This window comes from Bufo gargarizans, chromosome 4 (assembly GCF_014858855.1).
Source record: "Bufo gargarizans isolate SCDJY-AF-19 chromosome 4, ASM1485885v1, whole genome shotgun sequence".
NCBI classification, from domain to species: Eukaryota; Metazoa; Chordata; class Amphibia; order Anura; family Bufonidae; genus Bufo; species Bufo gargarizans.
The window spans coordinates 29,285,392-29,560,708 of NC_058083.1; the positions used below are offsets into that span (position 1 = coordinate 29,285,392).

At 43.5% G+C, this 275,317-nt stretch overlaps 1 protein-coding gene across 1 annotated transcript; it reads right to left on the reverse strand.

Moving 5' to 3' along the window:
- Window positions 1-41,575: 41,575 nt before the first annotated feature.
- On the reverse strand, window positions 41,576-205,531 carry LOC122935146 (vomeronasal type-2 receptor 26-like). The gene is made up of 6 exons (XM_044290912.1): window positions 205,418-205,531; window positions 175,361-175,652; window positions 105,490-106,290; window positions 81,160-81,384; window positions 51,577-51,700; window positions 41,576-42,477 (listed from the first exon to the last, which is right to left on the reverse strand). The coding sequence occupies exons 2-6, from the start codon at window positions 175,613-175,615 to the stop codon at window positions 41,576-41,578; spliced, it is 2,307 nt and encodes a 768-aa protein (XP_044146847.1). The 5' UTR covers window positions 175,616-175,652; window positions 205,418-205,531.
- Between the last annotated feature and the right edge of the window lie 69,786 nt (window positions 205,532-275,317).

Genomic DNA, 275,317 nt, shown 5'->3' on the forward strand with positions numbered 1-275,317 from the left:
ACCAGAGTGAAACTGGTAAAGGAGGCACCCCAAAAGGAGGTAATAACGGGGACAGACAGTCCTGACCTCGAAAAAGGACAAAGTAAGGTACTAACAGGAGCAGACAGCTCTGACCTCGAAAAAGGACAAAGTGAGGTACTAACGGGAGCAGACAGCTCTGACCTCCACCAGGATGCACTCCCTCAATTCTGGAAGATGGCACAGATGGTCCACTCGGACTGTGGGATTACTGACGATCCTAATGAATCTGCCGGAGGATGACAAAGCTGAAGTTGCTATAACTCAGAAAGGTGGAATCACTACCATCTGGTACAATTCCTCCAGTACTCACGTTGCAACTTACTCCTTCTGTTTATGCAGCATAATGAAGTGCAGTCCTTCCACGAGATGCGGCAACCACTATAAGAATGGACATACCCTCAGAAACTAACAAACCCCCTCAAACCCTGTATCTTAACTTTTAACAATATGAGAGCAATATCTGACCCAACATATGAGGAGGCTCTTGCAGCAGAAACTGGGTTCTCTGATGCCAACCTATGGTTAGAATGGATGAAGTACAGTGCAGCTTCAGTAAATAAAAGTAATTGTTATATATGTGGAACCGCTAAGCCTCACCTAGGTACTGTGCCCTTAATATTGCCCTCTAGTGTTGAGGAATGTTTTTTGCATGTATTCTCAAATTTATCTAGTAACCAGTCTGCATGTGAAGAATGGAAGCAAAAATACCCACTCCTCATAAAAGCTCTCCGCCCTGGTGCAGGTATACATATCTATCCTGGTAACTATACCTGCCACAGAGGGGGAGATCAAGGAAGATCCCTGGGTAATTTCACTGAAGGATACTGTGCAACTTACAGTGAAACAGATACCTCCCTCACACAGAATAAATTATACTCAATTGGAGATGTATATTGGATCTGTGGGGATGGAAAGATTAGATCTAGACTAGAGGGTTCCTGGAAAGGTGAATGTGCCCTTGCTAAAGCCATCATGAACATACACATCTTCACTGAAAATGAAAAAGACACCAACACAGATATACGCAACCGTCGTGCCCTCCCAAAAGGTAGCTTCGACCCACACATGTATTTTGATGCAATCGGGGTCCCAAGAGGGGTCCCTGATGAATTCAAGGCCAGAGGTCAGGTGGCAGCAGGATTTGAATCCATAATTCCCCACATAACAATCAACAAAAATGTAGACTGGATCAACTATATTTACTATAATCAACAAAGGTTTGTAAACTACACCAGGGATGCGTTACAGGGTGTAGCAGAACAGTTACAGGCAGATTCCATTATGACATTTCAAAACCGCATGGTACTCGATATGATACTTGCAGAAAGAGGTGGTGTCTGTAAGGTATTGACAGACCCCTCATCCTGCTGCACGTTCATACCCAACAACACCGGCCCTAATGGTATGGTCACACTGGCAATAAAGAAACTCGAGGATTTATCAATCGAGCTCAAAAGAAACTCAGGTATCGATAACCCTTGGGATCAGTATTTTGGCTGGTTCACTACCTGGAAACAGGCACTTGTACAGTTGGGAATCATTATCCTGATAATTATTATAGGAATAGCAATAGTTGCAACATGTATCATACCATGTGTACGGAAACTGATAATGAAAGGAGTATCAAATATGTCATTTTATGAGACTCTGCTGCCTAATCCTGAAGACAACTCACATGAAGGATATAGAAAATATCTGGCGGTATACAGGGAAAAGGGCAAGAGTAAGAACCATATTATCTAAGAAATTTGGTTCTAAGAGGGGATTGAAGGGAAATGTGACTCCATCTTGTCTTCCCTTACATGTACAGAATTGTTATAATATCTCACTCACGCACTGTTTCACATCCCCCCGCTGTGAGTTAGGTTCACTTATCTGTCTCAGGACAAATTCTGTGAATCTCCCAGAACTAGAACAAATGTTCTGTTTCATTCAGGGTAATTCGGCACAACTGCGTACATTCTTATATGTGACGTATTGCATACCCATAAAAGGATGTTCCGGTAGTATCTGTATGACCACCAATGTTTATCTTTGTGATTGGTATAACACTGTTGTTATGCAAACTTTTCTACTGCCTATATAAGGCCAAGCTATAGCATAATAAAGTTAGAGTGTTTCCCAGTGATGTGTGTGTCTATTATTGCCAACTGAGAAACATCTCTCCTGACGTCAGTGTCTCAAACCAAGGTTGTCGTAGAGGTCCAGAAAGGTCCAAATCCTTTCAAACATACAAACCAGATTTTAGTATGGTAATAAATTAATAGACTAAAGTAAACAACCAAGAATTTGCATAAGTAATACAAAAGTGTCTACGTTGTAGCAATTTACCCTACAGCATACGCCAATGTGATAGATGTGATAGCACATCTTTTTACTCCCTGTTCCAAATTTAGGCTGAGTAGTTGTATCCGCTACTCTGGATATGCAAGTCAATAATCACAATCAGATACTTTATTAAAGGGGTATTCCATTATGAGACAATGGAGGCATATCGCTAGGATATGCCCTCATTGTATGACAGGTTCGGGTGCCAGAGGTGGGACCTTTACCTATCAGAAAATGGGGGCATATCCTAGTGACATGCCCCCAATGTCTGTGATGGGAATACCCCTTTAATAACTACTTTAATATATGATATAGCATAAAATAGGCAAATAGATGATAACAAAAGAAAAGTATATGCACCAAATAACAATAATGAAGTATAACAATAAAGTAGAACAATAAAAGTTAATCACTAATAATAATAAAAAAATTGATGTTTCTTAGAGAAATAAAGCTTATGTAATCATAAAAATAACTGGTTACTTAGTTGATCTCATGGTCTGCATTTCCTTCAGTTTGCTTTTTTACAAAAGAGCACCAGGCCAAGTGGCTTTTTCCTGATTCAAATGATGGTAAGGGAATGGTCCTAGGCACACAACATCAGTTGGCCCATAGGAGAGACTCAATTCAATGTTGTATGGTTTGCCTTTTTATACCAATTTTTATTTACGTGTTCCCAATGATTACTCCCTGGTGAGTTATGACTAGATAATGGCGCATATGTCAGTAGGTTTTCTCTACTTTCCTGGGAATCTATGAGGTTCCCATCATTGCTACTTCTTGGCAGATCACATACCATCTGCCTCTGATGGTGTATCCCATAAATATTAGCATATAGATACATCATTAATATACAGTGGGACCCACGAAAAAGTACGTAGACTGCCTCCAATATCTCCAGACCAAACTGCCTAATAGAATGTCTTCATTGTCCACAGCAACCAATCAAAGCTCAGCTTTCAGTTTCCACAGGGCTCTGAGCTTGGTTGCTGTGGACGATGAAGGCAGATATACTATTAAGCAGTTTGGCTTGGAGATATTGGAGGTGGCCTACTTTTTGGAGTGCCATCGTGTATACATAGAAGTAGCTAATGTGATAACATGAGAACTTCTGAAGGATACACCTTCTGCTTATGATTAAAACTGGAATAGATATTTAAAGATATGGAGTGGATATAAAAAGTCTACACACCCCTGCAAAATGTCAGGTTTCTGTGATAAAATAAAATGAGACAAAGACATAAATCATTTCAGAACTTTTTCCACCTTTAATGTGACCTATAAACTGTACCTCTGAATTGAAAAACAAACTGAAATCTTTTAGGTGGAGGAAAAAAAAAAAAAAATGTGGTTGCATAAGTGTGCACACCCTCTTATGACTGGGGACGTAGCTGTGTTCAGAATTAAGCAATCACATTTAGAATCCTGTTAAATAGGAGTCAGCATACACCTGCCATCATGTAAAGTGCCTCTGATTAACCCCAAATAAAGTTCAGCTGCTGTAGTTGGTCTTTCCTGAAATTTTCTTAGTCGCATCCCACAGCAAAAGCCATGGTCCACAGAGAGCTTCCAAAGCATCAGTAGGGATCTCATTGTTAAAGGGTATACATCAGGAGAAGGGTACAAAATAATTTTCAAGGCATTAGATATACCATGGAACACAGTGAAGACAGTCATCATCAAGTGGAGAAAATATGGCACAACAGTGACATCACCAAGAACTGGACGTCCCTCCAAAATTGATGAAAAGACGAGAAGAAAACTGGTCTGGGAGGCTACCAAGAGACCTACAGCAACATTAAAGGAGCTGCAGGAATATCTGGCAAGTACTGGCTGTGTGGTACATGTGACAACAATCTCCCGTATTCTTCATATGTCTGGGCTATGGGGTAGAGTGGCAAGGCGAAAGCCTTTTCTTATGAAGGAAAACATCCAAGCCAGGCTACATTTTGCAAAAAAACAGATCTGAAGTCTCCCAAAAGCATGTGGAAAAGGTGTTATGGTCTAATGAAATCAAGGTTGAACTTTTTGGCCATAATTCCAAAAGATATGTTTGGTGCAAAAACAACACTGCACATCACCAAAAGAACACCGTACCCACAGTAAAGCATGGTGGTGGCAGCATCATGCCAAGGGGCTGTTTTTCTTCAGCTGAAACTGGGGTATTAGTTAAGCTAGAGGGAATTATGAGCAGTTCCAAATACCAGTCAATATTGGCACAAAACCTTCAGGCATCTTTCAGCATGACAACTACCCAAAGCAAACATTCCAAATCACCAAAGGAATGGCTTCACCAGAAGAAGATTACAGTTTTAGAATGGCCCAGCCAGAGCCCAGACCTGAATCCGATTGAAAATCTGTGGGGTGATCTGAAGAGGGCTGTGTACAGGAGATGCCCTCGCAATCTGACAGATTTTGAGTGTTTTTGCAAAGAAGAGTGGGCAAATCCTGCCAAGTCAAAATGTGCCATGCTGATATACTCATACCCAAAAAGACTGAGTGTTGTAGTAAAATCAAAAGGTGCTCCAACAAAGTATTAGTTTAGAGGGGTGCACACTTATGCAACCATATTATTTTTATTTTTATATTTTTTCTTCCCTCTACCTAAAAGATTTAAGTTTGTTTTTCAATTGAGTTGTACAGTTTATAGGTCACATTAAAGGTGGAAAAATTTCTGAAATGATTTATCTTTGTCTAATTTTTTTACATCACAGAAACCTGACATTTTAACAGGGGTGTGAGGACTCCAAGCACTCCACTTGACACAGTACGCACTGCAGACCCCACGAACCGCCGAAGCTTGGTTGAGGTCTCACTGTCTCCTACCCACCCTGGACCTATGACAATGCTCCAGGCTCCAGTGGGTGAACCTCTCCTAAATCCCGAGAGCAGGAACAGCTCTTACAAGAGCTAGTAGTTATGCCAGGGGAGTATAGCATCTTCAGCGTATGGCAATCCCCCAGTGTCGATCAGTTACACAAACACCAGCCTCAACAGGGTAAAAACAGGAACTCTTTATTTGAACACACAAGCAATGATTTATACACATCTTACAACAAGGCTACCACCCACAGGGTTTTGTAAAAACAGCCAATAACCACGTACAATACACTCAGACACTCCCACACAAAATCCTCCCCTCTGCCTGTGATGCAATCAAAAAAATACAATGAGCATTGTCTGAGATGCAATTAGCTAACACACTGGCATTGTCTGAGACGCAATCAACAAAATACAATTACCAAGCATAATGGGCGAACTTAATCACTCACAGACAGAACACACACATTTTTCCCAAAACACAGAAAACACCTCAAAACCCCACATATCCCCATAATCTATACATCCATGGATAGCTCTGATCTGGGTGAACAACATATCCAAAAATCGCCCAGATCCAAGCAGGGGTTCCCGAATTCCATGGAAGTCACATTTGGCCGGCCGCAAGCATGGCTTTCCTGCCCAAAACAGTTCCACAGATTTAAGCTGGGCGGCCGGTCTGTCTTCTCCTTCAAAGTTAGTATGGGCCATAATCCTGGGGCAAGAGGCTGGTAGCCAGGCTTCTCCACCACCCAGTGGCGAGGTTGGTTTCGCCACATCCACTATATGTGACTATAGGAATAGACTCACATATATTTCCACATTATTTTATATTTGAGCTCTTTTACACTGTACACAGCCATAAAAATAAGTATGACTGTTACAGTAGCTATTAGACAGCATTAGTAAATGTGAGACAGTCTCTCAGATTGTGAGCCCTATTGCTAAGTATGAGTGATGATCTCTGAGGAGCGCTGTTGAATATGTCAGCATATGTATGAGAATAAATGCATGAGAATTAGAGATGAGCAAAACAATTCTAAACAAAATGGATTTACCTACTATTGATTCCAGCCAACTTCAGATCTTTTCGATTTGATTCAGACAAATGTCTCCAAACAGCATCCACCATTTTACTGGTCAGAGTATGTTATTAAACAGGTTGTGACCCGCTACTATCGTGCATTTATCTATAGCCAAGTCGCTATCACTCTGACATCACTAATGCCGTCTTTAAAGTGGTTGGATACAGCCCTAGGAGACTTTCTGAGTTTTTATCTGAAGACTCTGAATTCAGTTCACATTTACAGTATTTGTACCCAGATCAAATCTGCTGATTCACTTGAATTGGAATTTCAAGAAATTCACTCATCTCTAAAGAGAAATCATTGTATATAATGTACATATGCTCACTGACAAAAAAAAGCACAGAGAAGGAGTTGTTGGAATTTAACATTGGCATGTTTCCCGAGTCCTTAAGGACACATGACGTACCGGTACGTCATGTGTTGTTCCGATCACTGCCGTGCGGCCGGCTGTAATCGGAACAAGGTGCCTGCTCAAATTATTGAGCAGGCACCTCGGCTAAATGCGCGTGACCCCCCCATGTCCGCGATCGCAACAAACCGCAGGTCAATTCAGACCTGCGATTTGCTGCGCTTTCTGCAGTTTCTGATTGCTGCGGTCCCTGACCGCGGCGATCAGAAACTTTAGTGTGGCGAAAATATATATTTATCACCCCCCCTGCACCTCTGAATGATTTTAGCCCGGTGGGAGGTGCAGGGGGGGTGTTGCGGGCGGTGGGGGCGGTGCGGGAGGCGATCCCCCGCCCGCCTCCCATTGAATAATCGTTGGTGTAGAGTGGGTATACCAGGGTGCCAGCACATTGCTGGCACCCTGGTATAAACGGCTGACATCGGTGATGCGATGTCAGCCGTTTAACCCTTTCCATACAGCGGTCCTGCTGTCCATGGTGCTGAACAGATCTGTGCTGAAAGCATAGATCTGTTCAGTGTAAGTAAAATACAGTACAGAGCCCTATATAGAGTACAGTACTGTATTATACAGACATCAGACCCACTGGATCTTCAAGAACCAAGTGGGTCTGGGTCAAAAAAAAAGTGAAAAAAAAGTAAAAATCAAAAAACACATTTATCACTGATTAAAAATTAAAAAAATAAAATTCCCTACACATGTTTGGTATCGCCGCGTCCGTAACGACCTGATCTATAAAACGGTCATGTTACTTTACCCGAACGGTGAACGCCATAAAAATAAAAAATAAAAAACTATGATGAAATTGAAATTTTGTCCACCTTACTTCCCAAAAAAAGGTAATAAAAGTGATCAAAAAAGTCGCATGTACGCCAAAATTGTAACAATCAAACCGTCATGTCATCCCGCAAAAAATGAGACCCTACTTAAGATAATCGCCCAAAAACTGAAAAAACTATGGCACTTAGACTATGGAAACACTAAAACATCTTTTTTTTGTTTCAAAAATGAAATCATTGTGTAAAACTTACATAAATAAAAAAAAAAGTATACATATTAGGTATCGCCGCGTCCGTATCGACCGGCTCTATAAAAATGTCACATGACCTAACCCCTCAGGTGACCACCGTAAAAAAATAAAAATAAAAACGGTGTAAAAAAAGCAATTTTTTGTCATCTTACGTCACAAAAAGTGTAATAGCAAGCGATCAAAAAGTCATATGCACCCCAAAATAGTGCAAATCAAACAGTCATCTCATCCCGCAAAAAATGAGACCCTACTTAAGATAATCGCCCAAAAACTGAAAAAACGATGGCTCTTAGACTATGGAGACACTAAAACATTTTTTTTGTTTTAAAAATGAAATCATTGTGTAAAACGTACATAAATAAAAAAAATTGTATACATATTAGGTATCGCCGCGTCCGTGACAACCTGCTCTATAAAATTACCACATGATCTAACCTGTCAGATGAATGTTGTAAATAACAAAAAAAAAAACGCTGCCAAAAAAGCTATTTCTTGTTACCTTGCCGCACAAAAAGTGTAATATAGAGCAACCAAAAATCATATGTACCCTAAACTAGTACCAACAAAACTGCCACCCTATCCCGTAGTTTCTAAAATGGGGTCACTTTTTTGGAGTTTCTACTCTAGGGGTGCATCAGGGGGGCTTCAAATGGGACATGGTGTAAAAAAAAACAGTCCAGCAAAACCTGCCTTCCAAAAACCGTATGGAATTCCTTTCCTTCTGCGCCCTGCCGTGTGCCCGTACAGCAGTTTACGACCACATATGGGGTGTTTCTGTAAACTACAGAATCAGGGCCATAAATAATGAGTTTTGTTTGGCTGTTAACCCTTGCTTTGTAACTGGAAAAAAAAAATTAAAATGGAAAATCTGCCAAAAAAGTGAAATTTTGAAATTGTATCTCTATTTTCCATTAACCACCTCCGGACCGCCTAACGCACATGTGCGTTCCGGAGGTGGCAGCGCTGCGCACAGTCACGCATATACGCGTCATCTCGCGATACGCGAGATTTCCTGTGAACGCGCGCACACAGGCGCGCGCGCTCACAGGAACGGAAGGTAAGCGAGTGGATCTCCAGCATGCCAGCGGCGATCGTTCGCTGGCAGGCTGGAGATCCGAATTTTTTAACCCCTAACAGGTATATTAGACGCTGTTTTCATAACAGCGTCTAATATACCTCCTACCTGGTCCTCTGGTGGTCCCTTTTGTTAGGATCGACCACCAGAGGACTCAGGTAGGTCAGTACAGTCGCACCAAACACCACACTACACTACACCCCCCCCCCCGTCACTTATTAACCCCTTATAAACCCCTGATCACCCATGATCACCCCATATAAACTCCCTGATCACCCCCCTGTCATTGATCACCGCCCTGTCATTGATCACCCCCCTGTCAGGCTCCGTTCAGACGTCCGTATGATTTTTACGGATCCACGGATACATGGATCGGATCCGCAAAACGCATACGGACGTCTAAATGGAGCCTTACAGGGGGGTGATCAATGACAGGCGGGTGATCACCCATATACACTCCCTGATCACCCCCTGTCATTGATCACCCCCCTGTCACTGATCACCCCCCTGTAAGGCTCCATTCAGACGTCCGCATGATTTTTACGGATCCATGGATACATGGATCGGATCCGCAAAACACATGCGGACGTCTGAATGGAGCCTTACAGGGGGGTGATCACCCATATACACTCCCTGATCACCCCCTGTCATTGATCACCCCCCTGTAAGGCTCCATTCAGACGTCCGCATGTTTTTTGTGGATCCGATCAATGTATCCATGGATCCGTAAAAAATCATGCGGATGTCTGAATGGAGCCTTACAGGGGGGGTGATCCGTGACAGGGGGGTGATCACCCTGATTACCCTGATCACCCCCTGTCATTGATAACCCCCCTGTAAGGCTCCATTCAGACGTCCGCATGCGTTCTGTGGATCCGATCCATGTATCCATGGATCCGTAAAAAATCATGCGGATGTCTGAATGGAGCCTTACAGGGGGGGTGATCCGTGACAGGGGGGTGATCACCCTGATTACCCTGATCACCCCCTGTCATTGATAACCCCCCTGTAAGGCTCCATTCAGACGTCCGCATGTTTTTTGTGGATCCGATCCATGTATCCATGGATCCGTAAAAAATCATGCGGATGTCTGAATGGAGCCTTACAGGGGGGGTGATCCGTGACAGGGGGGTGATCACCCTGATCACCCCCTGTCATTGATAACCCCCCTGTAAGGCTCCATTCAGACGTCCGCATGTTTTTTGTGGATCCGATCCATGTATCCATGGATCCGTAAAAAATCATGCGGATGTCTGAATGGAGCCTTACAGGGGGGGTGATCCGTGACAGGGGGCTGATCACCCTGATCACCCCCTGTCATTGATAACCCCCCTGTAAGGCTCCATTCAGACGTCCGCATGTTTTTTGTGGATCCGATCCATGTATCCATGGATCCGTAAAAAATCATGCGGATGTCTGAATGGAGCCTTACAGGGGGGGTGATCCGTGACAGGGGGGTGATCACCCTGATTACCCTGATCACCCCCTGTCATTGATAACCCCCCTGTAAGGCTCCATTCAGACGTCCGCATGTTTTTTGTGGATCCGATCCATGTATCCATGGATCCGTAAAAAATCATGCGGATGTCTGAATGGAGCCTTACAGGGGGGGTGATCCGTGACAGGGGGGTGATCACCCTGATACCCTGATCACCCCCTGTCATTGATAACCCCCCTGTAAGGCTCCATTCAGACGTCCGCATGTTTTTTGTGGATCCGATCCATGTATCCATGGATCCGTAAAAAATCATGCGGATGTCTGAATGGAGCCTTACAGGGGGGGTGATCAGTGACAGGGGGGTGATCACCCTGATCACCCCCTGTCATTGATAACCCCCCTGTAAGGCTCCATTCAGACGTCCGCATGTGTTTTGCGGATCCGATCCATGGATCCGTAAAAATTATACGGACGTCTGAATGGAGCCTTACCAGGGGGGTGATCAATGACAGGGGGGTGATCCGGGAGTCTATATGGGTGATTACCCCCCTGTCATTGATCACCCCCCCTGTCATTGATCACCCCCCCCTGTAAGGCTCCATTCAGACATTTTTTTTGGCACAAGTTAGCGGAATTTTTTTTTTTTTTTTGTTTTTTCTTACTAAGTCTCATATTCCACTAACTTGTGTCAAAAAATAAAATCTCCCATGAACTCACCATACCCCTCACGGAATCCAAATGCGTAAACATTTTTAGACATTTATATTCCAGACTTCTTCTCACGCTTTAGGGCCCCTAAAAAGCCAGGGCAGTATAAATACCCCACATGTGACCCCATTTCGGAAAGAAGACACCCCAAGGTATTCGCTGAGGGGCATATTGAGTCCATGAAAGATTGAAATTTTTGTCCTAAGTTAGCGGAAAGTGAGACTTTGTGAGAAAAAAACCAAAAAAATCAATTTCCGCTAACATATGCAAAAAATAAAAAATTTCTAGGAACTCGCCAGGCCCCTCATTGAATACCTTGGGGTGTCTTCTTTCCAAAGTGGGGTCACATGTGGGGTATTTATACTGCCCAGGCTTTTTAGGGGCCCGAAAGTGTGAGAAGAAGTCTGGGATCCAAATGTCTAAAAATGCCCTCCTAAAAGGAATTTGGGCCCCTTTGCGCATCTAGGCTGCAAAAAAGTGTGACACATCTGGTATCGCCGTACTCAGGAGAAGTTGGGGAATGTGTTTTGGGGTGTCATTTTACATATACCCATGCTGGGTGAGAGAAATATCTTGGTCAAATGCCAACTTTGTATAAAAAAATAGGAAAAGTTGTCTTTTGCCAAGATATTTCTATCACCCAGCATGGGTATATGTAAAATGACACCCCAAAACACATTCCCCAACTTCTCCTGAGTACGGCGATACCAGATGTGTGACACTTTTTTGCAGCCAAGGTGGGCAAAGGGGCACATATTCCAAAGTGCACCTTTCAGATTTCACAGGCCATTTTTTACAGATTTTGATTGCAAGGTACTTCTCACACATTTGGGCCCCTAAATTGCCAGGGCAGTATAACTACGCCACAAGTGACCCCATTTTGGAAAGAAGACACCCCAAGGTATTCCGTGAGGGGCATGGCGAGTTCCTAGAATTTTTTATTTTTTGTCACAAGTTAGCGGAAAATGATGATTTTTCTTTTTTTTTCTTTTTTCCTTACAAAGTCTCATATTCCACTAACTTGCGACAAAAAAAAAAAAATTCTAGGAACTCGCCATGCCCCTCACAGAATACCTTGGGGTGTCTTCTTTCCAAAATGGGGTCACTTGTGGCGTAGTTATACTGCCCTGGCAATTTAGGGGCCCAAATGTGTGAGAAGAACTTTGCAATCAAAATGTGTAAAAAATGACCGGTGAAATCCGAAAGGTGCACTTTGGAATATGTACCCCTTTGCCCACCTTGGCAGCAAAAAAGTGTCACACATCTGGTATCGCCGTACTCAGGAGAAGTTGGGGAATGTGTTTTGGGGTGTCATTTTACATATACCCATGCTGGGTGAGAAAAATATCTTGGTCAAATGCCAACTTTGTATAAAAAAATGGGAAAAGTTGTCTTTTGCCAAGATATTTCTCTCATCCAGCATGGGTATATGTAAAATGACACCCCAAAACACATTCCCCAACTTCTCCTGAGTACGGCGATACCAGATGTGTCACACTTTTTTGCTGCCAAGGTGGGCAAAGGGGCACATATTCCAAAGTGCACCTTTCAGATTTTGCAGGCCATTTTTTACAGATTTTGATTGCAAAGTTCTTCTCACACATTTGGGCCCCTAAATTGCCAGGGCAGTATAACTACGCCACAAGTGACCCCATTTTGGAAAGAAGACACCCCAAGGTATTCCGTGAGGGGCATGGCGAGTTCCTAGAATTTTTTATTTTTTGTCGCAAGTTAGTGAAATATGAGACTTTGTAAGGAAAAAAGAGAAAAAAATAAAAATCATCATTTTCCGCTAACTTGTGACAAAAAATAAAAAATTCTAGGAACTCGCCATGCCCCTCACGGAATACCTTGGGGTGTCTTCTTTCCAAAATGGGGTCACTTGTGGCGTAGTTATACTGCCCTGGCAATTTAGGGGCCCAAATGTGTGAGAAGAACTTTGCAATCAAAATGTGTAAAAAATGACCGGTGAAATCCGAAAGGTGCACTTTGGAATATGTACCCCTTTGCCCACCTTGGCAGCAAAAAAGTGTCACACATCTGGTATCGCCGTACTCAGGAGAAGTTGGGGAATGTGTTTTGGGGTGTCATTTTACATATACCCATGCTGGATGAGAGAAATATCTTGGCAAAAGACAACTTTTCCCATTTTTTTATACAAAGTTGGCATTTGACCAAGATATTTTTCTCACCCAGCATGGGTATATGTAAAATGACACCCCAAAACACATTCCCCAACTTCTCCTGAGTACGGCGATACCAGATGTGTCACACTTTTTTGCTGCCAAGGTGGGCAAAGGGGCACATATTCCAAAGTGCACCTTTTGGATTTCACCGGTCATTTTTTACACATTTTGATTGCAAAGTTCTTCTCACACATTTGGGCCCCTAAATTGCCAGGGCAGTATAACTACCCCACAAGTGACCCCATTTTGGAAAGAAGACACCCCAAGGTATTCCGTGAGGGGCATGGCGAGTTCCTAGAATTTTTTATTTTTTGTCGCAAGTTAGTGGAATATGAGACTTTGTAAGAAAAAATAAAAAAATAAAAATCATCATCATTTTCCGCTAACTTGTGACAAAAAATAAAAAGTTCTATGAACTCACTATGCCCATCAGCGAATACCTTAGGGTGTCTACTTTCCGAAATGGGGTCATTTGTGGGGTTTTTCTACTGTTTGGGCATTGTAGAACCTCAGGAATCATGATAGGTGCTCAGAAAGTCAGAGCTGTTTCAAAAAGCGGAAATTCACATTTTTGTACCATAGTTTGTAAATGCTATAACTTTTACCCAAACCATTTTTTTTTTGCCCAAACATTTTTTTTTTATCAAAGACATGTAGAACAATAAATTTGGCGAAAAATTTATATATGGATGTCGTTTTTTTTGCAAAATTTTACAGCTGAAAGTGAAAAATGTCATTTTTTTGCAAAAAAATCGTTACATTTTGATTAATAACAAAAAAAGTAAAAATGCCAGCAGCAATGAAATACCACCAAATGAAAGCTCTATTAGTGAGAAGAAAAGGAGGTAAAATTCATTTGTATGGTAAGTTGCATGACCGAGCGATAAACGGTGAAAGTAGTGTAGTGCCGAAGTGTAAAAAGTGCTCTGGTCATGAAGGGGGTTTCACCTAGCGGGGCTGAAGTGGTTAAATCTTGTGCAACACCTAAAGGGTTAACAAAGTTTGTAAAATCAGTTTTGAATACCTTGAGGGGTGTAGTTTCTTAGATGGGCACAAATAGAAAAATAGGCCAGCACTACTCACTATTAATATAGCAGATCCAATACGTGGTGGTGCCTGTAGCATTAAATCCTGGTCCTGGGATTTCCGTAGTAGAAAATGTTGAATAAGCCACGGCACTCCAGAGGGATTCCAATCAATTTCTTTATTACACCTTGTGTAGCAACGTTTCAACCTAATGGTCTTTGTCAAGCTCCCATTACACAAATGACACAGTGAACATTAAATACAGTCCCCTGACTCCGCATTGGTTGCTGCTGAGCCCTACCCATTAACCCCCTCATTACTTCTTACAGACATTTACATATTACATGTTGCCCACTCCATGATCCCTAATAACATACTTTCATCCTTTGTTTCCTTACTTTACCATGCTGCAGGAGACGCCGTCCCATCCTCCTCACTACTGGTGCATATCGATGTTCTCATATTACAACACGAGGCTTCCGCGTCTCTGTGTATAATCTGCGCATGCGCGAAAATTCTGCGCATGCGCGAAAATTCTGCGCATGCGCGAAAATTCTGCGCATGCGCGGAAATTCTTCCGCCCTTTTCTGCGCATTTCCATCAGATCATGCCCCACTTCCTGGTCATGTGATCTCGTCGCTCCAGAAGCGCGCTATCACAAGATCATACTCCGTTCCATTCAAACTCTAATCCAAATGCCATCAGATGCCAAAGATCCATGTTGCTGTATATTTTTAACATAGTCATATAAGATTATTGATGAGGCCCCCAATTACACGGTGCGGGCTGTCTGGTACACACCACACTCTAATCGACATTCAGTCTGGACATTAGTTATGCCATTCTAATTCTTTACTTGTCTTATGGAGGCTGCCACTATCTGGACCACCAATACATTTAATTAAATTTCTATTATTTTACCCTATCTTCAGAGTGACTATCATGGTGTTGATAGTCACTCTGAAGATAGGGTAAAATAATAGAAATTTAATTAAATGTATTGGTGGTCCAGATAGTGGCAGCCTCCATAAGACAAGTAAAGAATTAGAATGGCATAACTAATGTCCAGACTGAATGTCGATTAGAGTGTGGTGTGTACCAGACAGCCCGCACCGTGTAATTGGGGGCCTCATCAATAATCTTATATGACTATGTTAAAAATATACAGCAACATGGATCTTTGGCATCTGATGGCATTTGGATTAGAGTTTGAATGGAACGGAGTATGATCTTGTGATAGCGCGCTTCTGGAGCGACGAGATCACATGACCAGGAAGTGGGGCATGATCTGATGGAAATGCGCAGAAAAGGGCGGAAGAATTTTCGCGCATGCGCAGAATTTTCGCGCATGCGCAGAATTTTCGCGCATGCGCAGATTATACACAGAGACGCGGAAGCCTCGTGTTGTAATATGAGAACATCGATATGCACCAGTAGTGAGGAGGATGGGACGGCGTCTCCTGCAGCATGGTAAAGTAAGGAAACAAAGGATGAAAGTATGTTATTAGGGATCATGGAGTGGGCAACATGTAATATGTAAATGTCTGTAAGAAGTAATGAGGGGGTTAATGGGTAGGGCTCAGCAGCAACCAATGCGGAGTCAGGGGACTGTATTTAATGTTCACTGTGTCATTTGTGTAATGGGAGCTTGACAAAGACCATTAGGTTGAAACGTTGCTACACAAGGTGTAATAAAGAAATTGATTGGAATCCCTCTGGAGTGCCGTGGCTTATTCAACATTTTCTACTACGGAAATCCCAGGACCAGGATTTAATGCTACAGGCACCACCACGTATTGGATCTGCTATATTAATAGTGAGTAGTGCTGGCCTATTTTTCTATTTGTGCTAATGAAGGTCTGAGGACATGCACACTCACCTAGCATAGCCTTTTTGATATCTATGCTGGAGACCGTGGGAGGAGAAAAATGGATACACCAAAAAGTCTACTCTATACCAGTGAACAGATTTCGCACATTCTGAGCGGGAGTGATGATGAGGGAGCGTTCCTGAACAAACCCACAGTGGATCTGATTAAACGTAAATATGAAATGGAAAAAAAACTGCTTATTAATACCGAACTTCACCTGTCCACACTAAGGGAGTATTATAAGGCTGAACGCATACCGAGAGGACTAAGGACGCATTTGAGACCAATTCTGTTTCCTAACAACCCAGAGTTCCTGACTAAATTCGCCTTTTTAGCGGATAGATTTTCCATGGACATGATGTTATTAAATATGGACTTTTTACAACAAGAACTGTTAAAAATACAAGTAAGAATAATAGAGCATGAACGACAACTACAATCTCTACAAACCGAACAGGAATTTCAAACAGTAAAAGAACGGATGGAACAAGATCTAAGGAAGTACCGAGATAATATCGAGACAACAAAGAGACAAAAGTGGAGTAGGGACCAAGACGACTATAGTAAAGGAAGTATCTATAAAACAATAATAACAAATAGGAACAGAAATCCAAGGTCTCAAAGAAAATCCAAGACACAAATATCAAGACCTAATCGTGGGAACTTGACAGATACAGAGTCTTCTGGAGAACAGAGTGAAGCTTTTTTAGGAGAGAGAACAAGAGAAGCACACGGAGAGGGGGACGTAAATGCCGGCGCCGGGGACAAGGGAGAGGAAGGAGTGAGAGTCACACGATCGAAAAGGCCACCGACGGGCTCCAGATTCACCAGGAAATGAATGAAGAAGTTGATAATACTCTAGTGGTAAATATTTCCTCTTGTGAACTATCTAGAGATGAAATGTTGCTTTTGAATAGGGGACTAACTTTCAGTCCAGAGACTGAGATTGACTGGTTCCAAGTTGAAATGGACCTGCATAATTTCTTCAGGCGTATCAAACTGAGGGTGCACTTCAGTGAAATGGCGCCTACAGGTGATAAAGAAATACAGAAGGAGGTCCTGTCGTTGAAGAGTGTGGGCCTTTTCCTTAAAAGCGACTTTCAACCGCCCATATATAATAAAGCTATTGAGACCTTTGTCTCCCTTGTCAGACTGGAGATAGAAAAATTAAAGAGATCAAAGGTATATCCAAATGTCACCAATCTGACAAGGGGAGAGAAAGCAGCATTAAAATCCCTAAAAAATAGGAGGGAAATTACAATTAAAAGGGCGGATAAGGGAGGAGCCACCGTGGTGATGGACACGGATAAGTATAAAATGGAGGTGATGAGACAAGTTAATGACAAAGAGGTATATAAACCTCTAAATAGTGATCCAAAATGGATCATTATACGCAAGATCAGGCTATTGGCAGATAGTGCTTTTGCGAATGACCTAATCGATACCAATTTGCATACTTATCTCGTGCCACAGAACCCGGTGACTCCTCTCTTATATGTCCTCCCGAAGATACACAAAGGGTTGAAAGACCCGCCAGGACGCCCCATTGTGTCCGGCATGGGGTCAGTCTTCTCCAATGCTGCAACTTTTCTAGATAAAATCTTAAGATGTTATGCAATGGAAGCCAAATCCTACGTGAAGGATACTACGGATTTTCTGTTAAAAATTGATGCACTGGAATTTCAAGAGGGAGACTTTTTGGTTTCATTCGATGTAACCAGCCTCTACACCAGTATCGATCATGAACTGGGATTGGAGGCAGTTAAATGGGCCCTAGAGAGGTCAGATTATGGGTCTGACACCAAATCATTTTTAATCTCCCTACTTGAAATTCTACTGTATCATAATTATTTTTTGTTTGATGATATGTTTTATGAGCAATGTCGGGGCACCGCGATGGGGTCCAACGTGGCCCCGACATATGCGAATATATACATGTCAAAAATAGAGGAGACGTCTATATACCCATCCACCCTCTACAGTAATGTGAGGGGGTGGATGCGGTATATAGACGATATTTTCCTTATATGGAACGGTACGGAAGAAAAATTACAGGAATTTCACGATTGTATTAATCAAATTCACGACCAATTGAGATTTACAAAGTATACTCGGCGGAATGTTTACAATTCCTGGATACGTTGGTTTATGTAAGAGATGGTAAATTGGAAACCGATCTCTTTATTAAGCCAACGGACAGGAATAGCATGTAATGCTATGATAGTGCTCACCCTAGGAAGTCAGTAGAATCTCTACCGATTAGCCAGTTTTTACGAGCAAGAAGAATAGTGTCAGAAGAGAGTTTAGTAGATGACAGATTGAAAAAAATGGGACAAAGATTTAGGGATAGGAAATACCCTAAAAAATTAATAGATAGACACCTAGAAAAAGCCAGGAACAGTAACCGACAGCAACTACTAACTAACATAATAAAAAAGGAAGAGCCAAAAATAAATAGGATCCCATTTGTATCCACCTATAGTAAAATGAGCAATCGCATCTCAGGCATACTGAGGCATAACTGGCACATACTGACGCAGTCATTCCCTAGGGTCATTGAATTTCAATCCCCCCCACTGATGTCATATAAGAGGCCCAGAAATCTCAAGGATAGCCTGACATCAGCTGATGTTAAAATCAAGAAAAAGGAGGCTGGTAGAAGGGGTTGTTACCCTTGCTTAGGTTGCTGCAATTGCGGCAGCCTGATCAAGGGTGACGCCTTCTGCCACCCTCAAACGGGGAAGAAATATGATATTAAAGGGCACTATACATGCAATACAGATTTTGCTATTTATAGCCTACAATGCCCGTGTGGTCTTCTATATATAGGAGAGACGACACAACCCTGTAAAAACAGAATTAACCAACATCGGTACACGATACGTAAGCTATTAGCTAAAAAAGAAAAAGAAAGAAATCAGCAAAATCAAGGAAGCGATGATGAAACAGAATTACCAGTGCCTGAACACTTTTGGAAATATAGGCATAATGTCTCTCAATTGAGATTTAGGATTATTGATAATGTCCCGACTTTAAGGAGAGGTGGAGATAGGGAGAAGCTGCTAAAACGAAAAGAGTTAAGATGGATCCACGAGTTGGAGACATTGGAGCCTAAGGGCCTTAATAGGGAATTTAAGGTGGGTTCCCTCTTCTAACTCCCGATCGGGTTGTGTGTAAATGTGTTTCAAATACCAGGCTAAGAAGCCAGTTTTAATACATATGTATATATGAATATATCTAAACTCCTGTGTATGCCCATATCTCCATTTTTATGAAGATAGTTTATCTAAAGAAATCCTCTGTTTTCCTCTTGTCTTAGGTTTTGCTTGGATATACATGCTGTGGGAGAACCGTCTTCTTATCTTCACGATGCCCTTGTGTGTGAAGGACCCATGACTGATAGGCTAAAAGGGGAACAAGTCCTATAGACCCTTAATGACGATGTGGGGCTGTCAAGGTTTGCACCACATATGATATAACCTTTGAGTAAAATCTATAGTATATGGAGACTGCTACTAAAAGGGTCCACTTGTGTGATATTTCACATTGAGAACTCCTTTCTAATAATCGAGTGAAATGGTACTGGAGGTAAATCTAGAAAGAATAGGTTTTTGCCATAAAAAATCCTTTAGGGAGAATGTGAGGGAATGTGGACGGCTCCCTAAATGGGGGGTAGCCCTACATTCCCCCGCTGAAACTCCCATATAGAATGAATGATAGTATGAGACTGGATGGGCTGGCGTACTGAGGGTTAATCACCCCATGAACGCTTACCCTATACACCAGTCACTGAATGAATGGTGGCAAACCTACGTGTATAGCCTCTGAAACACCATGATAGTCACTCTGAAGATAGGGTAAAATAATAGAAATTAATTAAATGTATTGGTGGTCCAGATAGTGGCAGCCTCCATAAGATAAGTAAAGAATTAGAATGGCATAACTAATGTCCAGACTGAATGTCGATTAGAGTGTGGTGTGTACCAGACAGCCCGCACCGTGTAATTGGGGGCCTCATTCAATAATCTTATATGACTATGTTAAAAATATACAGTAACATGGATCTTTGGCATCTGATGGCATTTAGATTAGAGTTTGAATGGAACGGAGTATGATCTTGTGATAGCGCGCTCTGGAGCGACGAGATCACATGACCAGGAAGTGGGGCATGATCTGATGGAAATGCGCAGAAAAGGGCGGAAGAATTTTCGCGCATGCGCAGAATTTTCGCGCATGCGCAGAATTTTCGCGCATGCGCAGATTATACACAGAGACGCGGAAGCCTCGTGTTGTAATGTGAGAACATCGATATGCACCAGTAGTGAGGAGGATGGGACGGCGTCTCCTGCAGCATGGTAAAGTAAGGGAAGCAAAGGATGAAAGTATGTTATTAGGGATCATGGAGTGGGCAATATGTAATATGTAAATGTCTGTAAGAAGTAATGAGGGGGTTAATGGGTAGGGCTCAGCAGCAACCAATGCGGAGTCAGGGGACTGTATTTAATGTTCACTGTGTCATTTGTGTAATGGGAGCTTGACAAAGACCATTAGGTTGAAACGTTGCTACACAAGGTGTAATAAAGAAATTGATTGGAATCCCTCTGGAGTGCCGTGGCTTATTCAACATTGTCTACTACGGAAATCCCAGGACCAGGATTTAATGCTACAGGCACCACCACGTATTGGATCTGCTATATAATAGTGAGTAGTGCTGGCCTATTTTTCTATTTGTGCTAATGAAGGTCTGAGGACATGCACACTCACCTAGCATAGCCTTTTTGATATCTATGCTGGAGACCGTGGGAGGAGAAAAATGGATACACCAAAAAGTCTACTCTATACCAGTGAACAGATTTCGCACATTCTGAGCGGGAGTGATGATGAGGGAGCGTTCCTGAACAAACCCACAGTGGATCTGATTAAACGTAAATATGAAATGGAAAAAAAACTGCTTATTAATACCGAACTTCACCTGTCCACACTAAGGGAGTATTATAAGGCTGAACGCATACCGAGAGGACTAAGGACGCATTTGAGACCAATTCTGTTTCCTAACAACCCAGAGTTCCTGACTAAATTCGCCTTTTTAGCGGATAGATTTTCCATGGACATGATGTTATTAAATATGGACTTTTTACAACAAGAACTGTTAAAAATACAAGTAAGAATAATAGAGCATGAACGACAACTACAATCTCTACAAACCGAACAGGAATTTCAAACAGTAAAAGAACGGATGGAACAAGATCTAAGGAAGTACCGAGATAATATCGAGACAACAAAGAGACAAAAGTGGAGTAGGGACCAAGACGACTATAGTAAAGGAAGTATCTATAAAACAATAATAACAAATAGGAACAGAAATCCAAGGTCTCAAAGAAAATCCAAGACACAAATATCAAGACCTAATCGTGGGAACTTGACAGATACAGAGTCTTCTGGAGAACAGAGTGAAGCTTTTTTAGGAGAGAGAACAAGAGAAGCACACGGAGAGGGGGACGTAAATGCCGGCGCCGGGGACAAGGGAGAGGAAGGAGTGAGAGTCACACGATCGAAAAGGCCACCGACGGGCTCCAGATTCACCAGGAAATGAATGAAGAAGTTGATAATACTCTAGTGGTAAATATTTCCTCTTGTGAACTATCTAGAGATGAAATGTTGCTTTTGAATAGGGGACTAACTTTCAGTCCAGAGACTGAGATTGACTGGTTCCAAGTTGAAATGGACCTGCATAATTTCTTCAGGCGTATCAAACTGAGGGTGCACTTCAGTGAAATGGCGCCTACAGGTGATAAAGAAATACAGAAGGAGGTCCTGTCGTTGAAGAGTGTGGGCCTTTTCCTTAAAAGCGACTTTCAACCGCCCATATATAATAAAGCTATTGAGACCTTTGTCTCCCTTGTCAGACTGGAGATAGAAAAATTAAAGAGATCAAAGGTATATCCAAATGTCACCAATCTGACAAGGGGAGAGAAAGCAGCATTAAAATCCCTAAAAAATAGGAGGGAAATTACAATTAAAAGGGCGGATAAGGGAGGAGCCACCGTGGTGATGGACACGGATAAGTATAAAATGGAGGTGATGAGACAAGTTAATGACAAAGAGGTATATAAACCTCTAAATAGTGATCCAAAATGGATCATTATACGCAAGATCAGGCTATTGGCAGATAGTGCTTTTGCGAATGACCTAATCGATACCAATTTGCATACTTATCTCGTGCCACAGAACCCGGTGACTCCTCTCTTATATGTCCTCCCGAAGATACACAAAGGGTTGAAAGACCCGCCAGGACGCCCCATTGTGTCCGGCATGGGGTCAGTCTTCTCCAATGCTGCAACTTTTCTAGATAAAATCTTAAGATGTTATGCAATGGAAGCCAAATCCTACGTGAAGGATACTACGGATTTTCTGTTAAAAATTGATGCACTGGAATTTCAAGAGGGAGACTTTTTGGTTTCATTCGATGTAACCAGCCTCTACACCAGTATCGATCATGAACTGGGATTGGAGGCAGTTAAATGGGCCCTAGAGAGGTCAGATTATGGGTCTGACACCAAATCATTTTTAATCTCCCTACTTGAAATTCTACTGTATCATAATTATTTTTTGTTTGATGATATGTTTTATGAGCAATGTCGGGGCACCGCGATGGGGTCCAACGTGGCCCCGACATATGCGAATATATACATGTCAAAAATAGAGGAGACGTCTATATACCCATCCACCCTCTACAGTAATGTGAGGGGGTGGATGCGGTATATAGACGATATTTTCCTTATATGGAACGGTACGGAAGAAAAATTACAGGAATTTCACGATTGTATTAATCAAATTCACGACCAATTGAGATTTACAAAAGTATACTCGGCGGAATGTTTACAATTCCTGGATACGTTGGTTTATGTAAGAGATGGTAAATTGGAAACCGATCTCTTTATTAAGCCAACGGACAGGAATAGCATGTAATGCTATGATAGTGCTCACCCTAGGAAGTCAGTAGAATCTCTACCGATTAGCCAGTTTTTACGAGCAAGAAGAATAGTGTCAGAAGAGAGTTTAGTAGATGACAGATTGAAAAAAATGGGACAAAGATTTAGGGATAGGAAATACCCTAAAAAATTAATAGATAGACACCTAGAAAAAGCCAGGAACAGTAACCGACAGCAACTACTAACTAACATAATAAAAAAGGAAGAGCCAAAAATAAATAGGATCCCATTTGTATCCACCTATAGTAAAATGAGCAATCGCATCTCAGGCATACTGAGGCATAACTGGCACATACTGACGCAGTCATTCCCTAGGGTCATTGAATTTCAATCCCCCCCACTGATGTCATATAAGAGGCCCAGAAATCTCAAGGATAGCCTGACATCAGCTGATGTTAAAATCAAGAAAAAGGAGGCTGGTAGAAGGGGTTGTTACCCTTGCTTAGGTTGCTGCAATTGCGGCAGCCTGATCAAGGGTGACGCCTTCTGCCACCCTCAAACGGGGAAGAAATATGATATTAAAGGGCACTATACATGCAATACAGATTTTGCTATTTATAGCCTACAATGCCCGTGTGGTCTTCTATATATAGGAGAGACGACACAACCCTGTAAAAACAGAATTAACCAACATCGGTACACGATACGTAAGCTATTAGCTAAAAAAGAAAAAGAAAGAAATCAGCAAAATCAAGGAAGCGATGATGAAACAGAATTACCAGTGCCTGAACACTTTTGGAAATATAGGCATAATGTCTCTCAATTGAGATTTAGGATTATTGATAATGTCCCGACTTTAAGGAGAGGTGGAGATAGGGAGAAGCTGCTAAAACAAAAGAGTTAAGATGGATCCACGAGTTGGAGACATTGGAGCCTAAGGGCCTTAATAGGGAATTTAAGGTGGGTTCCCTCTTCTAACTCCCGATCGGGTTGTGTGTAAATGTGTTTCAAATACCAGGCTAAGAAGCCAGTTTTTAATACATATGTATATATGAATATATCTAAACTCCTGTGTATGCCCATATCTCCATTTTTATGAAGATAGTTTATCTAAAGAAATCCTCTGTTTTCCTCTTGTCTATAGTTTTGCTTGGATATACATGCTGTGGGAGAACCGTCTTCTTATCTTCACGATGCCCTTGTGTGTGAAGGACCCATGACTGATAGGCTAAAAGGGGAACAAGTCCTATAGACCCTTTAATGACGATGTGGGGCTGTCAAGGTTTGCACCACATATGATATAACCTTTGAGTAAAATCTATAGTATATGGAGACTGCTACTAAAAGGGTCCACTTGTGTGATATTTCACATTGAGAACTCCTTTCTAATAATCGAGTGAAATGGTACTGGAGGTAAATCTAGAAAGAATAGGTTTTTGCCATAAAAAAATCCTTTAGGGAGAATGTGAGGGAATGTGGACGGCTCCCTAAATGGGGGGTAGCCCTACATTCCCCCGCTGAAACTCCCATATAGAATGAATGATAGTATGAGACTGGATGGGCTGGCGTACTGAGGGTTAATCACCCCATGAACGCTTACCCTATACACCAGTCATTGAATGAATGGTGGCAAACCTACGTGTATAGCCTCTGAAACACCATGATAGTCACTCTGAAGATAGGGTAAAATAATAGAAATTTAATTAATGTATTGGTGGTCCAGATAGTGGCAGCCTCCATAAGACAAGTAAAGAATTAGAATGGCATAACTAATGTCCAGACTGAATGTCGATTAGAGTGTGGTGTGTACCAGACAGCCCGCACCGTGTAATTGGGGGCCTCATCAATAATCTTATATGACTATGTTAAAAATATACAGCAACATGGATCTTTGGCATCTGATGGCATTTGGATTAGAGTTTGAATGGAACGGAGTATGATCTTGTGATAGCGCGCTTCTGGAGCGACGAGATCACATGACCAGGAAGTGGGGCATGATCTGATGGAAATGCGCAGAAAAGGGCGGAAGAATTTTCGCGCATGCGCAGAATTTTCGCGCATGCGCAGAATTTTCGCGCATGCGCAGATTATACACAGAGACGCGGAAGCCTCGTGTTGTAATATGAGAACATCGATATGCACCAGTAGTGAGGAGGATGGGACGGCGTCTCCTGCAGCATGGTAAAGTAAGGAAACAAAGGATGAAAGTATGTTATTAGGGATCATGGAGTGGGCAATATGTAATATGTAAATGTCTGTAAGAAGTAATGAGGGGGTTAATGGGTAGGGCTCAGCAGCAACCAATGCGGAGTCAGGGGACTGTATTTAATGTTCACTGTGTCATTTGTGTAATGGGAGCTTGACAAAGACCATTAGGTTGAAACGTTGCTACACAAGGTGTAATAAAGAAATTGATTGGAATCCCTCTGGAGTGCCGTGGCTTATTCAACATTTTCTTAGATGGGGTCACTTTTATGGAGTTTATAATCTGGGGGTGCATCAGGGGGCTTCAAATGGGACTTGGTGTAAAAAAACCGGTCCATAAAAAATCATCCCTCCAAAAAACAAACGGCGCACCTTTCCCTCTACGCCCCGCTGTGTGGCCGTACAGTAGTTTACGACCACATATGGGGTGTTTCTGTAAACAGCAGAGTCAGGGCAATAAAGATACAGTCTTGTTTGGCTGTTAACCCTTGCTTTGTTAGTGGAAAAAATGGGTTAAAATGGAAAATTAGGCAAAAAAAATGAAATTCTCAAATTTCATCGCCATTTGCCAATAAATCTTGTGCAACACCTAAAGGGTTAACGACGTATATAAAATCAGTTTTGAATACCTTGAGGGGTGTAGTTTCTTAGATGGGGTCACTTTTAGGGAGTTTCTCCTCTAGGGGTGCATCAGGGGGCTTCAAATGGGACATGGTGTAAATAAACCAGTCCATAAAAATCAGCCTTCCAAAAACCAAACGGCGCACCTTTCACTCTACGCCCCGCTGTGTGGCCGTACAGTAGTTTACGGCCACATATTGGGTGTTTCTGTAAACGGCAGAGTCAGGGCAATAAAGATACAGTCTTGTTTGGCTGTTAACCCTTGCTTTGTTAGTGGAAAAAATGGGTTAAAATGAAAAATTAGACAAAAAAATAAAATTCTCAAATTTCCTCCCCATTTGCCAATAACTCTTGTGCAACACCTAAAGGGTTAACAACGTATTCAAAATCAGTTTTGAATACCTTGAGGGGTGTAGTTTCTTAGATGGGGTCATTTTTGGGTGGTTTCTATTATGTAAGCCTCGCAAAGTGACTTGAGACCTGAACTGGTCCCTAAAAATTTAGTTTTTGTAAATTTCTGAAAAATTTCAAGATTTGCTTCTAAACTTCTAAGCCTTATAACATCCCCAAAAAATAAAATATCATTCCCAAAATAATTCAAACATGAAGTAGACATATGGGGAATGTAAAGTCATCACAATTTTTGGGGGTATTACTATGTATTACAGAAGTAGAGAAACTGGAACTTTGAAATTTGCTAATTTTTCCAAATTTTGGTTAAATTAGGTATTTTTTGGTGCAAAAAAAATAATTTTTTTGACTTCATTTTACCAGTGTCATGAAGTACAATATGTTACGAAAAAACAATCTCAGAATGGCCTGGATAAGTCAAAGCGTTTTAAAGTTATCAGCACTTAAATTGACTCTGGTCAGATTTGCAAAAAATGGCCTGGTCCTAAGGTGTAAAAAGGCTGTGTCCTTAAGGGGTTAAGCTTTGGCCTCTGCAGTGTCCCACTCAGTGATATTCATGGACACTTTGAACTTTTGCATATGGATGTAATGTATTTATAATTCCCTTTACCGGGCTGGCAGTGTCATTTAATTTATTTGTGTATATATATATATATACACAAACCGGATTCCAAAAAAGTTGGGACACTATACAAATCGTGAATAAATATTGAATGCAATGATGTGGAGGTGCCAACTTCTAATATTTTATTCAGAATAGAACATAAATCACGGAGCAAAAGTTTAGACTAAGAAAATGTACCATTTTAATGGAAAAATATGTTGAATCAGAATTTCATGGTATCAACAAATCCCCAAAAAGTTGGGACAAGGCTATTTTCACCACTGTGTGGCATCTCCCCCTCTTCTTACAACACTCAACAGATGTCTGGGGACCGAGGAGACCAGTTTTTCAAGTTTAGAAATAGGAATGCTCTCCCATTCTTGTCTAATACAGGCCTCTAACTGTTCAATCGTCTTGGGCCTTCTTTGTTGCACCTTCCTCTTTATGATGCGCCAAATGTTCTCTATAGGTGAAAGATCTGGACTGCAGACCGGCCATTTCAGTCCCCGGATCCTTCTCCTACGCAGCCATGATGTTGTGATTGATGCAGAATGTGGTCTGGCATTATCTTGTTGAAAAATGCAGGGTCTTCCCTGAAAGAGATGACGTCTGGATGGGAGCAGATGTTGTTCTAGAACCTGAATATATTTTTCTGCATTGATGGTGCCTTTCCAGACATGCGAGCTGCCCATGCCACACGCACTCATGCAACCCCATACCATCAGAGATGCAGGCTTCTGAACTGAGCGTTGATAACAACTTGGGTTGTCCTTGTCCTCTTTGGTCCGGATGACATGGCGTCCCAGATTTCCAAAAAGAACTTTGAATCGTGACTCGTCCTACCACAGAACAGTCTTCCATTTTGCCACACTCCATTTTAAATGATCCCTGGCCCAGTGAAAACGCCTGAGCTTGTCGATCTTGCTTAGAAATGGCTTCTTCTTTGCACTGTAGAGTTTCAGCTGGCAACGGCGGATGCCACGGTGGATTGTGTTCACTGACAATGGTTTCTGGAAGTATTCCTGAGCCCATTCTGTGATTTCCTTTACAGTAGCATTCCTGTTTGTGGTGCAGTGTCATTTAAGGGCCCGGAGATCACGGGCATCCAGTATGGTTTTATGGCCTTGACCCTTACGCACAGAGATTGTTCCAGATTCTCAGAATCTTCGGATGATGTTATGCACAGTTGATGATGATAGATGCAAAGTCTTTGCAATTTTTCGCTGGGTAACACCTTTCTGATATCTTTCTGTGCAACATTGTGGGAATTGGTGATCCTATACCAATCTTGGCTTCTGAGAGACACTGCACTCTGAGAAGCTCTTTTTATACCCAATCATGTTGCCAATTGACCTAATTAGTGTTAATTGGTCTTCCAGCTCTTCGTTATGCTCAAATTTACTTTTTCCAGCCTCTTATTGCTACTTGTCCGAACTTTTTTGGGATTTGTTGACACCGTGAAATTTTGAATCAACGTATTTTTCTTTTAAAATGATACATTTACTGGGATTAAACGTTTGATCTGTCATCTACGTTCTATTACAAATAAAATATTGACATTTGCCATCTCCACATCATTGCATTCAGTTTTTATTCACGATTTGTATAGTGTTTCAACTTTTTTGGAATCCGGTTTGTATATATATATGTATATATATATATATATATATATATAGCCTGGGGTTTGCTAATTAGTTAGTTGGTTGGTTATAGTGATGAGCGGCAGGGGCAATATTCAAATTCGTGATATTTTGCGAATATTTGGGCGAATATTCGCCATATAATCGAGAATTTGCGAATTCATGATCTCCAGGCATCATTTTCTTGAATAAAAATTTGCATGAACTGGTATTTTAAAAAAATCTAATATTCGCGATTACGAATATATTTTGCGATATTCTAACTATTCGCAAATTCTCGAAGTGCCGATATTGGCGATTAAAATTCGCAATTTGAATATTCATGATCAGCACTAGTTGGTTGTTGGTTGTTGAGAGGAGAACAGAGGAGAAGGTAGGAAGTTAATGGAGGAGCAGAACAGGCCTGGTCCACAATGTAGCTGCTATTTTATCCCCTTGGCTCTGGCCAGGCTAAGATAGTATAGAAAACAGCATTACAGCAGCACAGCACAGACCAGTGAGTCTATGTCTGAATATAGAGAAAGTCTAGTAGAAGTTAGAGCTAAATTAGCCAATGGACTTCACAAGCACCAGTGACCAGGAGGAACCTAAAAGTACCTGGACCAGGGGCGTTGCTAGGGTCTAAAAACATCCGGAGCACAAGCCCACTGTTGAAATTTGCATATAATACAACATTTGGTAACTTTCAAATAATTGTTATGTGTGAGGTTGATAAACAGTCACCATTGTCTGAGTACTGTGTATCTGCATTTTGATTTATTAGCACTGTCATTCTGCTCTTTAACCACTAGATGCCGCTGTTTCCCCACACAGCTTACTCTCTGCTCAGATTACAATATGCATGAGAGGTGTGGTTAAAAAGCTGCAGAGAAGGACCAGGATGTAGCAGGCGCAGCACTATGAAGTGCCTTTTGCGCTGTGGCATTAGAAGAATTTTGATATCTCTGACATTTTAGTCTAACCAGACTGTCTATTACTCTGTAATTCCTGTAGCACCGTTCTATGGAAGCAGTAGGTTTAATTAGCTTACCAAATGCTTGAAATAACTTTATTAACTTCAACTTTTTATCATATATAACACTGCCGCCTCTGCAGCAGATAGTCCATGTATATAACACGTGTTGAAAATATATCACAAAATGGCGGTATGCATAAGAAGGTGGTTCAACTGTTCAATCTTGTCATTCAACATAAAATGCTGGATATATTTCTATCTTCAGAATCTGTACTCTCACTTTAAATTATTTAAGCACTTTATGATCTCTCTGAGAGGTATATCTGAAATCTAATTAATAGTTCTGCTTGCTCTAATTGGTTTGCAGTTTGCAGCATGCAGTTAGCAGTAACTATTTACAGATTGGTTGAGTATTATCTGGTATGGTTGTATGCAATTTGGATTGCAATATGGAATTTGTATGGTTTCAATTGTTTGTATGGTATTTGTAGTTTGCAATTGTAGCTTTCAATTTGGTGGAACTATAAGTAAACACACATATAACTAGTTCAGTATACAGTTCTAATCACTATATTCACAGTAGAAACATTATATAACTGTTCTAAATACCTATTTTGGCTTCCATAAAACACAGCATTCAGTGCAGTGAATGTCTGTTCAGCTCCTCTCCTCTGGTGTAGAATGATTCTAGCAGCTCCTGCTAGGGGAATTCCCCACACAGGCTGTGTGTGAGGCTGGCTGTGGTTGGTGAAAACTCTTGCTTTGTGAGAGGCTGGCTGTGATTGGTCTATACTCCTGCCCAGAAACAACAGATTAACTCTATGCTTTCTGTTGTGTCATTGAGCTTACTTTACATTACATAATGAATCTTAAACCCATATTATCTTTTCTGCTTCTGTGAACACAAAATATGACTATTACATGACATCCAAAACATGAAGTCACTGTAAATAACTCTGCTTTTGTCTCTAACACATAAACATAGGAACTGTATTAAGGTTATTGGCAGGTCCAGCTGCATAAACATATAAGCTATATTAGCAACCTAGGACAGCTGCCTCCATGTAAGAAGGAATTCAACAGGACTGTGTGAGATCAGCATCCAGAACCATCCAGGTGTCAAAGTGTCCTGCGGTGGCTTGACTGGCAGCTGAAAGTGCCCTATTACTGTCCTGTATCCAGATACTGTCCAGAGAAAAAGTATTGTTTCCAGGAAGGCTGTCAGGAGCTTTGGAACAAAGTGTGATCTTCTCTGCAGGGCCGCATGTGTGCTACAGAGACTTGCTGCTTCCTATGTTAACAACCTCATTGGATGAGAAACATACCGGGGTCAGTAAAATCGTGCACGCATCACATTGTAAGAGTGGCGCCTGAAGTATAAGAGACTGAGTTTAAGCCTGTAGCTAGTCAGTTAAGGTTATTGCAGTATATCAGGCCAAAAGTGTTGCTATCGTCTGCACAAGGACTCTGTTATTTAAAGAGACATTGCATACTCAGAAAAACCTCCCATGACTACAAACCTGTTTAGTGTCTTTGTTCAGGAAGTAATATTTAAGTATGTGTTGTTATATCGGTTCTATAAGGGGGAATTATTGCTTAGAAATAATAACTTTGTAAGCTGCTGTGCTGTACCGCAGATGACCCCAGGGCCCCGAATTAAGCATACATACAATTGTTTGCGTTCTGCAAAGGGTAATAACAGGTCCTAGTTGGGTCTGCCAGTAGGCAAATTACGACAAACTGCCTCGGTATCCACCAGGGGGCATCTTGCTGTGCAGCACAGGGGTCTCAGCTGCAGGCTGAATGTATGTAACGTTGTTTCATGCTAGCTGTATTTTAGAGCTGCAGGTGATATTTCTGTGTTTCAGTAAAGAAAATTTTGTTTACAAAAGCCGGTGTCTGTGTCGCTTTCGTCTGTGACTTCGCTGTATCCTGGGGAGCCTCCCCGGTTCACGGTCTTACAACTTGACGTAGTCGGCAGAATACAGCGAATATTATGTACGGGAACGTGGTGGGAGACCTTCCCCTGGCGCCAGTGGCACCGGATCATGACCCAGTTCAGGGTGCACCAGTGCAAGGCCAGCTTTCCCCCAACGCCATGCTCACCTCAGTAGGATACATCCCCGTAGGGGTGCTGCTGCATCATCTGCCAAAGTATGACGTTAGAAACATGACGTTGCAGGACTGGACTGAGAGGGTGCGAAGTGCGGTTAAAATGTGTAACTTGACCCCCGAGCTGCGAGCCAAAGTTGCATTGGGTGCTCTAGAGGGTGACGTCACATGGACCATGATGGTGAGGCCCGAACCCGAGAGAGACACGCTAGAGAAGATATTCTCCCTATTAGAGAGAGCCCAAGGAGGGGTGCCAAAGTAGTGCAGTTGCGGGCTCACTACTCCAACCGACCACAGCGAGAGGGCGAAACCCTGATGGAGTACTCCAATGTCATACAGGAGACGCTTAATGAGATACAGCGGCGGGACCCAGAGGCCATGGGAGCTTTATGGGAGGTGGACGAGCTACTAAGAGACCAGTTCATAGTGGGGCTTTACAACAAGTTCCTACAGGACAAGCTGCAAGAGATGACCTGGACAGTAGCCAACATGACATTCTACAGTGTCTACCAAGCTGCCGTTGAGAGGAAGGAAGAGCACGTACCTGTGGTGGCAAGAGTAGTGAGCACGTTACAAGGCATCGGCCGGGGTCTGAAGAATTTGAGTCTTTAATGGATCTGGTCCAGGCCCTGTGGACAGAATTGAGAGAACTTTGGTTGGAAGTGTCCCAGATGAAGGCAGGATCACCCTGGTCCTCGGAAATGTCCCCAACACTTCAGGCTACTTCACGCAGGATGACCCAGGAGGGAGAGCCTCGTGGATGGGCTTGTTGGCAGTACGGTCATGTGTCCAGAGAGTGCCCAGAGCAGGCGGAGTTCGAGCTGACGTTAAACTTGATGGTCAGGGGTTGCAGTCTGAGAAGGAGCAACATATCCATCGGTCCATTGGAGATGTGTAGGCGCCATGAAGGACCCTAGTGAAGATTCTACCCTGACAAGAACAAAGAAGAACCAATGAGGAGCTAGAGAACACTGAAACTCCTGGTCTTGGTCAATTACCCCTGTTCCTAGATGGGGCACATTCAAGTGGGGTGGCATCTGGAATGTCCATGGTTTTGATAAGGATGCTGGATGATTGGGAGAGAAGTAAACCAAGCAGCCTGCCTCCACAGAGGAAGCATTCCTACAGCAGCAGGAAAAAAATGTGCTGAATACAAGTTCCCAGTAGGACAGAGAAATCGCTGCCCATACAGGAAGTGAAGCGGTGGCCATCTTAAAAAATGGAAAATAGTATTTTCTGCATTGAATGTTGGAGAAGCACCAGCTCCTGGATATGAATGAGTACTACTGTGCAAATAACCTTGCTAAAGACTGTTAAGAGTTATAATCTGTCTACCAGAGCACCATACTCCCCGAAATTGAGCAGTTGCAGCGGCTCTTATAGGAGCCATGAACCAATTCTATTGCAGTCGCCCATAGCAACCTGCATCTAAATTGCATTGTAGCCAGTACTGATTCCTCTAATCTGATACTGGGTATCAAGGGCCATGTCTGACAATAAAGATAGCACCCACTTGGACTGCAGCAATCCACCAGCAGCTGCGGCCGCCACCAGCATCATGCCTCTTACTATGCCATTCTATTTTGGGGCACGCTGGCTCCCAAGTTACTCAGGAGAACCCCATTCACTCAGGGAATTCCATGAAAAAATGCTAGCCACGTTTAAGTTATATCCAGTATCACAGGATCAGAAAGTGGAAATCCTCATTGGCCAGTTACAGGGAGCTGCGCTTCGGGAGGTCAAGTCCTGTCCCCGGCCAGAGCGGAAAACCGCTGAATAGATCCTAGACCGACTCAGTACCACCTTTGAGACTAGAACCGCCACTGAATTTAAAATGTGCTTCTTTGGAAAGCGGCAGCAGTCAAAGGAGACCTTTAGAGACATTGCCCTGTCCATACAGGAAGCCCTGCGGGCTGTTATCCAGATTGATCCCCGTGAAGCTGAGGGACAAGATCAAACCCTCAGGGAACAGTTTATTGAAGGTGTCCTTGACAAATCCCTCAAAAGTCAGCTGAAGATGCTGTCAGCTCAGCATCCAGATACCCCTTTCTTGGACTTTAAGGAACTTGCTATTGGCATCCTAGGGGAAAGTCACCAAGCTGAACCTCCTGAAAACAAGAGGGCAGGGCCCACACTACGGCCTGCTACTCACAGTCAAATAGATGAACATAGGGCTCAGGCACCCGTTCCAGATGCCGTAGCAGCTCTGACCGCTCAAGTCTCCCTCTTAGCTGAGAATATGGAAAGGATGAAGAAACAGCTAGAGCGACTTGAACAGCAACCCAAGGTGGGGAAAGGGACTTCTGCAAACAGAGACCGGCCTACACCCGGTCCACAAGATTATCGGCGCTAGCCGATCGGTAGATTGTCAGACCGCGGTTATCAAAACATTAGGAGACAGCGATGCATGCACTGTCAGAGGTATGGACACACTGAAAAGGACTGCCGTCAGTTAAATGGGTATCCCCTGAGGTCAAGGACCGCCCCTTAGGAGGAATAATACTAGGTCCCAAAGATCCAGCCTTTATGCCTAGGTATGTGGGCGCCCGCCCCGTGGTTGAAGTTGACATCAACGGAGTGAAGTTTCCTGCTCTAATTGATACCGGATCTCAAGTAACTACCATCCACCAAGCAGCATTTGACACATGCCGAAACGGAGCCCAGCTGATGCAACCTCCTGAATTCTGGCTCTGCATCATAGCCACCAATGGCAAACCAGTGCCTATACTAGGCTATTGGGAACCTACCATACAGATTGAAGATACCAAACTCCCATGCCAAGGGGTAGTCGTGATTCAGGTTCCAGAAAATGACAATTGCCCTGTGGGCCCCAATGTACTTGGCAACTGTTACCCTGAAGTGCTGAAGGCCTTAAAGGGAGTCTGTCACCTCCATATGGCCATATATAGTGCTTACATGGCTCTGTAACACACCTATACAGGATTGTAACGGTGCCTTTGTCCTTTTCTTTAGACTTGCACCAGCAGAAAAAAACTAAGTTTAATTCATATGCAAATGAGCACCCGCAAGTGCCCAGGGGAGGAGTTCAGTGTGTAGGTGCCCAGGCTGCTCTGCCTTCTTTTCAATTTACACCTCCCCAGCCTCTTTATTTGCCTTATCGATGAGGCAAGAGACTTGGAGGGTGGGCAAAGACAGAGACTGGGGAGGAGTAAAGTGAAAAGAAGGCAGAGCAGCCTGGGCACTTACACACTGAACACCTTGGCACTTGCGAGTGCTCATTTGCATATGAATTAAACTTCATTTGTCCTGCTTGTGCAAGTCTAAAGAAAAGAACAAAGGTACAGTTGTAGTGTCCCACTAGGTAAATGTGGGCACTACACAAGGGTCAATTGGGCCACGCTGTTCCCCTCCTTCTGTGGGACAGGATCACTGTATTTTATATAACGTTTTTATGTGTATTTTTCCTGTTATCTGTGTATCAGGCCTGTTAGGGTGTAGTTCCTCCTCCTAGACAGTAGAGGGAGCTAGGGAACCCCCTAGTGTATATATAGTCAGATCCTGTTCAGGGAGAGGTGTGTAGTCAGGAGTCAGTGTGGACTTTAGCCAGAGGAGAGCTGAGGAGCAGCTTCTGACATGCAGCTAGATAGCCCAGGCTCCTAGCTTGCCACCAGGAGAAGAGTTTGCCTCCTGAGAAACCAAGTTCCTTTAAAAGTACAGGGCAGAGCCAATTTTCCAGCCAAACAGAGAGCTGAAGGGCAGAAGGATATTTCTAAAGCAAGGAGACATATACCAGAGGAAGGTGTCCCTTCCCAAGGATAAAGCCAGCAATAGGGCATACGGGCCTTGGAGTAAGCAGACAGGATCTGAGGAAAAGTGCAGCCTGATCTGTAAGTGTTTATGCCCTCTGAGTATCTTGCAAAGACTTTGCCTGCCGTTTTATATGAAGCCTGCCTGTACTCCGCCTTTTTACATGAGGAACTAACCAAAGACTGTAAATAGTTGAACTGTTTCAGTAAAAGGAAGTTTTGGTTCACTGCAACTTGTGTTCCTCAATTATTTCTACAACAAATCGGTGTGCCACCATTACCGTCACTGGCGTCATGATCTTAAAGGGATCTTGCCACCGGCACATTAAACCTGCAACACCCAGGGCACCTCACCTACCATCCGGCCTGGTCCCTATATACAGAGAGTGCCCCAGAGGATTCCTGTGCCAGCCTCTCCATCACTGCTGTATGCCTGCCCAAGGTATATATATATAAAAACTGTGAGTACTAAAAACACCCTCGGTTAGTAACTACTCCTGTGACCTCACCATTGCTCACCCTGCAGGGTGCGTACTGCACAGTTACAATCCTGTATAGGTGTGCTACAGAGCCATGTAAGCACTGTATATGGCCATATGGAGGTGACAGACTCCCTTTAAAGAAAACTCTACGGACTATACCCCATGCAACTCAATGGGTTATATACCAGACCATTTAAGTGCTAGCCGCCCAACAAAAATTCAGCAATCAACGGGGCGAAATCTGCCATGTCCGCATCAAAGATGCTCACTCTATGAAACTCCAGCCTGGAGCAAAGACTCTGATATGGTGCAAGGCTTGCATCGGTATCCAAAGTCAAGATTATAAGGCCCTTGTGGAACCAATACAGCTTCAGAAACATCCCCTTGTACTAGTCACCAGGAGCGTGGTCACCGTGTCCCAAGGAAAGGTACCCATATGCTTAGTCAATCTGGGTGATATAGCTGTGAAATTGAAAAAATGCACTACCCAGTGGCCTGTCTATATCACATCTGACAGCAGGATATCCTGGATTACCCTACTGCTACGGCCCAACAATCACTCCAAACAGTGGAGGAAGCCAAAGACCCGCTGGAACAGCCCTGGTGGGCCGAACTACACATTGGCGATACCACAACCTCTGCCGAACAGATCAATGGTGTGCTGGACTATGTTCAGACTCGCTTAATACAGCACACCATTCCAACCAGCACTCATCCTCCAATCAAAGAGAGATAACGACCAGTCCCTCCTGCCATGTACCAGCAGGTGAAGAAGATGGTGCAGGATATGAAGACAGCTAATGTCATCCAGGATAGTCACAGCCCCTGGGCTGCCCCCTTAGTCCTGTTAAAGAAGAAGGATGGAACCATCCGTTTTTGCGTGGACTACTTTAAAGGGTTTCTACCATTAGAAATACTGTTATGTAGCTGACTGACATTAGCGATGCGCTAATGTCAGCACTACATAACAGTATGTTTCTAACATTTGGCACTGCAGCCATTTTTGTAAAATAAGCACTTTTATAATATGCTAATGAGCCTCTAGGTGCTATGTGGGCATAAAATCAGCACCTAGAGGCTCAGTCCATTCACGCTTTATCACGCCCAGGTCACCTGTTCTGCCCGCCCAGCTCCTCTTGATTGATGCCACGGTCGACCGCATCGTTGACGAAATCCCGTGCTTGCGCCGTTCACTTATGTGTTCGGCACATGCGCAAATGTTACAAACATACTGTTATGTAGTGCTGACATTAGCGCATCGCTAATGTCAGTCAGCTACATAACAGTATTTCTAATGGTAGAAACCCTTTAAAGTAGTCCACGCAAAAACGGATGGTTCCATCCTTCTTCTATTTCTGGTGGTAGAAGCTCTTTAAGATCAACAGCATTACACACAAGGATGCCTACCCCCTGCCATGAATTGAAGAATCCCTGGCAGCTCTGGGATCTGCTGCTTACTTTTCAACCCTGGATCTAACTAGTGGCTATTGGCAATTCCACATGCTACCAGAAGATAAAGAAAAAACAGCTTTTGTCACCCCAATGGGTTTGTTTGAGTTCAACTACATGCTATCCGGGTTATGCAACGCCCCTGGGACATTCCAGAGACTCATGGAAAGATGTCTTGGACACAAAAACTTTTAGACCGTGTTGCTGTACCTGGATGATGTGATCATCTACTCTAAGACCTACGAAGAGCATTTACAGCACTTGGCGGAAGTTTTCCAGACTTTGACCCAACATGGACTGAAAGTGAAACCTTCAAAGTGTCACTTGCTGAAGCCCCAAGTGAAATATCTGCGACATGTTGTGAGTGCGGAAGGCGTGAGACTGGACCCCAACAAGATAGCTTCAGTACAAAGCTGGCCAGCCCCTAAAACAGTCAAAGAGGTTAAGAGCTTCCTCGGATTTGCAAGTTACTATCGAAGGTTTATCCTGCACTTCGCTCAGATTGCGGAACATATCCAGGAGCTTGTGAAAGGTTACCCTGTCAGAATTCCAAAATACCGGTGGAGTGGAATAAAGAGAGAGAAGCTGCTTTCCGACTGTTGAAAGAAAAACTTACAGAACCTCCAGTCATGGGTTACCCTGACTACAGCCTACCATTTTGCCTCTATATTGATGCAAGTAAGAAAGGTTTGTGAGCTGTACTATCTCAGACCGAAGCTGGAACTGAAAGAGTAAATTCCTATGCCAGCAGATCTTTACGAGAGCCAGAGCGGAATGACCATAACTACAGCTCGTTCAAACTGGAGTTTCTAGCCTTGGTCTGGGCTGTAACTGAGAAATTCAATGACTACCTAGCTGCTACACCTTTCATGATCTACACCGACAATAATCCGCTAGCTCACTTGAACACTGCACGTCTGGGAGCTCTAGAACAAAGATTGGCTTCTAGACTGGCGAACTTCAACTTCACCATTAAGTACATGACTGGGAAATCTAAATAACAATGCCGACGTTTTGTCTAGGCTACCTGCCCAGAAAGGACCAATTTCTACCGATGATCAGTGGGAAGATTTGGAAATGCCAATATTCTACTCCTTATTTGCCCGGCAGGAGGTCTTACACATTAGGTGTCCAACCTCTAAAGTCACTTGTTTTCTGCAGACTTGTGACCCCCTCACCTCCAGTTGAGAAGGAGCTCTGGCTGAAACTACAATCAGAGAGCAGAGCCATCAGAGAACTGTTGGATTATTTTTACAGTGGACGCATACCGGACAGAATCCAACAGCGGAGAGCTGACTCAGTGCTAGTTTGCCTTTGGCGACAACGGAAACTACTCTTCCTACAAAAGACCTACTCCTCAGGAGAACTCTTTATCCAGTCACCTGTAAGTGCCTCCATCAGATAGTGGTGCCCCGAAGAGATGCCAAGATGGTAATTGACATGTACCATAACTGGTCTGGTCACTTTGGAACCCAAAAAACGGAAGCCACCATCAGACAACAAATTTTACTGGATTGGCATGAGAAGTGACATTGAAACTTGGTGTTGGCAGTGTCCCACCTGTGCTGTGGCTAAAGGGGAAATACATGATCAGCGAGCCCCCCGTCATCCAATAGTGAGTAGAAGTCCACTTGAAATAGTGGCAATCGACCACATGAAACTGGAACCCAGAAGATCCAGGTACATCTATGCTATGACAATCATAGACCACTATGCCAAGTTTGTTGTGGCTTTACCTGTAAAGGACTTAACTGCAAAACCTACAGCTGATGCCATGTGGAAGTGCTTTATTCTGCCGTATGGGTGTCCTGACAATTTTTCCAGTTACAAAGCAAGGGTTAACAGCCAAACAAAATTCAATATTTATGGCCCCGATTCTGTAGTTTACAGAAACACCCCATATGTGGTCGTAAACTGCTGTATGGCCACACGGCAGGGCACAGAAGGAAAGGAATGCCATATGGTTTTTGGAAGGCAAATTTTGCTGGACAGTTTTTTTTGACACCATGTCCCATTTAAAGCCCCCCTGATGCACCCCTAGAGTAGAAACTCCAAAAAAGTGACCCCATTTTGGAAACTACGGGATAGGGTGGCAGTTTTGTTGGTACTATTTTAGGGTACATATGATTTTTTGTTGCTCTATATTACACTTTTTGTAAGGCAAGGTAACAAGAAATAGCTTTTAGCACAGTTTTGGCACAGTTTATATTTTTTTGTTATTTACAACATTCATCTGACAAGTTAGATCAAGTGGTATTTTTATAGGGCAGGTTGTCACGGACGCAACAATATCAAATATGACTATAACTATAATATTTACATAACAAAGCATTTTTTTTTATGATTCTTTAGTGTCTCCACATTCTGAAAGCCATAGTTTTATTTATTTTTTGGCCGCCTGTCTTGTGTAGGGGCTCATTTTTTTTGGGATGAGATGATGGTTTGATTGGCCCTATTTTGAGGTGCGTATGACTTTTTGATCGGTTGCTATTACACTTTTTGTGATGTAAGGTGAGAAAAAATAGCTTTTTAGCACCATTTAATTTTTTTTTACGGTGTTCACCTGGTTAGGGCATGTGATATTTTTATAGAGCAGATTATTATGGACGCGGAGATACCTAATATGTATACTGTTTTTCATTTATGTAAGTTTTACACAATGATTTCATTTTTGAAACAAAAAAAATCATCTTTTAGTGTCTCCATAGTCTGAGAGCCATAGTTTTTTCAGCTTTTGGGCAATTATCTTGGGTAGGGTATGATTTTTGCGGGATGAGATTAGGTTTGATTGGCACTATCTTGGTGTGCGTATGACTTTTTGATCGCTTGCTATTACACTTTTTTTATGTAAGGTGACAAAAAAATAGCTTTTTTTACACCGTTTTTATTTATGTTTCAGTGTCTCCATATTCTGAGAGCCATAGTTTTTTTCAGTTTTTTGGGCTATTATCTTAGGTAGGGTACCATTTTCGCGGGATGAGATGACAGTTTGATTGGCACTATTTTGGGGTGCATATGAATTTTTGATCGCTTGCTATTACACTTTTTTTACTTTTTTTTTTTTACGGTGTTCACCTGAGGGGTTAGGTCATGTGATATTTTTATAGAGCAGGTTCTTACGGACCAGCGATACCTAATATGTATATTTTTTTATTAACTTTTAAGTTTTACACAATAACAGCTTCTTTAAAACAAAAAAATATATGTTTTAGTGTCTCCATATTCTGAGCCATAGTTTATTTTTTATTTTTTGGGCAATTGTGTTAGGTTACATTGGTACTATTTTGGAGGGAATACGCCTTTTTGATCGCTTGCTGTACTTTTAGTGATATAGACAACTATAAATAGGGAACGTTAAATGACCACAATAGCAACACCTGGAGTTTAAGGGTGTGGCCAGTACCAGAAACAACACAGACGCCTATTGATTCACAAGGTAAACATGTCAAACCAAACCATGTGTTGCCAGTCTCAATGATCTCCTGCCACTCACTGTTGTGGGGACATCCATATGTCTTGGTACATCTGTGACAGATACAAGAGATTTCTGATTTGGTGACTTAATGACTGGTCCCCTGGCACTCTCACAGTTAATTGGAAATTAAGTCAACGTGTGCAACAGAACTGCACAGGAACTAGAAAGGTACAAGTGGAAATGGGAGATCACCCTATATAAAGCAAAGCAAGAGCTTGATCCTTACTGCTGATGTTAGAGCTAAAACCCAAGCAAGCACTGAGACCTATTCAAAGTCTACACCAGAAAAAGCTTTGGTCTCCCAGATTCATGAGTCACGCTCTATTTCTATGATGGCAACCTATAGGAAGAATGGTCGTCCCCTGACTCCTTTTTCATAGTTCACTGTAGAAGAGGTTGCTTGGGGCACAGCCTGTGTATATGTCAGAAATATATCTGGTCAGAATGTGCCTTTACAGTAAATGGACTGTGGATTTAGCAGATTATGTAAAAAATCACACTAAGTTCATGTTAGAATTTGGTTTTAACAAGGCACAAAAACAAATTCAATCAATTTATTTTTTAGGAATGAACCACTGATACATGACATTATCCTTGTAAGAAATGCCTACAGTTTATTTAATTAACCATAATGTTACAATTCAATACCACATTTTGATATGACATGTTTTTGTTCAACACATAAATACCTTAATTAATTAACAGTTTGATAAATTCTTGAATGTAGGTACCTCTGCTCGTAGGGAGGGTGGAGGGGGGTTCTGAGACAAAGCTATAAAAACATACTGTTCCTGATGGATGAAGATTCAATCATCTCAGTTTTAGGTTTGATAGAGAAATGAGAACCCTGACTCTGTCCACAGAAGATAAGCACACAAGTAAGAAGACTGACTGAATCTAGTGTTGGAAAGAATCATATTTCTCCTCTATTGTTGTGTAAAACTAAGTTTAGACTTTGTGTTGAGTTCTGGTCTCATTAGAATAATGTAACATTTGGGAATGAAGATACAGCCCAGAAGTCCAGCACTGGAAGATGAGATGGCAAAAACTTCCACAGCCACCATGTACTTCCCCTTGGTGCTGAGGTAGGCCGGGATGAAGGAGATCCACACACTGCAGAAGATCAGCATGCTGAAGGTGATGTACTGAGCCTCATTGAAGGTGTCTGGTAGTTTCCTGGCTAAAAATGCTACAATAAAGGTCAACACGGACAGGAATCCAATGTAACCTATGGACAAGTAGAAAGCATTGTCAGATCCCTCATTACACTGTAATATTATCTTTCCAATCTCTATCTCAGTCTTATAATCTGGGAATGGTGGAGAGAAAGACAACCAGAAGACACAGATCACAACCTCTCCTATTGTACCAGTAATGAGTAATGATGTGGACAGATGTCTCCCCAACCACTGCCTCAGTGTCCTGCCTGGTTGGATGGCATGAAAAGCCAAGACTACAGTGACTGTTTTAGCTAAAATTGAAGAAACTGCAACACTAAAGATTATCCCAAAAGTCACTTGTCGGAGAAGACATGACATCCTTGTGGGACGTCCAATGAATAAGAGAGGACATAGAAATGAGAAGAGCAGAGACAGTAGCAGGATGTAGCTCAGGTTCTGGTTATTGGCTTTCACAATTGACGTGTTCTTGTGCTTTATAAATATCCCCAACACAACGACCGTCACAGAACAGAAGAAGAGATTGATAATAATGAGAGATAATCCCAATGTATCTTCATATGACAGGAAGTCAAGTGGTCGCGGGATACAGGCGTCTCTTCTCTCATTAGACCACTGGTCTTCAGGACACTCAAAACATGCCTCCATATCTGCAGAAAAGAAATTGAATCTTTAAATCTTATTTATCATGTAGAAAATAAAAGTTTAAAAATAAGAAATGACAAATAAGAAACTATCTATAAATGAACAGAGATTTGCTGTGTGAAAAACTATTGAGGGTCATTTATCAAACTGGTGTAAAGTAGAACTGGCTTAGTTGCCCATAGCAACCAATCAGATTCCACCTTTCATTTTCCAATGGAGCTGTGAAAAATGAAAGGTGGAACTGCCAACTAAGTCAGTTCTACTTTACATCAGTTTGATAAATGACTCCCATAATTTTTTTTTATCATTGAATATGCCACTGAGTTTCTGTGATTAGGAATATCCTATTTTAAATGCATCAAAAATAAGTTATAAAATGACCAAATTCCCATTTACATCAAACACTTACACTTACCATTCCATTGTGTTTATCTTTACAGGGTTCCTTCCACCTCCCCTCACTTGTCTGCTTTAGTAACCACTAGCATTCCCCTTGTAATAAAGATTCTGGAACATCAATTCTTATAAATCTATGCTGTGCTATTTGTGTATAATTCCTAATAGAAATTGATGAACTAATTGTTAGATCTCTTCAACAAAGGTCAAACTGGGTGTTACCAGAAGAGAAAGAGGTTCCTACACAGCCTGATGCTAACCGTCCAGTGCTGCCAGTGTCAGACTGTTAACCGCTAGTAAGAATAACAGTGGAGTGGCACAACATAGATTTGTTCTAGAGATGAACAAATTGATTCTAAATCTAATTGTTACAAATTTCACATAACATTAATCAGCCAAACAAATCCGAAGAGTTGCCGATTCATTCCCAGACAAACTGAATGAAAATGGTGCCCTTCACTATTGTACTATGAATATTCGTGGGGAAAACCATGAGAGAGGAATAAGATGTTGGATCACATGATACTAGGAGGAAGTGGGGGTAGGAATTGACCTGGTTGGCTCAGACTCTCAGAGTCTAATCAGCCAATCAGGTGGCAGTATTCTGCAGAGAAAAAGGAATCACCATTGTGTGACCTGGAAGGATTTCTTGTGGCAGTATCTGACAAAAAGCTATTACAGACAAAAAACATTAATCTAGTGGGATATGGACACTATCAGCAGAGTATAGGAAGAAATTAGAGAGCTATGGTTGCGTACATTTTGGAGACTTTAATCAAGCAAAGCATATAGACATAGAGAGAGTAAGGGAGTGAGTGACTGGTCTCTGTCTCAGCTCTTAAATGAAGCTTACTGGCAACTAGATTTGCATTACAAAATCCTGCATCAAATTCATATTTTTCTGTATAAACAGACAGACAGCTTTTTTGGTAAAAAAAAACTTTCTATAGTTCATAGACTCATTTCCAGCACCCCAATTAGCATTGCATATTTTTTTTTCAATGTTAGTGAGCACATTGCTGCATAACACCATGTAGTTCAAAGATATTTTACTGCAAAAATTGCATTATTACTACTGTGAATTGTCAATACCAGTGTGCAGTGTGTTTGTGGAAAACGAGGGACATTTAGTTGGACCTCTGTTTTTAAAGTATGGAAAAAACACTTGCTAGTTTTTGCTTGTACCATCTAATAATCTCTGTACCAAACCCATTACTTTTATTTATAGGCTTCATAATAAAATGTTGGGTAACTGGAAGACTATAAAACAAAAGACAGATGCCCGTCATCCGAGAGTCAGAATGTGGGCAGTAATGCAAACAGCAGTAGCAATATCTGCCATGTGGCTAGTAGTAGTAGTGTAAGCAGATCATTATTAATGAAGACCAAGAGGATGATATTGTAGTCTATATGGTTCAATAATCCTCTCATAGTAGGATGATGTGGATATCACCGCTGAGTCTGACACCGCACCTTGGAGCCAACGATCACAGCATTCCTCCTGCCTCTATTCCATTAAACCTCAAAACTGCCCCCTCCTAGTGGAGCTCTTTCTTTTTTTCCTAAGAAGAGGCAACAAAATCCCATTACACGCGATGAAAGATGGAGTAGGTCCAGGGGAGGCTTTTTTAATGTATTCATTAACATCGCATTTAAAGAAATTAACTGGGGGAGGCTTGGGACCCCATGTGTAGCTGTTTTGGTGGTGGTGGTGGTGGTAGTAGTGTCACCTATAGCCACAGGGGTAGCGGTAAGGGTAGTGGTAGTAATAGTGGCACTCGGGACAACAAAAAGAGCAAGGAATCAAGGAGCCCACAATGCCACATCACATTGTGACAAAAGTGGCATGAAGGGTGAGGATGATAATGACGATTATTGTGTGTTGGACTATAGCATGGAACCGATTCAGTGTGCCGAGGAGGTGGTGACATCAGCGAAATAGGGTGGTGGCCATGCTGATAGTGGCAATATAGAGCAGAGGCAATGTACAGCCTGAACCTCCCAATAAACTGCCCGGGCCATATCTTCATCTATTATGGTCAGCTTGGGGACTGGTGATGCAGGGTCAGTAAATGCCTTTCACAATCAACTGGGTCAATGTTTTTCGCAGCAGTGGCGAGGCAAGCCAGGTCCTATTGACACCTCCACATTTGTTCAGTTACCACACCAAGCACTTACAGTATCTTCCTCCTCCACATCCTCCTCCATGAACATCCTCCTGTCCTCAAAAGAAGCAGGGCAAATGAGGCGTTGCCGTACCATGTTAGAGTTGACTGACCTTGGTGAGAGTAGCCTCACAGCCAATAATTTGCTAAAGTGCATCAAGCAGCAAACATCCTGCAGTCTGTCTCTCCTGTGCAAGGTGGTCTGCGACAATGGCAGGTGCATCATAACTGCACTGAGAAATAGCACATGCTCCCTCCGTGCCACACGTGATAAATATAGTCATGCAACACTTTTTGAAAAAGCACAGTGGCTTGCAGAGGGATCTGGCCAAGTCCAGGAGACTGTCCTCACATTTCTGCCATTCTTATGCAGCACGGAATTCACTCTTGGACTTGTAGCGACAGAATGGTCTGCCATTATACTGCTTGATCTGCAACTTTCCAACTTGGTGGAATTCCAAATTGTACATGCTAGAGCATCTATACACACAGCATATAGCCATAACTGATTTTGTCATGCACCAGACCGCCTCAGCAGGGAGCATATGTTGTTTTAAGGTCAGGCAGTGGCAGCTCATCAGAGACGACTGTTGTGTACTCGGGCCCTTCGAAGAGGCCATAAACTTTGTTCATCCCCTTGATATTTATCTTACAGCAGACACTTATGCTCATGCAAAAAGGAATGGTGGAAGAAGAACAGATTACATATCTTGCTAGCCATTGTGTAGCTGTTAGGGACCTACAAGGAGAAAGTCCCATGGAGGAGTACTGTAAGTGGAGGATGAGGAGCTGCAACTGGTGGAGGAAAAGGAGCAGAAGTAAAAGGAGTTGCTTGTGCAGGAGGATGAGACTGATGATGATGATGATGACAACACTAACCATGATGACGAATCATTTCAGTAGGGGTCAGAGCTGGAAAAAACTGTATCCTCAATCACACTGGTGAGAACGGTAAACTGTATGCTTGCTTGCTTATGTAATGACAGGCTTATCCTTCCCATTAAGCATTCTGATGATTACTGGATAATTATTGTAGCGGATTGTGTTTGGCTACTATCCAACGTCCTTAATCTTGGCTGTCCATAATGTTTATTGTTGCAATATTATGTTCAATTCCCTATGGTTTGTTAGTTGTAAGACAAAAAGTAATCAGTGCCCTGCTGAGCATTAGTCTGGTTGTTCAGTAGAAACATAATGGCTACAATGGATGTTTCAACTGTACTATTGATTGGATTACTTCTCAGGCTGAGAGAAGGGGATTTGTGGGCTGTAACCAGTTTGTGATTGAAGAATGTATAATTTTCTGTGGGTGTCTCCCTTGCATGGGAGAGTTGATAAAAGCAGGGTATGTGGCATTAAACAGGGTTCTGCTCCTGATACTGTGTGTCGTGCAGTTATGGGGAAAAGTGATGGGATATTTGTGGATGGTTTTTATTTACTACTGATGATGTTATTCCTGTGCTAACTACTTGATCCCAAAGTAACCCTTGGAAAACCGGCGGACAAATCCTATGTCGCACTAGCGATCCACTACATTTGGTTGGCAGCGGCCGGATCCTGAACTTACAAGGGAACAATAATGTCTCTTTAAATGAAATAATAATAATACAAATAAAATAGAAAAAAAATAGAAAAAATAATAAACAAAAAACAAAATAAAATAAAAGTTCACGACTGTGTTTTCTTCTCTTCTTTTGGCGTCGCAGACCACCGTGTGAAGCGAGCTCATTCACATTAAAAACAGTCAATTCAATGAAAGAGTTGCGCTGCCTCACTTTGGCTATATTTCCTGAGCCTTGATAAGGATAGGATAAGTCAGCTTTTTAGTGATGCCAAACAACGAGATTCCACCAGAGGATAGTCTTTGTCACAAAACAACCCTTCTGTAAATATAAAGGTTAAGGCACATAGTGAAGGTCCACCAATCTTCAATATAGAAATTGGTTTTAATATACTCGCAAAAGTATAAAATCAATAGGCATAGAACAAGATGAAGCTGGTGTGGCGAAACCTGGGTCGGGCGGTTTTGTAATCACGGACAACTTTTATACCTTGTTCTATGCCTATTGATTTTATACTTTTGTGAGTATAATAAAACCACTATGTGCCTTTACCTTTATATCTACAGAAGAGTTGATTTGTGACAAAGACTATCCTCTGGTGGAATCTCGTTGTTTGGCATCACTAAAAAGCTGACTTATCCTATCCTTATCAAGGCTCAGGAAATATAGCCAAAGTGAGGCAGTGCGACTCCTTCGTTAAATGTACAAGGGAACAAGAAACAGGGAAGGCAGCAGTACCAATGCAATTATGTTTTTAGACCCTTGCTATCAAAGCTAAATAGAGGAATATTTTCATCCCTTCGAAAGGAAGGCCGAATTACGTTATTAACAGGAAACACTGAGTATGTAGCTGCAAGCAGACATCTTACAGACGTCTTACAACCGCTTGTCTGACTAGGAGGCTTCTCACCAATTCCTGCTGCGTCACCCATCTCCTGCATTCCCCGCTACAAGCAACAAAAACAGCCAGGAAAGTATTAGAGATGAGCGAATCAAAGCTGATGAAGTGGAATTCGATCCGAATTTCTGGAAAAATTTGATTCGCACCAAATCCGAATTAACTCAAGCTTCATGGTAATGAATCGCATTTTTTCCTAAAATGGCTGCTGCACGTTTGAGGACATGGAGCAATTAACTCTGGGAAGGCGAGATCACCCATAATGCCATGCATGCAGCCAAACAGCAGCCAGCCAGCCAACACTAAGATGTCACAGCCCTATAAATAGCCTCAGCCATCTTGGATTCTGCCATTTTCGAGTGTATTTAGTGCAGGGAGAGACATCAGCAGGCGCTAGTGACAGTGCTAGAAAAAACTTAATTGTGCTAAAAAAACGATTTACAGGGAAAGATTATTGAAGGTGTAGGGAAAGGATAGGGAGGACTCATTCCACAGTATTTATGTTGAACAGGGTTCAGTTGGGGAGGTTACAGCCTGGGTAATATGAACAATCCTATTACACCTTGCTGTACTGACTGGGGATCGAAATTGCCATTATACAGCTCTGTAGTTCCAGCAAACCGTTCATGTTATTGGGTGTAACAGCAATTAACAGGGTGTTTTGCAAGGAAATATTTCTACTTATTTGCCCTTATGCGGTGCTGTTACGTGTTCTAAAACCTTTTTTTGCTTGTATTAGTGGGAAAAAAGGGCTTATTAGCCGTTGTGTGGTGAAAAGCTCAAATTACAGACCTTTTTGTCGTGTATTAGTGACAAAAGAAAAATATTTTTGCCGTTCAGCGGTGCAGTTATATGTTAATAAGCCTTTTGTGGCTTGTATTAGTGGCAAAGAAAAATATATTTGCCGTTCTGTGGTGCAGTATTATGTTCTAAAGTACGTTTTGTCGTGTAATAGTGGCAAAATAAAAATATATTTGCCGTTCAGCGGTGCAGTTATATGTTCTAAAGCCTTTTGTGGCATGTATTAGTGGCAAAGCAGAAATATATTTGCCGTTCTGTGGTGCAGTATTATGTTCTAAAGTACGTTTTGTCGTGTAATAGTGGCAAAATAAAAATATATTTGCCGTTCAGCGGTGCAGTTATATGTTCTAAAGCCTTTTGTGGCGTGAATTAGTGAAAAAAGAAAAAATAATATTTGCCATTCAGCAGTACAGTTATATGTTCTAAAGCCTTTTATGGTGTGTGTTAGTGGAAAAATAAAAATATATTTGCTGTTCAGCGGTGCAGTTATATGTTCTAAAGCCTTTTGTGGCATGTATTAGTGGCAAAGCAGAAATATATTTGGCATTCAGCAGTGCAGTTATATGTTCTAAAGCCTTTTGTGGCATGTATTAGTGGAAAAATAAAGATATATTTGCCGTTCAGCAGTGCAGTTATATGTTCTAAAGCCTTTTGTGGCCTGTATTAGTGGCAAAAGAAAAATTTATTTGACGTTCAGCTGTGCAATTATATGTTCTAAAGCCTTTTGTGGCGTGAATTAGTGAAAAAAGAAAAAATAATATTTGCCATTCAGCGGTGCAGTTATATGTTCAAAAGCCCTTTGTGGCATGTATTAGTGGAAAAATAAAGATATATTTGCCGTTCAGCAGTGCAGTTATATGTTCTAAAGCCTTTTTGTCGTGTAATAATGGCAAAAGAAAAATATTTTTTCCATTCAGCGGTGCAGTTATATGTTCTAAAGCCTTTTGTGGCGTGAATTAGTGAAAAAAGAAAAAATAATATTTGCCATTCAGCGGTGCAGTTAGATGTTCTAAAGCCTTTTGTGGTGTGTATAAGTGGAAAAATATATTTGCCGTTCAGCAGTGCAGTTATATGTTCTAAAGCCCTTTTTTGTGTGTATTAGTGTGTGGGGGGGGAGGGCTTATTAGCCGTTGTTTGGTGAAGTCTGAAAATTACAGACTTTATTGGGGGTATTTTAGTTTCCTTTTTATAGATTTATTTGATCTAACAGTATGTCAGACAGCAAAGTGCCAGGCCCTGCACAGGGGAGTGGCAGAGGCCTAAAGTTTCTGGCGCAGGCACACTTTTCAGTAGAGTAAGGGGGCATGGCAGCAAGAGTCGCAACGAGAATCCTGAGCTCCTGCTGTCATCTAGCGGTCGTGTCTTGACCAGCAACCCAGTGGTTTTTGAATGGTTGACTTGGTCATCCACTTTGTCCCAAGTGACATTAGACACCCCTAGCCAAGAGTTGGTGGGTTCGTCAGACACATCCCTTAGTTAACATGGCCCGGGAGCAGGCCCTGTGCCCTCACCTGTCCGTTACCTGCCTCTGTACTTTACTGTTCCCTCAGTCAGAGAAGTATTGTATGCTGTGGGCTTAGCTCCACTATACAGTGAGGACGAGCTACTAGAGGAGTCAGCAGCTACTGCCAAGCCAAGATGTGGAGGAGACATCTGCCTCTTCCTCTACTAGGCGGGCAAGTAGTGATGAGGAGAGTGGTGTGGGAGCTGGTGTTGTGAGAAGTCAGGCTCCTGACCAAGAGATGGTTGAGGAGGACATCAGTGACATGCAGACAGTACTCGATAATGATGTAGCTGATCGCACTTGGGAGCTGGATGACAAAGGGGCTTCATCATCATTGAGAGAAGAGGGTGGCAGCTTGCCCATGAGGCAGCAGTGGAGCCAGCAAGTCCATAGTATGGCCGGGAGTCACAGGGTGGCAGCAGTGGGAGGTCAGGAGCCAAACGTGCCCGGGGTAGACCACCCGCTTCGCAGGAGCCTACCTACCAAAAAGTAGCGGTGCACGGGTTCACGGAGGCAGCTATGGTAGCAGTCAGTCAGTGTGGAGTGTTGGAGGTAAAAATCACTTATTTGGCGGTGTGGCAGTTTTTTGTTAAGCAACCAGAGGAGGAGGTGAACATGGCCATGTGTAGCATCTGTGGGATGAAGGTGAAGCATGGCCAGGGTATCAATGTTGTCACAACGGCCCTGCGTCAATATATGCAGTGTCACCATAAAGTGGCCTGGAAGAACTGTGGCTCTGATGTGGTGGTCCAGCCTGATGCAGCAACCGCTGCTTCACCCAGTGGCACGCAGCCAATTTCAGGCAGTCAAGGCTCCACCACCTTAGCCGAAGGGAGCTGTCTGTCCTTCCCATCAACTGCTGGTCCTTATGCTCCTCGCCCTCGTATTCTTCATCAATTATTCCGTCAGCAATCGATCACCGAAGTGATTGCCAAGAGACAACAGTATGAGTGCACTCATCCAACGGTGCAGAAGCTGAACGTGCTTCTATCTAAGTTGTTGGTGCTGCCAGTCCCTTCCTTTCCAAGTAGTGGACTCTGCTCCTTTCAGAGAACTGATGACTTGTGCCGAACCGATGTGGAGAGTCCCAAGCCGTCATTTCTTTGCCAAAAAGGCAGTACCAGCCCTGCACACACATGTAGAACAGAAGGTGGGCCATTCCTCGAGCCTGTCGCTGTCTACCAAAGTGCACGGCAGCACCGAAGTGTGGGCAATTTTTTTCATGTGCCGCATTATGCTGACACAAATTTGCAAATGAAGACATACAACCTCAACACCCAGGTTCAGTCCTAACTGGACTCTGGCCTTTCTTCAAATGGACAAAGCTCTGTTGATATACAGAAGATCACTTTCGTCAAAATGAATGAGGCCTGGATCTGTGAAGATTTTCACACACCTGAAGCTGAGGCTAGTAAATAGATCTGCCGTGGCTGATGGTGCCTCATTATGATATACCAAGCCTTCTACATCTGTGACCTGATCTCCCAATACCTTCCTATTGTACATGCAATCTCTGATCTGACCTCCTTCTTTATTCTCCTCTTATCTCTTCTTCCCACAATCGCCTTCTCCCATGCATTCCCCACAAAAATGATCCCAAAAAGCCACTGTTGTTTTCTCATAAATGACAGCCTCATTCTCCTAATCGCTTATTACCTCTATTGCTGTAGGCAGATTTTCATCGTGACTGAGGAGGTTTTGAACATTTACTTTTAAACATCAATTATGACCAGTTCAAAAGAGTAATCCCAAAAGATTGATAAATATCCATCACTCACCAGTCTGGTTGGAGATCTCGCCTTCTGCACAGGGGGCACAGTAGTAGCAGCATTTATGTTTTCCTTCCAAGTAGGCCTTTCTGTATCCACAAAGACAAATCTCACTACAGGCGGAGCGCGGTGTCTGGAATAAAAGAAGGAATTCACATTCTGATTGTAAATTACTTTAATTTCTTGGACAAAATAAATTTGTGAAGGGGTTTAACTGTTAATTGACAGCAAGGCATTATGTAACGCCTGTAAGTAGGAACAGACACAATGAGCCCCAACCTAGAACCCAGCCTGCTTTCCCTACCTAAATGTAATGAAAGCCTTTGCTAGCAAGACCGCAACTGGTCGACAGTCCATATGCTATTAAGTTGCAGACAGACAAACACCTGCAGTTAAATGACACAAAGGCAGAGTTGTATGTAAATGTGTCAGAACCAGGAGGACAACACAGTACAAAAATGAGAGACAGAGTGGTAAAAAGATGAGCCAAGCTCAGAATCAAACGAGATGCACAGTACAAATCACAAGAGACAGAGAGTGGCCAACGGATGAGCCGAGGTCCAAAACACAAGCCATCCAAATTAGCACAGAAACAAGTACCAGGAACCTAGCTAGTGAGTCCAAACAATACAATCACTGGCACTGCTATATGGCCAGGAAGGAGTTTAAATAGAGCACCAAGTCCCTGGATCAGCTCATGATAGGCACTCCATTAGTCAGAAATACTACTGCATAGGAATAGAGCAGCTAAGCAATCAGCCCACTGCTAATTTCCTCCAGCACACACCCACTGCAGGGAGAAGCAGAGCATTGCATCCTGTTGCTAAGGATGCTGTCGCATCACCACAGGGTGTAGCTCAGCAGCAAGTACCTCCTGCCATGGCCGTGCTGAGGCTGATGATTGCACTGCTGGAGCTTGGACAGGTAAGTTTATGACATTCACCCCCCCCCCCCCCCCCTTCAACATGGGGAGCAGGCTTTAGTGGAAATTTAAGATGAAACTGTCTCTTTAAATGAGGAGCATGAACATCCCGAGCTGGCACCCATGTTTTTTCCTCGACACTAGAGATGAGCGAATCGAAGTTGACGAAGTGGAATTCGATCTGAATTTCAGGAAAAATGTTATTAATACCGAATCCGAATTTCCTCACGCTTTGTGGTAATGAAGCAATTTTTTTCCTAAAATGGCTGCTGCACATGTTAGGACATGGAGCAAGGAATTCTGGAAATGAGGGATCACCCACAATGCCACGCATGGCGCCAATCAGCAGCCAGCCCTGTGATTCCACAGCCCTTGGATTCAGCCATTTTCCAGTGTACTTAGTGCAGAAAGAGATGTCAGCAGGCGCTAGGGACAGTGGTAGAAAATACTTTTAAAACTTTTCTTTTGCTGTATAGAAATTCAGGGAAAGGATATAGAGGAATCATTCCACAGTACTGAAGCAGAACAAGTCTCTGTAGAGGAGTTCACAGCCTGGGTAATAGGAACAATCCTATTACACCTTGCTGCACTGACTGCAGATCCAAATTGGCATTATACAGCTCTGTCATTCCAGCAAACCGTTCTTATTAGAGTGCAAGTGCTGTTTTATACAGCCAGTAACAGGGTTTATTACAAGGAAATATTTCTGTCTTATTTGCCCTTGTGTGGTGCAGTTACCGTATATATATTCTAAAGCAAGGGTGCACAACCTGCGGCCCGCCATGGTTTGCGGCCCCCATCCTGCTGAACAGAAACACAGCTGATCCTGCGATCAGCTGTGTTTCTGCCTGGAGCGCCTCACAGCAGATGGATCACAGGTTTTGCTCCTGCACTGTAGCAGGAGCCGAAAGGGTCCCCGGCTAGTAGTTAGAGCGGGGAAGCCGAGGAGAAGACAGAAGCGCTTTATCAGAGCTTCTGCCTTCACCCCTATGAGCGCTCTGCAGTGTGGACCCGGCAATCATGTGACCACTGGGTGTCTTGGGGCAGAGGAGAGCAGAGCTGCAGGGTCAGTAGACCCTGACCCTGATCAGCTCTGCCCTGGTACAAAGCCCCCCCTCCAGCGGGCTAGTTTCCCTGTAACTAGGGCTCCTTTGGATGCTCCAGTTACAGAGAAAATAGTATAATATGTAAAAAAAAAAAAAAAAAGAAAAAGGGGTAAAAAAAATTATTTCAAAGAAATTGAAAACTAAATAAAAAAATATAACAAAATATAAATAAAAGAAAAGAGAAATTAAATATGTGGCACAAAAAAAATGATAAAAATTATAAAAAAATGAAAAAATGAAATACAATAAAATGGAAAAAGTGCTAAAGTTCACTGTCCCACAACAGTCTTTTTAGGACCCCTTGGGGGACATATTATGTAGCAAAAATATATTTAGAAAAAAAATTATAATAATAAAATACAAATAAAATAAAAAGGAAATTAAAAAAAGAAAAAAATAATAAAATACAAATAAAATAAAAAAGGAAACGTGTTCATTGTCCTCCAACAGTTTTTTTATGACCTCTTGTGTCCCTTGTATTTTTTTATTTATTTTTTTATTTATTTTTATTTTATTTGTATTTTATTATTATTATTATATGGCAAAAATATACTTAAAAAAATAAGTAATAAACCAATTAGAAAAAAATAATACAATCAAATACAAATAACAGTAAAAACTAAAAAGGAAAAAGTGCAAAATTTTAAAAAGTTACGGTGTCCCCAAGGTCTTTTTATGACATCTTGGGGGACATATTATGTAGCAGAAATATATAAAAGATTAAGTTAAAAAAAATAATGAAAAAATGTAATAATAAAAGAAAAAACACCTACACCAGCCAAAACCATCACCGTTACCGCCCTATTCACATGAAACTATATATTATATAACAAAACGGCCTACACAAAATATGTTACTAATTATAATCATTTATTTTGGTATCAGTTTGCATATTTTAAAAATAAGGAGCTATAGTTTGAAAAAAACAAAATACTTTTTAAAAACTTTTTGTACAGTCTCCCCCAAATAAAAATTGCTTCAAAAATTATTTTGGTAGTCCAACAAATAATAGATAATACATAGTTACAACCGTTTGAGCACTAAATCACAATAAGGCTGAGTTCACACGGGCGAGATTTCCGCGCGGGTGCAATGCGGTAGGTGAACGTATTGCACCCGCACTGAATCCGGCACCATTCATTTCTATGGGGCTGTGCACATGAGCGATTTTTTTCACGCATCACTTCTGCAATGCTTTAAAATCGCAGCATGCTCTATATTCTGCGTTTGTAACGCAGGACAGGCCCCATAGAAATGAATGGGGCTGAGTGAAAATCGCAAGCATCCGCAAGCAAGTGCGGATGCGGTGCGATTTTCACTCATGGTTGCTAGGTGACAGTCTATTCACTGTATTATTTTCCCTTATAACATGGTTATAAGGGAAAATAATAGCATTCTGAATACAGAATGCTTAGTACAAGGTCAATTGAGGGTTAAAAAAAATAAAAGAAATTAACTCACCTTGTCCTCTTCATTGCGCAGTTCCCGGTCTCTTCTGATGAGCTGTCGGCTAAAGGACCTTTGGTGACGTCAGATCACATGCTCCAATCACATGGTACATCACCGTGGTGATGTACCATGTGATTGGAGCATGTGATCTGACGTCACCAAAGGTCCTTTAGCCAACAGCTCATCAGAAGAGACCGGGAACTGCGCAATGAAGAGGACAAGGTGAGTTAATTTCTTTTAATTTTTTTAACCCTCAATTGACCTTGTACTAAGCATTCTGTATTCAGAATGCTATTATTTTCCCTTATAACCATGTTATAAGGGAAAATAATACAATCTACACTACAACTAACCCAAACCTGAACTTCTGTGAAGAAGTTCGGGTCTGGGTACCACAGTCGGTTTTTTATCACGCGAGTGCAAAACACATTGCACCCGCGTGATAAAAACTGAACATCGGAACGCAATCGCAGTCAAAACTGACTGCAATTGCGTACCTAATCGCGCGGGTTTGCCGCAATACACCGGGACGCATCCGGACCTAATCCGGACACGCCCGTGTGAACCCAGCCTAAAGTGTCTGGTTTTTAAGGCCTTTTCAGGCCTGGTCATTAAAGTGTTTAACAATAGGCGCCTTCCCCACTAGCAATGTAAAGTGCTTACTGGTTACTGCAGGGCGCCTATAACTGGATTGGCAGGAGAGGGTAATAACCAGTGAGCTCTGTCCTCTGCAGTGAAGGAAAGCACTGATTTATGAATAGGAGACAGAATGGAAGTAAATGTTGCCACTTTTCTGGTAAAAATGTTCCTGCAGCATGGCCTCTGAAAGAAAAGATTCATAATTTCCTGCTCCAGCTGCTCCGGTCCTGTGCGCTGCCTCCGCTGCCTCCATCTTCCGGTCCCCGTGCTGTTTACAACTGGCAGTGCATGGCGATGGTCACTTGCACGGCTCCAGTCAATAACTGGCTTCAGAAGTGACACGCTGCTTGTGGCCACATCACCGCTACTTTCACATTAGCGTTTTTACTAGATCTGGCAGGGTTCAGCAAAAACGCTTCCGTTACTGATAATATAACCATCTGCTTCCGTTATGAATGGATCCGGTTGTATTATCTGTAACATTGCCAAGACGGATTCGTCATGAACTCCACTGAAAGTCAATTGAGGACAGATACGTTTTTTTATTGTGGCAGATTGTGGCAGAGAAAACTGATCCATCCTCATTGACTTGCATTGGGGGTCATGCTGGATCCGTCTTGCTCCGCATCCCAGGACGGAAAGCAAACTACAACATGTTGCGGTTTGCTCTCCGGTATGGGAATGCAACTAAACGGAACAGGATGAATTTTGGAGCATTCCGTTCAGTTCAGTTTTGTCCCCATTGACAATGAATGGGGACAAAACTGAAACGTTTTTTTTCTGGTATTGAGCCCCTATGACGGATCTCAATACCGGAAAACTAAAACGCTAGTGTGAAAGTAGCCTAGGCCAGTCATTTGCTTGAGTGGTGTATGACCATGTCCATGCACTGCCAGGTGTAAACGGCGGGGCAGTGCGAAGGACCGGAGTGGTGGGGAACAGGTAAGTATAATTCTTCGGTTTCAGGGGCTATGCCGCAGCACGATATTTGAGACAATAACTGGGAAAAAATGTTCATAGGAACGCTCATATCTTATATCTGGCCGCCATAATCGTGCAGCTGATCAGTCGATAAACAAGGAATTGCTTATTTGTCGGCTGATTTGCATATTTTATCAGGATGAAACATGTACGATTATCTGCAGCACAACGTACCATGTAATCTAAATGAAGGTGCGATGACTGTGGCAGTGATCATTCCTCCCCAGTCACTTTGCACTGGCTTGTGTAATAAGCAGATGAGCGCCGATCAACATTTTGTTTTATTTGCGGCCCCTTGAAATAGAGCGATGTGACAATGTGGCCCCCAGGCCAAAAAACGTTGTGCACCCCTGTTCTAAAGATTTTTCTGGCTTGTATTAGTGGGAAAAAAGGGCTTATTAGTAGGGTTGAGCAAACTTTAGGATTTTTGGACCGCGGACCCGAACCAGAACATTTCAGTAAAAGTTCGGGTTCGGGTTGGCGCTTTTGCCATTTTAAGCATGCTCACCATTTTTTGGGGCAATCTACAACATCTGGATTAGTCAGTGTGCAATTTAAGCTAGAAATACAGCCATCATTTTCTGGGGTTTTAAAAACACTTTTTTTGCCCAAAAACTGTATTTTCCTATTCTGCACGTGTTAAATTCAAGTTTAATATATACAGCTTTCATATTCTGTTACCAAAAAAAAACACTTTTTTGGCAATCTACAACATCTGGACCGCGGACCCGAACCAGAACATTTCAGTAAAAGTTCGGGTTCGGGTTGGCGCTTTTGCCATTTTAAGCATGCTCACCATTTTTTGGGGCAATCTACAACATCTGGATTAGTCAGTGTGCAATTTAAGCTAGAAATACACCCATAATTTTCTGGGGTTTTAAAAACACACTTTTTTTGCCAAAAACCACAATTTTCAGGCCTTGCAGCATCAGCACGTGTGAAATTACAGGCTTATATATTGCTGTCAAATTCAGTTGTTAAACAAACACTTATTTGGGCAGAAAATAATTTGTTGGCAGCCTTTGCTGCAGATGTCATTGTGAGATACACCCTTAATACATTTAGGTTAGATTCAGAGATTTGAAATACCGCCATTTGGTGCACCAATATTGAATTCAGGCCTACACTCATTCAGGCCCTGTGAGATACACCCTCTACATACAGGGGTTTGATTCAGGTATTTGAAATACAGCGATTTTGGGCAAAGAAATCTTTAATTTAGGCCTACACTGGTTCAGGCCCTGTGAGATACACCCTCTACATACCGGGGTTTGATTCAGGCATTTGAAATACAGCCATTTTGGGCAAAGAAATCTTAAATTCAGGCCTATACTGGTTTAGGCCATGTGAGATACACCCTTTACATGCAGGGGTTTGATTCAGGTATTTGAAATACAGCCATTTTGGGCAAAAAAATCTTTAATTGAGGCCTAGTCTTGTTCAGGCCATGTGAGATACACCCTTTACATATTGTCGATCTATTCTACTTTAAATTAAACACCCATTTAGAGCAAGATCCTAAATTTGAAAAATATGAGGAGAGTGTCAAATAAGGGACATGGCCCAGGTCGTGGTGCTGCTGGTGGAGCTCCTGTTGCAGGGAGAGGACTTTGCTCGATCTGTGCCAGCTACATGCACAAGTGAAACACCTTCCTCAGGTGCGAGTAGGCGACAAAACCTGCAGCCGTATTTGGTCGGGCCTAATGCGGCTCTACGAATGGTGAGGCCTGAACAAGTACAGGCGATAGTAGATTGGGTTGCTGACAGTGGATCCAGTTCCTTCACATTGTCTCCTGCTGAAAGACCACAGTTGGCACCTGAAGATGATGTCCATCAGTCTTTCACCTCATCCCCTTGCAAATCAGCCAAGCAGTCTGAGCCCCAAGTCATGCAGCAGTATCTTCTGCTTTTTGATGACTCTGTTAGCAGGCTTTCCCAGGGCCATCCACCTAGCCCTGCCCCAGAAGTGGAAGATATTGAGTGCACCGATGCCCAACCACTTATCTTTCAAGATGAGTAAATGGGAGGACCATCGCAGCACGTCTCGGATGATGATGAAACACAGAAGCCAACTGCTGGGGATTTCGAAAGTGTGCAGACTGACAAGGAGGGCACGGGTGAAGACTGGGTGGAAGATGATGTGGAGGATGAGGAGGCAAATATTGGCACTTCGAGAATTCCCAAATATCTAGACTGTAGCGCTATATCTTTGCAATTGCGAATATTCTAGATTTTTTTTTCATCAGTACCCATGATCCCTCACTGCTTCTTGCTTGTGGGCCAATGAGAAGGTTGCAATATCTTTGACTTTAGGAGTAGTGTTGATCACAAATTTTCGTATATCGCAAATTTTAATTGCAAATTTTCCAATTGCTGATTTTCGCAATAATCAAATAATGACTGGAGATCACAAATTCTTGAATATATGATGAATATTCACCCTAATATTCCTGAAATATCGCAAATTTGAATATTGTATTTAATATATATATATATATATATATATATATATATCTTTAATACATTCTTTAATAGCCTGTCTTACAGACCCAGAAAGATTGAAGATCCAGCCCTTCAATTTAAAACTAGACTATGTGGTCTCAACCAGAGTAATGCCAAAATGATATCAGCAGACAAGTTTTTTGTGACATATAATGAACATTGTAATGAATAGACCCATCATAAACAAATCAATGTTATTTACTCAATAAACCCTCTGGATAATGGAATAGTATCCACTCCAGACACTGGAATGGGTTCAGGTAGTTTTTAACCTTGAGACCCAAGACAGATACAAAATTAAAATTAACAAAATTTGCTGCAGCCCCCAAATCTACAACAGGCAAAAGAACCCTATCAGACATTGCTGGAAATACCTGTGCGTCTAAGTGATCTCCCTGATCATCATGCAGACGCTGAAGTTTCCACCTTCGGCCTAGAAGGATAGGATCACAGTTGATGTGCAGGACTGCCACAGTAAAAACACAGGTCATTCTACAGGTGATGTTCCTTCCGTTGCTGAGAGGACATAGTACCCATTTGCATGGGCTCCTCAGACTCCACTGGTGCCTTGGACACAGAGGATTAAGGAACCGAGGAAAGAGAAGGATGGTCAAGGACAGCTCCTGCATATGTTCTCTAAGACGATTGTCAAGTTAAATAACTAGGGACATAGCCTTGTCTAGGTATCATAGGGGACTAACTAGAATGTGTTTCAGAGTATCAGAAAGACTTAGTCTAAACTGTGACCTAACAGCTGGATCATCCCAGCTAGAGGCAGTACACCAAAGACCAAAATTCTTCTATATGTCATCTTCCCTAATCTAAGGAAATAAGTTGGCTTTCTGCATAAGCCGCCCTGTCTGGCTCTTCATACAGCAGACCAAGAGTGGAAAAGAACCCGTCAACAGAAAATAATTCAGGAGAATTGGGCGATAGCGAAAATGCCCACTCTTGAGGGTCCCCCTATAGCAGGGATATAATGATACCTACTCTGTGAGCTTCTGTACCCAATGAGTGTGGCCTTAGAGCAAAATTCTTCTACGGGTCATCTTTCCTAATGTAAGGAAATAAGTTGGCTTTCTGCATAAGCCGCCCTGTCGGGCTCTTCATACAGCAGACCAAGAGTGGAAAAGAACCCGTCAACAGAAAATAATTCAGGAGAGTTGGGCGATAGCGAAAATGCCCACTCTTGAGGGTCCCCCTAAAGCAGGGATATAATGATGCCTACTCTGTGAGCTTCCGTACCCAATGAGTGTGGCCTAAGAAGAAAATAAAGTTTACAGCTCTCCCGGAAGGTCACAAAATGTTATGGCCACCAGAGAAGTGGACAGGGAGCTGAACCTTAGGTTTTACTGGTAACAGAGCTATAACAATGGGGGGACTTGTCAAACTGGATTCTCGCTGCTGGATCCTAAACCAATTGGGCAATATCCTCCACCTGATTGTCCAACGCTGGCATGACATTCATAACTGAGCATGTAACTCGAAAATATATATTTTGGACCAGTGATAATGAAATGCCTGTAGGTGGGGACAGACACAGACAGTGAGCCCTAACCTAGCACCTAGCCCGCTTTCCCTACCTACTTGCTGCCTCTAACTCTGTGGTGTTTTTTTCCCCCACAAGGCCGGCACCCAAAACCACAACTTTGTGCAAGATCTGCAGGATTAAAATAAGCTATGTACGTCCAAACACAAACATAGGTAGTGGGGTTTGCAAATTATTGAAAAAAAGTTAGGTTCGGACTAGAATCGATTCTACTCAGACCAAAGTGGCTCCAATGACCCTGAAAACTGGTATATAACACCCTCTAGTCTCCCAGGACACATATTTTTTTAAGAAAACATGTTATCTCTTTCCAGTAATTTTGATGATTTTTTTGTCCCCCCACTTAAGCTCTTGAACGCAATGACAGCAATAGTTAATAATGTCTAAGTGACACTGATATACCATAGCTATGAGTGAAAGCATGTTTGACAGCATTGATGGACTGCCACTTTTTGGGGCAGGTGGTATTTAAACATATACAGTTTTATGGGATAAAAAAGTAAAAAAGTTCACCTGACCCAGAACTTCCTCTATCTCTAAATTAGAAATGTCTTTATCCAAATATTCTTTTTGTGTTTTAGATATCTCGGGGATAACAATCTGATCAAAATAATTGTCCAGGTCTTTTTTGTTATATTGTACCCTAGACTTATAAAGTTCCTCAAAATATTCAACAAAGACCTTTTTAATTCCCTCGGGTGAACTGACTATTTCATCTCTATTATCCTTAATTGCCCCTATCCATGTTTTTCCTTTCAGATTTTTCACTATACCTGCTAAGATTTTTCCAACCTTTTCTCCCTCCGAAGCCAACTGGAACCCCTGGAAGAACAATTCCTTCCTTGTTTTATCCATATAATGTTTATATGTTTTTAAGTTTTCATGTTCTTGCTCCCATTTCTTCTTATTATTTCCGGTTGGATTCATTACACATATGGATCTTGCTTCTTCTAAGTTTTTTTCCAGTAGTTTACCCTTTTCTTTGGTGTTTTTTTTAAATAGTTACTATCTCTAATGGTCTAACCTGTATGTCACCTATGCATTTATTTCCAGGTCCTATACGCTGTGAATTCCTAATATTGTATGCAACTGTTTATCTCATGTAATTTGCCTGGTTCACCAGCAGGTGGAAGCAAACATGGCAGAGCTACAGTTAGGTAGACTGGAGCTTTCCATTCCATTCTAACCCCCCTCTGTGGAGAAGTGGGTGAGTCCTATTTTCTGCAGGAAGGGTGGGGACCAGTTATAGTCAGTCTAGCTTACCCCCTATTCGGGGACAGGTGTGCAGGGCACGTCTCTGCTGGACATGCCCAAGCCAGCCAGAGCACTCTAAGCTCTGCTAGCCATGGAGCCCAAATCTTGAAGCCTCAGGAGCCAAGAGTAAAGTTTCCTGGCCTAATCTAAAGACAGACCAAAGAAAGAAAGTGCAGTTTACAGAAGAAGCAAAGTCATACAGTCAGTACAGCATTGCCAGAGAGCAACAGATGTAGCAGAGTCGAGTATGCCTGCCAGTTTTAATGATAAAGCCTGCTAGGACCAAGACAAAGTTTAAAGACTGTTTTTGAGGAATGTTTATTCAAGTAAAGCTGCTATTCAACTACATACAAGGTCAGACCTTAATCTTTCTTTCAAATCCCTCAATTATTTCCCCTATTTATTGCTTTGGAGCCAAAGCCTGGGGTCCAGCCGTGTCCAGGTAGGAGCACCGTGACACATAATAAGGGACATTATAGGCCGCACTATACCACTCGGCATTCCTACACCTGGGTCGCATTAGATAGAGGGTCCTAGGGGGAGGCGCCTATTGCACACCAACCTGATGTTATATGGGTTCACACTAGATTAACTAAATCACTTCAATAAGCATACGTGTTAGCCCAAAAAGTAAAGAACAATGCATACACCTACTAAAAAAATTGAAACATTATTTAAAACAATACCATTACAATTCAGGCAAAAAAGAATCCACACAACAGTGAAAAAATGGAGCAAGAGGGAGAACTGGAGTCTATACGATTCAAGTGTGAGGGACATTGCAGGGAAAGACTATAAAGTAGAATAATTGTGAGAAGTGAGGAGGCTAGGTGTGCCTGACAGTACATTCTAGCTGCATTGTAAATATTGAAAAACTTTCTGATCTCTTCAAAGGGCTTAGGCACCTGACAGGCGTCTTGGATAAGCTGCCACTGTCTGACCTCGAAACAATGCATGTTGAGGCCTTCTGATGCGTGACAAAATCAGTCATTACTTTCCACTGATCGTACAGACCCTCTAGCATGTGTTCTGTCGCTGAAAATCCCAGAAGAGCGTACCTCACCACGTAAAAACAGCAGAATTGAGAGTACAGTCTCCTTGACATTGCCAATAACTTGCGCAAGCCTGTGTACTTTGTAAAAAAAGCATTGCACAACTAGGTTAATGACGTGCGTCATACAGGGAGCATGTGTTATTTCTACAGATGAGAGTATTGAAGTTTACCAAATAGAATAGGATCCGAATTTCAGGAAAAAATAAATAAAATTTTCTACCATGGCTGCTGCAGATGTTAAAAAGAGGACGTAAGTAGCCCAGAAACGAGGGATGACTCATAATGCCATGCAGACAAGCAATCAGCAGATAGACAGTCCTATAGAAAGTATCCTCCTGCCCTGTCTCGGCAATTGTGTGAACATGCAGGGAGAGACATTACAGGTAGACATGGTCTTGCGGTTCGCCCGGCGGTAGTTTCGCAGTGAACTTTGCTCGTTCGCAGTTCGCCGAAAATGCAAACAAATGGAGATGTCCGCCGGCACCATATTCTTCTGCATTGTGCCAAACTTTGACCCATGACACATCTATCAGGTGGTACAGGACAGCAAACTGAGACGTTTCAGCACATGGACATACCCCCTACCCTATAAATAAACCCGATCTGGCAGCCATTATACATTCAGTTTTTTGCCAATGTAGGGAGAGGTTGCTCTGTGGAGCAGGGACAGACTGTTAGGGACACCAAACGCTAGCTAATAGGGCCACAAAAGTCCTTTTAAGGACTGGTATAGATGTGCTATCGATAGGTGTGACATACTGAGGGGTATGATATACCTATTATATACTTTCTAACATAGAAAGTATATTATAGTGCATTTGTATTGTGCAGCAGTTGTGTGAGGTTCTGCTGAGATACTGCAGATAGATAGAAGGACAAACGCTATTGGAATAACTAATTGCAACTTGTGCGATATACCCCCCAAAAAACTGATTAAGGGGTTCGATATACCTGCTTCCACAAAATACTGATAAAGGGGATTGATATACCGGCTTTCACCAAATATTGATTAAGGGGTTTCATTTACAAACTTCCAGCAAATACTCATTAAGCAGTTCTATATAACTGTTTTCACAGAATACAGATAGAGGGGATTGATATACCGGCTTCCACCATATATTGAATGAGGACTGCGATATACCGGCTTCCACCAAATATTAAAAAGGGGTTTGATATCCCAGCTTCCAGCAAATACTCATCAAGGGGTTCAATATACCTGTTTCTACAAAATACTGATAGAGGGGATTGATATTCCAGCTTCCACAAAATATTGATTAAAGGGTTTGATATACCGGCTTTCAGCAAATAGTCGTTAAGGGGTTCTATATAACTGTTTCCACGAAATACTGATAGAGGGGATTGTTTTACCGGCTTCCACCAAATATTGATTGAGGCCTGCGATACACCCGCTTAAACCAAATAATGATTAAGGGATTTTATTTACCGGCTTCCAGTAAATACTAATTGCGGCGTTCAATATACATGTTTCCACAAAATACTGATTGAGAGGTGCGATACACCTGCTTCCACCTAATATATATATTTTTTTATTTATATTTTTATTGTAAATTTTTTATAACAAGGGACCAAGGTAAAGGCTCGCAGGCCAAGCAAATGCAAGACATGGATATGAGACATGGATATGAGACATGAACATGAGACATGGAATAGGCATACATCAATAATCAGCAGAGAGGCACTGTGCGTCATTTGGGGTAGAGTCGACACATAATCGAGACATAGCTAAGCTAAGTAAAGAAAGGGTGGGGGGGAGGTCAGTATCTGGTCCCCAGAAGGCAGGTAAGGCCTGAAGGGATACGTGGAGATACATACAGCGAGGCTAGGGGATTACCCCTAGAAAATATGGCACATGATGGTCAAGATGTAAGAAGACTACCCACATGGGCTACATTCAGCAAAGATGAATTACGGCTTGGGAGACCTAAATTTGGACCATAAGGACCATTTCTTGAGGAAAGATCCATGGGCGCGTGCTTCCCAGGCTGACAACTCCTCAAATCTATGTATCTGGTCAATTTTTAGGAACCACTGTTCCTGGGTTGGAACAACAGAGCGGAGCCAGAATTTAGGAATGAGGAGACGGGCAGCCATCAACATCTGAGTGAATACAAATGGAGGTTTAGCATCCTCTTTAGACTGAGGGAGGGACAAAAGGGCTATTTGAGGTGATAGAGTGATCGAGGTGCTGCACACTTTGTTAGCGAGCGAGAAGACCTCACTCCACCATGTATGGATAAGGGGACAAGTCCACCATATGTGTAGGAAAGTCCCTCTCTCCCCAAGGCATCTCCAGCAAGCGTCAGAAGCAGATCTGGCATACCTTGATGTTTTATCTGGCGTGTTGTACCATCTAGTAAGGATTTTGTAACCATTTTCTTGGATTCTGACGCAGCGAGAGATCCCGTGGGGGGACTCCAGCAAAGTAGGCAGTAAGTCAAATGGGATTGTAGTGTTTAGATCTGACTCCCAATGTGCAATAAATGATGGTTTGGCTAGCATAGGGGGTGAGCGGAGTTTGCTATAGATCCGCGAGATTAGTTTCTTTGGTATCTGACACTGAGAGATCAGAGATTCAAGCCAAACCCACGGACGCGTGAGGTCTCCTAGGGTGACATGCTGTTTCAGGTAGGATCTAATGTAGGTAACAGAGAAAAAATCACGCGGATGAGGATTCAGAAGGGCAATCATGTCCTTAAGATCCATCCATTCTCCAGACTGAAGCGTTAAAGAGATTATAAGGGTCTTGGATGACGAGAGCTCCGAAGAGGTCGCCCTCCTCAGTTCCAAAGGGGCCGTGTTTAACACATCAGATACGGACAGGAGTGGAGAGGGGAAAGGAATAGAGCAATGCGTGGAGGACAGCCACTTCCAGGCCTCTAAGGTGGCTTTAAGTATTGGGTAATGGGTCATGGGGCAAGGAGGGACTTGTTTGTGGCCTAGGAGGAGCGCCCTGGCTGGGCTATTTAGAACGTCCAATTCCATCTGAACCACTATGGGAGGTGGAGAAGGGCGTAACCAAGCCAAGGCCCGTGAGATTTGAATGGCTCTTCCGTATAATTCAGGATTTGGCAGACCAATTCCCCCTGCCTGTCTAGGCTTAGTGAGAAGCGCACTGGATAGTCTCGCCTTTTTTCCATTCCAAATAAAGAATCTGAATTTCTGCATTATGGAATCATAGTAATGTTTAGGGACCGATATGGGCAGGACTTGTTGCAAATATGTGAGTCGTGGAAGTATTAGGGACATGATTAGGTTTTTGCGACCAAACCAAGACAGTGTGGGTTTGTTTCGAGCCAGGTGATCAATGGCTTCAAAGAGTGACTGCTTCAGCGGGGTGTAGTTGAGGGAGAATAGGTCCGATACGTTAGAGCTAATCTTGACTCCAAGATAGGTAATAGAAGGGGAAGACCAGTTAAAAGGGGAGTTTATCATCAACTGATGTTTAATTGTTAGTGGGACCCCTAGGCAGAGGACTAGTGATTTATTAGAATTGATTTTGAAGTCCGAAAGGTTGCTGTATTCATTTAGATGGAACTGAATACGGGGTAGGGAAGTCTTGGGATTGACCGTCATCACAAGAACGTCGTCAGCAAAGGCAGCCAACTTCTGTTCCCTACCTCCCAAACATAGACCCATCACTTCCCGGTCCAATCTAATGGTGGCCAGTAGGGGCTCCAGGGCCAGGATAAAGAGGAGGGGTGATAGGGGGCAGCCCTGACGCGTTCCATTTCTAATGGAAAATGGAGAGGATATTGTGCCATTGACTAGGACACTTCCATCTAATATTGATTGAGGCCTGAGATACACCGGCTACCACAAAAAACTGATTGAGGAGTGCAATATAACTGCTTCAACCAAATTTTAATTCAGGTGTTCTATATACCTATTTCCACAAAATACTGATTGAGGGGTGCGATATACCTGCTTCCACCAAATATTGATTCAGTGGTTCTATATACTTGTCTCCACAACATACTGATTGTGGGGTGCGATATACATGCTTCTACAAAATACTGATTAATGGGTTCTATATACCTGCTTCCACAATAAAGTGATTGAGGGGTGCGATATACCTGCTTTGACAAAATACTGATTAAGGGATTCTATATACCTACTACCTCAAAATACTGATTAAGGGGTGAGAAATACCTGCTTCCACAAAATACTGATTGAGTGGTGCGATATACCTGCTTCCACCAAATATTTATTGAGGCCTACGATACACTGGCTTCCACAAAATAATGATTAAGGGGTGCAATATACCTGCTTCAAATAAATATTTATTAATGTGTTCTATACACCTGATTCCAAAAAATATAGATTTAGGGGAGCGATATACCTGCTTCAATGAATTACTGATTAAGGGGTGCGATATACTTGCTTCCACTAAAAATTGATTAAGGTGATCTATATAACTGTTTACACAAAATACTGATGAAGGGGAATTAATATATCTTCTTCCACAAAATACAGATTGAGGGGAGCGATATACCTGCTTCCACAAATTAATGATTAAGGGGTTTGATGTACCAGCTTCCACAAAATACTGATTGAGGGGTGCGATACACTGGCTTCCACAAAATACTGATTAAAGGGCGTGATATACCTGCTTCCACCAAATATTGATTGAGGCCTACAATATACTGACTTCCACAAAATAATGATTAAGGGGTGCAATATACCTACTTCCACCAAATATTGATTCAGTTGTTCTATATTCCTGGTCCACAAAATGCTGATTAAGTGTATTGATATACCTGCTTCCACAAAATACAGATTGAGGGAAGTGATATACCTGCTTCCACAAAATAATGATTAAGGGGTTTGATGTACCTGCTTCCACAAAATACTGATTGAGGTGTGCGATATACCTGCTTCGACCAAATATTGATTCAGGAGTGTTATATACCTGTTTCCACAAAATACTGATTGAGGGGTGCGATATAACAGCTTCTAGTAAAAACTGATTAAGGGGTTCTATATAACTGCTTCTACAAAAAAACTGATTGAGGGGTGCGATATACATGCTTCTAGTAAAAACTGATTAAGGGGTTCTATGTAACTGCTTCCACAAAATACTGATTGAGGGGTGCAATATACCTGCTTCCAACCAAATATTGATTGAGGCCTACGATACACCGGCTTCCACAAAATATTGATTCAGGTGTTCTATATATTTGTTTTCTCAAAATGCTGATTATGGGGATTGATATAGCTGCTTCAACAAAATAATGATTAAGGGGTTTGATGTACCTGCTTCCTCAAAATACTGATTAAGGGGTGCGATATACCTGCTTCCACCAAATATTGATTGAGGCCTACGATACATCGGCTTCCAAAAAATACTATATAGGGGTTATATACATACTTCCACAAAATACTGATTGATTGGTGCGATATACCTGATTCCACAAAATATTGATTGAGGCATGCGATACACCAGCTTCCACAACATACTAATAGACAGGTGCGATATACCTGCTTCCAACAAATTTTCATTCAGATGCTCTATACACCTGTTTTCACAAACTAGTGATTAAAGGGGTGCAATATATCTGCTTCTACAAAATAATGATTAAGATGTTCTATATACCTGCTTCCACAAAATACAGATGAAATGGTATGATATACCTGCTTCCACAAAATATTGATTGAAGGGTTTTATATTCCTGCTTCCACAAAATAAAGATTGAGGGGTGTGATATAATTGCTTACACCAAATACTGATTAAGGGGTTCTATATACCTGTTTCTACAAAATGCTGATTGAGGGGTGTATATACCTGCTTCCACAAAATACTGATTAATGGGTTTGATATATCTGCTTCCACGAAGTAATGATTGATGGGTGCAATATACCTGCTTCCACCAAATTTTAAAACAGGGGTACTATATACCTGTTTCCACAAAATACTGATTGAAATGTTTAATATACTTTGCTTCCACCAAATATTGATTGAGGGGTACAATATATTTACTTCCACCAAATATTGATTGAGGCCTGCGATACACTGGCATCCACAAAATATTGATTGAGAAGTGTGATATACCTGCTTCCACCAAATACTGATTCAGGCCTATGATACACCGTTTTCCACAAAATACTGATTGAGGGGTGGGATAAACCTACTTCCACAAAATACTGATTAAGGGGTGCGATATACCTGCTTCCACAAAATAGTGATTAAAGGGTTTGATATACCTACTTTTACAAAATACTGATTGAGGGGTACGATATACCTGCTTCCACCAAATATTGATTAAGGAGTTCTATATAACTGCTTCCACAAAATACTGATTGAGGAGTTGTGATATATCTGCTTCCACAAAATACTGATTAAGTGGTTTGATATACCTGCTTCCACAAAATACAGATTGAACGGAATGATATACTGGCTTTCACAAAATATTGTAACAAGGGGTTTTATATTCCTGCTTCCACAAAAAAAAAAAGATTGATTGGTGCGATATACCTGCTTCTACCAAATATTGATTCAGGGGTTCTATATACCTGATTCCACAAAATATTGAATGAGGGTGCGATTTTACCTGCTTCTTCAAAATACTAATTAAGGGGTTCTCTATAACTGCTTCCACAAAATACTGATTGAGGGGTTCAATATACCTGCTTCACCACAATAAAGATTGAGGGGTGCGCTATACCTGCCTCCATTAAATATTGATTCAGGAGTTCTATATAACTGTTTCCACCAAATCCTGATTAGGGGGTTCTATATAACTTCTTTCATAAAATACTGATTGAGGAGGTGTGATATATCTGCTTCCACAAAATTCTGATTAAGGGGTTTGATATTCCTGCTTTCACAAAATAGAGATTTAAAGGTATGATATACCAGCATCCACAAAATATTGATTAACGGGTTTTATATTCCTGCTTCCACAAAAAAATGATTGGTGCGATATACCTGCTTACACCAAATATTGATTCAGGTGTTCTATATACCTGTTTCCACAAAATACTGATTGAGGGGTGCAATATACCTGCTTCTACCAAATATTGATTCAGTGGTTCTATATACCTTTTTTACTCAAAATACTGATTGAGGGGTGCAATATACCTGCTTCTACAAAATACTGATTAAGGGATTCTATATAAATAGTTCCACAAAATAATGATTTAGGGGTGCAATATACCTGCTTCCACCAAATATTGATTAAGGCCTGCGATACAACGGCTTCCACAAAATAGTGATTGAGGTGTGCGATATACCTACTTCCACCAAATATCGATTAAGGCCTGCGATACTTCGGCTTTCACAAAATACTGATCAAGGGGTGTAATATACCTGTCTCTACAAAATACTGAATGAAGGGTTTGATATACCTGCTTCTACAAAATGCTGATTAAGGGATTCTATATAACTACTTCCACAAAATACTGATTGAGGGATGCAATATACCTGCTTCCACCAAATATTGATTAATACCTGAGATACACCGGCTTCCACAAAATAATGATTGAGGTGTGCGATATACCAAATTCCACCAAATATTGATTGAGGCCTGCAATATATCGTCTTCCACAAAATACTGATTAAGGGGTGCGATATACCTGTCTCCACAAAATACTGATTGAGGAGTTTGATATACCTGCTTCCTTAAATAACTGATTGAGTGGTGTGATAGACCTGCTTCCACCAAATATTGATTCAGGTGTTGTATATACCTGATTCCATAAAATATTGAATGAGGGGTGCGATATATATGCTTCCACTAAATTTTGATTGGGGACTGCGATACTCTGACTTCCACAAAATACTGATTAAGGGGTACGATATACCTGCCTCCACCAATTATTGATTCAGGAGTTCAATATACTTGTCTCCACAATATACTGATTGAGGGGTGCGATTTACCTGCTTCTTCAAAATACTAATTAAGGGGTTCTCTATAACTGCTTCCACAAAATACTGATTAAGGGGTTTCGTATACCTGCTTCACCACAATAAAGATTGAGGGGTGCGATATACCTGCTTCCACAAAATATTGATTCAGGGGTTCTATATAACTGTGCACACAAAATACTGATTAAGGGGTTCTATATAACTGCTTCCACAAAATACTGATTGAGGAGGTGTGATATATCTGCTTCCACAAAATTCTGATTAAGGGGTTTGATATACCTGCTTCCGCATAATACAGATTGAAAGGTATGATATACCGGCATCCACAAAATATTGATTAAGGGGTTTTATATTCCTGCTTCCAGTAAAAAAATATTGATTGGTATGATACACCTGCTTACACCAAATATTGATTCAAATGTTCTATATACCTGTTTCCACAAAATACTAATTGAGGGGTGCGATATACCTGCTTCTACCAAATATTGATTCAGGGGTTCTATATACCTTTTTTACACACAATACTGATTGAGGGGTGCGCTATACCTGCTTCTACAAAATACTGATTAAGGGATTCTATATAAATACTTCCACAAAATACTGATTTAGGGGTGCAATATACCTGTATCCACCAAATATTGATTAAGGCCTGAGATACAATGGCTTCCACAAAATAATGATTGAGGTGTGCAATATACCTACTTCCACCAAATATCGATTAAAGCCTGCAATACATCGCCTTTCACAAAATACTGATTAAGGTGTGCGATATACCTGTCTCCACAAAATACTGATTGATGAGTTTGATATACCTGCTTCCTTAAATAACTGATTGAGTGGTGCGATATACCTGCTTCCACAAAATACTGATTAATGGGTTTCATATACCTGCTTCACCAAAATACAGATTGAGGGGGTGCGATATACCTACTTCCACCAAATATTGATTCAGGGGTTCTATATAACTGTTTCCACAAAATACTGATTAAGGGGTTCTATATAAATGCTTCCACAAATAAATGATTGATTGGTGTGATATACCTGCTTCTACCAAAAATTGATTCAGATGTTCTATATACCTGCTTCCACAAAATTCTGATTAAGGGGTTTGATATACCTGCTTCCACAAAATACAGATTGAAGGGTATGATATACCGACATCCACAAAATATTGATTAAGGCCTCTTTCAGACTATTGTTTTTTTTCCGTTTTGCGGGCTGTTTTTTGCATTCAGTATACGGTCCGTATATGGAACCATTCATTTCAATGGTTCCGCAAAAAAACCTGAATGTACTCCTTTTGCATAACGTTTCCATATTTCCGTTCCTTTGAAAGATAGAACATGTCCTATTATTGCGTGCAAACACGTTCCGTGGCTCCATTCAAGTCAATGGGTCCGCAAAAAATAAAAACACATACGGAAATGCATCCGCATGTCTTCCTTATCCGTTCCGTTTTTGCGGAACCATCTATTGAAAATTTTATGCACAGCCCAATATTTTCTATGTAATTACTGTATACTCTATATGCCATACGGAAAAACGGAACCTAAACAGAAACACAACGAAAACAAAAAAATGGAACAACGGATCCGTGAAAAACGGACCGCAAAAACACTGAAATAGCCATACAGTAGTGTGAAAGAGGCCTAAGGGGTTTTATATTTATGCTTCCACAAAAAAATGATACATTGGTGCAATATACCTGCTTACACCAAATATTGATTCAGATGTTCTATATACCTGTTTCCACAAAATACTGATTGAGGAGTGCGATATACCTGCTTCTACCAAATATTGATTCTGGGGTTCTATATACCTTTTTTTACACAAAATACTGATTGAGGGGTGCGCTATACCTGCTTCTACAAAATACTGATTAAGGGATTCTATATAAATACTTCCACAAAATACTGATTTAGGGGTGCAATATACTTGCTTTCACCAAATATTCATTAAGGCCTGTGATACAACAGATTCCACAAAATAGTGATTGAGGTGTGCGATATACCTACTTCCACTAAATATTGATTGAGGCCTGCGATATATCGGCTTCCACAAAATACTGATTAAGGGGTGCGATATACCTGTCTCCATAAAATACTGATTGAGGGGTTCTATATACCTGCTTCCACAAAATATTGCATGAGGGGCTGCGATATATATGTAGAGTTGAGCGAACACCTAGAAGTTCGGGTACGACGGGTTCGGCCGAAATTCGCAAAAGTCAATGGGTAACCAAACTTTGGACCACTAAAATGGCTCGAAAAAAAGTCATAGAAAGGGCTAGAGGGCTGCAAAATGTGGTTAAGAGCATGACAAGTGCTCTGCAAACAAATGTGGATAGGGAAATGACTTAAAATAACATAAAAAACGTAAAAATAAAAAGTAATAATCTTTATCTAGGAAGATCCATATGGAGTAGGAGGTTGAGGGGGCGGTGGATGTGGCGTTGTAGGTGGAAGCGGCAGTGGATGAGTAGGAGTTAGCCTACACTGCTTTTTTGTTTTAAATTTATTTATTTTATTTTTTAATTCGGGTACACCCCAAAATATTGGTAAATATAACCAGTGATAATCCCCTCTAGTCGTGCTAATCACACGTTAAGACAATTAATGCACTGGCTGCAGGCTAGGGCAGCACCTGCAAGGCATAAAGAGCAAGCTCAGGCCATGTGCCCAATTTGGAGACCCAGAAGTTGGAGGGGGCAGAACCATTAGTCAGTTTGTGTTGGCGTGTGCAAACATACTGCCCCACCATGTTGCGCGTCCCCGTGATGTTCACAATCCAATTGGATATCTTCTCTATCAGCTTTTGATGTTCTTTTCTGCGCCTACCATGTTGATCACGGTTAGCAGCGAATCAGGGTTCCACCCCGGAGAAGGAGCGTGAGAAAGAGAGACCAAATCCAAGGGAGATCAATGCATGAAATGTAATAGCGATCGAGCGAAAATGTGGGAAAAGCTATTAAAACTGAAGAATTGAAGTAAAAGAGGGGGAGCTCGGCAATTACCCACTCTCGACTCGGGGAGGCAGTGACGATAAATAACAATACAGGACTCTTAAGATGCCCTGTTATTGGAATGATTAATAAAAAATTATAGGGAATGTTACTGTGGTATTTTGGAAACGTTAGCCAGGAGAGACCCTGCGGCCGCTTTGTTGATTCTAGATAACTTCTTCCTGATCGCACGTCCCTGTGACCTCCACCGTCCATTTGGATATCTTCTCTATCAACTTTCGATGTTCTTTTCTGAGCCTACCATGTTGATCATGGTTATCGGCGAATCAGGGTTCCACGCCGAAGAGCGAGCGTGAGAAAGAGAGACCACATCCAAGGGAGATAAATGGATTACATTTTTTTTTGATTGAGCGGAAATATGGGAAAAGTTATTGAAGCACAAATGTGGGACAAATTATTAAAGTCAAAATGTGGTACAACTTGTTAAAGTTTAAGCATTGAAAGAAAGGAGATGGCGCTCATCAATTAAAGAAGAATTTTGGAAATTGTATTCCCTGTCACTTATGCAGAGCAGGGTTTAAGACGTCCAAATTTGCAAAATGTCAACCCAAGAATGTAACAGAAAAATTTGTGAAATTTATTAACTTGTCTACTTGGTAGAGCAGGGGTCTATGACAGAAAAAAATTGTTTATTGTCACCCGAAAATGTAAAATAAAAATTTGTGAAATGTATTATGCTGTCAACTAGGTAGAGGAGGGGTGTATTACACCCAAAAATTTGTGAATTTCACATGAAAATGTAACAGACAAATTTATGAATTTTTTTAACCTGTCTACTAGGTATAGCAGTGGTACATCACACCCAAAAATTGGTGAATTTCACCATAAAATGTAACAGACAAATTAGTGAATTTTTTTAACCTGCATACTAGGTATAGCAGTGGTACATCACACCCAAAAACTGGTGAATTTCCCGAAAATGTAACAGACATATTAGTGATTTTTTAACCTGTCTACTAGGTATAGCAGTGGTACATCACACCCAAAAATTGGTGAATTTCACCCAAAAATGTAACAGAAAAATTAGTGATTTTTTTTAACCTGTCTACTACCGTAGGTATAGCAGTGGTACATCACACCCAACAATTGGTGAATTTCACCTGAAAATGTAACAGACAAATTTGTGAATTTTTTTAACCTGTCTACTAGGTATAGCAGTGGTACATCACACCCAAAAATTGGTGAATTTCACCCGAAGATGTAACAGACAAATTTGTGATATTTTTTAACCTGTCTACTAGATATAGTAGTGGTACATCACACCCTAAAATTGGGGAATTTCACCCAAAAATATAACAGACAAATTTGTGAATTTTTTTAACCTGTCTACTAGGTATAGCAGTGGTACATCATACACAAAAATTGGTGAATCTCACCAGAAAATGTAACAGACAAAGTAGTGAAATGACATACAAATTAAAAAATTAAAACTTGATTTATGAGGTGGAGGTCCATATGGAGTAGGAGTTTGAGGAGGTGGTAGACGTAGGGGTGTAGGTGGAAGCAGCGGTGGAGGAGGACGAAAAGAGTGTGAAATATCCAAAATACAAGAATGAGCAATTGCGCTGTAGAATATGAAAGTATGGTTAAGGCCGGTATACATGTCTATTCTGTCTGTGATAATGCCCCCTGCATTGCTAAACACACGTTCAGATAATAAACTGGCTGCAGGGCACGCCAGCACCTCCAAGGTGTATAGGGCAAGCTCAGGCCATGTGCCCAATTAGTAGACCCATCATTCAGTACGTGTAGGCATATGCACACATACTGCTCAACCATATTATTCAAATGCTGCCTCCTGCCAAGACGTTCCATATCAGCTGGTGGTCCTGGTTGTTGTGGCCTGCTGACAAAGCTTTTCTACATTTCAGCCATGCTAACCCTGCCTTCTGAGGTGCTGGAGGTGCCCCAACTGCGTTGGCGACCTCTTCATCTGCCTTTGCCTTGTGTTTCCACTGTGCCCCCGCTGTCAGGTGGGAATGCCACAAGCAGCGTGTCTACCAGCATGCGTTTGTACTTGCGCAAATTACCATCACACTCAAGTGAGGGAATTAAGGATGGTACCTTGTCCTTGTAACGGTGATCCAGCAGTGTGGCCATCCAGTAATCAGCACAAGTTAGAATGTGGACAACTCGGCGGTCATTGCGGAGACACTGCAGCATGTAATCGCTCATGTGTGCCAGGCTGCCCAGAGGCAACGAAAAGCTGTCCTCTGTGGGAGTTGTATCGTCTGTGTCCTCTGTATACCCCCAGCCATGCACCAGTGATGGCCATGAGCTGGTCTAGATGCCACCCTGCTGTGAAAAATGTTCCTCCTCCTCCATCTCCTCCTCCTCACCCTCCACCTCGTTATCCTCCAGAACTGAGCCCTAGCTGGACAATTGTATAAATGGCATTTGTGGGTGCAGGAACCCACCCTCGGAGCCACTTGTGAATGACTGTCTGGAAACCCTATGAAATGATCCCTCTTCCTCCTCTTCCTCCTGTGCCACATCCTCTTCCATCATCGCCAGCAGCGTTTTTTCAAGGAGGCATAAAAGTGGTATAGTAACGTTGAGAACAGCGTTATCGGCACTGGCCATGTTGGTTGAGTACTCAAAACAGCGCAACAAGGAACACAGGTCTTGCATGGAGACCCAGTCATTGGTGGTGAAGTGGTGCTGTTCCGCAGAGCAACTCACCCGTGCGTGCTGCAGCTGAGACTCCACTATCACCTGCTGCTGCTCGCACAGTCTGGCCAGCATGTGCAAGGTGGAGTTCCTCCTTGTGGGCATGTCGCATATGAGGCGGTGAGCGGGAAGGCCGAAGTTACTCTGCAGCGCTGACAGGTCGAGCAGCAGCAGGGTGAGAACGCCGAAAGCGTGCACAGACGGCCCGCACTTTAAGCAGCAGCTCTGACATATCTGGGTAATTTTTAAGGAATCTCTGAACCACAAAATTCATCACATGCGCCAGGCAAGGGATGTGCATCAAACCGGCTAGTCCCAGAGCTGCTACGAGATTTCGCCCATTATCGCACACCACCAGTACGGGCTTGAGGCTCACTGGCACCAACCATTTATCGGTCTGTTGTTCAAGGCCCGTCCACAGCTCCTGCGCGGTGTGGGGTTTGTTCCCCAAACAGATAAGTTTTTAAAACTGCCTTCTGTCCTTTACCCCTGGCTGTGCTGAAGTTGGTGGTGAAGGTGTTACACTGACCGGATGAGCAGCCGGTAGAGGATGAGGAAGCGGAGTAGGAGGAGGAAGCAACAGGAGGCAACCTGAAGCACCCTGCAATCCTTGGTGGTGGACGGACATGCGCCAAACTGCTAATCGCCTCAGGCTCAGCCGCCACTGCATTTACCCAGTGTGCTGTTATGGAGGTATAACGTCCCTGACCGTGCTTACTGGTCCGCGTATCCATAGTGAGATGCACCTTGCCACAGATGGCGTTGCACAGTGCGCACCTGATTTTGTCCCCCACTTGGTTGTGCAAGAAAGGGATGGCACGCCTGGAAAAGTAGTGGCAGCTTGGCACGACATACTATGGGACAGCCACCACCATAAGACCTTTAAAACTCTCTGTCTCCACCAGACGGAATGACAGGATTTTGAAGGCCAGTCATTTTGAAATGTTGGCATTCAGGGCCAGGGATCGCGGGTGGGTAGGGGGGTACTTCCTCTTCCGTTCCAGTGTTTGGGAGATGGAGAGCTGAACGCTTCCTTGGGACATTTTGAAGATGCTTGGTGACCCGGGTGGTGGTGTTGATGGCAGACCCTCTGTTTGCGGGGTGGCAGGTGGCACTGTCACTCCAGAGGTGGATGAAGAGGCCGAGACTGCAGCAGAAGAGGAAGCAGGAGGAGTCAGAGACCTTTCTTGGTTTGTGAGGTGTCTACTCCACTGCAGCTCGTGCTTTGAGCTTAAATGCCTAGGCTCTGATTGCACAGCATGCAAACCACTCGTGTCTTGTCGTCGGCACATTGTCTGAAGAACTTTCATGCCAGGGAACCCCTTGGAGCTGGATTTGGTGTGCTCGTTCCCTTGCTGCGGTGGGCAGTAGCAGACATACTGTCTAGGTAACGGCCGCTCTGCTTTTGCACCCTGCTCCCTCTTCTGCTCTGCCTCTTCCTCCGAACTACATAGGTCACTCGCATGACCTTGATTCCATGTGGGGAATTCCATCGTCCTCCACATTATTCTCCACCCAGTCTTCACCCCTGCCCTCCTTGTCAGTCTGCACACTTTCGAAAGCACCAGCAGTTGGCACCTGTCTTTCGTCATCATCCGAGACGTGCTGCGGTGGTCCTCCCATGTACTCATCTTGAAAGATAAGTGGTTGGGCATTTGTGCACTCAATCTCTTCCACTTCTGGGGCAGGGATAGTTGGATGGCCCTGGGAAACCCTGCTAACAGAGTCATCAAAAAGCAGAAGAGACTGCTGCATGACTTGGGGCTCAGACTGATTGGCTGATTTGCAATGAGTTGAGGTGAAAGACTGTTGGACATCGGCTGCAGGTGCCAACTCTGATCTTTCAGCAGGAGACTGGATGGGAGACAATGTGAAGGAATTGGAGGCACTGTCAGCAACCAAATTTACTATCGCCTGTACTTGCTCTGGCCTCACCATTCGTAGAGCCGTATTCGGCCCAACCAAATACCGCTGAAGGTTCTGTCGCCTACTTGCACCTGAGGAAAGGGTTTCACTTGTACGTGTAGCTGGCACAGATTGACCATGTCCTCTCCCTGCATCAGGAGCTCCACCAGCAGCACCAGGACCTGGGCCACAACCCTTATTAGACGCTCTCCTCATATTTCTCAAATTTAGGATATCGCCCTAAGAATGTGTTTAATTAATAGCAGAATAGAAACACAGTATGTAAAGGTTGTATCTCACACGTGCACATGCAGACTAGGCTGCAAATAAAGTTTTTTGTCCAAAAAGGATGTTTTATTAATAGAAGAATATAATCACAGTATCTAAAGTGTGTATCTCACACGGACTGATCCAGATTAAGCCGCAATTAAAGTTTTTTGCACAAAATGGCTGTTTTTCAAATAACTGAATAGAACCACAGTATGTAAAGGGGTATCTCACAATTACATATGCAGCAAAGGATGCAAAATTAAGATTTTTGCCCAAAATGGGTGTTTGTTTAATAACTGAATATGACAGCAGTATGTAACCCTTGAAATTCACACGTGCTGATTCAGCAAGGGCTGTAAAATGGTGTATTTTGCCCAAAAAGGTTGTTTTATTAATGGAAGAATATAACCACTAAAGTGTGTATCTCACACGTACTGAATGTAATTTTTTTGACCAAAATGGCTGTTTTTAAAAAAACGGATTATAACCACAGTATCTAAAGTGTGTATCTCACAATTGTATATGCAGCAAAGGCTGCAAAATTAAGTTTTTGGCCCAAAATGGATGTTTGTTTAATAACTGAATATGACAGCAGTATATAACCTTTGAATTTCACACGTGCTGATGAAGGAAGGGCTGTCAAATTGTGTATTTTGCCCAAAAAGGGTGTTTTATTAATAGAAGAATAGAACCACAGTATCTAAAGTGTGTATCTCACACGTACAGATCCAGACTAGGCCGCAATTTAATTTTTTGGACCAAAATGGCTGTTTTTCAAAAAACTGAATATAACCACAGTATCTAAAGTGTGTATCTCACAATGATATATGAAGCAAAGGCTGCAAAATTTAGTTTTTGGCCCAAAATGGGTGTTTTTTTAATGACTTAATATGACAGCAGTATATAACCTTTGAATTTCACACGTGCTGATGCAGCAAGGGCTGTAAAATTGTGTATTTTGCCCAAAAAGGGTGTTTTATTGATAGAAGAATAGAACCACAGTATCTAAAGTGTGTATCTTACGCGTACAGATCCAGACTAGGCCTCAATTTAAGTTTTTTGCCCAAAGCAGAAGTTTGTTTAATAACTGAATATGACAGCAGTATTTCACACGTGCTGATGCTGCAAGGACTGTAATATTGTGTATTTTGCAAAAAAAAGGGTGTTTTTAAAAACCCAGAAAATTATGGCTGTATTTCTAGCTTAAATTGCACACTGACTAATCCTGCAAAGGAACCAGATGTTGGATATTGCCAGAAAAGTGTGTTCTTTTACTAACAGAATATGAAAGCAGTATATAATGCTTGAATTTTACACGTGCAGATGCATCAAGGGCTCTAAAATAGTGTATTTTGCCAAAGAAGGGTGTTTGTAAAAACCCAGAAAATTATGGCTGTTTTTCTAGCTTAAATTGCACACTGACTAATCCTGCAAAGGCACCAGATGTTGTAGATTGCCCAAAAAGGGTGTTTTTTTTTAAAGCTTGGATTTGAATGGCACAAAAGCTCAGATGCAGTACCGGTGCACTGAGCTTGCATAAAATGTCGGCTGCCGCCACCCATTTAACTAACAGACGGATAAAAGTAATTTTTTCTGTCAATGGGCTCAGGGCAGGGTAAAAAGATTGTGCACTGCACCCACACAACTAAATCTATGTAGATCGCTGAGTTCAATTGGAGTTCTGATCACAGATTCTGTCCTATTCTCTCCCTCAAAGCACCAGCATCGTCTCCCTACGCTGAGCACAGTAGAGTGACGTGCAGCGCTACGTGACTGCAGCTTATATAGAGGCTGGGTCACATGCTACACTGGCCAATCACAGCCATGCCATTAGTAGGCATGGCTGTGATGGCTTCTAAGTTCACACAGTTAAACGCTTGTTGATTGGCTGCTCTGCAGCCTTTCAAAAAGCGCTAAGAAATCACTGAACACCAAACCCAAACCCAAACTATTATTGAAATGTTCGGGTCCGGGGTCCAAAAATCCCTACGTTCGGTACGAACCCGAAGGATGAGCCTTGGATTTTGTATAACTGTGGTGGTGTGTGATACTTAGTTTTCTGTTCCTTTTGGAAGGAAAACTGATTTGCACATCTCTTTCCCAGAGGAGTGTTAGGTGTTGACTGGCTTATAGTCTCTCTCGGTGAACTGAACAAAATATGAATTTCTAGAAATTTGCTCATCTCTAGTTACAAACTTTAGGCTCAACTAACTAAAACAATAAAGATTCTACCAGGCTGCCCTAGTCCTCAAGTAAACCACTGCAGATAACATTATGGAGGTAGTGTTAATTAATCCTAAAGTTGTGACCTATTGAAGTTTCTATAGGACTGGTATAGAACAGCACTGCTGTGTAATGTGGAATATATTATCTGTTATAATTACCTGGGTAAATCTTGGATCCCAAGAGATTAAACTGTCATTGATAGGAAACTGATAGTGACCATTGTCTTCATGGAGATGTCCTACTGTTTGTTTCTCCAAAGTACGGTTAGCATATACATCATAATTCACCAGATCAAATCTTCTCGGAAAGTTTCCTTTCTCATCAAGGTGAATGGATTCTCCACCAGGAGTTGTAAAATTAACTCTTCTTATATATTGATTGAGCTAGAAAGAAAAAAATAGGACTGTCAGGAAATCAATGATTCATTGTTGTATTTCTTCACAATAGTCCTAAACCTTCCCTCTGACACTTTAGCTGATCCCTTGATCTTAACCTTAAAGGCTGTAAGAAGGTACCTGGAATCATCGTGGATGGAAGGTATGTGTCACCGAGGTTCCTGGCCTTGGTAAAGTAAGAGCCAGTATTTTGTGTGTCAGCAGCAGCTATTGCTAATTGACACCTAAAGATTTAGTATGGTGGTTATAGCTGATCTGGGACGTTTCTTACTGGGAGTAGTCAAAGTGCTGGGTGGGTGACTACTCCCCATGTTTTAGGCCGGGTTTTGCCAGGCATAAAAACCATCCAGCACTGCCAGGTGTGTGGATTTACCTCCCTCTGACAGTGGAGCACCTCTGTGTGCTGTGAACTGAGGGCTGTGCTGGGATTTGAGGTGTGAGCCGGGCTGGAGGACTCAGGCCCCTCTAAAGGCGAACAGGCTGCCTATGGACTTGATGAGGCTGAACGGCTAACAGGGTGTGAATTAACACCCAGGAGAAAAGGTGACTTTTATTGTTTATGGACTTTCCTTGTGTGTGAACAAACACCAAGCCACATGCGTTTTGTGATACACTTTATCTACATTTTGTTATACACCAATGTGTGAATAAACACCGCTATTTGATTCAAGAATTGTGTACTTTGCCTCTATACTGCATCCGCTAGTCCTAACTACCAGAGTGAATCCCCACAATTGGTGGGGGATGCGTGCAGGAGCAGTGAGGCTGGAGTGAATGCAGATTTTTTTTTTTGGTTTGCAATTTTGGGCACTGTTACATCAAACTAGCTGTATTTCAACCTGGGCCACACAACAAAATGGAGGCTGTTGTGAAGGCCCTCATGGAGTCTAATCTGCAGCAGCTAGAGGCAAACCTGCACCAACGGGAGGCTAATAAACAGCAGCAAGAGACCAACCAGTTGCTGCTACAATACGTGATGGCTTTGCGAACAGCAGGAGCAACCCCAAGTGCCCACGATGCCCGGAAAGCAGTCCGTGCAGCGATCCTTAAGATGACACCCGCAGACGACATTGAAACCAACCTGACAATGTACGAGAAAGTGGCCACCAGGAAAAAGCTGCCACGAGACCAGTGGGCTGAAGTCGTCGCTCCTTTCCTGGCATCAGAGTCCCAGCTTGTGTATTTCGACTTGCCGACTACCCGAAGGTAAAGGGTGAGACTGTGGGTGAATGTGTTGGTCCGAGCCCAGCGGGTACATGAGTGGGGGTTTAAGCCGGCTGAGCCTGCAAGACCCTAGTATTATGACTTAATCCACCTTTTTCAAAAAGGCCCACCGGTATGAGCCATTGAAACCCCCCCCCCCCCCCCCCGGGTGGTTCCCCTATGGGCCAGACCCAGTTAATCTGCTGGCGGTGTAAGGAACCTGGCCACACCAGGGCTGGGTGTCCTTATTGGGTTGAGCCCATGGACACTAATTGTGGTTACCAACAATCACTATATGCTAGGAAACTGTGTGCCACAGGTACCCTGGAGGCTCTAGACCAGGTGGAAGTGGGAGATACTCTTGTGCCAGGTGGAAGTGGGAGATACTCAAGCGCAGGCGCTGCTGGACTCAGGGAGCTTTGTGACCCTGGTAAGGGCTACCCTGGTGAAGTCCACTGAGTATACTAGCCTAAAAGTTGGGGTGATGTGCATTCATGGATACTTGAAAGACTACCCCACCAAGCTGGTGTCTCTAACCAGGGTGGCAAGCAGGTGGACCCACGAAGTGGCAGTTGCCACAAATCTCCACTATGATCTCATAATAGGGAGAGACTTTCCAGGTTTCCCTGCCCTATGGTCGGTTGTGAGAGTTAACCACTTCCCATCTGGGCCATTTGCCCCCTTCCTGACCAGGCCTAATTTTGCAAAACTGACATATCTCACTTCATGTGGTAATAACTTTGGAACGCCTTTATTTATCCAAGTCATTCAGAGATTGTTTTCTCGTGACACATTGTACTTCATGATCGTCATAAATTTGAGTCAAAATATTTCACCTTTATTTATGAAAACATCCCAAATTTACCCAAAAATTTGAAAAATTCGCAATTTTCTAAATTTCAATTTCTCTGCTTTTAAAACAGAAAGTGATACCTCATAAAATATTTATTATTTAACATTCCCCATATGTCTACTTTATGTTGGCATCATTTTGGAAATGTCATTTTATTTTTTTAGGACGTTAGAAGGCTTAGAAGTTTAGAAGAAATTCTTCAAATTTTTAAGAAAATTGCCAAAACCCACTTTATAAGGACCAGTTCAGGTCTGAAGTCACTTTGTGGGGCCTACATAGTGGATACCCCCATAAATGACCCCATTGTAGAAACTACACCCCTCAAGTCACTCAAAACTGATTTTACAAACTTTGTTAACCCTTTATGCGTTCCACAAGAATTAAAGGAAAATGGAGATCAAATTTTTAAATTTCACTTTTTGGGCAGATTTTCCATTTTAATCCAATTTTTTCTTTAACACATTGATGGTTAACAGCCAAACAAAACTCAATATTTATTACCCAGATTCTGCGGTTTACAGAAACACCCCACATGTGGTCGTAAACTGCTGTATGGGCACACGGCAGGGCGCAGAAGAAAAGGAACTCCACATGGTTTTTAGATGCCATGTCCCATTTGAAGCCCCCTGATGCACCCTTACAGTAGAAACTCCCAAGAAGTGACCCCATTTTGGAAATTAGGGGATAAGGTGCCAGTTTTATTAGTACTATTTTTGGGTACATATGATTTTTTGATCATTCATTATAACACTTTATGGGGCAAGGTGACCAAAAAATTGGTTGTTTTAGCACAGTTTCTATTTATTTATTTTTACAGCGTTCACCTGAGGGGTTCAGTCAAGTGACATTTTTATAGAGCAGATTGTTGCGGATGTGGAGATACCTAATATGTATACTTTTTCTTATTTATTAAAGTTTTACACAATAATAGCATTTTTGAAACAAAAAAATAATGTTTTAATGTGTCCATGTTCTGATAGCTATAGTTTTTTTATTTTTTGAGAGATTTTCTTATGTAGGGCTCATTTTTTGCGGGATGAGGTTACGGTTTTATTGGTACCATTTTGTGGGACATAAGCGTTTTTGATCACTTGGTGTTGCACCCTTTGTGATGCAAGGTGACAAAAATAGCTTGTTTTGAGACAGTTTTTTTTTTTTTTTACGGTGTTCATCTGAGGGGTTAGCTCATGTGATATTTTTATAGAGCTGTTTTTTACGGACGCGGCAATACCTAATATGTATACTTTTTTTATTTGTTTCACTTTAACACAATAATAGCATTTTTGAAACCAAAAAATAATGTTTTAGTGTCATCATGTTCTAAGAGCTATAGTTTTTTTATTTTTTGAGAGATTTTCTTATGTAGGGTCTCATTTTTTGCGGGATGAGGTGACGGTTTTATTGGTACCATTTTGTGGGACATACGCGTTTTTGATCACTTGGTGTTGCACCTTTTGTGATGCAAGGTGACAAAAATTGTTTGTTTTGACACCGTTTTTTTTACATTTTTTTACGGTGTTCATCTGAGGGGTTAGCTCATGTGATATTTTTATAGAGCTGGTTTTTACGGACGCGGCAATACCTAATATGTATACTTTTTTTATTTGTTTCACTTTAACACAATAATAGCATTTTTGAAACCAAAAAATGATGTTTAGTGTCTCCATGTTCTAAGAGCTATAGTTTTTTTATTTTTTGAGATATTTTCTTATGTAGGGGCTCATTTTTTGCAGGATGAGGTGACGGTTTTATTGGTACCATTTTGTGGGACATAGGCATTTTTGATCACTTGGTGTTGCACCTTTTGTGATGCAAGGTGACAAAAATTGCTTGTTTTGACACATTTTTTTTTATTTTTATTTTTTACGGTGTTCCCCCAAGGGGTTAGCTCATATGATATTTTTATAGAGCTGGTTTTTACGGACGTGGCAATACCAAATATGTCTATTTTTTTTTTATTTTTTATATTTTTTTTTTTATTTCTTACTTGGGGACCTTTTTTTTTACATGTGAAACTTTTTTTAATTTTATTTTTTTCAACCCTTTATTTATTTTTATTTTATTTTACACTGTTCGTCCCCCATAAGGTCATACAAGACCTCTGGGGGACATTTGCTTCACTTTTTCTTTTTTTTTTCACTGTTGATTTCTCCTGTAACTGGGGCTGACATAGTAGCCCCAGTTACAGAAGAAATGCACCCCCCAGAGAGGCTGTACAGCGTGATTCTGCGCTGTACAGCCTCAGAGCAGGGCTGATCGAGGTCTCTGAAAGACCTCACACAGCTCCTGCACTCTCCGGTCCCGGCGGTCACATGACCGCCGGGCCGGAACAGGAAGCGCACAGCGCTTCCTGCTCTGCAGACACAGCGCTCGGTGAGCGCTGTGTCTGCAGCGATCCGGAAGGCAGGGACACCTCGGCACTGTCCCTGCCTTCTCTCTGGGTTGCCCTGCTGTCACTGACAGCGGGCAACCCGATCAGCAGCTGCACGATTAGCGTGCAGCTGCTATTTCTGAAAGGACGTTTTAAAACGTGCTTTCAGAAATAGAGGTCCACCCATAGGACGTTTATATCCTATGGGCGGACTTAAAGCGGTTAAGGATACCCCTGAGACAGGAATAAGCCCAGGAGAATGGCCTTGTTCAGGGGGACGGCAGACCTCAATGTCTCCGGGGAGAATTTCGGTACAGTCCAATGCTGAGACCCAACCCTATCCCGGGCCTGGGAATATGTGGTAATACTTGATGGTGTACCCCTGCAACCTGGGGCCAAGTCGATGTTTCCCCGCTTTGAGGTCCACCAGAATTTGCTATATCGGGTAAACTAGCTGCGGGGTGAACCTGTTGAACAGTTGGTGGTACCCAGGGCCTATCGAAAACTCGTGTTAGAGTTAGCCCACCAACATGTTCTCTGGGTCATCTGAGACAGCAGAAGAGACAGGACCGGATACTACAAAGGTTTCACAGTGTTCTTAGAGAGGTCGATTACTTTTGTAAGTCTTGCCTGACCTGCCAAACCACTATCCACCCGCACCTGTTCCGCAGTCCCTTAGTGCCCCTCCAGATTATCGAGGTACCATTTGAGAGGATCGCTATGCATCTCATAGGCCTAGTACCAAAGTCCGCTACAGGGCACCAACACATCTTGGTCGTCCTGGACTACGCTACTCGGTACCCGGAGGCTGTGCAACTGTGACATACATTGGCCAAACTCATAGCAAAAGAGTTAATAGAGATTTTTCTCGAGTTGGGATACCCAAAGAGGTTCTGACTGACCAGGGGACTCCTTTTATGTCCAAGGTCATGCAGGAGCTCTGTAAGTTGCTGAAAATCAAACAGATATGGACATCCGTCTATCACCCGCAAACTGATGGCCTAGTAGAAAGGTTTAATCAAAATTTAAAAACTATATTAAAATGAGTAGTAGCTAAGGATGGAAAGAACTGGGACCTCCTTCTGCCCTATCTTATGTTCGCAGTGCGAGAAGTGCCCTAGGCCTCTACTGGGTTCTCTCCCTTCGAACTACTATATGGCAGACATCCATGCGGTCTGTTGGATATAGCCAAAGAGGCATGGGAGCAACAAGCCAGACCATATAAAAGTGTTGTTGAATTTGTCACCCAGATGCAGGAACGTATGGAAACCGTGTTGCCGCTGGTAAAGTTCAAAGTCGGGTGTATAATCGTCAGGTTCTGGTCAGGATCTTACACCCGGGAGATCGGGTTTTGGTTCTAGTACCGACAGTGGACAGTAAGTTACTGGCTAGGTGGCAGTAAGTTACTGGCTTTGGTCTGCATGGTGCCCCCGTTACTTTCCAAAGGCTAATGGATATTGTGCTATGACCACATCGTCAGTATGCTTCGGCTTACCTGTCGGCCCTGTGAGGGTCAATGGTTTCGATGACGCCCAAATTCAATAGGGGGTTCGTGGTACAGAGAGATGCCTCTGAAGTAGGCCTCAGTGCTGTACTGTCTCAGGAAGTCAATGGGGAGGAGAATCCTGTTGTCTTTTTAAGCCGCAAGCTCACCCCAGCCGAAACCAGGTATATCCTAGTGGAGAGAGAGTGCCAGGCTATCAAGTGGGCATTTGAGTCTCTCCGCTACTATTTACTGGGGAGAAAGTTCCGCCTGGTGACTGACCACTACCCTCTCAAATAGATGAGAAATGCCCGAGTCACCAGGTGGTTCCTGTCCTCACAGAACTTTAAGTTCTCCGTGGAACACAGGGCAGGCCGGTTGCAAGGAAACATGGATGCCCTGTCCCGGGTATACTGTATGGCAGGGGTTCACCCCCTCGGGGTTGAACAAAGGGGGGGTATGTAAGAAGGTACCTGAAATCATCGTGGATGGAAGGTATGTGTCACCGAGGTTGTTGGCCTCGGTGAAGTAAGAACCGATATTTAATGTGTCAGCAGCAGCTATTACTAATTAACACCTAAAGATTTAGCATAGCTGTTATAGCTGATCCAGGATGGCTCTTACTGGGAGCAGTCAAAGTGCTGGGTGGGTGACTGCTCCCCATGTTCCAGGCCAGATTTTGCCAGGCATAAAACCCATCCAACACTGCCAGGAATGTGTATTTACCTCCCTCTGACAGTGGAGCTCAGGAGTCTGTGTGCTATAAACTGAGGGCTGTGCTGGGATTTGAGGTTTGAGCCAGGCTGGAGGACTCAGGCCCCTCTAAAGGCGAACTGGCCGCCTATGGACTTGATGAGGCTGAATGGATCACAGGGTGTGAATTAACACCCAGGAGAAAAGGTGAATTTTATTGTTTATACGCTTTCCTTGTGTGTGAACAAACACCAAGCCACCTGCGTTTTGTGATACACCTTATCTGCATTTTGTTATACACCAATGTGTGAATAAACACTAGTGATGTCCCAAACTATTCGCCGGCGAATAGTTCCCGGCGAACATAGCTTGTTAGCGTTCGCCGCTGCGGGCGAACATATGCAATGTTCGGTCCGCCCCCTATACATCATCATTGAGTAAACTTTGACCCTCTAACTCACAGTCAGCATAGACATTTCAGCCAATCAGCAGCAGACCCTCCCTCCCAGACCCTCCCACCTCCAGGACAGCATCCATTTTAGATTCATTCGGAATCTGCTTTCACAGAGAGAGGAGGGAGAGTGCTGCTACTGCTGATTCAATAGGGAACGCGTTAGCTAGGGCAGTGTTCTGTGTCCACAGACTCATCTGCTGTAAGGACAGCATCCAGACAGCACCCCAAAAATCCCTTTTCCAGGCTGGTACATCAGTCTGCTTTTTTTTTTCTTTTTCATATATATATATATATATATATATATATTGCAGTTGCCTGGCTGCCTGTGTGTGACAGGCTGCAGGCTCAGTCATAGACAGCACTGTGTGCACAGTGCACACCATTCATACAGGGTGTGACAGAAAATACCTTGCAGATAAAAAAAAATTATATTTAAGATTTTTCTGTGATCTAATCACATTTGCAAGCCCGTGTGTGTCAGGCCCCCACACATACTGTATTGTGGCCACTGGCTAGTGGCTGGTTCGGCCTGCACTCATACCGTTACAGGGTGTCATTCACCCAAATACCTTTCAGGAAAAAAAATTATATTTAAAATTTAACTGTGATCTAATCACATTTGCAAGCCCGTGTGTGTCAGCCAGGCCCACACAGACTGTACTGTGCCCACTGCCCACCACTGATATAGAGTGGCACAGTACCTTGAACGCATAGTAACACTTATCTAATAAAAAATGACAGGCAGAGGCAGGCCACGCCGTGGTGCTGTGATTTCCACTGGCCCTGGAATAATGCCCAGTGTTCAGAGGCCACATACCCTGAACCCAAAAAATTCTGAGAAAATAGTTGACTGGCTTACACAGGACACCCAATCTTCAACAGCTTCCACTAAAAGCCTTGACGCACCATCCTTCTCCAGCTCAGCTTTGGTCACCACTCTCCCGCCCTCTGCCACCACCACCACTACCACCACAGCCACCACAGCCACCACAGCCGCTTCACTTGATCCCTCAGAGGAGTTATTTACACATCAGTTGGATGAAATTAGTGATGCACAACCATTATTGCCAGGGGATGTAGATAACAGGGATATGTCTCAGTCAGGCAGCATTACACAGATGGACGTACAGTGTGATGATGATGTTGTACCCGCTGCTGCTTCCTTTGCTGAGGTGTCAGATACAAGTGAAGCGGTTGATGATGACGATGTGTCCGTGGATGCCACATGGGTGCTTGTTCGAAGAGAAGAACAGGGGGAAAGTTCAGAAGGGGAGACAGAGTGAAGGAGGAGACGAGTTGGAAGCAGGGGGAGGTCATCGCAAGGAGCTAGTGGCACAGTCAGACAGCATGTATCGGCACCCGGGGTCAGCCAGACAGCACGCCAATCAACGCATGCTGTTGCCACCACCAGAATGCCGTCATTGCAAAGCTCAGCAGTGTGGCATTTTTTTTGTGTGTCTGCCTCTGACAACAGCGATGCCATTTACAACCTGTGCCAAAAGAAACTGAGTCGTGGGAAATCGAACACCCACCTAGGTACAACTGCTTTGCAAAGGCACATGATGGCACATCACAAACGCCTATGGGATCAACACATGATGACGAGTAGAAGCAGCACACAAGCTCAAAGCCACCATCCTCCTCCTGGTCCAGCATCTTCTGCCACGTCAACCACTGCTGTCCTCCTTGCCCCTATCAACCACCCGCCACTCCGCCTCTCACCTTGAGCAGTTCCATCTCATCTGCCCACAGTCAGGTGTCTGTTAAGGAAATGTTTGAGCGTAAGAAGCCAATGTCACAGAGTCACCCCCTTGCCCGGTGTCTGACAGCTGGCTTGACGGAACTCTTAGCCCGCCAGCTTTTACCATACCAGCTGGTGGAGTCTGAGGCCTTCAAAAAATTTGTCGCTATTGGGACACCACAGTGGAAGGTACCCGGATGAATTTTTTTTTCTAATAAGGCAATCCCAAACCTCTACTCCGTTATTGAAAAGGAAGTCATGGCATCTCTGGCATACAGTGTTGGGGCAAGGGTCCATCTGACCACTGATACCTGGTCTGCAAACCACGGTCAGGGCAGGTATATCACCTACACTGCGCATTGGGTCAACCTTCTGACGGCTGCCAAGCATGGAATGCGTGGCTCTGCAGCGGAGTTGGTGACACCGCCACGACTTGCAGGCAGGCCTACTGCCTCCTTCTCTACTCCTCCTACTCCATCCTCTTCCATAACCTCCTTGGCTGAGTCCTCTTCTGCTGCGGCGTCTGGCTGCACATCAACTGAACCCCCCCCAGCTCCCCAGGGGCTATTCCACATCCCGGATACGACAGTGTCACGCTGTCTTGGGGTTGACTTGCCTGAAAGCAGAGAGCCACACCGGACCAGCACTCCTGTCCGCCCTAAACGCACAGGTGGATCAGTGGCTGACCCCGCACCAACTGGAGATCGGCAAACTGGTGTGTGACAATGGAAGCAATTTGTTGGCGGCATTTAATTTGGGCAAGTTGTCACATGTGCCGTGCTGGCACATGTGTTGAATCTCATCGTACAACGCTTTGTGTCTAAGTACCCAGGCTTACAGGACGTCCTCAAGCAGGCCAGGAAGGTGTGTGGCCATTTCAGGCGTTCCTACACGGCCATAGCGCACTTTGCAGACATTCAGCGCCGAAACAACATGCCAGTGAGGCGCTTGATTTGCGAAAGCCCAACACGTTGGAATTCAACACTCCTAATGTTCGACCGCCTGCTCCAACAAGAAAAAGAAGTCAACGAGTATTTGTATGACTGGGGTGCTAGGACAGCCTCTGCGGAGCTGGGAATTTTTTTGCCACGTTACTGGACGCTCATGCGCAATGTCTGTAGGCTCATGCGTCCTTTTGAGGAGGTGAAAAACCTAGTCAGTCGCACCGAAGGCACCATCAGCGACCTCATCCCATTTGTTTTCTTCCTGGAGCGTGCCCTGCGAAGAGTCCTGGATCAGGCTGTAGATGAGCGTGAAGAGGAAGAGTTGTGGTCACCATCACCACCAGAAACAGCCTTGTCATCATCGCTTGCTGGACCTGCGGCAAAGCTGCAAGAGGAGTATGACGAAGAGGAGTCAGAGGAGGAATGTGGCTTTGAGGAGGAGGAAGACCAACCACAGCAGGCATCCCAGGGTGCTCGTTGTTGTCACCTATCTGGGACCTGTGGTCTTGTACGTGGCTGGGGGGAAGAACAGACCGTCAATGACATCAGTGAGGAGGAGGAACGGGAAATGAGTAGCTCGGCATCCAACCTTGTGCAAATGGGGTCTTTCATGCTGTCATGTCTGTTGAGGGACCCTCGTATAAAAAGGATGAAGGAGAACGACCTGTACTGGGTGGCCACGCTACTAGACCCCTGGTATAAGCAGAAAGTGGCGGAAATGTTACCAAATTACCGGAAGTCAGAAAGGATGCAGCAGTTCAAAACCAAACAAAAAAATATGCTTTACACAGCTTATAAGGGGGGTGTCACAGCACAACGGGAATCTAACAGGGGAAGAGGTGAAAGTAATCCTCCTCCTACCACGACCACGGCGGCAAGGACAGGACGCTTTACAGATGTGTTGTTGATGGAGGACATGCAGAGCTTTTTCAGTCCTACACATCGCCACAGCCCTTCGGGATCCAGCCTTAGAGAACGACTCAACCGACAGGTGGCAGAATTCCTCGCCTTAACTACAGATATCGACACTCTGAGGAGCGATGAACCCCTTGACTACTGGGTGTGCAGGCTTGACCTGTGGCCTGAGCTATCCCAGTTTGCGATAGAACTTCTGGCCTGCCCCACTTCAAGTGTCCTGTCAGAAAGGACCTTCAGTGCAGCAGGAGGCATTGTCACTGACAAAAGAAGTCGCCTCGGTCAAAAATGTGTTGATTACCTCACCTTCATTAAGATGAATGAGGCATGGATCCTGAAGGGAACAACATCCGATATCCACCTCAACCGAGGGATGATTACTCTATCCAAGTAATTGACTAAGCCTATGGCAGCTATCATATATATATAGAACCTACACAGAGAAATGCCAGACCGCTTATACTATTCAAAATCTTTATTACAAAAAATCACAAATATTTGCATGATTAAACATAAAAACTATACAGTGCAGGAGATAAAAACGACATCACTGGAGGAGATCTACAGCGGATCTAAGTCCATATGTATTCAACATGATTTTCACTTTTTAAAGTGCATGTGCAGCAGAATGACAAATAAATGTATAACAAATATTAAGTAAGTCTTTGGACATTTACCCATGCTGTTTCTCCTCCAGGATGGCGCCAACCCCCTCTTCCATAGAAGGACAAAAACATGGTGGAATAAAGCATTCCTGGAGAGGTACCTTCAGATGGATTTGATACCACGTGGCCTACGTATACAGGTGACACCATCCTTTGATATTGACAGTGAAAGTTTTCTATCTAGCTGGGAAGAAATATGTACGGAATCAGCAAGGAAGTTAATGAATCTGGTAGTGAAACATAATAGCCAGACTCTCACTTCACTAGATACAGATATTGAGAAGCTACAGGTTACCTTGAAACAAGAATGTAGTAAAGAATCCCTGGTGATATTTGAGGGCATGTTGAACAAAAATTTCGAAAAATGGGAAAAAGAAATTCAAGAAGTGAAATCAAGGAAATTCACCAGAGACTGTGAGGACTTCCAACAGAAACATGTATATAAATGGAGACGGAAGAATACACACCAGCAGAGAAGAGGGAATTACACCTCCTGGAATCGGACATCGTCAACATTGTCTTTGTCATCAATCTCCGATAACCAGGAGTCAGATGGAAGATTGACTAGATCTGGTACTACACAGAAAAGAAAGATACCACCCGGATCAACCTCAAATGGAAAGAGGAGGCCCTTTGGAGATAGAAGGAATAATAGCGATCGTGACGGGCTAAAGGTAATTAATTTATCGGATTATATCTTGACACCAGCAGATGTATCACTGCTGGAGAAGGGTTTAACATTCTCTCCCTGTGCGCATTTCGATTCATTTACAGCAGTAAAGGATTTACATCTTTTCGCCCGCTCCCTCCTCTTTTTAAGAGATGGCATCATAAAGAGGGCGATCCTGGGTCTCTTTCCACTGTGGAAGAGCTACAGGCAGTACAAACATTGGAGGAATTAGCAGGAGAAGACGAGTCACATACCTTGGAGGAAATTCCGGTTTCCATAAAATGTAAGTCTAAAAAATTTCCTCCACTGTCATTATGCCCTGCAGTTGATTTATTTGTAAAACTTGTCTCCAAAGAATTTGAAAGCATGGCGGTATTTACTCCAAAAGACAATTTGTCAGGAGCACAACGGCAGAGTTTGAAGACCCTTGGGAGACTAAAGGATGTGGTATTCAAACCCTCTGATAAGGGGGGTAATATTGTTATATGGCCCCACAGCTTATATGAACGAGAAGCCTATAGACAACTGAGGGAGAAAGAATGTTATAAAAAACTAACGTTCAACCCATTACAATCATTTGAGAGTAACCTGTGTGAAATCCTGGGGAAAGCGGTTGACAATCAAATAATATCAAAAAATCTACATGATGCTCTGATTGTCAAAGAACCGGTGATACCCACCCTATACCTATTACCCAAGGTTCACAAAAATGCCAAAGTACCGCCTGGTAGGCCGATCATTTCAGGCCGTGGGAGCCTAACGGAGAAAGTGGGGAGATATTTGGATTCCCAGTTAAAAAATATAGTGTGTAGTCTTCCCTCGTATATTAAAGATACGACAGATTTTCTGCGTAAGATTGATGGTGTTCATCTTGGGGATGACACACTCATGGTGACGTGTGACGTCGAGTCACTATATACAAGTATTAGACACTCAGATGGTATCCAGGCTGTTGACTTTTTTCTAATGCAAGAAAACATAGACATTAGTAGGAGAGGATTCCTGGTGGAACTCCTATCCTTCGTTTTGACAAAAAATTTCTTCTCCTTTGGGGGGTCCTTCTACCTACAGCTCCAGGGTACGGCAATGGGGGCGCCCTGTGCACCGTCATATGCCAATTTGTTCCTGGGGCTGTGGGAGAGGGACCTATTCCTGTCAGATCAGTACACGTCGATGGACCGCGTCACCTTTTGGGCGCGGTACATCGACGATGTATTTATGATCTGGCAGGGAAGTACAGAGGAGTTAAATGATTTTTTCGGGATACTAAATAATAATTGCAAGAACATCAAACTAACGTATAAACATAATAGGGAATCCATTGAATTTCTGGATGTGCAATTGGAAAGGGGTGGTGATGGATCCATAGTAACAAATATATTTAGAAAACCGACAGCAGTAAACTCATATCTGCATGCATCTTCATCTCATCCATCACAGATGATTAATTCGATCCCGACGGGGCAATTCCTTCGGGCCCGGAGGATTTGTTCAACAGACGAAATTTTTGAGCAACAAGCCCATCAACTAAAAGAGAGATTCACTAAACGTGGATACAGTCAACGCGCGATCAAGAAGGCCTACAGGAGGGCAAAGATATGCTCTAGACAAGACCTTCTGTTTTCTGGAAACCAAAGGACCAGTGATAGCAAGACACGTTTCATCACAGGCTATCATGGAAGGTGGATGGAGATGAAAGAGGTCCTGGGGAGATCGTGGCCTGTTTTAATGACTGATCCCATCTTGACAAAATATCTTGCACCGTATCCCATTGTAACAGCCAGACGATCAAAAAATCTAAAAGATCACCTTGTACGCAGTTTATTTGTGAAGCAGAATCAATCATTGTTTCCAGGAATTGGAAAACCCAAATGGGGTTTTGTCCCATGTGGAAAGTGTATAGCATGTCCAAACATGGAACGAGCAAATTCTTTTGAGGATTCGACTCACATGAAAACGTTCAAAATAACGCAGTGTCTCTCCTGCACCAGCACTGCAGTCGTGTACTACGCAAAATGTCCCTGTCCAAAAATTTATGTGGGTTTGACCACAAGAGAACTAAAGGTGAGAGTACGAGAACACGTTAGGGACATAAGAGCAGCAGCTAGCGAAGAAGATCTGTCCAATCTAAAACCGGTGGCAAGGCATTTTAAGGCGTATCACGACTGCAGTCCACTACACTTTAAGGTGCGGGCGATAGACTGTGTTATAAAAAATATCAGGGGTGGTAACATAACTAAAAGATTGGGACAGCTCGAATGCAAATGGATCTGGAAGTTGGGTACATTGCATCCGAGTGGTCTCAATGAATCCACTGGTTTCTCCTCATTTCTTTAATATGGGGCTTATGGGTCTCCACACCCAAAGGGGTTTTTGTTAGGGGTTGGCGCCATCCTGGAGGAGAAACAGCATGGGTAAATGTCCAAAGACTTACTTAATATTTGTTATACATTTATTTGTCATTCTGCTGCACATGCACTTTAAAAAGTGAAAATCATGTTGAATACATATGGACTTAGATCCGCTGTAGATCTCCTCCAGTGATGTCGTTTTTATCTCCTGCACTGTATTGTTTTTATGTTTAATCATGCAAATATTTGTGATTTTTTGTAATAAAGATTTTGAATAGTATAAGCGGTCTGGCATTTCTCTGTGTAGGTTCTATGGATCCTGAAGGGACTGACAGTAGGGGATACGTTTAACTAACAAAAGGCCTGATGACATGCCTTGGCCTCAAAATGGTCCCCACGCTGCTGTATTTAATGTCTGCATACCGGATGACTTTTGTGAATTCTCCGCCACCAACTAGAGTTCAAGCCGCAATGTTTTAGTCACCTTTCTGCCTTGAAAACATCAATTTTTCCAGCCGCTGCTACAACAGCGGCTGCAACAATAACGTTGTTTTTCAGACATGTGTACATGCCTGATTTTTCTGGCTATTGGTGCTGCACTGTGGATGCAAAAACAAAAAAAAGGCACATACAAGTGTCAATTCCCCTTTCGTGATCGTTACCTTGTTGTGGTGAAGGGGCTTGCGTATCACAATGATACGATCATCACCTCTATGAGTGTGTTGGCAATGTTGCCACACCCCAGATAATAAGGCCGTTGCTTCATTATGATCAGACCAAAAGCGATCAGGGCGGCTGGATGTTTTTTTCATAGAAAAAAAAATATTTTTTTATTTAGCTTTTTTTAAGTTGTTATTAATCATAATAAAGTCTCTTAATAGTTTATTAGAAATAATGCAGACAATTTAAAAAATCCCCATCAATTCCAATACAAAGCAAGTACAAAGCTCAGAACTAAATTATTCCAGGATGTCGCAATGGTTCGTTAATTCGACAATGGTTAATCAATTTGACACACGTCCCCGGATAGAAGACGTAACAGGGATTAAACTGATAGGAATAGGACTAGTTAAGACACCACTCATATAGGGTGTCACAGCACATTGCTCCGTGCACGCGCAGTGCCCCAACTTGGGAGTAAGAGGACCGACCAAGCTGCTTTTTCCATCTCCCGATTCCTAAAATCAATTCAGTTTGGTGTATCAGAGTTTGGTCTGTCACTGTGAAGGCAGACGAAGATACCCGGCCTAAATTTTTTTTCACGAAAGGCAATCCCTAACGCTGGCTTCAGACCTGAGCGTTCCGAAAGGAGCGCTCTGTATGCGCGCTTGTACGGGCGTTTACAAGCGCGCATACAGAGACAGGCGTGCACACATTGTCGCGCGTTCCCGAAAGTCTATTGTACGGGAACGCGCGACAAACGCTCAAAAAAAGGGTCAGGTACTTGTTTGAGCGTCGGGCGTTTTACAGCGCGATCGTACGCGCTGTAAAACGCCCAGGTGAGAACCATGCTGATAGGGAAGCATTGGTTTCTCCTTGTTGTGCGTTTTACAGCGCGTAGGAACACGCTGTAAAACGCTCAAGTGTGAACCCAGGGTAATATGGGACGTAACAGGGATTAAACTGATGAGAATAGTACTACAGAAAATACCACTCATATCGGGTGGGACAGTAAATTGCACGGCGCAGACGCAGTGACCGTGGCGTGGATTCAAACAAAGGGGAGGGAGCCAGCAATTTTTTAACCATCTCCCCGTTCGAAAAATCTATTTAATAAATGGACCCCAGATTGGGGATGTAACAGGGATTAAACTGATGAGAAGAGAGAACTACAGGAAATAGCACTCATATCGGGTGGGACAGTAAATTGCACGGCGCAGACGCAGTGACCGTGGTGTGGATTCAAACAAAGGGTAGGGAGCCAGCGTTTTTTTAACCATCTCCCCATTCGAAAAATCAATTCAATTTCTGGGACCCTTGGTGTTGTACCTGGCTGGGTGGAGGAAGAAACCTTCAATGACATCAACGGGACATGGCTAGCTTGGTATCCAACCTTGTGCAAATGGGGAGTTTGCGGTTTGGCAAATGGACTGTTTGCGGTGGTTTGCAGTGCATTAAAAGGGGAGTTTGGTCTGTTAATGTCTGTGAAGCGGGCGTAACCCTTACACTACCTGATCGATACAACATCATACCTGATCCAATACACACACTGGATGTTTTAAACCACGTTGTTCAAAAAAAAAATTGGATTGTTAGGTGATTTATGCCCTTTATGGATTAAAATCTAACTCTGCGTCAACTATGTAATTTTCCATGGGAGTTTGCCATGGATCCCCCTCCGGCATGCCACAGTCCTGGTGTTAGTCCCCTTGAAACAACTTTTCCATCACTATTGTGGCCAGAAAGAGTCCCTGTGGGTTTAAAAATTTGCCTGCCCATTGCTATTTGATTCAAGAACTGTGTACTTTGCCTCTATACTGCATCCGCCAGTCCTAACTACCAGAGAGAGCGAATCCCCACAAGGGGTTGTCTGACACGTTTTAAAATTATCAGGGCAGGCTTTTAAAACAAAGAAAAAGTTTTACTCAACTGCTGAAGGTTCCTTCATACTAATGCTAAGGGTACAGTCCCTGGGACTTCTTGTCTTCTTCTTGGACTGGAAATTAAGACATCACATCCATTGTTCATGTGACAACTCAACCAAACACTGGCCATAGCGGTCATGTGCTGTTGATGAACACATGAAGTTAGTGATTGGTTGAGTGGTCACATGAACAATAGATATTACATTATCACTTCTAGTCCAACAGGGACTGGAAGCCCTGAAAGCTAGACCCAGAGAAGGACCATTAGCAGGTGAGTAAAGCTTTTTTTCTGGATTGCTGGACAATCCGCTTAACTTAAAAACTACTTTAACCCCTTCAACTCAACAGAAGATGATGTATATTTACATCAGTTGCATGTGGGGTATTGATGCAACAGGCTCACAAGCTGCGACTACATCTCTGTGGTTACACAGTGGGTGTGGGCTGCCTCTATTCTCTGACCACTGTGAGACAGTGACAAGTCTTATGCAGGTTGGAGGCAAGGAAGGGGTGGATAGTGCGGTCCACACCCCGTTCCACCACAGGTGACACAAGCTGGTTGTAATCAGCCTGGAGGCTCTGTCTGTGTGGCCTCAGCTGGGCTAGGCTGAGGGACCACGAGGCTAAGTGACAGCCTTGAATTTGTGGGACGCAGTGACGCCTGCGGTACAAGGGCCACAAGGTCAGAGTCGGGAGGACTGCTGGACCACAATCCCCCAAAGGGACTTGCGTTTGCTACAGCCTGGAGGCTGCTGGGCTAATTGAGAAAGCCGCATGTTATGACCGTGTCTGAACAGCACTCTATAGGTGAGTCAGGGATTCTGCACTATGTTTAGTTAGAGCCCAGCCGGGCAGGTATTTGTTTTGTATTATGTTTGTTTTGCACAATAAATGCAATGTTTGGAGCTGAAACCTGGTGTCCTGAAACCTGGTGTACTGTATCTGTGGAATGACCCCCGGAGAAGAGCTAACCCACCACACCACCTGCTGAAAAATTTGTTGCTATGGCAGTCTGGTGCTTTGTGAAGGATCTCAGGCTCCCATAGAAAACTGCCTGTTAAGCCTGCCTGCAGCAGCACTTAGTAGGAAGCCGACAGTAATCCCATAGACTGCATTGGTATACTGTTCCAGTCTATGGTATAAGTGATAAAATAATCACATTTTCAAATCCACTAAGGACTAAAAAGAAATACATATTTTTTAAATATAATAAATTACAAAAATATTAAAAAAATGTAAATGATCCTCTACCCAATTTTTTACATAAAAAAATTGATAATAGAAATACATATAACTGGTTATGGCCATTCCTAAGAATATATACATACACAAATCACTGCAAAAAATGCACCAAAATGATATGCAACTGACAATACTAGCTACTTCCTCAAGCTGATGTTAAAAGCTTAGAACTTTGCCAATCTCTTCCAGTCAGGAACATATTGGAGCCCCTCATGCACCACATCACGGTGTCTCAGCAAGCATGGGGTCCTACCACTCAACTGCCTGTGGTGTGTGAACAGGGTCTAAACTAGAGATGTTGCAAACATAAAATTTTCAGTTCGCGAACGTGAATTTCTGCGAATGTTTGCGAACGGGCGAACCGGGTGAACCGCCATAGACTTCAATAGGCAGGCGAATTTTAAAACCCACAGGGACTCTTTCTGGCCACAATAATGATGGAAAAGTTGTTTAAAGGGGACTAACACCTGGACTGTGGCATGCCGGAGGGGGATCCATGGCAAAACTCCAATAGAAAATTACGTAGTTGATGCAGAGTCGGGTTTTAATCCATAAAGGGCATAAATCACTTAACATTCCGAAATTGTTTGGAATAACATGCTTTAAAACATCAGGTATGATGTTGTATCGATCAGGTAGTGTAAGGGTTATGCCCGCTTCACAATGACAGACCAAACTATGACAGACCAAACTCCCCGTTTAACGCACCGCAAACAACCGCTAACAGTCCATTTGCACAACCGCAAACTCCCCATTTGCACAAGGTTGGATACCAAGCTAGCCATGTCCCGTTCCTTGTCCTCACTGACGTCATTGAAGGTCTCTTCCTCCACCCAGCCACGTACAGCACCAAGGGTCCCCGAAAGGTGACAACAAGCCCCCTGGGACACCTGCTGTGGTTGGTCTTCCACCTCCTCAAAGCCACCTTCCTCCTCTGACTTATTTTCTTCAGACTCCTCTCTCTGCGTTGCCGCAGGTCCAGCAATCGACGACAACAAGGCTGCTTCTGGTGGTGATGGTGACCACAACTCTTCCTCTTCATGCTCATCTACGGCCTGATCGAGCACTCTTCGCAGGGCAAGCTCCAGAAAAAACGCATATGAGATGAGGTCGATGATGTTGCCTTGGGTTTGACTGACCAGGTTTGTCACCTCCGCAAATGGACGCATGAGCCTACAGCCATTGTGCATGAGCGTTCAGTAACACGGCCAAAAAATTCCCAGCTCTGCAGAGGCTGTCCTCTTTCTTTCTTTTTTATTAAAAAAATCTGTTCTTACCAGTTTAATCTCTGTTTTGTCCCCTATCAGGGGACGGTGCATGGAATAAATTTTAGGAACCAGGAGATGGAAAAAGATGCTTGGTTTGTCCTCCTACTTCCAATTTAGGGCACTGTGTGTGCGCCGTGCAATGTACTGTGCCACCAGATATGAGTGGTGTGTTAAGTAGTACTATTCCTATCAGTGAATCCCTGTTATGTCCCCTATCAGGGGATGTGTATCGAGTAGATTTTAGACAACCGCAAAGAGTTGTCAATAGTTGTCACATTCATGACATAAATGTTATTCCTCTATGCGTCAATCTTGGTGTAGTGATGACTGTGCTCGTGCACACGTTTGGGGGATTGCATGCGATGGCGGTTTTTCAAAGCCTATGGTCGTGCTGAGGTAGTTCAGTGACAGTTAAGTGACCCAGAAAATAATGATTCTGCAGTGTGTGCCCACTGTTGGGCTAGTAGGCTTTAATGATCACCTTAGATGATCACAAAGAAAATTAATGTTTTTTCTATGCAACATTATCCTGTCGCTTTTGGTCTGTTCACAATGAAGCAACAACCTTATCATCTGGGGTGTGCCATCATTGCCATTGCTAACATCATAGAGGTGATTGCTTCATTGTGATACGCAAGCCCCTTCACCACAACAAGGTAACGATCACGAAGGGTAATTGACACATGTATGTGTCTTTTTTTTTGTTTAGTTTTTGCAGCCACAGAGGCCAGAAAAATTAGGCATGTACACATGCCTTAAAAAATTAGGTATTGATGTTTTCCAGGCAGAAAGTGCACTAAAGCACTGCGGCTTGAACCCTAGTTGGTGGCGGATAAGTCACTCAAGTCATCCGGCATGCAGAGATAAAATACAGCAGCGTGTGGACCATTTTTAGCCCAAGGCAGCTCATCTTATCAGGCCTTTTTTAGTCAAATGTATCCCCAACTGTCAGTCCCTTCGGGATCCATGCCTCATTTATCTTAATAAAGGTGAGTTCATCTAGACTTTTTTGACCTGGGTGACTTCTCTTCTTAGTGACAATACCTCCTGCTGCGCTGAAGGCAGTGGCGGATCCAGGGGGGGGGGGGCAACGGGGCAATTGCCCCCCCCCCCCGAGCTGACGGCAGGCGGCAGTGGCTGGGCACATAGAGATGAGCGCTTCCATTGTGGAAGCGCTCATCTCCAGTCATCTGTATCGCCGTCCTCAGGACAGCGATACAGATGCCTGCCTGTGCTGCGGTAGGGGAGGGAGAGGCGTGTCCCTTTCCCTTCCTCTGATAGGCTGCCGGCCTAGTGCCTGCAGCCTATCAGAGGCCGGCGCAGGCGGCGCGATGACGTCATCGCGCCGCCTGAGCCATACAGCGTGGGACACAGGCCAGAAGAGGCCTGCATCGCATCACTGACATGGAGGTAAGTATGTGTTTTTTTTTATTATATACAATACTTTTACTGGCGGGGGCTGTTATTACTGGCAAAGGGGGGCTGTTATTACTGGCACAGAGGGGCTGTTCTTACTGGGGGCTGTTATTACTGACACAGAGGGGCTCTTATTACTGGGGGCTGTTATTACTGGCACAGAGGGGCTGTTATTACTGGCACAGAGGGGCTGTTATTACTAGGGGCTCTTATTACTGGGGGCTCTTATTACTGGGGGCTCTTATTACTGGCATAGAAGGGCTGTTATTATTGGGGGCTGTTATTACTGGCACAGGGGGGCTGTTATTACTAGGGGCTGTTATTACTGGCACAGAAGGGCTGTTATTACTGGGGGCTGTTATTACTGGCACAGGGGGTCTGTTATTACTGGGGGCTGCTATTACTGGCACAGGGGGGCTGCTATTACTGGCATAGGGGGCTATTATTACTGGCACGGGGGGCTGTTAATACTAGAACATGATTGGGAGCACTATAGGGGCATCTACTGAGGCCACAAAGAAGGGGTATTTTATATGGGGGCTCTGTACAGTACAATTTTATACTGGGACACATTATGGTGGGTACTATGGGGAAGGGGGGAGAGGAGTACTATGGGGTCATCTACGGAGGGCACTAAGAAGGGGCATTTTATACTTGCAAATTATGGGAGACACTGAGGGAATCTACTGGAGCATTTTATACTGGTACATTATGGGGGCATTAGCTCAACTGGGGGCATTACAAGGGGGTATTTTATAAGGATAATTATTTCTACTGGGGGGGCATTAAGATGGGCTTTATTACTCCCCCATGGTATGACCCTCTAGTAGCAGCACCAGCCTCTCCCTGCTCTGCTATCCCTCTGCCCCTTCTCCAAATCCTTATTATGAAATCTTTCTCATTAGGATAAAACACAACATCAGCTCCGCCGAGCCCCCGGCCAAAGTGTGGAAGTGGCGTCCGAGATCCCCAAGGGCCAAGCCAAGTAACTGTAAGTTTTCATGTGAAATATGTTTGCTATACACATATAGCCTACACTGTGGAGTCTGTTCTATAAGCACCATTGTTTTGTGGCGGTGGACACAAAATAATCTGAAAGTGCCCCTCCCGAGACCAGGCTCTGGATCCGCCACTGGCTGAAGGTCCTTTCTGAAAGGACACTTGAAGCGGGGCAAGCCAGAAGTTCTATCGCAAATTGGGATAGCTCAGGCCACAGGTCAAGCCTGCACACCCAGTAGTCAAGGGGTTCATTGCTCCTCAGAGTGTCGATATCTGCAGTTAAGTCGAGGTAGTCTGCTACCTGTTGGTCGAGTTGTTCTCTGAGGGTGGACCCCGAAGGGCTGTGGCGATGCGTAGGACTTAAAAAGCTCTGCATGTCCTCTATCAACAACACGTCTGTAAAGCGTCCTGTACTTGCCGGCGTGGTCGTGGTAGGAGGAGGATTACTTTCACCTTATGCCCTGTTAGATTCCCGTTGTGCTGTGACATCACCCTTATACGCTGTGTAAAGCATACTTTTTTACTTGTTTTGGAACTGCTGCATCCTTTCCGACTTCCGGTAATTCGGTAACATTTCAGGCACTTTCTGCTTATACCAGGGGTCTAGTAGCATGGCCACCGAGTACAGGTCGTTCTCCTTCAGCCTTTTTATACGAGGGTCCCTCAACAGGCATGACAGCATGAAAGACCCCATTTGCACAAGGTTGGATGCCGAGCTACTCATTTCCCGTTCCTCGTGATCTCTGATCTCACTGAAGGTCTGTTCTTCCCCCTAGCCACGTACAGCACCAAGGGTCCCAGATAGGTGACAACGAGCACCCTGGGATGCCTGCTGTGGTTGGTCTTCCTCCTCCTTAAAGCCACATTCCTCCTCTGACTCCTCTTCCTCAGACTCCTCTTCCAGCGTTGCCGCAGGTCCAGCAAGCGATGCTGATAAGGCTGTTTCTGGTGGTGATGGTGACCACAACTCTTCCTCTTCATGATTATCTACGGCCTCATCCAGCACTCTTCGCAGGGCATGCTCCAGGAAGAAAACAAATGGGATGATGTCGCTGATGGTGCCTTCGGTGTGACTGACTAGGTTTGTAACCTCATCAAAATAACGCATGAGCCTACAGGCATTGCGCATGAGCGTCCAGTAACGTGGCAAAACAAAAAAAAACAGCTCCGCAGAGGCTGTCCTAGCACCCCGGTGATACAAATACTCGTTGACGGCTTTTTCTTGTTGGAGCAGGCGTTCGGACATTAGGAGTGTTGAATTCCAACGTGTCGAGCTGTCACAAATCAAGCACCTCACTGGCATGTTGTTTCGCCGCTGAATATCTGAAAAGTGAGCCATGGCCATGTAGGAACAGCTGAAATGGCCACACATCGTCCTTGCATGCTTGAGGACGTCCTGTAAGCCTGGGTACTTAGACACAAAGCGTTGTACGGTCAGATTCAACACATGTGCCATGCACGGCACATGTGTCAACTTGCCCAAATTCAATGCCGCCAACAAATTGCTTGTCACACACCACTTTGCCGATCTCAGCCACTAATCCACCTGTATTTTCAGGGCGGACAGGAGTGCTGGTCGGTGTGACTCTCTGCTTTCAGGCAAGTCAACCCCAAGACGGCGTGACACTGTTGTATCCGGGATATGGAACAGCCCCTGGGGAGCTGGGGGGGTGCAGTTGATGTGGACCAAGACGCGGCAGCAAAAGAGGACAAATGGGTTGGAAATCTCACCCTTGTGAACTCAGCCTTACCCAGGCTGTACACTCCCCTATTGGACCTTGTTCTACTTTTATAATTTGGAATAATTCCTCCGTATCCTTTCCCTACACTCCAAATGATCTTTCCCTAAACTTTTTTTCAACATAATAAAAGTTTTAAAGTCTTTCCTAGCACTGTCCCCAGCGCCTGCTGATGTCTCTCCCTGCACTAAGTACACTGGAAAATGTCTGAATCCAAGATGGCTGAGGCTATTTATAGGGCTATGACATCACAGGGCTGGCTGGCTACTGATTGGCTGCATCCATGGCATTGTGGGTGATCCCTTGTTCCCAGAGTTCTTTGTTCCATGTCCTAACATGTGCAGCAGCCATTTTAGGGAAAAAAAAATATTCTTTACAATGAAGCGTTAGGAAATTCAAATTCTGTATGAATTGATTTTTTCCTGAAATTTGACTCAAATTCCACTTCGTCAACTTTGATTCGCTCATCTCTAGATATAATCTCCAGACTGGAGATCTTACCTTCCATGCGTCCTTTGAAGGTTGGATCGTAAATAATTTGAGATGTTCTTGTCTCTTATATGAGTAGATCAAATCGTGTAAGGCATAAGCCACAATATACACTGCAGAGTACACATTGAATGTGTAACGGAAATTGTCTACATCATACTGGGTGCGATCCACAATACCTAGAACATCTCTTTCATTACATGGTCTATCATCAGATAAATACTGTCCATAGCTGCAAAAAAGATAATATTCCCAAATGTTATACATTATCTCAACCTTTGGGTATTTTAGAGGACCGGCTGTGAGTAAATATTCTCGTAATCCTGGAATTTTTCCTTTTTGAAGTGTGAGCTGCAAAGATCTATGAAATGCAGCAAATGTGATTACTTTTTCAGGAAGAATAAGCGAGAGTATGATTACAACTCTTCTAAAATTGAGGTCATCAGATAATACTGAGTTCAAAGACTGTAAGCCATATGAGCTACCAACAAATATAATAATGTCACAGTGGGTCTTTTGTATTTTATAGATCATCTTCCTGTAGACCATAAATGCTTTGAAGTGGGAATAACTAGGGACAGATTCTCTATAAGCCATGCAGACCCCGCTCCGTGTTATTACATTGTAGAGGTCCATGCCGGCTCGTTGGCTGCTCTCATCATCTGCTGTCACCATTCCCACCCATCTCCAGCCAAAATGCTTCAATAGGAGGACAATGGCTTCATACTGAGCAGACTCTTCAGGGACCATGCGATAGAAATAAGGGAACAGGAGCTTGTTACTGAAGACAGGATCCATAGCTCCATAGCTGATCTGTAAGGAGTGAACCATCAAATCTAAGCTTTAATTTTGAAAAAATACTGATTTTTATTTAGGAAACTTAAAATGATCGTCCAGGGTCATCCTTAATAAATCTCACTTGTCTCAGAATATGTATGGCAGTAACCTGGTGTAAAAATCAGCTGTATAACATACAAATAGAGAGGAGTGAATTGAGTTCAACCCAAATTTTGCAAACAAATTTGAGTTGCATCCTAATTTATATATTTGCTGATTAGATTTTTGGAAAGGGAGAGAAATAAAAAAAGTAATAAAAGTAATAAAAAAACTAAGTGAAAGATAAGAGAGAAGATTTAGGAGTCTCAGGAGACCTCAGAGTGCCATATACATTCTAGGCCAATTGGAAAAGCACTTTCGATTCAGTTAGACTCAGTCAACTGGTTTGGCCAAATGGAAAGGAAATTGGATTTTAAGCGATTTGCTTCTCTCTACATTGAACGATTTTCGGGTGAACCTATGATAAACTTAGGGAGACAGTCAAAGCCTAAACCAATGATGAGACAGGGGTGTATTTTAGACCTCCTCAAACTGCTGTAGGAACAGCGGCTAAACTATAGTCACATGTACGGTCACAGCTCTGCTCTAATGAACAGAGATAATCAGCCAATGAACAGCACTGAAGAAATCAAATACCAGGGCATCATCACCTATAGATCTGCACTTTCATATCAGTTATGAATATGCGATTAAACATTTTTGCTTTAATAATTTTCTGTAGATTTCTAAAAATTAATTTTGAGAGAATTGAAATCTGTGAGGTTGACTTAAATCCAAATTTCAGGAAAAATTTGGTTAGCCGCTAAGCCGAATTTCCTCAAGCTTCGTGGTAACGAATTTATTTACTCTGAATGGAGGTAAATAATGCTTACCTCATCCAGTTGAGCGTGAAGATCTTGCACAAAATCTTGTGTGCTGTGGCGTATGATGTCGCCATGCTGGACAACGTGATGACATCATCACGGGCCACATAAGATTTCACTCTAGATCTTTAATCAAGATGGTGGCGGCTGGCTCTTTGCGATCAAATGGATGAGGTAAGTATGATTTTTTTTTAAATATATTTTTCACTGTAATATTAATGCTAGATGCCGCAATCATCTATGAATGCAGCATCTGAGGGGTACAATAACAGGGAGCAGTTCAATCGCCGCTTCCTTTCATTGCAACCACTACTTACAAAGAAATGTGCTTTTTGATTAAGCAATTCGCCGCAAAGCTATTTTTTTTTTATTCGGTGAAGCAGACAATTAAAATTTTCCAATACTTCGCTTATCGCTACTCAAGATCGCTTTAAAGGGAACCTGTCACCGGGGATAATACTGTGTTACTGCATTGTATATGTTGTGATATACAGTACAGACCAAAAGTTCGGACACACCTTCTCATTCAAAGGGTTTTCTTTATTTTCATGACTATGAAAATTGTAGATTCACACTGAAGGCATCAAAACTATGAATTAACACATGTGGAATTATATACATAACAAAAAAGTGTGAAACAAGTGAAAATATATCATATTCTAGGTTCTTCAAAGTAGCCACCTTTTGCTTTGATTACTGCTTTCCACACTCTTGGCATTCTCTTGATGAGCTTCAAGAGGTAGTCACCTGAAATGGTTTTCACTTCACAGGTGTGCCCTGTCAGGTTTAATAAGTGGGATTTCTTGCCTTATAAATGGGGTTGGGACCATCAGTTGCGTTGTGGAGAAGTCAGGTGGATACACAGCTGATAGTCCTACTGAATAGACTGTTAGAATTTGTATTATGGCAAGAAAAAAGCAGCTAAGTAAAGAAAAACGAGTCGCCATCATTACTTTAAGAAATGAAGGTCAGTCAGTCCGAAAAACTGGAAAAACTTTGAAAGTGTCCCCAAGTGCAGTCACAAAAACCATCAAGCGCTACAAAGAAACTGGCTCACATGCGGACCGCCCCAGAAAAGGAAGACCAAGAGTCACCTCTGCTGCGGAGGATATATTTATCCGAGTCACCAGCCTCAGAAATCGCAGGTTAACAGCAGCTCAGATTAGAGACCAGGTCAATGCCACACAGAATTCTAGCAGCAGACACATGTCTAGAACAACTGTTAAGAGGAGACTGTGTGAATCAGGCCTTCATGGTAGAATATCTGCTAGGAAACCACTGCTAAGGACAGGCAACAAGCAGAAGAGACTTGTTTGGGCTAAAGAACACAAGGAATGGACATTAGACCAGTGGAAATCTGTGCTTTGCTCTGATGAGTCCAAATTTGAGATCTTTGGTTCCAACCACCGTGTCTTTGTGCGACGCAGAAATGGTGAACGGATGGACTCTACATGCCTGGTTCCCACGTGAAGCATGGAGGAGGAGGTGCGATGGTGTGGGGGTGCTTCGCTGGAGACACTGTTGGGGATTTATTCAAAATTGAAGGCATACTGAACCAGCATGGCTACCACAGCATCTTGCAGCGGCATGCTATTCCACCCGGTTTGCGTTTAGTTGGACGATCATTTATTTTTCAACAGGACAATGACCCCAAACACACCTCCAGGCTGTGTAAGGGCTATTTGACCATGAAGAAGAGTAATGGGGTGCTGCGCCAGATGACCTGGCGTCCACAGTCACCGGACCTGAACCCAATCGAGATGGTTTGGGGTGAGCTGGACCGCAGAGTGAAGGCAAAAGGGCCAACAAGTGCTAAGCATCTCTGGGAACTCCTTCAAGACTGTTGGAAGACCATTTCAGGTGACTACCTCTTGAAGCTCATCAAGAGAATGCCAAGAGTGTGGAAAGCAGTAATCAAAGCAAAAGGTGGCTACTTTGAAGAACCTAGAATATGATATATTTTCACTTGTTTCACACTTTTTTGTTATGTATATAATTCCACATATGTTAATTCATAGTTTTGATGCCTTCAGTGTGAATCTACAATTTTAATAGTCATGCAAATAAAGAAAACTCTTTGAATGAGAAGATGTGTCTAAACTTTTGGTCTGTACTTGTATACATTTTACTTATGCAGTTATTTGTGTAGAAAGAGTTTAGTGGCCTATTTCAGTACAAAAAGGAAAAATATATATGCATTTCACTTCTGCAGTTATATGTGGTGAAAGCATTCAGTGTCCTTTTTCAGTACAAAATGGAAAAAAATATACGTACTACATTTATTTGTTTATTGCATTTATTTGTGAAATAGTTTAGTGGCCTATTTCAGTAAAAAAAAGAAATATATATATACATTTCACTTCTGCAGTTATATGTGGTGAAAATATTTAGCGTCCTACTTCAGTACAAAAAGGAAAAAATCTAAGCACTTGACTGTTGCATTTATTTGTGAAAGTGTTTAATGGCCTATTTCAGTACAAAAAAGAAAATATATATGCATTTCACTTCTGCAGTTATATGTGGTGAAAGTGTTCAGTGTCCTATTTCATTACCAAAAGGAAAAATATAAACGCACTTCACTGTTGCATTTATTTGTGGTTAAAGACTTTAATGGCCAATTTCAGTACAGAAAGAAAAAATATGTGCACTTCACTGTTGCAGTTATTTGTGGAAAAAATGTTTAGTGGCCTATTTCAGTACAGAAAGAAAATATATTCTCAGTTCACTTCGATGGTTATATGTCTTGAAAGAGTTTAGTGGCCTATTTCAGTACAAAAATCAAAATGCATTCTCAGTTCACTTCGGCAGTTATATGCCTTGAAAGAGTTTAGTGGCCTATTTCACAAAAAATTGTTAGGTCAGCACTACTCACTGGAGTCCCAGTATTCTGATTCGTGGTGGTGCCTGCAGCGTTGGATCCCGGTCTGGGGGTTCCCGTAATAGATAGCAACAAATAAAGAAGCCGCAGCACTCAGATGGATCAATCCCAATTTCTTTTATTTCACCTCTTGTGGCAACGTTTCGACCAAACGGTCTTTATCAAGCACAAAAGGAAAAATGTATTCTCATTTCACGTCAGTGGTTATATGTGTTGAAAGCATAGCTTGGAGTCAGCATGGTGGCAGCAGTGGGAGGTAGTGGTGCAGGGGTTCACAGAAGCAGGGCGGGAGCAGTCAGTCATATGTGGGTGGTTATATGTTTTTTTTTGTATTTCAGTACAAAAATAACAATATAGTCTCAGTTTTACTTTGGCGGTTATTTTTGTTGAAAGTGTTTAGTAGCCTACTTCAGTACAAAAAGAAAAATACATTTGCAGTTCACGTCGGAGGTTATTTGTGTTGAAAACATTTTGTGGCCTATTTCAGTACAAAAAGAAAAATATCGCTTACCTCCTCCTGGCATTCCTGCGGGGTTGGTTGGGGATCTGCACCGGCCGTCCAACATCCCTGTAGGAGTTAGGGGTGCTGTCCCCCTGTGGTTGGGGAGAGAGACCGGTTGACTCCTCTCCCTGCAAGGTACACTGGCGCTGGGGAAGGGAGACAATGCTCTCCTCTCCCTGTAAGGTACACTGCCGCTGGGGAAGGGAGACGATGCTCTCCTCTCTCGGCAAAACATACTGCCGCTGGGGAGCAGGACCGACCAACATCTCGATGCTTGGCACATGGCGGTGTTTGGCCGAATAATGCATTTGCTACACAGGCAATAAATGTGCAGGTAAGTACTGCCCTTCACTGTAATGCCATAGCAATGTTGGTTACTGGCATTACAGTGATTGGCTGGACGGAACGTGTCATCGCCAATACTATACAGCACCCAATGACACGTGTTTGGCTCAGTATTAGGCTCAGGACTATTGTTGTGTGTGGCAGCAGCAATATATATTTTTAGTGCAACCTGCGCTAAATTGCTAAACTTTACAGACCCCAAATAACTTTTAAGGACTATTGTGTGTGGCAGCAATATCTATTTTTAGCGCATCCTCCGCTAAATAGCATGCAATAGTTAGGCTGCTGCAGTCAGCGACATTATGTGCGCTACATCTCCTGTGTAATGTGTGCGCATCCCAAAAATATCTATGACATCCAGTGTACTTTTTCCGTAGACAGTGTCCGCTGTGGTCAGTGACATTACCTGCGCTACATCTCCGGCGTAACGTGTGCACATTCAAAAAATATCAGTGACATCCACTGTACTTTTTCCATAGATGGCGTATGCTGTGGACATTGACATTACCTGGGGTACATCTGCTGTGTAACGTTTCCACATCCCAAATACCTGTGACATTCCCTGTAATTTATTATTAGCCGCTGGTGACATCAGCAACATTATCTGCGGTATTTCTCCTGTGTAACGTTTCCACATCCCAAATACCTGTGACATTTCCTATAATTTTAGAATGACCGCTGCTGACATCAGCAAAATTATCTGCGGTATATCTCCTGTGTGATGTTTCCACATCCCAAATACCTTTTTTTATTTTTTTGTACATACACTTACAAATCCTACGCTACTGTACATGTGACATACTTTCAAGCATATAAAACATTTAATATGAAGAAGGCGAGCAGTAAGGGACAGGGAAATGGCAGTGATGCTGATGGTGCACGCAAAGGCCATGGCCCTGGGTGTGTTGAAACTGTGCCTGCTGCCAGAGCACAAGAAAGAAAATTATCTATTATACCTAGCTTCATGTCCCAGTTTGCAGAGCGGTGCAGGACAACGCTCTCGAAGTCAGACCAGTGCGACCAGGTGGTCAGTTGGATTGCAGCAGATAATGCTTCCAGTTGGTTAAGCACCACCCTGTCTTCCACCAAGTCCAGTCTCAGTAGCCAAGAGTCTGGTCAACACAATCCTCACCCTAATCCTTCTTCCTCCCACCATGGAGAGTCTTGCCAAACAAATGATCCCACACTCGGATATTCCGAGGAGCTCTTTTCAGCCTCATTCCTTCATTTGGGCCTCTCGACAAGCCCGTTTGAAGAGGGACATGAGATCTTGTGCCCTGATTTCCAAACTCTTGAGCACCCACAGTCGCAAGAAGATGATGGTGGGAAAAGGCAATTAGGGTTTTCATAGGGCTGATGGTATTCATCCCAATAATAATAGTCCACTATTAACTTCCTTTATATACTGTATATTTGTTGTTAATTGTTGCCCATGAAAAAATTCCAGAAAAAACAACTACAACTGGTGTGCTCAATGTCACTAGAGATATTAATAGGACCAAACCCTCTATTAGAGGTTAGTAAAAGGTTAATAGTCTCTTGATACTTTCAGATTTGAAAGGGTAAATGCATATGGTGTTACTTTTGTTAGTAGAACCTCTGTGTAGCAATATACACAAGTAATGCCCTTTTGGTGTTCTCCGTACTCACGGTTGGATGTTACCGGCTGTATGTTGGGCGTCCCTCGTGTGGGCGCTTGTTTCTTCTTACTGTAGGTGAAGCAGTTGGAGCGAGAGAAGGACGCTTGGCGTCTTGTCTACTTCGCTATCTGCTCACACCGCTGAATCTCGTGAGATGAGAAGACATAACTTTGTCGATCCCGCAATCGCTCCTGTAACTGCAGATGTATTATGGATGTAAAGTCTCTTAGTTAACAGACTTTTAATCCATATTAGTGCATGGCCATGCTTATTAAAAGTTTAAATATCCCAGCGAGTGGACAATTTAAACACCAGACGCGTTTTAAGGTAAATCGCTACATCAGTGACCACATCCACTTCCGTGTCTCACCGCAGTGTACAAATGTCCTTACCCCAGGCATTTGAATGCAAGAGCAAATACCCAGACACCCACCCACAGGCCATAGCACTAAAGGCGCAACTTATCAAATTACTGGCCCTGGAAAATGTTGCCATTTAGGCTTGTGGACACTGAGGCCTTCCTCAGTCTGATACCGGCGGCCGTCCCTCGTTACGCAGTCTCCAGCCGCCAGCATATGTCCCGTAACATCACTTGTGCCCTGACTAACACAGTTACTGGGAAGGTCCACTTAACCACTGACACAAGGACAAGTGCTTTCGGCCAGGGACACCACATTTCCCTGACGGCACACTGGGTGAATGTTGTGGAGGCCGGAAGCGAGTCATACCCTAGGATGGCACAGGTACTACTGACTCCAAGGATTGCGGGCCCTAATTCCATCACGGTTTCTGCTCCAACCCCCACTTCTCCTTCTCCACTTCCACCTCAGAATTATTCTCTTGCAGCACCAGTCAGCCATTGGTCGGTAGCTGAAAGCAGTGTAGCACAGCAGTGCAGAAGCATCAACAGGCCGTTCTTAAGCTAATCTGCTTAGTTGACAAACAGCACACCACTGGAGAGCTATGGCAGGGGATAAGCGACCAGACTGAGCTGTGGCTCTCACCACTCAACCTAAAACCAGGCATGGTTGTGTTTGATAATGGCTGTAACTTGGTGGTGGCTTTGGAGCTCAGGAAGCTCACACACATCCCATGCCTAGCCCTCATCTTAAACGTAGCAGTTCAGCGGTTGCTCAAAACCTACCCCAATTTGCCTGAGCTTCTGGTTTCGGTGTGCCGCGTGTGTGCCCATTTCTGCAAGTCATCGACAGCTTCTACAGGTCTGTGAACGCTGCAGCAGCGATTACAATTGCCAGCTCAACAACTGCGACGTGAGCACACACTGGAACTTGACGTTCCACATGTTGGCCAGGCTTTGTGAGCAGCAGAGGGCAGTAGTGGAGTACCAGCTGCAACAAGGTCATCGCCTTTCTAGTCAGCTTACGCTCTTCACAAGCGAGGTGTGGGCATGGATGTCTGACCTCTGTGAAGTTTTAGAAAACACAGATGGTGAGCGGCGATAACGCTATCATCAGTCTCATCATCCCACTTCTGTGTCTACTCAAACGTTTGCTGCTCACAATTAAAGCCAACGCTTTGCATGTGGTAGAGGTGGAAATGGGGGAAGACATTACACAGGGTGATAGTCATAAAACCCTCAGTTCGTATTCTCAGCACAAATTGGAGACTGATGAGGAGGAGGAGGAGTGGAGCAGGAGACGGTTGCCTCCGCTACAGATAGTAGTACCCATGGAAGTCTTGCCTGTTGGGCCAACTTTATGTTAGTCTACCTTTTCCAATACCCACGCGTTTTACGCATTTTGGACAACACTGATTGCTGGTTGTTCATCCTTCTTGACCCCCGCCACAAAGAGAACTTCTCAACTCTCATTCCTGTGGTGGAGAGGAGAAGCAAAATGGTGCAATACCAGAAGGTCCTTGTGGAAAAATTGCTCCAAAAATCTTCAGCTGAAAACACTGGCGGAAGAGTACTTAGTTCCTTGGGCAACTGAGGAGGGGAGACGAGGGAAACACACAGCAGTTCCAACAGAGGCATGGCAACACTCTCCAAAGCCTGGGACAGTTTCATGACACCCCGCCAGCAACCTCACCCTGATGCTTGGCCTAGTGTCACAAGGAGGTAAAAATTTTGGAAGATGGTGAAGAAGTACGTAGTAGACCATGTCAGCATCCCCAATGATCCCTCTGTGACTTACAACTACTGGGTGTCCAAGCTGAACACGTGGCACGAACTGTCACTTTACGCCTTAGAGGTGCTGGCCTGCCCAGTGTTTTGTCAGAGTGGGTATTTAGTGCTGCTGGGGGCATAATAACTGATAAGCGCATCCGCTTGTTAACTGAAAATGCTAACAGGTTGACTCTTATAAAAGTGAACAAGGCCTGGATTGCCCCTGACTTCTCTACTTCACCAGAGAAAAGCGGCGGAACATAAAGGCACTTTAAATGTGTTTTTTTATAATGTACTGAACACACTGTATTCCCATGCACCCCTTCCACCACAAAAAAAGGTTATATGGTTCAATCTTCCTTTTCTCGTCCTCCTCCTCCATCATATCAACATGCTTATTAGTCTGCCCTCGCTTCTAATGTTGTAGCGGAAAACACAAATTTTTCCCCAAAACACAGAAAATACCCCAAAGCCCCACATATCCCCATAAATTATACATCCCTGGAAAGCTTTGTTCTGGGCGAACAACATATACAGAAATCACCCAGATCCGAGCAAGGGTTCCCGAATTCCATGGAAGTCACATTTGACCGACCGCAAGCATGACTTTCCTGCCCAAAGCAGTTCCACAGATTTAGGCTGTGCGGCCGCTCTACCTTCTCCTTCAAAGTTTTAGTATATGGGCCATAATCCTGATGCAAAAGGCTGGCAAACAAGGCACTCCAAAACCCAGTATGGAGGTTATTTCCACCACTCTGTTGTATCTTCCTGATGCTGCTGCTGTTACTGCCATCTCCACACTGTCACCTTGCCACTCTGTGGTATCCTGATGCTGCTGCTGCTGCCATCTCTACACTATGTCACCTTGCCACTCTGTGGTATCCTGATGCTGCTCCTGCCATCTCCACACTATGTCACCTTGCCACTCTGTGGTATCCTCCTGATGCTGCTGCTGTTACTGCCATCTCCACACTATGTCACCTTTTCACTCTGTGGTATCCTCCTGATGCCGCTGCTGCCATCTCCACAGTAGGTCACCTTGCCACTCTGTGGTATCCTGATGCTGCTCCTGCTACTGCCATCTCCACACTATGTCACCTTGCCACTCTGTGGTATCCTGCAGCTGCTGCCATCTCCCCACTATGTCACATTGCCACTCTATGGTATCCTGATGCTGCTGTTGCTACTGCCATCTCCACACTATGTCACCTTGCCACTCTGTAGTATCCTCCTGCTGATGCTGCCATCTCCACACTATGTCACCTTGCCACTCTGTGGTAACCTCCTGATGCTGCTGCTGTCGCCACATCCACACTCTGTAATTGTGCCATTCTGCGGTTTCCTCATGCTTGTCACCACCAGACATCTGAGAAGCTCTGACAGATGCCTTTCAGAACCTCCTCCCTGAGGTTCCTTTGTTTTGCTTTCATTTTCTCATCTCGTTAGCCTCTCTCAGCTGTCATGTAGTTGCACTGATTGCATCCCTTTAAATCCCTCCCCAGAGTGCTTCACTTTGCAGTTTATATTACTTCCTGGAGTGTGTGCATGTTGATCCAACTTCTGAGTCTTCTACAAGATAAGTTTTGTTCATTCATTTGTGTTTTTCTGTTTGCTGGATCCCAGGTGACCCTGACTCCCTCCGTATCAAGTGTAAGGAGCCGGTGGCCGTGTCCCCTCACTATTATAGGGTGTTCAGGTGTTATACAGTCGAGGTACGAGGATATGCGATCATCTACCATTGGGATTTTCGCATAGGCTGAGCAGTCAGGGAGAGTGCCAGGTCTGATGCAGGGCTCTCCCTTTTTGTTCCTTAGTTTTGGATCCAGTCAGTCGTATATTCATTTTGTGTTTTCTTGTTTCCTGTACACCTTCCGTGACAATGCTGTTGCCAACTCCAGACATTGCTCCACTCTGTGACTTCCTCCTGATACTGTTGCTGCTGCCGCCATCTCCACACTCTGTCATTGAGCAACTTTGTGGTCTCCTCATGCTGCTTCCACCTCATCAATATGCCATAGGTCCACTCTGTGGACTTCTCATGCTGTTCCCACCCTCCCCACTCCATGACTGGGCCACTTTTTGCATTTCGGCCTGGCTGACCTCATTATTTATTTGATCTTTCTTCTGATCTGTCAGAAGGAAGGAAAAATGAACCACACAACGGATCCTGTCTGTGTAGCAGCTGTAAGGCCTGTCTGGTTCCATCAGAATTGGCTTATGATTTGGTAGCCAAAAGCAGAAGTGGGTACAAAACACAGAAGACATGAAAATATTCCATTCATGTGTCATCTCTGTTTTAGATCCACTTCAGTTTTTTTGGGCATTAGCAATACTGATGGATTATTAAGCAAATGCTGACTGAGTGAAGGCGGATGCTCCACAGACAGGATCCGTTTTTGTGGGTTATTGTTCTGACGGATCAGAGGAAGGTCAAATTAATCAGTGAAGTCAACACAAACTTACTGCTAACACCCTCTCTACTCTGTTCGGGGGGGGGGGGCTCTACTTGTATACACGTTTAATAGAATAGGTTCTGATAACATCTATGTGGAATCAGCTGTCGACGGTGTAAAAGGAGTGCGCTTCTTCTTGGCCCTAACATCGACCTGTAAGGCTGAGTTCATACTGTAGTAGTTTTTGCCCCATGACTGCCCAAATAAGTGAAGTGTGCAGTGATTCTAAGAGTGACACCTGTTATCTGCATGTCCTACGGACTTACAGTATTATTTCACTATGAAAGCAGACTCCCTATGCGTGTTACTACAAGGCACAGTGTTCTACACCACTATAAAGGCTCTCAGCAGCCATGAAAGAGCTGTTTTTTAACATCATTTGCCGCAAATATATTCGTATTGAACCAAATTTTTCCCGAAAAATTCGGTGAACTTGCGAATCGGGTTTTTGAAAAATCCTCTCATCTTTAATGATGATGAAGCACAGGTGCCAACTGCTGCAGCATTTTGCAGTGTGCAGACCAGCAAGGAGGGTAAGAGAAGAGTAAGGAGTGGTTGGAAGATGATGTGAAGGATTATGAAGTCCCACATGGATTGAAGGTCATAGGAGTGCCGTGTGCAGTTCAGAGGAAGAGGCAGTGGTCATGCAGTGCAAAAGAGGGGGCAGGGTGCAAAAGCAGAGCAACTGGCACCTAGCCAGTATACCTGTTATTGCCCACCGTGCCAAGGAAAACACACCAAAGCCACAGTTCAAATGAGTCCCCTGGTGTGGCAGTGCTTCAATGCGTGTGACAAGTGGTGACAACAAGACATGGGTGGTTTGCACGCTGTGAAATCAAAGCCTGAAGTGTAAATGTTCTAAAGCTGAGCACCACCTGCATCTAAATGCAAAGCACGAGCTGCATTGGAGTAGACGTCTTAAAAACCACAAAAGTTCTGAGGCTTCTCCTGCTCCCTTTTCTACTGCAGTCTAGGACTCTTCCACCCCTCTAAAGCAAGAGGGCCACCGGCAAAGATAGGATGTGACAGCACCATCACCAGCAGTGTCACCGAGCATCTGCATACTGTCCCATGAAAACATTCAGCTGTCCATCCCCCAAACACGGGAGAGAAAGAGGAAGTATCCCCCTACCCACCAGTGAGCTCTGGCCCTGAATTCTAGCATTTCAAAACTGCTGGCCTTTGAAATGCTGCCATTCCATCTGGTGGAGACGGACAGTTTTAAAAACCTTATGGCAGTGGCTGTCCCAAAGTACGTGATTCCCAGCCACCACAAATTTTTCAGGTGGGCCATCCCTAAATGCACAAACAAGTGGCAGACAAAATCAGGTGTGCCCTGCACAATGCCATCAGTGGCAAGGCCCACATAACCACCGATATGTGGACCAGTAAGCACAGGCAGGGATGTTAAATCTCCCTAACCGCCCTCTGGATTAATGGAGAGGGGCGGCTGGGAATGAGGCGAAAATCGGTTTGGCGCATATCCTACCGCCACCAAAGATTGCTGGATGTTTTGCGGATCCTCCTGTTGCCTCCTACTTGTTTCTTCCTCCTCACACTCCTCTATTGCACATTCATCCTGTTCGTGTAACACCTGCACAACCAGCTTCAGCAAAGCCAGGGGGAAATGACAGCAGGCTGTTCTGAAACTCATCTGTTTGGGAGAAAGACCCCACACCGAGCAGGAGATGTGGTTGGGCATTGAATAACAGACCGATGTGTGGTTGGTGCACTGAGCCTTGAACTCGCCTGGTGGTGTGCGATAACAGTTGAAATCTCGTAGCAGCTCTGTGCCTAGCAAGTTTGAGGCACATCCTTTGCCTGGAGGATGTGCTGAATTTGGTGGTGCAGAGGTTCCTGAAGAATTACCCTGAGATGTCAGAGCTGCTGCAGAAAGTGAGGGCCATCTGTGTGCGCTTTCAGTGTTCTCGCACTGCTACCAGTCACCTATCTGCGCTGCAGCATAACTTTTGCCTTCCCGCTCACCGCCTCATATGCAATGTACCCACAAGATGGAACTTCACCTTGCACATGCTGGAGAGACGGTGCAAGCTCATCAGACGATAGTAGCTGCAGTATTTACGGATAAGTTGCTCTGCGGAACAACTTGTTGCAGCCTGGAACACATGAGCAACTACATACTGCAGTGCCTGCACAATGACCGCTGCGTTTCCCTCATTGTTACCATTGCAAATTACTGGGTGCCTGTCTTGCCAGATCTCGGCTACAAAGACAAAGAGCCGTCCTTACTTCCATCACTGGAGTGTCATCGAAATATGCGTGAATACAAGTGCACGCTATTAGACGCACTACTGACAATGTTCCTATCTAACAGCGGAAGCACCAGTCGGAGGAGAAGGACATCGACAATGCAGCTGGAGCACACGCACCACCTCAGAAGGGAGGGTTAGCATGGCTGAAATGTTGAAAACCTTTGTCAGCATGCCACAACATCCAGCACCACCATGTGTTACGGACCGTATTAGCAGGAGGCAACGTTTCAGCAACATGGTGGAAGAGTACTTGTCCACATGTCTGTACTTACTGACTGATAGGTGTGCCCCATTTAACTTCTGGGTCTCCAAATTGGACACAAGGCCTGAGCTTGCCCTTTACGACTTGGAGGTGCTGGCCTGCCCTGCGGAAAGTGTATTGTCCAAACGCGTGTTTATGATGGCAGGGGGTGTGATCACGGACAGGCACATCCACCTGTCCACAGTCAACTTGGACAAACTCACGTTCATTGAGCTGAACCAGGCATGGATACCACAGTACTTGTCTGTACCTTTGGCTGAGTAGACAACTATACTCCAGCATAGTTTGTTCTGTTTGCCATTTTCCAATGTTTTGGGGCCTTCCCAAATAAAATAATTAAACCAAAAAAATAAGAAAATAAAAAATAAAAATAAAAACACAAAAACAGCATTTGCTAACTCCTCCTTCTACTCTTCCACCTACAACGCCATGTCCACCGCCTCCACAACCTCCTACTTCACGTGGACCTCCGAATCCTGGTTCAAATATGTTATTTTAAGTCATTTCCCTATCAAAATTTGTTTGCAGCGCAATTCTCCTGCTCGTACCCCATTTTGCTTTGTATTGCAACCATCTAGCCTTTATTATGACTATTTTTAGCCATTTTACAGCACCAAAATTTGGGTCCCCAGTGACTTCTATGGGGTTCGGGTTCGAGTTCGGGTCAAGCTCGGGTACCCCACTGAACCAGTGACGTACCGCCAATATAGGCAGACCATGCAGCTGCTATGGGGCCCATGGTGGTGGGCCCAGAGTGATTGGAAGGCAGTTTATATATTATGATCGCTGTCGGGCATTGGCACAGGCAAAGAGCAAGCTTGTCTTCTGTTGACTGCAGGGCCCTGCTTCTCCTCTGCTCAGGGCCCCCTCCCCCATTGTGTACACAACTCACGCTGATGTTTCTCCCTGTGTGACACAGCCATTCACCACAGCGCTCTCTCTTCTGTCTGCTGGGCACTGCACTGGCCAAAGCTCCTGCTAGTGCACCACTCGCTCAGCTGACAGAACTGTGCAGGTGGGCGCGGGCGGCAGTTGTATACAGCGCTCACGTGATCTGCCTGCCTCAGTCAGTCAGCCACCCACCGGACCGAAGAAGAGAATGGACTCCAACAGCCCTGCCCCACCATCACCGTCGCCGGCTAAGAAGACAGCAACACTTGCCCCTGTGATGTGCCAATGCCACCTGACCACAGTCAGCACAGCAGTGAGTGCCAATAACTCTGTTTAAAAAACTCAGAACAGTGTGCTCCAGCCCCCCCTTCCCCAGGAACTCTACTTGCTGTTGAATTGGTCATATAGACTGTGCCCATCCCAACTTAGACACCATGAAGTGGGGAGGGGCCATGTTGCACACTAAGGGTGCATTTACATGACCGTGCTGTGTTTTACAGTCTTCAAATTGCAAAAATCTGCAAAACACAGATACAGGCCATGTGTGTTCTGCATTTTGCGGAACACACATGGCCGGCAGTATATAGAAAATGCCTATTTTTGTCAACAATTGCGGACAAAAATAGGACATGCTCTATCTATTTTGCAGGGCCGCAGAAAAGAAAAACGGAATCGTATAGCACATGGCCCCATCTTTTGCGGCCCCACTGAAGTGAATGGGTCCACACCCATTCTTCAAAATTGCAGAACGGATATGGACCCAGTCATATGGTCATGTGAATGAGCCCTAAGCATCAGCAGCAAGGAGTTTAGATGTGGAATGGTCCAGGGGTGGGTAGTGGGTGGAGTTGGAGGGGCCAATTCAGATTCTTGCTATGGGCCCAATGATTTATGTCTACTCCCCTGATCCCTACTTATAAGCAACAGCTACAGTATCAACACTAATTCCACTGAAGATGTCTTACTTTTAGTGTAATATTAACCTTCAGGGTTAGATTTTAAAGCATCAGATCACTGTACATTGGCATGTCTAAACTTTTTAGAATAAAAAATACTCCACAACATTGAAATTTCAACACTAAGAAGGAAAAGTCATGGAATTATGGAAACCACAGGAACTATAGTCATCTTAATGATATGCAAATGAGAAAAAATGGAAACACAATATTCTAAACATCTTGAATTATTCAGCATTGCTTATCAGCTCCATGCTATCAATGAGATTTTTAATGGTCTGAAGAATGTTTTGCCACACTGAATGCACTTGGGCACACAAACCATCAAGATCCGTTGCTGGCAGCTCCCTTTGTCGATGAATGATGTCCCAGATGTGCGTGGAGACAAGTAGAGAGAAGAAACAGGTTATGATAGCATGTTTAGGCTATACAGGCTGCCTGCTCAGAGTAGAATGAGCAACATGTAGCCTGACATTGTCTTGCTGAAAAACAGCTCCTGGGACATTTTTGAGAAGCTGAGCAAGCAATATGGGAGAGATGGAGTCCATTGTACTTAAGAAACACATAGATGAATTTGGTGTGGTTGAGACATAGCTGGACTCTTCACACGACTGATCTGTTAATATTCAGGGTTTTACACAGTGTAAGAAACACAGGACCAATAGAAAAGGTGGTGGCATGTGCATATAGGAAAAGAATGATATGAGTAAAATATTGGGTGAGGAAAATGAAGATGTTGAAACCTTATTGGGGGAATTACAAAGGGAAATAAACTCTGAAAAAATAATTATAATACGTGTAATCTATAGATCCCCTAACATGACTGAGGAGATAAAAGTTCAGCTGTATAACAAAATAGAGTGGGCTGCACAGGCTGGCACAGTGGTCATTAGAGATGAGTGAACCACTTGAGATCAGGTCTGGTTTGCCGAATTTTTAAAAAAGTTCAGTTTGGGCCCAAATCGATTTGCACCGAACTCCAGTTGCTCCAATTGCCCTTAAAGAGGACCTTTCATGGGTCCAGACATTATGAAATAAGTAGGGAGTTGTGTAGGGCATAGTTCATGGACGTAATATCGCTTACTAGTTTGTCTGTTCGGCGCTCCGTTCCAACGCTGTTGCCCCCATTCACTTTGACCGCCTGATATGCTAATGAATAGCATCGGTACAGGGAGGAGGACACTGTTCTGTTTCTCAATGGGAGTCTCCTTCACCTTATATTCATGCTATTCATTAGCATATGCTATTCATTAACATATCAGACAGGCAAAGTGAACGGGGGCCACAGCGGGGGAACGGAGCGCCGGACAGACACACTAGTAAGCGATATTACATTCATAAATTATGCCCTACATAACCCCCTACTTATTTCATAATTAGTGATGAGTGGCATAGGCAATATTAATTTTCACGATATTTCGCAAATTTGTCTCATAATATTCACAATAAATTTGCAAATTCTAGAATTTGTGATCTCCAGTTATTATTTTTGCGATTGCGCAAATCGGCACTAATGATGCGCATATTTTTTGCACAAAATATGCAACTTCACATTTTATCAGGTCTGAGTAGATATTACTGATTGGCGCACTAAGTATTGTTGTGACATCACAGCACTATGTAGCATGTATGTATGGACAGCAGAGAAACAATAATTCCTATCACACTACCTAACACCCTGCACTGGAACCTATCAGCTACACTATATCACTATCTAACCTACACTGACTATCTTTCACTAACTATCTGTATTATATATATGAGCTAACTATCTAATGTAATTGGATAAGGAATAGCATCCAGATGAAAGCACAGAGCACAGCAATGTCACTGCTCTCTCTCTCAGAACTGCAAAAAAAAAAATGCAGAAAATGGCTGCTGGGAAGTTTCTTATATAGTAAGGGTTAGACAACTTTCCTATTGTTTGCTAGAGATGTTGCTAAGCTCTGACAAAGATATTGGAACCTTCTCATAGGCCCACAAGCAAGAAGGGGAGGTTACTGATGAAAAAAAATCTAGAATATTCGCGATTACGAATACATAGAGCCATATTCTAGATCTTCGCGAATTCTGGAAGTGCCGATATTTGCAATACAAATTTGCGATTAGAATATTTGCGATCAACACTATTTATAGTGTCTGGACCCATTAAAGGTCCTCTTAAACTTAGTATATAATCCCCTCTAGCCTCCTAGGGCTCACAAGTTTTAGGAAATCTTGATTCGGGGAGATTTATATATACTGTTGGAAACACGGTATCATCTCCAAAGAACTAAATTCAGTTCTAGGTCGTTATGGTTAATTGTATACAGTTGCAAGAAAAAGTATGTGAACCCTTTGGAATGATATGGATTTCTGCACAAATTAGTCATAAAATGTGATCTGATCTTCATCTAAGTCACAACAATAGACAATCACAGTCTGCTTAACTAATAACACACAAAGAATTAAATGTTACCATGTTTTTATTGAACACACCATGTAAACATTCACAGTGCAGGTGGAAAAAGTATGTACATTTTTAGTTTTTTACTATAACCATGAGAATGGTGTGCATGACTTTATCATTCTCCAACTAATTTGTCCCTGATATAGCTTTCACGATCGTGCCCGGATCAGCTCCGAGGGCGGCGTGGTGTTGAGGGTAAGCATTTCCTGACTGCCAGGCAACGATTCACGTGACAAAGTCATGTGATCGGGAGGCTGGACAGGGAGATGTTGCCCTCCATTCCGTCGGCTGTGGGGTTGGCGCCGGGATGCGGATGTGCGCATTGGGTTTGACGTCACTTCCGGTTGCGTCTCCCCTTTGTGTACGTCGGTATCCAGGATACCGGGCATGCGCGGTGAGGCTACAGGGACGCCGAGATGCCTGCCATCATTATACTCCTCCACTATGTAAGTCTTTAACCATGCGTTCTTGTACCGCGTAATTAATATACAGGTGATCACTATAATTGGGCACAAAGCACAAGGCACTTTATGCACTTGGTACTGTCTATTGATTTGTGATTTTTATGAAATGGCACGATGTATGTAAAGATTGTAACCGGCACACATGTTATATCTACGATCATGATAATATTTTATTGTAATTCACGTTTTATACTTGATATGACTATATTATTGTCAATTACTGTGTTAATTGACCCACTAAGCATTGTGGGTATAAATGTAAATGCTGTGACACCACTGTTATGCTTGAGAAAGACTGCAATGAGCAGTTGAAACGTCGCACAGGGGAAATAAAGAGGGTCGTTTTTTCACCGTATCTTGGAGTGCTGCCTCTTCTTTGAAAAATCTATAACAAATTGACCCGACAGCCGTAGGTCAGAGGATTTGCACTCGGCTCCACCAGTTAAGTAGTGCTGCTATTCTCTTTGTGTTTTATTTATATATATATATATATATATATATACAGTACAGACCAAAAGTTTGGACACACCTTCTCATTCAAAGAGTTTTCTTTATTTTCATGACTAGGAAAATTGTAGATTCACACTGAAGGCATCAAAACTATGAATTAACACATGTGGAATTATATACATAACAATAAAGTGTGAAACAACTGAAAATATGTCATATTCTAGGTTCTTCAAAGTAGCCACCTTTTGCTTTGATTACTGCTTTGCACACTCTTGGCATTCTCTTGATGAGCTTCAAGAGGTAGTCACCTGAAATGGTTTTCACTTCACAGGTGTGCCCTGTCAGGTTTAATAAGTGGGATTTCTTGCCTTATAAATGTGGTTGGGACCATCAGTTGCGTTGTGGAGAAGTCAGGTGGATACACAGCTGATAGTCCTACTAAATAGACTGTTAGAATTTGTATTATGGCAAGAAAAAAGCAGCTAAGTAAAGAAAAACAAGTGGCCATCATTATTTTAAGAAATGAAGGTCAGTCAGTCCGAAAAATTGGGAAAACTTTGAAAGTGTCCCCAAGTGCAGTCACAAAAACCATCAAGCACTACAAAGAAACTGGCTCACATGCGGACCGCCCCAGGAAAGGAAGACCAAGAGTGACCTCTGCTGCGGAGGATAAGTTCATCCGAGTCACCAGCCTCAGAAATCGCAGGTTAACAGCAGCTCAGATTAGAGACCAGGTCAATGCCACACAGAGTTCTAGCAGCAGACACATCTCTAGAACAACTGTTAAGAGGAGACTGTGTGAATCAGGCCTTCATGGTAGAATATCTGCTAGGAAACCACTGCTAAGGACAGGCAACAAGCAGAAGAGACTTGTTTGGGCTAAAGAACACAAGGAATGGTCATTAGACCAGTGGAAATCTGTGCTTTGGTCTGATGAGTCCAAATTTGAGATCTTTGGTTCCAACCTCCGTGTCTTTGTGCGACGCAGAAAAGGTGAACGGATGGACTCTACATGCCTGGTTCCCACCGTGAAGCATGGAGAAGGAGGTGTGATGGTGTGGGGGTGCTTTGCTGGTGACACTGTTGGGGATTTATTCAAAATTGAAGGCATACTGAACCAGCATGGCTACCACAGCATCTTGCAGCGGCATGCTATTCCATCCGGTTTGCGTTTAGTTGGACCATCATTTATTTTTCAACAGGACAATGACCCCAAACACACCTCCAGGCTGTGTAAGGGCTATTTGACCATGAAGGAGAGTGATGGGGTGCTGCGCCAGATGACCTGGCCTCCACAGTCACTGGACCTGAACCCAATCGAGATGGTTTGGGGTGAGCTGGATCGCAGAGTGAAGGCTAAAGGGCCAACAAGTGCTAAGCATCTCTGGGAACTCCTTCAAGACTGTTGGAAGACCATTTCAGGTGACTACCTCTTGAAGCTCATCAAGAGAATGCCAAGAAAGTGCAAAGCAGTAATTAAAGCAAAAGGTGGCTACTTTGAAGAACCTAGAATATGAAATATTTTCAGTTGTTTCACACTTTTTTGTTATGTATATAATTCCACATGTGTTAATTCATAGTTTTGATGCCTTCAGTGTGAATCTACAATTTTCATAGTCATGAAAATAAAGAAAACTCTTCGAATGAGAAGGTGTGTCCAAACTTTTGGTCTGTACTGTATATTTGTATCAATAAAAGAGGAAATCTGAAATAGACCAAATGTGGAATTAATCAGACATTTGTTGGCTGAGAGAAATCAGGTATCAAATTGATTTAAAATATAATTGAAGGGAATTGCCATAGGGCATAGTGGTGGATATATATATACAGTATATGTATATACTCTAGATTATTTTGACTTTCTTAATATTTTGCATATCATTAATTGAATTTCAATTGTCTCCAAATTTCCTATATATTAATTTGCAATGTATTATTGTTATTTAATTAATATATATTTTTATTTAACCCCGCCTTCTTTTTGTCGTCTAACTTAGCGCAGATCACGAGTTTGTTTTAGCTTGGTATTTATGATAATAGATTAGAATCTCCTTCATTACAGGTTCTAATTTATTTAGATACATAATATAGACTGCTAATCGGAAACAGAATAAATATTCTGAAATAATTGGAGGTCCCACCGAGATCTGCCTAGTTGACACAAAAATTTGGGGTGCAAAATATATATATTTGATCACGTTATTGTGGTACTTGTAGTGCAAAATGGAGAAAATGTCTGAAGGCAAAGGTAAGGCAAGAAAGGCCTTGCAAGCTGGTGCAGTAGCAAAGACTGATATGCAAAACAAAGAAAGGCAACCAATAATGAAAGATCAAGTATTACTGCATATTCAAGATAGATTAGAAATCAAAGGGGATTTAAAAGTATGGGGAGCTATTCTGCAAGGAACAGTTGCAGAATATACTGACGATGTGTGGGCTAAGGAATCCAGGTTTGCCGATTATATCTGCAGCATTGCTCAAGCTAAACACAAAAAGGACAAGGATTTGATGATACTTCAATCTTGGCCTGAATTTATGCTTGCAATTTGTGAATTGGCAGAAGGATTAGAAAAGGTGAAATATAAAAATTGTCAACAGGCTGAATAAATAAGTGAGATTGAAGTTAAGGCCGCCATAGTTTCTGGGGAAGTAGTCCAATTATCCGCTAAATTATTAGAATATTGTGACAGATATAATCAATATAGAGAGATGATCAAGAAATTTGCAAAAAGAGATAGACAGCCGGGATGTAACATCTCTGTCATATAGAAAGGAAGAATCTGCCAGTAAAGTGAAGGTTAGACAATCAATATGGAGGTCAGAGGCAGAAAGTAAATATGGGCATGATTAACTATTCCTGTAAGTTCATAGATAATTATGCCGCAATTACAAAACCTCTTTTGCAGTTGCTGAAGAAAGAAGTGAAATGGGAATGGAGTGAGCATCATCAGCAAGCTGTGAAGTAAGTCAAGGCCAAGCTTGTCCAGGCTCCATACCTTGCCTATCCAGAGGGTGGAAAACCTTTCTTTGTGGAAACAGGTTTCACCAACAAAGCGTGAGTGCAGTCCTTTTCCAGAAAATGGAAAACCTGAACAAGATCATCGCCTATGCTAGAAAATCCTTATCACCGGTTGAGGTAAAATTCAATAACTGTGAGAAACCATTATTGTCAACATTGTGGGCTTTGCAATATTTCAGGTGCTTTATTCAAGGCAAAAAGATCATTGTGGAAACTGCATATCAACCACTACAATACTGACAAAGTGATAGGATCAAGGATGGAAATCTGTCAAACAGCAGGATAACCGCCTGGACGATGTTCTTGATGGGAGGGCAGTTGGAGATCAGGTATAAACAAAAAAATAAGATTCCAGTTGATCAAGGATTAGCTGAACTTCATGATTGTACCAATGCGGAACATAAAAGTAAGTCACCAGAAAATGATTTCCTGGAAGAGCATTCTTCATCTCCATATAAATCTTATTAAGAGGAGTACTGCAAATCATTACCATATGTATATGTAGACAGCTGTTCTTTCCATACGGATATAGGAACTGAGCGTACACTGGTTGCAGGTGTCGGAATTGCATGGAAAAATATATTTCCCGATATGTCCGTCGGATACAAAATCGGTCCCAAAAGTAGCCAGATCTCAAAACTTACCGCTGTGTACAAAGCCATACAAATGGCTATTGAATATATTAAAGAGTTTGCCATAATCACAGATTCTGATTATATTCGTAATAGCTTTGTGGAGTATTTCCCTGGATGGACAAGATCCAACATGATGAGAAGCAATAACAAGCCAGTCAAGCATGGTAAGATGTTTTGTAAAATTGATGAGATGGTTATTACCCACAGTATTACCATTTACTGGAAAAAGGTAAGGGGTCATTCAAAATATCCAGGTATGGATAAGGAAGGAAATGATCTAGCAGACTTCCTCGCTAAACAAGCAGCCATTAATGGAGAAGTCTTGGATGTGGATGACCTCATGGGAACTGTCCAAGCGAATGCAACAACTAAAAGTCAGGCCCAAAAGGGAACTGAAGCCAATGTGTTGCAATGGAGCCACGAGTCCCCTAGTGATGAGGATCTCATTGCAAGCCAAAAAGGGGATCCAGATATTGGTACCTTTTATAAACACATTGAAGATCCACAGAATTGTCCTATAAATTCGGAAGACTGCGATGGCAAGACGGAGTTACGGATTTTGATGAAGGGTAAGTCCCAATTCTCGTTGCAGGATGGGTTGTTGATTTGGACATCGAAGAATGGTATCACGCAATGGGTAGTACCCGCAACATACCGAGGTTTGATGTTACAAGCTGCCCATGATGCACCAAGTGTACCTGTAAAGAATAAATCAAGGCAACTGGACTTACTGTAGATTTCTTGAAAACGTTTCCCTCGTTCTTCCAACGAGCTATCTCAATTATGAGTGACTGTACAAGAATTCTCTGGGAATAAATATGTAACTGAATCAACATCTGGTAATTATACCCAGCATGGGGTCAGAGGTCATTATACCCAGCATGGGGTCAAAGGTGTTGAAACCATTATCCTAATTGGAGTCAGTAGGTGATAATGACCTCCCAGAAAAAGGTGTCAAGACAGCATTGTATGTGGCAGACAATAGATGTCTAACCCCCCCACCTCTATTCAAGCTTGGCTACTCCATTTTTACGTAGGTGGCCTCCTTCACACCTCATTTGTACCAATCGGCCTCCTTATCTAAAACACGTACTTGACTCTCTTAAAAGGTGTGACCTGTTTCTTTTAGATGTAAGTATACAGCTGAATCTTGACCAGAGGTTTTGGCTCTTCTATGCTGAGCCATATGCTGATGTAGTTGTTGTTTTGTTTCGCCGATATACAGTTCTGAGCATTCCTCATTGCACTAGACTGCATACACAATGTTGTCCTTAGGCGTTGGGTCTTTTGGGTGAACCAGTTGTTGCCTCAGTGTGTTGCTGGGTTTAAAGCAGACAGGGAAGTGATGTTCATTAAAAATCCTTTTGAGTTTCTCAGACACCCCAGCTACATATGGGACAACCATATTCTTGCATCTGTCATGCTTCTCGCCCTCACTGGTAGTCTTGGTGCTCTTTCTTCTCCGTCCTTCTGTTTTGACAAAGGCCCAATCTGGATACCCACAAGTTTTAAATGCCCCTCTGAGGTGTTTGAATTCCTTCACTTTGGTCTCTGTGCTGGTGGGGATTTTCTCTGCCTGGTGGTGTAGAGTCTGGATGACTCCCAGTTTGTGGTCTAGAGGATGGTGGGAATCAAATAGAAGGTACTGGTCTGTGTGTGTTGGTTTTCGATAGACCTCTATTCCCAGCTTCCTTCCCTCTTCCACTGTTATAAGACAGTCCAGAAATGCCAGTTTGTTGTTCTGCATATCTTCCCGCGTGAAATTGATGTTATGATCCACTTGGGCACAAAAGAAACAATGGTCTCCTATGATGTTACATCCCTCTTCACCTGCATACCCACTACAGAGGCAATTGAAAAAGTCAGGAAACAGTTGCTACTAGACAACACCTTAGGCTGCAGAACAGAACTTAGCCCAGACCAAGTGTGTGCCTTACTGGACCTTTGTCTGAGTGCCACCTACTTCAAGTAGGACAAGTTCTACAAGCAAAAACATGGCTGTGCTATGGGATCGCCAGTCTCGCCTATTGTAGCGAACCTGTATATGGAGGAAGTAGAAAGGAAAGCCCTGACCACTTTCAAGGAAATTGGTTCAGATATGTGGATGACACTTGGGTTAAAATTCCTAAACAAGAGTTACAGGCTTTCACTGACCACATCAAACTCAGTGGATCATAACATCAATTTCACGTGGGAAGATATGCAGAACAACAAACTGGAGTTTCTGGACTGTCTTATAACAATGGAAGAGGGAAGGAAGCTGGGAATAGAGGTCTATCGAAAACCAACACACACAGACCAGTACGTACTATTTGATTCCCACCATCCTCTAGACCACAAACTGGGAGTCATCCAGATTCTACACCACCAGGCAGAGAAAATACCCACCAGCACAGAGGCCAAGGCGAAGGAATTCAAACACCTCAGAGGGGCATTTAAAACTTGTGGGTATCCAGATTGTGCCTTTGTCAAAACAGAAGGAAGGAGAGGAAAGAGCACCAAGACTACCAGTGAGGGCGAGAAGCATGACAGACTCAAGAATATGGTTATCCCATATGTAGCTGGGGTGTCTGAGAAACTCAATAGGATTTTTAATAAACATCACATCCCTGTCTGCTTTAAACACAGCAACACACTGAGGCAACAACTGGTTCTGGGATGGTTGAGCTTGTTAACCATCCAAGTCATGCGTTGAATAAGGTTCTCCAGAAGTACTTTAGCCAAGCTCTGCTTGGAACACTATAAACTAAGTCTACGCATCAAAGAAGACATATGAAAAGCCCTTTTGGACATTCAAATACATTCACATTTATCGCATGGAATATATTGTAATGAAGGGGGATTTGTTGCGCATTTTCATAAGTGTACAGTATTATCTAATGATATTATAGCCAAAATGAGTGCTCATTGCCTTTAAGAGTAAAATCGGCTTGAACTAAAGTTCTGTTATGTGGCTGAAGAGGCCAAGATGAATTCATGGCAAGTTCAGTTTATATAAAAGTCATCATGAATATGAACAAAACATTGTATTTTAAAAGGTTATTGCTAAAAGATATGGGTTTATCTATGGGGAGTATACTGGCTTCTCCAGATATGTCTGTCTGAAGGGAACAATGTTTGTTTCATGGCTAAACCATGACAAGATAAGAATTTATATCCTTAAGACACATCTGGCGTGTGGTGTCTATTCATGTATTCATAAGTATTATATATATTCATGTGTGCATTTATTTTGCTTTTTAGTATGAACATATCAATAATTCTGGTATAATATGTAATATTGATATATAGTATAACCAAATATTAAGGTATACTTTATGCCGTGTGTATCTCACGGAATGGATATAGTCTTAGAAGGTATAGAAAGCACTAAGGTTTTCTGCTGTTGGAAGTTTCTCATAAAAGCTAATGTTATTCCAGGCGTTGTTACTCAAAAGCATGGGCAGTTAGATACACAAACCCACAGTGCGAGTGTAAGGCCCATTGTATTTCTTATCTGACCATGAATAAGATGGTGTGGGAACCATGAAATTTGTTCCACTAAGTAGGGTTATGATTACTTCAGAGTGTCAAAGAAATATCCCTCCTCTTTGATACGTTACGTTGAGAAACCAAATAAAATAATGCCCCGTTATCTAAGTTTTCACTTAAAAGTTTGATGTTACAACAGTGCCATCTGGACAATATTATATTATTTTACCATTTGTTTTATACCATGTCAAGGGTTAATATAACATAATTGTGTTATTAGCATACGAATACACCCACCTTACCTGATTGGAAATCCCTAATCCAGAAGGGGATGATTCTTAGATAAGGTGGGGAATAATTACTTGTGTGCAGAGCATCAGCTGACAAACTCACAAACCAAAAGAAAAACTCACAAAGGAAACTGATCACAAGAAAGATATACCAAAAGAAACTTGGATAATTTTTTTGACTACTAGGAAAGTTCTTGAGAACTGGTCCCATCTGAAACTCTGTCTACCTTTGACCCGGTAACGTATACTGTGCTTATTGCTTGTGATAGTAATAAGATATTTATCTCGGTATATAGCCAAAAGAGTTGTCCCTTTGTTTCACTGCTTGCACAAATCAAATTAAGATACTCGATAAAACAACTTAGAGGCGATTATGTCCGCCTGAAGGATCATATCATTTTTCTTATCATCCTCTCTTTTATATGAAGATTATTTTTGTATACAAGATATTCGACAATAGATAACACCAAAATTATCAAGTTTCTAAAAGAAACTGTGGATCAATTCACCAAAAAGGATCACCCTCCATAATTAATCATTTAGAAACATATGAAGAGGCAATGAAAAAATTACATTTAGAAAAGGATAGACCTGGGTATTTGAGCCGAAACACCAGTATTTCTTTAATTCCCTCAAAGATATGGGCAAAGATACCTGGTCAGAAATAGTGTCAGAAATTAAGACTGAGTTTGGTCCCTATAAGCCAGCTACTGCTGCAAGGATGCCCCTGTTTACACAGAAGTGCATGCCAAATCAAAGTCCCAGGGAATTTTCGTCCGCCCTTAAAAATGCTTATAGTCTATCTGAAAAAGACCCCAATTTTTGAAAACTGTGAATTCATCCAGTTGTTTTATAACACTTTGCCTAATAAAATAAAATTTATTTTGGCCAGGGATTACCATCCCAGAAAAACTCTGGATTGGTTGCTAACAGAGAGTACAACTCTGAATGCCGTGCTAATGAGATAGCTGAAACTCATATAAAAAGAGATCAGGGAAATTTTGAGAGTCCCAAAAGGAGTTATGCAGAGGTGGTAAAAAGCTCTAGGTTTTCCCAGCCAAATAAAATTCAGCCTAGACCAGATGATAATAAAGGCCCAAAAGTTGCTGAAAACCCATATAACAAAAATGAGTTTAGGAATAGGCAGTTTCTTACTTTCCAAAGATACCAGAGAAATTTTTACAGGAGATTTCGACGTGGGCCGGAAAGGGTTCAAAGTGGTTCTGAGTCAGATGGTTCTGGGAGATCCCAATGATATAGGTCCCAAAATCAACCTCTAAAAGGTTATGGGAAAAAGAGAAGTAATTTATATGATCGCATGGATCAAATCCAAAGCTAGTTTGGAGTGATGATTCAGCGGATGGAAGAGTTGTCCAAAGCATTTTCTGGTAACCCTAAAAATCCTTTTTTAAGGAGCAGTTCCTCCTGTAGAGAATCCTCCCCAATTATAAATTGGGGGAAGCAGGTAAGTTTTTTCTCATGTTGAAATGTTGAAGACTTAAGTGTATGTAAAAAAGGGGAAACTAACACAAAGGTCTTTCCCCATGAAAATACTTTAACCCTTCCAAAGCCACATGGCAAGGGGGAGTGGCGACATATTTGTTCTATCTTACAGCCCACAAAGTCTTGAGCTGTGCAGATGACGACATGCAATCCTGCTAATAAAAGAAAGGAGGAGTTGAGGGTAAGTATGACTGCGGAGCAGGAAAGCAATTTCACTTTTCATTCCAAATATCTTTGTTCCTTACAGGAAATAGAACACCAATATTATATGAAAGTGGAATTATTTGATAATTTCCCACCAATGATAGCCTTGATGGATACCGGTAGCCAAGCAACTTTATTATTTCAAAAGAGTTTCCAACAACTACTGGATATATCTTCTGAGAGGTATAAAGTAAAAAGTTTTAATGCTAACCTGGTAAGTGTCTCAGGCAAGTAGGAAATAAAGTAATCAGACATCCTACATTGATCGTGGATATGCCCATTGGTCGATTAATTATTGGCATAGATTTCCTCAAAAGATTAAGCCCCATGATTGATTTTGTTAATAAGGTTATATGGTCTCAAGTGAGGATGCCCATCAATTATGAACAGTCACAATCCAATTACAGTCGGCGTAGCTGCCATGTGATAGAGGAAAGGCCGAATTCCATTGAGGTACATTTCAGAAATAGCCAAGTCCCTGATGTCTCTTTCCTGCAAGCAACCCCTAAGGCCACTGTAGATGGACAGGAGGACAACACCATATGTGTAGTGTAGCTCCTGAACGAGTTAACGATGTATGTTTGGAAGGGGATGTTCTTACAATCCATCTACATCCAGAAACTACTGACCCTATTGGGTTTAGTGGTCATGAACAATTCCTAGTGGGGATTGAAAAGGTGGATGATGCGTTCTTGCCAGTACAAGTGAATGACCTAGGAAGAACTAAAAGTGCTAAACTGGATTTGTGCCATGAAAATAGTTATATTAGTAGGGATTTACTAAATCAATTGGCCAATCCAAAAGAAATTAGGTATCCAAACCCTCAGGATAATTGGGTCCATGACTTGGAAACTGACTCTGATAACCATAATACACTACGTGCAGAATTATTAGGCAAATGAGTATTTTGACCACACCATCCTCTTTATGCATGTTGTCTTACTCCAAGCTGTATAGGCTCGAAAGCCTACTACCAATTAAGCATATTAGGTGATGTGCATCTCTGGAATGAGAAGGGGTGTGGTCTAATGACATCAACACCCTATATCAGGTGTGCATAATTATTAGGCAACTTCCTTTCCTTTGGCAAAATGGGTCAAAAGAAGGACTTGACAGGCTCAGAAAAGTCAAAAATAGTGAGATATCTTGCAGAGGGATGCAGCACTCTTAAAATTGCAAAGCTTCTGAAGCGTGATCATCGAACAATCAAGCGTTTCATTCAAAATAGTCAACAGGGTCGCAAGAAGCGTGTGGAAAAACCAAGGCGCAAAATAACTGCCCATGAACTGAGAAAAGTCAAGCGTGCAGCTGCCAAGATGCCACTTGCCACCAGTTTGGCCATATTTCAGAGCTGCAACATCACTGGAGTGCCCAAAAGCACAAGGTGTGCAATACTCAGAGACATGGCCAAGGTAAGAAAGGCTGAAAGACGACCACCACTGAACAAGACACACAAGCTGAAACATCAAGACTGGGCCAAGAAATATCTCAAGACTGATTTTTCAATGGTTTTATGGACTGATGAAATGAGAGTGAGTCTTGATGGGCCAGATGGCTGGATTGGTAAAGGGCAGAGAGCTCCAGTCCGACTCAGACGCCAGCAAGGTGGAGGTGGAGTACTGGTTTGGGCGGGTATCATCAAAGCTGAGCTTGTGGGGCCTTTTTGGGTTGAGGATGGAGTCAAGCTCAACTCCCAGTCCTACTGCCAGTTTCTGGAAGACACCTTCTTCAAGCAGTGGTACAGGAAGAAGTCTGCAAGGTAAGAAAAACATGATTTTCATGCAGGACAATGCTCCATCACACGCGTCCAAGTACTCCACAACGTGGCTGGCAAGAAAGGGTATAAAAGAAGAAAATCTAATGACATGGCCTCCTTGTTCACCTGATCTGAACCCCATTGAGAACCTGTGGTCCATCATCAAATGTGAGATTTACAAGGAGGGAAAACAGTACACCTCTCTGAACAGTGTCTGTGAGGCTGTGGTTGCTGCTGCACGCAATGTTGATGGTGAACAGATCCAAACACTGACAGAATCCATGGATGGCAGGCTTTTGAGTGTCCTTGCAAAGAAAGGTGGCTATATTGGTCACTGATTTGTTTTTGTTTTGTTTTTGAATGTCAGAAATGTATATTTGTGAATGTTGAGATGTTATATTGGTTTCACTGGTAAAAATAAATAATTGAAATAGGTATATATTAGTTTTTTGTTAAGTTGCCTAATAATTATGTACAGTAATAGTCACCTGCACACACAGATATCCCCCTAAAATAGCTAAAACTAAAAACAAACTAAAAACTACTTCCAAAAATATTCAGCTTTGATATTAATGAGTTTTTTGGGTTCATTGAGAACATGGTTGTTGTTCAATAATAAAATTAATCCTCAAAAATACAACTTGCCTAATAATTCTGCACTCCCTGTATAATTGCAAAATGTTTGTTAACCATTTTCATTGCAGGTAAATCAGCAACTCCTTTATTCCTGGTGCTTAATGAGCCCCGATATCCCATGTACATTGGCAACAATATATTACATAGTTTTGTCATCCTGATAGATTTATGGATGAACATGAAGCCCTCAAGTCATCCCAGATACTGCCTTATGCAGTCAGTGTATTAGTGCGACAAGATGTAATCATCCCTCCAGGTACTAATAATTTCCTGTTACCCATTCAGGTATCAAAAGGCCAAAAATGTAAGAATTCTGATGCATTGTTATGCTTATCAAACAGAATGCAACATTTAGGTATTTCAGTAAATCCTACCCCTATGGTGAATTTGCAAACCTTTAAAACCCAAATAATTGTGAATAATGGTATGCCAAATGAAGTCCATTTAAAGACACAATCATTGGTATGGCATTAGATTCAGATTATTATACCTTTGGGCTTCAGAATGCAATTATTGGCCTAATACCTGAATTGTATCTAACAGAAGAACAATTGGTTCCACAAACATTTTATTCTTCTCCTGAAGGATTTTTCACCATTAGTTCAGTATATCCTTTTAATCTTGAAGAAGGTACTTGAAAAGTAGAGGAATCCTCCCTTAAATTCAATCATAAAATTAATGAGCAGGAAGCCCAGGAATATCATGAGTTTGCTGAAAAAGCCGGTAAGTTGAATCATGACCTCATTGACAGCCTTGAGGAAGCCTACGAAATAGGTCAGCCTGAAGTTTTCGAAGGGTTCCTAGAAATGGTACAGCAACAAATATTGTTAGCTGACTGATACTCCAATGACCAACAATTAAAGAAGTTCTCTTAGCATTCAAGGATATCTTTGCTAAAGATTCCTTTGAATGTGACTGACATACACATTGAACAAAAAAGACTTAACAAGTCCAGGAGGTTACACCCCTATAAGAAGCGCCAAAACCCAAAATGCATATCAGAGAAATAATTTGTATATAATAGAGTGATCAAAAGCTAATTAGCTGTAAATAAAGGTTGGACGTTCACCCTAATCATGGTGACCAAAAGGAAGAGAGGGAGTGAGTGGACAATAGACACACCACTATAGCATACCTATAATCCCAATAGGTGGAAATAATCACATATATTAGCCATATGACGGTATATTGAAGTAAAGACTACTATTGTTATCATAGGCATATTTTTTATCTGTACCTGCTCCTGATGAAGGGGTTTGCATACCCCGAAACGCGTTGAGCCTTTTATGAACCAGTTTTCTACATTAAAGAAGCCAAAGCCTTCAACATCAATACTGAGGTGAAGCCTTTTCTTTCCTACTGGGCAACCATCAGTTTTGAAGACTCTACGGGCGCTCCTGGCTGGGGGGTTATCGGTCCATGCTAGTGTCTTGAGTTTATCCAGCTGGCCACCCCCCGTGAAGTGAGTTGATTGTTATCTTTGGCTACTTCAATATACCGTCATATGGCTAATATATGTGATTATTTCCACCTATTGGGATTATAGGTATGCTATAGTGGTGTGTCTATTGTCCACTCACTCCCTCTCTTCCTTTTGGTCACCCTGATTAGGGTGAACGCCCAACCTTTATGGGGACACTTATGGGGGATCTGTGGGTGACACTTATGGGGGATCTGTGGGTGACACTTATGGGGGATCTGTGGGTGACACTTATGGGGATCTGTGGGTGACACTTATGGGGGATCTGTGGGTGACACTTATGGGGGATCTGTGAGTGACACTTATGGGGGATCTGTGGGTGACACTTATGGGGGATCTGTGGGTGGCTCTTGTTGGGGTCTCTGTATGACACTGTTATGGGGGATCTGTGGATGACACATATATAGCATCTTATGCTATGTGTCATCCACAGATCCCCTCCATAACAGTGTCCCTGTAGTGAATGACCCTCAATACAAGGGGTGGGGGTCGCATCTGCTTTTATAATGACAGCGGGGCCCGTGCAGTGACTGTATTCTACTACACGGGCCGCGCTCACTGTATAATCGTCTCTGTATTCTGTAATAGTTAATTATGTATATACCAGTAATCGCATAATCAGCGCTACTTACAACTACAAGCGCTCGGTAGGTAGCAGAGAGGAGGCAGGCCGGGAGTACGGGCGCTGGCAGCGTGTCACTACGTCATGCGCCCATGCCACCTGCTTCATTCATAAAGTGGGCGGCGCAGGCGCGTGACGTAGTGAGTGACACGCCTGCCTCCTCCCTCCTCTCTGCTACCTACCGAGCGCTTGTAGTTATAGGTTGCACTGATTATGCGATTACCGGTATATGCACAATTAACTATTACAGAATACAGATACGATTATACAGTGAGCGGGGCCCGTGTAGTAGAACAGTGTTTCCCAACCAGTGTGCCTCCAGCTGTTGCAAAACTACAACTCCCAGCATGCCTGGACAGCCTTTGGCTGTGCGGGCATGCTGGGAGTTGTAGTTTTGCAACAGCTGGAGGCACACTGGTTGGGAAACACTGTAGTAGAATACAGTCACTGCACGGGCCCCGCTGTCATTATAAATGCAGATGCCGGCCCCCAGCCCCTCCTCCCTCACAGCTGATACACCCGCCGCACAGCATCGCGGCTGGTGTATCATTGAAAATACGGCAAAATCATCAGCATTCGCCCCATAAGACGCACTGCTATTTTCCCCCCACTTTTATACACTTAAATACGGTATGCAGAGCAGGGGTTTTTCATCGCCAGAAATGGGTTAAAGTCACCCACCAATAGAAAAGATTATTTTAAAAAATTTTGGTACCTGTCACCTATGCAGAGCAGGCGTTTATTCACTGCAAAAATTGTAAAATGTCACCCAAGAATGTAACAGACAAATTTGTGAAATGTATTAACCTGTCTACTAGGTAGAGCAGGGTCTATCACAGACAAAAATTGTTGAATTCCACCTGAAAATGCAACAGAAAAATTTGTGAAATTTATTAAGCTGTCAACTAGGTAGAGCAGGGGTATATCACAGCCAAACATTTATGAATTTCACTGAAAAATATGACAAACAAATTAGTGATTTTTTTTTTTGTGTCTACTAGATATAGCAGTGGTATATCACACCCCAAAAAATTGGTGAATTTCACACAAAATTGTAACAAATTAGTGAAATAATATAAAATAAAATACGTAAAAAACAAACAAACTTGATTTATGAGGTGGAGGTCCGTATGGAGTAGGAGTTTGAGGAGGTGGTGACGTAGCGGTGTAGGTGGAGAAGGACGAGGTAGCCAACACTGTTTTTTTTTTATTATTAGGGTATACTCCAAAAGAGTGGGAAATATCCAAAATACAATGAGCAATTGCACTGTAGTATAACAATGGCTGGGTAAGGCTGGTATATATGTCTATTCTGCACAAGGTATAGACAAGTCCTGTGGGATCCCGGCCTGGTTCATTTTAATGAACGTGAGCTTGTCCAGATTGCCGTACTAAACACATGTTCAGACAATACACTGGCTGCAGGGCAGGCCAGCACCTCCAAGGCATAAAGGGCAAGCTCAGGCCATGTGCCCAATTTGGATACCCAGAAGTTGAAGAGGTCAGACCAATCATTCAGTACGTGTAGGTGTATACACACATACTGCTCCATCGTGTTGGTGAAATGCTGCCTCCTGCTAAGACGTTCCATATCAGCTGGTGGTGATGTTTTTTTGTGGAGTGCTGACAAAGCTTTTCCACATTTTGGCCATGCTAACCCTGCCTTCTGAGGTGCTGGCGGTGCCTCAGCTGCGTTGGCGACCTCTTCCTCCTGCTCTGCCTTCACCTTGTGCTTCCACTGTGCCCCCTCTGTCAGGTGGGAATGCCTACCAGTGTGCGCTTCTACTCGCGCATCTTATGATCACACTCCAGTGAGGGAAATAAAGACAGTACGTTGTTTTTGTAACGGGGATCCAGCAGTGTGGCCACTCAGTAATTAGCACAAGTTAGAATGTGGTCTACTCGGTTGTCATTGCGGAGACACTGCAGCATGTAATCGCTCATGTGTGCCAGGCTGCCCAGAGGCAACGAAAAGCTGTCCTCTGTGAATGGTGTATTTTCTGTGCCCTCTGTATCCCCCCAGCCACACACCAGTGATGGCCATGAGTTGGTCTGGGTGCCACCCTGCTGTGAACAAGGTTCCTCCTCCTCCATCTCCTCCTCATCCTCCACCTCGTCATCCTCCAGAACTGTTCCCTGGCTGGACAATTGTGTACCTGGTGTTTGTGGGTGCAGAAACACACCCTTGGAGCCACTTGTAAATGACTGGCCGGAAACCCTATGAAATGATCCCTCTTCCTCCTCCTCCTCCTGTGCCACATCCTCTTCCATCATCGCCAGCAGTGTTTTTTCAAGGAGGCATAGAAGTGGGATAGTAACGCTGAGAACGGCGTTATCGGCACTGGCCATGTTGGTGGAGTACTCGAAACAGCCAAACAAGGAACTTAGGTGTCGCATGGAGGCCCACTCATTGGTGGTGAAGTGTTGTTGTTCCGTAGAGCAACTCACCCGTGCGTGCTGCAGCTTAAACTCCACTATCGACTGCTGCTGCTCGCACAGTCTGGCCAGCGTGTGCAAGGTGGAGTTCCACCTTGTGGGCACGTTGCATATGAGGTCGTGAGTGGGAAGGCAAAAGTTACTCTGCAGCGATGACAGGCAGCAGCAGGGGGAGAACACCGAAAGCGCGCACAGATGGCCCGCACTTTATGCAGCAGCTCTGACATATCAGGGAAATTTTTAAAGAATCTCTGCACCACTAAATTCAGCACATGCGCCAGGCAAGGGATGTGCGTCAAACCGGCTAATCCCAGAGCTGCTACGAGATTTCGTCCATTATCGCACACCACCAGATCCTGCGCGGTGTGGGCTTCGTCTCCCAAACAGATATGTTTTAAAACTTCCTGCTGTTGTTTACCCCTGGCTGTGCTAAAGTTGGTGGTGAAGGTGTTACGCTGACCGGATGAGGAGCTGGTAAAGGATGAGGAAGCGGAGTAGGAGGAGAAAGCAACAGAAGACAACCTAAAGCACCCTGCAATCCTCGGTGGTGGAAGGACATGCGCCAAACTGCTATACGCCTCAGGCCCAGCCGCCACTGCATTTACCCAGTGTGCTGTTATGGAGATATAACGTCCCTGACCATGATTACTGATCTAGTATCCATAGTGAGGTGCACCTTGCCACAGATGGCGTTGCGCAGTGCACACCTGATTTTGTCCCCCACTTGGTTGTGCAGGGAAGGGATGTCACGCCTGAAAAAGTAGTGGTGGCTGGGAACGACGTACTGTGGGACAGCCACCGCCATTAGGCTTTTAAAACTCTCCGTCTCCACCAGACGGAATGACAGCATTTCAAAGGACAGTGATTTTGAAATGCTGGCATTCAGGGCCATGGATCGCGGTTGGGTACGGAGGTACTTCCTCTTCCGATCCAGTGTTTGGGAGATGGAGAGCTGAACACTTCCGTGGGACATTGTGGAGATGCTTGGTGATCCAGATGGTGGTGTTGCTGGCAGATCCTGTTTGCAGGGTGGCAGGTGGCACTGTCATTCCAGAGATAGCTGAAGAGGCCGAGACTGCAGCAGAAGAGGAAGCAGGAGGAGCCAGAAACCTTTCTTGGTTTGTGAGGTGTCTACTACACTGCAGCTTGTGCTTTGCACTTAGATACCTAGTCATGGAGGTTGTGCTCAGGTTGAAAACGTTTATGCCTCGCTTCAGGCTCTGATTGCACAGCGTGCAAACCACTCGGGTCTTGTCGTCAGCACATTGTCTGAAGAAATGCCACGCCAGTGAACTCCTTGGAGCTGGCTTTGGTGTGTTCGGTCCCTTGCTGCCGTGGGCAGTAGCAGGCATACTGTCTAAGTGATGGCCGCTTCGCTTTTGCACCCTGCTCCCTCTTCTGCTGTGCTGGTGGCTCTGTGCGACCACCGCCTCTTCCTCCGAACTACGGATGGAGCAGAGTTAGCACTCTGAGATTTCTGATTTGTGTTATCTAATCTAAGCAAACACCTTCAATTGCTTTTCAATGACTTTTGTCTCAAGATAACGCGATAAGTTGAAAAATTTGAGTTAAGAGCTGGAGCGCTAACCATTTTCCATCTGTACACAGGTCACTCGCATGACCTTGATTCCATGTGGGGTCCAGTACCTCATCGTCCTCCACATCATCTTCCACCCAGCCTTCACACCTGCCCTCCTTGTCGGTCTGCACACTTTCGAAAGCCACAGCAGTTGGCACCTGTGTTTCGTCATCATCCGAGAAGTGCTGCGATGGTCCTCCCATGTACTCATATTGAAACATAAGTGGATGGGCATAGGTGCACTCACTCTCTTCCACTTCTGGGGCAGGGCTAGGTGGATAGCCTTGGGAAACCCTGCTAACAGTGTCTTTAAAAAGCAGAAGACTGGGGGGGCGGAGCCGACTGAGCATGGTGGAGGACGTGTGTGTCTGAGCTCCTCGCCATAAGCCCGGTCTTTTAGCCTTTTTCATAGCTACCCGACGAGAATATGGGGAAGATTGGTAGAGACAAGAGGGGAGAGGTGGAGAGCACCCCGAAACTGAAAAGCTCGCAAAGCGACATGAGCAAATATCTCAGTAAAAAGACCCCTTCGTCTCAGCCGGAGCGGAGTAAGGGAGCGCGGCATGCTCCTACTGTGGAGACGCGGGAAGACATTCCATCATGGCTACCGATGTCCTTCCCGCCGGATTTAGCTCAGTTACCGCAGAGCCTACAGTGGCAGACGGCAAGCAAGGGCCGTTCGCCGAGGAAGAAGGATGCCAGAGAAGCAGGACTTTGATCCTATAAGAGAAGTCTCACTTTTTAAGAGTGTTTTATTGCTTTTGTGTTAGTAGATGATATATGCTGTATGTTCCAGCTCTTCCACTGAGCTGGCAGGTTCAGTTTTCCCCAAATAGGGATTTAATGCTGTCCTACACAGTAGTCTTCATATGTTAACCCATAGTTCTTTAGGTTGCTTTATGATATAACTACGGGTATTCTTTCACTGTTGGCCTGATAGGCCGGGTGGATGGAGATGGGTCCTGTGACTTCTCCACACATGTCACCCCCCACTGGCCTTGTTTACTTGGCCAGAATGTGCTTTATAGCGTCGCGTGACGCCATTGGGCTCTTTAGCCCATTTGTTATGTTCATATTCACTGTTAACTGTTGTTATTTTAGTCTTGTCCTGCTCGACATCCTATGTAATGCTATTCGTCTAGATAACTGTTTCCTTGGATATGGCTGAAGTGAAAATATACTCCCTAAATGTTAATGGCGCTAATGTCCCTCAAAAGAGGAGCCAGTTGTACCACACCTTAAAGAAAGGATGTGTGGATATAGCCTTTATTCAGGAGACTCACTTCAGACATATGCATATCCCTAATTTGATTAGCAAACAATTTCCCATATGGTATCATGCGTCCCAGTCATCGGCCTCCAGGGGCGTCTCTATAGGGGTGGGGAAGAATATCCTGTTTCAAGTATTAGCGACTATGGCGGATCCGGAGGGCAGATACCTGTTGGTCAAGGGGAAAATCCTTAACCTAACGGTCACTATGGCTAATTTGTATGCCCCAACAGTAACTAGATTCGGTGGATTTTACGGACACTTGACATCCTGAAACCCTTTGCAGAAGGTTTATTGATCATGGGAGGGGATCTGAACATGATCTTCGACTCCATGAAAGACACCACATCTAGGAGTAGGAGTACGCAGGTTAAACAACTCCACAGGCTTTGGGATTTGGGAGTCTCGGATGTTTGGAGATTGCTACATCCAGAAGATAAAGATTATACGTTCCACTCTAGGGTACACGATTCGTACCAGAGACTGGACTATATTTTCTTATCTAATCAAGCGCTCCCACTGGTTATGGAGGCCACGATAGACAATGCGGTTATTTCTGATCACGCCCCCATAAGTGTAAGCGTAAAGTTTGCGGAGTTGCCGCGTAGATCATGGACCTGGCGGTTAAATACTACGTTGATAGATGATGTGACACATGCGCAGTCAATTTCACAAAAATTGAGGGATTACTTCCTGACTAATGATGTGGACCAGATCTCGAGTCCCGTCCTGTGGGAAGCTCACAAGGAGGTGATTAGAGGGGAACTTATTAGTCTGGGCACTAGGTTGAAGAGGCAGAGAGTGAAAGAATTGAACTCCTTATTACTACAAATATCTACGCTTGAAAACATTCACAAAAAATCGCAATCAAGTGAGGTGTATAACACACTAGCTTCCTTACGTAGGCAGGTGAGAGATCTCCTTAATGTTAAAACTGCTAAAATATTGCAGTCCCTACGCTTTAAACATTACCTCCATGGTAACAAGAGCTCCAAGCTAATGTCCGCCCTTTTTAAACATCAGAGGGATAAATCCTTTATTCAGGCGATAAAATCCTCAGATGGTAATAGACTCACAGACAGGCCGGCCATAGCAAGGGAGTTCTGTAAGTTTTATGGATCTCTATATAACTTGAAGGACACTGATCCTTGCCCTGATTTAGTCTTACGGACAAAGGAGTTTCTACGCTCTATTAGGATTCCATCAGTTTCTGAGTTGGATAACCTTGAGCTACTGAAGCCTTTCACTGCAGATGAGGTGGCACGGGTTCTGGATACCATCCCGTCTGGGAGGTCCCCGGGTCCGGATGGGTTCCCCATTGCTTATTATAAAAAGTTTAGAGAGATCCTTATCCCTTACTTTGTTCGCTTGTGCAACTCTTTACTCAAGGGGGAGGCTCTGCCCCCACAGGCTCAGGCAGCGCATATAACAGTGATACATAAGGAGGGGAAAGACCAAGAAGCATGTGGAAGCTACAGGCCAATTTCCCTGCTTAATACTGATCTGAAGTGGTGGGCAAAATTGCTTAGTGCTAGGATTTCCAAGCTGCTGCCTGGGCTTGTGGGGGAGGAGCAAGTGGGGTTCGTCCCGGGACGGGAGGGGAGACATAATGTTAGTAGGGTTGGCCATGCTGTTTGCCATGCTAAGAGGAATCGAGTCCCGATGGTACTCCTGGGTACAGATGCGGAGAAGGCGTTCGACAGAGTCAGCTGCCTGTACATGCGGAGTACATTCGAAGCATTTGGCTTTCCAGAACAGTTTATTGATGCCATATTTTCACTATACTCGTCGCCATCAGCACGTGTCATGGTGAATGGGACTCTGTCGGACGCCTTCTTGATACGCAATGGCACGCGGCAGGGTTGCCCCCTGTCTCCCACACTCTTTATACTCACGTTAGAGACCTTACTTCTAAAATTTAGACAAAATTCTGCTATACCGGGGCTGCGATTAGGCACATCCACCCACAAAATGGCGGCGTTTGCCGATGATTTACTCCTTATGTTGACTGACCCTGTGAACGCTATGGGTGAGGTTTTGACAATTTTCCAGCAGTTCGGAACACTGTCCAACTTTAAGATCAACCTGGATAAATCCTAGGCATTAGGTATATCCCTCTCCCCTGCGCAACAACTCAGACTTAAGAGGATGACACCCTTCAAGTGGCCATCAACTTCCATCAAATACCTGGGAATTAATATAGCTAATGATCCTGAACTGTTGTTTAGGCTGAATTTTCCCCCTCTGCTAAATAAGAATGAAACTTTCCTTACAAAAAGCTCTCTGCCATTCCTTTCCTGGCTAGGGAGGAAAAACGTGATTACATACTACCTCAGCTGTTGTACACCCTAAGATCTCTTCCACTGTACTTACCGGCTAATTACCTAAGATCAGACGGATAATAGGGAGATACATCTGGGCGGGCAAAAAGGCTAGACTCCCATTTGGTTTGCTCACGAGGAGGAAGAAACAAGGGGGCATATCACTCCCTGATATAGAGCAATATGTACTAGCTATACACCTAGAGAGATGGATTGCCTTGGTGGGACTCACACCCCCACCATTGCATGTGGAGATGGAGCGTGCCCTTATGGGAAACTCAGCAGACTACATGCTGTGGTTCCCTTTCAAAAAACCGGATAAGGATTCACTAATTAGTGTCATCACGAAAAGCACTGTGGGATTTTTTACACGCAAGGGACTTTGAGAATACATGTTCAAAGTTCAAAAAATCCAAGCTTGTCCCTCTTGCGGATCCCACTTGGTTAGAAACGTATATTCTGCTTCCCAAAACACCCCCGAAATGCATCTCGCTTATCTACACGCAATTGTTGAGAGACAAGAATGATGGTATACCCTCTTATGTTAGCGCCTGGGAGAGAGAGCTGAACTGCATATTGGATGATAGAGATAGGGGCTTTATTTTGACCCATTCACATGGGTTCTCTAAGTGTATCCTGACCCAAGAAAATTCACAAAAAATCCTCACTAGATGGTACAGAACCCCTGAGCTATTACTTCAAATGGGTCTGACACTGAACGACCTATGTTGGAGATGTGGGGGGGGGGGGATAAAGGATCCCTGTCGCATATTTTGTGGTTCTGTCTGAGTCTGAAGGAGTTCTGGGAAGGTATTGAAAAGCTGATTTTCCAAATTTGCTCTATTAATCTGAAGCTCACCCCAGAGCTAGTCCTATTGTGGTTACCCCCTGCTGGCTTTAGACCGAACAGAATGAACCTACCCACACACATGATAGTGGCTGCTAAGTTGTTAATACCTATGAAATGGAAAGATGAAGACCCACCGTCCCTTAAAATGTGGCATGAGAAAATGAGCGATATGTGCAGAATGGAAGAGTTAGTGGGGTGGACTTATAACACTAGAGATAAATATCTACAGGTCTGGGAACCATGGATTAAATATATTAAGAAGAGGGATGCAGAGGAGACCATTAAAGGTCAATTGCTGGGAGAATAGGCCTTCCCTATAGATTCGCTCCAATCACTCTAAGTAAATGGGGTCTGGAGTGGAGATACAGGTAGACGCCTATTCCGAGGCTGACCGTACCTCTCAAGTACGACTTCAAATACATCCATTGAATCCAATAACTGGTTGTCTTGGAAAGCATTGAGAAGCTTTAGGTGACAGGACTATTATGTTTTCTTTGTTTTTTGTATTTTGTCCTCATTTATGTACTTGTGTGTTCTTATATTTGTACCAAGTCGCTTTATACATACACTTGGTGGTATCAGGCTATCTAGATACGGTTGTGTGCCCTCACCTGCCTGTATTGTCGGGCTATTGCCCTGGAAGCCTAAATCATATCGAACTGTGTTATTGTGATGATATACAATCGACATTTTGCACTGATGTAAGCTGGTGAGACTGTTATCACTGTATGTACAGTATGTACTTTATGTGCTTTTATTATTCAATAAAAACAGATTTGGCTAAAAAGCAGAAGACTGCTGCATGACTTGGTGTTTTTTAAAACCCAGAAAATTAAAGCTGTATTTCTAGCTTAAATTGCACACTGACTAATGCGGCAGAGGCCCCAGATGGAGGGTATTGCCAAAGCTGGGTGTTTTTTAAAACCCAGAAAATTATTGAAGTATTTCAAGCTTGTTTTAACAATAACAGATGCAGCAAAGACTGCAATATTAAGCACTTTGCCCAAAATGGGTGTTTTTGTAATAACAGAATATGATAGCAGTATATAACGCTTGAATTTCATACTGAAAGATGCAGACAAGGCAGCAAATTAAGTATTTTGCCCAAAATGGGTGTTTTTGTAATAACAGAATATGACAGCAGTATATAACGCTTGAATTTCATACTGAAAGATGCAGACAAGGTAGCAAATTAAGTATTTTGCCCAAAATGGGTGTTTTTGTTTACTAAAAGAATATAACAGCAGTATACAACGCTTGAATTTCACACGTACAGATGCAGCAAGGGCTTTAAAATTGTGTATTTTGCCCAAAAAGGGTGTTTTTTAAAACCCAGAAAATTAAAGCTGTATTATAGCTTAAATCGCACACTGACTAATGCGGCAGAGGCCCCAGATGGAGGGTATTGTCAAACATGGGTGTTTTTTAAAATCCAGAAAATTATTGTAATATTTCAAGCTTGTTTTAACAATAACAGATGCAGAAAAGACTGCAATATTAAGTACTTTGTCCAAAAAGGGAGTTTTTTTTTAAAATAACATAATATGACAGCAGTATATAACGTTTGAATTTCACACTGACAGATGCAGACAAGGCCGCAAATTAAGTATTTTGCCCAAAATGGGTGTTTTTTTTAACTAAAATAATATGACAGCAGTATATAACGCTTGAATTTCACACGTACAGATGCAGCAAGGGCTTTAAAATTGTGTATTTTGCCCAAAAAGGGTGTTTTTTAAAACCCAGAAAATTAAAACTGTATTTCTAGCTTAAATTGCACACTGACTAATGCAGCAGAGGCCCCAGATGGAGGGTATTGCCAAAAATCTATGTTTTTTAAAACCCAGAAAATTATTGAAGTATTTAAAGCTTGTTTTAACAATAAGAGATGCAGCAAAGGCTGCAATATTAAGTATTTTGCCCAAAAAAAGAAAGTTTTTTAAATAACATAATATGACAGCAGTATATAACGCTTGAATTTCACACTGACAGATGCAGACATTGACGCAAATTAAGTATTTTGCACAAAATGGGTGTTTTTTGAATAACAGAATATGACAGCAGAATATAAAGCTTGAATTTCACATGTACAGATGCAGCAATTTAGTATTTTGTCCAAAAAGGGTGTTTTTTAAAACCCAGAAAATTATAGCTGTATTTCTAGCTTAAATTGCACACTGACTAATGCGACAGAGGCCCAAAATGGAGGTTATTGCCAAAAATGTTTTTTTTTTTAAACCCAGAAAATAATTGAAGTATTTCAAGCTTGTTTTAACAATAACAGATGCAGCAAAGGCTGCAATATTAAGTACTTTGCCCAAAATGGGTGGGTTTTTTTTTCTAACAGAATATGACAGCAGTATATAACGCTTGAATTTTACACGTACAGATGCAGCAAGGGCTGTAAAATTTAGTATTTTGCCCAAAAAGGGTGTTGGACACTGACTAATGCGGCAGATGCCCCAGATGGAGGGTATTGCCAAAAATGGGTGTTTTTTAAAACCCAGAAGATTATTGTAATATTTCAAGCTTGTTTTAACAATAACAGATGCAGCAAAGACTGCAATATTAAGTACTTTGCCAAAAAGGGAGTTTTTTTAATAACAGAATATGATAGCAGTATATAACGCTTGAATTTCATACTGAAAGATGCAGACAAGGCAGCAAATTAAGTATTTTGCCCAAAATGGGTGTTTTTGTAATAACAGAATATGACAGCAGTATATAACGCTTGAATTTCATACTGAAAGATGCAGACAAGGTATTAAGTATTTTGCCCAAAATGGGTGTTTTTGTTTACTAAAAGAATATAACAGCAGTATACAACGCTTGAATTTCACACGTACAGATGCAGCAAGGGCTTTAAAATTGTGTATTTTGCCCAAAAAGGGTGTTTTTTAAAACCCAGAAAATTAAAGCTGTATTATAGCTTAAATCGCACACTGACTAATGCGGCAGAGGCCCCAGATGGAGGGTATTGTCAAACATGGGTGTTTTTTAAAATCCAGAAAATTATTGTAATATTTCAAGCTTGTTTTAACAATAACAGATGCAGAAAAGACTGCAATATTAAGTACTTTGTCCAAAAAGGGAGTTTTTTTTTAAAATAACATAATATGACAGCAGTATATAACGTTTGAATTTCACACTGACAGATGCAGACAAGGCCGCAAATTAAGTATTTTGCCCAAAATGGGTGTTTTTTTTAACTAAAATAATATGACAGCAGTATATAACGCTTGAATTTCACACGTACAGATGCAGCAAGGGCTTTAAAATTGTGTATTTTGCCCAAAAAGGGTGTTTTTTAAAACCCAGAAAATTAAAACTGTATTTCTAGCTTAAATTGCACACTGACTAATGCAGCAGAGGCCCCAGATGGAGGGTATTGCCAAAAATCTATGTTTTTTAAAACCCAGAAAATTATTGAAGTATTTAAAGCTTGTTTTAACAATAAGAGATGCAGCAAAGGCTGCAATATTAAGTATTTTGCCCAAAAAAAGAAAGTTTTTTAAATAACATAATATGACAGCAGTATATAACGCTTGAATTTCACACTGACAGATGCAGACATTGACGCAAATTAAGTATTTTGCACAAAATGGGTGTTTTTTGAATAACAGAATATGACAGCAGAATATAAAGCTTGAATTTCACATGTACAGATGCAGCAATTTAGTATTTTGTCCAAAAAGGGTGTTTTTTAAAACCCAGAAAATTATAGCTGTATTTCTAGCTTAAATTGCACACTGACTAATGCGACAGAGGCCCAAAATGGAGGTTATTGCCAAAAATGTTTTTTTTTTAAACCCAGAAAATAATTGAAGTATTTCAAGCTTGTTTTAACAATAACAGATGCAGCAAAGGCTGCAATATTAAGTACTTTGCCCAAAATGGGTGGGTTTTTTTTCTAACAGAATATGACAGCAGTATATAACGCTTGAATTTTACACGTACAGATGCAGCAAGGGCTGTAAAATTTAGTATTTTGCCCAAAAAGGGTGTTGGACACTGACTAATGCGGCAGATGCCCCAGATGGAGGGTATTGCCAAAAATGGGTGTTTTTTAAAACCCAGAAGATTATTGTAATATTTCAAGCTTGTTTTAACAATAACAGATGCAGCAAAGACTGCAATATTAAGTACTTTGCCAAAAAGGGAGTTTTTTTAATAACAGAATATGACAGCAGTATATAATGTTTGAATTTCACACGTACAGATGCAGCAATGGCTGTAAAACTTTGTATTTTGCCCAAAAAGAGTGTTTTTTAAAACCCAGAAAATTATAGCTGTATTTCTAGCTTAATTTGCACACTGACTAAAGCTGCAAAGGCACCAGATGTAGGATATTGTCAAAAATTGATGTTTTTTTCAACTCATATTATTATTGCAGTATTTCAAGCTTGGATTTCAATGTCACAAAAGCACGTATGCAGTGCTGGTGCACTGATCTTGCATAAAATGGCCGTCGCCACCCACCTAACTAACAGACAGATAAAAGTTATTTTTCTCTGTCACTGGGCTCAGGGCAGGGTAAAAAGATTGTGCCCTGCACCCACATGACTAAATCTATGTAGATCGCTGAGTTCAATTGCAGTTCTGATTAAAGTTTATTTAATATTCTTTCCCTCACAGCAGTAGCATCCTCTCCCTACACTAGTAACAGCAGAGTGATGTGCAGCGCTACGTGACTCAAGCTTATAGAGAGGCTGGGTCACATGCTGTACTGGCGAATCACAGCCATGCCGTTAGTAGGCATGGCTGTGATGGCTTCTAACGGCACAGAGTTAGGCGCTTGTTGATGGGCTGCTCTGCAGCCTTTTAAAAAGCACCAATAAATCGCCGAACACCAAACTCAAACTTTTAGTGAAATGCTCAGGTTCAGGTTCTGTCACAACCAGACAGCTGAGAAGCTCTGACAGAGGCCTTTCAGAACCTCCCCCTTGAGTTCTGTGTTGTGGTATTCAGTTCCTCCTCTCATTAGCGTCTCTCAGCTGTTATGTGTTGGACTAATTGTTTCCCTTTAAATTCTTCCCCAGAATGCTTTTCTGGGCGGCTTATATTTCTTCCTGGAGTATGTGTGCTTGCCCATCTGGTTCTCCTCTCCTCCACAAAGTTAAGTGTTACACTGTTATCTGTTATTTTCTGTTTGCTGGATCCCAGGTGACCCTGACTCCCTCCGTGTCTGGTGTAGGGAGCCGGTGGTCGTGTCCCCTCACTATTGTAGGGTGCTCAGGGCTTTATAGTCAAGGTTCGTGGATATGCATACCTCCACCATTCGGATCTATGCATAGGCTGAGCAGCCAGGGAAAGTGCCAGGTCTTCTACAGGGGTCTCCCTTTCGTTCCTTAGCTCTTGGATCCAGCGAGACATTTATGCATGTTGTTTTGCCTTGTTACCTGTACACATTCCGTGACAGGTTCGAGTCTGGGGTCCAAAAATCCTAATGTTTGGTAGGAACTTGAACTTTACAGTTCGGGTTCGCTCAACCCTACTCACGAAAGTTCATTGATAACTACGCAGAGATCAGTAAACCGTTATTGACATTGTTAAAGAAAGGTGTACCCTGGAAATGGCGGGAGGATCAGGAGCAAGCCATGAGTTAACCTAATAGAAGACTCACCCAAGCCCCATGTTTAGCATATCCAGAGGGGGGTAAACCCTTTTATCTGGAAACTGGTTTTACGGATCTTAGTATTAGTGCTGTTTTATGCCAAAAACAGGATAAACTGCATAAAGTTATTGCTTATGCAAGTAAGTCCCTGTCACCGGTAGAAATAAAGTTTAACGACTGTGAAAAGATTTATTAGCCACAGTCTGGGCACTTCAAAACTTTAGAAGTTTTATTCAGGGTGAGAAAATCATTGTTGAAACGGCACACCAACCCCTACAATACTTACAGAGTGAGAAAATTAGGGATGGTAGCTTGTCTAATAGCAGAATCACTGCTTGGACCTTGTCTTTACAAGGATGGCCGTTGGAAGTTCAGTATAAGCAAAATAAAAAGTGTCCATTAGCCCAAGGAAATCTTCCCCTTACAAAGTATATGATGAAGATTATTGTCCTTTACTTCCCTGTGTGTATATAGATGGTTGTGCTTATCACACCATGATAGGAGATTAAAGAAAACTAGTGGCAGGAATTGGCATTTCTTGGACAGATGAATTTCCTAATATTTCAGTGGGATATAGTATTGGTGCTAAAAGTAGCCAGGTAGCAGATTTGGCTGCTGTATACCAAACTGTTAAGATTGCTATAGAGCAAAATATCAAATAATTTGTCATAGTTACTGATTCAAATTATGTCCGGAACAAATATGCCCATATGGAAGAGGAATCACATGTTACGGACATGTTTTGTGCCATAGATTAATTGGTTCAAGATAATGGTTTAACCGTTTATTGGAAAAAGACTAAAGGTCATTCCAAAACCCAGTATATAGATAAAGAGGTTAATGACCTAGATGATAAACTGGCTAAACAAGCAGCCATAAATGGTGACCACGTGGATATAGATCATTTATTAGAGATGATTCCCATTGATGCTATCACTAGACAACAAGCTAGAGTACAATCTGAAAATAGTGGTAGCTCAGTAGAGCCAAGACTCTACTAGTGAGGATCTGATTAAAAGCCAGAAGGAAGATCCTATACTTGGAATCTTCTATAAACATATTGAGTATCCTAATAATAATCCCATATCGGAAGATGATTATGGCCAAAAGTAAGATCTCCGATTGCTTCTGAATGCCAAATCCCAATTTAGTATTCAAGATGGGTTATTAATGAGAACCTCTAAAAACAGTATTCAACAATGGGTAGTTCCCACTACATTTAGAGGTTTGATGTTACAACATGCCCATGATGCGCCTACAGCTGGTCATCGTGGAGAAAAGATTACATATTAGTCATTGATTATGCCTATTTGCCTCATATGTTAAAAGATGTACAAATTTACTGCCGAGGTTGTTTGGTGTGTGCTCAATTTCAACCTCAAGGTCCCATGCATCGTGATCCACTTCAGAAGAAAGGTTTTTCATTGCCATGGTCCGATATCCAAATAGATTTTATTGGTCCTTTTACCCGGTCGTCTCAAGGGAATAAATGCATGTTGACAGTCACTTGTGTGTTTACCAAATGGGTAGAGTGTCTACCGGCCCGCAATAACACTGCCGAGACCTGTGCCTTTTTGTTGATTAACCATGTATTTTCCAGATTTGGGTTACCATTAAGGATCGATTCAGACCGTGGATTACTCTTAGTAAGTGAGGTAATGGCGAAGATGTGGAAGATCTTGGGTGTGAAGAGAAAATTACACATTGCCTATCGTCCAGCATTTAGAGGATCCGTTGAGCGCTATAACCAGTCTATTGTCAACATCCTTAATAAATATGTCAAGGAGTCAGGAAAAGACTGGGACATAAAGTTACCGTTAGTGCTCATGGCTATCAGAGCCACTCCAAGTGCTGCAACCAAGATGTCACCCTTTGAGTTGATGATGTGAAGGAGAATAATACTTCTGCAACATCTGTAGTATAGCACATCAGATCATAACCTGATCGATGCAACTGACACATCAGTATGTGGAGGACCTTCGTAAGTATCTTCAACATGCCTTTGCTTTCACGCAGAAGAAACTTGAGAAAGCCGCCGTAAGTAACAAGACTTATTACGATTTGAAAACTACCAATAAGGAATATGAGGTAGGAGATAAAGTGTATCTCTACACCTTTGCCCGGGATCGGGTAAAAGAAAGAAAATTTCTCTCTTCATGGAAAGGTCCTTACGACATCATTGATAAAATATCACTTGTGGTATACAAGGTGAAAATTGATTACAGTATCTTCTTCTCCCTTCTCTGTCCCCCTGTTTTACATGTACTGTAGTTTGCTGCCGACCCAACTTGTACTGTCCTGTAGCTTGTTGTCCGAGGAGACCTCAACTCTCTGCTGTTCCCCAACCACTTTTATATCTGTGAATACAGTATATTTACATATGCAGCATGCCAGACCTGCAGGGTATTGCGATAGTGAGGTCACGGTTATGGGCAATCGAGGATTACTCACTATTTGTAGGAGAACCCTGGGCATGCATGCGGTAGTGAAGGAGAGGCTGACACAAAGTTCCTCTGGGGCACACTCTGTATGTAGGGACCAGGCCTGATGGTGGATGAGGTGCCCTGGATGTTGCAGGTGTTTTGAGTGCCTGGGGCTCGGTCCCTTTAAGGATCGTGACGCCAGTGCCTGTAACGGTGGCACACAGGTTTCCAGTAGCAATAATGGAGATGCACAGATAGTATGGTGAACCAAACGTAGCTTTACTTTCAACAGTCCAACTTTGTACATACAGATTGTAATGCAGTCCCTTATATCATATATGCCACAAGCAGGCTTATTTCTCAATATGGCAGGTATAATCTTGCAAGATACTTGAAGGGTAAAAACAATTAAAGCTTTGCAGACCAGGCTGCACTATCCCCACAGCTATTCTGGCTGGCTGGATCCCAAGGCCCAGATGCCTAAATGCTGCCTTTAATCCTTGGTATTTAATCTTCCTCCAGTATTGACCCTTGCTCTACTTTGTAGTACCTCTGCCCATCAGCTTACTTATCTGAGCTGGTTGCACTGGCACTGCTTGGCTTGAAGGTGGCTGCGGGTTTCTCCCAGGAGGATCATCCCTACTACTGGAGTTACTTCTTCTGTGCTAACTGGATTCAGGGTCTCCAGGCAGGCTGTACTTCTCCACTAGCCTCCTGGTGGCAACTAGAAGCCTGGACTATCTAGCTGCATGTCAGGAGGAGGCCCTTAGCATATCTCTGGCTGGTGCCTTCTCATTTCTGTCTCCACAGACTCCTGACTACAGACCTGACCCCTCCCTGTCTGGGCCTGAACATTTATACTAGGGGCTCCCTATCTCCCTCTAATGTCTAGGATGCCTAACTACACCCAAATAGGCCTGCTATGCACGTAACAGGGGAAACAACACATGTAAAAGCACATAGACAATACATTAGAATGCATGGATAAACATAATACCACTGTCCCTTGGGAGTAGGAGTAACACGTGACCCAATTGACCCTTGTGTAGTGCCCACCCCTACCTAGTGGGACACTACACACACACATATATATATATATATATATATATACAGTACTGTATATATCTATAGATAGAGAGAGAAATAAATATATACAGTGGATATAAAAAGTCTAAAATGTCAGGTTTCCGTGATGTAAAACAATGAGACAACGATAAATCATTTCAGAACCTTTCCACCTTTAATGTGACCTATAAACTGTACAACTCAATTGAAAAACAAACTGAAATATTTTAGGTAGAGGGAAGAAAAAATATAAAAATAAAATAATAAGGTTGCATAAGTGTGCACACCCTTAAACTAATACTTTGTTGAAGCACCTTTTGATTTTATTACAGCACTCAGTCTTTTTGGGTATGAGTCTATCAGCATGGCACATATTGACTTGGCAAGATTTGCCCACTCTTCTTGCAAAAACACTCCAAATCTGTCAGATTGACCTCTTCAGATCATCCCACAGATTTTCAGATCTGGCTGGGCCATTCCCAAACTTTAATCTTCTTCTGGTGAATCTCCTTTGTTGATTTGGATGTATGCTTTGGGTCATTGTCATGCTGAAAGATGAAGTTCCTCTTCATTAGTGATGAGCGAGCATGCTCGGACGAATACCTGTTTGGCTCGAGCATCAGTATGCTCGGCACATGGCGGTACTTGGTCAAGTACCACATGTGCTTGAGCACCAGGCTCGAGTCTCCTCCCTGCATGTTTCTCTGCTGCTAAGTAGCCAATAAACGTGCAGGCAAGTACTGCCATCACATGCCAGTAGCCATGTTAGCTGCTGGCATTACAGTGATTGGCTGGCCGGAACGCATCATCGGGTTCTATATAGCGCCCAATGACGCGGGTTCAGCTCATTGCGAGTCAGGGAGAGCTGCGCTTAGGAAGGGACAGATAGTGTAGGGAGTTTGTGATCGCAATTTATTCCATTTAAAAAACGTTTCAAAGACCCAAAAGTCCTTTTAAGGACTATTGTGTGTGGTGGCAGCAATTTAATTGTGCAAAATAGTGATTATTTTGCAATATAGGTGTCTGCAGTGACTTGGGACATCTGTGCAGCAATACCTTCTGTGTGTCAGGGGCAGAGAAAGGAAGAATATTAGTGAAGATACTTTTTTGCCAAAAATCCAAATTTTTACTGTCAATAGTGTAATCCATGAATTGTTTGAACTGTTCTTCAATACATTGTGTGGTTGTCAGGCCCAGATATAAGGAGAAAATTTAAAAAAAAAAAAAAAAAACTTTCTCCCATAATCTATCCACATTTTTGCTGTCAACTGTGTAATCCGTGAATTGTGTGATCTGCGCTTCAATACATTGTGTGGTTGAAGGCCTAGATATAGGCAAAAAATTTAAAATAAAGAAAACAATTTTTCTCCCATAATGTTCATTTTTGCTGTCAACAGTGTAATCCGTGAATTGTGTGACCTTCAGGCCCAGATATAGGGAAAAAATTATAATACAGAAAACACAATTTTTTTCCCCATAATCTATCCACATTTTTGCTGTCAACGGTGTAATCCGTGAATTGCGTGTTCTGCGCTTCAATACCTTGTGGTAGTTGTCATAGAGATGGCCTTGCGGTTCGCCCAGCGGTCGTTTTGCGGCAAACATTGCTCGTTCGCTGTTTGCCGAACGGGCAAACATGGGTATATTCACGCCCGCCATATTCTTTTACATTGTGAAGAACTTTGACCCATGACACATCCATCAGGTGGTACAGGACAGCCAATTGAGACATTTCAGCACATGGACATACACCCTACCATATAAATAAACCTGATCTGGCCGTCATTTTACATTCAGTCTTTAGCCAGTTCAGGGACAGATTGATGTGTGGAGCAGGGACAGACTGTTGAGACACAAATCGCTAGCTAATAGGCCCACAAAAGTCCTTTTAAGGACTGGTATAGGTGTGCTATCGATAGGTGTGATATACTGAGGGGTGTATCATACATATAATATACTTTCTAACATAGAAAGTATATTATAGTGCATTTGTATTGTGCAGAAGTTGTGTGCGGTTCTGCTGCGATACTGCAGCTAAACAGAGGGACAAACGCTCTTAGAACAAATAATTTCTACTGGTGTGTATTACTAGTTGCCCCCCGAAAAAACTGATTGAAGCAGGAGTGTTATATACCAATAATATACTTTCTATATAGTGCATTTAGGTAGTGCAGCAATTGTCTGCGGTTTTGCTGCGTCACTGCATCTACTCAGAGTTAAAAACACTATTTGAAGAAATTATTTCTACTGGTGTGATTTACCAGTTGTCCCCCCAAAAAACTGATTGAGGCAGGGGTGTGATATACCTGCTTCCACAAATACTGCTCTTCTATAGGGACTTTTGTCACAGGGTCATTTTTGAAAATGACAGGCAGAGGAAAAGGCAGGCCATTCCGCAGGGGGTGGTAGGGGTCGGGCAGATGCACCAGGCCGCAGCCTAAGTGGGAAGTTGCAGAAGGTGCGTGTGGTTACGTCAAAGGATGCACCTGACTTGGTTGAGTGGCCCACTCAGCCTTCCGCTTCTGCACCCTCCTCATCCTCTCTAAATGCACCCTCTTCACTCTCTGCTGTGTGCACCCCCAAAGACACCACCACCAAATCCCCTCCGCTCGAGTCAGAGGAATTATTTTCCCATCCAATACAAGACCTTACCCATGCACAGCCATTATTGGCATTGGATCAGGAAGAGGAGGTATCAACGGTAACCACCCAGCAGTCTGACAACAGTACCCAGATAAGCCCAAGGGGTGTGGTCCCCGCTGTTGCTGCCTACTCCGAGATCTCTAATATCAATTTTGGTGAAGGTGATGAATCCGATGATGACGTGTTGATGGACGTCACATGGGTGCCCATAAGAGAGGAAGAGGAGGGGAGTTCAGAGGGAGACGGAGCAGCAGATAGAGAGGAGAAGGAGGAGAAGCAGGCAGAACTTACAGTGCACGGGAGGCAAAAAGCAGACCACTAATATATCTGGAACTAGCCATTCATCATGCCCGGTCACATCTGGCGCTCCGAGGATGCCGGCATATGGCTCCGCAGTGTGGGCTACGTTGCCATCTGTAGCCTGTGCTGTCAACGCATAAGTCGCGGTTAGCACAATACTCACATAGGGACGACCGCCTTAAGAAGGTACCTGGCCTCCCATCACTGAGCTCAGTGGGAGCAACACTGTCAGAACCCACAAAGCCACACTCCCGCCACTCCAAGTCCTGCCTCTTATCCTTCTCCTCTTTTCCCAGTTGTCCTCCACTAAACCTTCCACCGTGCCATCGTCACGTTCATCTGGCAAAAGGCTGGCTTCCTTCCCCTTAATGTTTGAGCGAAAAAAGATGACGCCGGCGGATAACCCTCTTGCTGACCGCTGGCTTGTCAGAACTGCTAGCCCGCCAACTACTGCCATATAAACTGGTGGACTCAGAGGCCTTTAGAAAATTTGTGGCCAATGGAACACCGCAATGGAAGGTCCCCGGAAGGAAATATTTCTCCGAGAAGGGCATCCCAGAGCTATATGGCCACGTTCAGCTGGAAGTGAATGTATCACTGGCTTACAGTGTCGGTGCCAAGATACATCTGACCACAGACACATGGTCTAGCAAACACGGGCAGGGAAGGTACATAACTTTTACTGACCACTGGGTGAACCTTCTGATGGCCGTCAAGCATAAACCCTGTGGCACCTGTTTAGATTTGGTGTTACCACCACAGATTGCATGCAGGCCTGCTTCTTCTTCTCCTCCTCCTACTCCATCCTCCCTCTCCTCCTCGGCTGACTCCTCCTTTTCCGCTGCTAATGTCTCTTCTGCTGCACCCCCCAAGCTCCCAGAACCTAGTTGACATTCCAGGTGAGACATTGCCATGCTGTGCTGCATCTGTTTTGCCTGGAAGCCAAAAGCCACAACAGTCCTGCACTCCTTTCAGCTTTGCGGTCACAGGCCGATCAGTGGCTAACCCCACTCAATTTGACAGTTGGTAAAGTGGTGTGTGACAATGGTGCCAATCTGCTGAGCGCGCTGAAACAGGGCAAAATGACACACGTGCCGTGCATGGCACACGTCCTAAACTTGTCGTGCAGTGATTCATTGCCAAATACCCCAGGGCCCAGGACGTCTTGCGGCAGGCCAGGAAAATCTCTGGCCATTTTAGAGAATCTTACACGGCCATGGCACTACTTGTTGACTTTCAGCGGCGACACCAATTTCCCGTCAGACCTCTGATTTGTGACTGCCCGACGCAACTGAATTCCACCTTGTATATGCTTGATAGTCTGCTCCATCAGAAGCGTGCAGTTAACGACTACCTGTATGAACTCTGCGGCAGGACAGGTTCTGGGTAGATAGTTTTTTTTTCACTGCGCCAGTGGCTGCTCATGCGCAACACATGCAGACTTCTGCGGCCATTTGATGAGATCACTAAACTGGTCTGTCACAGCTAGGGCGCCATCAGTGACATTGTACCTTACGCCTTCTTTCTGGAGCGTGCAGCATTGCGTCGCATCATTGATCAAGACGTCGAGGAGCAGGAGCTGGAAGATGAGGAAGCCGCAGTGCTGGATGAATTCCCAGGGGGGGCTACTCCATCTGAGACAAGTGATCAGAAGTCTGAAGAGGAGTCAGAGGAGGATGGTGCCGGGACGGAGGAGGAGCAAGAAGAGCATGCTTTAAAAGTTTCTGGGATCCCTGGTGTTGTCCGTGGCTGGGGGGAGGAGACAGAGGATGACATTATCCTGGACCATGAGCAGTAGCCAGGCCTCTCCACCAGTGAAAAGGAGGGCCTTCATGCTCCAGTGTTTGAAGAGGGACCCCCGTATAAAAAGCATAAAGAGCAAGGACCAGTACTGGGTGGCAACGTACTTAGACCCCTGGTACAAACACAAAATGGCAGAAATGTTACCACCATCACAGAGGGCTGTCAGAATGCAGCACTTCCAGGCGCTGGCAGAGGAATTTCCACTCACAGAGAAACAGTTGTGTGTACCCATCCTTCCGCGCATGCAAGAAGAGGGCGGTTTGAAGATGTGTTGGTGATTTCGGATATGAGATCATTCTTGCAGCCAACCCATCGTCAGCCGTCCTCCGGCTCCAGCCTCAGGGAATGCCTAGACCAACAGGTGTCCGACTACATCGGGTTAACGGCCGATATGGACGCTCTGAGAAGCGATGAACCCCTGGACTACTGGGTGTGCAGGCTTGACCTGTGGCCAGAGCTGACACAATTTGCCATGGAACTGTTGGCTTGCCCCTCGTCCAGTGTCCTGTCCGAAAGGACGGTCAGCAAAGCAGGGGGGATCGTGACCGATAAACCGATAAGCTCGATAAGTTCATGACAGTGTGGACTACCTCACATTTCTAAAAATGAATGAGGCATTGATCTCGGAGGAATTCAACACATGTGATGGGTTGACCACGTTTGATTGAATTTCCTCATGACAGCCCACAAATATCCGCCACAACCCAGAACAAATCATGGTCCCTGTGTTAGGTAAATACAGCAGCATAAAAGGCCTTTTATGTCCGCTGAATGCCTAATTTTGGGGGCCTGTACTGGCCGACAGTTACATATTTATCCTGTGACCGCCTAATGTACCTCCAGCCACAGAATCCAAAGTTCTTTGCTGTCAGGTGAATGCCTATTGCCAAATTTTTGGGGCCTGTACCGGCCTACAGTTACATATTTATCCTGTGACCGCCTAATGTACCTCCAGCCACAGAATCCAAAGTTCTATGCTGTCAGGTGAATGCAAATTGACAAATTTTTGGGGCCTGTACCGGCCGAAAGTTAAATTTTTTATCTCTAGCCATATAATCACACCCTTGTCTCACTCCTCTGCCTCTCATTATGGTGGCATATGAACCGTATTCACCATAAGGACCTTCTAATGTCAAAAGGGTCATGTGACTGTGCCCCCCATCCCGTACTGTGCTCCTCACCCCGTACTGTGCCCCCTTATACCCTGCATTGTGCCCTCTTACCACACCCTGTGTAGTTCCCCTAGTCATTCCCTGTACTGTGCCCTCTTATACTCTTTTATCTGGTCACGGCATGGCGGTGTTATCCGGTCACTGTACAGAGGTGTTATCCAGTCAATGTATGGCAGTGGTATCCAATATCTGGATGGCCATAACTGTATCCCTTTCCCTGACCACACCATCCTTTTTGACACCTGACATGAGCAGGAAAAATATGCAGATTGTGGTGCTAAGGACCTTTGCGCCACAATCTGTGTTAGAAATATGCCTAACATAGACGTATTTCTATATAAATGATCACCTAATTGTATTATTATTTGGGGGTAGGGCTAATATCTTTATATTATATGGATTCTAGTGTATTATATTGTGCCCTGTATTTCCCAGTAGAAAATGATCCTTGGGAAACACAGTCCTCATCCCTGACCACCAGGACCAGGTTGCGCTCCGTCAGTACATGGTGGCCTCCCCTCTCCGCCGCGCTGCTCCGCTGTGTACTGGTGCTTATTCTGACACTAGGGCTAAGTTCACACCCTATTTTTGACATCCATTTAATGCATACCAAAAATGTACAGATGCCTCAGACTTGTGCTGTACAGTGGTGTCCGTTCACTGTACAGTTCCATGGTAGAAAAAAAATTACGTTAACGTATGCAATTTTTGAATAGACTCTGCAGGACTGTAGGATACAAAAATGTGGAGTGCTGCAGATTTGTATACATCAAACCGATAGGAAATAAAAAAAAATTTAGGCTCCAGCAGGGCACATTTCTGAGTTTTCCTTTAAGACGCATAAAAATGGCCTCTAATTAAAATACATATTTTTTGTGGGAATTTTGCCAATGATCCCCCTCTTGTATATCACTGTCCATGTTGTGGGACTATTTGTGTACTTCTAGTAAGTGTTTGCTGGATGCAAATATGAGCTGAAGGTTTTTCAGGTTCGCCTGCCATTAAAATGAATGGGGCCCGCTGCGAACTTGCGGTTCGCAAACATTTGATCGCGTTTGCGAACCGTCCCGGACGATGTTCGTCCATCACTAGTTGTTGGGCCTAGATATAGGGAAAAATATAAATATAAACTACATCAGAAAGCAGTGTCTGTACCGCAGATTCCAATAATCTGGGCCTAATATAGTGTCCATATTCTGTGATGTTCTGTGACATATACAGTACGACATCCGAAAACTGTTTATTTAGGGCAAATTCCAAAAATCTGGGCCTAATATAATGTCCATATTCTGTGTGTTTCTGTGACGTACAGTATACTGTCCCGCATCAGAAAACTGTGTCTTTAGTGGACTGTAAAAAAATCTGCGCCACATATAGTGACAAAGCCATTAATATGAAGAAGGCGAGCACTAAGGGACGGGGAAGTGGGCGCAATGACACTGTGCCTGCTGCCAGTGCACCAGAAAAAAAAAAAACATCCACTGTACCCAGCTTCATGTCCAACTTAGCTGGGCGGCGCAGGACAACACTGTCCAAGTCGGACCAGTGCGAACAGTTGGTCGGTTGTATTGCTGAAGATAATGCTTTCAGTCGGTTAAGCACCACCCTCTCTTTCACCAAGTCCAGACTCTGTAGCCAAGAGTCTGGTCAACTGAATCCTCTCTCTGATCATCCTTCCTCCCACCATGGAGAGGCTTGCCAAACAAGTGATCCCACACTCAGATATTCCGCGGAGCTCTATCCAGCGCCACTATTACATATGGCCCTCGCCCGAGCCAGCTTGAAGAGGGACCTGAGATATTGTTTGTTTTCCTAGAAAATGCTTGGCGGGTAATGGGAATTACGCCGCCGGATCGATTGTGGGATCGTCTTCGAACCTCTGACTTTCATTGTTGATCAATGAAAACATTCATGGCAACAAATGCTTTGGCTGTGGTTCATCCAAGAATTACATCTATAGCGGTACAATTCGGATGCCACCAGCCGTCCCTCTTAATCATGGCCCTAGTTCAAAAAATCAACAAAATTTTGGGCTGAATTTGCACTTTATATACAAATATAAATATACAGGAAAGAATGAATTATAACAATTTTTACTCTAAAATCGATCTTATCTTTGGTTTTGTGCATATTATTGCCAGTCTTTAAAAGGGGCGTACTACTCGGACAGCATCGCTACCAGCAGCGACATGGAAGTCCAAGATGCATCCAGACATCGTCCCCTTTGTGTTCCCGATCCATTTCGTTGCTGTTTCTGTCACTTTCTGACCTTTTCCAAAGGATCAGGAACCCTCCCCTCTTCAGAGCAGGGGGTGCCTGGTTTTCTCCCATTGACTTCCATTATACTCGGGTGCTCGGCCGAGCACACAAAAATAACAATGTGTTCGGGCCGAACACCAGAACACCCAAATGCTTTGGTGCTCTATCATCACTACTCTTCATACTCAGCTTTCTAGCAGAAGTGTGAAGGTTTTGTGCCAATATTGACTGGTATTTGGAACTGTTCATAATTCCCTCTAGCTTAACTAAGGCGCCAGTTCCAACTGAAGAAAAACAGCCCCAAAGCATGATGCTGTCACCACCATGCTTCACTGTGGGGATGGTGTTCTTTTTGTGATGTGCAGTGTTGTTTTTGCGCCAAACATATCTTTTGGAATTATGGCCAAAAAGTTTGACCTTGGTTTCATCAGACCATAACACCTTTGACCACATGCTTTTGGGAGACTTCAGATGTGTTTTTGCAAAATGTAGCCTGGCTTAGATGTTTTTCTTCTTAAGAAAAGGCTTTCGTCTTGCCACTCTACCCCATAGTCCAGACATATGAAGAATACGGGAGATTGTTGTCACATGTACCACACAGCCAGTACTTGCCAGATATTCCTGCAGCTCCTTTAGTGTTGCTGTAGGCCTCTTGGTAGCCTCCCAGACCAGTTTTCTTCTCATCTTTTCAACAATTTTGGAGGGACGTCCAGTTCTTGGTAATGTGACTGTTGTGCCATATTTTCTCCACTTGATGATGACTGTCTTCACTGTGTTCCATGGTATATCTAATGCCTTTGAAATTCTTTTGTACCCCTCTCCTGACTGATACCTTTTACAATGAGATCCCTCTGATGCTTTGGAAGGTCTCTGTGGACCATGGCTTTTGCTGTGGGATGCGACTAAGAAAATTTCAGAAAAGGACAACTAGAGCAGCTAAACTTTATTTGGGGTTAATCAGAGGCACTTTAAATGATGGCAGGTCTATGCTGACTCTTATTTAACATGATTCTGAATGTGATTGCTTAATTCTAAACACAGCTACATCCCCAGTTATATTATTTTAGTTTTTTTTGTTTTCTTCCCTCCAACTAAAAGATTTCAGTTTGCTTTTCAATTGAGTTGCACAAAAAGTCAGTACACCCCTAACATTTTAGTAAATATTCCATTTGAGGATGCCCCACAGATGCTCAATAGTGTTTAGGTCTGGGGACATGCTTGGCCAGTCCAGCACCTGTACCCTCAATTTCTTTAGCAGAGCAGTGGTTGTCTTTGAGGTGTTTGGGGTTGTTATCATGTTGGAATACTGCCCTGCGTCCCAGTTTCCGAAGGGAGGGGATCATGCTCTGCTTCAGTATGTCACAGTACATGTTGGAGTTCACGGTTCCCTCATTGAACTGGTAGCACCCCACAGCCGGCAGCACTCATGCAGCCCCAAACCGTAACACTCCCACCACCATGCTTGACTGTAGGCAGGACACACTTGTCTTTGTACTCCTCACCTGGTTGCCGCCACACACGCTTGACACCATCTGAACCAAATAAGTTTATCTTGGTCTCATCAGACCACAGGACATGGTTCCAGTAATCCATGCCCTTAGTCTGCTTGTCTTCAGCAAACTGTTTGCAGGCTTTCTTGTGCATCATCTTTAGAAGAGGCTCCTTCTGGGACGACAGCCATGGAAATCAATGTCATGCAGTGTGCGGTGTATGGACTGAGCACGACAGCCTGACCTCCCCCTCACCACTGTAACCTCTGCAGCAATGCTGGCAGCACTCATCCAACCTCTGGATATGATGCTGAGCACTGACAGGGTGACCCCCCCAGCCCTGTAAAAACTGCAGCAATGCTGGCAGCACTCATACAACCTCTGGATATGACACTGAGCACGTGCACTCAACTTCTTTGGTTGACCATGGTGAGGCCTGTTCTGAGTGAAACCTGTCTTGTTAAACTGCTGTATGGTTTTGGACACCATGCTGCAGCTCAGTTTTAGGATGTTGGCGATCTTCTTATAGTCTTGGCCATCTTTATGTAGAACAACAATTCTTTTTTTCAGATCCTCAGAGAGTTCTTTGCCATGAGGAGCCATGTTCAACTTCCAATGACCAGTATGAAAGAGTGTGAGAGCGATAACATTCACACCTGAGACCTTGTAACACTAACGAGTCACATGACACCAGGGAGGGCTACTTTACATTGTATCAAAGTGTCAGATCTTCAGTGTTGTCCCGTAAAAAGTTATAATAAAATATTTACAAAAATGTGAGGGGTGTACTCACTTTTGTGAGATACTGTATATAATGTGTATATATATATATATATATATATATATATATATAAAACAAAAAAACAAAAATGATCAGCAGCACTCTGTCGGATGCCGGGTGCAAATCCACAAATGCTCCTGGACAGGGAACAGTACTAGTAGAAACGACGAAAAATAGGCAGCACTCCAGTCTTGTGGAAATTCAGTGATGTTTTATTCAACGCAATGAAGCATTTCAGCCCTCTCAATGGAGCCTTTGTCAAGCTTGACAAAGGCTCCATTGAGAGGGCTGAAATGCTGCATTGCATTGAATAAAACATCACTGAATTTCCACAAGACTGGAGTGCTGCCCATTTTTCGTCGTTTATATATATATATATATATACACTGAAAATGCCTATAAAATGAATTATATACAGTATATATATATATATATATATACATTTATTACAATTTCGAATAGTATTTTGCATTGAGTTTTTAAGTATAATTAAAAAAAAAATTGTTCATGTAAAATGCGTAGTATTGGTACTTAAATTTTTTCTTTTATATGTATTAATTTTTTTACATTGAATCTGTTATGGTAAAATAATGTATATTTACTGTATTTTATTAAATATTTTTAAAATTGCTGTTGTTCTCCATTTTGCTTGACACATACAATACAGTACCACTTGGTGTGTTTCAAAAGCAAGAGGCCTAGTGAATAATTATTCACTAGGCCCTTTGTTAGTAGTTTTGTTGGAGAACAATAGCTGGAGACTGTTGGGAGGGGGGGTGCGCTCATTGTACTGAAGTACAGTTAACAGGGCATTGTGGTGTTAAAAATAACCAAGAACATAAAAAAGAACTCACACCAGCTCCTATAGCAGTATAGAACCTCCGTGCACAGGACTCTGCTCCAGTTGCGTGTAAAATCCAGTAAACAGTTCATCTAGCACTGAAGGGTTAAAAAGTATTTCCAGCTTTATTGAGGGTACATGTTAAAAATATTCCAAAGCATACCACTTTGCCATGAGGATCGGCAGAGGAATTTTTTTGTGAACTGACCTCTGCCTGCCGGCTTAATTAGACAGCTTTGCTGCCAGGCTGGAGCGCTGACCATGCTCAGCAGGGTGAATGTACTGTACTATACCAGACTTGTGGCATTTATTTGTTCTACGCTGTTAGCCCCCTTATTCAGATATATTGGGCAGACTAGATGGGCCAAATGGTTCTCATCTGCCGACACATTCTATGTTTCTATGTTTCTCCCCCTAAAATAGTAATGCATTTAGAATTAATGATAATAGTAATAATGTATAGAATTTATATTTAAAAAACACAACAAAAATAGCAATATAATTATACTGTATACAGTATAATGATTGGCTCTTTCTTGGATAGCTAAGTGGCCCTAATAAGAGCCCTTGTCTCTTATTTCTGATTTCTTTCTTCTATGTTTTTCTTCCCTTTTTTCTTCTTTCTTCCATCTTACATGGCGATTTGTTTGCCTTTGTCTTTTATTCTGAGTTCTTTGTGACCTTCTGTAAGAAATCTATAGTAAACAATGAGATATGATTACTAAAATTCTTTTAAAAATACAAAACTTAAGTGAACAATACCATTAATTAAATACTTATTAACCCTTTCATGACCGGGCCAAAAAAAAAGGCGTGAATGTCCAGGCAATTTTTTAGTGATTTTGTGCACGTGGTGGTTTAGTGACCCTAACTTTTTTATTTGTTTGACTTCCAAAATAATTTTGATACTTAGGACTTTTTATTAGCATGTTTTTTTTTTTTGAGATTCTTTTCCCTTTTTTAGGTTTAATTCGGGGGAAAACCGCTAATTCTTATTATAAAGTCAATTACATTTTGTGATGGCTCACCTAGTGTTTGTGTATGGAATGGGTGCCCCAACCAATATAGACTCACCCAGTCTATAAGGCAGAAAATAGATATAAAATATATAATGGTTGTGCACACCTCATTAGGAAAAATACATCCAACACATTCGTGCATAGGGTTCCTATAGTATTAAATGATTTATTATACAGGTAGATATCAATATATGAGGTAGGTATATAATGTATATAAATTGATGTCCAGAGAATATCAGATACTCAACAATAGGGACCAAGTTGCGATTGGATCCCTATGATGGATATCCCAGATGTTCTTCGTGGAACACTTGATCAGTAACAAACATGAAAATATTCTGGTTCGTCTGCCATTTGAAAATCTCAAAGTTTGTACCAAACCCAATTCGTCTAAACTGGTTCGCTCATCCTTAGTGGTCATTATAGGAGATTTTAACTTCCCAGATATTGCCTGGGTCATGGTTCTGCCTCAACTGCTCCAGGTCCAGATGGATTACACCCAAGAGTGCTTAAAGGGACTCTGTCACCACTTTCTAACCCCCACTTTTTTAACTATCGTTTTATTCATGGTGCCCTTCTGATTACAGTTGTCATCTTATATGTTAGATCTGCGGTGCCGTTTAGGTAAAAAATCGATTTATATCACCTGTCAATCAGCTAGATAAGGTGCCCAGGGCGTTCCTCTCCTCTTGAATCTGCCGCCTGCCGCCGCCGCCGTTGGTGCCCAGCTCCTCCCCCGGTCTCGTCAGCGCTGCCTCAAACAACACAGATCCGCCTCCGGCTCTCCCTCAATGCCCCCTCCTTTTTTTCGGAAATCTCGCGTGTGCGCACAGGCCTGCGCCCGTGCGTACGCATCCTTTTCTCGCGCATGCGCATAACGCGAACTTAGAGCGATGATGCCGAAAGGATGCGTACGCACGGGCGAGATTTCCGAAAAAAAGGAGGGGGCATTGAGGGAGAGCCGGAGGCGGATCTGTGTTGTTTGAGGCAGCGCTGACGAGACCGGGGGAGGAGCTGGGCACCAACGGCGGCGGCGGCAGGCGGCAGATTCAAGAGGAGAGGAACGCCCTGGGCACCTTATCTAGCTGATTGACAGGTGATATAAATCGATTTTTTACCTAAACGGCACCGCAGATCTAACATATAAGATGACAACTGTAATCAGAAGGGCACCATGAATAAAACGATAGTTAAAAAAGTGGGGGTTAGAAAGTGGTGACAGAGTCCCTTTAAAGAGCTCAGTTGAGTCATTGCTTTGCCCCTGTTTAAAAATTAAATGATATGGTAATAATTGACCAGTTAAACTTCTGTCGTGGGAAAAATGTTTGAAGGACTCTTAAGGGACTATATACAGGAGTATGTGACTGTAAATAATATTATAAGTGATAACCAGCATGGGTTTACCAAGGACAGTAGTTGTCAGACTAACCTGATTTGTTTTTGAGGCGAGTCGAAGCCTGGACAGAGGTGCAGCTGTGTATGTAGTGTTTTGGGATTTTGCAAAGGCTTTTGATACTATCCCTCATAGATGTTTAATGGGCAAAGTAAGGTCTTTAGGCTTGGAAAGTATAGTTTGTAATTGGATTCAAAACTGGTTGAAGGACCGTGTCCAGAGAGTTGTGGTAAATGTTTCCTATTCAGAATGGTCCCGGGTTCTAAGTGGTGACCCCAAGGTTCAGTGCTTGCCCTCTATTATTTAATTTATTTATTAATGATATTGAGGACGGGATTAATAGCACCATTTCTATTTTTGCAGATGACACTAAGCTGTGTAGTACTGTACAGTCCATGGAAGATGTCCATAAAATACAAGCTGACTTGGACACTCTGAGTGATTGCAAGAGAATTTAGACTAGAACCTTCAGAATCACAGGTGCATATCCATGAAGCAAACATGATTATAAAAAATTATGATCAAATATGTGTGCTAAGAGCTTCCATTAACTCATTTATAGTTGGTTTTGTACCACTTTTATTTATAATGACCCCCATTTCTTAGCTCTATTGTTTGTATGTATAATGGTGCGCAGCCATTTTATTTTTTATACTCTGAGTGATTGGGCATCAACCTGGCAAATAAGGTTCAAAGTAGATAAATGTAAAGTTATGTATCTTGGTAGTAATAATCTCAGTTAGTGTTGATCGAGCACCAAAGTGCTTGGGTGTTCAGTTGCTCGGTTCGAACACCTCGGGAAGCTCGGGTGCTCTGTCCGAGTAGTACGCCACTTTTACAGATTGACAATAATACGCACAAAACCGAAGATAAAAAAATTCTTTCCTGTAAATTTACTTGTATATAAATTGCAAGTGCTGCCAAAAATTACAAGGAAGTTGCACTCCGATATAACCTGTATATCACATAAAGGAGGGCCTAATTTTAATTGTGGTACAATTGTTCAGGTAGTGGGACTACGACACTCATAAAGCCTATGCACTAAGTAAAAGAGCTGCAAGGTATCGGCACTCCAATAAACCCTTTATTACACATAAAGGAGGGCATCATACACCCTTGAAAAATTATGATTGATGACCTGCTGGTGATCCTCAAAAACATTAGGAGCAAGGGCCTGCTACCCGGGGTCAGGAAGTCGCAGCGGGTGGCTGCGCGCTCTATGTCTACAGATAGTGCTGTTTCTTAATGGTAGCTTTCTGGGTTTGCCTTGCAATCCTTTTTGGCTCACTCAGGGATCCGTAGCTTCTTCTCCTCAGCTGTTTCTTGTCCAGCACTCCCAACCTCTTTATATTCTCCCTCCCACTACTCTGGTTGCCAGATATAGAGCTTCCTGCCTGGACTTCTATACTGACCCACTGGAGCTGTGTAGCTGTGATTCCTGGTTGTTGTTCCAGAGTGTTACCCTCCGGATCCCTGTTGGGCTTTTGTTGTCTTCTGTTGTCGCCCACCTGGGATTATATGTTTTGTCTGTATTGTCTGTCCTCTCCTTGGTGTTTTCCTTTAGTGTTAGTGGTGCGGACTAGTGTTCCCACCGCCCTATTCACTACGCAGGGCTCATCTCAGGGAAAGCCAGGGTTTAGGCACGTGATCGGCGTACGGGTGAGGAACCCGTCTAGGGACGTCAGGGCAGTCAGGTGCCAGCCTCAAGGTGAGTTAGGGGTCACCACCTTTCCCTCTCCCTTGGACAGGGACTTCCCTTTGCGTCACGTATGTGATCGGCACGCCGGTCATGATATTATATCTGGCCCTTATTTTGTGTAGGTAGAAAGAAAGAAAGAAGAGAGAGAAAGAGAAAAAAAAAAAAAAAAACTTTTTCTTTCTGCCTATTTAGAATCCAGTATGGATCCTATTGCTGCTTTGACAAAGCAACTTCAAGGCCTGTCTTGGCAGGATTGAAGGCGTCGGTCCTCCAGCAACAGCAGCAATTGCAACAGACTGCAAGCCTAGCGATTGCTATGGGTAACCAGGTTGCTGCGGAACCCAAGGTTGTTCTTCCTGAGGCTCGCCGTAGGCATGGGGTTTGTTTTTTCTGTGGGGGGAGGGGTCATTTCATTAATGTCTGTCCTTCCTTTCTCAAAAACAAAAGACCGTCGGAACTACTAACCCCAGGCTGTGTGGGGGATATCAGCCGGGGGGTATACGTTTCCTCCATACGAACATCACAATTTGTGTTGCCAGCGGTTGTTGTTTTTGGTGTTAGGACGGAGACTATTTCTTTCTTTCTTACTAGACAGTGGAGCAGGGGTAAATTTGATAGATGCCCATTTTGCTCGCACTATGGGTTTGTCTCTCTGTACGCTACAGAGACCTATTCCCATATTCGCTATTGATTCTGCTCCTCTGTCTCAGAGAAACCTCACTCACATTGTCCATAACTTACACCTTCGGGTAGGGGACCACCATAACGAGTGTCTATCATGTTATGTTCTGTAGGGCCTTCCCACTCCTGTGGTATTGGGTCTTCCCTGGTTGGTAGCGCACAATCCAGTGGTGGATTGGCAGGCCAGGGAGATATTGGAGTGGACTGAGCATTGCAGAGAAAATTGCTTAAATAGCAATTGCTTAGTCGCCTCAATAGCTACCCTACCTACATTGATTTTGGACTTTGAGGACGTTTTTTCTGAAAAGGGTTGTCAGAAGTTACCACCTCACCGTTCGTATGATTGCCCGGTTAACCTGATTCCCGGTGCAAAATTACCCAAGACCAGGTTATATAATCTTTCGGGTCCCGAGAGACAAGCCATGAAAGATTATATCTCTGAGAGTCTGGCTAAGGGACACATCAGACCCTCTTCTTCACCCGTGGCTGCAGGGTTTTTCTTTGTTAAAAAGAAAGATGGGGGCCTGCGTCCTTGACTAGATTTCCGCAAACTAAACCGGATAACCATCCGGGACCCATACCCTCTTCCTCTCATTCCTGACCTGTTTAATCAGATTGCGGGTGCTAGGTGGTTCTCCAAACTTGATCTTAGGGGGGCCTACAATCTGATTCGTATCAAGGAAGGGGATGAGTGGAAGACAGCTTTTAACACCCCTGAGGGGCATTATGAAAATCTAGTCGTGCCTTTCGGTCTGACCAATGTTCCTGCTGTCTTCCAACATTTCGTTAATAACATTTATAGTCATCTTATCGGCAGGTTTGTGGTGATATACCTAGATGATATCTTAATTTATTCGTCTGATCTGAAGACACACAAGGTACATGTCAGACAGGTACTGCAGGTCCTATGGACGAATAAATTATATGCGAAAATTGAAAAGCGTGTTTTCGCCGTTCAGGAAATACAGTTCTGGCACCTACTCGCACCTGAGGTAGGTGTTTCACTTGGACGTATTGCTGGGGCAGAGCGGCCACGTCCTCTCCCTGCAACAGGAACCAACACCACCGTGACCATGTCCACGTCCCTTATTTGATGTTCTCCTCATTATTAGCGTTCACCCACCAGGTGTCAATTAAACTGCCAATAGTCAACAATTAATTTCCTTAACAGTAAGGCAGTGCCCGTGTCATAAACAGAATACATTTCTTTAGGTCACACAACAGTGTAACAGAGCAATTGAATACAATTACTTCACTATCAGAAATGCAGCGTACACCGAAAATGTGCAATCTACCACAAAACCAGTGTTTATTGCAAACAACTGTAAAAATGCAGTATTTCACTGCTTAATTATAAAATAGGTAATACTGCGCTGTACGCAAAAGTGCTCTGGGGCAGTGTTTTTGGGCAACCAACTGTTTAAATGCAGAGTTCCACTGGTTACTTCATTTGAAAGAAATACAGGGTAGGCCTCAGATCAGCTATATAGGCCGAAACCAGTGTTTATTGCAAACAACTCTAGAAATGCAGTATTTCACTGCTTAATTATAAAATAGGTAATACTGCGCTGTACGCAAAAGTGCATCTAGCACAAAATGGTGCTTTTTTACAGCAGCAAGGTAACGGCACTATTTAACGGTTTTATTGGACTGTCAGATATGCAGTGCCTGTGGCAGACAGACAAAAAAAACTCGCTTTAGGTCACAAAAATGAATTACATTTATTTAGTCTTGAGAAGAGACGTCTAAGGGGGGACATGATTAACCTGTACAAGTATATAAATGGGCCATACAAAAAATACGATGAAAAACTGTTCCATGTCAAATGCCCTCAAAAGACACTGTTTCTGACTGGAGAAGAAAAAGTTCAGTCTCCAGAAGTGTCAAAGCTTCTTTACTGTAAGAACTATATTGTTGAATGGATTAGGCAGTGGCTGAGGGACAGACAACAGAGGGTTGTCGTCAATGGAGTATATTCAGACCAAGGTCTTGTTACCAGTGGGGTACCTCAGGGATCTGTTCTGGGACAAATATTGTTTAATATCTTTATCAGCGAAATTGCAGAAGGCCTCGATGGTAAGGTGTGTCTTTTTGCTGATGACACAAAGATGTGTAACAGGGTTGATGTTCCGGGAGGGATACACCAAATGGAAAAGGATTTAGGAAAACTAGAGGAATGGTCAAAAATCTGGCAACTAAAGTTTTATGTTGATAAGTGCAAGATAATGCACCTGGGGAATAAAAACCCAAGAGCAGAATATAAAATCAGTATCTGAGGTAAGGGATTTAGGGATCATTATTTCAGAAGACATAAAGGTAGGCAGACCATGTCATAGAGCAGCAGAAAAATGCTAACAGAATGCTTGGGTGTATAGGGAGAGGAATTACCAGTAGAAAGAGGGAGGCGCTCATGCCGCTCTACAGAGCACTAGTGAGACCTCATTTGGAGTATTGTGCTCAGTACTGGAGACCATATCTCCAGAAGGATATTGATACTTTGGAGAGAGTTCAGAGAAGAGCTACTAAATTGGTACATGGATTGCAGGATAAAACTTTCCAGGAAGGATTAAAGGACCTTAACATGTATAGCTTGGAAGAAAGACAAGACAGAGGGGATATGATAGAAACTGCTAAATACATAAAGGGAATCAACAAGGTAAAAGAGGAGAGAATATTTAAAAGAAGAAAAACTGCTACAAGAGGACATAGTTTTAAATTAGAGGGGCAAAGGTTTAAAAGTAATATCAGGAAGTATTACTTTACTGAGAGAGTAGTGGATACATGGAATGGCCTTCCTGCAGAAGTGGTAGCTGCAAATACAGTGGAGGGGTTTAAGCATGCATGGGATAGGCATAAGGCCATCCTTCATATAAGATAGGGCATGGGGCTATTCATAGTATTCAGTATATTGGGCAGACTAGATGGGCCAAATGGTTCTTATCTGCCGACACATTCTATGTTTCTATGCTTCAAAACATAAATCTGTAGAATAGACGTCCTCAGGACGTGGTCACTGCAGGAACAGTGAACAGTTTTAAAAAGGGTTTAGATGAATTCTTAAAAGTAAATGACATTAATGTTTATGAAAACGTCTAGAAATCTTAGTCTCACATCCTTCTGGGATTCGCATTCCCCACCTATCGCTTGGTTGAACTTAAATGACATATCTTTTCTCAACCGTATTAACGATGTAACTATGTGTGAAGGTACCCTAAAGGTGCGTTTTATTAAATTTACCTGTGGACGTCCGTAGATCCCAGTTATTATAGATATGGACAGACTGGAGGAGATCATCAAGTGTCCAATAAAAGCCATCACTTTGTTCTTCTCATCACAGCTGTAGTTAGGGACGGCTTCTTCTCGTCCTGACAGTATACTCAGTGCACTCTGTACAGCTTTATGTTCTTCCACACCAGAGTCATATATTGTGTATCCCAAAGTGATATTAGGTAAGAGGTCAGATCTTCTGTTTATTTCTTCTATGGCGAACATGAAGACCAGGAGATGTCTCAGCAAATGAATAGATTTCCTAAAAAGGATTTGCACATGTGTACATAATAATTAGTGACAGCCACATTATGTTATATTATACCAGTATGTAGTAGAATCATATAAATAGTTAGGAGGCTCACCCCTCTTCCACTATGGATTTACAGAAGGTGTTCTATCAAATGGCCAACCCACAGCCAACTCATATACAATAGAGATAATGTGATAATAGGCACCTCACCACCTGGAATATTGTTGTCGAACAAATATATATGATAAAAAATATATATTTTATTATATAACTCCAATTAATACTGTATAATTATTTAATAGTTCCAGAAGGGCACTTTGTAGATAGATATACTATATATATAGAGAGAGAGAGAGAGAAAGAAAATCTGTAGCACTCCTTCAAGTAAAAAAAGTGTGTAATATATGTGTATATATATATATATATATATATATATATATATTACATAAAAAACTATATATACTTTAAAAACAAAACTAGTTATTGTCCCTTATTTGAAATTAGTGGTGAATTGTTGTGGGACAATGTTCCAATTTATTGATATTCCTTAATATCAAATTTACAAAGAAACAAAAAATTGCCGAACAATAAAAAAAAGAAAAAGCAATATAATGCTGTATTTGTCTAGATAATATAGTCAATATAGTATTTATCCCACTGTAAAAGATGTTCCGTTGGTATGATACAACATCTGGGGTTAGTAATTATAACATTACACCATATGACATTTCATATACACCTCAATACTGCTAATAATGTCAATATATTCTTAGACAAGATAAGAAATATCCAAGTAATGGTAATAATGTAGGCCGCATATTGAGTTAAAATAGCAAATGTAACTCAGTATATTTTATATGTGCTGTGATCTCCTTGCTGTGGATATAATCGCAAGTCCCACCCAATTGATATATAGATCTCTGTATGGTGTCTCTTCAAATGGCTGTGCAGATATCTCCAATAAGTATACTGTGAAGGAAGGGTAATCCCACCAGCACATAAACTTGGCATTTGGCGTAACTTACTGTGCAGAATGCTCGATGTAGAGTGTGTAAATATAAAGTGTCTCTTACCAGCCCCGTGATTACTGCATCGCTTGGCATCCTGATTGCCCAAGACCGCCTGGTTCATGGAGGCTGTTACTTGCTGCTAGTTGCCGTCTCAGCACGGTTCATTTACTCATTTGCCCTCATTCACAGCCCAACAGAGAAAGATGTTCTAGTTGTTCTGCAAGGGCACCTCCCTGTCTGCTCCAGCACTGATTGACTCCTCCAGGCTGTCTGTTGGTCTATGAGTCAACCAGGGCAAGACCTCCCTCCCACTTGCTCTCAGGGTCATGTGAGCATCATTTTTCTCCCTCGCTTGTGTTTTCCTGCTGAGGCGTGCTGCTCGCCATTTTATTGGATTCATCCGAAGCAAACCTCAAAAGCTTCGGGTTCATCTGGTGGACGAATTTTGGGGAAGTTCATAACAAACCGTTTTGTTACGAACTGATTAATGCTTCTCTAATTTACATTATAATGATTATGCACAGTGCCGGACCCAAAATCTGAAAAAGATTTGACCATCTGTTAAGTTAGGCCACTCCTCAACCACTTTATCACTACTGTAAGTTTGCTGAAGTTTTCAAAACATCTGCATAGACGAGTCATCAATACATTTCAAAGGGAGGGTAAAATTCCTCCAGTACCTACCCAGTAAGCGGGCAAGGTATGGCATTAAAATGTACAAACAGTGCAAATGTACTGTACCAGGGAAAGACACCCGAATTGAACCCACAGAATGCCTCACTGTCATAGGAGTTAATAGGACAATAGTGTAAGACTTAAAGCACTCACTTATGGATCAGTGTTACCAACTCTATATGGATAACTATCACACCAGCATAACCCTGTTGAAGTCCCTAATTCCAGAGGTACTGCAGCGTCCGGCACTGTATGAAAAATCACAGAGGCCTTTCATGATCTCTGATTGGACAACAACTCAGAACCACCGCAGGGCTCTCTTAAATGAGGACATGCTGGTGGTTGTGTATAAGGGCAAGAGAGATGTTCCTATACTGACCACTAGAGACGGCCTTGCGGTTCGCTTGGCGGTCGTTTCGTGGCGAACTTTGTTCGTTCGCTGAACATATGGCGATGTTCGCATGCGCCATATTGTTTTTCATTGCGCTGAAATTTGACCCATGACACATCCATTAAGTGGGACAGGAAAGCCAATTTAGACATTTCAGCACATGGATACAACCCCACCCTATAACTGAAACCGATCTGGCAACCATTTTACATTCTGTGTTTTGCCAGTGTAGAAAGAGGTTGCTTTGAGGAGCAGAAACAGACTGTTAGGGACACAAAACGCTAGCTAATTGGGCCATAAAAGTCCTTTTTTATAGGTGTGCTATCGATAGGTGTAAAATACTGAGTGGTGTGATATACCTATAATATATTGCTTCCACAAAATACTGATTAAGGGATTCTATATACCTGCTTCTACAAAATATTGATTGAGGGGTGCGAAATACCAGCTTCCATTAAATACTGATTGAGGCTTGCAATACACCGGCCTCCACAAAATACTGATTGAGGGGTGTGATATACCTACTTCCACCAAATATTGATTCAGGGGTTCTATATATACCTGTCTTCACAAAATACTGATTGAGGGGTGCGATATACCTGCTTCCACAAAATATTGATTAAGGGGTTTGATATACTTGTTTCACAAAATACTGATTATGGGGTGCGATATAACTGCTTCTACAAAATACTGATTAGGGATTCTATCTACCTGCTTCCACAAAATAATGATTGAGGGGTTCTATATACCTGCTTCCACAAAATACTAATTAAGGGGTTTGATATACCTGCTTTCACAAACTACAGATTGAGGGGTAAGATATTCCTGCTTTCACAAAATACTGATTAAGAGGTTTGATATGCCTGCTTCGACAAAATACTAATTGAGGGGTTTGATATCTCTGCTTCAACCAAATATTTATTCAGGTGTTCTATATACCTGTTTCCAAAAAATACTTATTGAGGGGTGCGATATAAACCAAATATTGATTGAAGATTGCCATACACTGGCTTCCACAAAATACTGATTAAAGGTGCAATATACCTGCGTCAATCAAATACTGATTGAGGCCTGTGATATACTAGCTTCCACAAAATATTGATTGAGGGGTGCAATATACCTGCTTCCAACAAATATTGATTAAGAGGTTCTGTATACCTGTTTCCACAAAATACAGATTGAGCTGTGCGATATACCTGCTTCTACAAAACACTTATTAAGGGGTTCTATATACCTGCTTCCAAAAAATACTGATTGAGGGGTGCGATATACCTGCTTCCACAAAATACTGATTGAGGGGTGCGGTATACCTGCTTCCACAAAATATTCTTTAAGGGGTACGATATACCTGCTTCCACAAAATAAAGTTTGAGGGGTGCGATATGCGATATACCTGCTTAAACCAATTATTGATTCAGGTGTTCTACAGTTGCAAGAAAAAGTATGTGAACCCTTTGGAATGATATGTATTTCTGCACAAATTGGTCATAGAATGTGATCTGATCTTCATCTAAGTCACAACAATAGATAATCACAGTCTGCTTAACCTAATAACACACAAAGAGTTAAATACTTTTATTGAACACACCATGTAAACATTCACAGTGCAGGTGGAAAAAGTATGTGAACCCCTAGACTAATGACATCTCCAAGAGCTAATTGGAGTGAGGTGTCAGCCAACTGGAGTCCAATCAATGAGATGAGATTGGAGGGGTTGGTTACAGCTGCCTTACCCTATAAAAAACACACACCAGTTCTGGGTTTGCTTTTCACAAGAAGTATTGCCTGATGTGAATGATGCCTCGCAGAAAAGGGCTCTCAGAAGACCTACGATTAAGAATTGTTGACTTGCATAAAGCTGGATAGGGTTATAAAAGTATCTACAAAAGCCTTGCTGTTCATCAGTCCACGGTAAGACAAATTGTCTATAAATGGAGAAAGTTCAGCGCTGCTGCTACTCTCCCTAGCAGTGGCCGTCCTGTATAGATGACTGCAAGAGCACAGCGCAGACTGCTCAATGAGGTGAAGAAGAATCCTGGAGTGTCAGCTAAAGACTAACAAAAGTCTCTGACATATGCTAACATCCCTGTTAGCGAATCTACTATACGCAAAACACTAAACAAGGATACCACAGAGGAAGCCACTGCTGTCCAAAAAAAACATTGCTGCACGTTTACAGTTTGCACGAGAGCACCTGGATGTTCCACAACAGTACTGGCAAAATGTTCTGTGGACAGATCAAACCAAATTTGAGTTGTTTGGAAGAAACACAACACTATGTGTGGAGAAAAAGAGGCACAGCACACTAACATCAAAACCTCATCCCAACTGTGAAGTATAGTGGTGGGGGCATCATGGTTTAGGGCTGCTTTGCTGCATCAGGGTCTGGTCGGATTGCTATCATCGAAGGTAAAATGAATTCCCATTGATAGTTTATCAATACATTTTGCAGAAGAACTTAAGGCCATCTGTCCACCAGCTGAAGCTCAACAAAAGATGAGTGTTTCAACAGGACAACGACCCAAAGCATAGAAGCAAATCAACAACAGAATGGCTTAAACAGAAGAAAATACGCCTTCTGGAGTGGCCCAGTCAGAGTCCTGACCTCAACCCGATTGAGATGCTGTGGCATGACCTCAAGAAGGCAATTCACACCAGACATACCAAGAATATTGCTCAACTGAAACAGTTCTGTAAAGAGGAATGGAGAAAAATTACTCCTGACCGTTGTGCACATCTGATGTGCAACTACAGGAAACGTTTGGTGGAAGTTATTGCTGCCAAAGGAGGTTCAACCAGTTATTAAAGGGAACCTGTCATGTGGATATTTGATTATAATCTAACTAATTATATACAATCATTAACTATTAAAAAGTGCCTTAGATGTATTCACTTACTGGTGTGACAGATGGTTAGCTCATAATATACACACAAAGATGCCGCATGCTGCATGCTAATGAGCTGATTCGAGTGTGAGGTCATCGAGTCCAGCGTATATTTAATTCAGAGCTATAGCCACTCCCCTGCCCACCTGCTGCTGATTCCTATGGAAACAAACTGTCATTCAGCAGCAGGTGGGCGGGGAGAGTCAGGAGCTCATGAATATTCATGACTCATCATTATCAGCTGGAGCTTTTCAATACAAGATGTTGGCAGATTGACTGGGTCAATTAAAGAAAGTGACCCAGCATTTTGTTAAGAGAATAAGTCACTTATTTATGTTGCCCTGAGTTAGGACACCTTAAAACTGGTGACAGTTTCCCCTTAAATCCAAGGGTTCACATACTTTTTACACCTACACTGTGAATGTTTACATGGTGTGTTCAATAAACACATGGTAACATTTAATTCTTTGTGTTATTAGGTTAAGCAGACTGTGATTGTCTATTGTTGTGACTTAGATGAAGATCAGATCACATTTTATGACCAATTTGTGCAGAAATCCATATAATTTCAAAGGGTTCACATACTTTTTCTAGCAACTGTATATATCTGTTTCCAAAAAATACTGATAGAGGGATATGATATACCTGGTTCTACAAAAAAAAAAGAATTCAGGGGTTCTACTTATGTGCTTCCACAAAATACTGATTGAGGGGTGCGATATACCTGATTCCACAAAATACTGATTAAAAGGTGCGATATACCGACTACTAAAAAATACTGATAGAGAGGTGCGATATACCTGCTTCCACCAAATATTGATTCAGGTGTTCTATATACCTGTTTCCACAAAATACTGATTGAGGGGTGCGATACACCAGCTTTTACAAAATACTGATTAAAGGGTGTGATATACCTGCTTCTACAAAATAATGATTAAGGGGTTCTATATAACTGCTTCCACAAAATACTGATTCAGAGGTGCGATATACCTGTGTCCACCAAATATTGATTAAGGGGTTCTATACCTGCTTCCACAAAATGCTGATTAAGGGGTTTAATATACCTGCTTCCTCAAAATACAGATTGAGGAATCAATATACCTGCTTTAGCGAATTATTGATTTAGGTGTTCTATATACCTGTGTCCACAAAATACTGATTGAGGGCTGGGATATACCTGCTTCCACCAAATATTTATTCAGATGTTCTATATGCCTGTTTCCACAAAATACTGATTGATATATTTATATACTGATTGATATATTTATATATTATATAGCAAACAAATAAAGTAGCAGCACACCACAAAATGCACTAAAACTGAGTGAACAGGTGAATGTGTGAACAGGGTCAAATACATGACGCCAATACTTACTGCAAAGCAGTGAAGAAGCTCTTAGTGCACATTATTGATCAAAAATATGTCGGGCCCACCTACCAGACGACAAGGTAGCTTCTTATCAGGTGGGACCTACTCTAACATGGAGGGTCCAGCTCCATTTTCACTCTGATTAAAAACACCAAGGGGTGGGGGATGGGCGGGGAGTGCTAAGTTCCAAAGAGGATGCCTGGTCCTCTATAATATACAGTACAGACCAAAAGTTTGGACACACCTTCTCATTCAAAGAGTTTTCTTTATTTTCATGACTATGAAAATTGTAGATTCACACTGAAGGCATCAAAACTATGAATTATATACATAACAAAAAAGTGTGAAACAACTGAAAATATGTCATATTCTAGGTTCGTCAAAGTAGCCACCTTAAGCTTTGATTACTGCTTTGCACATTATTGGCATTGATGAGCTTCAAGAGGTAGTCACCTGAAATGGCCTTCCAACAGACTTGAAGGAGTTCCCAGAGATGCTTAGCACTTGTTGGCCCTTTTGCCTTCACTCTGCGGTCCAGCTCACCCCAAACCATCTCGATTGGGTTCAGGTCCGGTGACTGTGGAGGCCAGGTCATCTGGTGCAGCACCCCATCACTCTCCTTCATGGTCAAATAGCCCTTACACCGCCTGGAGGTGTGTTTGGGGTCATTGTCCTGTTGAAAAATAAATGATGGTCCAACTAAACGCAAACCGGATGGAATAGCATGCCGCTGCAAGATGCTGTGGTAGCCATGCTGGTTCAGTATGCCTTCAATTTTGAATAAGTCCCCAACAGTGTCACCAGCAAAGCACCCCCACACCATCACACCTCCTTCTCCATGCTTCACATGGGAACCAGGCATGTAGAGTCCATCCGTTCACCTTTTCTGCGTCGCACAAAGAAACGGTGGTTGGAACCAAAGATCTCAAATTTGGACTCATCAGACCAAAGCACAGATTTCCACTGGTCTAATGTCCATTCCTTGTGTTCTTTAGCCCAAACAAGTCTCTTCTGCTTGTTGCCTGTCCTTAGCAGTAGTTTCCTAGCAGATATTCTACCATGAAGGCCTGATTCACACAGTCTCCTCTTAACAGTTGTTCTAGAGATGTGTCTTCTGCTAGAACTCTGTGTGGCATTAACCTGGTCTCTAATCTGAGCTGCTGTTAACCTGCGATTTCTGAGGCTGGTGACTCGGATGAACTTATCCTCCGCAGCAGAGGTGACTCTTGGTCTTCCTTTCCTGGGGATGTCCGCATGTGAGCCAGTTTCTTTGTAGCGCTTGATGGTTTTTGTGACTGCACTTGGGGACACTTTCAAAGTTTTCCCAATTTTTCGGACTGACTGACCTTCATTTCTTAAAGTAATGATGACCACCCGTTTTTCTTTAGTTAGCTGCATTTTTATTGCTATAATACAAATTCTAACAGTCTATTCAGTAGGACTATCAGCTGTGTATCCACCTGACTTCTCCACAACGCAACTGATGGTCCCAACCCCATTTATAAGGCAAGAAATCCCACTTATTAAACCTGACAGGGCACACTGTGAAGTGAAAACCATTTCAGGTGACTACCTCTTGAAGCTCATCAAGAGAATGCCAAGAGTGTGCAAAGCAGTAATCAAAGCAAAAGGTGGCTACTTTGAAGAACCTAGAATATGACATATTTTCAGTTGTTTCACACTTTTTTGTTATGTATATAATTCCACATGTGTTAATTCATCGTTTTGATGCCTTCAGTGTGAATCTAAAATTCTCATAGTCATGAAAATAAAGAAAACTCTTTGAATGAGAAGGTGTGTCCAAACTTTTGGTCTGTACTGTACCTGCTTCCACAAAATACTGATTGAGGGGTGTGATATTTTAGCTTCCACCAAATACTGATTAAAGCTTATACACCGACAATACACCAGCTTCCACAAAAAACTGATTAAGGGTGCAATATACCTGTTATCACAAAATATTGATTGAGGACTACGATAGACTGGCTTCCACAAAATTCTGATTGAGTGGTGCAATATACCTGCTTCCCAAAAATATTTATTAAGGGGTTCTATATAACTCTTTCCAGAAAATACTGATTGAGGGGTACGATAAAGCTGCTTCTACAAAATATTGATTAATGCGTTCTATATACCTCCTTCTACAAAATAATGATTGAGGGGTGTTATACACCTGCTTCTAAAATATACTGATTAAGATGTTCTCTATACCTGTTAACACAAAATACTAATTGAGGGGTGGGATATACCTACTTCCACAAAATACCGATTGTAGGTTGCGAAATACATGCTTCCACCAAATATTGATTCAGGTTTTCTATATACCTGTTTCCAAAAAATACTGATTGAGGGATGCAATATACCTGTTTCAACAAAATACTGATTGAGGGGTTTTATACATCTGCTTCCACCAAATATTGCTTCAAGTGTTCTATATACCTGTTTCTAAAAAATACTGATTGAGGTATGCAATATACCTGCTGCTACAAAATTAAGATAATGGAGTTCTATATACCTGCTTCCACAAAATATTTATTGAGAGGTACAATACACCCATTTACACAAAATACTAATTGAGTGGTGCAATATACCTGTTTCCACAAATTGCTGATTAAGGGGTTTGATATTCCTGTTTCTACAAAATACTGATATAGGGTTGTGATATTCCTGTTTCTACAAAATACTGATATAGGGTTGTGATATTCCTGTTTCTAGCAAATATTGATTGAGGCCTGCGATACACGGCTTCCACCAAATGCTGATTAATGGGTGCGAAATGCCTGCTTCTACATTATACAGATTAATGGATTCAATATTCCAACTTTCACAAAATACTGATTGAGAGGTGCGATATGCCTGCTTCCACCAAATATTGATTCAGGTGTTCTATATACCTGTTTCTACAAAATACTGATTAAGATGTTCTATATACCTGCTTTAACAAAATACAGATTAAGGGGTGCGATATACCTGCTTCCACCAAATATTTATTGAAGGGTGGAATATACCGTCTTCCACAGAATATTGATTGAGGGGTGCGATATACCTGCTTCCACCAAATATTGATTCAGGTATTCTATTTTCCTGTTTCCAAAAAATACTGATTGAGGGATTGGATATACCTTCTTCGTCAAAATACTGATTAAGGGGTTCAATAAACCTTCTTCCACAAAATATTGATTAAGGGGTGTGATAATTATGATTACACTTACCGGTAATCAGATTTTTCAGATGCTACGACAGCACCACAGATAGATGGCTCCGCCTCCCAGGACAGGAAAACTGCAGCATAAAAAGGTGGAGCCTCTCTCCCATCTCAGTGAGTTTACAGAGCATGAGAGGGACTCCAACCCAAGTTAGTTTATAATTCAAATATTTTTTATTTATTTTTTTGCTAGACCGCGTGACATCACACAACACCATCACATGGTCCGTCACATGATCTTTTACCATGGTGATGGATCATGTGATGACCAGAGTGACGTCACCACAGGTCCTTTTCCTGCACACAGCAAATAAGAAGACAGAAGAGATGCCAGCTGCGCGATCAAGTGGATTAAGGTGAGCTAAATTATTTTTTTTATATTTTTTTAACACCTCCAGCGCTATTGCACTCCTAGCAACCGCGCGTGAAAATCGCTTACTTGCGGATGCTTGCGATTTTCACGCAGCCCATTCACTTCTATGGGGCGTGTGTTGCATCAAAAACGCACAAAATAGAGCTTGCTGCGATTTTCACGCAACGCACAAGTGATGCGTGAAAATCACCGCTCATGTGAACAGCACCATAGATTTGAATGGGTCAGGATTCAGTGCGGGTGCAATGAGTTCAACTCACGCATTGCACCCGCGCAGAATACTCACCCGTGTGAAAGGGGCCTTAAGGTTTGGAAACTACTTCCAAAACCTTCTTCCCAAAAAGAAGATCCGAGAGAGAATTAAGTTGCAGTCTATAGTGACGGTAAAAGGTAGAGGGGAAGGACCATGTAGCCCCCCTACATATCTGCTCAATGGACATATTAGCTCTCTCCCCCCAAGAAGTAGAGACCGCCCGAGTGGAATGAGCCTTTAGAGATAGAGGAGGAAAACATCCTGAAAGGGAATAAGCTAGAGACATAATTGTTCTAATCCATCTGGCATTAGAACTTTTTGAGGCTGTCTTACCTTAATTAAGAGCAAAGAGAACAAACAAAGCTGAGGATTTTCGCCTTTCTTTGGTCACCGCAAGATAATGTATTAAAATTCTCCTCACATCTAAAGAGTGAAAACTTTTTTCCCTATCATCCCTGTGCTCATCCAAAAGGGTGGGATCTTTGATATACCTGCATCCACAAACTATTGATTGAGGGCTGCGAAATTCCTGCTTCCACCAAATATTGATTCAGGTGTTCTATATTCCTGTTTACACAAAGTACTGACTGAGGGGTGCAATATACCTGCTTCTACAAAATACTGATTATGGGGTTCTATATACCTGCTTCCACAAAATACTGATTGACGGGTGCGATATACCTGCTGCTACAAAATACTGACTATGGTATACTATATACCTGCTTCCACAAAATATTGATTGAGGGGTGCGATATACCGGCTTTTACCAAACACTTATTGAGGCCTGCAATATACCTGCTTCCACAAATACTGTTTTTCTCTAGGCATTTTGGCACAGGGTCATTTTGAAAATGATAGGCAGAGGAAGAGGCAGCCTGTTCCGCAGAGGTGGTAGGAGTCGGGCAGGTGCACCAGGCCGGAGCTTAAGTGGGAAGTTGGAGAAGGTGCGTGCGATTACGTCAAAGGATGCACCAGAGTTGACGACAGTACCCAGATCAGCCCAAGGAGGGTGGTCCCCACTGTTGCTGTCTACTCCGAAATCTCTAATGTCAGTGGTGGTAAAGGTGACGATGATGACGTGTCGATGGACGTCACATGGTGACCACAAGAGAGGAAGAGGAGGGGAGTTCAGAGGGAGAGATGGAGCACCAGATAGGGAGGAGAAGGAGGAGAAGCAGGCAGAACTCACAGTGTACAGGAGGCAAAAAGCAGACTACAAATGTATCTGGAGCGAGCCATTTACCATGCACGGTCACATCTTGCTCTCCCAGGACGCCGACACATGGCTCTGCAGTGTGGGCTTTTTTTAACGTGTCAGCTGCTGACAATAATGTTGCCATCTGCAGCCTGTTCTGTCAATGCTTAAGTCGCAGTAAGCCCAAAACTCACCTAGGGACGACCGCGTTAAGAAGGCACCTGGCCTCCCATCACTGAGTCCAGTGGGAGGAACACCATCAGAACCCACAAAGCCACACTCCCTGCGCTCCATGTACTGCCTCTTCTCCTTCTCCTCCCATTTGTCCTCCACTCCACCTTCCACTGTGCCGTCGTCGCATTCATCTGGCAGAAGGCAGGCATCCATTACCCAAATGTTCGAGCGTAAAAAGTCAATGATGCCAGATAACCCCCCCGCTTTTTGGAACTGCTAGCCTGCCAACTACTTCCATATAAACTGGTGGACTTGGAGGCCTTTAGAAAATTTGTGGCTATTGGCACACTGATATGGAAATTCCCCAGAAGGAAATATTTCTCCCAGAAGGGCATCCCACAGCTATATGGCTACATTCAGCGGCAATTGAATATATCTCTGGCACACAGTGTCGGGGCCAAGATACATCTGACACATGGGCAGGGAAGGTGCATAACTTTTACTGCCCACTGGGTGAACCTTCTGACGGCCGCCAAGCATGTAACCCCTGGTACCCGTGGGGATTTGGTGTTACCGCCATGGATTGCATGCAGGCCTGCGTCTTCTTCTCCTCCTCCTTCATCCTCCGTCTCCTCCTCAGCTGACTCCTCCTTTTCCACTGCTAGCGCCTCTTCGATGTGCCAGGCGAGACGTTGCCATGCTGTGCTGTGGCTGGAAGCCAAGAGCCACACCGGTCCTGCACTGGTTTCAGCTCTGCTGTCACATGCCGATCAGTGGCTAACCCCACTCAATTTGACAATTGGTATAGTGGTGCACGACAACTGTGCCAATATGCTGAGTGCGCTGAAACAGGGCAAAATGACACATGTGCCGTGCATGGCACACGTCCTCAACTTTGTCAACTTGTCATGCAGCGATTCATTGCCAAATACCCCGGGGTCCAGGATGTCTTGCAGCAGGCCAGGGAAATCTCTGACTATCTTACATGGCCATGGCTCGACTTGCTGACGTTCAGCAGCAACACCACCTGCCCGTCAGATGTCTGATTTGTGACAGCCCGACGTGCTGGAACTCCACCTTGTATATGCTTGATAGGGTTCTCCAGCAGCAACTTCCCATTAACGACTGCATGTACGAACTCTGCAGCAGGACAGGTTCTGGGGAGCTTGGTTTCTTTTCACCGCGCCAGTGGCTGCTCATGTGCAAAGCATGCAGACTTCTGCGGCCATTTGATGTGATCACCAAACTGGTCAGTCGCAGCCTGGGCATCATCAGTGACGGTGTACCTTACGCCTTCTTTCTGTAGCGTGCATTGATTTTGTGTCATTGATCAAGGCGTCGAGGAGCAGGAAGATAAGGAAGCTGCAGTGCTGAATGAATTCCCGGGGGGAGGGGGGCTACTCCATCTGAGACAAGTCAGCAGGAGTCTGAAGAGAAGTCAGAGGAGGATGGTGGCTGGGGGTTAAAGGAGGAGGAGGGATCCCTGGTGTTGTCCGTGGCTGGAGGGGAGGAGACATTCTCCTGGAGCGATAAGCAGGAGCCACCGCCTTCCAATTTAGTGCAAATGTGGGCCTTTATGCTCCAGTGTTTGAAGTTGGACACTCGTATAAAAAGCATAAAGGGCAAGGGCCAGTACTGGGTGGCAACGTACTTAGACCCCTGGTACAAACACAAAATGGCGGACATGTTACCAGCATCACAGAGGGCTGTCAGAATGCAGCATTTCCAGGCCTTGCTCCGAGCAATGCTGCATTCTGCTGTTGCTAGCACTGGCAGAGGAATTTCCACCCACAGCAAAACAGATGCGGGTACCAATCCTACCGAGCCTACAAGAGGAGAGCGGTTTCAAGATATGTTTGTCACTTCAGATATGAGATCATTCTTGCAATCAACCTGAGAGCCACCCTCCGGATCCAGCCTCAGGGAACGCCTAGACCGGCAGGTGTCCGACTACATTGTGTTAACGGCCAATGTGGGCGCTCTGAGAAGCAAGGAACCCCTGGACTACTGGGTGTGCAGGTTTGACCTGTGGCCAGAGCTGGCACAATTTGCCATGGAACTCTTGGCTTGCCCCTCGTCAGGTGTCCTTTCCGAAAGGACATTCAGCGTAGCAGGAAGGGTCGTGATCGAAAAGCGCACTCGCCTAGCTCACGACAGTGTGGACTACCTCATATTTATAAAAATTAATGATGCATGATCTCGGAGGAATTCAACACCTGCGATGACCACATGTAATTGAATTTCCTCAGTCTAGCCCACACATATCCACCACCACCCAGAACAAAGAATGGTCCTTGTCTTATGTATATACAGAAGCATAAAAGGCCTTTTCTGTCAGACGAATGGGGGGCCTCTACTGCAGTGGCCTACAGTAAAAATGTTATCCAATAACCGCCTAATGTATCTCTAGACACATAATCACTTGTTCTTTTTTGTCAGGTGAATGCCTCATTTTTGGGGCCTGCACTGGCCAACAGCAAAATTGTTATCCACTGACCGTGTAATATACCTCCAGCCACATAATCACTTCTTCTTTTCTGTCAGGTGAATGCCAAATTTTTGGGGCCTATGTTCCACTGGCCTACAGTAAAATTGCTATTCAGTAACTGCCTAATGTATCTCCACCCACATCATCACTTGTTCTTTTATGTCAGGTGAATGCCTAATTTTTGGGACCTGTACTCCTGTGGCCTAAAATAAAAAAATTCTAGACTCCATCAGGGCACATTTTTGAGAGTTTCCCTTTAAGATGCATAAAAATGGCACCTGATTAAAATACATATTTTTTTGTGGGAATTTATGGCATTGATCCTTTTCTGGTATGTCACTGTCCATGTTGTGGGACTATTTGTGCACTTCTAGTAAGTATTTGGTAGCTGCAAATATTACCTGAAGTTTTTTAATGTTCACCTGCTATTAAAGTGAATGGGGCCCACCGCGAAACATTTGATCGCGTTCGCAAATTATCTCGGTCGATGTTCGTTCATCACTACACTTAATCAGTATTTTTGGGAAACAGGTATATAGAACAACTGAATCAATATTTGGTGGAAGCAGGTATATCGCACCCCTCAATCAGTATTTTGTGGAAGCAGGTATATTGCACACCTTTTTTCGATCTCCATTCATAATTTTTTTAATTGCGAAATATCGGCAATGTAATTTCCGCGTATGCGCATGCGCAAAATAGGCATGGAATATTGCAGCAACTGGTTTCCACCGACCCGAAGTGGAATGCGACCAGAAAAGATGGATGGCAACAATTTTCTCAACGTTGAGGAAGAACTCCTGATCACTGTAAGTGGTTTGACATTAAAGCAGTGTATTTGATTACATTTTAAAGGCATGTTATAGCAATCGCTTTATATGCAGATAGAGTGCGACATTGTGAAAATCCCTAATGATGCATTATTATATTTTTTCGGAGTACACACAACTTCACATTTTATAAGGTCTCAATAGATATTAGTGATTTGTGCACTAATTATTGTTGTAACATCACAGCACCATGTCTGTACCATGTATGTATGGACAGCATAGAAATACACTGCCTGTCCAAAAAAAAAAAGTCTCCACCTGGATTTAACTAAGCAAATAGTTATGAGCCTCCTACTGGATAATTCCTGCATGGTCGATTATCGTTCAGCTGGCAACAAGTTATTTAACTCCAACTGGTGCAATGAGTTGCTTCTCATTTCTTAAACAACCATGTTGAAAGCCACATCTTGTGGTTTTGGAAAAGATGTTAGTCTGTTTGAGAAGGGTCAAATCATTGGCATGCATCAAGCAGAGAAAACATCTAAGGAGATTGCAGAAACTACTAAAATTGGGTTAAGAACTGTCCAACGCATTATTAAAAACTGGAAGGATAGTGGGGACCCATCGTATTAGAGGAAGAAATGTGGCGGGAAATAAATCCTGAATGATCGTGATCGGCGATCACTTAAACGTTTGGTGAAATCAAATTGAAGAAAAACAACAGTAGAACTGAGGGCTATGTTTAATGGTGAAAGTAAGAGCATTTCCACACGCCCAATGCGAAGGCAACTCAAGGGATTGGGACTGAACAGCTGTGTAGCCGTCTTACAGAGATCGCCTTGACGTGTATTTGCCAAGCATCTCAAATTTATAAGTATAGCATTAGCAATTATTATGCAATTTTGTACTTTATTTGGTTTGCAGAGAGCTGTTGCATTGCATGTTTTGTTTTACAGTGGTGTTTTCAGCTATAGCAACGTGCCCCTGTGCATTGGGATGTGCTGACTGACCCCCTTTTTCTTTATAGAATATAGTTTGTGTCCTGTTGGTTGAAGAAGGTATATATCACTAGCATCCCTCAATCAGTATTTAATGGAAGAAGGTATATGGCACCCCTTAATCAGTATTTGGCAGAAACAGGCATATAGCACCCCTCAAATCAGTATTTGGTGGAAACAGATACATAGCACCCCTCAATCAGTATTTGGTGGATACAGGTATATAGCACCCCATAACCAGTATTTTGTGTAAGTAGGTGTATTGCACTCCTCAATGAGTATTTTGTGGAAGAAGATATATAGCAATAGCACCCCTCAATCAGTATTTAGAGGAAGAAGGTATATGGCACCCCTCAATCAGTATTTAGTGGAGGAAGGTATATGGCACCCCTCAATCAGTATTTGGTAGAAACAGGTATATGGCACCTGTGGGGTTTTGCTCTGGTAGACAGGCTAGCAGACACAGCATAGAGGCAATCACAAAGTCTTTAACTTAACCCCTTAAGGACTCAGCTCTATTTCACCTTATGGACTTTTCCATTTTTTGCAAATCTGACCAGTGTCACTTTAAGTGCTGATAACTTTAAAACACTTTGATTTATCCAGGCCATACTGAGATTGTTTTTTCGTCACATATTGTACTTCATGACACTGGTAAAAGTAAAATAAAGTCAAAAAAATAATTTGTTTTGCATAATAAAATACCTAATTTACCAAAAATTTAGAAAAATTAGCAAATTTCAAAGTTTCAGTTTCTCTACTTCTGTAATACATAGTAATACCCCCAAAAATTGTGATGACTTAACATTCCCCATATGTCTACTTCATGTTTGAATTATTTTGGAAATGATATTTTATATTTTGGGGATGTTTCAAGGTTTAGAAGTTTAGAAGCAAATCTTGAAATTTTTCAGAAATTTACAAAAACCCAATTTTTAGGGACCACTACAGGTCTGAAGTCACTTTGCGAGGCTTACATAATAGAAACCGCCCAAAAATGACCCTATTCTATAAACTACACCCCTCAAGGTATTCAAAACTGATTTTACAAACTTCGTTAACCCTTTAGGTGTTGCACAAGAGTTATTGGCAAATGGGGATGAAATTTGAGAATTTCATTTTTCTGGCTAATTTTCCATTTTAACCCATTTTTTCCACTAACAAAGCAAGGGTTAACAGCCAAACAAGACTGTATCTTTATTGCCCTGACTCTGCGGTTTAAAGAAACACCCCATATGTGGCCGTAAACTACTGTACGGCCACACAGCGGGGCGTAGAGTGAAAGGTGCGCTGTATGGTTTTTGGAAGCCAGATTTTGCTGGACTTTTTTTTTGACACCATGTCCCATTTGAAGCCCCGCCTGATGCACCCCTAGAGTAGAAACCCAATGAAAGTGACCCCATCTAAGAAACTACACCCCTCAAGGTATTCAAAACTGATTTTACAAACTTTGTTAACCCTTTAGGTGTTGCACAAGATTTAATGGAAAATAGAGATAACATTTCAAAATTTCACTTTTTGGGCAGATTTTCCATTTTAATATTTTTTTTCCAGTTACAAAGCAAGGGTTAACAGCCAAACAAAACTCATTATTTATGGCCCTGATTCTGTAGTTTACAGAAACACCCCATATATGGTCGTAAACTGCTGTACGGGCACACGGCAGGGCGCAGAAGGAAAGGAATGCCATATGGTTTTTGGAAGGCAGATTTTGCTGGACTGTTTTTTGACACCATGTCCCATTTGAAGCCCCCCTGTTGCACCCCTAGAGTAGAAACTTCAAAAAAGTGACCCCATTTTAGAAAGTACGGAATAGGGTGGCAGCTTTGTTGGTACTAGTTTAGGGTACATATGATTTTTGGTAGCTCTATATTACACTTTTTGTGCGGCAAGGTAACAAGAAATAGCTTTTTTGGCCCTTTTTTTTATTTTTTTTATTTACAACATTCATCTGACAGGTTAGATCATGTGGTAATTTTATAGAGCAGGTTGTCACGGACGCGGCGATACCTAATATGTATACAATTTTTTTTATTTATGTACGTTTTATACAATAACTTCATTTTAAAAACCCCCAAAAAATTTTGTGTCTCCATAGTCTAAGAGCCATAGTTTTTTCAGTTTTTGTGCGATTATCTTGAGTAGGAAATAAACCACTGGTCAAAAGACCAAAGAAAGTCCCTATAGGGGTCTACTAATTTGGAAAATAAAAGCCAAATACTTTATTTAGTTCATTTAAAAGGGGGGAATTTCTACCCCACAAAACCACACGTTTTAAAAATACCAGGTGGCAGAGCAAATTTATGTACGGAATTGTTTCTCTCTCATTTAATTTGAGAACATATATATGTGCAGGTGGGTGGTTGGTGACAGTATACCACAGTTTGATATACCCTATTGCTTTGTGTCCTGGAACCTGGGCCCAGGTTCTGGACACTGCTGCGCTAGTTGTCTCTACACTGGCACCTAATAACCGCCACACTAGTTCGTCACACACAGAACTATAGCCCTACTAGGGTTTACACATTTGCTGCCGACTGAACTAAAACAAGCGCCTAACACTGATCCCCACCCGACATGTTTCGCCGCGATGCGGCTTCGTCAGGGGTTAGGGGTATTAGCGTCGGCGCGCTGAACAAACAAGGGTTTTATGCCTAAGGTAACGCCCCAGTTTGTCTATTACAGAGAGCCCATTGGTCATATCCGCAGAGGGGGGCGTATCTCTAAAGTCGCATGTCACGTGTATCGGCGCCTGGTGATGAGGTCACCAAAGGCTGCATGCGTCCGGCCATAGCACTGTTTCCACAGCTAGTGTGCTATTGGTTGCGGCCGTCGCTCGTGTCTTACGTGCACTGACGCCCAGCGATGACCTCATCACCAGGCGTACACTCATCCCGAACCAAACATTGACGCCGTCTGATGACAGCGTAACCATCGTCATCACCTCCTCGCCTACCCATGAGGGAAGTGGGAGTGGTTATCTTCAAAGGATAACAGTGTGCAATCATGCACTTAGACACATGTTGGATGAATGACTAAAATACATGACATTAGACTAACTAGAGGGGAAAAGAGAGAAGCAAGGCGAGAAGATGCACATTATATTAACCCTTTCATTAGGTTAACACCAGCGATCCATACGTTATATATAAATCGCTGGTCAGATTTATGTACCTACATCTGTCATATAGTATCGCCTTGCTCTATTGTACCACAGCATATATAGCCTTGTCGGCTCTAAGGAGAGGTTTTATGGGAATAAACCTTTACCCTTTGTAGAGTTTTATAAATATTATTTTTCATTTTATCCTCTCATAAATGGCAAAAATTTCTTTTTTTGCTAAATGTTACAGTATTTATTATTTACAAAAAGGCAGAGAAGGAGAAACCTTCATTAAGGCCGGATGGAGTTTGACTTGACAGTCTATATATCCATTTGGCCTCTTCTCTTAACAGTCTGATGTCCAAATTTCCAGATCTGGGGCCCAGTTTAACTTGGGAGAGCCCCCAGAATTTCAGTACATCTATACGGCCATTGTGAATATATGACACATGTCTATATAGTGAAGTATCTTTTTTTGTATTAATTGCACTAATGTGTCCCGAGATCCGTCTCCTCAGTTCCTGAACCGTCTTACCAACATACAACTTTGGACATGTGCAGGAAGCTATATACACTAAACCACTGCTCTTACAATTAAACCAGTCACGAATTTCATATTCCCTACCATCAACTGGATTCACGAATCTTTTAATCTTTGGTAGATAGGTACAGAAGGAGCAACCCCCACATGGATATGAACCGGTCACTTTAGATCTTAACCAGTTTCTGTTTTCCTGTCCTATTCTGGGAAGGAAACTGTGTACCAGTTGGTCCCTTAAACTTGGACCACGTCTAAAAGTAACACTAGGATGCGGTGGGAGCACCTGACGTAAATCTGGATCATTAAGGAGAATTTTCCAATATTTCCTTAGAATATTTGTCATCAGTCGATGATGCCCATCAAAAGTACCTATACACCGGATGGTCTTGCTGTCCTGGGAGGTCACAGGGGGGGCAGTCCTGCATGAAATAAGGGAATCTCTCGTAAGGGCTTTTGCTCGATTAAAAGCCCTTTTAAGAACCTTTCGAGGATATCCCCTATCGCGGAATCTATTGTATAGATCATCCGCTTGGATCTTAAACAACTCATCTGTTGAACAGTTTCTTCTGGCGCGTAGATATTGTCCAAATGGTATTCCATTTTTTAGTGCAGTTGGATGCCAGCTTGAGAAATGCAAGAAACTATTTGTTGAGGTAGGTTTGCGATAGATATCGGTCTGAATCTGTCCAGACTCGTCTTTTTGTATCGTCAGGTCTAAAAAGTTTATTTGAGTCGGATTAATTTCAAATGTAAAATGCATACCGATATCATTCGCATTAAGCAACTCAACAAAGTCAAGGAACTGTCCCCTCTCCCCCTCCCAGAACAGCAAGACATCATCAATGAAGCGGCCCCAATAGCTAATATACTTAGTGTAGGGTTCCATATTTTCAGAAAAGACAATATTGTGCTCCCACCACCCCAAGAAAAGGTTCGCGAAGGTAGGGGCACAAGGCGTGCCCATCGCGGTCCCGTGAATTTGGTGAAAAAAAGTTCCATTACATAAGAAATAATTATGTGTGAGGACAAACATTAATAATCGTATTACAAAATCATTATGTTTGTGAAATGACGTACTTTTCGTGTACAGAAAAGATTTAACCGCCTCAATACCTAGGTTGTGCTCAATATTAGTGTATAAGGCCTCGACATCGAGGCTTGCTAAGAACGTGGATTTAGATAATGTGATATTAGCTATTTTGGATAATACATCATTTGTGTCCTTAATGTAGGACGGTAATTCAGTCACAAAGGGCCTCAAAATGGTGTCAACATACTCACTAGCAGGTTGGGTTAATGCATCATTCCCCGAGACAATGGGTCTCCCTGGAATTGGGACCCTATTTTTATGCACTTTAGGAAGTGCATAAAAAGTGGCGATGGTTGGATGTTTATTATATAGGAAAATAAATTCCTCCTTGGAAATTAATTGGTTATCTCGTGCCTCTTTAAGGATAACATGCAGTTCAGTGAGGTAGGTATTTGTTGGATTGGCGTCTAAAGTTTCATAGATTTTTTTGTCACTTAGTAATTTTTCAACCATCAGATCATATTCATTCCTATCTTGCACCACTATATTTCCCCCCTTGTCGCTTGACTTGATTACAATTTTGTCATCTTTTTTTAAAGATTCCAAAGCAAAAACCTCCTCACTGTTCAAATTACTTTCTCCACCAAATTTGTGCAGTTTAATAGTCCTGATTTCATCAGTGACTAGATCCACAAATGTTTCGATATTTTTATATTGGGAAAAAGGTGGTGTCCACCTGGAGCGAGGCTTCAAATTTGTCAAGGGGGGTTCTACAGTGGTGCACAAACCCTCACTTTCTGCATGCAGGCTCTCTAACGTCAGTAAAGCCTTCTGTTCCTGTTGAATTAATTTATGTGAATCCTGTGTCAGGCTTAGATGTTGTTTATGAAGTGCAAGTTTGCGTGCGAAAAGGTTAATGTCCTTTACCCAGGTGAATTTATCACATTGAGGTACTGGTGTGAAGGTCAAACCTCTACTCAGGACCTCAATTTGTAATTGAGATAAGATCTTACAGGATAGATTAATAACCTGTGTGGTTTTAGGTCTAGCACCAGGTATCATGTTTATGGATATATCTGGAGGACATGAGGGGTTGACACTATGTTGCATATCAGTCATAGTTAAATCACTGAGTGTGACCCTCCTTTCTATCATTTCATCGAAAAACCCCATTTCTCCCTGTCTTTTGCTTGTGCCCCTGCCTGACCTAAAAAAAGGGGGGCAATGGGAGCAGTAATAGATGAACTCGTGGGGAATTGGTTTCCAGCTAATAATGTGGGAGGTCCACTCATTCTGGATTCCACACTCAGTGATTGCTCCATACCCGTCATCATGGTTGTTATCCCACTTGTCACTGGATTTACAAAAGGGGTCTTCTTCACCCCAGTTAAAGACATATGACCATCCACTAAAGCTGATGAAAATAAGGATGGCCCAGAATCGCCAGGGGGGCGACCACTTGGCATTGGTGTTTGACATTCACTCTGAGATGTTGCTTTTTTTGAATTCCGGTTTCTATTGTATCTGATTTTTCTTTTTGTACCCGTATTGGGACCCGTCTGACTTGCTGTTTCTGCTCCTGATGTTTCTGACTCTGAATAATCAGTATATCTGGTTTTTCTAGCTGGAGGATTCCTTTGTTTTTTCCAGGAATACACACGATCTGACTCAAAGTCTATTTTATCTCGTATATATTTACGGTGTTTTCTCTCTTTAATCTCAGATTTGAAGTTTTCTAAATTATTTTGTAATTTTATTTCTTGATTTTTAAAGTCAGTTTGTTGACTAAAACTGAGTATTTCTTTAACTTCCTGAGTAAGTTGATCAGATACACGCTCCAGATATCGTTTTTCGTATTCAACCATATATTGCATCAATCTAAGGGAGTTTTCAGTCATAACCCGGTCCCACCCCCTGACAAATTCTGGGTCATCAGTGTGATTATTTGGTCTGAGGGGGTTCCTGAGACCCCTATATACTAGTCCCTGAGTTATATAAGTTTCCAGACTCACTATCTCCCACCATGAACGAAAGTACTGTTTATAGGTTACACTAAGGTTCCTAAAGCCACTATTGATATCAATGGTGTTCAGCGGGATAGATTGCTTGGAAAATACTTGACCTGCCTCAATCAAAAGCGCCTCCTTATCAAGCCCTTGCATAAGGAATCCTGCCATTTATAGGATAAATAGTGGATACAATTTCCTTTAAATAGGCCACAAAGCAAGGGTAGTTTACACCCAATCAATAGGATACACAAAAATGGGCCCTAGTGAGACCCTCGGGATTATAACCCTGAAATAAACCACTGGTCAAAAGACCAAAGAAAGTCCCTATAGGGGTCTACTAATTTGGAAAATAAAAGCCAAATACTTTATTTAGTTCATTTAAAAGGGGGGAATTACTACCCCACAAAACCACACGTTTTAAAAATAACAGGTGGCAGAGCAAATTTATGTACGGAATTGTTTCTCTCTCATTTAATTTGAGAACATATATATGTGCAGGTGGGTGGTTGGTGACAGTATACCACAGTTTGATATACCCTATTGCTTTGTGTCCTGGAACCTGGGCCCAGGTTCTGGACACTGCTGCGCTAGTTGTCTCTACACTGGCACCTAATAACCGCCACACTAGTTCGTCACACACAGAACTATAGCCCTACTAGGGTTTACACATTTGCTGCCGACTGAACTAAAACAAGCGCCTAACACTGATCCCCACCCGACATGTTTCGCCGCGATGCGGCTTCGTCAGGGGTTAGGGGTATTAGCGTCGGCGCGCTGAACAAACAAGGGTTTTATGCCTAAGGTAACGCCCCAGTTTGTCTATTACAGAGAGCCCATTGGTCATATCCGCAGAGGGGGGCGTATCTCTGAGTCGCATGTCACGTGTACGGCGCCTGGCGATGAGGTCACCAAGGCTGCATGCGTCCGGCATAGCCTGTTTCCACAGCTAGTGTGCTATTGGTTGCGGCCGTCGCTCGTGTCTTACGTGCACTGACGCCCAGCGATGACCTCATCACCAGGCGTACACTCATCCCGAACCAAACATTGACGCCGTCTGATGACAGCGTAACCATCGTCATCACCTCCCTCGCCTACCCATGAGGGAAGTGGGAGTGGTTATCTTCACCGCGATTTTATAAAGTGGATCGTGGTGTAAACTATGCAGAGTGTAATCATGTGCATCTTCTCGCCTGCTTCTATTCCTTCCCTTAAGTTAACAATCATCATCCATATGTGTCGTGCATGATTGCACACGGTTATCCTGAGTACCACTCCATTCCTATGGTACGAGGAGTGATGACGATGGTTACGCTGTCATCAGACGGCGTCAATGTTTGGTTCGGGATGAGTGTACGCCTGGTGATGAGGTCATCGCTGGGCGTCAGTGCACGTAAGACACGAGCGACGGCCGCAACCAATAGCACACTAGCTGTGGAAACAGTGCTATGGCCGGACGCATGCAGCCTGTGGTGACCTCATCACCTAGGCGCCGACACACGTGACATGCGACTTCAGAGATACGCCCCCCTCTGCGGATATGACCAATGGGCTCTCTGTAATAGACAAACTGGGGCGTTACCTTAGGCATAAAACCCTTGTTTGTTCAGCGCGCCGACGCTAATACCCCTAACCCCTGACGAAGCCGCATCGCGGCGAAACATGTCGGGTGGGGATCAGTGTTAGGCGCTTGTTTTAGTTCAGTCGGCAGCAAATGTGTAAACCCTAGTAGGGCTATAGTTCTGTGTGTGACTGAACTAGTGTGGCTGTTTATCTAGGTGCCAGTGTAGAGACAACCTAGCGCAGCGGTGTCCAGAACCTGGGCCCAGGTTCCAGGACACAAAGCAATAGGGTATATCAAACTGTGGTATACTGTCACCAACCACCCACCTGCACATATATATGTTCTCAAATTAAATGAGAGAGAAACAATTCCGTACATAAATTTGCTCTGCCACCTGGTATTTTTAAAACGTGTGGTTTTGTGGGGTAGAAATTCCCCCCTTTTAAATGAACTAAATAAAGTATTTGGCTTTTATTTTCCAAATTAGTAGACCCCTATAGGGACTTTCTTTGGTCTTTTGACCAGTGGTTTATTTCAGGGTTATAATCCCGAGGGTCTCACTAGGGCCCATTTTTGTGTATCCTATCTTGAGTAGGGTCTCATTTTTTGCGGGATGAGATGACGGTTTGATTGGCACTATTTTGGGGTGCATATTACTTTTTGATCGCTTGCTATTACACTTTTTGTGATGTAAGATGACAAAAAATGGCTTTTTTTACACCGTTTTAATTTTTTACGGTGGTCACCTGAGGGGTTAGGTCATGTGATATTTTTATAGAGCCGGTCGATACGGACACGGCGATACATAATATGTATACTTTATTTTTATTTATGTTAGTTTTACACAATGATTTCATTTTTGAAACAAAAAAAATCATGTTTTAGTGTTTCCATAGTCTAAGAGCCATAGTTTTTTCAGTTTTTGGGCGATTATCTTGAGTAGGGTCTCATTTTTTGCGGGATGAGATGACGGTTTGATTGGTACTATTTTGGCGTACATGCGACTTTTTTGATCACTTTTATTACCTTTTTTGGGAAGTAAGGTGGGCAAAATTTCAATTTTCTCATAGTTTTAATTTTTTTATTTTTATGGCGTTCACCGTGTGGGGAAAGTAACATGACCGTTTTATAGATCAGGTCGTTACATACGCGGCAATACCTAATATGTGTAGTGTATTTTATTTTTTTTATTTTTATTCAGTGATAAATGTATTTTTTTTTTATCTTAACTTTTTAAACTTTTTTTTACATTTTTTTTACCCAGACCCACTTGGTTCTTGAAGATCCAGTGGGTCTGATGTCTGTATAATACAGTACAGTACAATATATATTTTACTGTACTGTATTTTACTTACACTTTGTCTGAACAGATCTATGCTTTTTAGCACAGATCTGTTCAGCACCATGGACAGCAGGACGCCCGAGAAGGCGTCCTGTTGCCATGGGAACCTTCCCCGTCTGCCACAACTTCGCAGACGGGGAAGGGTAAGGACAGGGCTGAGGGGGGCTGTCGGGGGGCTCTCTCCCTCTCCATCGGGGGGCTGCAAAGGCACAGCAGCCCCCCTATGGAGAGGGAGGGAGCTCCCTGACCGATGACAGTTAACCTTTTCCATACCGCGGTCCGTACGGACGTACCGGTACGCCCTGAGTCCTTAAGGACTCGGGAAATAGGGCGTACCGGTACGCCCTGCGTCCTTAAGGGGTTAAACAGTTTGGTGTTTATTCACACATAAGGAAAAACAAAAATGACTGTTCACAGTCTTAGTGTTTGTTCACACCATGCAATGTCCATAGAACAAAATCTTCACCTGGTTAGCAGTTTTCCACCCGTAGTCCACAGCAGGCTTTAGGTGTCTATTTCCCGGCATGCGTCTCTCAGCCCTTTAGCATGGCACAACTTCGCAGGTCCCACAATACAGAGCCCCCAGCTTCTCTGTCAGATAGCTCCCCAGCTTCTCTGTCAGATGAAATTGCTGGCTGCTTTTTTTATGCCGTCCAAAAAGACCCGGCCTGGATCGTGGGGAGAACCACCCAACACTTTGGCAACCCACCCAACACTTTGGCAACTCCCAGTAAGAGTCAGCCTGGATCAGCTTTACAGCCATACTAACAAAAACAGTTTCAGTCAGCACTAGCTGACACTTAAAGCTACCAGCTATTACCTCATCGAGGCCCAGGAATTTCAGTGACTTATACTTTCCATCAATGACGGCCCCTTGCGCCTTCCTACATACCTCCCTCCTTTGTTCAACCCTAATTTGGTGAACACCAGCCAGACAGTGTACCCGGGACAGGGCATCTGTGTTTCCCTGTAACCTGCCTGCCCTATGTTCCACAGAAAACTTGAAGTTTTGCAAAGATAAGCACCATCTGGTGACCCCAGCATTCCTCTCCTTGGCTTGGCTCATCCACTTCAGAGGGGAGTGGTCAGTCACCAGACAGAACTTTCTCCGCAACAGATAACAGCAGAGAGACTCGAGCACCCACTTGATGGCCAGGCACTCTCTCTCCGCTATACTGTACTTAGTCTCGGCTGGGGTAAGCTTCCGGCACAGGAAAACAACAGGATGTTCCTCCTTATTGATATCCTGAGAGAGTACAGCTCTGAGGCCTACTTCAGAGGCATCGGTCTGTACCACAAACTCCCTCTTGAAGTCAGGCGTCACCAACATCGGGGACCCACACAGGGCAGACTTCAAAGCGGAGAAAGTCTTTTTCGCCTCATTCCACTGAACGGTCACTGACTTGCGTCTTTACAAATGGCCTGTCAATGGTGCAGCGACTGCAGCAAAATTGGGGACAAACCTCATATAGTACCCCACCAAACCCAGGAACGAATTTACTTACCGAGTAGTGACAGGTCGGGGCCAATTCCTAATTGCCTCAATTTTGTTCACCTGAGGTTTGATAATTCCGCCCTCAATTACATAACTCATGTTTTTTGGGGGGTTAGCGGTTAAGCCAGCCTCCCTAAGGGAGTCCAATACAGCCTGTACTTTAGGTAGGTGACTTTCCCAGTTGGTGATGTGGATAACGTTATCGTCCAGGTACGCCGAAGAGTACCGACGATGTGGACAGAGTACAATGTCCATTAGCCTTTGAAACGTGGCGGGAGCGCCATGTAGACCAAAGGGTAATACATTGTACTGATACAGCCCTTCTGGCTTGATGAATGACTTTTTTCCTTGGCAGCCTCCGTCAAGGGTACCTGCCAGTACCCTTTGGTGAGGTCCAACACAGAAAAATACGGGGCTTGGCCAAACTTCTCAATAAGCTCATCCACTCGGGGGGATGGGATATGCGTCAAACTAGGACACCTCATTCAGTTTGTGGAAGTCGTTACAGAACCGCAATGTCCCGTCCGGCTTGGGTATTAAGACTATTGGACTGGCCCATTCACTTTTTGACTCCTCGATGACACCTACCTGGAGCATTAGCTGCACTTCCTCCGCAAAGGCTTGTAGCCGAGCCTCGGGTACCCGGTATGGTTTTAACCAGACTTTTGCCTGAGGCTCAGTGATAATGTCATGTCGGACTGTAGAAGTGCATCCAGGGAGGTCCAAGAGCACATCCGTGTTCCGACTAATGAACTCCCTGGCTTCCTGAGCCTGTTTAGAGCAATTTTCACTGTGGCAGCCGCTTCCCTTGCTTCAGACAGAGGGTCCAAAACCGCTTCTCCTAGGAACCCTGGTCGAGGGCTGTCTTCCGTACAGGTTTCCCTATCTTTCCAGGGTTTGAGCAGATTCACATGCAATTTTTTCAAGCACCTCATAGGGCCCCTGTCACCTATCTAGGAACCTACTGTCTACAACTGGTACCAGAACCAATACCTGATCACCCAGGTTAAAGTTCCGGACCCGAGCCTGCCGGTTATAGATTCTACTCTGGGCTCGCTGCGCTGCCTCCATATGCTTCCTAACCAGAGGTAAAACAGTTTTGATCCATCCTTGCATCTGGGTGACGTACTCAACAATACTTCTGTGCGGTGTGGGTGTCTGCTGTATAGCAGTTCGAAGTGCGAGAACCCAGTAGAGCCACCTCTAGTACTGCAAACATGAGATAGGGCAGAAGAAAGTCCCAGTCCCTGCCATCCTTAGAGACCACTCTTTTTAGCATAATTTTTAATGTTTGCATAAACCTCTCTACCAGGCCATCCGTTTGTGGATGATAAACGGACGTCCGTAGCTGTTTTATGTGGAGCAACTTACAGAGTTCCCTCATGACCTTGGACATAAACGGGGTCCCTTGGTCAGTCAGAACTTCCTTAGGCAGGCCCATTCGAGAAAACATCTCCATTAACTCCTTAGCTATGAGTTTGGCTGATGTATGACTCAGTGACACTGCCTCCGGGTACCGAGTGAAGTAGTCGAGGACAACCAAGATGTGTTGGTGTCCTCTAGCAGATTTCGGTACCGGGCCTACGAGATCCATAGTGATTCGCTCGAACGGGACTTCGATAATCGGGAGGAGTACCAGGGGACTACGGAAATGTGGCTGGGGGCTCATTATCTGGCAGGTTGGGCAAGACTTACAATATTCTTCTACCTCTCTTAACAAACTGGGCCAGTTAAAACCACTGTAGAATCTGGTCCTGCGTTTTGTGCATTCCCAGATGACCGCTGAGAACATGCTGGTGGGCTAACTTTAACACGAGTTTGCGATAAGCCTGGGACACCACCAGGATTGGATTCACCTCGCAGCTGGTTTACTCAATACAACATCTCTTGAACAACCACAACAATTGGGGGAAACACCTACTCTTCCCCCAGTTGTTGTGGTTCCCCATCTATTATTAATACATTTTCCCAGGCTCGGGATAGGGTTGGGTCCCGATGTTGTGCAGTAGCAAAATTATGCCCGGAGACATTGAGGTCGGCTAGCTCCGCACCTGGCGGTAAGTCCTCCATGTCTCCCACCATGACACTTAGTGGGGTTGTCTCCCCCTTTTCCACCGAAGTGGAGGTCACCCCTACCTCTGGCCCTTCGGAATCAGGTTCCCAGGGTTCTGGTCTCCCCCATGAGCCGGGCCACTCTGCTAGGGTCACATCTGTCTCACAGGTATCGGTAACTTTTGTGACCGGCCATAATGCCGGGGTAGTCTCTCCAAATTATTAGTTCATACAGTAATTTTGGGGCGACGGCCACCTCATGAGTCCACCTGCCGGCCACCATTGATAAAGAGACCAGGGCAGTGGGATAGTCCTTTAAGTCCCCATAAATGCACACAACGCCAACCTTTTGGCCAGTATACTCGATGGGCCGCACCAGGGCAGCTCTTACCAGGGACACCAGGATCCCTGAATCCAGCAGTGCCACGGCCAGAGTGTCCCCCCCCCACCTGGGTCTGCAGGGGATACGTCCCGGGCGGGTTTGTCCGGCACCGGCCGCCGGGTCTGGGGTGGAGATTTCCAGGGTTCGATTGGCCCCCCCTCCCAAAAGAACCCCCTGTAGATTTCTGGTGGCCTCCTTGTGCTCCACCAGGTTGACCATCTCTAAGGCATTACCAGGAGATATCAGTGCCGATCCAGTGCTGCAGAGGGTACGGCAAAGCCCTCCAAAACACATCCGCCAACAGACGGTCCAGCATAGAAGTGGAGGTCAATATGTCAGGCTGCAGCCATTTCTGCAACTGGTGTAGCAAGTCATAATATTGTGGTCTGGCAGTTCAGCTGAGTTAAATTCCCACTGGTGCAAACACTGAGCCCGGACCAATACATTCACCCCCAGTCTCGCCAGGATCTCACCTTTTATGGTCGGGTAGTCGGCTGCTTCATCAACAGGGAGATCAAAAAACACTTGCTGGGGTCCAGACGCCAGGAACAGAGCGACGACCTCAGCCCACTGGTCTCAGGGTAGTTTCTCCTTTACAGCCACCTTTTTCGAACATCGCCAGATAGGTCTCGACGTCATCCGAGGGCGACATCTTAGGAATCGCTGAACGGACAGCTTTCCGGGCATCTTGGATGTTCTGGGAAGATCCGGCCGCTTGCAACGCCATTACATACTGTAATAGCAGCTGGTTAGTTTCCTGCTGCTGTTTGTTAGCCTCCCGCTGCTGCAAGTTAGATAAAAAATGTCAGTTAAATAAATCATATAGGAGACACACACAGTGATATCTGAGACGTGTAATGAAGTTTATTGGATTTACAGAAAGTGTGCTATAATTGTTTAAACAAAATTAGGCAGGTGCATAAATTTGGTCACTGTTGTTGTCATTTTATTGATTCCAAAACCTTCAGAACTAATTATTGGAACTCAGATTGGCTTGGTAAGCTCAGTGACCCCTGACCTACATACACAGGTGAATCCAATTATGAGAAAGAGTATTTAAGAGGGTCAATTGTAAGTTTCCCTCCTCTTTTACTTTTCTCTGAAGAGTAGCAACATGGGGGTCTCAAAACAACTCTCAAATGACCTGAAGACAAAGATTGTTCAGCATCATGGTTTAGGAGAAGCATACAGAAAGCTGTCTCAGAGATCCCAGCCGTCTGTTTCCACAGTTAGGAACATATTGAGGAAATGGAAGACCACAGGATCAGTTCAAGTTAAGGCTCGAAGTGGCAGGCCAAGAAAAATCTCGGATAGACAGAAGCGACGAATGGTGAGAACAGTCAGAATCAACCCACAGATCAGCACCAAAGACCTACAACATCACCGTGCTGCAGATGGAGTTACTGTGCATCGTTCAACCATTCGGCGCACTTTACACAATGAGATGCTGTATGCGAGAGGGATGCAGAGGAAGCCTTTTCTCCGCTCACAGCACAAAAAGTGCCGCTTGAGGTGAGCTAAAGCACATTTGGACAAGCCAGCTTCATTTTGGAATAAGGTGCTGTGGACTGATGAAACGAAAATTTTGTTATTTGGCCATAACAAGGGGCGTTTTGCATGGAGGAAAAAGAACACGGCATTCCAAGAAAAACACCTGCTACCTACAGTAAAATATGGTGGTGGTCCCATCATGCTGTGGGGCTGTGTGGCCAGTGCAGGGACTGGGAATCTTGTCAAAGTTGAGGGACTCAGTATCAGCAGATTCCACTCAGTATCAGCAGATTCTGGAGACCAATGTCCAGGAATCAGTGACAAAGCTGAAGCTGCGCCGGGGCTGGATCTTTCAACAAGACAACGACCCAAAACACTGCTCAAAATCCACTAAGGCATTTATGCAGAGGAACAAGTACAACGTTCTGGAATGGCCATCTCAGTCCCCAGACCTGAATATAATAGGAAATCTGTGGTGTGACTTAAAGAGAGCTGTTCCTGCTCGGAAGCCATCAAACCTGAATGAACTAAAGATGTTTTGTAAAGAGGAATGGTCCAAAATACCTTCAACCAGAATCCAGACTCTCATTGGAACCTACAGGAAGTGTTTAGAGGCTGCAATTTCTGCAAAAGGAGGATCTACTAAATATTGATTTCATACATTTTTTGTGGTGCCCAAATGTATTCACCTGCCTAATTTTGTTTAAATAATTATAGCGCACTTTCTGTAAATCCAATAAACTTAATTTCACTTCTCAGATATCACTGTGTGTGTCTCCTATATGATATATTTAACTGACATTTTGTATCGTAACAACCAACAATTTATACAGGAAAATCATGACGATTTTCCCACTGTATTCCCATTTTTGGTGTGAGATACACGTGCACTGCAAATATGACAGGGAAATTAATATAGTTAATCTGTCTGTTAGATCAGTGGGTGACATATACGCATTTTTGGTGTGAGATACACGTGTCAATTCACATAGCTGGGTGACCACAATTAAAACTTAACATTTCATAATTAATTAATAAAATGAAAAGGCCCAAATATTAAAATTTCTTTTTTTTTCAAGGATTGTATAAACAAAGATCACAAAAAGTGGTGTGACAATTAGCTGCCATACGATGATAATGTGGTCTAAAGATAGACAGAGGATAGAGAAGGATAGGCGTTGAAGAGACAGGGATACTGGGTCTCTGACCCTATGTGTCCCTGTGTCTACCTACTAATACACTCTCTCTAGATATCCCTTAGGCTACTTTCAGACTAGAGGCACAGACCTCCGACAGGCTGTTCCGTTGGGTGAACAGCCTGTCGGATCCGTCCTGCCACTAGTGACCGTGTGCCCCCGGAACTGCCGCTCCAACCCCATTGACTATAATGTGGGCGGTGCTGAGTTCCGGTGGAGGCACGGTAGCGTTCAGCGAGAGGCTGTCTGAATAAATGTCGGACATGTCGTAGTTTTATTCCGGCAGCCTCTCACCGTGCGCTTCTGCGCCTCCACCGGAACTCCACCCCCGCCCCCATTACAGTCAATGGGGACGGAGCGGCTGTCCGAGGGCACGCGGTCACTAGTGGCAGGACGGATCTGACAAGCTGTTCACCCGACGCAACAGCCTGCCGGAGGTCCATGCCGCTAGTGTGAAAGTAGCCTTAGTGTCCCTCAACCAATCGACAGTGACTGCCCAGTTTCATCAAGTGATACAGAAACAGAAAAGGAAGAGGGAACATATAATCAAATCAACACAATTGTCCTGACGCGTTTCATTGGCCTCTGCCAAATCCTCAGAGGATCAAACTACAGGGTAATATTATAATGCTAAAGGAACTAAATCAGAGAATCATTAGAATGTTTGCAAAGCAACGATCAGTTGCTGAACAAGGTTTACTTAGCTATTCCATTAGTTGCCCATCATGATTCAGCAGTAGGTCTTCATCTGGCGTCCTGCGTGTGGCAACACATGGTGTGGCATCTTGCGTATGGCAGCAGCGGCATGAGAATCTCACCCGCCCATATTTGTAGCCTCGCTGGATCCCTGTGTATCCTGCCCTCTGATGTCACAAGGCCGATCACGTGACGGGTCAGGTGACTGGACCCGCCGCGTGATCAGACAATACCTGCCTAGGAACGCCTCCTTCAGATGTGGAGCCGACCCCTGCGTGGTGTCAGAGCTATGCGGCGATATAGACAGAGATGTGGGAGGCGACTGGGCTCAATTCGCCATCTACTACATGCCCGTCCATATGTTAAAATTATGATATGCCGAGCGCGACTCATAGTGTAAGTATGCGCTCAAGGCGAAAAAAGTTTTATTGACATGTTCAGTCACCAGTGAGGATATATTCTCAATGGCTTAGAATAATACAGAGGTTACTGCAAAGTGGCTCAGTGGTAACTAGTGAACATATGCAAGTTTACATAAATATCGCAGTGAGCAAGAACGCAATGGTTGAGAATTGGAAAAACTAAACGGCCTTGACCTGCACTGCAAATATGACAGGGAAATTAATATAGTTAATCCGTCTGTTAGTTCAGTGGGTGACTTATGCCCATTTTTGAGCTGTCTAAACTCCATACATGGTACGGACCTCTTGGCCCCCTAGTGGACAGGGCTAAACACTAGCTCTGTTCCGGACAGCTCACAATGATTTGGCTAAACTCCATACACGGTACAGACCTGGTTCTTGCTAAGGATTGAAAATTGCCAACTCTATAGGAGCTGTCCATTTCCCATGCCTGGTACGGACCTCTCAGCCTCCTGGTGGTCAGGTCCAGAAATATGATGGGATTTAGCTGATTCAAACTGAATTGGCTAAACTCCATACTCTGTAAGGATCTTCTTAACCCTTTGTGGTATAGGATAAATTACAATTAATTTTGCCCAATAAAGTGGAACAGATGAGTGGTAGAAAATCAGGTTTTTATCTGTATTTTATTTTTAATCCTTATAACTGTTTAATATCACCATAAAACATGAATCCAGTGGACGCACTTCATCCCGAGTCCTGTGAGAACAGGGTGTGAGCTCAGATGATACTGCAGATGAGCCTCTAATCAATGAGAAACTTCTGCCTTGCAGTGTATGAGAAAAATAAAGTATCGGCTCAAATTTTCTATTTATCAAGAGTTATACGTGAATTGTTCCCACCAAAGTATACATTCAGATTTCAAGACTTTGGCGGTAACCTGTGATTTCACCGTCATCATTGTCAAAGGAAAGCTCAGCATGTTTCCCCATCAGTTCTCCTGCTGGTGAGGTCCTCTTCAGGCATGGAGTTTAGCCTGCTCACAATGAACTGTCTATTTCCCATACACCAGACGGACCTTTTCTATGTGTTATATACAGAGAGGTTCTCCTGCTGGTGAGGTCCTCTTCAGGCATGGAGTTTAGCCTGCTCACAATGAACTGTCTATTTCCCATACACCAGACGGACCTTTTCTATGTGTTATCTACAGAGAGGTTCTCCTGCTGGTGAGGTCCTCTTCAGGCATGGAGTTTAGCCTGCTCACAATGAACTGTCTATTTCCCATACACCAGACGGACCTTTTCTATGTGTTATATATAGAGAGGTTCTCCTGCTGGTGAGGTCCTCTTCAGGCATGGAGTTTAGCCTGCTCACAATAAACTGTCTATTTCCCATACACCAGACGGACCTTTTCTATGTGTTATCTACAGATACGTTTTCCTGCTGAGGTCCTCTTAAGGTATAAAGTTAAGCCTTCTCACAGTGTAATATCTATTTCCTATACACCAGACAGACCTTTTCTATGTGTTATATACAGAGAAGTTTTCCTGCTGGTGAGGTCCTCTTCAGGCATGGAGTTTAGCCTGCTCACAGTGTACTGTCTCTTTCTCATACACCAGAGTGACCTTTTCTATGTGTAATATGCAGAAAAATTCTCCTGCTGGTGAGGTCCTCTTCAGGCATGGAGCCTGCTCAATTTCCCATACACCAGATGGACCTTTTCTATGTATTAACTACAGAGAAGCAGAGAAGTTTTCCTGTTGGTGAAGTCTTGCAGTTGGTGGCAGCAGTGACAGTGTGGAACATGACAGACAAGGTACAGGAGATGTCTGGCTGTGTGGTGCTAGTAGTTGGTGGCAGCAGTGGCAGTACAGTATGGAACATGATGGACAACATGCAGGAGATGTCTGGTCTTGCAGTTGTAGTAGCAGTTGGTGACAGCGTTGACAGTGTGGAACATGACAGACAAGGTACAGGAGATGTCTGGCTGTGGTGCTAGTAGTTGATGACAGCAGTGACAGTGTGGAACATGACAGACAAGGTACAGGAGATGTCTGGCTGTGTGGTGCTAGTAGTTGGTGGCAGCAGTGGCAGTACAGTATAGAACATGATGGACAAGGTGCAGGAGATGATGTCTGGCTGTGTGGGAGAGTAGTAGTTGATGACAGCAGTGACAGTGTGGAACATGACGGACAAGGTGCAGGAGATGTCTGGCTGTGGTGCTAGTAGTTGATGACAGCAGTGACAGTGTGGAACATGACAGACAAGGTACAGGAGATGTCTGGCTGTGTGGGGGTAGTAGTTGGTGGCAGCAGTGGCAGTACAGTATGGAACATGATGGACAAGGTGCAGGAGATGATGTCTGGCTGTGTGGGGATAGTAGTAGTTGGTGACAGCAGTGACAGTGTGGAACATGACGGACAAGGTGCAGGAGATGTCTGGCTGTGGTGGGTTTGCAGTGGCGGCAGGAGCGGACACATTACTAGTGGACAAACCTAGAAATGACTGTAATTTTTTTTTGACAAACATTTCCTACCCAAATCTACGTCTGTCTACCACACACCAAATCTGTCTGTGATGCAACAAGTGGACCTTTTTAAAAAAAAATACACACATAAATGGTGTTTGTTCACAGCCTGAGGTACGAAATTGAATTATCACTGAAAATACCATTTTGAAATGTAAGTTTTCTCAAATACTCCGGAATAGCGTGTGATGATTACCTGTATAAAATGCAAAAAAAATAAAATAGAAAAAGCCAATTTTGTCTGGCACTGCACTAAATACAGAGCGCGCAGTCACTAAAGTGTCAGATTTCTTTTGCGCAGATAGATTGTGTGGGAATTTGTGAATGTGATGCAAGGCAGTCAGTGACACGCACAGGCTGTATGCCTTTCCTACTATGACCCTGCCTGGCACACTGTGCAGAAACTGCAGGGGCGACAGTGTAAATGACTGAGACTCACCTCCCACCCTAACAATCGGAGTCATTTATCAAACGGGTGTAAAGTAGAACTCCCTTAGTCGCCCACAGCAACCAATCAGATTCTACCTTTCATTTTTGACAGCTCCTTTGGAAAATGAAAGGATGCATCTAATTGGCTGCTATGGGCAACTAAGCCAGTTCTGCTTTACACCAGTTTGATAAATTACCCCAGCTATTTTTACTCTCTAAGGGTACTTTCACACTTGCGGCAGAGGATTCCAGCAGGCAGTTCAGTCTGACAAATGTATTGAAATGCCGGATCCGTCTCTCTGGTGTCATCCGGAAAATCGGACCCGATATAAATTTCTTCTGCATTTTTTTCCGGATCCATTTTGCCGGAACACTTAATCCAGCACTAATACACTTCAATGTAAATTAATGCCGGATCCGGCAAGTGTTAAGTCTTTTTGGCCGTAGAGAAAACTTCAGCGTGCTGCGGTATTTTCTCCGTCCTGAAATGGCAAAAAGACTGAACTTAAGACATCCTGATGCATCCTGAGCGGATTGCTCTCCATTGAGAATTCATTAGGATTAGAGTTGAGCGGACAACTGGATGTTCGGGTTTGACGGGTTCGCCTAACTTAGCTAAAAAATTTGAGTTTGGGACCCGAACTCGACCCCAAACCCGAACCCCATTGAAGTCAATGGGCACCCGAACTTTGGAGCACTAAAATGGCTCTAAAAAAGTAATGGGAAGGGATAGAGGGCTGCAAAAGGCAGCAACATGTGGTTAAGAGCATGGCAAGTGCTCTGCAAACAAATGTGGATAGGGATATGACTTGAAATAACATAAAATACGTAAAAAAAAATAATCTTGCTCTAGGAGGATGAGGTCCATATGGAGTAGGAGGTTGAGGAGGCGGTGGATGTGGCAGTGTAGGTGGAAGCGGCGATGGAGGAAGAGGAGGTAGCCTACACTGCTTTTTGGTTTTGTTTCTTATTTATATTTTTATTTGTATTTTTTTTTGTTTAAATTTGGTTAGACCCCAAAACATTAGGAAATAAAAAAAATAAAACAAAGAGAAAGTGAGCTGGAGTACGACAATGGCTGGGTAAGGCCGGTATACATTTCTATTCTGCACAAGGTACGGACAAGTCCTGTGGGATCCATGACTGGTTCATTTTAATGAACGTGAGCTTGTCCACATTGGCTGTGAACAGGCGGCTGCGCTTGTCTGTGATAACCCCCTCCAGTCGTGCTAAACAAACGTTCAGACAATACACTGGCTGCAGGGCAGGCCAGCACCTCCAAGGCGTAAAGGGCAAGCTCAGGCCATGTGCCCAATTTGGAGACCCAGAAATTGAAGGGGCAGACCCATCAGTCAGTACGTGTAGGCTTGTCTTCCCTATCAACTTTCAATGTTCTTTTATGCTCCTACCATGGTGATCACGAATAACGGCAAATCAGGGTTCCATGCTGGAAAGGTTGCCTGAGAAAGGGATACCACATCCAAGGGAGGTCAATGGCTGAAATCTGATTGGTTGGAGATGGTGGGACAAGTTATTAAAGCAGAAAAATCAAAGGAAGGCAGGAGGCTTGCGGCAATTACTACCTCCCCGAGTCAGGAGTGGGTTAACGATAAATAACAATACAGGACTCTTAAGATGCCCTGTTATTGGAATGAGTAATAAAAAATTGCAGGAAATGTCACTGCGGCATTTTGGATGAGGAAACGTTGTACAAAGCTGCCTCTTTGTTGACTCTAGATAACTTCTGCCTGATCGCACGTCCCCATGATTAACTTTTGATGTTCTTTTATGCGCCTACCATGGTGATCACGGGTAACGGGGAATCAGGGTTCCATGCAGGAGAGAGAGCCTGAGAAAGGGATACCACATGCAGGGAACTCCTTGGAGCTGGCTTTGGTGTGCTCGGTCCCTTGGTGCGGTGGGCAGTAGCAAGCGTACTGTCTAGGGAACGGCCACTCCACTTATGCACCTTGCTCCCTCTTTTACTGTGCTGGTGGCTCTGTGCGACCACCACCTCTTCCTTCGAACTACACAGGTCACTCGCATGACCTTGGTTCCATGTGGGGTCGAGGACCTCATCGTCCTCCACATCATCTTCCACCCAGTCTTCACCCCTGCCCTCCTTGTCGGTCTGCAGACTGCAGAAAGCCGCAGTGGTTGGCACCTGTGTTTCGTCATCATCTGAGACGTGCTGCGGTGGTCCTCCTATGTGCTCATCCTGAAACATAAGTGGTTGGGCATCTCTTCCACTTATGGGGCAGGGCTAGGTGGCTGGCCCTGGGAAACCCTGCCAGCAGAGTCATCAAAAATCATAAGAGACTGCTGCATGACTTGGGGCTCAGACTGCTTGGCTGATTTGCAAGGGGGTGAGGTGAAAGACTGATGGCCATGGGCTGCAGGTGCTAACTCTGATCTTTCAGAAGGGGACTGGGTGGGAGACAATGTGAAGGAACTAGAGGCACTGTCAGCAACCCAATCTACTCCTGTACTTGTTCTGGCTTTACCATTCGTAGAGCAGCATTCGGCCCAACCAAATACCACTGAAGATTTTGTCGCCTACTCGCACCTGAGGAAGGTGTTTCACTTGGGCATGTAGCTGGCACAGATCGACCACGTACTCTCCCTGCAACAGGAGCTCCACGAACACCAGCAGCACCACGACTGGGGCCACTTCCCTTGTTTGATGCTCTCCTTGTTTTTTGCAGTCACCCACTCAGTAACAGACATTTTTACTAAATTAAGTTCTTTGTGAACAACGCAGAGCAGGTTTTTTTTGACGGCCAAAATGGGTTAATGACACCCAACAATGGAACCGACGAATTTTTGAAATTTAAGTCCCTGTCACCTAGGCAGAGCAGGGGTTTTTGGACAGGAAAAATGTGTTACTGTCACCCAACAATGAAACAGACGAGTTTTTTTAAACTTACTCCCCAGTCTGCTATGCAGTGCAGGCAGCAAAGGTACTTTATTGCCAAAAAAAAAACATACAATGAAATAGATGGATTTAACTGTATTTAACTATCAGAAATGCAGCACTGGGAAAAAAAGTACTTTATTGCTCCCAATAAAAGGGTTTTTTAACCCTAAATGAGGTAATCATAGGGTACCACCTGCCTTAAAACGTAGCCTTTATTATATCGTCCTTATAAAATAACTAACTCCCATTATAACAAACACACAAAGAAAAGAAAAACAAAAACAAAAATCGACACTTTATGACTGGACATGCATTTGGTGCTCTGAGGGACTATTTTTGATGTTTTTGTACACTGAGATTCCTGGAGAGCACTCAATTATAGGCAGGATAGCTGCTATTCAGTTGGGCCTGTCCCTAGATGTGACCCTAAGATATTTAGTCCTGACTAAAAAACTGAATAGCCGCCCGATAAGGGCGATCCCGTGTTCAGGAACCTCCTGTATTGCCCTAATTTGTCCCTGTTTGATGACAATTGGACTGGGTCTGACCACGGTCCCTTATACTGATCTAAATACAGAAAACAATAAAAGTATATTCACAGATTATAGCACCATATATGTATATGCTAAATCCACTGTGTTGTTAAAGTAAGAGGAAAAAAGAAAGGTATTCTTATGATAAACATCCAAGGCTGCTGCTTGATGCTCACAATGGTGCACTCCTACAGCGCAGCCGTGTATTACAATGCCAAGATGCACTCTTGGTATAGATATATAGTTCCAAGATGCACTATTGTTATAGATATATAAGCCCTACGCGTTTCGCCCATACTAATGACCTGGGCTCATCAGGGGATATATCAGTACAATAACCTGACAGGCATCAGTGTGGGACACAGTCTTCCTCATCATGGATGACATCACAGTGATATTGTCACCAGTGTCAGGCTGTCATTACAGCCATGCACTACCAATCAATACTCTGGATAATACAGTCGAAAAACAACTATTTTTTTCTCTTACTTTAACGACACAGTGGATTTAGATCCGGTCATCATATAGGGGACCGTGGTCAGACCCAGTCCAATTGTCATCAAACAGGGACAAATTAGGGCAATACAGGAGGTTCCTGAACACGGGATCGCCCTTATCCAGGTACAAAAAAAAACAAAGTTCAGTACTTTACAGTTCGGGTTCGCTCAACCCAAAATTATGATAAAACCGATCAGTTTTTTTCCAGTATTGAGCCCCTAGGACGGAACTCAATGCCGTAAAATAATACCGCCAGTGTGAAAGTACCCTTAATCTATCTAGCTCTTAATAACTATGTCTTTTCATTATCTCTGTCCGCTCTTCTTTATACTAATAATTAGTTTATACTTTTCTCTGCTGGCAGATTAGCACATACGTGATGCGTCTCTTCTCATTATGTCTGTCTACTCTGTGGATGTTTTTTTTTATTGATTACTAGCATTTTTAATACTTTCACATATATGATGCCGCTTGGTCTCTTTTTTTTCTTCCGCAGAAGATGGCACTGTCCTGGGTATCGCTGATGCTGCCAGAACGCATTCAATGCTGGAATAAAACATCATTATCATGTTTGTGTGCATGAGCCCTTATATAGTTTTATGGGTTTTGTTTTTACAGTGTTCATTATGAGATAAAACTGACCTGTTCTCTTCATTCTCTGGCTCATTTTGATTACAGTAATACCACATTTATATAGTTTTATGGGTTTTGTTTTTACAACGTTCCCTATGAGATAAAACTGACCTGTTCTCTTCATTCTTCGGGTCAGTACGATTACAGTGATACCACATTTATATAGTTTTATGGGTGTAGTTTTTATAGTGTTCCCTATGAGATAAAACTGACATGTTCTTTTGGGAAGGTGAGATGACAAAAAGTGATTTTGATGTTTTTTTTGTTTTTTTCCCCTTATGCCATTCACCAAATGGGATAAATATTTTTATATTTTAATAGTATATTGTTTTGCATTCAGTGATAGCTATGATGTTTATTTTTGTAATTATGTATTTTCATTTTGGGAAAATAGTGTGATTTGAATTTGTGTGTGTAGATATATATATATATTTGTGATCGGGGCTATATTTGTGAAAGAGGGCATACCCTGTGGGAGAATAAAGAGAAAACGGGTGGGCAGGGAGGGAACGCTGCTGCCGGCCGTGCCCCTGTGTGGGAGGTGAGGGTCGATATAGGGGCCGGGCACCCCTCCCACAAATTCAGGCCAATAAATCGGCCTTGATACTTGTGATCGGGGCTATGTGTCAAAGAAGCTACCTCCTCAATTACTCATAACAGATGCTAACGGTTTGAGTTATGCCATAACCGTTCTCGTCGAAAGTACACCTGAAAGAGGCCAAAAACCCAGCATGAAGTTCAAAACACATTTAAGACATCACAACGCCAAACTCTGGAAGGCACATGAAATTTCCCCTACAGGGTTAGGAACATATCTATTAAAACAAGATGAGCACCACCGGCCCAACTTACGAATAATGTGTGCAGGGACTCGATTCTTGGAAGCAGCTGATGCTGCACCAATCCTAAAAGAATGTCCTGAAATACTGAGTGGGTCTATACCTGAATTGACCGCCAAAATACGCACATGAGATATAAACTCTGAGGTGGACAATGCCGCTGCACCGAAGGGTAACAGAGGAGTATTGGTACCTTGGTCGGCCAATGCCCCTGACAACTTCTGTAAGACCTGTACTGGACACCATTTGTGCGTTGTGCGGAAGAATTTGATCTGAGTAGGGGGACCTGATTGTGATGTTTTGGTTACGGGTAAGGACAGGACAAAACCCTCGGAGCTGGGGATCAAGTGCCGACGAGCCAGGAAAGGGCTACTAGGTGACGAAGAGGTGAACTCCACTGGCCTCATAAAGCCGTAAAAGGCCAAGTAGACGGCAGCTTTGACTACCAGGCTTTGTAGCACCTCGAAGGGACTCAAATCCAACAAGTCGGACATGTCTCTGAATACCGGGCCGGAAATGGGCTGTCTACGGGAGCTTAAACCTGGAGTACTTTTCTGTAAACCTTTCAACGTGGCCTTGACAACATGACTGGAAAACAACGAGATTCTCTCTGGATGGGAGAGTGACAAATGATGTTGGACACCCGACAGGTAAGTTCTAACTGTGCCATTTGAGAGGTGCATTTGTACATGACAGTACCCGATAAAAGACAGTATGTGGTCGATATGACCAAGACCGCCTTGTGCGTGTTCCTGGTGGAATCTACAGTACAACCGCTATCCGGTTTTGTACGCTCTAGTAGTATTGGCTGAGAGAGACCTGGAAAACAGCCCATGGGCAGCAGCTAAGTATTTATTTAGCTCAGTATTAGCAAGGCAAGATAAGGAGACGGTGTTCTTGATGTATCGGCTTCGGGGCAAACCTGGGAAAACAGAGAGTAATCATGCTTAGCTAGGGCGTCAACTGCTACCATCTGTGCATCATGTACAAGGGAGCCACAGAACAAGAAATTATGTACTAACGACAACTGTACCAGAAGCCTCAATAATGACATGGCCAGTTGAGACCTGGATTTACCACTGCTCAGGACACTGACGGTGGAGGAACTACCGGAAGTAAAGACCACGGTACGGCCTGCCCAAGAGCTACCCCAAGCATAAGCTGCTGCCACCATGGGATATAAGTCCCCCGCCTCTGTGGATTGGAAACAGTGGCGTAGGGATCGCCATAGCAACCATAGCCGTGGCTATGGGGCCCTACGCCACTGGGGGCCCGTCCGGGCCGCCTTCTGTTGATTTATTTTTTTATTTTTTATTTACACACACACTACACACAGGCAGCCAGGCCCGAGCCGCGGACCGCCTGCCCACTACACTAGACTAGTGTAGTGGGCGGGGCGTGGGCGGTCCGCGGCTCGGGCCCGGCTGGGGAGAAGGAGTCAGGACTAGAGCAGGGCGCACAAGCAGGCTGCAGTAAATGAGGTAGGCGGTGGAGGGGGCCGGAACGGGGGCGTAGTCGTACCTGAGGGACGGAGGCGGAGCCAGGCACCAGCGGCGGAAATTGGAATCCTAAGTTCCGGAACCCCCTATTAATAAATAACAGAGCAGACTACAAGAAAATTGCAGCCAACGGACTCCTGTACAGAACCAGCAGGAGCTTGTGTATAAAGGCAGCTCTCTAAAGAAGCAATCGTCTCACCCGTCCCTCCCTCTCCTTCTCTCTGCTAGTCAGTGCTAGAGGAAGTGACATCAGAGAGGGAGGGAGCATGGGAGTCTGGGAGAGGAGAAATAAGTCTCTGGCAGCTGCCTGCTCATGGAGCTGCTCCACTCCAGGCAGCCCAGCAGCAGACTCTTCTTCTTTTCGTCTGGGACTTGGAGGGAGACAGTCAGTAAAAAAGGTATTTAAAACATTTGAATACAGTTTTTAATAAAAAATATTAATTGGAAGGGGGCAGTGGGCACGCACTGCACTTGTTAGTATTGCACATAAATCATGCCCCCATATAAAAAATGCCACAGGTAACCAGTGTGACATGTTTTGTGGGGGCATCTTTTATGTGCAATACTACATATCGTCCAAATACAGACATCCAAATTTCATGTTAGTGCAAAATCCATTTTTATTGATAGTTGTCGTCCAATCGGCAAGTGCTTTTGGGGCCGTGCAGGGTCCCCTTCATCAGGCCCAGAAATGCGCTTGTCGTTTCAATGACAGCTATCAATAAAATGGATTTGCACTATAGATGTACCGCCAAACTACCGATACTAATATCGCTACTAATACAGAATATTTGGGCGAGTAATTGTACTCGTCCAAATGCTCCGATACCTTCCCCGATATTGGATCTTCCGGTCGGAGGGAGATGTCCCTCTGACTGGCAGCGCAAAGGGAGCATACAGCCAACTTCCTTTCCAATCTGGAAGCTGGAAGGTGGGTTATCATCCGCCCTCTGGCTTCCTAATTGGCTAGGAAGCCTGCTTCACTTGTTTCTAGGCAGCCTGGCTTCCTAACCAATCAGCAAGCTGGGCAGTATGTCATGACTCGCGTCCCAGCCTCCTGATTGGTCAAGAAGGTACGCCGCCTACAAAAAAGTGAATTTACCCAAAAAACGAGGTAGCAACCCTAGGTGTGTGCTGTAATTACTAAGTGAGAGTCTGATGATCTGAAGTTTAAAAGAGATGCCAGCAGTGATAAGGAGGGCGCCCCTTCCATCTTTTGGGGGGCACACTCTAGTTCTGGGGTTTCTTACCCCCCTTATATGACAGACTAAGGGTACTTTTACACTTGTGGCAGGCTGTTCAGCCTGTCGGATCCGTCCTGCCGCTATTTCGCTGGACCCCTGCTCTGTCCCCATTGAGCGGTGGAGAACTAGGATGGGTGTTTGGGTGGGAGCTCTGGAAGGGGTGGTGGGAGGCCCGATAGATATGTGGGGGGGGCATAATTTTTTTTTGCTATGGGGCCCATGCATTTCTAGCTACGCCCCTGATTGGAAAACTCCTGTGGCCTCGAACATCTGCACTGGCCATGTCCCGTTCAGCCAATGGGGGCCAAAAATTGCAGCAAAACCAGTGAAAAATATGATGGGGGAGTTCTGTGAGACTGCTGGAACGAACATGGACACGCCGTTCCAGTGACTCAAAAAGTGATCCCACATAACTAAATCTGCTTGCGCCTGACTATCCAGGAACACCGGACTATCCTGACAGGGGGCTTCTGAAAGGAGTGGTAACAACCTTGCTACAAAAGACCTACCCTGAGGAATGACACGCATCGCAAAATTAAGCATGCCTAATAGTGACTGTAGCTCCACCTTTGTGGTGACCCTACCCACTGTGAATTTATGAATGACTTCCTGGACCCTGACCAATTTGTCTACCGGTAACCTGGCGGACATGCTCCCGGTGTCCAAAACAATGCCCAGGAAGGTAATGGTTGTAGAAGGACCATCCACCTTCTTGGGGGAAACGGGAATCCCTAACTTCGCAAAACACGCTAAGAGACTCTGTAGATCTCCCTGCAAGCCCTGTGGAGATTTGATCAGCAGGAAGTCGTCCAGGTAATGTATGACGTGTTCACAACCGAACTTGTTCTCAAGGATCCAATGCAACTCTTTTGCCAGCTGATCGAAAATCCAAGGGCTGCTACGGGATCCAAAGGTCAATTTCGTGGCAAAATAATAAGAGGTTTTCCACCTAATTCCATGCCATTGCCAAAGCTCAGGCCTGATCGGAATTAATTTAAAAGCGTCCGATATGTCCGCTTTTGACAGAACTGCGCCAGGACCTAAAATGATCGAAATTGCCTGATCGATAGAGGCATATACCACGCTGACCTCCTCGGCCGGTATGAGTGAATTCAGGCTAGGTGCATGTGTACCGTGAGGTGCAGACAGATCAAATATTAGTCTCTCTTTTTTACTAAATTTACCCGTGACCACCCCTATAGGACTGACCCTCCAACGTTCAAATGGGGATGCTGAAAAAGGCCCGACGACGTAACTCTTGTCTAACTCCAGCTGTAACAGCCTATCTATGGAAACAGGATTGTGTAAAGCGGACTGCAAGTTCCTACACTCAAAGGTGTCATCCGGTAAAGCCACCAGGCCTGTCTGGAAACCAATCATAAACCCAGATACGAGAAAGTCGCAAAAATAAGCATCCTCATGCCCCTGCAAGTAAAAATGCAAGAGATCCACATTTACGACGCTCATGCAATGTTTATCTGTTTTTAATGAACAAGCTACCTTTGGGTGAGCGCGGAAACAGTTGACGCAAATGTGCAACAGACGGCACTGACTATAATTGCAAGCAGAAAAATTATAGTTGTTGCAGATTTGTGACCTGCCCAGGTATTTAATAGGATGGCCGAGTTTATCTACAGATGAATTCTTCTGGGTAACATCCGACGAACCTGGGACAGGAGCAGAAGCATTGGACCTTGGGGCATTCGCAGCATTATGACACCATTCGCCTGTGTGGTAAATGGACTGGCATGAGGAACATGCCGGGGCTTTCAGCGCTGCAAAACTGTCTACAGAATATTTCTGTGTCAATATTCGCCCAGTTGGTGGTAAACTGAAACTGGCTAAGCGCCGCTGCTGCTTTTGCGGAAAATGAGCAATGATAATCATAAAACCACCGTATTTGTAACCCAGCTCCGTGACCCTAAACAAGTACAGGTCCAATTCTTCCCTCCTATCAGGTCGTACTGAACAAATGATGTCTCTGTACAGACTAAAAGCGAGTACAAATTCTGGGATGGTCAACTTCCTACTCAGTCTGAGATTGCAACCCTTCAGTACAACAGAGACATCGCCACAAGCGATGACCCTATTGTCCGATAGGTCACGAGTGGCAATTAACAGGGAGGCAAGGTTCACGTCTCTCCCATCGAGGATGTCCTTTTTGATATTGGCAGGGATGAAATGGGCTGGAGTAACGTTGGGCACTGTAACAAAGTTACTTGACGTGCTAGCAATTGGTGCAGCTGCAACTGGTAACTGTATGGTTGTTGAGGACAAGACGGTGACCCTTGACTCCACTGACTCCAACCTAGACTGTACATTTGAGACAGAAGATGTCCGACTATTGAGCATGACGTGAAGTTGGGTCAAGGAAGTTTGGACCGTAGCCATGGAGACCTGTTGCTGACCAGCCTCTACTGGGGTGGACACCAGCAACCGATATAACTCAGCCTTCCGGGCCGCGGCCGGGAAAGGAATGCCTCTCTTTGTCAACTCAGACATAAGTTTGGGCACAGTCCAATTGCATAGAGAAGGAATACTCCCAGATTCTGAGACCCTGGATTCAAAATCTTCACCAGAAGCATCCACGACATCAGACATGTGAGACATGACAAGACTGTGAAAACAAGCAAAACGTCACCATTACAGTCTAATGACCTGCTGACTAACACCCGTGAATCTACACCAACACCGTAACTGCAGAAACCCGTCATGCAAGAAAGGAGCAACCGATCCTGGTGATAACATGACAGCTGAGGGATAATAAACGGAGGTAAGATGTTGCAGAAAGCAGAAAATGTGTAAAGTCGTGAAGCGAGGACCTTACCAGACGAAAGGAACACATGACGCCCAAATCCCTGTCATAGTTAACCTGCATAGCTATAGGACATACCGCGCCTCACTGTAAAGTGCATCCCAGACACAAAACACCCCAAACAATAGGGGGCCCCTGCAAAATGGTAGATTACCGTGCCTTAAGACACTACTACAGAATGTGTGAAAATGCGCTTAACAGGGCCCTAAACCGTCACCGGTAAATGCCATGACTGATGGAAAAACAGACCAAACGCTAATACTGTAAAGTACCCTAATTAAAGTGACCTGACCTTTCACCTCTAGATCCTTAAACTGCAGGATATTACAAATACGCTACCTAGCTAAGAGCACGGCGGCCCGTGCCAGACTTTACCTCACATAACCAACCGTACCTGTCCTAGACGACGCACCTAGCAGGGCACAAAGTCAATTACCTAACATTTATGTATACTACTTATTTGTAAAGCATAAAGAAAGTAGCACACAAACTGGTATTTATACTTGCATCAAATACAACTGTATTTATGCCACCTCCAAGCAGCAGAAGTTATCTACCCCCCTCCCCTACCCTACCCCCTACAAACTCACCTATTATGGAAAAAATGAATAAACTTGGGCGATGAAAACATACAACGGAGTCGCGCTGACTCCTGCTACCTGCGTGCGAGTCACGTGGGAGCCGCCGTGCTGCCAGACTGCCGTTCCGGTGTGGGGATGTCCCTCCCTTACCTTGAAGGGACCGACCCCACCGACCGGACTGAAGAGCCGAAGCTGAGAGGCAGCTTTCACTTACCCGTCACACGAGCAGCACGGACGCCGGCTGTTGTGTCTACGGAGGAATCAGCTGACCGGAAGCGCAGAAGGAGATCTTCCTGTGACGTAGACCTGCCGGCTGGATACTGGTAACGCTGAACGCTGCTGCCGTCCGTGCCCCTGCGTGGGAGGTGAGGGTTGATATAGGGGCCGGGCACCCCTCCCACAAATTCAGGCCAATAAATCAGCCTTGATACATATACACAGTGGATATAAAAAGTCTACACACCCCTGTTTTTCCACCTTTAAAGGGAGTCTGTCATCAGCATTTCACCTTTGTAACCCTTCCCATAGCTCTTTAGCATGCTTACAGTTAAAAAAAACGTTACCTTTAGCATCAATCCTGGACTTATAAAACCGTCAAAAAACATCTTTGTAACATATGCAAATGAGGGCTCGCAAGTGCCCAGGGGCGGTGTTACCCTCGTAGGTGCCCTGCTAGCTCAGCCTTTTCTTCGCTTCCCTCCGCCCCTTTCTTCCCTCCGCCCGCCCATCCTTCCCTCCACCCGCCTATCTACTAACTTGTTGTTTCGCCTAGATCCCGCGTCTGCGCACTCAGTCTGTCGGCCGGCGCATGCGCACTGCAATGCCCATTCCTTGTACGGCATCACAGTAATTAATGCGCATGCGGGAGATTGTTGTCACATGTACCACACAGCCAGGACTTGCCAGATATTCCTGTAGCTCCTTTAATGTTGCTGTAGGCCTCTTGGTTGCCTCCCAGACCAGTTTTCTTCTCGTCTTTTCATCAATTTTGGAGGGACGTCCAGTTCTTGGTAATGTCACTGTTGTGCCATATTTTCTCCACTTGATGATGACTGTCTCCACTGTGTTCCATGGTATATCTAATGCCTTGGAAATTCTTTTGTCCCCTTCTCCTGACTGATACCTTTTAACAATGAGATCCCTCTGATGCTTTGGAAGCTCTCTGTGGACCATGGCTTCTGCTCTGGGAAGCGACTAAGAAAATTTCAGGAAAGACCAACTAGAGCAGCTGAACTTTATTTGAGGTTAATCAGAGGCACTTTACATGATGGCCGGTGTACGCTGACTGCTATCTAACAGGATTGTAAATGTGATTGCTTAATTCTGAACACAGCTACATCCCCAGTTATAAGAGGGTGTGCACACTTAGGCCTCATGCACACGACCGTTTTTTTTTAAGGTTCGCAAAAACGGGGTCCGTAGGTCCGTGATCCGTGACCGTTTTTTCATTCGTGGATCTCCCTTGATTTTTGGAGGATCCACGGACATGAAAAATGAAAAAAAAAATTGAAGTCAAGTTTGCCATTGAAATGATAGGAAAAAACGGACACAGACACGGATCATGGACGCGGATGACAATCTTGTGTGCATCCGTGATTTTTCACGGACCCATTGACTTGAATGGGTCCGTGAACCGTTGGCTGTGAAAAAATAGGACAGGTCCTATTTTTTTCACGGCCAGGAAACACGGATCACGGATGCGGCTGCCAAACGGTGCATTTTCCGATTTTTCCACTGACCCATTGAAAGTCAATGGGTCAGCGGAAAAAAAAACGGAAAACGGCACAACGGCCACGGATGCACACAACGGTCGTGTGCATGACGTTATTTTAGTTTTTTGTTTTCTTCCCTCCACCTAAAAGATCTTAGTTTGTTTTTCAATTGAGCTGTACAGTTTATAGGTCACATTAAAGGTGGAAAAAGTTCTGAAATGATTTATCTTTGTCTCATTTTTTTACAGCACAGAAACCTGACATTTTATCAGGGGTGTGTAGACTTTTTATATCCACTGTACCGGTATATATTTATTTATTTATTTTGTTTTTTTGGACCCTTTTTAATAGTTCCCCCAATAGTCTCCAATGCACAGGTAGGGTCTTCATAGGAAGACAGCTGTTGCAGCCTTGGATCATTCAGGAGCACCAAGGTCAATAGGGAGCTGGAGCGCACAGCGTCATTGGTTGCTATGATGCCGTGCGCTTCATACCGCCGCTGCACTACAGTAATACACTGGTATGATCTATACGAGTGTATTACTGTAGTGCAGCGGCAGCATGTAGAGCACAGCGTTATAGCAACCAATGGCGCCGTGCGCTCCTGCTGTCAGCAGGATGCCAGGTCGGGATACCACGGACCGCTCATGTCCGTGTTCCTCGGCCGTGTGAATTCGGCCTTAGGCCATTCTTGGTGTTGAGGGAAGTGAGATTTGGATGCTTTGTTCAAAACTTTGGAATAATCCTGTACAGTGATATGTCTCCGTACAGTATTAGAATGTATGGGCTCCGAGGAGCCGAAGTTAGTTATTCACAAAGTCGCGCGAGACTTCATTGAATAACTTCAGTAGTTGATTTTTTAAGTGGAAAACCACTTTAAAACTTGAAACTGAACTTGGCTTTGGTCCAGTCTAGTACCTCTGAACCGAAGCTGAGTTCAGTTTAAAGTTTTAAAGTGTTTTTCCACTTTAAAAATCAACTACCTGAGTTAGGACTCATGCACACGACCGTTCTGTTTTTTGCGGTCCGCAAATTGCGGATCTGCAAAAAACGGAAGCCGTCCGTGTGCCTTCTGCAATTTGCAGACTGGAACGAGCGGCCTATTGTAGAAATGCCTATTCTTGTCCTCAAAACTAACAAGAATAGGACATGCGGTCGTGCGTGCTGTCCGCATCTTTTGCGGCCCCATTGAAGTGAAGCGGACCAGAACAACGGTCGTGTTCATGAGGCCTTATTCGATGAAGTCTTGCGCAACTTTGTGAATAATTTACTTCGGCTCCTCGGACCCCATACATTCTAATACGGTACAGAGACGGATCTCCCTACAGCATTATTCTGAAGCGACTTCGAATGAAGCATCAGAAGCTAGCTTCTCTCAACACTAACCAACATAGACGTCTGCGCCCATCTCTGTGCACAGCTCCAAGAGCCTGGAATACAGAAGAATGAAAATTAATTAAAAAAATTATAAAAAATACAGAAAGGAACTTTCACTTTGACTTGTACAGTATCGGATGTGGAGAACATGAAAACCTGTCACATACAATGCGGCCTCCCCAGATAGCAGCCCGCATACAAGATCACACTGCGCCCTCCCTCTGCATACAAAATCACACTGCGCCCCCCTCTGCATACAAAATCACACTGCGCCCCCCTCTGCATACAAAATCACACTGCGCCCCCCTCTGCATACAAAATCACACTGCGCCCCCCTCTGCATACAAAATCACACTGCCCACTCCCTCTGCATACAAAATCACACTGCGCCCCCCCCCCCTCTGCATACAAAATTACACAGCGCCTCCCACCTGCATACAAAATTACACAGACACCTCTGCATACAAAATTACACAGCGCCTCCCCCGTACATACAAAAATGTCCGTCCCCAAGCTAGTATTCCTGCTACTGCCCACGGCACCCAGGGACTGAGAACACCAAAGCCAGCTCCAAGGAGTTCCCTGGCATGGCAGTTCTTTAGAAAATGTGTTGACGACAAGACGCAAGTGGTTTGCACGCTGTGCAATCAGAGCCTGAAGTGAGGCATAAATGTTCTAAACCTGAGCACAACCTGCATGACCAGGCATCTAAGTGCAAAGCACGAGCTGCAGTGGAGTAGACACCTGGAAAACCACAAAAGACCTCGGGCTCCTCCAGCTCCCTCTTCTGCTGCGGTCTCGGCCTCTTCTCCCCCCTCTGGAGTGACAGTGCCACCTGCCACCCCTCAAACAGAGGATGTGCCAGCAATACCACCATCTGAGTCACCAAGCATCTCCACACTGTCATATGGAAGCAATCAGCTGTCCATCCACCAAACACTGGAGAGAAAGAGGAAGTACCCCCTTACCCACCTGCGATCCCTGGCCCTGAATGCCAGCATTTCCAAATTCCTGGCCTTCAAAAAACTGTCATTCCGTCTGGTAGAGACAGATACTTTTAAAAACATGGCAGTGGTTGTCCCACACTACATGGTTCCCAGCCACCACTACTTTTCCAGGCAAACCATCCCTGCCCTGCACAAACAAGTGGCGGACAAAATCAGGTGTGCACTGCGCAGCGCCTTCTGTGGCAAGGTTCATATAACTACTGATACGTGGACCAGTAAGCACGGCCAGGGACATTATATCTCCCTAACTGCACACTGGGTAAATGTAATGGTGGCTGGGCCTGAGGCGGATAGCAGTTTGGCTCATGTCCTTCCTCCACCGAGGATTGCAGAACGTTTCTCTTTGCCTCCTGTTGCTTCCTCCTCCTACTCCACTTCCTCCTCTACCACCTGCTCATCTCGTCAGCTTAACACCTGCACCACCAACTTCAGCACAGCCAGGGGGAAACAACAGCAGGCAGTTGTAAAACTTATCTGTTTGGGGGAGTAAACCCCACACCGCGCAGGAGCTGTGGTCGGGCATGCAACAGACAGATGAGTGGCTGGTGCCACTGAGCCTTAAGCTCGGCCTGGTGGTGTGCAATAACGGGCAAAATATCGTAGAAGCTCTGGGGCTTGCCGGTTTGACGCACATCCCTTGCCTGGTGCATTTGCTGAATTTGGTGGTGCAGAGGTCCCTGAAAAATTACCCCGATATGTCAGAGCTGCTGCAGAAAGTGCAGGCCTGTCAGCGCTGCAGTGTAACTTCTGCCTTCCCACTCATCGCCTCATATGCGATGTACCCACAAGGTGGAACTCCACTTTGCACAGGCTGGAGAGACTTTGCAGTCAGCAGCAGGCGATAGTGGGCCTACACTGTTCATCTGATTTGGATATAAATACCCTCAATTTAAAGCTGACAGTCTGCAGGTAAAGCACATCTTGTTCGTTTCATTTCAAATCCATTGTGGTGGTGTAAAGAGCCAAAAATGTTACAATTGTGTCAATGTCCCAATATTTATGGACCTGACTGTCAGTGTTGATACACCATACACCAGCTCGTTTTCTCTATATGCACCATCTACTACTTCTAAAAAAATTCTCCAAATTTCAGTGTACTCCAAATGTCTTATAATGACCTCCCGGGGGGAATATTATGTGCCAAAAAGAAATTAAAATATAATATAAAATTATAAAAGTAAACATTTTTTTTATTAAAAATACAAATAATAAAAATGTAGTCGCTAACAGAAACCGTCACCATAGTCGCCCCCTTTGCTCAAACCTATCATGATCTATATGAAAACGATAGTCACAAAATAGAGAACCCATTGCAATAATACATTTTTGTGTCAGTTTTAATATTTAAGAAATAAAAAGCTATAATTAAAAAATAATTACTTTTTAATAATTTGTGGATTTCCTCCAAATTATACCTAAAAAAATGGGGGGGGGGGGAGCTATAAAAAAAAACCACTCTAATAAAAAGTCCTAGTGTCAAGAAAAAAAAAAGAATCTCAAAAATTATTTTGGTAGTCAAACAAATAAAAAAGCTATGGTCACTAAACCTTTTGGCCCAGTGATGAAAGTGTTAAGGTACGTTTGAATGAAATGTGATTTGTTATGAATTACTTTGTCACAAGTTGCATTCCATTGTATATAAAGGGCACAATGATGGGGAACGGCAATCCCACTGCTGCTCGGAATTGAACCTCTCAGATGCTGCATTCATCGCTGAACGTGGCATCTGACAGTAACACTGAGGCCTTTCAAGGGTTAAACAGGAGATAAAAACAACAAATACATACTCGCCTCATCCATTTGCTTGCAGAGATGGTGTCACAGTCATCTTGATTTAAGAAACACGCCAAATTTCCTCCAATCCTTACCTCATATTTCAGCGGCTTGTCCCTCTCCTCTCTCTCGGAGCAGGATGGGGTTCACTTAGCCGCCCCTTTTTCTCCTGAAGAACTCCTGCATGCCATCAAAAACTCCCCGAAAGGGAAATGCCCAGGCCCAGATGGGTTCCCGATACCCTATTACCATTCTTTCCATGAAATATTGATTCCGCACACGCTCCGAGTGTATAATAACGCCTTACAAGGTACCCCACTATCATCTGACATGTCAAATGCCCACATTACTTTAATTCCTAAAGAAGGTAAAGACCACTCCTTATGCCCTAACTACCGACCCATTTCCCTTCTAAACATTGACTTAAAACTTTTAGCTAAGATGCTTGCAAACAGGTTGTCAAAGCTTCTCCCTGTACTAGTCCATAGGGACCAAGTGGGTTTCGTTAAAAATAGAGAAGGAAAAGACAACACGGCCCGGATCCTCAACATTATACATTATGTTAAGAAAAAGAGCCTTCCCCTGGTCCTTCTCAGCACAGACGCTGAGAAGGCATTTGACAGGGTTAACTGGCCTTTCATGTATGCGGCGCTGCAATCCCGTAACCTACCCCTCCCCTTCATAGCAGCGATTAAAGCAATGTACCACCACGCTTCAGCCTCAATTAGGGTCAATGATACTCTATCAAAACCATTTAAGATAAGTAATGGCACTCGACAGGGTTGTCCGCTCTCCCCCCTCCTGTTCGTCCTCGCCTTAGAGCCACTTCTACAAACTATACGGAAAGATTCTGACATCCAGGGTATACACCTAGGTGATCAACAACATAAAGTAGCCGCGTTTGCGGACGACCTACTCTTAATAACAAGTAATCCTGAAAAGGCTCTTCCAAAACTTTATGGTCATCTAGAAACATATGGATCACTCTCAAATTTTAAGGTGAACCATAATAAATCACTAATTATCGCTACGGGACTTAAAAAATCTCTGAAGACCCGGCTAGAAGCAGACTCGCCATTTAATTGGTCATCCCCTTCTCTTACGTATCTTGGAATCAAAATGAGTGCAGATCCTAACCAACTCTTTAATCTGAACTATATTCCTCTCCAAAATAAAATAGCTGATGACCTGACCTCCCTTGATATCCCCACGCTCTCATGGTTTGGGAGGAAGAACATACTAATGTCACTCATTATTCCTAAACTCACGTACCTCCAACAAGCCTTACCAATTCCCATCCCCTCCAACTACTCTAAACTTAAGACCATGTTCCGTTCTTTTATCTGGAACAAGAAGAAGGCCAGAATGTCCTATAGGTCTCTGTCTTTTCCGAGAGAGAGGGGAGGGATAGCGTTACCAGACCCGGAACTTTATGGTAGAGCTATTTTACTCACCAGAGTTGTGGACTGGTTGACAGCTCCCAAGCAAAAATCCTGGGTCTCAATGGAGGAGGAGTTGCTGGGTATTCCGTTCAGAGCAGCTCTACTGGGCCGCATGTCACCATTGCCCCCTTGCCCTGATACCACCCTGGTTATGAAAGCCACTCTGAATGCGTGGTATTCCCTACAAAAATCACCCCTGAGCTCGCCTCTCCCATCTCCAATCCTTAAGATAGGAGACATTTTTCATCTAGCCCCCCGGGCCCTACAGAATAGCATACCCAATGAAATTGCACGGTCTACACTGAAACTGTCGGATCTCTACAAAGAGGGTAAATTGCTCACTATTAATGAAATGGGCGATCACTTAAAATGCTCTCGTTCTAACTTTTCAGGGCTCCATTTCTTAAGAGCATATATGTCTCAAAATATACATTTACATATGCTGCTTCGTCCTATTACTTGGTTTGAACACATTATCAGTCGTGACTTTATCCCACAAAAGATGATCTCACAATGGTACAATAGACTAAGAACTCCCCCTGAAGCTTTAACACCAGCCTTTATTAGACTTTGGGAAAAAGACCTAAACAAGACTCTTTCTTCAGAAGATACTAGCATCATTTTTAACTCTTCCCATAAAACTTCCAGATGTGTCAGGATTCAAGAGAATAACTATAAAATCATCTCAAGGTGGTATAAAACCCCTGATAAGACATGCCTATATTCCACTTAAGCTTCTGACACATGCTGGAGATGCTCAAAGGAAAGAGGTGATTTTATTCATATATGGTGGTCCTGCCCGATCTTACTCAGCTGGTGGGAGAAGGTTTTCCTAATCTGTAATAAGATTTGTAATACAAGCATCACTCCGTCGCCAGAGGTTGCTCTTCTGAATCTCTACCCTCGCAACCCCTCTCCCCAAAATCTTCTTCTCTTCAAACATCTAGTGAACGCCGCTAAACTGCTGATTCCAATATTATGGCTGTCAACCGAGGTCCCATCTGTGGATACTTGGTATCAGAAGATAGATCAAATCTTCCGGCTGGAAGAGCTATCCTCGTGGGAATTGAGATCTCACCATAGATTCTTAAAGATCTGGAGCCACTGGATTTCCTTTAGAAAATATTAATTGAAAGATAATGAAGTTAGCATGATCCCTGAGCTTACCACACTATGGGTTCATAACAACTAGCTCCCCATTCATTCACCTTCTAAGCTCCCTCACATTGTTTGACGTAGAACTGCTCAGAGGTAAGGTTACTTTGATTTTTGGCTGCCGCGGATGGATCAAAACGATCAAAACGCTCAGAATTAAGATGCTTCTTAGATATGTCTATGACATTAAGTGCCACCTAGTCATTTAACATGATTATTCTCAGTATATTATATGTTGGAGGTCTTGCACTGCTGTTTAGCCATTGAGAGCATGTATTATCCTGTCTGACATATATTTTGTACCTGATAGACCTGTACTATGTTTCTTTGTATTAAGAGCGGAGGAGTATGTTTCTTCTCTTCCACTCTATTTCTGTTTTTATATTGATTTATTCAATAAAATTATAAAAAAAAAAAAAAAAAAGAAACACGCCAAATCATTACACTGACAGGGGGCGGTGACATCATCCAGGATGGCACATTTTCTTCAATCTGTGAGCAAGTGGATGAGGTGAGTACTGTATGTACAGCACAGTGTAGAACTTTGTGGGTGAGGGTAAGAAGTTCGAACTGTACTCTGTGGTGGATGGGCAACCAGTAAAGTGATGGGCACGGGGTAGTGGCATCAGTATAGCGGGCGGACAGATAGATGAGCCTGGCTGCAGCATTTAGGACAGACTGAAGGGGAGATAGTTTAATGAGAGGAAGACTGATTAGTGATGAGTTATAATAGTCAAGGTGAGAATGAATCAAAGCAAAAACAAGAGTTTTGGGGGTTTCCACATTAAGAAAAGGGTAGATTTTGGAGATGTTCCTGAGGTGCAGATGACAAGAGCGTGCATTTGACTGGATATGAGGAACAAAGAAAAGATTTGAATCAAACATGAGCCCAAGACAGCTGGAGTAATGCCAAGTAGTTATGATACTACCACAGACCAAAATTGAAATATCAAGTTTAGACAGGTTAGTAGATGGGGATAAGACAAGAAGTTCAGTTTTTGAGAGGTTCAGTTCTAGATACAGAGAGGACACAATGTTAGAGACAGCTGCCGCCAGACAATCACTGGTGTTTTGGAGTAAAGCAGGGGTGATGTCAGGGGATGAAGTGCATAGTTGGGTGTCATCAGCATAGAGATGGTACTAAAATCCATGTCTACTGATAGTCTGATAGTCTGTCCGATCAGGGCTGTGTAGAGAGAGAATATTAGAGGACCTAGGACTGAACCCTGAGAAACCCCAACATCAAGAAGAAGATGAGAATATGTATAGCCTGAGAACAGGGGCGTAGCTAAAGGCTCATGGGCCCTGGTGCAAGAGTTCAGCTTGAACCCCTTACTTTGTGGCAAGAGACAGGGAAACACATAGCCTTAGTGCCACCTGAGGCAAAAATCAAAACAGCATCCCCCTTCAATCCAAATTCTTGACCTAACCCCTTCCCTTCAGCCAGAGGTGTAACTTGACCAGCATGTACTTTCTATAATACCAGTGTCCTCTTATATGGCACAAGGGACTTTTGGCCTCCTCAGGCTCCTGGGCCCGGTAACGACTGCTACCTCTGCACCCCCTATAGCTACTGAGAATGATACACTAAAGGAGCGGCCAGAGAGATAGGAAGAGAACAAGAGAACCAGGAGAGAGCAGTGTCCTTAAAGCAAATTAGGTGGAATACGGTGAAGAGGAGTTTGTGGTCTACCATATCAAATGCTGCAGAGAGATGCAGAAGAATCAGTAGAGAATAGTAGCCATTCCTTTTTGCTGTCAAGTGATCGTTAGACACTTTAGTAAGGGCAGTTTCTGTAGAATGGAGAGGGTGAAAGGCAGATTATTAGGGGTCAAGAAGAGAGTTGCAGAAAGATAGCTTATTAAGCTGGAGTAGACAAGACATTTCAGGAGTTTAGAGATGAAGGGGTTGTTAGAAACAGGTCGGTAGTTAGCAGCACAGGTCGGGTTAAGAGATTTTTTATTTTTTTTTGCAGAAGATTTATAACAGAATCATTGAAAGAGTATGTAAAGATAACATAAGAGAGAGAGGATAAATATTGTAGTAAGGTGAGAAATGATAGCTGGGTAGAGGAACTGGAGATGGTGTGAGGGAATAGGATCACTACTGCAGGTCGTGGGTTGAGAAGAAGAGAGAAGCCTGGATACTTCTTCTTCTGTTAAAAGGAGAGAGAGAGGATGTGGAAGTGTGAGAGGGAGAAGGACTGAAATTGGTTGGGGGAGCATGGAGTAAGAGTATAAATTAACAGCAGAGAGTGGATTAAAAGCATGGATAAAAAGTGTGGAGTAAGGCTAATTTCACACTAGTGGCACGGACCTCTGGCAGGCTGCTCCGTCGGGTGGACAGCCTGTCGGATCCGTCCTGCCGCTAGTGACCGTGTGCGCCCGGACTGCTGCTCCGTCCCCATTGACTATAATGGGCAGAGTTCCGGCGGAGACATGTCCGACATTTATTCCGGCAGCCTCCTGCCGTGCGCTGTGGTGCATTCGCAGGAAATCCGCCCCGCCCCCATTATAGTCAATGGGGATGGAGGGGCAGTCCGGAGGCACAAGTTCACTAGTGGCAGGAGGGATCTGACAGGCTGTTCACCCGACGGAACAGCCTGCCGGAGGTCAGTGCCGCTGGTGTGAAAGTAGCTTAAAAGCGTGGAGTAACAGCATGAAGTAACAGCATGGAGTAAGCTCATGAAGTTAGATCATATGGCAAGAGCATGGAGTAACATCATGGATTAACACCATGGAGTAACAGCACAGGGTTCTAGCATGCAGTGACACAATGAGATACTATAATAACAAGGCAATATAGAAAACTTACTTACTTTGGATTCTTTGCAGATATGATTTCTCGGAAGTCAACCTGGATATCAGAAATAGATGTGCTACTAAGTTCTAATATGCCTCCAATGGTCAAGTCTCCTGGATGTGCGGAGAACTCAACATCGTCAATCAACTCAAGACTGCATGGAGAATCCCCCAAACATACACCAACGGTGATAATGAGTATCAGGAGTCGCAGGAAGACATGTCTGACCATATTTTACCTGACAGAAGAGGGTGATCTGATTATTCATCTGCTTCATACAGTCCTTGTAGAATTACATTTCTAACTGATGGAGATACATAATCTGATTCCAAAGATGCCAAATTTTGATGACAGGGAACAATACATGGACATTTCCCAAGAGGTCACATCGGCATGAGTACTGCAGGTCGGGGAGTTTAGCTTCTAATCTCCCACTGCTCTTATCAAGCGGGTATGTAGACAGGACCACACAGCATCCAGGCGTAACATATTAAATATCTTCAAGTTCCAGCACAGTGAAGGCTATTGTATAAATCCCTGGTGGTCTAGTGCAGTGAAGGGGTTAATGTCTATATTTCAGGTGGCCTGTGGCAGTATAAATCTTGGTATCAGATTCTCTGATGATCTATAGCAAGCAAATATTAATGTATATATTCTTGATGATCTAGGGCAATGAAGAGGTTAATATCCGTTTGACTGGTGGCCTATACCAAGGTACTAGTGTCAGCCTCCCGAATGATTAAGAGCAGTTAAAGAGGACCTGCTACGACTCCTCACATACAGCATGTTTTACAAAATTCTTAATAAAAAAATTAAGAGAGTACGAGACAGCACGTCCTTTCTGTGAAGTTTATTCCAGATGCAACGTTTTGGCCTTATTTTTTTGTGGATATCTGACTTGTTAGAGGAACCTTACCACTTCCCCTGGAGATGTGCACCCACCACTATATCTACCCGGGTGTGCTGGCCACCATCCTTAACTGTCTGAATGAGGGGGTTGTCAGGCTCCCAGTGATGGGTGGAAGTGGCAGTCACTTACCTGTTAGTATGGAGATCCTGGCAGCACAGTGACAGGTGACAATCAGTCCAGATCCTCTTCCTCCCAGAGTCTGTCTATGACCCTCACATTTATCTTCTCCTTACATCAGCGCTGGCGCATCTGTGAAGAGAGCAGATAGAAATAGAAGAACTCTGGGAATTATGACAAATTCAGAAATATGTTTTACCTGAAGAGGGAATATTGTAATTTATAAAGTCTCTGTTATATCTGTTATAAAACTTAGTTTAAAAGTTAAAAACTTAGCTTTATAATATAAATAGAGATGAGTGAATTTCTTGAGTCCAATGCATTGGTCAGAAGATTCTGTTCAATTTGACCCAAATCAAAACTGCTCCAATTCGCTTGAAAATATGTTAATGACACTCTGAGATCTAATAGTAGGGTGAGTGGGAGCGACGCTGTACCCTGCTGGTGTTGGGGACGAGAGTGAATCCATGGAGGAGGAGCTGGAGGAGGCAGATTTGTCTGGTGTGGAAGCCAGGCAGAAACAGCCATGAGGGAGAAATCAAGTGTTGCCTCACTGTGAAAAACATTGATCCAGTGGACTATGAAAGACATGTATTATCCCTGTGACCACAGTGGCATTCACCTTGCCGCACAGTGAAAATAGCAAGGAGCGCCCCACGTTCACTGCCACAAGCGAGTATAAGGCAGGGGTGGCTTTTTGGAAGATATAATTCCAACTAGTAGTGTTGAGCAAATCAAAGTGAAACTAATTGAATTTGATCCAAATTTCAGGAAAACTTAGTTCGATTTGCCACACCCCGCAGGCGGTTGGACCCAGCAGCCAAACAGCACCCCGCTGCTTGACAATGCCAAACTTAGCAATGGGCCCCCCCAACCAACCAGAATCGGGTCGGCGCCGCAGTGTTGGTGATCGCTGTGCGGTGCCGCACAGTGCCGCTCCAAATTTAAAGTAGGACCCACTCATAGAGGCAACCTTGGCGTGGTGAGTGGGCTTACGCCTTTTGATCAAAATGTACACTAAAGCCTCAGTCAGCATGTAGCATAGGAGGTGGTACACATGCGCCAAGTAGCGCTGTCTTTTGCTAAGTAACAGGGACGAGATCAAAGCATAGCATGTGGATGTGCGATCCAGTTTTTCTTATTTTGTACATCCCCTATGATGTCACAGCCCTATAAAAAGCCTATTCCCGCCCGATCTCTGCCGTTTAACTGCAAAATGGGCATATGGAGAGACGTGAGAAGCGCTAGGGACAGTGTTTTAGCAATATCTTAATTGTAGAATACCGGATAGGGACAGAGACAGTGTAGGGAGATCATAGGGAGAGTTTTCAGACACTGTATGGAGAGCATAGGGAGACTGCAAGGACAGTGCAGGGATAGTGTAGGGAGATTGTAGGGAGAGTTTTCAGACACTGTAAGGAGAGCATAGGGAGACTGCAAGGATAGTGCAGAGACAGTGTAGGGAGATTGTAGGGAGAGTTTTCAGACACTGTAAGGAGAGCATAGGGAGACTGCAAGGATAGTGCAGAGACAGTGTAGGGAGATTGTAGGGAGAGTTTTCAGACACTGTAAGGACAGACTAGGGAGACTGCAAGGACAGTGCAGGAATAGTGTAGGCTCACCCTGTGCATTTTTTTTACCTGCTCTATTCATTCTTAATCTGTTTTGTTATACATAGACTTTAGTGCATCAGACTTAGTCTCAACAATTGGTCTAATTTATAGGCGTGTGTACCTTATTCATCTGCTGCACCATTAATAATTAATCTGTTCAGTTATACATAGACATACTGTGCATCAGACTCATTGTCAACTGTCAGTGCAATATATAGGTGACTATCTGCTGTGCCATTCAGACTTCATCTGTTACACTACTAATACTGTACACTATGGCCAATGGACAGTCGCCTGGGCCCTCAAAAGGAACTGGCAGTGGCAAAAATGTTGCTGTAGCCGGCAGAAGTAGCATCAGAAGAAGAGGGTCACAGCAGCAGCCGCGTTAAGAGGCCAGAGTTGCCACTGTCATCCAGCAGTCGTGTTTTGACAAACAATCCACCTGCACTGGAATGGTTGACTTGGTCTTCAACTTCATCTCAGTTTGGATATAACTCAGAGTGACATGCCCCTTTGAAAAAGCAAGGCGAAACGTACGTCAGGGAAAACCTTATTTCTCTCTGGTTTTGGGTTAGTATGCATTGGACTATGCCTATGTGATTGTTTAAATGTGATTTGTCTATACCTGGAGCGGCTCTTGGTTGGGCTTTAGAGCCGGCTCTCTGAAAAAATTGAGGTTTGATTGTAAATCCCAGCCATGTTTTGCAGCTCATGACAGGAGACATAGTATTTTGTACTTTATAATATCTTTATAATATCTGGCAATATGTTATTATTAATGTTACACTTTCACTTTTGAATATACTCATTTATTAACATTACAGATGTAGTAGAGTTAACACACATGATTTATGAGACGTGTTATCTAAACTAAATGCGTTAAGCAAACACCTTCAATTGCTTTTCAATGGCTTTTGTTTCAAGATAACACGATGAGTTAAGAAATTTGAGTTTAGCGTACTCTCACACTAGCTGCAGGACGGATCCGACTGTTCACCCTGTCAGATCCGCCCTGCCGCCATTTTGCCATGCCGCCGGACCGCTGCTCCGTCCTCCATTGAATATAATGGGGACGGAGCGGAGCTCTGGAGCAGCACGGCAGTGCACAGCGAAAAGCCGCCGGACTAAAACTACTGTAGTGTCCCACTAGGTAAAGGTGGGCACTACACAAGGGTTAATATGTCTATTGCATTAATGTGATTTTGTATGTTCATTTTCCCTGTGTTATCTGGGTATCAGGCCTGTTAGGGTGTAGTTTAGCCTCCTATACACTAGAGGGAGCTAGTAAGCCCTTAGTATATATAGCTAGGCCCAGACAGGTAAGAGTTAGTGCAGTCCAGGTGGCTAGAAGTGAAGCCTAGTCAGCCTGAAGTTCCTGAGTCTATGTTTAACGCAGAAGAGACACCCCAGTGGAAGAGTTTGCCTTCTGGGAGAAACCTGCAGTACCCTCCAGCCAAGCAGAGCCAGAGTATCCAGCTAAGATAAGTAAGCTGATGGGCAGAGGACCTATAAAGACAGCGCAAGGGTCAATATGAGAGGAAGATTATTTGCCAAGGATAAAAGCTAGCATTTAGGCAGACGGGCCTTGGAATACAGCCAGCCAGTATAACTGGGAAATAGTGCAGCCTGGGCTGGGAAGTGTGGATCTATTACCCTCCGAGTATCTTGCAAAGATTATACCTGCCAGTATTGAAATTAAGCCTGCTTGTGAAGCACTTGATATACGGGACTGTATTACCATCTTATTGTATAAAGTTGGACTGTTCCAAGTAAAGCAAAGTTTGGTTCACCACAACTTGAGTTCCTCACTTATTACTGCTAAAAATTGGTGTGCCACCGTTATAGGCACTAGCGTCACCATCCTTAAAGGGACCTTGCCCCAGGCACTCAAAATACCTGCAACATCCAGGGCACCTCATCCACCATCAGGCCTGGTCCCTATTTACAGAGTGTGCCCCAGAGGAACTTTGTGTCAGCCTCTCCTTCACTGCCGCATGCCTGCCCAGGGTTCTCTTCCAAACAGTGAGTAACCCTCGATTGCCCATAACCGTGACCTCACTTCGCAATACCCTGCAGGTCTGGCGTGCACTACGACATGTCCGACTTTTCAGTCCGACAGCCTCTCGCCGTGCACTGCCGTGCTGCGCTGGAGCTCCGACCCCATCCCCATTATAGTCAATGGGGACGGAGCGTCGCTCCGGCAGCACGGCAAAATAGCGGCAGGACGGATTTGAATGGGTGAACAGCCTGTCGTATCCGTCCTGCCGCTAGTGTGAAATTACCCTAAGAGTTTGTGTGTTAACCCTGCTACATCCGTAGGTTGATAATTACAATGTACATGAAGTGGTTAGGTGTTCAGCATATGCAATGAAGGCTACCCCTTTCCCTAGGGGATAATGGCTCATAGCGCTCACTTGCATAACATTTTTCGTATATTCTACATGTGGTTCACTATTTTTGTAGTGATCATGAATATTGCAATAAGCTGGGGAGTTTCCTAAATATTCTACCCAGATTTTTATATATTACCATATGCTGGTTCATGTGCGGTACAATGCGTAATTATATATAGGAAGTCTACTGTGTTATATGCCACTTGAGCAAGGGGTGGGAGACTAGGGGAACACCTTGCTCAGGGGCCCACTGGGGTATTCACCTATACCGCTGTAGGCCAGTCTGAGCCTGGTCCCGCCTTTTTCATATTGTGGACTCTAAACATTTCAAAGAACTGATGGCTTGTGCGCACCCAAGGTGGGGAGTCCCCAGCCATCATTACTACTCTAAAACAGCTGTACCAGCCCTGCCCATGTATGATGAGTAGAAGGTGGGCCAATCCTTGAGCCTGTCAGTGTCTGGTATAGGTCTCGCCAATGCTGACATTTGGAGCTATAACTATAGTCAAGGACAATATATGTCATTTACAGCCCACTAGGTAAATGTGGCTCTGGCCCAGGCACACCAGAAACTTGGTGATGGCAATTTTGCCTCCGTGTTGTGATTGTGGGAGTTGTGCGTCAGTGTTCTCCTCTGCCTCCTCATCCACCACCTGTTCCTCAGCCTCCACTGTAGGCACAGTTCAGAGTGGTCCTCCAGCATACCACCTATGCAAAGCACGGCATAGTCACGCAGTTCTGCACCTGGTCAGCCTGGAAAAATGAAGTCACACCTGGGAGGAACTGCTCCGCGTCATCAAACAAGAAATCAAATCCTGACTGTCTCCTCACACACTGGAGATAGGAACCATAGTCACTGATAAAAGGAAGAAAATTCTGTCTGCGCTGCGTCATAAAGTGCTGACCCATGTGCTCTGTATGGCGCATATCGTCAATCTGGTTGTCACCCGGTACCTAAAGTCTTCCACCCAACTGCAAGACATCATTAAGATGGTCAGGAAACTTTGCATGCACTTCAGTCACTGTTACCATGCAAAATATGTCCTCCTTGAGCTGCAAAGGCAGAATAGCATTCCCCAACATCGCCTCATATGCGACGTTTCCACAAGTTAGAACTCCACACTCCACATGCTGGACCAACTTTATTAGCAGATGAAGGCCGATTTCTTGATGATGCAGGTGTACTCAGGTACTCCCCTGTGTAACTTCGACGTTAGCCAGTGGTGCTCATGCATGACACCTGCAACATGCCACCCCCCCAGGGCGAATCATGACCCAGGTTTTAGGAATACTGAGTGGTATGATCCGGCCTTACTAGTTCTGTGTGTGACAGTGCTCCTACCTGGACACCGTCGTTCCCAAGGGTTAGGCTCTGCAGCATCAAAGGGAGAGTTATAGTAGGTGGAGTAAGAGTCCAGACTTGGTAAAATTTCCACAGCTTTACTTGAATAAACTTGCATCCAGACAATATTTGGCTCCAGCATGTTCTAGTGTAAGCTGGCCGGCAGACTTGGATACCTTGCTTAATCTTTCTGTGCTGGACTCTGGCTTTGCTCTGGTAGCTGGACTTTATTACTGTTCTGGTACCTTTCAGTGGAGTACCTTTTGCTGCTGACCATCTTGCAATACTCTGTATACTGTAAGGAGTCAAGGTGCTCTATGAGTTGCTTCCCTTTGGAGACTCCTGCTGCAGGAGTCGGGGCCATTCCCCTCACTGCGCCATCTTGACTCGTCTGTCGTCTGCATCCAGCACTAATACTAGACTGACTGACTCTAGCTTCCTACAACAACTCCCTTGGTAGGAAGCATGAATAGCCCACTTCTGTCCAGAAGGCAGAAGTGTAGCTAGGATTCTCTGTACCCAGAGCAAGAATTAAGATTTGTGACCCCCATGGCACTCAAATCTACAGAAAGAGGGGGCAGTTGTGCACGCCTTGGCATTTTTTTTTACGCTAAGCCACTCTTCTAACTCTGCCCAACGCATAGCTATATCCAGTCTCACCTAGTAAAATCTATCATAGGGTAAATGGCGGTACCAATGCACCTTGCAATAAATTAAAGAACCAACTGGTCCTACCTCATCCAGGGTGTCACTTGATCAGTGCACAGTACATGTATGATATGTGTTAGGAAGCGGTTAATTGTCAGGAGGGGAGAACCCTTTTCTATCACTGAAGATAGCATCAGTCACATCAGTATTGGCCAAAAACATGTTGGCACTGGTACATACAGTCTGTGGGATAGTTACAGTACCACAATGTCTGTTGTACCTTAGCTGATTTCTGTAAAGTATACACTGCTTGCCCTGGCTGAAGGTGGAGGGTAAGTGGGGTCAGTTCAGGTCAGGGTATCAGCAGGGCAGAGCTCCGGGCTCCTCTCCTCTTGGACTCTGTGTGCATAAAGCCAGAAAACACAGCAGGGGGATGGGACCACTGCTCCTGTGCTTCTCTTTCCCACCTTTTTTTTGCCTGCCCTGACCAGGACCGCAACGCTAATTAGGCGAGGTGAGGAGATCACAGGGCTGCACGGCACTGGTGGTAAGTAGGGGGCAGCATCGGCAGGGCAGTAGGAGATAAGCTGTCATGGTCCCTCCCATGTAAGAGGTGAGAAGAAATGAGAGACTGGTGGCATCTGAAGGTATCTGACAGTCTGTTTTCTCTTTGCAGTGTTGTTGTTTGGTAATGAGCACACCTTTTGTCAGGTGCAGCTTGTAGTCATTACTGAGGATCTATTTAGTTCTGACTCACACTGCTTGACATGCAGTTGATATATCATGCTGGAGTTGGTTGAGCTGGTGTGTTGTTCCTTTGGATCTCCTGCTCCTCCGTTCTTCTTTAAGCTAAGTGCATTTTGTTTAGCATTTTGTTGATCGCTTGTGTTTGTTGTTTTCTAGGCCTCAGGGAGACGCTGGTTCCTTCTTCTAGGAAGGAACCAGTGGTCTCATTCCCTGCCACCACTCCTAGAGCTTTCCAGGATCTCCAGGGCTAAGGTTCCAGTGCGAGTATTTCCACCTTCAGGGTCTACTCATATTGGCAGGAGTCAGCGAGAGGTCTAGGGATTCCTAGGAGGTCATCATCCCTTAGCTTTGAGGCCTAGACTCCGGTGTATTTCCTTCTGTGTGTTATCTAGAGTTTTTTCCTCCCCATTACCTGTGACATTATCAACCACCAAAATACTGTCAGTGCAGCGATGGATACTGTTTCTGCACTGGTCAATCGTATGCAGGGACTGTCTTTGGAGGTGGCTGATCTCCGCACGGCCATCTCACAGTTTCAGAGACCACAGGCGGCAGCTTCCAGCAGCGAGAACCAGGCCTGCCCGGAACTCAAGGTCGCTCTCCCAGGGGAAGTGACAAATTTGTTCGGTTCAGGGAGTCGTGCAAACTATATTTTAGACTATGTCCTAACTCTTCTGGCGACGAGAGTCAAAGCGTGGGGATTATTATTTCTAGAGATGAGCGAATCGAAGCGGAGACTAAGTGGAATTTGTTTTGAATTTCAGGAAAAATTCGATTCACAACGAATACGAATTTCCTCGAGCTTCGTGGTAACGAAATCACATTTTTCCTAAAATTGCAGCTACACGTGTGAGAACTGAGGACATGGGGCAAGGAATTCTGGGAAGGCAGGATCACCCAGATTGACATGCCTGCATGCAGCCAACCAGCAGCCAGCCAGTCCTGTGATGTCACAGCCCTATAAATACACCATACAGTCAGACATTGTCCAGCGTTCAGGGAGTGCAGGGACAGATGTGAGAAGACGCTAGGGACAGCAAGTGGAAAAAAAGATTGTGGGAAAAAAAGACAGAAAAAAAGATTTATAAGTGCAGGGAAAGGATAGGGAGGAATCATTTTACAACATCTTAGTGCAGGGAGAGACATCAGAAGGCACTAGGGACATTGATAGGAAAGTGATTTACAAGTGCAGGGAACGATTATTTGGGGACCCAAATAGTCATTAGACAGCTCTGTCATTCAAGCTTTTTGTTATTGGGCTGCAAGTCTTATGTTGAAAAGCCTTTAGAGGCTTATATCTTAGTATCTTTAGTATCTTATATTAGTAGTACAAGAAAAATATATACGCATTTCACTTCTGCAGTTATTTCTAGTGTATAGGGGCGTATTTCAGTACTACAAAAAAAATATATATATGCATTTTAATCTTTACGTTTTTTTCTGCTCAAAGCATAAGCATATACAGGGTCGTATTCCAGTACAACAAGAAAAATATATTTTCAGTGCATTTCTGCAGTTATTTTCTATTGAAAGCGTTTAGAGGAGTATTTCAGTACTACAATAAAAATATATATGCACTTCACTGTTGACGTTATTTCTGGTGAAAGCATATAGGGGCGTATTTCAGTACTACAAGAAAAATATATAAGCAAATCACTGTTGCGGTTATTTCTGGTGAAAGCATATAGGGGCGTATTTCAGTACTACAAGAAAAATATATAAGCAAATAACTGTTGCGGTTATTTCTGGTGAAAGCATATAGGGGCGTATTACAGTAAAAAAAAATAATATTTACGCACTGCACTGTTACAGTTATTTCTGGTGAAAGCGTATAGGGGCGTATTACAGTAAAAAAAGTTAAATATTTACGCACTGCACTGCTGCAGTTATTTCTGGTGAAAGCGTATAGGGGCGTATTACAGTAAAAAAATTAAAATATTTACGCACTGCACTGTTACAGTTATTTCTGGTGAAAGCGTATAGGGGCGTATTACAGTAAAAAAAGTAAAATATTTACGCACTGCACTGCTGCAGTTATTTATGGTGAAAGCATATAGGGCGTATTACAGTAAAAAATTAAAAATATATATATATATTCTCATTGCATTTCTGCACTTAATTCTGGTGCAAGCGTATAGGGGCGTATTACAGTAAAAAAAGATAAATATATTTGCATTGCATTTCTGGGTCGTATTCCAGTGCAACAAGAAAAATATATTCTCAGTGTATTTCTACAGTTTTTTTCTATTGAAAGTGTATAGGGGCGTATTTCAGTACTACAAGAAAAATATAAACGCAATGCACTGTTGCAGTTATTTCTGGTGAAAGCGTATAGGGGCGTATTTCAGTAAAATAAGAAAAATATATACGCACTGCACTGTTGCAATTATTTCTGGTGAAAGCATATAGGTACGTATTACAGTAAAAAAATAAAAATATATATGCATTTCACTGGTGCACTTATTTGTGGCAAAAGCATTCAGTGGCCTATTTCAGTACAGAAAGAAAAAGATATACTCAGTTCATGTCTGCGCGGTTATATGTCTTGAAAGCGTTTAGTGGTATATTTCAGTACAAAAAGAAAAATATATTCTCAGTTCACGTCGGCAGTTATATGTGTTGAAAGCATGGCTGGGAGTCAGCAGGCTGGCAGCAGTTGGAGGTCGGGAGCCAAAAGTTCCCGGGGTAGAGCACCTGCTTCGCAGCAGACTACCTACCCGGGAAGTAGTGGTGCAGGGGTTCACGGAAGTAGCGGCGGTAGCAGTTAGTCAGTGCTGCGGTTAAATGTGTTATTTTGTATTTCAGTACAAAAAGAAAAACACATTCTCAGTTCACGTCAGTGACAGTTCTATGTGTTGAAAGCGTTTAGTGGCCTATTTCAGTACAAACAGAAACATGCATTCTCAGTTCACGTCAGCGGCGGTTTTATGCAGGGCCGTCTTTAATATTGATTGGACCCTGGGCAAGAATTTACTTGGGTTCCCTGGATCCTGCCTTCCCACACCCTAGCATGCAATCAGTCACACCATCCACCACAACACACACACACACAAAAAAATCCACACACCTTGTAGAGTAGTAAACTTTAATAATGATCAGTGGCCACTAGAGGTAGTAAATACTGACTTTTTTTTTTCTGAAAAGTCATCAGTGTTTACATTAAAAAGCTTGCAGAGACATGCTATAGCCCTGAAAGAGAGAATGGGTGATGTGGAGGATGATATCTTACCCCTCAAGAGAAATAACACAGCACATGAGAGCAAGCTGGAATTACTTGCAGCTAAACAAGACGATCTGGAGAACCATCTAAGAAGGAATAATGTAAGACTGGTGGAAGTACCAGAAAAGGTGGATGGGGGTAACCTCACAGAATTCTTTGAATCCTGGATAATAGACAAGTTTGGCGCTGAGACTCTAACTCCACTTTTTGCGCTGGAACGTGCCCATAGGGTAACTAACTGACCATTACCTCCGGGTGCACCTCCAAGACCTGTGCTTATGAAAGAACTCCTTTACAGAGATCGTGATATCATTCTTAGGAAGGCCATAGAATTGCCAGAACTTTCCTTTAATGGCCACAAGGTGTCACTAATTCCTGACTACTCCATAGACGTGCAGAAAAAAAGAGCAAAGTTTCTGGAGATGAAACGTTGCTTGAGGGAATATGGAGTCTCCTATTCGATGATGTACCCAGACAAAGCTCAGGATAGTTGCCCTGGGATCTACCAGTTTCTTTGATGATCCAAAAGAAGCTTCAAGATGGCTGGACAGACACGACAGACAACTACGCGAAGATAGACAGCCACCAGACTGAAGATGCACCAACAGACCTGCTCGCAAGTATATGGGTCCTAATTAGAGCCATTGTGTGCCTTGCTTTCTGAATGTTCTTATCAAAGCGTACTTTATATTTACAATGGGCAATAGGGGTATTGCACTGTTTATGATATGTATACAAGCTGTAATTAATAACCGGGAGAGGATCAGGAGGATGTGATGCAAACAGTCCAAGTAGAGTTAATAGTACAGTTTTTGTTGTGGGTTGATCTTGTTTTTTGATTCCTAGTGGCTGGTTGCCACCTCCCGCCACTCCGGGGGACTAGCTCTCTAGCTACCTGGCCTTGCTGACAGGTGGTTGTGTTTGGAGCCCGAGGACCCCTAGCGGGGTGTATTTCGTCGGGGCCTGTCGGGAAGTCCAGCGCCTTTACATTTTCAGTTTTTTGGGGTACTAGGGGTTACTATCACATGATCTGCAGGTATGGGGAAGGGGTCCATGCGGGGATTGAATATGTTAGCTGTGATGATGAATAACTATAGGTCACTAGCACTCCCCCAAAGAGGGAAGGGTGTAGTTTCACATATTCCAACCTTAGATGACCATGACTAAACCAACAGGCTTCTTAAGATGGAATGTCAGAGGGCTTAAAGAGGCTAATAAAAGAAAGTCTATAAAGGAGACTCTGAAACTTTACCAGCCCCTGGTATGCTGTTTGCAGGAAACGCATTTAACGTCGGACCAGACCTAGTTACTTATTCCTCTATGGGCGAGTCACTGCTTTCATGCCACTTACTCCATCTGTAACATCCTGGATTTATGTTGCCAAACTCTTTCACCCTGCTACCACATGTTAAGTGTATGTATTTTCTCATCTTGTATAATCTACTGTTATTATATGTATTTTCCAGGCCTGTTTTATATATTATGCTGTAATTTCCATGTGCACCAGCAGGTGGCAACAGTATGTAGCAGGACCTTAGCCAGTTTAGTATTGCTAGACTGGAATAGTTCATTCCAGTTTAGACCCCCCCCCTCCTCTGTGAGCAGAAGTGGGCCAGTCCCATGTCCTGTCTCATGGGGAGGAGAAAGAAGTTAGTTTAGTGTACCAGCCACCCCAGCTAGGGGAAGGTTGGGTTAGTAGGAGCAACTAGAAAATAGGGATCCCAAGCCAGAACCCTGTCTCGGTTGAGACCAGAGAACATTCCCCGCCTGAGCCATCAGCCTCAGCTGGTTGACAAACAAGCAGGCTTCTCCAGTCCTCCAGGTAGAGCATTCCCTGTGAGCATAGCTGTGAGTACATATCCAGAGACCAGGAGAAGCCAAATTCCTCCTCAGCTAGTCAGGCCCATACCAAGCAGAAGATAGACAGAGCAGAAGATAGATACCTGCCATATTCTTCAGGCATATGATCAGAAGCATAAGAGACATTGATCCCTGCCACATATTGCCATTCAGTAAAGACAAGTTGAATTATATCGCAAGTCTGGATCTCATTTACTGCTACCAAGTTCCTCAATTATTCCTACTAGCAACACTCATTTATTGCAAGTGAGCCAGGATCCAGGAGTCCAGCCGTACCCAGGTAGGAGACACTGTTGACATTACACAGAGACACTATCCCCACTCTGGCATTCCTCACCTGGTATGTGGGTTATCACATCTTAAAGGGCCCTGCAACAGTACCCTGCGCACATTGCAATTGGCGTCACGAACAAACCATAGACTTATATACATCTATCCTGACCCACTGCATAGTTGGCCACCGTACCATGGTCCTGCTCATTGCACACCTATGCGAGGGGTGTTAGCATACTCAGCCATAAGAATATAGCTTTTCAACATACATCTGATAAGATAGATGTTAATGGGTGTTACGTCTGTATATATGGCACAATTCACAATACACCCTGCGCTATAGTTAGGGTCTATATACCACCTCCATACTCACCATTGTCCATTAGGAAAGTGTTGTCATTTCGTGCTGATATACCCACTGTTCCAACGATAATTATGGGGGATTTTAATAACGTGATAAGTCCAACATTAGACAAGACGGGCAATTCCACCCATTCGATGTCAGAGGAGACTACCTCCTTTGGAAGGCTTCTAATTGAAGCATCCCTGTTGGACTATTGGAGGCTGAGGAATCCATACACAAAAAAATATTCTTGTTATTAAGGTACTTGCGAATCGCTATGCAGAAAAGATCTTATTCTAGGAAATGCTGAAATGGGCCACCTCATTGAGGATATACAATACTTACCTAGACGACTCTCTGATCACTCCCCAGTTTTAGCAACTGTTAATTTTCTTCCCCCATCATTGGTTAGAGGAAGCTTATGGAAATTCAATCCGTTCTGGCTCTCTATTCTACCTGACCTGTCGGGAGTGGGAGAAAGGTTGAGGGAGTTTTTTCACTATAATCTACCTACATCATCTAGTTTAATAGTGTGGCATACCATGAAGGCCTACTTGAGAGGGCTGCTCATAGCAGAAGTCAATGTGAAACGCAATGAAACTAGAGTAACCATACAGAGGCTAGTGATGGGGGTGGAAAAGGCAGAGGCAGAATATGTGGAGCACCATTCTCTGGAGAACGCAACAAAATGGAAGGAAACACAGCAGGTTCTCAATGAACGCTTGCTACGTAATGCAACGAATAAATGCTTTTTTCAAAAGCAGTCGTATTATGAGGAGGGGGAGAGGACGGGGAGATTATAGGCACTCATAGCTAAGGCCCAACATTCATCAGCATACATCCCTGCTCTGCGTAATTAAGCCGGGGTCATGTGCACAGCTACAGATCAGATCCTAGAGGTTATGCACGAGTTCTATTCTTTGCTATAGAAATCAAAGATGGATGTTGCAGATGCAGAGATTACAGGGTTCCTAGATAGATTGCAACTCCCTACACTAACCGAGGAGCAGCAAAATTTCCTAGACGCCCCTATAACTATAAAGGAAATGGAAGATGCCCTGGGGACTATGTCAAATAATAAGGCACCGGGTGGGGATGGGTTGCCCGTCGAAATATATAGAACTTATGCTTCTACACTATTGCCTCAAATGTTAGAGGTTTATAAGGAAGCGCAAAGACAGGGTACACACCCTGGGTCTATGAATGAAGCTATTATTGTGGTTATCCCCAAACCAGGGAAGGATAGTTTGGAGTTAGAATCATATAGGCCTATATCCTTGTTGCAGGTAGATGTTAAAGTTCTAGCTAAAATATTGGCAAATAGGTTAAATTCACTGATAGTCTCACTTATATATACTGATGAGGCAGGATTCATGGCTAATATGTCAACAGCTGTGAATATTAGGAGGTCATTCCTCAATATTCAGGGGTGTCAGGTCCACGCCTTGAATGCGGCGGTCGCATCTCTTGATGCGGCCAAAGCATTTGATAGCGAGGAGTGGCAATATTTATGTCTGGTGCTCCAGAGAATGGGAAGAGGTCCAGTATTTGTTCAATGGATACAGTTAATGTATAATTGCCCCACAGCAAGAATTCAATTAAACGGCAGACTGTCTAAACCCTTTAAATTATTTAGAGAAACCAGACAGGAATGTCCTCTGTCATCATTGCGGTGACTGTGAAAGGACTTAGGTATGGATCATTAACGGAAAAGGTAGCGCTATATGCCGATGACCTTCTCCTGTTTTTGGATGACTGGAATTCTTCTCTTCCAGAAGCCATGAACATTATAAATGGTTTTGGGAAGTTATCCGGTTTGACTATAAACTGGACAAAATCGGTATTGATGCCGCTATCTAACAATAATGGAGAAACCTCCTCAGCGCATGCAGCAGATTTGCAAATAGTTTCCTCTTTTAAATACCTAGGCATCCAAATTTCTAACAATGTGCAGGAATATGAGAAACTTAACCTGACACCATTGATACATAGGTTTAGACAAAAAGTCCAGGTTTAGAATCGCTTGCCCCTTACTATAATTGGGCATACAAATCTACTCAAAATGATTTTCATGCCCCAACTTCTATATATGTTACATAATGTCCCAATTTGGATTCCCCTCCGATTTTTCTATACAGTGAATGCTATATTCAGAGACCTAATTTGGAAAAAGGGAATACCACGTATAAAGCTGGCTACCTTTTGTAGACCTAAAACCCAAGGAGGTTTGAATGTCCCAGACCCATGGATCTACTATCTGGCGGCTCAGCTGCAGCATATCAGGGGCTGGGGGGTGGATGATGGCCTTAATACAGCAGGCAGGATTGTAAAACACTGGACCAATGATAAAAACCTATTGTCAGCCCATAGAGGACGGTACATTTCTGGAAATTGGGAAACATGTTGGCTTACTCAACACTATACACAGAGTGTGGTGGAAGGCCAAAACGGTAGTAGGGCTCATTGGATACACTCAATTATCTACCATTTGGCCCAACCATACGTATAAAGAATTGAATAAAATAGAAAATGCCCGGGTTTGGGAAAAATTTGGGCTTAACCGTATTCATCAACTCTTCGAGAATGGGTCTCTTAAAGAGTTTGCACAGTTACAAAAAGAATATTCTCAGTTCTATCTTTATTTGCAGCTCCGACACACGATACAGACACAGGAGCAACATGAAAAGATAGCACCGTCTACTAAGCATTCAATTCTGGATCTTACTAGTTCACAATTGGGTACCAATGGTGTCACCTCTCTACATTAGAAAGTTCTACTAGAAGTGCAGCTTCAAAATATCCTTTAACGTTATATGATAAATGGAAGGAGGATATTACCGAACTAACCGTAGAACAATGGAAGTGGTATTGGAGGAGTTTACGGCAGTGGCGGTGAGTGAGGCCCATAAAGTGTCCCAGCTGTTCCTAATACACAGGGTTTATAGAACTCTGGTTTTATTTAAAAAAATGGGATATAGGGAAGACGATAATTGTCCATGGTGTGGAACGCCAAATGCTTATCTAATACACCTTATGTGGAACTGTCCCAGACTTAGATGCTACTGGAATGAGATTGTTGATTTATTATGGCAGGTATTGGATTAATTAATTTATTATGGCTATATCATTGGATTAATCATCATCCTCCGAAAGTTTCGGAATTGGTAGAAAAGGTCCATACCTTGATTAGTATGGAAAGCTATGTTTACCAGAAAAGAAACAGTCCCAAAATTTTTAGAAGATATGGAGATCCGTGGTTACAGCATTATAACATTGCTCTATAGGTGGCCAGGATAATTCCTAAAGAAATAAGGAGTACTCTAGGGGTACTAGTTTTCTCATGCCTAATTTAATGTATAGCACTATGTATGTGAACGTATGATTCAATGTGTTGAAAGTGTACTGGCTCTGAGAAGACAAACGCTACACACAATGAAGTACTACGCTGTGACCAAATATATCTCAGACTTTATTTCATTCTACAACATAAATCATCAATGGACGCTAAGATTCATCCTGTTCATGACTGTTGACATGCACTCTAGTTGTGCTGCAGATCTGGTAGGGAGGGGGGAGGGAGAGGGGGGGGGGAATTGGTACTATTTGTATCTGTTTATTATTATTTTTTTCTATAAAAAGCTATTAATAAAAATGATCTGATTAAAAAAACAAAAAAAACATGGCTAACAAAATCCCCCCTCTTGAAAAAACCCTAAATGATAATAGTTGAAATTCGATAACATGTGGTCTTCACAGGTGTTGAATTCCTCCGAGGCCCCAAACATTAGGCATTCACCGTACAGAAAACATCAAGTGTTTATGTGGCTGGAGGAATATTAGACGGTCATTGGATATCAATTTTACTGAAGGCCAGTAGAGTACAGGCCCCAAAAATTATTCATTCATCGTACAACAAGTGATTATGCGGCTGGAGGTACATTAGGTGGTCAGCGTATAACAACTTTACTGGTGGCCAGTTAGATTACGGGCCCCAAAAATTATGCATTCATCGTACAGAAAACATCAAGTGACTATGTGGCTAGAGGTATATTAGACGGTCATTGGTTATCAATTTTACTGCAGGTTAGTGTAGTACAGGCCCCAAATATTAGGCATTCACCGAACAGAAAAGAACAAGTGATTATGTGGCTGGAGGTATATTGGGCAGTCACCATAAAACAATTTCACTGTAGGCCAGTTAGATTACAGGCCCCAAAAATTATGCATTCATCGTACAGAAAAGATCAAGTAATTATGTGGCTGGAGGTATATTAGACGGTTAATGGATATAAATTTTACTGCAGGCCAGTGGAGTACAGGCCCCAAACATTAGGCATTCACCGGACAGAAAACTTCAAGTGATTGTGTTGCTTGAGGTCTATTAGATAATCATTGGATAACAATTTTAAGGCAAACCAGTACAAATACATATCAAATACATATGTTTAAAAGAACTAAAAATATTAAATTGGATTAAAAACGAAATCCCCCCTCTTGAATAAACCCCAAATGATAATAGGTGACATTCGATAACACGTGGTCGTCACAGGTGTTAAATTCCTCAAAGGCTTAAACAAATAGGCATTCAACGGACAGAAAAGGCCTTTTATGCCGCTGTATTTACTAGGGCTGCGCATCTTCACTCGTCTCACGATTCGATGCGATTACGATTATCAAGTCCACGATTCGATTTGATTCGATTCGGCGATGCATCACGATGCATCAAGATTATTACCCAAGTCCCCTTGTTTTTCAATTTTACATCAAAAAATTAATTCAATCAGTCAGAAATCGCACAAAAATATTTATTTGTATCTATTGTCAGGCGGATCCGTCTGACAAATGCATTGAAATACCGGATCTGTCTCTCCGGTGTCATCTGGAAAAACGGATCCGGTGTTTATTTTTTTCACAGATTTAAAGGTCTGCGCAGATCGGAAGAACGGATCCGTCAATGCAGCAATTTTAATGCCGGATCTGGCACTAATACATTTCAATATAAGTTTAAAGCTGGATCCGGCAAGTGTTCAGGATTTTTGGCCGGAGAGAAAACTGCTGCATGCTGCGGTATTCTCTCCGGTCAAAAAACATAAGAGGGACTGAACTGATGCCTCCTGAACGGATTGCTCTCCATTCAGAATGCATTAGGATAAAACTGGTCAGTTCTTTTCCGGTATTGAGCTCCTAGGACGGAACTCTATGCCGGAAAAGAAAAACGCAAGTGTGAAAGAGCCTGAGAGACCATCAGTATTAGGCTAGTTTCACACTAGCGTTCGTCGGTCCGTTCGTGAGCTCCGTTTCAAGGGGCTCACGAGCGGACCAGAACGCCTCCGTCCAGCCCTGATGCAGTCTGAATGGAGCGGATCCGCTCAGACTGCATCAGTCTGGCGGCGTTCAGCCTCCGCTCCGCTCGCCTCCGCACGGACAGGCGGACAGCGGAACGCTGCTTGCAGCGTTCGGGTGTCCGCCTGGCCGTGCGGAGGCGTGCGGATCCGTCCAGACTTACAATGTAAGTCAATGGGAACGGATCCACTTGAAGAGGTCACCATATGGCTCAATCTTCAAGCGGATCCGTCCCCCATTGACTTTACATTGAAAGTCTGGACGGAACCGCTCAGGCATCTTGCGCACTTAGAAAATTTTCTAAGTTATTAATGCAGACGGATCCGTACTGAACGGAGCCTCCGTCTGCATTAATATGATCGGATCCGTTCAGAACGGATCCGATCAAGCGCTAGTGTGAAAGTAGCCTTAGTCCTGGAGGTTTCAGGTTGATAGATCCTGTGTATGCTACATTGTATCCACAATAACCATCCTCTCAGTAGGGACTGATACACGTGTGAAGGGGCTCTGATGGTGCAGGATCAGTAACTGTCAGTAAATCTGACACCCCAGCAGTTTCAGATCCCTGCCCTTAGCTGAGAGTTGTCAGTGTGGATCACCTCCTGCTGGGAGCAATCTCCTGAATAGTGTGAGATAAATGTAGACATTCCCAGACTGGCCACTAGGGGCCGCTGTTTGACCGCCTTTCATAGACCCGGAACCTAAAGTTCCGTCCACTGTAGACGGAGGGGAAGAATAAGAAGATACACAACCAGAAAAATAAAGAAGAAACATGGCGCGGGCGGCAAAGGTATGAGAAGCGGCAATATGAGCTGTGTAGGTGGCAGGCGGTAGGTGTATATGCTGTGTAGGTGGCAGGCGCTTTGGAGGTAGATATTACATAGGTGACAAAACTCACCTCGCCGCCAGCCACCGCACGTCCGCACTGCCGCCTGCTTCTGAGTGTCTGACTGGGAGCCGGAGATGCGCGGAAACCACGCCTCCGGCTCCTCCTCACTCAGTCAGACCCGGCTCACTCAATGTTGTGGCCACCCCCTCTGACACGTCAGCGGGAGGCAGGAAAGAAGGCGCCCAAAAACTTTTTTCCGACTCAGCTGCACGGCGGACGCGACGCTGACGTCATCAACATGCATCGATTATTTAAAGCAACCGCATCGATGCAGAATCGCCGGGGGTCGAATCGCGATGCATCGCTGCATCGATTATATTCGACAGCCCTAGTATTTACATAAGACAGGGACCATTCTTTGTTCTGGGTGGTGGCGGATATGTGTGGGCTGGCATGAGGAAATTCAATTACACGTGGGTGTCAGAGGTGTTGTATTCGTCTGAGACACATGCCTCATTCATTTTTAGAAATGTGAGGTAGTCCACACTGTCGTGAGCTAGGTGAGTGCGCGTATCGGTCACGATCCCCCCTGCTGCACTAAACGTCCTTTTGGACAGGACACTTGACAAGGGGCAAGCCAAGAGATCCATGGCAAATTTTGCCAGCTCTGGCCACAGGTCAAGCCTGCAAACCCAGTAGTCCAGGGGTTTCTCGCTTCTCAGAGCGTCCACATCAGCAGTTAACCCAATGTAGTCAGACACCTGTCGGTCTAGGCGTTCCCCGAGGCTGCATCCGGAGGGCGGCTGTCAATGGGTTGTCTGCAAGAATGATCTCATATCCGAAGTGATCAACACATCTTCAAACCGCCCTCTTCTTGCTTGTGCGGTAGGATTGGTACCCGCAACTGTTTTGCTGTGGGTGAAAATTCCTCTGCCAGGACCCGCAATAGCAGAATGCAGCATCTCTCGCAGCAAGGACTTGAAATGCAGCATTCTCCCAGCCCCCTGTTATGCTGGTAACATGTCTGCCATTTTGTGCTTGTATCGGGGGTCTAAGTACATTGCCACCCAGTACTGGTCCTTGCCCTTTATGGTTTTTATATGGGGATCCCTCTTCAAACACTGGAGCATGAAGGCCCCCTAAATTGGAAGAGGTGGAGAGCCCTGGCTCCTGCTCATCGCCCAGGAGAATGTCATCCTTGGTTGCCTCCCCCATCCACGGACAACACCAGGGATCCCCGAAAAAGGTTAAAGCCTGCTCTTCTTGATCTTCCTCCCCCAGGCACCATCCTCCTCTGACTCCTCTTCAGACTCCTGCTGACTTGTCTCAGATGGAGTAGCCCCCCCCAGGAATTCATTCAGCTTTGCGACTTCCTCATCTTCCAGCTCCTGCTCCTCAATGACACAAAGCAATACACGCTCCAGAAAGAAGGCGTAAGGTACAATGTCACTGATGGTGCACTGGCTGCGACTGACCAGTTTGGTGATCTCATTAAATGGCCACAGAAGTCTGCATGAGCAGCCACTGGCACTGTGAAAAAAAACCAAGCTCCCCAGAACCTGTCCTGCTGCAGAGTTCGTACAGGTAGTTGTTAACGGCATGTCGCTGCTGTAGCAGCCTATCAAGCATAACCAAACTGGAGTTCCAGCGCATCGGGCTGTCACAAATCTGACGTCTGACAGGTAGGTGGTGTCGCAGCTAAACATCAGCAAGGCGAGCCATGGCCGTGTAAGATCTTTTAAAATGGCCAGAGATTTTCCTGGCCTGCCATAAAACGTCCTGGACCCGGGGTATTTGGCAGCGAATCACTGCACGACTAAGTTCAGGACATGTGCCATGCACGGCACGTGTGTCATTTTGCCCTGTTTCAGCGCGCTCAGCAGATTGGCACCATTATTTCACACCACTTTACCAACTGTCAAATTGAGTGGGGTTAGCCACTGATCGGCCTGTGACCACAGAGCTGAAAGCAGTGCAGGACCAGTGTGACTCTTGGCTTCCAGGCACAGCACAGCATGGCAACGTCTCACCTGGCACGTCAAACAGGTTCGGGGGAGCTTGGGTGGTGCAGCGGAAAAGGCGTTAGCAGTGGAAAAGGAGGAGTCAGCCGAGGTGGATAGAGTAGAAAGAGGAGAAGAAAAGGCATGCAATCCGTGGTGGTAACACCAAATCCACACGGGTGCCACGGGTTGCATGCTTGAGAGCCGTCAGAAGGTTCACCCAGTGTGTAGTAAAAGTTATGTACCTTCCCTGCCCGTGTTTGCTAGACCACATGTCTGTGGTCAGATGTATCTTGGCACCGACACTGTGTTCCAGAGATATATTCACTTGCAGCTGAACGTTGCCATATAGCTCTGGGATGTCCTTCTGGGAAAAATATTTCCTTCCAGGGACCTTCCATTGCGGTGTGCCAATGGCCACAAATTTTCTAAAGGCCTCCGAGTCCACCAGCTATATGACAGTAGTTGGTGGGCTAGCAGTTCCGACAAGCCAGCAGGTCAGCCATTGGGCAAGAGGGTTATCCGGTGTCATCAACTTTTTACGCTCAAACATTTTGGCCACGGAAACCTGCCTTTTGCCAGATGAACGCGACAACGGCATGGTGGAAGGTGGAGTGGAGGACAAGTGGGAAGAGAGATGAGAAGAATAAGGAGAAGAGGTAGTACGTGGAGCACTGAGAGTGTGGCTTTGTGGGTTCTGACAGTGTTGCTCTCACTGGGCTTTTAAGGCGGTCGTCCCTAGGTTGGGCTTACCGCAACTTATGCGTTGTACAGCACAGGCTGCAGGTGGCAACATTATTGTCAGCATCTGACACGTTAAAAAAAAGCACACACTGCGGAGACATGTGGCAGCGTCCTGGGAGCGCCAGATGTGACCGTGCATGGTGGAAGACTCGCTCCAGATTCATTTGCAGTCTGCTTTTTGCCTCCTGTGCACTGCGGGTTCTGCCTGATTCTCCTCCTTCTACCCCCTATCTACTGATCTGTCTCTCCCTCTGTACTCCCAGGGCCATCTTAACCAAGGGGCAAAAGGGGCAGCTGCCCCGGGCCCAGTTGCTCCTGTGGGGCCCAAGGCAGCTGCCTCTTGAGCCCTGCTAGCCACTGCCCCGGGTGTCAGGCTGTCAGCTACACAGGGGGTGCTGCCATGCCATGCCTGCAGGCACTGAGTCCAGGCAGAGTAATGTGAGAGCTGTGATCTAGGACCTTAGATGACATCATCACCATGTGACCAGTAACCTAGCAATATTACTGGTCACATGGCTATGAGGTCGTCACAGGTCCTACCAGGAGTGTTGCAGGAGAAGTTTGCCTCAACTGTGGAGCTTTTTTTGTGAAGATTACATCAGAAAAAGGTGACAGGGGCTGTTATGCTAATATACTATAAACTACTGTATAGTGGGGTTCTGTATACTGTGTGGGGGCCTGTATACTGTGGGGGGCCTGTATACTGTGGGGGGGCTGTATACTGTGGGAGCCCTGTATACTGTGGGGGGCCTGTATACTGTGGGGACTGTATACTGTGTGGGGGCTGTATACTGTGTGGGGGCCTGTATACTGTGAGGGAGCCTGTATAGTGTGGGGGGCTGTATATTGTGGGGAGCTGTATACTGTGGGGTGCTTTATACTGTGGGGGCCTGTATACTGTGTGGGCCTGTATACTGTGGGGGCCTGTATACTGTGGGGGGGCCTGTATAGTGTGGGGGCCTGTATAGTGTGGGGGGCTGTATACTGTATACTGTGGATGCTGTATATTGTGGAGTGCTATACTGCTGTACTGTATACTGTGGGGGGCTGTATACTGTGGGTGTTGTATAGTGTGGAGTGCTATACTGCTGTACTGTATAGTGTGGGGCGCTGTATCGTGTATAGTTTGGGGTGCTGTATACAGTGAGGTGCTATACTGCTCTACTGTATACTGCGAGGTGTTGTATACTGTGGGGTGCTGTATACTGTGGGCTGCTATACTGCTCTACTATATACTGTGGGGTACTGTATAGTGTGGAGTGCTATACTGCATACTGTGTGGTGCTGTATACTATAGGGTGCTATACTGCATACTGTGGGTTGCTGTATACTATAGGGTGCTATACTGCATACTGTGGGGTGCTGGGGTGCACTGTAAAGTTAGCGTGAGCCGAGCCCTGGTCTCCTTCCTGCAGAGCGGTGACCACTTCCAGCTTGAGCCCAGCTGCCCAGAGCACTGATCCTGAGCCGCTGGAGTCTTCAGAACTGGAAGTATTTACAGTCATTCACTTTACTCTACCAGATGTGTGGATTTTTTGTGTGTGTGTTGTGGTGGAGGGCGTGATTGCCTGCTACGGTGTAGGAAGGCTGGGATCCAGGGGGCCCAAGTAAATTTTTGCCCAGGGTCCAATCAATATTAAAGACGGCCCTGTGTACTCCCCTCCTCTTCTTCTCTTGTGGGCACCGATGTGACATCCATCAACACGTCATCATCGTCACCTTCACCACCACTGACATTAGAAATCTTGGAGTAGGCAGCAACAGAAGGGACCTTCGTTCTTGGGCTGATCTGGGTATTGTCGTCAGACCGCTGGGTGGCGGACGTTGCTACCTGCCTCTTCCTAATCCTATGCCGAGATTGGCTGCGCATCGTTAAGGTCTGGGAATGGATGGGAAAATAATTCCTCTGACTCGAGTGGAGGGGCTATGGTGGCTAGTGGTGGACATGGTGGTGTCTTTGGGGGTGCACACAGCAGAGAGTGAGGAGGGTGCAGATACAGAGGTTGAGGCAGGGTGCAGAGGCAGAAGGCTGAGTGAGCCACTCAACTAACTTTGGTGCATCCTTTGGCGTAATCGCACGCACCTTCTCCAACTTCCCACTTAGGATCCGGCCTAAGAAGATTCGCATAAATGCAATAGGCGAATGTTCGATCAATAAATATCTACAAACATTTAATACTGGCCGCTTAAATAAGTGTGAATACTGAACTTTTCGATTCATCAAGTTCTTATCGAAGGTTTGCTTTATTGCCTATAACAGAATTGTGGGGCCTTTTGAAAGTCATCCAGCTACTTCTGTTTGCTTTAAAGGGACACAGCTATTTATCTATGAAGTGTGATGTTTGCATAACCGTAACATTTGAAGAATCATTAGTCTTATAATCAAGACATACATATGTGGATTTATACAAGGTTATTGTATATGAGCCTCAACGTAAAAGAACCATCCAGGTTGACCAATGTCTGTGCAATGTTTTAATTTCTGAGTATTGGCCAATACATACTGTGTTAATTTTTATGTATAGGGAATTTTAGGAAAATAAATTTAATTTTTTGTTGCATGTGCGTGACCCTTGTATCTGTGAGTGCCAATGTAATTCTTAATCATATTTCATTCGGTAAACGGGGGTTTACACCAGATTGTACACCTAGCTAGAATTCCTTATATTCAGTAGAGCCACCCTTTCTTGATTAATACCATTATATTGAAAATGTTCCAATGGACATGTCCAGACCTGTCTGGACACACTCAGGCTGATGTCAGCAGTAAGTATATAAGGCAAGCTGGACAGATTTTGATAAAGTGATCTGTTATAGTGCTATCAGTTTTAAAATTTAAGATGGATACACGCAAATGTGTTAACAATCCAGACAATTTCTGCTACATATGTGGCAAATACACTACTTATGATCAGCGCAAGAATCTGACAAAGCGAGTGTGTCTTGCTTACAAGTACTGGTTTGACTGTAAAATTGGAGATCAAGATAAAAGCTGGGCACCTTATGTTTGTTGCACTGTGTGTTACTCTGGGCTAACGCAGTGGTTGAATGGTAAAAGGAAAGGAATGGCTTTTGCAGTGCCTATGGTTTGGCATGAGCAGAAAAATCACCATTCAGACTGTTACTTTTGCATGACTAAAATCGCCAGATATTCAATGAGAAACAAGTCACAAATTGTGTATCCTGACTGTGAGTCTGATCTTAAACCAGTACCACACGATGTAGAGAATCCAGTGTCTGCCCCTCCAACAGCAGAAACGTCAATTGAAACAGACGGTTCTGATCCTGATGAAGAAGATGTTGATTGTCACAATGTATTTCCTGATCCAGAACATCTGGAGGGTCAACCACACTTGCTGAGCCAATCATATTTAGATGATTTGGTAAGAGATCTGTCATTATTTTCAAATGCTTTATTGAAAAATATTTTCATCATCATAAAAGCATCTCGATTTGCAAACACTAATATAATAACAAATGTATTATGGTCATACATTAAGTACAGAAATAGTACGACAATAACAGAAACGTACATCAATGGAGAATCCAGCGGTAATCAGCAGCTGAGAATTAGGAGGCAACAACACAATATAGCACATATGTAGACTAATTGAATAATTCTGCTTTGGGTCAGTTCTGTAAAGCTACATGAGACACTACAATGATAGACTAGGTTGCACATTGGCGGAATAAGCCGAGGAGATCCAAGGCTCCCACAACTTCTCAAAAGTTTCGAAAGTATCCGCCCTAATTGCGGAAAGTTTTTCATAGGGTAATATCCTATTGACTCTGTCTAAAACTGCCTGGTAGATTAACGTATTTGACTTCCATTTGGACGCTACATGAATTCTGGCAGCCATTAGGATGTGTTGCGATAATTTAAATTTGGCGAAGGGAATTTCAGGAGGTTTGTCTCCTAGGAGGCACAAGGCGGGCGTAATTTGGTAAGGGCATCCCAATATTGTAGTGAGTAGCCTACCAATTTTAGACCAGAATTGCTGGACAAGGGGACATGTCCACCAGATATGGTATACTGTACCCACCTCAGTACACCCTCTAAAGCAGAGTGGCGACACATCCGGATATATACGGTGTAACCGAAAAGGTACTAGATGAGTTCTATGAAGAATCTTCACAGAGGTCTCCGCTAGTGTGGTCTGCCAAGAAGTCTTTGTCAGAGTCTGAGAGCGAGAGAACCACCTAGATAATGAACAGTCTAACTGTGTATCTCTGTCCCATTCCGTCATATATGGGAGTCGAATCCCCTCGGGCGAGAGGTCCAGCATGCTATATAATCTAGACAATAATCCCTGCCTATACAGAGAGAAATTCACAAATCGCTCAAAGGGGGTAAAGTCCAAATCCTGGTTGGCAGTCTGTAGAGAATGGAGAAATGAGAAGACCTGATTAGCCCTGAACGATTCACTACCAGGGAGGTCAAATTTATCTCTAAAATCATTCAGGGCAATCAGTCTCCCCCTGATCAGGAATCTGTGCAGATTTGTACATTTATTATCAATCCACCACTTGAAATTAGAGGACTTCAGTCCTGGGGGAAAGGCAGGGTTACCAATCAAATGTAGAAGTGGAGAGAGTTTTGACTGCAATGAAAATTTAAATCTGACTGATCTCCATAATAGGAGGGCCTGGTACGATAATGGCGAATCAGAGCGAACCTTTCTCGGAATGGAAAGTGTAGACCAGAGTAGGGCTCTCCACGACCAAGGAGAGAAGAGGGACTGCTCCATCGAGACCCATAGTGGGTGAGTCTCAGGTTTTGTATGTGTCAGGAAGAGCTGGGCTAATCTAGCAGCTTTATAGTATTTTAAGAAATCAGGAACCGAAAGACCACCCTGTGTTTTATGTCGACACATTATAGCCCGAGCTATACGAGCACGTTTGTTACCCCATATGAATTTCAGCACCTCTCTTTGTAGGCCGTGGAGATCCCCACCCGGGACCGGTAACGGTATTGTCCGGAATAGATAAAGGAGCTTAGGTAAAACCACCATCCGAACTATATGTATCCTGCCTATCCAAGATATCGGCAATGTGCTCCAGGTCTTAAGGACTGCTCTAATAGCCTGGTACATAGGGATATAGTTCATCTTATACATCAGGTGCGGAAGGGTGGGGACAGTTGTGCCTAAATATGGTATATGACTCGGTTGGTAGCGGAATTGGAAGTTTTTTAAAAGAGTAGATTTTAGGGGATGTGGAGTATTGCATAACATGAGCTCGGACTTTTGATGATTGATCCGGAGTCCGGAGGCCTTTGAGAAGTTGTCTAAAATTCGCAATAGGTTTGGTAGGGAGACAAGGGGGTTGGTTAGGGAAAGGAGAAGGTCGTCAGCGAATAGGCTCAGTTTGTATTCCTTATCTCCAACCCTAACGCCTGTAACATTTTGGTCCTCTCTAATAGAAATAGCTAGGGGTTCCATAGCTAAGGCAAAAAGTGCTGGAGATAAGGGCACCCCTGGCGCGTACCTCTAAGTATCTGGATAGGGGCAGGATTCAGGGACGGGAGTTTGAGATATGCAACTGGGTTCGAATATAAAGCTCTAACCGCTTGTACAAATGGGCCATTAATACCCATTGACTGGAGGACTGAGTGTAAGTAATCCCACGTGACAGAATCAAAGGCCTTCTCTATATCAAGGGCCAGAACAGCTAATGGTGTATTTCCTTTGTTTGCTACTTGAATCAGGTTGAGGATTTTACGTATATTATCAGGGGCTTCCCTACCCGGGATAAACCCTACCTGGTCTTTACCAATAAGGTTCGGGAGCAAACAATTGAGCCTACGTGCAAGTATAGACGTGAGAATTTTAGTATCTAAGTTCAGCAAGGAAATTGGTCTATAGTTGGAGGGAGATAAGTGATCCTTTTTGGGTTTTGGGATTACCGCTATGTTAGCTGCCAAAAAGTCAGGATGTGGGGTATTACCTTGCATTATATGGTTACAAAATTTAGTGATATGTGGAGTTAGGATGGAGGTAAATTTTTTATAATAAAGGGCATATAGTCAGTCCGGTCCTGGGGCTTTGCCTAATTTCAGAGATTTGATGGAGAATTCCACCTCCTCGTTGACAACCATTCTGCCTAGGTCACCCACTGCCTCAGGAGAGACCCGTGGTAAACTAACAGAGGCTAAGAAGTCGCTAAGGATCTGGCTTTGAGTACCGCTAGGTTTCGCATACAGTTTTTGGTAGAATGCATGAAAGGTCTGATAAATGTTTTCGTGGTTGGAGGATATTTGGCCTGTCTTTGACCGAATCTGGAATACCTAATTAATGGTTTGCTTAGCTTTGAGTTGGCGGGCTAGCATTTTGTCAGGTTTGTTGGCAAACCTATAGTAGTAGGATTCAGTCCATCTCAGTGCCTTCTCCGTTTGATCTGTGAGGATCATGTTTATTTGGAGCTTGGCGTTTTTAATTTCTCTAAGTAAATATAATGAAGGCACTCTTTGGTGCGCTTTTACCAATCTGCTAAGCTTGGATTCGAGATTCAGCAGTGTCGCTTGCCTCTCTTTTTTCAAACGCGAGGCCTCCTTAATAATTTGGCCCCTCATAAAGGCCTTGTGGGAAAGCCATGTTATTACGGGATCCGTATCAGGGTCCGAGTTGTCTAAAAAGAACTGTCTCAGTTCATCTTGGATCCTATCCCTTATAGCAGGTCTGGTCAGTAGCGACTCATTAAGCCTCCATGTAAACAACCTGCCAGTAGGGGTAGATGGGGTAACATCCGCTACAACCATATCATGGTCTGACCATGACATCACCTGGTGCCTGCAGTAAGCTAATTGCGGTAAAAGGGAGGAGGAAATCAGAATCATGTCAATGCGTGTATAAAGATGATGGGCGGGAGAGTAGTAAGTATATCCTCTCTGAGTACCATTATACTCCCTCCAAGAATCTGCCAAGGTAAGAGACCTCATAATATTCACAATCTGACGTCCCAACGCAGCCGATCGTGGAGTGTTAAGCTAGGAGGAGCGGTCAACCAAAGGGTTCATTACAAAATTGAAGTCCCCTGCCCAGATTATCTCATCATACCGTAATGCCTCTATTAGCTGATGCATATGTTCAAAGAAGGCAATTGGATCTTCAGTTGGAGCATATACATTAACTATACACATAGCTTTCCCTTTGTACTCTCCTAATAGAATAACATATCGACCCTCCTGATCTATAAATTGGTCAGTAACCTGGAGTGGGAATGAATTGTGCAGCAAAGTGATCGCTCCCCTACTTTTGGTACGGAAAGTGGAGGAGAAAAATCTCGAGTATTGAGGGTGAAAGTATTTAGGATGTGAGGAAGGGGTAAAATGGGACTATTGTATACATGTGACATCAGGTTTATGTCTATGGTAGATCGAGAGTGCCATTTTACTGCTTACCCGGGGAGTTCAAGCCTCGCACATTATGTGATAATAGTTTACACATTATCCCAGCAATATACAGAATAGCTCAATATAGCTGATCGCCTATGCCGTAATAGGCCAGTAGATATAAGAGGTAGAATCTCCAAGTGTACGTTAAAACTGGACAACAAAAACATGAATAACAATACTGTAGAACAGCAAGAATGGCTAGGCCTAATGTGGCCTGCAATAACTCGTGAGCCTACTGCGGATGTCAGGGGAACAATATCCATCCCCGACTCCACACGATATGGCTCAATGTCGGAGGACAACATGAACATCCGAATCGCTGGGACCCGAGCGAATGTCCTGAGTCTTATTCATGCAGTGGGCCATGAGTGGTACACCTCAGTATCAGGACGTATATAGAATAGGGCAAGTGTCCCTTCAGATGTAATAAACATAACTTCACCTTCAATGGACCGGCGATTTGGCACTGGTGGGTACCTGAGTCCAGACTCTGGCCGGGCGCTGCGGTTTCGGGGGCACCGTTGACCTCTCCAGACTGTCCACCTTTAATCCAGCTTGATGCAGCTTCTCAATCCCCTCATCAGGGGTGTGAATCGTGTGCAGACGTGAATTAAGCTGAAAGGATAGGGCAAACGGGAACCCCCACCTGTAACGTATTTGCTCCTGTTGTAGTGCCTGCGTAACCGGCTTCATCTCTCTGCGCTTCCGAAGCGGTGTGGGGGCTAGGTCCGCGTAGACGTGGACCTCTGGCGGGAGGTCAGGTAAGGCCGCCATATTGCGTGTTGCGTTCAGGATCATGTCCCTCACCTCCGGGTAGTGCAATTTCAAAACAACGTCCCTAGGCGTATCGGGAGTGCGCGGCTTCCCCAGGGCTCTATGGATCCTATCCATACGCAGTTGGCTCGGCTGGGTCTGGGGGAGTAAGGTCGAGAACAGCGCACCCACCGTGCTCGATAGGTCCTGAAAGGACTCCGGTAAGCCCCTGATGCGCAAGTTCCCTCTCCTAGACCTGGTTTCCAGATCTTCTATCTTCGCCTCGAGAGCTTGTAACTGGAGCGAGTGTGCATCAATGTCTTTTCTGTCGGAGCCCATGGCGTCCGCCAGCTCGTCTGTTCTGGACTCCAGGTCCGAGACCCTATTGCCCAGGTCACCAATCTGGCGGGAAAATTCTGCAACCGCCTGAGACAGTTCAGTCTTAAATAGGGCAGCAATGTTAGCATAGAGTACCGCCTGACCTACCTGCGAGGAGCCAGCATCCATAGGTGCTTCATTTTCAATTGAAGATGCCGGGCTCGCCGGAGAAGCTGCGCTGTCGGCCATGATGGATTGCCTCGTGGTCCGGAAAATTTCCGGTATGGTCTGTGATGCAGCAGGAGTTCCCGGTATTTTCGATCCCCTCTTGCCTCGGCAGGTCTTTTGCAACCCCTGCATGTTTACTCAGGGCTTGTGGAGCCGAATAAACGGCGCTAATGTAGGGTAAATGCCAGCGGTCGGAGAGGAGCTCACAGAGACATGTCTGCTCCGTAAGCCTCGCGCATGCGCCCTCCTGTCATTATTATTTAAAGAAAAGTCAGAACTGCTAGCTTCTAGACTCCAGGAATGGAATTTGCTACAACTAGGCACCACAACTTCACACTTTTGTCATCGACACACCAAGTTAGCTGCATACTATGCAATGGAAAGCAATGTCTGTTTCTGTACTGTTGTAAATGGTTTTATAATGAAGTTAGATGGTACTGTCACGGCGTGGTGTGGGAGGGGAACTCAACACCGAACACAAGAGGGAGAGAGAAGGCACCAGGCCTGCCAACTAGAGAAAGGGGAAAGGTCACCACCTAATAAAATCCCAACCTGAGCCCTGATTGCTAACAGAATGAACAAACCCCAATGGTAGGACTGTTTATCCACAGGAACTTAATACTGGCCTACCCTAGAAGGCCCTGAAGATAGTGATAGGTCCACAGATGACCTGTTCCATCCAGCTGAAGGAACAAGAGTCTGCCTCAGGTCTGGTAACAAGAGACAGGGAAATAAACACAAAACAAAAAGGAAAAACACTTAACTCTGGATAAATGGAAAGCAGGAACTCAGCCGAGACACCAAACGATTCACAACCAGAATGAGTTATCAACTGCAAGGAGTGATGGGTAAAGCCAGACTAAGTAGGGAGTAGTAATGATCACATGATCCACACCTGAAAAGGAGGTGTGGACATACCATCAATACATAACCAAAGTGAAACCAAAAGAAGCTGGCAGATCACTCACGTGCAGCAAGTCTTTAAGATCTTCTACCACCTGTCATGGATGTGACAGTACCCCCCATTCTACGGGTGGTCTCCTGGACACCCAGGACCCACTTTATCTGGATGAGCTCTGTGAAAAGCTTTCACCAGACCCTTAGCATTAACATCAGCCGATGGGACCCACATCCTCTCCTCTGGTCCGTAACCCTTCCAGTGCACAAGATACTGGAGGGATCTACGGAGAACTTAGGGAGTCAATTATCCTCGCGATTTGAAATTCCAAATTACCGTCCACCATAACAGGTGGACGGTACAACAGGTTCAACATAACTCTTCAACTATGACTTATGGAACACATTATGAATTTTTAAAGCTTGGGGAAGCTCAAGACAAAAGGCTACCAGGTTAACAATGGCAGTGTTATTATATGGACCAATAAACCTTGGACCCAACTTCCAAGAAGGTATTTTTATCTGAATGTTTTACAGAATCACCCACTCTCAGGTCCGGACCATTCATACGTCTCTTGTCAGCCATACGTTTATACTTCTTGCCCATCTTTTTCAGATTATTTTTGAATTTTCCTCCAAATAGCTTACAAAGAAGAACAAAATCTTTTCTCTTCAGGTATACCAGAAGTCTCAGTGCCAGAAAATGTGCCAAATTGCGGGTGGAACCCATATGCCCCAAAAAACGGCGACTTATCAGTAGATTCCTGTCTACGGTTGTTTATGGCAAATTCGGCCAAAGACAAGAATGAAGACCACTCCTTTAGATTCTTTGAGACAAAACATCTCAAGTAAGTCTCCAAACTCTGGTTCGTGCATTCAGTCTGTCCGTTCGACTGAGGGTGAAAGGCCGAAAAGAAGGACAATTGTACCGCCAGACAAGTACAGAACGACTTCCAGAATTTGGAAACAAAGTCCCTCTATCAGACACCACATCAGAGGGAATACCATGTAGTTTCACGATGTTATCGACAAACACATGTGCAAGAGTTTTAGCATTGGGAAGACGTGGTAAAGCTATAAAGTGCACAATCTAACTAAATCAATCAACAACCACCAGAATCACAGTTTTCCACGAAGAATTAGGTAAATCTGTGATAAAATCCATGGATAAATGAGTCCATGGTCTAGAAGGAATGGGCACCGGAAGTAAAGATCCAGAAGGCCGGGTATGTGTCACCTTAGCACGTGCACAAGTACTACAAGCTGACACATAGTCCTCAACACACTTGCGTAAACCTGGCCACCAGAATCTACAAGATATGATATCGACAGTGGATCTGCTCCCTGGGTGCCCTGTAAGAACAGTACAGTGATATTCCTCGAACACCTTGTGACGTAGCTCAGAAAGAATAAACAACTTTCCCGGAGGGCAATTGTTCTGCCCATTTTGTGCATAATAAATGTATGTAATGTGCTGTAATGATTATACTGAAATGTTATGTTTGACTGTTGTTGCCATCTAGTGGTCAAAGTTAGTTTCTACTTTGCCAGAACTTTACAGGAATTTCTCAGAGTCAAAGGCAGTAACCTTTAACCTGGAACTGTATTTCCTCCATTTCATGACTGCTCCTGGATCTTAGCAGGCTGCATGCAGAGGAGCTCTTGATCTATTCCTGGACTTATGATGGAATTGTCTGTGAGTACTCTCACTGATGGAGTGAGGCTGCTGTATTATGTTTAATGTACTGACACATATGTTTGTTTATGTTTATATTGTAGTTTTACAAAGTTATTCAGAAAAGAGAATACATACAGATCTGATGTCTCACGTTTCTTGACTTCTGAATTATTGTTAAGCTGTCTGACTAGTGTTATACAACAGTCAATAACGCGAAGCAGAACAGTAAAAAGACAACCCACATGGCGGTCTGGAATAAACTGAGACGCCATTACTGCAGCATGAGTCTAAGATCAGGAACAAAGTACCAGGCTGATGACATGCTACCGCCGACACAGCAAGGCACGGAGAACATTCCCAGTGCCCAGCAATACGCTGCAAAGTCGCATGTGTCCAGAACTTCACGGGCTAGCAAGATGTCCTCAGCAAGTTCATCAGCAGTTAGAGCTCGTGCCAAGGCAGAAGCTGCCCGCGTCCAGCTACAGTACGCAGGAAAAAGAAGCCATGATGATGCAGGAGTTAGCAGCAAAGAAAGCTGCCCTAGCACAAGAGAGAGCTAAGGAAGCAGCTAGGGAAGCTGCCATAACACAAGAAGAAGCGGTTTTAGAATCAAAATTGCTCATCCTGCAGCGACAGACTGCAGCTGCTGCTGCTGAAGCAGAGGCCGCTGCCTACATGGGAACAAGTCGGTCAGGAAGTGAAAAATCATGTAAAGACTCAGAGGTTCCAGAAAAACCTCTATTCTCTGCAGTTCGTACAAGTGAGTACTTCCAGAACCCTACTGATGCGCATACAAAGGAACGGTCTCTTAAACCCGAAGCAAAGGAATTCAGACCGAGATCAACATACCTCCTGAGCAGGCCCAATCAACCACATGAGGTCAGCGGCTGCCAGCAAACCAAGAATGAAACATCGGAAACCCCTAAGAACAAAAAACAAGCGTTCCCATACCCTCAACCTATAGATTACATGTGCAAACAAGAATGTGCAATGGATGTCACCAAATATCTCATCCGCAAAGAAATGGTTAGCTCAGGCTTTCTCCAATTTGATCACTGTCCTGAAAACTATTGGACATGGAAATCTTCCTTTCTGAATGCCACTGAAGGTCTGAACTTATCACCAGCAGAAATGCTTAATTTAATGATAAAATGGCTTGGCACCGAGTCAGCAGAGCATGCTAAGAGGATGAGAAGAGCAAACCTGTTCAACCCTGCAGCAGGACTTAACATGACCTGGAAAAGACTAGAAGAAACGTATGGATCCCCAGAAGTAATTGAAGGAGCACTGTTGAAAAAACTTGAAGTCTTTCCAAAAGTGGGCTACAGAGACAACGTGTGGCTACAAGAACTAAGTGATCTTCTACTAGAGATAGAATATGCCAAAGAGGATGGCTACTTGCAAGGACTTTCGTATCTAGATACAGCTAGAGGCACTAATCCTATAGTAGAGAAGCTACCCTCAAATCTGCAAGACAAGTGGATGTCTGTGGGAGGTAAATTCAAAGAAGATTATGGAGTCGCTTTTCCCCCTTTCTCTGTGTTTTCTATGTTTCTCCGACAGCAAGCAAAAATCCGAAGTGATCCCAGTTTCGCCTTTACCACCAGCGGCAATCAATCACACAGACCTGAGAGACCTGACAGACCTCACGGTAGGACCTATGTATCCACACACAAAACAGCTGTACCTTCAGAAGTCACAGACTACCAAAGCACCCACAAGGTACACACCATAGAAAACCCTGATAGACATTGCCCAATACACAAAAAAACACATCCACTAAAGAAATGCAAAGGCTTTAGAAGCAAACCCATCGCAGAGCGGATGTCCTTCCTTAAACAAAACGGCATCTGTTTCAAGTGCTGCGGATCTACTTATCACATTGCCAAAGACTGCAAAATACCAGTAGAATGTACAGAATGTGGCAGTGAGAGACATATTGCAGCTTTGCACCCCGGCCCTGCTCCTGCCCCACTAGAGACTGTAGAACCCAGGAAAGATCAGGGCAGGGAGCAACAAGAGACCTCACTCTCCTCTGTAATGTCCAATTGCACCGAAGTATGTGGACAAGGCAAGAGTGCACGATCATGCTCTAAAATCTGTCTAGTGACTGTGTATCCCACTGGCAAGTGCAGTTCCATACACTCTAAGGACATGTGCAGGGACATTTGAAACCACAGGGAGAAGAGCTACTGACTTCACCATTGAATCCTTCAATAAGAAAGTGCAGTTCCCACTTCCTACCCTAATAGAGTGTGGCATGATACCTGACGACAAAACTGAGATTCCATCTTCAGAAGTAGCTCATCACCACCCCCACCTCCGCTCAATTGCTCACCTTATCCCAGCTGTTGAGCCAGATGTTTCTATCCTTCTACTTCTTGGAAGAGATATCCTTCAGGTACAAATCATTGGACCTTATAATGCCCCCTATGCACAGAGAATGGACCTGGGGTGGGTCATTGTAGGAGAAGTTTGCCTGGGGACAGTGCACCAGCCTGACAATGTTAGCACTTTGAAGACGTCTGTGTTAACAAATGGACGCACATCCATTTTCAGTCCCTGTCACAACAACTTCATTGTCAAGGAAAGCTTTGGCAGGTCAACACAACACTGTGACTCCTCTACACTATATAGTGAAGAAGAAGTAAATTCCAACATTAAGACAGACAATCTAGAAAACTAAAGATGATGATAAACAGGCCCTCTCTATAGAGGATCAAAACCCTGCAGATTATGCCACTAGGCCTACTCAAGCAGCATGCCTTCAGAACTCTATATGGTTCTCAGGCCCATCCTTTCTGTACCAACCACACTGTGAGGATATAGACACTGCTAATGCTTTATCCACTCATAGGGCCTGAAGCTGACCCTGAAATCAGATTTGAGATTACAAGCTTCAGCACCAGAGCTTCTGAAGCCACACTTCACTCACATTGCTTTGATAGATTTTCTTGCTGGAAGATATTAGTTAAGACCCTAGCTAGACTCATCCATGTTGCTAAAACCTTCCGGAGGGAAACCAGCAGCAATCAGGTCAGAAGGTGGGAAAGTTTCCATGAACAAGTCTATCTAGAAGAACTTGCTCAGGCAAAGTCCATTATAATTTCTTATGTTCAAAACAAACATTTCTAGAAGGAAATTGACTGCATTAAAAAACAAAAGACACTCCCAAAACTAAGCCGTCTTAGGAAGCTTAGCCCCTTTTTAGACAAAAATGGGTTGTTGAGAGTAGGTGAACGTTTGTCTCTTGCAGAACTTTCAGAGAAAGAGAAACAGCCTGTCATTATACCTTATAATCACCACATTGCAACACTGCTTGTTAGGTACTATCATGAACAAGTAGTTCACCAAGGGCGACACATCACAGAGGGTGCAATTAGATCCGCAGGTTTCTGGATCCTTGGTGGCAAAACGCTGTTATACACAAATGTGTCATCTGCCGCAAGCTGCGAGGAAGGTTACAAAGTCAAAGGATGGCAGAGCTACCAGAGGACAGAGTAATTGCTCAACCACCTTTCACCAATGTGGGCTTAGATGTATTTGGTCCGTGGTCTGTTTTAACCCGTCGCACTAGAGGAGGCAGCGCAGACAGTAAACGATGGGCAGTCCTTTTCACTTGTTTGTCGACCCGAGCTGTACACATAGAGCTACTTGAAGCCATGTCAACATCAAGCTTTATTAATGCCTTGAGGAGATTCTTCTCAATTCGTGGCCCAGCAAAACTGCTCCGTTCTGACAGAGGAACAAACTTTGTAGGAGCCTGCAAGGAACTTAACATTTGTGTCAGTGAATCACAATTGCAAGACTTTCTCCAAGACAGAGGATGTACATGGGTCTTTAATCCTCCACACTCTTCACACATGGGTGGTGTCTGGGAGAGACTTATAGGTATTGCCAGGCGAATCTTGGACGCTATGTTGCTACAAACTAAAACTGCTCACTTGACCCATGAGACTTTAAGCACCTTTATGGCAGAGGTTACAGCTATTATGAATGCCAGGCCTATAGTTCCTGTGTCCTCAGACCCAGATACACCTATCGTCCTTACCCCAGCAATGTTGTTGATTCAAAAGGTGAACTCTTTGTCTGCTCCATCTGGAACACAAGTTCATGCTAAACAATTGAAGCAAGCACAATGCTTAGCAGACACCTTTTGGAAAAGATGGAAGAGGGAGTATCTGTCAAATCTGCAATGCCGTAGGAAAAGGACTGAGGATCGCCCAAATGTAAAAGTGGGTGATGTTGTTCTGTTGAAGGACAGCCAAGAGAGCAGGAACGAGTGGCTTGTAGGACTTATTGTCAATGCTCTACCAAGCAGGGATGGCAATGTTAGGAAGGTGGAGGTCAAGATTGCAAAGAATGGGACTTCCAAAATGTATCTTAGACCTATAACTGATGTCATAGTTTTAGTTTCAGATTAGCTAGGATTCCATTTCCTGTTTATATGTTTTTTTTTGCATAGCAGTAGTTATTTAGGTAGTGACATAATAATTATGACAGACAGGGAGTGTTCTGCCTATTTTGTGCAGTATAATGTATGTAATGAGCTGTAAAGGTTATATTGAAATGTTATGTCTGACGTTGCTGCCATCTAGTGGTCAAAGTTAGTTACTACTTTGCCAGAACTTTAGATTAAGTGTATTGTTCTCTGAGCCAGAGGCAGAAACCTTTAACCTGGAACTGTATTTCCTCCATTTCATGACTGCTCCTGGATCTTGCAGGCTGCATCCAGAGGAGCTCTTGATCTATTCGTGGACTTATGATGGAATTGTCTGTGAGTACTCTCACTGATGGAGTGAGGCTACTGTATTATGTGTAATGTACTGACACATATGTTTTGTTTATGTTTATATTGTAGTTTTTCAAAGTTATTCAGAGAGAATACAAACAGATCTGATGTCTCACGTTTCTTGACTTCTGAATTATTGTTAAGCTGTCTGACTAGTGTTATACAACAGTCAATAACGCAAAGCAGAACACTCTCCACACTTTTACTTTATGTACTTCTGCTAAGAGATCCTTGGGTATCAGACAGCAAGGCATTGGTGCGACATGTATCCAGCGTTAGTTTGTGGACATATTTCCCACTCCAAATTTATGGAGCTTGACCTCCAAAACATCACAAGTAGTGTTGAGCGAATTGATGTATCCAAAGTGGACTTTGCTACAAATTTCCGGAAAAATTTTATTCGCCGGCAAGCTGAATTTCTTTGCACTTTGTAATAAAACAATTTTTTCCTAAAATGGCAGTAAAAACAAAAAACAACATCTTGATTGCAGAAACCATGCACAATCTTGAGTGGGGTGATTTGTACGTCACTGCGCTGGCCATGTGCGGTGACATCATCATGTAAGGTGGCTGTGACGGCCTCTCCGCTATCAAATGGATGAGATGAGTATGTTTTTTCTTTTATAACTGTATTAGCCCCTGAAAGATCTTCATTTTAATCTCAGATGCTGCGAACAGCGATGAATTAACGAAGAAGAAGTAATTTGTCCCAAATTGAATTTCTTTGGGAAATGCATCAAAGCAGCCGAATCAAATTTTTCATAGCTTTGCTCATCTCTGGTCGTGAGGATGGGGCAGGAAACGTGCCGTTCTCTGTGTGCTGTATGTAACTAAAGACTGAATATAGGGAATTACCAAAACCAGATAAAGAAAAAGACAGGACTGTGACGTTCCTCGTGCTCGTGAGTCATGATTTTACTCTCACTGTGCATTAGGATAAGTTATTGCTGTGCCGCATTTCTTGGACTATAACGCTACGGCGTACAAGGCGACCTGAAAGAATCAGCGCTCGAGAAACTAATCAGAAACCATCATCTAAGATTAATCTGAAAAGCCACAAAATAAAGCTGGAGCCTCCTGTAGGTGAACATTTCTTCAGATAAGACCACAATAGGACACAAGTTCAATGCAAACAGGTAAAATTCATAATTCCAAGATTAAAAATGGAAAATTTGAAGCAATGTAAAGTTTCAGTTTTTTTTTTATTAAAACCTTGCAAACTCCGCTATCATGGAGAAAATAGGTTATTAATATTGGATAGTTTTAGAAACAGTTAAAGGGGTTATCCGAGTTATGGAAAAAAAATAATCCTTATAAAACTCCTCAGGACTTACATATACATTAGTTAAGCTTGATTTCTTAAGAGAAAGCCCCCATACTTACAGCTTTTCCTGGTTGTGTTATTGCTGTGTTTACATGCTGAAGGACATGCTGAGGGGGCGGGTAACAACAATGCCTGAGCCCTCCCTCATAAATATTTGTGGGCGTGAACAATCTGCCCTTCCCCGCCCCCTGCGCCGCACATCCTAACTTTGCATTAAAAAAAACTGTCACATGATCATTTCAGAGCCCAGACAGGCAGAAGATCTGAGATCTAAGCTATATGACAGCTATATGTATCTAAGCTATATGACAGCTATATGTATCTAAGCTCTATGACACATATATGTATCTAAGCTATATGGCAGCTATATGTATCTAAGCTATATGGCAGCTATATGTATCTAAGCTATATGACACCTATATGTATCTAAGCTATATGACAGCTATATGTATCTAAGCTCTATGACACCTATATGTATCTAAGCTCTATGGCAGCTATATGTATCTAAGCTATATGACACCTATATGTATCTAAGCTCTATGACACCTATATGTATCTAAGCTATATCACAGCAATATCTATATTATGGACAATGATTTCCTCTGTGATGTTCCTGGGGGTGGTTTTGAGCTACCAGCTGGGGCTAGTACAGATCGCCAGACGCAGGGCAATGGGCACACTGGTGGACCGGAGGGAGGGAGCTTTGGAATCCATGGAATCTTTCTTCACGGCTGCCGGCACTGATAAGGATCGCGCATGAGCGATCCCTCACAGGAGCCGCGGCAGCCAGATACAGAGATACAGGGGGCGGGCACCAAAGGCTCTGACGTTTTGTTTACAGAGTCGGGCTCTACCTCAAGCAGGGAGAAGCCTGTAAACGAGACGTCACCGCCGGAGCCTGGTGAGTGACGTCAGGGGTCACGTGACCCGCATCGGGCGTGTGGAAACACAGCAGAATAAATAATGAATGTACATTAGAAATGTGTTTTTAATAATGTTTTAAGCCACCTTAACATATATTGATTTAACTCGGATAACCCCTTTAATTTAAAAACAGATTGAGGAAGATCCAGACCGAT

Bases quoted from the DNA above. Each gene is read 5' to 3' on its own strand.
- LOC122935146 (XM_044290912.1), bottom strand. From the start codon at position 175,615: ATGTTCGCCATAGAAGAAATAAACAGAAGATCTGACCTCTTACCTAAT. The intron at 106,291-175,360 runs GTAAATTTAATA...CACTCCTTACAG, and splicing joins GGATCTACGGACGTCCACAG to ATCAGCTATGGAGCTATGGA. The intron at 42,478-51,576 runs GTGAGTGATGGA...TCTTTTCTGCAG, and splicing joins CGAGATCTCCAACCAGACTG to ATATGGAGGCATGTTTTGAG.